The 248,583-nt window shown below is 41.9% G+C and overlaps 3 protein-coding genes across 7 annotated transcripts; 2 read left to right on the top strand and 1 right to left on the bottom strand.

Annotated features, from left to right (window-relative positions):
- Positions 1-14,167: 14,167 nt before the first annotated feature.
- TLR10 (toll like receptor 10) lies at positions 14,168-16,787 on the top strand. The gene has a single exon (XM_055587455.1). It carries the CDS (start codon positions 14,182-14,184, stop codon positions 16,618-16,620), a length of 2,439 nt encoding a protein of 812 aa, XP_055443430.1. The 5' UTR covers positions 14,168-14,181; the 3' UTR covers positions 16,621-16,787.
- Positions 16,788-72,562: 55,775 nt separating this feature from the next.
- Positions 72,563-108,063, bottom strand: KLF3 (KLF transcription factor 3). 3 transcript variants are annotated; one of them, XM_055588264.1, is made up of 7 exons: positions 107,926-108,059; positions 98,588-98,646; positions 93,245-93,340; positions 86,035-86,521; positions 85,006-85,156; positions 79,330-79,490; positions 72,563-76,545 (listed from the first exon to the last, which is right to left on the bottom strand). In XM_055588264.1, exons 3-7 carry the CDS (start codon positions 93,299-93,301, stop codon positions 76,364-76,366), a joined length of 1,038 nt encoding a protein of 345 aa, XP_055444239.1. In that variant the 5' UTR covers positions 93,302-93,340; positions 98,588-98,646; positions 107,926-108,059; the 3' UTR covers positions 72,563-76,363. The 3 variants fall into 3 exon arrangements, with proteins under 3 accessions (XP_055444239.1, XP_055444240.1, XP_055444238.1); XM_055588265.1 differs by lacking the exon at positions 107,926-108,059 and adding an exon at positions 99,800-100,026; XM_055588263.1 differs by lacking the exon at positions 98,588-98,646 and having other exon boundaries at positions 107,926-108,063.
- LOC129657770 (putative uncharacterized protein FLJ13197) lies at positions 107,999-219,387 on the top strand. 3 transcript variants are annotated; one of them, XM_055588266.1, is made up of 3 exons: positions 107,999-108,230; positions 156,267-156,343; positions 217,801-219,387. In XM_055588266.1, the coding sequence occupies exons 1-3, from the start codon at positions 107,999-108,001 to the stop codon at positions 217,840-217,842; spliced, it is 351 nt and encodes a 116-aa protein (XP_055444241.1). In that variant the 3' UTR covers positions 217,843-219,387. The 3 variants fall into 3 exon arrangements, 1 of the variants encoding a protein (XP_055444241.1); XR_008717102.1 differs by lacking the exon at positions 156,267-156,343 and having other exon boundaries at positions 108,095-108,230; XR_008717101.1 differs by lacking the exons at positions 107,999-108,230; positions 156,267-156,343 and adding an exon at positions 212,677-212,989.
- Positions 219,388-248,583: the final 29,196 nt, after the last annotated feature.

Raw genomic sequence — 248,583 nt, 5'->3', positions numbered from 1 at the left:
ACTTCTCTAAGGAACCTGTTTTTAGAAGGTTTAAAGCATCTCGTGCCTCTCACAGTTGGGAGGCTGTGAGCAATCACATGTAGCCGGACAAGCCTGTCAGGCAGGCTAGAGAACCTTCAGAGGAGTTTGTAGGTTAAAACACTCCTATCACGCCCAGGAATTATTATTAACTGGAGCTCTAAGTTAACTCCTTCTCCGAAAGAGGTGGTGGGGGACAGCCCCCCGTAAAGTCAGAGGTGTAGGTGAGAGCACAAAGTAGTAAAGTAGGCAGGCTCTGGTTATGGGGGTAGATGCTTGAGGATTTCCAGGGGGACTCCTGAGGCTCGATCCCGCCTTTGCGTATGTCAAGCCTCCTTCCTCATGACCTTTGCCATGGGCGGAGTGCCTCACGCCGGCCCCCAACATCTCCCCCTTTTTTATTTCTTAAAACAGCCAGATGCAGCTCAGTCACGAGCTTCCGAATGCTCTGCCGAAGAATCCTGACAATACAAGGAAGAATGTTTATGAGAAGTAGGATTAGATCTAAAGATATTAGACAGAATATTTTTTCCAGAAATAAAGTTAGAGAAGGTATGAAAATAGTCATTAGCTGCTCCAGCGGCGGTAAACACTCCAGTCGAGAGTGTTCCAAGGTCTGTATTTGATTATGAAGTTTCCCTAAGTCCAGGCCAATATCAGAACTATTTCAAACACCTGAGATATGATTTTTAATCTTTTCCCATTCATAATCTGTCTCGTTTACCTTCAAAGATGTCACACATATCCACCTGTAATCAGCGTGGCATGTCAAAGCCATCTTCACCTTTAAAGCCTGTAACTCAGTGCCAATATGCATTATTGCCTCTTCTAAGGCATCTACTCTCATCTCTAAATTTCTATCTATAACTTCCTGTGTTGCTAGAGTTAAAGAGACATTTTTAGACATAGTATCAACATATTGGGCAGTATGCACTTGTTGAGTCAATGATATTGCTGCCACAGTAACAGAAGCAATTGCTGCTATTAAAGCTGATATTCCTAAAATAAGTAGGCCCACAAACCCTCATGATCACATTAAGTCTTGTAGTTGTAACACAGAGAGACCGTAATTAACATATCAATAAGTGGTTACATCATAAGATAAGGTGGACGTTGTAACACTCCAAAGGAGCAAACATTATATTGAGGGTTTAAACAAGATGAAAGCATACATTGTTCACAAGTTACCACTTTAGGTTCACCTGAATAATTCATGAGTACATTAAGTTTGTTGGAGTCATTAGTAAAAAGAAAAACATAAGGCAAGGGTAGACAAGCTAAAACAGAATAAATAGAATTATTTTTTGGTTGGAGTTCACGCTGCAGCAGCCCTGTCAGTCTCGCTGGGATCTCGATGTTTATCTTGTCTCCCCTGCTGGCGGGCGCCGCGCTGGTCTGGACGGCACTTTGCGGGTGCACTCTCCTCTCTGGCCCTCACTTGCTGCACAAACTTCTTTGCTCTAGGTCGCAGGGTGCAGCAAGGAGGGTGCGGGGCGAGAGCTGCCTGGTGGGCGGGGCGAGCGAGTGCGCGCCGCAAACCTGGCCTGTCTGGAACCCAAATTGGTGAATCTGCGTCCTGTGGAAAAATACAAGCACATCCTCGACCGCTAGTTAATAATGGGTCAGGACCCTTCCATTGTCCCGAGAGGAGGTCCTTCCATTTGACTAATGGTTTTGCATTTAATTGCTCCAGGCACCAATGACAAAGCATTGCAGTAGTTCCAGCCAGATTAGTATTTAGAATATTTATTACGAAAAGAGCATGTTTGATGGGGAGATTTGATGGGGAGAGCTATACTTAAACTCCCCTTCTTTTAGTTTTTGAATTTGGATTTTTACTGTTTGATGCGCTCTTTCAATAATGGCCTGTCCCTGGGGATTATAAGGGATGACAGTATTATGTTTAATTTGAAACTTTATACAAAATTCCTGAAAAGACTTAGAAGTGTAAGCAGGAGTGTTGTCAGTTTTTTAGAGCTTTTGGCAGGCCCAAATATGAAAAACAAGTAAAGAGATGTTGTATCACATCTTTAACTGCTTCCCCTGTACGAGCAGTTGCAATAATAACGTGAGAAAAGGTATCTACAGTTACATGAACAAAGGACAGTTTTCCAAATGAAGAGACGTGAGTTACATCCATTTGCCAGAGTACGTTAGGTTTGAGACCGTGAGGATTAACTCTCATAGGTAAACTATTATAAACAGTGGGGCAGTGTAGGCAAGAACGCACAATCTCTCGAGCAGTCTCTCTAGGAATTTGGAATTGATATCTTAAGGCAGTAGCGTATTGATGATGAAGTGAGTGAGAGGCTCTGGCCTCCTCAATCACAGTAGCCACTGTATTTCTGGTTAACAAGTCAGCCAAGTCATTAAAGGCATTTAAAGGGCCGGGCAATCCGGAATGAGCCCAAATGTGTCCAATGAAAAATATTTTATTTCTTTTCCAAATTTGTTGCTGTAAATTACTTAACAAATGAAATGTGGTAGTTTTATTTTCAGGCAAAACCGCAGTCTCAATGTGTGGAAACAGCCTGACCACATACTGAGAATCAGAGTAAAGATTAAATTCCTCATCTGCAAACATAGCAAAAGCCTCTATGACTGCTGTTATTTCAGCTCTTTTAGCTGAAGTTTTTTGTGTTTTTAAAACTTTTTGGTGATTTTTAGTAACTATGAAGGCTTTACCATTTGCTGACCCATCAGTAAAAACTATTTGAACATTTGGAACAGGAGATTGTTTATATCTGACAGGAAAATTAACTGGATGTCTGGATATAAAATTCAACAAAACATGTGAAGGTAAATGATGCAAAAATTTGACCAAAATAGTTTCCTATAGCAATCTGCCAATTTTCAAACATTAGAAGAGCATCAAGTTGTTTCTTATTATATGGAATTACAATTTCTGATGTCTCTTTACCAAATAATTTAATGTTCCGCTTTTTTCTTTTAATATCAAAGTAGCTATCAATCCTGGATAAGAAGCCGCTACTTTTTTAGTTTGAGCGGGAAGATGGACCCACTCTAGGGGGCCGTTTTGCCATAAAACCAATTTTTTGTCTGGCTACCCCAATTACACCTATGGGGGTTTCATGGTAAAGGAATTGTCAAGCAGTTGTCAATTTAATTTTTTAAAATTTACATTTTAACAACATAAATTTAGAGATATGTTAATTTAGGTCTAATGTTTAGTTTAGGTCTCTGTATAAATTTAAATAATAAATGTATAAACTCCTTATCTCATTTTGGTATACAGATATACCTAAATGCAAAATGTATTTATATATGTATTTATATATGGCAACAAGTATAAACTTATTGACATATATATAAATCAATATACTTGAATTAATCTTTATAATTAATATATTAATATATATACTACAGCAATACAACACGTACACAGCTAATACCAACCAACACAAACCAATGCACTGCAATAATACATGTCACACATATATAATAATACAGTATATAGAACATATATCACAGTACATCAATCCATACCAATTAATATCAGCCACTCACACATTATATTACTGCAATATATATTTAATTATACAGTATATATATAATATGCATATATAGTATACATATTAATTTATATACAAATTAATCAAGTATAGATCTATAAATAGAATTAAGTATACCTTTATTATATTTTATTTGTACCCATATCTAATTAGGCAAACTGCAATTAGGCAAATATATTTATATTATGTATTTATAATAATATATATAGTATTGTTAATTGTACCACCTGTTGATAACTATGAAATTGAGAAAACCCTTCTCTGAGTATCTCCTATTTGAGACAGCACGTCCCTCCCCCATAGGGTAAAGAGGAGCGTAGGAACTACATAGGGTTGGAAAGTTTCACAGGTATCTTTAAACTGCCAATATAACATTTTTGAACTTTTAACTACTATGGGGGCTTGAGGGCAAATGAAACAAAATTTGACCCCTGAAATCTATCAGGGCAACTTGCCAATCATCACTATTTTGTAAAAGACTTGCAGTTGATCCTTATTGAATGGAATTACTATATTTGCTACTTTTCTAAAAAGTTCCACACTTCTTTTTTCCTCCTTTTATAATTAATTGTGCCACCAAGCTGGGATAAGATAAAACTATTTTTCTTGGTGTCACTGGTAGATGAAACCAACGGGCCTTTTTGTCACAAGCATCCTGTAGGTGTATGTTTTGGGGCAAGAATAATTTAATCTCATCTTTTGGTAATATTAATCCTAATTAACTGATCATTTAAAGTCTCATCTACTTTAACAAGAGCCGTCTGTCGTCTTAGTCAACTTTCGCTTAGAACTGGAATTAGGATCGCTTTTTAAGCAATTAAACAAAGGCTTTAAATCTGCAGTATTCAGTTTTAAATGTAGGCGTATCCAATTAATGTCCCCTAATAATTTTTGGAAATCATTTAAAGTTAGTAAACAATCTCTCTGCTTCAAAGGGGCAGTTTTTAAAACTTTTGGCACCTAAATATGAGAAGCAAGTAAAGAGGTGTTGTACAACATCTTTATAAGCTTCTCCAGTTATCATTTTGTAAACTAAATCTGGTCTATAGCTTTTTAGATGACAAGTAACCATCTAATCTTTGCTTGAATACTTCCAGAAACGGGGAACTCACTACTCTTCAAGGTTTTAAACTCTCCCTCATCTTTTTTTCTACAGCATTCCCACCTGCATACCACTTTCTCTAATCTCACCAACTCATTTTCAGTAGTATGCGTGGGCCAGGAACTGGGCCAGTTTTTTCCAGCAATGTTAAGAGATGTCTGTTCTTGTGTCTAATAGCCCTGACATTTTATTTTCTTGAATTAAAAGATCTTTTAAAGGCCTTGGAGCTGTAATTTCCTGCACCCAAAAAGCTAGATCACTAAATCCAAATACTCTGTGGCTCCTAGCCTGAGAAGTCAAGTTTTTTTTCCTGTCTGATACTAAGGTAAAAGCAAAAACTGTGTTACTCTTTGACCTTTATTAATTTGCACAGTTTTAGTAGGCGGTGAGGTCAAAACTTCAATTTCTCCAATATAATTAGAATCTACTACACCATGCACCACCGAAATTTTTTGAAAAGAAAGCGAGCTACGTCCTAGCACAAGTCCTACAATGCCCTCAGGTAGAGGGCCAGCCACTCCCATTGGAATTGGAGTAACCGGCTCGTCAGGGGTTAATATTGTTGCTAAATCCCCTTACCGTTTTTCTCTTAGCCTGGGTGAGACCCCCCTGAGGGGGTTTTCTCCAAGGAGCACGCTCTGCATATTGTGCATGCAGTCTGTTTTAAAAGCTCCACTGTTTAAAAAACATTTTATCTTTTTCAGGCTTAGGCAACACTTTGAGAGGCTTTGGGGGCAAAGTGGGGAACTTTTGGGCCCTGGAAGGCGCAAACGGAGGCGCGGCTATCGCCCCAAATCAGAAAGTGGTGGATAAGTTTTTGTAAAGGTTTGCGCAGAGGGGGAGGTAGCTCGCCAGGGCGTCTGGCCACAGTGTCCTGTAAGTCCTCTCCTCTCTCCTCTGCTGATTTTTTTTTCCTTCTTCTCTAAATCTTTCTCAAGTTTTCTTTCCCTCACTCTATCTTCTTTCCTTTCTCTTTTTTTTCTCTTTTACTTTCTGTCATTTCCTTCCTGTTTCCCTCTTTCATTCCCCCTTTTTCCTTCTTACTTTCTTTCTCTCTCCCTCTCTTTTTCTCTGTATCTTTTTCTAACTTCCTTTTTTCCTTTTCCTATCTTGCTGTGTTCCCTGATTCCTTCTTCCTCCGTTCCTCTCTCCTTTTCACTCTTTAGTTCTTTTTTTTATCTTTAGATCTTTTTCTATTTTCTTTCCTTTTTTCTTTTTCACTTTTTTCTTTTTATTTTTCTCTTTTTTTTTTTTTGCTTGGGTGAGGCCCCCCTGAGGGGGTTTTTTGTAAGGAGCAGGCTCTGTATATTGTGTATTCTTTAAAAGCTACTTTGTTTAAAAGAAGACTTTTTATCTTTTTCAACCTTAGGCAATGCTCTGGGAGGCTTTGGATGTAAACTGGGGAATTCTTAGGCCCTGGGAGGTGCAAGTGGAGGTGGAGTAGTTGCCTTAAAACAGAAATTGTTGGATAAATTTTTAAAGGTTTGTGTAGAGGGAGAGGGGGCTCGCCAGGCCGCCCGGCCGCAGCGTCCTGTAAGCCCTCTCACTCCTCGGGAGGTAGAGCACAGTCTTCCTCCTTTTCCTCATCAATGGCAGAAAATATGATCTGTGCAGAAGGTGGAGACCCACTACCATCCACCGCTATAGCCTCTCCCATAGGTTATCCCATAGCCTCATGACGAGGGTCCAGAACATTTTTAATCATATTTATAGGATAAGTTTTTAGTTGTTTTTTTTACCTTCACCCAAGTATCTAAATTAACAGTAGCCTCTTTAACAGTTTCAAGATTACTTGTATAAAGAGTTGCCATTCTTAGTTTCAGTGTTACCCATGTCAGAAAATTAAGTATAATAGATTTTGCTTTTAGCTATCAAAAGATCAGGCCTTTCTTGTCAGCCTTTTTAGAAACCGTTTTTTCTCTCTAACTCTTCAACACTTTCAACACTTCCCACTCCTCTTGCCCTGTCTATCCTACAGGGGGGTCCGCGGCACCCTTGAGTGGGGTCCTAGCCGTCCCGAACACTGGAAGAACAATAGGGCTGATGACCCAGATTGTTCCGGGGGAGAAACAGTAGGCTGATGACCCAAACTGTTCCGAGGGAGGAGCAGTAGGGCTGATGACCCAAACTGCTCCGTGGGGGAACAAGAGGGCTGATGACCCAGTTGTTCCGAGAAGGGGGGGCAATAGGGCTGATGACCCTAATTGCAGGGAGCTTACCTTCGAGTATCCTGTCTCGGGCGCCACCTGCCAGGGTCCAGCCCCAGTTGATCCAGGGTATTCGAAGGAGAGACGGCGTAGGCGAGGGTCAGGGAACAACTGCTTAATTAAATGTTAATTAAGGATATAAAGAGTAATAGAATGAGGATAGCTCAGTAGGAAAATTCAGTGGAGAAAAGAGGCTGAGTAGCTTGGTTTACGCGGGGGACCAATAAAACTTCAAGACAAGAAGCTTGCACCACTTACGTAGGCCACAGGCGTCCTTCCGTTCTCCCGAAGGAGAGGAGACACTGAGGCCTCCCCGTTCGGATCTTAGAAGCCCAGGCATAATTAGTAAGCATGGTGGGTTCCGCGCTCCAGATGGAGACTCAACCAGAGTGAGAGAGAGAGAGACATGGGGAGACCAGTCTTTCGAGGGACTGATCCCCATTCTTTATTTTCCATGGTCTACTTTTATACACTGAGATGTTATGCAAAAGTCACGCGGGGTCAGCAGTCCTGACTTTTATCAAAGTCAGGTGCTTCATACAAATGTATACAGAGGTCTTAGGGGTGTTACATCATCTTCTGGCCAGGGGGCCTGCTGACAATTTACGACCCTCTCCTCGTGACAGCGGTCAGTCAACCAGGACACTTATTTCTCCAGGGGTGATTATTCTTAAAACAGACGCCACCCAAATAAAGTTACATTCCTATAGGGTGAGGGTGTAGTGGGTTTTAATTAAGGAAAGAATTTACTTAGCCTAAGGTCTAACGTGATTGATATCAAAGGTTAATACTTATTTCTTTTATATATTCATTAATGTGTGTAAGGGCAGGGGATATGGAGACTTAGCAACAAACATTGGCTCAACAAATGAAAAAACCCTTCACCAATACAATTTCTAATCAGCCCATTATACTTATACTAATAATTTTCTAACTTCTCTAAGGAACCTGTTTTTAGAAGGTTTAAAGCATCTCGTGCCTCTCACAGTTGGGAGGCTGTGAGCAATCACATGTAGCCGGACAAGCCTGTCAGGCAGGCTAGAGAACCTTCAGAGGAGTTTGTAGGTTAAAACACTCCTATCACGCCCAGGAATTATTATTAACTGGAGCTCTAAGTTAACTCCTTCTCCGAAAGAGGTGGTGGGGGACAGCCCCCCGTAAAGTCAGAGGTGTAGGTGAGAGCACAAAGTAGTAAAGTAGGCAGGCTCTGGTTATGGGGGTAGATGCTTGAGGATTTCCAGGGGGACTCCTGAGGCTCGATCCCGCCTTTGCGTATGTCAAGCCTCCTTCCTCATGACCTTTGCCATGGGCGGAGTGCCTCACGCCGGCCCCAACACACTCCAGTATTCTGGCCTGGAGAATTCCATGGGCTGTGTAGTCCACAGGGTCGCAAAGAGTAGACACGACTGAGTGACTTTCACTGTCAGACAGACTGAGTGACTTTTCACTTTCACTTCCCCTGGTGGCTCAGTGGTAAAGAACACCCCAGCTTTTGCAAAATTTTAAAAATTTCTCCCCTCCTTATACTCATCAAGTGTAGTAAATGAATGATGAACAATCTGAATTCCCTAACTATGTGAGGATTTTTTTTTTCAGAAATTCAGGAAAAACTTGTGACTATTTTCTCTTACTGATATTTATAATTAAACTAGAGGAGCTCTACCAAAACAACATATTTTCCACACCAGCCTATGTGCTATACTGCAAGAGCTTTAGGGAGAAAGCAGCTCCTTCAGGTGGGCTGACTTGGGTCATGTGATTTTCCTACTGGTCTGCACTGGGGACTTAGGCCCTACTAAAGGCAAGACAGAAAATAGGCCTGTAGACTCTTAGGTGGTCCGGGGGTCCTCTGACCAATAGAGATGTTCCATTTTGGATGATGAGACAAAGAGCCAAGTCAGATTTCTTATCTTGGGTAAGTAGCCACACAATGAGGCCCAGCTCTGCCCTTAAGACACTGAGAAAGGCAGAAAGTAGGAAGAAATAGAAGCAAAGGCAGCAGTAAAGAGAAGCTAGGAGTCCAAAGTGAAGCAGAAAGAGTCAAAGAGAAGCTGAGTCATAACTAGAGTAGAGAACAGCCCTTGCCCACTTAGGCGGGTACAGCAAGACAAGGTGGGCATCAGGGCTGCCTCAGGGAGTCCTGGGGAGTCAGTGTTCCAGGTCTTTGTGAAGCCTGGCTGTGAGCTGCTGAGCCTCCTCACTTCCTGGGGGCTCTTCCTCTCTTTTTTCTGTAGTGTCTTTAAAATAAACCTCCACCACTTGAGGTAATCCAAAGCTCTCTGTTGGTTGCAAGTTATATACGAAGGCAGAAATACGACACGAAGAAGTTTGAGATCAGGGGAAGGCGTGAGGGTAGAGTGACTGACTGAGTGTGTGTGTGAGAGAGACAGACAGACAGACAGACAGAGGTAGAAGAATATCGGGTCAGATATCTCTGAAGCCCAAAGTAAGAGGAGAGGGAGAAAAAAGGAAGGAAAAAAAAGGGAAATATTTTTGAAGGGAATAAAAAATAATCACTAGCCAAAGATATCAGCACATATGGTTCTGAGCCTACTATTCTTACTGCTAATTGCAAATAAAGATTTAAAGATTCTAGAAATTCCAGGTGAGGGCAGAAGGAATAGTATACAAACCCTTGGCCACCTGAAGTAGTGAAAATTTGGGGCTTTGGAGTCAGATAGACTCAGTTTTAAATCTTGACTCCATCTCTTACTGGAGAATGGCCCTGGGGAAGTTTCTTATTCTGTCTGGACCAGATTCACCGTTTTCTAACTTGGCTTGACTTGTTTCTGAAAATTAACTTTAAACATAAGTAAAGAAAAATTCCCCATTTACTGGGAGCGTAAAATGTTTAAAAATGCTGGGCTCTGGGAAAGGGAAGAATATGTCTTTGGACACAAAAAATGAAAGTGTTTATTTTACTTTATTTTATGAGAGGGCTCTATAGAATATGTGTACTGGAGATGGATGGTACTAATGATTGAACAGCTATGTGAAGGTATCATACTTAATGCCACTGAACTGTATACTTAAAATGGCTGAACTGGCAAATTTTACTTAATGTGTGTGTTAGTCGATCAGTCATGTCCAAGTTGACCCCATGGACAGTAGCCCACCTGGCTCCTTTGTCCATGGAATTCTCCAGGCAAGAATACTGGAGTGGGTAGCAGTCAGATTCTTTACCATCTGAGCTACCAGTATTGCACTGCAATTCTTTAAAAAATAACCTAAGATTGTATGAACTCATGCAACATGTAATGCCACCGGCATGCAGTAGAGGGCAAAGGAGGGTACGCGTCACAGAAAAAGCTTGATTCAGCCACTTCTGCAGCCAGTTCTGGTCCTCTGCATGAATCTTCTATACCTGAAGCTCTGTGGAGCCGCTGCAAGCCTGAGGGTAAGAATTCTAGCTTTGACTGCTGTAACACTGATGAAAAAGAGAGAAGGGCTGTGTGGGTCTTTTCTAAAGAAAATGGGAGGAAAGGATTTATTCAGATTTTCAGATTTTTCATGCTTATTCCATAGATGGGAAGAAACTAGCCTTGTTCAGATTTTTAGTATTTATTATTTTGCCTATACTAATCTGAAGTGACCTTAATGACTAGTGAGTGACCTTGGGCTTAGTAGTGACCACTGCTGATCTGAGGAATTGTCCTGCAGTTGCTTGAGAGTTTGGGTTTCCTTTTTCTGGTTTCTTGAAATTCATGACCCCTAGCAGAGCATAGATAGCTTCGAGAGAGGCACGTATGTAGGAAGTGAGGAAGAGACCACAGCAGCTCTAACCCTGCCAACGGAATTAGTCTCGGTAATCACACTCTATGCTATTTCATTTCAGAGTCTGAAATGCCTTCGGTTTGCATTCTGAAGGGACGAGATAGGTCTGGGTTCAAATTCATGCTCTAGCAATTATTCACTGGCTCACCTTGGGCAAGTGACTTAACCTCTGGTTTTAGCTCCTCCATTTGCAAAATGGGGATAAAAATATCCATCATTTTGTTGGGTTGTTGAGAAGATAGAACAAAATAATGTATGGAAAGCATTTATCTCAGTTCCAAGTGATAAGTTTGCTAAGTGAAGTCGCTCAGTCATGTCTGACTCTTTGTGACCCCATGGACTGTAGCCTACCAGGCTCCTCCCTCAATGGGATTCTCCAAGCAAGAGTACTGGAGTGGGTTGCCATTTCCTTCTCCAGGGGATCTTCCCGACCCAGGGATCAAAGCTGGGTTTCCCGCATTCCAGGCAGATGCTTTAATCTCTGAGCCACCAGGGAACCAGAGAAACAGGAAACACGCATAAAATGTCAGTCATTCTTACTCTTATTTTGTAAAGATCCTCCAACATTTGATGGGTTTTAAACCCCTTCTCCATTTTTTTGCATCATTTGGAAAAGAGAGATTAGATTAAGTATTTGGCAAGCCACCGATTTTCATTTTATTTTATGGTGTCTCTTGACTTGGACTTTTAAATCATAAGCTATTAAAAAAAGATCATTCTGTTTTTCACCTGCTTTCAGCACCCAGTAAGAGTAGCATGACCATAATAAAAATGTATTTATTGACTGCATCTTTCATCAAAAGTTTACATCCTACTTTTTAAAATGTTTAAATGAAATGGCATAATTTATATTCATTGCCTGAGAGAGAGGACCTTTCTATTATATTGAGTTCAGAGTCAGTTCCGCTTACTTCTTTAGAGTAAGTTTCAGATGAGATTGTGTTATTGGGTGAAAAAGAGAAGAGACAAGTAAAAATGAAAGCTATAACATCTCAACTTACAGGATTCCAGATAAAGCAAGTGGGTTAGATTTTGCTGCACTTTTCAAGGGTTCTAGCTCCTAGACATAGGAGCAACTTAAGATGAATTGTTATGAACTGAAGTACTCTTTGAGGTAATAATGTTAAAAACACCTCATCATCTTAATGTCTATAAACTGCCAGTGTCCTACAAGCCATACTGGAGCCTGAGAAGAATAAAAGTCAAGGAAAAAAGTAGTACTAATCCTGTCTTTATGAAAAAACTTTTTGATATTTTGTTCATTGTGGGTTTTACATTAATTTTACTTTAAAATTTTTATTAAAATATTATTTATCTTGATTAACAAGTTTCTTTGTGCCTCTCAAAATCTTTGCTGAAATCACCCTAGTCTTGGTCCTGATAACTGCTACCATTTGTGACATGCTAGGCGTGATACCGTCTGAGCCACCAGGGAAGCCCAAGTGGTTTATATATAATATCTCTTCAACGCCTTTGCACAAAACCCATTTTACAAATGAAAAAAGAGAACCTTTCAGCAGTTAAATGAATAATCTAAGTTATCATGGCCAGTGAGACGTTAAGATTGGACTTAAACCCAGACATATTAATTTCTATCACTAAACTCATTCTCTAATCATCATGTACTATATTATAACAGGAATTCATAACTCCAATTAATTCATTTGATATATATTTTTGAGAGCATATTATATACAACACTGTGCTAAGAAATACAATATTGAGATCATTAATCTACTTATATATATAATGTATATTTACTGAGCACATGTCATGTACTAGGCACTATCTCTCTGCTTGGAAGGCAGAGGTGAGTGAGATTGTCAGACCCCTTCTCTCATGGGTGTGAGAGGTGGGAGTGGTAGTCAACAAATAAATAAATGAACAAAAGTTTCAGATAGTGGTCAGTGCTCTATTTTGTAGAGAAAGGAAATAGGATGAAGAGAACGAACAGCAAGTTAGTCTAAATGGCCTCTTTAGATTAAGTGGTCAAATCAGGTTTCTTAGAGGAGATATACTTTAAGCCAAGACCTAAATGATAAGAAAGATCTGGCCAAGGAAGGATGACAGAAGAGCATCCCAAGCTGAGGTCAGGGCAAGATGATGTAGCCAAGGAACAAAGAGAGGGGCAGTGTGACTGGAGTGCAGAGGGCCAAGAGAAGAGCGATATGAAATGAGATCCCAGAAGGAAGCAATAGCAGCACATGGAGGATGCTATGGTTCAGCATTTGGAGTCTGGATTTCATTCTAAGTGCAATAGTATCAATACATTAGATGGAACATAGGTAGGGAGCTACAAGTGACTCCTAAATACAGTTGCTCAACAAGACAGTGCTTAACTAAATGGCTTAATCCAAGTCAGTCCTTGTAAGTAACTAATCTAAAACCTAAGTTGGGTGGCACTTGCAGATTTATTTACTGGATTTCTTGAACTGTGTTTTAGGAAACATTGAAGAATCAATATGACCTAGAGAGAGATACAATTTTATCATGATTCATGTATTACAGCATATTTTGAAAGCAAATTTATCTTGACTCATCCTAGGAAGACAAGATAACAGAGTGGTTAAGAGCCCAGGTTCTGCCCTCACCATGAATTAAGTTTGTGACCGTGGTGCGGTTTCAGAACCTCTTTAAGAACCACATTCTATGCCTGTAAAGGCTGAATAGTGATAGCACCTACCTTACAAGGCGGTGGTTTCAAGGCTCAGTCTATGGAATATCAGTGAATGGTAGCTGCTGTCCAAAAAGACATCAAATGGCTACTGCCTCATTTGCAGGTGAGTCAGTATGGTGTGGAGATGCTACCAGACAGGATGGATATATGTCATCATACATTTGTCCAAAACCTTAGACTGTACAACACCAAGAATTAAGCATAGCATAAACTATGGACTTTGGGTGACTATGATGAGTCAGTGTAGGTCCACCAATTGTAACAAATGCATCACTCTGATTGGGGGGAGGGGGGTTTGATAATGGGGCAGGCTGTGCATGTGTTGGGGCAAGAGGGATATGGAAAAGTCTATGTACCTTCCCTTTAATCTTGCAGTGAATCTTAAACTGCTCTTTTAAAAATGTCTTAATTTTTAAAAATTTCTTTTAATCTTCCTAAAGCTTTCAGGCTATCGAAAGGGGATGTAGTGGTGGTGGTGGGGGTTGTTGAACGTGACCTGGCAATGCCGTTCCTTGTTTGAACTGGGTGAGAGGCACTTCTGCCAATTATGATGTATCTATCTCCCTTTGGGGAATCTTGACTTTTCTCAGTGATGGGGGTGTAACACAGCGACTGGCTTGGAAATCTATGAGCCAAGCTCTAAGATGAAGTAAAAGATTCAGTAAATGGGTTGGGACCCTATTCCAAATTCTTGGTGAATATAATCAGATGTTGGCATTAAAGAAAAGTCCTACAGGGTTTAACAAATCACATAACCACCTAATGGTATGTTGTCTTCCCAGGATTTGAATTCATCTTCCTCATCCATGTGAGGTAATGTGTGATAAAATTCATCTGAGGTGAACCAGTGATAAAATCCTTGGAATTACAATGAGACGTATCAGAAGCATTTACATATTTTGTAGTATTGTTACGTCTGTGCATAGCGGGGCTTCAGAGCTGCCAGAAGAAAGGGAATTGACTACCAACTTCTCCGGCATGTCTTTAAGAAAGGTTCCTGAAGGCTTGACCCCAATTACAACCACATTGGATTTGTCTTATAATCTCCTTTTTCAACTCCAGCATTCAGATTTTCGTTCTCTCTCTAAACTGAAAGTTTTGATTCTATGCCACAACAGAATCCAAGAGCTGGATATCAAGACCTTTGAATTCAACAAGGGGTTAAGATACTTAGATGTGTCTAACAACAGACTGAAGAGTGTAACCTGGTTCTCACTGGCAGGTCTCAGACATTTAGATCTGTCCTTCAATGACTTTGACACTCTGCCTATCAGCATAGAGACTGGCAACATGTCACACCTGGAAACCCTAGGTTTGAGTGGGGCAAAAATACAAAAATCAGATTTTCAGAAAATTGCTTGTTTGCAGCTAAATACCGTCTTCTTAGGATTGAGAACTCTATCTCATTATGAAGAAGGTAGTCTGCCCATCTTAAACACAACAAGACTTCACATTGTGTTACCAGGGAACACAAATTTCTGGGTTCTTTTGCATGATGGAATCAAAACTTCAAAAATATTAGAAGTCACTAATATAGATTTGCAAAAGAGCCAGTTTACGAGTTATGAATCTCAACAAAATCCTATTTTGGAGAATGCCAAGACATCCATTCTGTTACTTAATAAAGTTGACTTATCCTGGGACGATCTTTTCCTCATCTTCCAATTGGTTTGGCATACATCAATAGAGTACTTCCAGATTCAACATGTGACCTTTGGAGGTAAGGTTTATCTTGACCACAATTCATTTGACTACTCAAATACTGTAATGAGAACTATAAAACTGGAACATGTACATTTTAGAATTTTTAATATCCCCCAGGAGAGCGTCTACTTGCTTTTTACCAAAATGGATATAGAAAACCTGACAATATCAGATGCACAAATGCCTCACATGCTGTTCCCTATGTACCCTACAAGATTCCAATATTTAAATTTCGCTAATAATATCCTAACAGATGATGTGTTTAAAAAATCTATCCAATTGCCTCATTTGAAAACTCTCATCTTGAGGGACAATAAATTGGAGACACTTTCCTTAGTGAGTTACTTTGCCAGCAACACATCCCTGAGGCACTTAGATCTGAGTGAAAATCTGTTACAACATGAAAATGATGAAAATTGCTTGTGGCCAGAAACCTTGGTCACCATGAACTTGTCGTTCAACAAATTTGCTGATTCTGTTTTCAGGTGCTTGCCTAGAAACATTCAAATACTGGACCTGAATAGTAACAAAATTCAAACTGTCCCTAAAGCGATTACTCACCTGACATCTTTGCGAGAGTTAAATCTTGCATTTAATTTTCTAACTGATCTTCCTGGGTGCAGTCATTTCAGAAGACTCTTAGTTCTGAACGTTGAAATGAACTTAATTCTCAGCTCATCTCTGGATTTTTTCCAGAGCTGCCAGGAAGTTAAAACTCTAAATGCAGGAAGAAATCCATTCCGGTGTACTTGTGAATTAAGAGATTTCATTCAGCTTGGAAAGTACTCAGAGGGCATGATGGTTGGATGGTCAGATTCATACATCTGTGAATACCCTTTGAATTTAAAGGGGACTCAGTTAAAGGATGTTCGTCTTCCAGAAATATCTTGCAACACAGGTTTGCTGATTGTCACCATTGTGGTTATCATGCTCGTTCTGGGGATGGCTGTGGCCTTCTGCTGCGTCCACTTTGATTTGCCCTGGTATCTCAGGATGCTACATCAATGGACTCAGACATGGCTCAGGGTTAGGAAGACAACTCAGGAACAACTCAAAAGAAGTGTCCGATTCCATGTGTTTATTTCATACAGTGAACACGATTCTGCCTGGGTGAAGTATGAATTGATTCCCAGCCTAGAGAAAGAAGATGGTTCTGTTCTGATTTGCCTTCATGAGGGAAACTCTGACCCTGGCAAGAGCATGACTGAAGATACCATAAACTGCATTGAGAAAAGTTACAAGTCCATCTTTGTTTTGTCTCCCAGCTTTGTCCAGACTGAATGGTGCCATTATGAACCCTACTTTGCCCACCACAATCTCTTCCATGAAACTCTTGATTACATAATTCTTATCTTACTGGAACCCATTCCACTCTACTGCATCCCTACCAGATATCCTGAGCTGAAAGCTCTCATGGAAAAGAAAGCATACTTGGAATGGCCCAAGGATAGGCGTAAATGTGGCCTTTTTTGGGCAAACCTTCGAGCTGCTCTTCATGTTAATTTATTAGACACCAGCGGGACATGTGAACTACAGACATTCACAGAACTGAATGAAGGGTTTCAAGGTTCTGCAATCTCTCTGATCAAAACAGACTGCCTGTAGAGCCCCACCCACTCCTAGGGAGATTGGGACCCACATATACTGTTAGGATACAAATTGATACAACCTTTATGATGGCAATTTGGCAATATCTATTAAAATGAAAAACTATCATTTCTTCATGTCAGTTCCTTGAAAGAGTTCTAAGAATGTATCCTATAGAAACACATTTTGCAAAGATTTATGTAAAAATGGTGTTCATCCTGGCATCGTTTATAATCCTAAAAAATTGAAAACAGCTCAAATGCCCACAAAGTAAGGATTGACCTACTAAATCACAGTACATTAACACAACAGAATATTAACATAGCCATTAAAACTGAGGTTGCTGTGTATCTATTAACTGGTATGGAGGAAATTGTATTTTGGTTTATACATTGAAATAAGAGTCTAAAGGAACCTAGACCAGCACATTGGTATAGTAACAGGGTGTTTGGCTCTGGGAGTTTGGATTACAGCAGTTGGTTTCTATGTTGTATATTTCTATAATGTTGGAGTTGCTTAGAATGAATCTATTTCTTTTGCAAGCTGAGAAAACAATAAAGATATTATTTTATATATAAAGTATTTTTATTATTTATTTATTTATTCATTTATTGTTGGCCACACTGAGACTTTGGGGCTTCCCCAGTATCTCAATCACAAAGAATCCGCCTGCAGTGCAGGAGCCACTGGAGACACGGGTTCGATCCCTGGGTCGGGAAGATCCTCTGGAGGAAGGCATGGAAACCCACTCCAGTATTCTTGCCTGGACAATACCCCGGGACAGACGAGCCTGGTGGGCTACAGTCTGCTGCTGCTGCTGCTAAGTCGATTCAGTTGTGTCCGACTCTGTGCGACACCAGAGACGGCAGCCCACCAGTCTATAGGGTCACAAAGAGTTGGACTTGACTGAGCACCTTGGCATGCGTGCATGTGCTAGGCCTTTGTTGCTTCTCACAGGCTTTCTCCAGTTGTGGCCAGTGGGGGCTACTCTTCACTGTGGTGTGCAGGCTCCTCACTGTGGCGGCTTCTCTTGTTGAGAAGCACAGGCTCTAGACACATGGGCTTCCATAGTTGTGGCACATGATCTTGGTTACCCCACAACATGTGGACTCTTCCCAGACCAGCGATCAAACTCGTGTCCCCTGCGTTGGCAGGTAGATTCTTTACCTCTGGACCACCAGGGAAGTCCTAAAGATAATTTTTAAAGCCTACATGTCCTACTTATTTTCTCTGATCTTCCCTTCTAGCCTCACAAATCATTGAAAGAGAACAAGCTCTCTTGAAGTTTGCAAAATTATATTTCAAAAATGAGCATCAAGAACAAACCTGTTCTTTCCCCGATTAGGAAAATGTCTTTGGCTCACCCGCATGATAAAGGAAGGAAATGCCTATAAGATCTGACACCATCACCACTTATGTCCTTGCTTCCTATCACTGAGCCCTTTTGAACTGTTGGCCCTTTCCCAGAATGCGCATCTCTTTTTATGTGCCCAGACTCTAGGACTTGCATCATGCCTTCCTGTGATACTTGCCTGCCCTAGCTTGTTCAGGAAATCTTATACATCCTTCAGGCAAAATCCAAATATTGACTCTTCTTTGAAACCGTCCTCATTTCTTCCCCAAGCATGATGCTCCTCTATTCTCTATAACACTTTGGACATATTTATATCACCAAATTGATTACATATGTTTTTAAAACCCATTCTCCCTCTTCTATGAGCTCCACAAAGGTAAGGACAGACTTCCCTCTGCCCTTGTATCAGCAGCAGTTTGTTCAGTCCGTGGTTCAGAAAAGATGCTCAATGAACTTTCATGGAATGGACACTGGGTTAACTAGAGAAACTTAGCAGGGACTCAGCTGGCTTCAGGATGTGCACGCATGCTTGGTTGCAGAGTCATGTTTAACTCTGTGCGACCCTATGGCCTGTAGCTTGCCAGGCTCCTCTGTCCATGGGATTCTCCAGGCAAGAATACTGGAGTGGCTTGCCATTCCCTCCTCCAGGGGATCTTTCTGACCTGGGAAACTTGTATCTGCTTGCGTCTCCTACATTGCAAGTGGATTCTTTATTAACTGAGCCACTTGGGAAGCCCGGATTCAAGACAGAGAGTGGAATTTGAAGGTGAATTCTGAGAAGCCAAAGAGTAAGATCAGGCATAGGTTAAAGTTTGGAAGAGAAGACAGAGAATCCATAATTGAAGGATTCCTGAATATAGCTTGAATCAGTGAATTTGCCAATATTTGGTTGTTCTTAACTTACGAAAGGCTTCCCAGATGGTGCAGTGGTAAAAAAAAAAAAATCTGCCTGCTAATGCAGGAGATGCAAGAGACTTGAGTTTGACTCCTGGGTCTGGAAGATCCCCTGGAGGAGGGCATGGTAACTCAGTCCAGTATTATTACCTGGAGAATCCCATGGACAGAGGAGCCTGATGGGCTACAGTCCATGAGGTCTCAAAGAGCTGGACACACCGAGCAACTGAACACATACATACTTGACTTAGGAAAACATCTATCTCAGCTCATTCAATCTAATGAAACCAATTTCCTAAGCAGGCTAAAACTGGGTTCCGCATCTAACTTTATTTCCTTATGATTTGTGGTTTTATGAATTTCTCACACTAGTGATCATTTAAAAAAGAGTTCTCAGGAAGGTCCCTGAGAGTGTAGGGAGAAGTCTGATGTGGATCTAGAAGCCAGGATATGTTTCCCTTTGGCCGATGGCTGTCTACTCTGAGGTGCTGGAGTTCAGCAGCCCTGAGACTGAATGTCCCTCTTCCTCCTTCCTGGTCTGTCTGGTAAAAGGGGAAACCCTAGGAAACCACAGTGGAGCCACAGCAGAGGACAGAGAGAATGCCTTTCTTCCCAGGCACCCAGCAGCTGGGCTGCTGATATCAGTGTGCTTCAGGGCTTCTGGAGTCAGACATACTGTATGAAGATTCTGTAAATCTTGCATAAATTACTCACTGTAAAGACTTTTACTTTTAAAGATTAGTTAATTTGGAACAGCCCTAAAGTTTTCAGCATTGGATTATTCATGGCAGTTATTCCAGTTCTCAATTTAGTAGACACAGTCTTTTTTTAATAGACATTTTATTACAATTAAAAAAAAATAACACATTAGGCTTAGCTCTCAGCAACTTCTAATTTCAGCAGGTGGACAACCCCTAAGTCTTCCTCACAATTATTTGAGATTTGGATTCTTGTCTGCAGTCTCTCCCTACTCACCAAGGCATCCTGCATTGGCAACCCAATACGCCTAAAACAATGTGCTTGTTTTATCAGTAACTCATGACCTGGGGCTGCTTCTCAGATTAACCACCATTTATCCACAAGCCAGAACATGTTCTCTATATAAAGGATGAAGAATAATTGGGATCCTGGTTTCCCCAGGAGGTTGCAAGGACAACTTTATCACTGATGCTCTGCTGGGGAAGCTTCCAACAGTCCCCTAGCTCCATTTTCCACCCCTCTGCCTCTGGTACTGATCTCAGCCCTCTGTTATCATTTTTCTACTTATTTTGCTTATTCTGTCTTCCCCCACTAGAATGCAAACTCCTTTAGAGCAGATATTTTTTCTGTTTTGCTCACAGATGTTGTCTCCACCTTTGCACATAGCTTCTCTCCAAGGATTTTCTGAAGGAAAAACAGTTTGTCTGTAGACACTTCATTGATTGACCTCTTCTGCTCTTCTGAAGTCCAGCAGGGCAGCCAAGTTCACCCACCTCAGTGCTGGGCCTTGTTGTAAATCAGGCACATAGATTTACTAGTCAGGGAGCATTCCTCACATTCAGCAAGTATATTTTTGCTTACATTTTCTGGGACTGGGCTTCCCTGGTAGCTGAGCTGGTAAAGAATCTAACTGCGATGCAGGAGATCCCATTCGATTCCTGGGTTGGGAAGATCCTCTGGAGAAGGCATAGGCTACCCACTCCAGTATTCTTGGGCTTCCCTTGTGGCTCAGCTGGTAAAGAATCCGCCTGCAATGTGGGAGACCTGGATTCAGTCCCTGGGTTGGGAAGATTCCCTGCAGAAGGAAAAGGCTATCCCCACATCAGTATTCTGGCCTGGAGAATTCCCATGACTGTATGGTTCATGGGGTCGCAAAGAGGTGGAGCCAACTGAGTGGCTTCTATTTTCTTTCATTTTCCTGGCCCAGCTGCCACCAGGCTGTCCCCCCGCCCCCACCTTTGGCTTTTCCCTTTACTTCCTCCTGTTGGATTCTGCTTCATCTGAGGGTCTTGCTGTGGATTGCCCTTGAATGATTTCAGAGTCTGCGATTACATGGATCACCACAAATGGGTTTTATGGGTCAATCCCCCATTGCTGCCTCTGTTCTTATTGCTGTATCAGCTCTTCAAGATGAGAAATGGAAGTTCTGGGTTGACAAGGTCTCTGCTGTGGCCCACACCTCAGACCCTGTCCACTCTCCCCCACACCCGGATCTCTGGAGAGACTTCCTTGAATTTTCTTTTTCTCGCTGTAGCTCCCTGATAGCATGTCTGTAATGATGGATTTATTCTTAGGGTCTGTTACTGCCAGGCCTGACAATGTCCTTCAAGCTGGATGTCCCTAGCCCAGATCCAGAACTGCATAGACCCTGGTCTTCACTTGATCCTTCAAGGTGCTCCCTGACCCTCTGCCTCGCACAGGAGGCCAACCAGGTATCCTACAGAGCTCTGGGTTTCATGCCTATGGGTGTTCTCAGGGACTGGTGTTGGGTCCCCATCTGAGGTGGACAGTCTGGCAAGCAGCTCACTTCTGCCAGTTGAAACTGTGGAATCACTCAAGATCGGGCCAGAATGGTACACACATGCTGGTTTGGGGTAACTCTCTTGACCACAGAATGACTTTGGGGGTCTGGGATGCCAACAGTTCACCACTAACCCTTGGGCTTGAGCCACCATGTAAGCCCGTGTCCCTCTGTGATTTGAGTGTGGTGCCACCTCCTGTCTTCAGTGCCTGAGGCAGGTGTGACAGTGGATGCTACCCCGCCATGGCCCCTGAGCCTCCGGCATCCAGGGTGATATCCACCATGCTGCAGGCTATGTGCCAGGTACGAAGTAGTCCTTGGGGCGTGGCTTTCAAGACTGAACACCAGTGAGTCTTCTGGTCACTGTCTTCTCTTGCCTCCCATTGACATGGTGAAATCATGCTCTCCAGCCCTAAGTCATGTGGACGAGGGAAGTTCCTATTTTGTAGCAGTGGAGCTGAGCCTCTCTCTTCACGCATGGACCCCTCACTACCCTCCCCATTGGCAGTGGTGTGTGTTCAGTCAACACCGAAAGGGCTCCCATTCTAGAGATGCAGTGATTCCCGCCTCAAGAGTCCAGGCTGGGATCTGCCTTATTCTCTGTTTCCACCATAAAATTCTGAATGGTAAACTTAATAAGACCAGAAAACAAATATTAGTTTACATTTCCCTGCCTACTTTTTGGAAGACTTGTATCAATAAGGCACAGTACCACCAACCTTTGAGAGAGAGTAACTGGAAGGCAGTGTGGACAGATGATGCAGGGTCATGAGTAATAATAAAACCATTATTAGAGACATGCTAGCAGAGAACTGAAGACACAAAAAGATCTACGCTGTTTAATGGAAACAGGTCCTGAAGAGCCCTGGTCCTGTGGTTAATTACAGCATTGCTACTATTTATTTCTGGTGGAAACTCTCCAGGAACATTACATTGGACAATAAAGTACCTGAAGAGATGGTTCTTGGATTTGAACAGGAAGAGACAGTGCTTGGACTCTGTAAAGAATTTTTTGATTTACCAAATAGACAGTAAACAACGTACAGGTAACTCTTCTCTACCAATCATCAGGAATAAGTCACTATACTTCACATCGGTCTGTACTTTTAGAAACATTTTAAAATCAGATTATTTATATAGACAGGAGCTCCGCAAAATTTTTTTCCTACAACCCTGCACACCCTAGAGGCAGCTTTGAGAAGGAGAATATCCTGGCGTATGCAGCCAGAACATACATTGCTTCTTATTTCTTGGAGGCACGATGTCTTTTTTTCAGTTTTAAAGTAAGTTATTGGTAGCAGAACAGTCTTTTGCCTTGAGTGCTAATGGGGATGTGGTGAAAGTTCGTGCTGAGACTGATGAGTCTGACATATTGAAAAAGGCAAATTCCACCATATTAAGGTTATAGGAAGTTCCTCATAGGGTTTTTATAAAACCTGAAAGAAGAATCTCATTTTACCTCATGATGGGTGAGAGTACCACATTATTAACTTCTGTTCTCCCCAAAGAGGAAGTTAGAGCCTTAGCTGTGCCCACAAACTCTCTAATCCTAAGGCACTGAAGTGTTTGTCATCCTGGAAGCACAATACCTGTGACCCTGGGGGGAAAAAATGGGCCAGAGAAAAATGCTGGAGGAACCTCTACCAGTTACTGGCTCTCATTGTCTTCTTTATTTTTTGTTTTTAGTTGGAGGATAATTGCTTTACAATGTTGCATTGCTTTCTATACAGTATACAATTGCATTTCCAGACAATTACATGAATCAGCCATATGTGTACATACGTCCCCTCATTCTTGAACCACCCTCCCATCCCTCCAGGTTGTCACAGAGCGCCAGATGGAGCTTCCTGTGTTATACAGCAACTTTCCACTAGCTATCTATATTATGGGGCTTCCCTTGTGGCTCAGTGGTAAAGAATCTGCCTTCAATGCTGGAGACCAGGGTTCGATCCCTGGGTTGGGAAGATCCCCTGGAGAAGGAAATGGCAAGCAACTACAGTATTCTTGCCTGGAAAATCCCATGGATGGAAGAACCTAGTGGGCTATAGTCCATGGGGTCACAAAGAGTTGGACACGACTATTTTACATGTGGTAATGTATATGTTTCAGCGCTACTCTCTCAATTTGTCCCCCCTTCTCCTTCCTCTGCTGTGCTCACAAGTCTGTTCTCTATGTCTGCGTCTCTATTCCTCCCCTGCAAAGAGGTTCATCTTTCTAGACTTCATATGTATGCATTAATATAGGATATTTGTTTTTTTCTTTCTGACTTACTTCACTCTGTATAACAGGCTCTAGGACCATCTACCTCATTAGGGCTCAAATTCATTCTTTTTTTTATGGCTGAGTATATTCCATTGTATATATGGACCACAACTTCTTGACCCATTCATCTCCTGATGGACATCTAGGTCACTTCCATATCCTGGCTGTTATAAATAGTGTTGCAATCTCATTGTCTTCTAACTCCTAGACTCACTAGCCCCATGGGGATCCAGAGACCAATCAGCCCTCCTCCTAGTTCTTTTGTTTCTAGAAAAGAGCTGAATCAGTCTCCATGATGCTGTTTTAAGTATCCTGGCACATTGTGTAGTAATACAAACTGCTGACCTTTCTTGGGGTTTATACACGTCTGTCACTGTTCTAAGGCTGTCATGAGTTTTACTTGTTAATTCTCATAGACCTGTGAATTAAATTTTATTATTATTCTCATATAATAATGTACCCCCAAGGTACCAAAAGGTTAAGGTTTCATGGTTAGTCTGATTACAGTGAGAAACCCAGGCAGTCTGATTATAGAGCTGGCTTTCATATCTTTTCTGCTATTCAGCCTCCCATGAGCTTGGAAACTAACTACTGTCCTGCTGGACCTTGTTCTTGGATGGAAGGATATTGTTGCACAAGAGCAATTGGCATGATTTGGTGTATAACCCGAATGCTGTCAGTCCTCACTGCCTGTGGCTACAGAGAAGGCTCGTCAGCATCAAGGAGCCTCATTCTTGGTCCCCATGAATACTTCTGTGAGACCCCAAGGGGCCTTGCACATGCTCACACTCCACAGTCAGTCACACTCATGGTCCGGTGCTACCGCAGTCTACCCACTTCAGCTATCTCAGGGGGCTAGCCTGGGGCCTGTCAAGGTCCAGGAAGGAGGCTTGCACCACTGATACTGCCGAATGAAGTGCCTTCCAGACTGCGTTAATCTTCATGTTAAGAGTGCTCCTCCTAATAATCCCAAATCCATTTACCTTGTGGTGAGGAGCCACACTGAGCCCCACGTAATGGTGGATTCAGTCTCTTTCTCCTCAGAACTGGGTGTCAACATCTCAGCATCTCAGAGCTGCAATGCTAGGATCCAGAGTTGCACCTAGTCAACAGGATCAGTTCACACCTGTTAGAATGGCCATCATCCAAAAGACAAGAGATAATAATTGCTGGTGAAGATGTGGAGAAAAAGGAACCTTAGCACACTGTTGATAGAAATGTACATTGGTATGGCCATTATGAAAAACAATAGGGAGAGGGTTCAGGATGGGGAACACATGTATACCTGTGGCAGATTCATTTTGATATTTGGCAAAACTAATACAATTATGTAAAGTTTAAAAATAAAATAAAATTTAAAAAAACAAAAACAAAAACAAAAAAAAAAGAAAAACAATAGGGAGTTTTTTCAAAAAATTAAAAAGAGAACTACCATATGATCCAGCAATTCCACACCTGGGTATCTGAAAAAAAAAAAAAAAAGACAAACCTACTAATTTGAAAAGAATATACACCCTCATGTTCATTTTAGCACTATTTACAATAGCCAAAATATGGAACTAATCTACATGTCCATGGATAGTCAATGAATAAAGAAAATGTGGTATATAAATAATGGACTATTATTTAGTCATTAAAAAATCTTGCCATTTGTGACAACATGAATAGACCTTGAAGACATTATACTAAGTGAAGTAAGGTAGGCTGAGACAGACAAATACTATATGATCTCACTACATGGACTCTAAAACAAAGCTAAAAACAACAACAACAAAAAACCCTAGCTCATAGATACAGAAAACAGACTTATGGTTGATAGAAGCAGGGGTAGGGGTGTGAGTGAAATGAGTGAAGGGGATGAAAAGGTACAAATTTCTAGTTATTTGTAAGTAAGCCAAGGGGATACAACGTACAGTGTGGTGACTATAGTTAATATACCGTATGGCATATTTGAAAGTTGCTAAAAGTGTCGTTCTTGAAAGTTCTCATCACAAGAAAGAAAAATTCATAACTCTGTATGGTGATATGTTAATTAGACGTTGTAGGGATCATTTTACAATATATACAAATAGTGAACCATTATATTGTACAACTGAAACTACTGTAATATTATATGTGAATTATGTCTCAATAAAAAAATTTGGAAACATAAGACAATCCTATCAGTGCTTAGAGTTTTATCTGAAAATGACAAATAATTTAAAATCTGATGTCATATTAAATGACTCTGTTAGAGAAATAGATAAATAAACCTTCAGAAACAAAACTTATTGATTTGAGTGCACATAAATATACACTATAAAACTACCAATTCTCTAAAGTACCCAGTCAACTTTTTAAAATAAAAAGTAATTGTGGCTACATACACAATCTCAGAAATTTTCCTAATTAAATACACTAAGAAAGAGGCCTTTTATAGGTATAATAAAGGATAAAAATGTAGAGACCAAAATGCTGAAGAGATCAAAAAGAGATGGAAAGAATACACGGAAGAACTATATAAAAAAGATCTTAAAGAACCAGATTACTACGATAGTGTGGTTAGTCACCTAGAGCCAGACATTCTGGAGTGGGAAGTCAAGTGGATCTTAGGAAGCACTGCTATTAATAAAGCTAGTGGATGCAATGAAATTCCAGCAGAACTATTCAAATCCCTGAAGGAGGATGCCATCAAGGTTTTGCATTCCTATGTCAACACATCTGGAAGACCCAGCAGTGGCCACAGGATTGAAAAAGGTCAATCCTCATCCCAGTTCCCAAGAAGGGTAGTGCCAAAGAATGTGCTAATCATTGGACAATTGCTCTCATCTCCCATGCTAGTAAGGTCCTGCTTAAAATCTTGTGTGCTAGGCTTCAGCATTATGTGAACGAAAAACTTCCAGACGTCCAAACTGGGTTTAGAAAAGGAAGAAGAACTAGAGACAAATTGCCAACATTCGCTGGATGATAGAGAAAGCAAGGGAATTTCAGAAAAACATCTATCTCTGTTTCATTGACTACATTAAAGTCTTTGACGGTGTGGATCATGGCAAGCTGTGGAAAGCTCTTACCTGTCTCCTGAGAAACCTGCATGCGGGTCAAGAAGAGACAGTTAGATCCTTGTATGGAACAATGGATTGGTTCAAGATCTAGAAAGGAGTATGACAGGGCTGTCTACTGTCACCTTATTTGTCTAATCTATATGCTGAGCACATCATGAGAGATGCCAGGCTGGATGAGTTACAAACTGGAATTAAGATGGGCAGGAGAAACATCAACTACTTCAGATATGCAGATGATACCACTCTAATGGCAGAAAGCAAAGAGGAACTAAAGAGCTTATTGATGAGGGTGAAGGAGGAGAGTGAAAGAGCTGGCTTAAGACTAAATATTAAAAAAACTAAGATCATGGCATCTGGCCCCATTACTGCATGGCAAATAGAAGGGGACAAAGTGGAAATAATGACAGATTTCCTCCTCTTGGGCTCCAAAATCACTGCGGACCGTGACTGCAGCCGTGAAATCAGAAGACAACTGCTTCTTGGCAGGAAAGGGATGACAAAACAAGACAGTATATTGAAAAGCAGAGACATTACTCTGCCGACAAAGGTCCATATAGTCAAGACTATGGTCGTCTCAGTGGTCACGTAGGGTTGTAAGAGCTGGACCGTAAAGAAGGCAAGAACACCAAAGAATTGATGCCTTCAAAGTGTAGTGCTGGAGAAGACTCTTGAAAGTCCCTTGGACAGCAAGGAGATCAAACTAGTCAATCTTAAGGGAGATCAACCCTGAATATTCACTGAAAGGACTGAAACTGAAGCTCCAGTGTTTTAGTCATCTGATGCACACAGAAGACTCACTGGAAAAGTCCCTGATGCTGGGAAAGATCAAGGGCAGAAGGAGAAGAGGGCGTCAGAGGATGAGATGGCTGGACAGCATCACTGATGCAATGAACAGGAACTTGGCCAAACTCTGCGAGATGGCGAGGGACAGGGAGGCCTGGTGTGCTGCAGTCCATGGAGTCGCAGAGTCAGACATGACGGGGCAACTGAGCAACAACAACAAGGAAAGGAAAACACCACATATTCATTCCAATAAAAATAGTACCATAAGTATGTGTAATCAAAATAATAACAAAAAATTTAAATTTCTGCCCACTTAAAAATATTGTCAAATATTCTGTTGGCTTCTTTTCTATAATATTTTTCTGAAAAGTGAAAGTGAAGAAAAAAATATCTTCTGATGTTTAATAATAAATTATGTAGGTGAAATTGTGACTCATTAGCCTATTGGGCAAAAACAAACTTTGGTCCTTTGCTGTTTCCTTTCCCAGTTTTTGTACATGATTGTTTCAGGATTCTTAACTGTGCAAATACCATAAAATTGTGTCTCTTTTCTTAGCCTTTACAATGTATATAGCGAGTTCGAATTAGAATTTTAAAACCTTTTATTCTTTAGAAAAAGTTCCAGAAATCAGCTTCCCCGCAAGTATGTGGTTTATATAATCAAAACAAATAGTTGAACTACATCTGCTAGATGAGATTAAAAACAACAACGAAACCTCTCTCCTCAAAACTGGGTGTTAACATCTTAGCATTTCAAAGCTGCTATGTTGGGATCCAGAGTTTCACTCAGTCTCTAAGGGAATCCATTTGTTTAGCACTCACTCCTATCCTTCCTGGGAGCTCTAAACCAGTCCAGGGGGGCAAGGAGTATGAAACGGCACCCTGTCCCTTCCACTATCCGTACTCCTTCCCCCTCCTTGGTGACTCCCCAAAACACAACCCCCTACTTATGCATATAAATTTATGCCTACAAATAGAGAAGAGTGAACATTACCCAAACAGCCAAACTTCTCTTCCCAGTTTGGGTTTGGCTAGGACACCCTGCCGCATGTGCTGTGCTTAGTTGCTCAGTCGTGCCTGACTCTTTGCAACCCCATGGACTGCCAGGCTTTTCTGTCCATGGGGATTTTCCAGGCAAGAATACTGGAGTGGGTTGCCATGCCCTCCTCCAGGGAAACTTTCCGACCCAGAAATCGAGCCCAGGTCTCCTGCATTGCGAGAGAATGCTCCAGCTAAACCATCCGGGAAACCCAAGAATGCTGGAGTAGGTAGCCTATCCCTTCTCCAGGGGATCTTTTCCACCAGGAATTGAACCGGGGTCTCCTGCATTGCAGGCGGATTCTAAACCATCTGAGTTACCGGGGAAGCCCACGCTGCAGCATATTTTATGCCCATTAGATGGGCAGGTTTGCCCCTAAGGAGGCTCAGGAGAGGATGGAGGGGGTAAATTAACTCCAGAATCTTAGAAAAGAACTTAGAGCCAACATCTTCTTGAGACTTTACAAGCAAAAAGCTGGCTAAGCTTTACACTGAACTGATATATCAAAACTGAATAGATAGCCCTTTGTTTTTCATTTTGAAATCTCTGTCTTAAAACCAAAGGACTTTGGGGGCTTCAGGCCCCAAAAGAACACAAATGATAAGCGAAGATCACTAAAAAAGAAAAACCAAGCCAAATTAAAAAAAAAATAGGGTCAAGAAAAGCAGCAACTCAGAGGCACTGTAACGTCTCATTTTGCAGCGTGCATCTAACCGTGAAGCCAGGGCCCCAGAGAAGGGTTAGAAGCAGTTTCACTTCGTCGATTGCTCCCCGCGGGGCCTTTCCGGAGGCAGAAAGCAGAAGTTCATGTTATTAAAATAGATCCCATTGTGCATGCTAGAGCAACACCACCGGCTGGGCGTCTCTTCCGGCTAGGCCACCGCTTCATTTCGCAGATTGGCTTCCCCCAACCCATTTATATGAACTCTATTGGAAACTCGGCTTTTGCGGGGAGCTATGGAGTGTGTACTGAAGCATTGGCCACTTGGTGTATAAAACACCAAGTGAAACACTAAGTTCTGCGGTAAGTTATTTAATGAGCCCTCGTGTCAGAGAAAGAACGCTCTGGGAAAACCCTTTCTGACCTTCCTTACCGCTCACCTTGACTGGGGCGCCTGCCACGTCAGTCACTCTTCTGAGCAAGAACGGCAGGAGGCTCGTGAGACTGGCACGTTAAAAGAAAGCTGCCCTCTTTTTCTTTTGTTGTTTCTCATTTTGATTTCTTCTTCCTCTCCACTACCTCTGAAAGGCAAGGAGTAGAATGGGGCCCGCTTTTCGGGTCTACTTAATTCTTACTCCCAGGCCACATCAAAACAACAATGCAGAAATGCTGAAAGCTCCAGCTTCCGCACCACCTGAGAGCTTGTTAGAAATGCAGGATTTCAGGCTCCACCCCAGGCCTATTGAATTAGAACATGCATTTTAACAAGACCTCAGCTGATTCGGTTTGCTCGGTAGGGTTTGGGAAGCACTGAGAAAGAAAGCTTTGAAAATGAACGGAGGTCTTGCCCTCCACCCCCGGGGGTGGAGGGGTGGAGGGGTTGGGGCTGCGTGGGTAGCCCTGGTGTGAAATTTTGGGTCACAGCGACATCTTGTGGTTACCATAGTAGTAGCGGTTGAGTTTTCCGGTGGGCAAGCTGCTATTGACTGAATGTGCAAGCGCGCTCAATCGTTCAGTCGTGTCTGACTCTTTCCGACCCCTTGGGCTGCGGACAAGGCACCCCACTCCAGTACTCTTGCGTGGAAAATCCATGGACGGAGGAGCCTGGTAGGCGGCAGTCCATGGGGTCGCTAAGAGTCGGACACGACTTCACTTTCACTTTTTATTTTCATGCATTGGAGAAGGAAATAGCAACCCACTCCAGTGTTCTTGCCTGGAGAATCCCAGGGAAGGGGAAGACTGGTGGGCTGCCGTCTATAGGGTCGCACAGAGTCGGACACGACTGAAGCGGCTTAGCAGCAGCAGCAGCCGGGCTGTAGCCCGCCAGGCTCCTCTGTCCATGGAATTTTCCAGGCCAGCGGTTAATTGCTCGTCCCTGGAGGAAACATGAATGCTGCACTAGAGTCCCGAGGTCTCTGGGTCCGGCCTCTCTCCGCCAGGCTGTCAATCAAAGAGATACGGGCTCCTTTCCAAGGATGCCTTCTACCAGGGTTGAGAACGGTTTATAGGCACAGGGATTTTCTGCATTAGAAGCAGCAGGATCAACAGATTTCGAAGTATTTCTTTCCTCTTCACAAGATTTATGATACAATTCATAAAGCTGTTAAAACTCCGTGGCACAAGAATGGTTCTAGAGATCATAAAAAATGAGTAGTTCCCCCCTTTTAAGATGAAGCTTGCTTTAAATAATTGTTTGTATTTGCTGAACTTTTAGTCTGTTTCAAAAACTAAGAGCCTGCATGTGCTAATCAAGTAAACCTCACATCAATTCAGTGAGACTGTTCAGTTTAGTCGCTCAGCCACGTCTGACTCTTTGCAACCCCATGGACTGCAGCACACTAGGCTTCCCTGTCCGTCACCAGCTCCCGAAGTTTGCTCAAACTCATGTCCATCTGGTCAGTGATGCCATCCAACCATCTCATCCTCTGTTGTCCCCTTCTCCTCCTGCCTTCAATCTCTCCCAGGATCGGGGTCTTTTCCAGTGAGTCAGTTCTTGGCATCAAGTGGCCAAAGTATTGGAGCTTCAGCTTTAGCCTCAGTCCTTCCAATGAACACCTAGGACTGATCTCCTTTAGGATTGACTGATTTGATCTCCTTGCAGTCCAAGGGACTCTCAAGAGTCTTCTCCAACAACCCAGCTCAAAAGCATCAATTCTTCAGTGTTCAGCTTTCTTTATAGTACAACTCTCACATCCATACATGATTACTGGAAAAACCATAGCTTTGACTAGATGGACCATTGTTGGCAAAGTAATGTCTCTGCTTTTTAATATGCTGCCTAGGTTGGTCACCCTGGAGAAGGAAATGGCAACCCACTCCAGTATTCTTGCTTGGGAGATTTCATGGACAGAGGAACCTAGCGAGCTACAGTATGGGGTCACAAAGAGTTGGCCATGACTGAGCACATCAGCAGGTTGGTCATAGCTTTTCTTCCAAGGAGCAAGTGTCTGTCAGTTTCATGGCTACAGTCACTATCTGTGAGACAGGAGCTATATTTAGTTTGAAGACTTACCTGGCAGTGATACTTATTGGTTGAGAAAAGTCTATACTAACAAGAAACTTATGACTCTAGTAACTCTTGAAAGTGAATTTTCATTGAATTAAATCCAAGCACTTCTTCATACGTTTAGGGAAGAGTAGTGCAGACATAAGGGGACGACAGAGGATGAGATGGCTGGATGGCATCACCGACTCGATGGACGTGAGTTTGAGTGAACTCCGGGAGTTGGTGATGGACAGGGAGGCCTGGCGTGCTGCAATTCATGGGGTTGCAAAGAGTCGGACACGACTGAGCGACTGAACCGAACTGAATTGAACTGAGTGCAGACATATACAATATGTTATCTACCCAGCCTCAGACTGTGGTTGGGATGTTTATATACTTGGAGCCTCTTGCAGCAGCTCCAAGGCTCTCTAGAGGCTTCATGGCTCACAGTCTGAGAGCTCCTGATGTAGAAACACCATCAGTCCTTCACTGATGCCATCCCAGGCAGTCATGAACACAACTGATTTCATCTAGTCTCTGATGATTAGCAGAATAGGGCTTGACTTGGCCTCGGATAGGAGACTTCTGGGGAGTTGGAAACTGATTTCCAAGAAGTTCCCCATGATTACACTTCTAGCTTGAAAAGCTACATTATAGAGACAAACAGACTCCATGCCCAGTTGTTCCCTTCTCTTCTCCCACCCACACAGCCTAAAAGAATAATTCTTCTAAAACAAAGTTCTGTTTGAGTTCTTCCCCAACACAAAATTACTCCAATTATGCCCAGCTGGTTATGTGAGCTAAAGCCTGTTCTGATATCTAGGTTTTCAAAGTAAAATCTAATACCAACCAACCTGCTTCCTGCTCTTCCCTTTACTCTGTCTAGTCTATTCCTCTAGTCTCTTCTGTTGGAAAATGGTGGCCTCAGTGGAGACATCGAGGAGGCCACCGAGTGGCTAAGTGACCCTCCCCAGGAAGCATTACCTTAATTAAGTCACTTGGAATGCAGAGGTCCTACACAGACACAGGAACACAGTTCTAGCAAGGAATGGACAGCATTTTCTCAAGACCAAGCATGAATTAACTGTGAAAAATATCATTATTGACAAGTAAGTATTGTTGTTGTCATTCAGTTGCTAAGTCATGTCTGACTCTTTGCGACCCCATGGACTACAGCATGGTTTCCCTGTCCTTCACTATCTCCCCGAGTTTGCTCAACACTGACTCATGTCCATTGAGTCAGTGATGCTATCCAACCATCTCATCTTCTGTTGCCCCCTTCTCCTCCTGCTTTCAATCTTTCCCAGCATCAGAGTCTTTTCCAATGAGTTGGCTCTTGGCATCAGGTGACCAAAGTATTGGAGCTTCAGCTTCAACGTCTGTCCTTCCAATGAATATTCAGGTTTGATTTCCTTTAGGGTTGACTGGTTTGGTCTCCTTGCTGTCCAAGGGACAAGGTAAGTATAAACAGCGCTGAGTATTCTCTGCTGCAGGCCCTGCCTCAGTGGAAGAAATAGCATAACCAGAAGGTTGCTTGGTCAGTATGAGTCATGGCCATTTCTTGTTTCTGGCTGTCCAGTTTCAAACCCCTTTTTTCAAAAGTACATCATTTACAGACTTACCTAGTGGTCCTGTGGTCGTGACTCTGTGCTTCCAATGCAGGGGGAATGGGTTCCATCCTTGGTCAAGGAACTAAGATCCCACAAGTCATTCGTTTCGGCAAAAAAAAAAAAAAATTAAAAGCACATGATTTCCTTTTGGGCATTCTTTCTTCCCGCTGGATGTGTCTGGGAGACAGTGACCAAGATTCCAGCACTCCTTCATTAATGGGTAGAGAGATGGCGCAGGCTAGGACAGTTACATGCTCTCTACTTGGTATTTGAATCTTGACAGGAGGATCAAAGAAACAGAAAAGAGTTCTATTTCACCCCAGCCTTCTAGAACCTGCTTTTAGACTTCCTGCTGGCGTTTGAATCCTGTCCTCCAGAAATATCCTAATTCCTGCCTATTTCCAAGCCTCCATTCTGCTATTGATTCTGTGAACCCCCAATATCCTTCCAAAATATTTTTTTAATTAAGTTAATGTGCTACTCAGCTATTGCTAAAATAATGCTGTATAAAAATATCACCCTCAAAATCTCAGTGGTTTGTAGCAACAGAATTTTATCTTCCTAACCCACAGTTATGTCCGTTGGCCAGGGTGGCTCTGTTTTAGACTTCAGGTCTGGTTAGGTTTGTTCCATGTAGCTCTCACTTGAAGACACCAGAAGCTATTCATGGCATATTCTTCTTATGATAAATGAGAGTGGGCAAGGTAAATCGCACCAGTGCATTTAACATCTCTGGTTGAGCAGCATGTATGTTATTCTGTTGGCCAGAGCAAATCACGTGGTCAAGCTCAAGCCCAGTTGTGTGGATGTGCATTCTACCTACTTGAAGGCAGGCAATGAAAAGCCGCCATAAAAAGGGCACCAATGTGTTTGTATTATTCTATTACTAGGAAAGAGTGGAAAGTCAGGACCATTAACCTACCTTGGTTAACCAGAAAATAATAAAATATTAACAGAAGTTAATTTTAACCCAGATATAGTCACCAATCTTTTCCTTTATGATTTGTGCTTTCCAAGTCTTGTTTAAGAAATTCTTCCTTGCTGTGTGTCAATTATATTTCAATAAAACTGAAAGAGAAAACAGAAATTTTTCTTTAACCCAAGAACATGATAGTCTTCTTTATTTTGCTTTTCACACTTAAGTCTTTAGTCCAGACTATGGGTAAGGCAGGAATTCAACTGAGTTTTTGTTAATGGCTGACCAATTGCCCTAGCATTGCTTTTTGAATAATTCATCCTATTCCAACTGATCTGTAAAACCGCTTTTTCCGTGTATCAGGTTTCCATAAATGCAGGAGTGTCTTTCTGGATTCTTTTCTGTTTCTGCATTCTATTGTCAGCCTCTGCTAATACTCTACTTCTCAATTATTTGGTCTTTAATCTTCATTTATTAATAGAACTAGCTTGTACAATTCCATATATATTACACTCTTAAAGTACCCCATCAATATTTTGTTTGGACTTTCTTTGAATTAAAGATTAATATGGGGAAGAAATAAAGGTCTTTAGATAAGAAATCTTCCTCTTCACTTATTTGGATCATCTTTAATTACACTCTATAAGATTTTATAATTTTCTTCTTAAAGCATGCCATTGTTAGTTAGATTTATAACTATATATGGTGTCCCAGGTGGTGCCAGTAGTAAAGAACACGCCTGCTAATGCAGGACACATAAGAGACTTGGGTTTGATCCTCGGATTGGGAAAATACCCTGAAGTAGGAAAGGGCAACCCACTCCAGTATTCTTGCCTGGAGAATCCAATGGACAGAGGAGCCTGGCAGGGTATTGTCCATGGAGTCACAAAGCATTGGACACAACTGAAGTGACTTAGCACTCACATAACTATACACCTTATTTTATGCTTGTTAAAATGATATAAATGCAATCTTTTAAAAATAATATATTTTAATATCATTAAAATTTGCTGCAATGTGTTGCATATAAACAATTTTTGTATACTGCTCTCAGAGCCAGTGACTTTTATCATAATAAGTAACGTCACACAGTCCTTGCTATGTGCCAGACACTGTTCAAGGCATTTTGTATGTACGGAATGCACTCAGTCTCCCGATGACTCTGTGAAGGAAGTTTTATTATTATAACCTTTTATAGATGAGGGAACTGAAGTGCAGAGAGGTTAAGTAAATTGTCTAAGATCCTAAGTGGTGAAGCCAGAGTTCAAACGCGTCCAATATCTAAAGCTATAACCAAACCTATATTTGTTGTGGTTATAACTATATTTACAGCTATATATATAACTATATTTGTCGCTTATCGTTGTTAATCTCTTTCATCAGCTCTAATAATTTTCTGGTTAACTCATGGGAAACTCTTAGGTTTCCCGTGCAAACAAGAACAACAAATACTTCAGACATCAGCTAGCAAACACATGGTTAATGCCCTATTAAAGCAGGACAAGGTGTGGGGTGTGTGTGGCTGTGTGTATATCTCTGTGTGTGTGTGTTTCTGTGTGTGTATGTGTGTGTTTGGAAGCGCTAGGAGGAGGAACTCTATGAAGAGCAGCATTCTCAAAGCTAGTGGAATTCACCGAGCCCTTGGGGTGGCTGGTGTACTTTCCAAGGGCCCAGGAATTTCTGGCATGGCAGCAACTAGCCGAGTAGGGGCATCCTCAGAGAGGCTTGCAGGCTCCAGGGAGGCCTGAGTAGGGAAAGGCCCAGGGCCAAGCCCAACAGAGAGTGTCAAATGACAGGCCTGCTCCCTCCCCACCCTCCACCCCCAGATCTGGGCTGAATCAAAGGGCCATTCAGGCCCCTCCCTTTCACAGGCTGAGGCCACTGGGGCTGTCCCCTGAGGCTGAAACACAGCAATCCCACGGGCTTCTGCTCCAAACAGGCTTGTGTTTGAAACCACAATATACTTGGCTCCGATTTTATACACATTACTTGCCTGGTGCTGAAAAAAAAAAATTAGAAGAATGAAAGTGAGAGGCCTTGAGGGATGGGAATTCTTTTTTCCAGTCTAGTGAATGAGGTTAATAAGTAGAAAAATAAAACTACTCTCCGTGAAGGGTCTTTGGAAGGGTTACCAGGCCATGATAATTAAAAGCAAATTAAAAGGCTATATCACTTATTCAGCCTCAGTCGCCTCTCTCAGCCCTGAGGGAACTGAGTGTGCTTCAGGGCAGCGAGAGGGGGAAGTGGGGGAGCTGGAGGGGGCTGAAGGGGGAAGGACTGGCTTCCTCGGCCATGTGTGGTGGAAGCATTTAAGAAGTAGGGACAGCCACCTGTGTATCCATCTGCAGTATCCCACCCAAGTGAGTGAGTGAAAGTTGCTCAGTCGTGTCTGACTCTGCGACCCCATGGACTATACAGTCCATGGAATTCTCCAGGCCAGAACACTGGAGTGGGTAGCCTTTCCGTTCTCCAAATGTGAGGTCAATTAGGGAACTGACTGACTGATAAACCCCACCAGACCCCACTGCACACTGGACATTTGCTCACACATTTCAAAGGAATATTTTCTAGTGCTTTGCATACTGGAAAAACACAAAACAAACCCAAACTAACCTTGGGTGTGAGTCATCTACCACGAGTCCCTTGTACCTCTCTGGTTCTCAGTTTCCTTTCTGTAAAATGAAGATTGGCAAACTTGATCTGTTTTCAAACAGGGGTCTCCTGAATCCTCTTGGAAGCCTGGACTGGAGGAGGAGGGGGAAGGGAGCTATGAATCAAGCCATTAGCCCATGTCTGATTCTGCCATCTTTGACCTCAGACCATTTTCAGCATAAGCTGGTGGAGCAATTAATTCTGACAGGACCATTTCTATGACCTACTGACCCTGTCAACTGTTCCAGGTAACCCCAGAGATCAGAGCAGCTGCCTGTGCACTGGTTTGGTCCATGTTGCCACCTTGAAGAAGGTGTGGGAGTTTTCTGCCAGCATCGTATCTTTCTCCGGGAGACCAGGAAAGACTTGTGATGACCCAGGTGGGTGGTGTGTGACCACAGGTTCTGTACTAGTGGCTTTAGGAAGTAGCCCTGAGGCCTGGGTTGAAGTCAGATCCCACAAAACTACATCTGTATTTTCACAAACTCAGGTGAGATTTTGCATAAGCTTCTGTAACAGTTTTCCTGAGAAACCTTTCGTGAGCTCCCAGTGTGTGTTGTGATGCTTTTCTGAAGCACCTCGGTTTAAGTTCTACCCTAGAACTTAAAATGTTAGTGGTATTGCCAGTTCACCTGGTCACTGGTATCATTTCTCATGTCCTGCAGTCAGAAACCGTGGTTTTTCACTATAAATTCCTAGGATCTGGCAAAGTGCCTGCCACTCAGAGGCGATTCATGTTTTCACCAGTGATGCCGCCAGCTGACAGCCACCTACAACTGCTAGACAGACGAGCCTTCAGATGATTCCAGCCTCCAGCCTTCAAGTCCTCTAGCTGAGGCCTGCAACACTGAAGGGCAGAGACAAGGTATCCTTGGTGTACTATATCCAAATTCTTGACCCACGGATTCTTTGAGCATAATAAATGTTTTTACCGCATCACTAAATGTTGGGTATATTTGTTCAACAGCCATAGTAATTGGAACAGTGGTCCATGATAGACACTAAGAACATTAATAAGTGGTTGGCCATGAGTTCTTTTAGATCTCTGGACCTGCCTAGATGGTAGAAAAGAGAAGGGCTATCCCAGGAAAAGAGCAGAACTGTTTAGTGTTCCTCTAAAGTTTTAAGGCATAAATATCTGTAAGTATCTACTATAGTATAGTAGAAAAGGTTATTTTAAAAATCAGGATCCTATCAAGCCATGGAGGAGACTTAATTACATATTGCAAAGTCAAACAAGCCCATCTTAGAAGTCTATAGGTTGTAATATTCCAACTAATATGACATTCTGAAAAAGGTGAAACTATGGAGATGGTACAAAACATCAGTGTTTGCCAGGGGTTAGGGAGGAGGGCATGAACAGACAGAAGGTGGGGGTTTGTAAGGCACTGAAGCGATTCTATATGATACTCTAATGATGGATACATGTTGTTTTACATTTGTCCAAACCCACAGAATGTATCACACTACAAGTGAACGCTAATGTAAACTGCAGGCTTTGGGTGATAATGATGTATCAATGTTGGTTCATCGATCCTAACAAATGTACCACCCTGGTGCTGATGTGGGGGAGCCTGTGCTTATGTGGGGACAGTGGGTATATGGGAAATCTCTCTACTTTCCATTCAGTTTCTTTTTCTTCTCACTCAATTTTGCTGTGAACCTAAAACTGCTTTGAAAAACAAAGGCTGTGTTTTTAAAAGGGGCCATTTAAATGTGGTTGTATTTGTTTAAGAGCCTAGGGATTCCTCCTTCCCTGTCCCCAGCCTCCTCAAGAATCGACAGACCGTGCAGTCATTGGTGGAATTTTTCGGGCATCAGTGCACTGGAGCTTGGGGATAAAACCTGATGCTGTAAATCAGGGGTTAATTTACCTCGGGACTTATTCTTTCCTTCCTTTCTGTCTCTGGTGGAGTGTGTGTTATCAGGGAGCTGATCTGTTTCTAACATAATTTAAGGAGGCTTCTGTTTTTGCCTTGAGTGACAGTGAAAAAACTTCAGCCTTAAAAGGCACAGCCCAAAATGAATGGTTTAGGACCAGATTAAATCCAGGACTCCAGGGCAGTTTGAATAATGAATTCACTATTCATTATTCTTTTCTCTCTCTCTCTCTGGCATTTATTAATTAGCAACTGTTTTCCATAAAAATAATCAGTGGGATCATCCTTACAACTGATCAAAACAAATGTAATGTTTAATTTTGTGTTTTAATTAAAACTCGACGTTATAATTGGGTTCTATCCTTATATATATTTGTTTAATAGATTTCTCCTCAGAAAATACAGCAGGTGACCATGTAGTTCCCAGAGTGATGATTTAGATGGAAGGTGATTGTATAGGGCCTTCATAGTTTTAAAAACATCTATAATGATGATTACTAGTGATTTTGGTTTAGTGATTTAAGCTGATAAATCTTTAATATGATTTATATGTGGGTATATGGCATGCTTGCTAAATACCTTAGAAGAAAAGTGGTTGTCACTCTATGCCACAGAACTTCCCAATATCCATGAAGGGGGAATTGATGGCAGTTTCTTTGGGCTGGGGACCTACAAGACAGGGAAACTGATCACCAGAAACCCAGGCTGACAGGACTGAAGTCTGAGAGCTGCTTTCTGTGGGTTTTTCACAACATTTGTGTCAAGGTGACTATTATAGATGCTCTGTGGTCAAGCAGAGTTTTGGATGACTTGGTAGTTTTCTCTGTAAGCCGCTAATCAAACCAGAAGTAAAGAAATTCTGTTCAAAATCTAGTCAAGACTCAGTTCGTTGGGGCTGAGGGGGAGAACCAGGCAAGCCAGGAAGTACCAGAGACTGAACCCAGACCTGGACAATGAGGAAGATGAGGGCAGGGATCAAGGCCAGGGCAGCTGGTAAATAAGACTCAGTAGGGAACAAATTCCCCTCCCTTCCCATAAATGCAAAGGTTTCCTGAAGAGAGTAGTGTTCTGATTTTCAAAATATATCAGTACTTCCCAAGAAGTACCCAGTGTTTAATAGGAAGCGTCTAATCCAACTTCCTTTTGATAACATCTCAGCTGGGGTTAGCCCAGTTCCGTTTGTTCCAAAGTCAAAGTTGATGGCGATCTCTGATATACTGACCCAAAGAGGCAAGTGGAGAGCATGAGAGCCGACTGGTCTTTTTTCCCCTCAATCATTCCAGTCCTTCCTGAGAGAGATCAACATCTTCGTGTATGGCCCTGTTGGAAGTCAGCTGTACATGTTTATTTCTCAGAATCTGGGGTTATTCTCTTTTGTTTTACCTACTCATTGTTTCAAAGGTTGATGCCATGGAGTTTTTGCTTAACTCTAGCCTAGTGGTTGAGAGCTGGAGAAGGCAATGGCACCACTCCAGTACTCTTGCCTGGAAAGTCCCATGGATGGAGGAGCCTGGTAGGGTGCAGTCCATGGGGTTGCTGAGGGTCAGACATGACTGAACAGCTTCACCTTCACTTTGCACTTTCATGCATTGGAGAGGGAAATGGCAACCCACTCCAGTGTTCTTGCCTGGAGAATCCCAGGGACGGGGGAGCCTGGTGGGCTGCTGTCTATAGGGTCACACAGAGTCGGACACGACTGAAGCGACTTGGCAGCAGCAGCAGCGGCAGCAGCCGTTGAGAGCACTGCTCCTGAAGTCAGTGCTGGGTTCAGTGGTGGTGGTGGTGGTGGTCTAGTTGCTCAGTCGTGTCCGACTCTTGCGATCCCATGGACTATAGCCCACCAGGCTCCTCTTCCCACAGGATTTTCCAGGCAAGAATACTGGAGTGGACTGCCATTTCCTCCTCCAAGGGGCCTTTCTGACCCAGGGATCAAACCCGCCTCTCCTGCACTGCAGAAGTTCAATACCAATGATGAAACTAACGTGAGTCTATTTGGTTCCTTCTATAGTGACAGCAGGTTTGAAGTGAAGGTAAATAACTCTCTTCCTCACAATGTCGCTTACTAGGTTATAATTCTGCCCCATAGGCAGACTACTTATTAAGCGAACGTTTATTAACCAGTACAGAACTGTTTCTGTAAATTGTTCTGTAGCTGGAAGGAAGCCCCAGCTTTCTGTCCTATCATATGGGCTTTACCCATCACCTCACATGATACATTGAATGACACATAAGTCATTCAGAGAAGACTCACCGAATATCCAGACTCAGGGGGCTCTTCCCTTGAGAGCTGGCTGTGACTGGAGAGTGAGCCAGGTTCCTCTGAATTCAGTGCCGTACAATGGAACCAGTTAGAGTGAAGCCTTAAGGGTGAAAGCTACAGATATCAAGGGTCCATAGATTTCATTTGTGCAATTGTGGGGAATTTCTCTAAAATATTTTAGCTGAGTCACATGTTTTAAATACCTTTAATTGCTCCAATCAGATCCCGTGTCTAAAATCCATCATGCTAGTGAACAAGCCACTATGAAAACCCATTTCTGACTCTTGCTCTGCTGACTGGCAACACATCAGATACTGATTAAGATACAAATACCTGAAGTGGGTATGGTAACCAGGAGCACAGACTTCCCAATGAGGGAGGCTACTACCTCAGTTCAGGCTACTACCCCCTGAACTGCTGATTAGTCATCAGACTAGACACTGGGGTTGTTGCTTAACCAGATATCACACATATCACAGTGTATACATGGAAGTATTTAAGACTAAAATGCAAACATCGAAACAACCATGTCTACCACATCCTAATAACCTGGACCCATTATTCAACATGTCTATACCTTAGTTTTCTCCCTTGTCTATACACATGGATTGTTTGGTCAATAAAATGAGATAGCATATGTGAAGTATCTAGGGTTGTACCTGACTCACAAAAAGCAATAATAAATGAAAGCTGGTATTATAAGCTACGTGCCACATGCCATGGTAGAGATTCACTTGCCTCACAGAAGGCCCTGGCTTTCTGTCCAAGTTGGGGTAGAAATAGATGAGACTGGGGTTCAGGTAGGTGAGCTGGGTGCCATTGCATGCCAGGGACTTGGTTGTTGCATTAACTAGCAACAACCTCTTACAAACCAGGAAATTGATTTTCCTCAGTATTGCCAGAGGTGACTCATAATAATCAAAGTCACTGGAGACTGATGTATAAGTCAACTTTCAAAGTGTAAATCATAATGAGAAATATAGCTACCAAGTACCCTCCTGGGAGAAGGTGATGATATCTTCACTGGGGGTTCATTTTATACAATGGATGCATTCCTGAAGACTTTGTGCTATTCAAAACCCATAGGATTCAAAGCAAATTTTTCCACTAAGTAAAGTATGGAAGAGTATGTTCCCAGAGCACATAAATCAACACCCATTGGCCTGTAACTTCCTTTTAATGGCGCTTTTCATTTCTTTAGATGATCTCTGATATTCTGCAGAAATGAATCTGCTAAATTGCAAGCATAGCATATCATAGTGGCTGTCAGCCCTTCCTTAGAGCCTTTTTATGACATCTATACATGTGTTGCTGCAGCCAGCACCTTTTATGACGTCTTATGAAGGGAATAAATGTGTTGCTCTTGGTGCCTTTCCGCATCACCACATGATGAATACTCTGATGACATGGTGATGGATTATTTAAAAATGAATAATAACTACACAACAGTCACCAAAATCAGTTGATGAAGTTTTGAGCCTTGTGACTAACAGCGTAGTTCGCAAGATGCTGACAAAATGAAGACAGAATTTCTGTTTTAGAACCAAGGTGGCAGCTTGTAATTCACTTGTCTGAACAGGCTTTGAAATTGAGCGATTCTTGATTTTTAATTCTGGGGATTTGTATGATTTCTCATTTTGAGCACAAAATGGGACCTTGTGAATGTCTTGTATCACAGTTTCAGATACATGTAATTCAAATTCACTTACAGTGTAACTGTGCCGGATTGACAAATTATTGCTTTGTGGATAATTTTCTTTTCAAGGCGGGTATGGTAGAAAGATGTTGGCTTTGAAGCCACCAGACAGATCTTGGTCTAATTTAGTTTTTCTCACTTATTCATCCATGGGACTTAGTTTCTTCATCTATAAAATTGGAATTATAAATGCCTGTCATATAGGGTGATTCTGAAGATGAATAGTAATATTTACCACTTATTAAGGGCATAATCAATTTATATATATATATATATATATATATATATATATATATATATATAAAATTGCATAATCTTACAGAAATTCCACAAAGTAGAAATTATTATTCCACTGAGAAAAAAGGTTCATGGAGGTTAAATTACATGACCAAGGCCTAATACCTGATAAGCAGCAGAACTGGGATTCAAAGTCAGGTCTGAACTGACCTCACATCAAGAGATATTTCACTTTCTTCTGGAAGTAAATGAGATAATACAGTTCTTGGAACTGTATCCGACATAAAGTAGACAATAAATGGCAATTGCTGTTATCATTATGATAACCTCCTCCTCTAGGTCCAACACACACACACATGTGCATGCACACGTGTATGAAATATTAATAACAAAGAATCTGTATCTTACATTGCTTTAACTTTCCTTATTCTCTTTCCCTCTCTCCCATATAAATATATAATACAGAAGGAGAAATGGAAGTCCTTAAGGGCTTTTCAGAGAGATTACAGAGACGGAGAATAACACTTAATGCTTTTCTTCCTGGAAGAGATAACTCTGGCAGAGTCACCAAGTTACCTGCCAAAAAAACTATGTTCATTAGTTCCCTATAAATGACATAGCGGAGAGCAATGCACTGGCTGACTTCAAAAACAGATGCTCCTTGTTTCACAGTTCTGGAGGTCTAGATGTCTGATCAGGTGTCTGCAGGGCCCCTTCTGTGGGCTGGGGGAGACTCTGTTCCATGCCTCTCGGTTTCTGGTGGTTTGCCATCAATCTTGGGCATTCCTCGGCTTGCAGAAGCATCACCCAGTTTCTGCCTTCTTCATCACGTGGTGTGTTCCCTGTGTCTCTGTCTCTTCACATTATCTTGTGCTGTGTATGTTCAAGTTTCCCCTTTTTATACGGACGCCAGTCATATTATATTAGGGCTTAATCTAATGATGTTATTTTAACTTGATCTCCTCTGTTCAGTTCAGTTCAGTTCAGTCGCGCAGTCGTGTCCGACTCTTTGCGACCCCATGAATCGCAGCATGCCAGGCCTCTCTGTCCATCCTCAACTCCTGGAGTTCACTCAGACTCATGTCCATCGAGTCAGTGATGCCATCCAGCCATCTCATCCTCTGTTGTCCCCTTCTCCTCTTGCCCCCAATCCCTCCCAGCATCAGAGTCTTTTCCAATGAGTCAACTCTTCGCATGAGGTGGCCAAAGTACTGGAGTTTCAGCTTTAGCATCATTCCTTCCAAAGAAATCCCAGGGATGATCTCCTTCAGAATGGACTGGTTGGATCTCCTTGTAGTCCAAGGGACTCTCAAGAGTCTTCTCCAACACTACAGTTTAAAAGCATCAATTCTTCGGCGCTCAGCCTTCTTCACAGTCCAACTCTCACATCCATACATGACCACTGGAAAAGCCATAGCCTTGACTAGACGGACCTTTGTTGGCAAAGTAATGTCTCTGCTTTTGAATATGCTGTCTAGGTTGGTCATAACTTTCCTTCCAAGGAGTAAGCGTCTTTTAATTTCATGGCTGCAGTCACCATCTGCAGTGATTTTGGAGCCCCCAAAAATAAAGTCTGACACTGTCTCCTCTGTTAAAGGCCCTGAAAAGTGAAAGTGAAAGTGACTCAATTGTGTCTGACTCTGCAACCCCACAGACTATAGAGTCTATGGAATTCTCCAGGCCAGAATGGAGTGTGTAGCCTTTCCCTTCTCCAGGGGATCTTCCCAACCCAGGGATCGAACCCAGGTCTCTTGCACTGCAGGCAAATTCTTTACCAGGTGAGCCACAAGGGAAGACCATTAAAGGCCCTATTTACAAATAAATTCACATTCTGAAGTGCTGGGGGTTAGGTCTTCAGCATATTTTTTATGGGGGACACAAGCCCATAGTGTGTGTGTATGTGTGTGTGCAAGAGAACATGAATATGGCTAGCACTAGACACAAAAAGACATGTTGTTGATCCTATCTACCTTCTAGAATGTCTTCTGGCACATTGGATGTATGAAGTTGTCACTCTTTGAGTTGCAGCTGACAGATGACTTGAATTAAGTGAAGCAAAGAGAGAAAGTATTGGGTTATACAATCAAACTATAGAAATGGCAGGGAAGGACTAGCCTTAAGGATCCAAAAACTGAAGCTGTCCAGTTTCATTCTCTGCGTGCTCCCTCATGGTTCTAGCTGTCTCCACAAGGCTGCAGGCATGACACCAGACCGCCCCACACTTCCCTTCTTATAGTCTTTTAACCAGGGACAGGAGAGCCTTCTTAACTGGTTAGGAAAGGAGGCCAATAGGCTCTCCTTGGATCACATGACCTTCCCTAAACTGACCCCTGATTCTTAGGGAATGAGGAAATATGCTTGGGTCTATTCAGGACATGTACCCACCTCTAGCCATGGGCCTAGGGGTGCTCAGACTGGCGAGGTTGAAGGTAGAGGAGAGTATTCTCTCACACAAGAGGATAAAACAATCAAGGCTTATTACAGAAGGGTTTTGGGCATGCTTGCAGCTTGAAGTGCAGCTGAAGGTTTGATTTCCTACAAACTCGTCTAGGGACTCAAGTCCCCAGCAGAGGTCACATGTGGGCTTTTGCTCTGTCCGGGAATCTCATGTTCCTTGTAGGATATGGGTGGTGGCAGGGACTGCCCAACTTGACCAATTTCATTTCTCTTTCTTCCAGGGCACAGAGTTGTTCTACATTTTCCAGCCTCCCTTGCAGTTTCTTGGTAGCTAAGTATTGGCAGTGACGTAACTGAATTCTAGCTGAAGAAATGTGCTTGGGTGTGATGTGTTCCACTTCCAAGTCTGGCCCAAGACCTCCATGCTCTCTCCCCCACTGCCGACCTGATGCAGATGTATGTGGCGGCTTGAAGTCATATATTGAGGCTGGTGGAACCACAGGATGGAAGGAGTGTAGGTTCCTGAATCCCTGCTTGGAGGAAAGCCAGCTGCTCAGCAGACTTTCGTGCAACTTTTGTACTCGATTGTACACGAGGAAGAAATAAACTTTGATTGCTGGAGCAATTACAAATTTCAGAGTCTTTTATAGCAGTGAGTGTTTCCCTAACCAACAGGTAGATTTCCTTCCCTTTCATCACCAGTGGTTCATTGCCCCTGTTGTCCCAAATAGCTGCAGGGGATCCTGGAATCAACAGAACTGAATCCTGACTCTGCTACTTTTCAGCTGTGTGACTTTAGGGAGGTCACCCACCCTCTTTGAGGTACAGGTTTCTGATCTGTAATCATACCCACTCATTGAGCTGCATCCTGCAAGCCTTATAATTGCCTAGCAGGAAGACCAAGGAGCCCGGTGACATCAATGATTTATTGGATGGGGACTCCTATGTGTCCAAAGCAAAAGTCCTGGAGTGACACTCGACTCTGTACAGCAGACGGCAGGCAGGACTTGGCAACATGCTTCATTACTGGGAGGAATGGGAGTTTATCATTATAGGGGGAATTGATGTCAGGTTGGCTCATCAGTTACCAGGGAAACCAGCAGCTGGGGCAGGGGACAAGCACATAGGCAGTCACTGACGGAGCCCTGTGATGAGGAGGATTGGATAGCCATGTGAGTAGGGTGTGAGTGGAGGTGAAGCAGGGCTGGTCCAGCGGGGGACACACAGAGAGCAGGAGCACGGCCATCTTGAGTGGCTGCCCATACACTGCTTCACAAGGTGTTAGAAGTCTGAACTATAGAGAGAATGTGAAAGTACTGATTGTGGATTCTAGGTGTTGATAGTATTGTGTTTTATTTAAACTGCTGCAGGGTGACTTTGTCCAAAAGCGACTTCCCATCCGCCTCTGGCTTCATTGGAGATTATCTTGTCAGCTAGGAGATTCCCCAGTCTCAGAAGAAAGACTTGCTGACTCAGAACACTAAATTATGTCCTTGGGTTATACTAAAGTGCTGCTGCTCCTTCTTTCTGCTGGGAGACAAACCACAGCAGATGTTTAATCCCAGGTTCTGACTCTGCCTCTTTGAACCTCTCACGTAGGAATCATCCTCAGTTCCAGACGCACAGGTCTCTCTGCTTCTCTTATTCATTTTCTCATTCATTTGCTTGTGCCTTCATGCATGTTCCATTGAGTGTTTATCCATTCATCCACGAAACAAATATTCATTGCATGCCAACTCTGAGCAGGAGATACAGAGGGGAGAAAAAAGGCATGGCCTCCCTCCCATGAGAGTGATAAGTATTGGGTGCTGCAGGGGCTCAGAGAAGGTCCTCAGTCCAGGTGCTGAGGTCAGGCAGGGTGTTTCACAAGTATGATGCCAAGTGCAGGTTTTTCCAGGCAAAGGGGTGGCTAAGCTCTTTCTACCGTAACTACCAGCTACCCCTAAAATCAAGCTCCTGGAAGCGGCAAGCGGAAGTCCCATCCTTTAGTTACACCCTCATCACTACCACCACCACTTTCTAAGCCCTCCCCAACTTTTAAATTCCTTAAGAATGCAGTGCTTTGTGTAGACCTAGAACTATCAAAAATTCTTTCCTTCACTCCTCTCTCCCTCCCCATGACCACTGATATTGCATTCAAAGGGGCATAACCATATATTTTTTTTTAATACACCATTTGTATTTATTTTAATTGTATTTATTTTTTGACTGTGCCAGGGCTTTGTTGCTGTGCAGGCTTTTTCTAGTTGCGGCAAGCGGGGGCTACTCTCTAGTTTCGGCTCTCGGGCTATAGAACTTAGGTTCTGTAGTTGTAGCGCAGAGATTCCTTACAGCATGTGGCATCTTCTGGGACCATGGATCAAACCCATGTCCCCTGCACTGCAAGGCAGACTCTTAATCACTGGACCACCAGGGAAGTCCCTGGGGCATCAACATTTTTAAGACATTCTGCATGAAACATATGTAGTGCATACACTCTTAAAAATCTTCACAGTAAATGTGTATATATGCAAATGCCTTAAAATGTAATATATAGGTACACCTGTTCACATACATACACAATACATGTATGTATGTGAATATACATACGTATAATCTCCAAATTTCTAAGAAAACTAATTGTTTCGTTGTGGTTACCTGTTGCTACCTCAGACACTAAAACTTTATCAAATTTCCCCAAAAGCAGAAATAAAAGGGAGGCTACAGCTTTTTTGCCATCATAGAGAAAGCCAGCAGACCCAGCAAATGTTGAATGTGTCTGGCTGACAAAAAGTTATCCCACCTTTTCCTCTGAGAAAGCTTTCTTGTTGGTAGAGTGTTAATGACATCTTCCCTTCTTTTGGTGTCTAGAATGATGTGTCCCGTGACACATGCCAAGGTTTGAATGACTAGAAGCCGACAGTAGTTGAATGTTTACTGAAGGGTGGGATGGGAGATGTGGTTTATCATTATCATATCATTATCTCTGCCATACTCTCTGTCTGTGCTATCCCCCTGTTAACAACTCCTAAATTGTTAGAACTTGGGAATTCTCTGGTAGTCCAGTTATTAAGGATCTGTGCTTTCACTGCAGGGAGCAAGAGTTTGATCCCTGGTTGGGGAACTAAGATCCCTCATGTTGAGTGGCATAGCAGCACCACCCCAAAATTGTTAGAATTATTGATGACCATGAGAATGACCCTGAGGACTGAGAGAGAGGGGGGTGGAAGCTTTCGTTTAGACTTTATTAATAATAATGGTGAAAATAGTGGTGATAGCATTTATGAGCAATAATCAACATATCTTGTTGTTGTCATTCCCTAAGTCTTGTCTGACTCTTTGCAATCCCATGGACTGCAGCACATCAGAATCCCCTGTCCTGTCTCCCAGAGTTTGCTAAACTCATGTCCATTGAGTAGGTGATGCTATCCAACCATCTCATCCTCTTCTGCCCCCTTTTCCTCTTGCCTTCAATCTTTCTCAGCATCAGAGCCTTTTCTAATCAGTTGACTCTTCCAGGCTCCTTTGTCCATGGAATTCTCCAGGCAAGAATACAGGAGTAGGTAGCTGTTCTCTTCTCCAAGGAATCTTCCTGACCCAGGGATGGAACCCTAGTCTCCTACATTGCAGGCATACTCTTTGCTGTTTGAACCACCAGGGAAGCCCCCATATATTGTGTAATTAACTATTATAATACTCATTTTCAGATGACACCACCCTTATGGCAGAAAAGCGAAGAGGAACTAAAGAACCTCTCAATGAAGGTAAAAGAGGAGAGTGAAAAAGTTGGCTTAAAACTCAACATTCAAAAAACTAAAATCTTGGCATCTGGTCCCATCATTTCATGGCAAATAGATAGGGAAACAATGGAAACAGTGACAGACTTTATTTTCTTGGGCTCCAAAATCACTGCAGATGGTGACTGAAGCCACAAATTAAAAGACTCTTGCTCTTTGGAAGAAAAACTATGACAAACCTGGACAACATATTAAAAAGCAGAGACATTACATTGTTTGCCAACAAAGATCCATCTAGTCAAAGCTATGGTTTTTGCAGTAGTCATGTATAAATGTGAGAGTTGGACCATAAAGAAGGCTGAGTACCGAAGAACTGATACTTTTGAGCTGTGGTGTTGGAGAAGGCTTTTGAGAGTCCCTTGGACTGCAAGGAGATCAAACCAGTCAATCCTAAAGGAAATCAATCCTGAATATTCATTGGAAAGACTGATGCTGAAGCTGAAGCTCCAATACTTTGGCCACCTGATGCAAAGAGCCGACTCATTAGAGAAGACACTACTGCTGGGAAAGATTGAAGGCAGAAGGAGAAGGGGACGTCAGAGGATGAGATGATTGGATGGCATCACTCACTCATTCAATATGAGTTTGAGAAAGTTCTGGGAGATGGTAAAGGACAGGGAAACCTGGCGTGCTGCAGTCCATGGGGTTGCAAGAGTCAGACATGACTGAACGACTGAACAACAACAAAAAATACTCATTTACATATTTTACTTCATTTATTATCTCGTGTTTGAGATATTACTTCATTTATGTCTTGTAACTGCTCTGTGAGGTAAGTTCTAGTATTATCACCCTGATTTTACAGATGAGAAAGGTAAGGCACACAGAGGTTTAATGATCTACCCAGTCACACAGCAACGGCAGAACAGGGTTTGAACCTAGACCGTCTAAACTCTAGAATCCACACTCTTTGCCTTTCATTACTCTCATGCAGTTGAATCTTGGTAAAACAAGAAAAAGAGCCATCTAGCCAAGGGGAGAAGAGGTGCTCCAAAAGCCCCCCCGGAGACCCCAGGCTCTGAACTCAAAGTCCCAGATTTCTAGCTTTCCCTTTCCAGCAGGGGGCGCGCATAGTCCACATATTCTGGGTTCCCTCTTAAAGCCTGATGCCTCCCCATTGAGAACCACAACTCATGACCCTTCAGCAGAAGCCCTGATTTCAATGTTGTGTATCATTCTCGAAGTATTTATAGTGCATTAATCAAGGCAATGACCCAATACGTGGAAGTAATCAAGGGAATGATCCAGTGTATTTCTTGGAGGACCTGCAATGGGCATTACTGTTGTTATTTAGTCCTTGAGTCGAGTCTGACTCTTTGCGACCCCAGGGACCGTAGCCACCAGGCTCCGCTGTCAATGGGGATTTCCCAGGCAAGAACACTGGAGGCTTCTCAGTCTAGGGACAGCAACAGGGCTGATGGCCCTGGGGATGGAAGTTTCTCCAACATCCTGCATATTCTCCAGTGCCCGGAGGAGCCCTTACCGGTTTCAGGGGGACCCTCCTCAGCTCTGCCAAGTCATCCTTTTTCTGTGTATACTTTGATATTAGAAATCTGATTCCAAATTGAATGAGAGAGAAAACACTAGAGAAATCCCCCAGGCCAGCCTCCAGGAAGGTGACTGTCTAACACCTCTGCCTGAGTGACCCTGGACCTTCCCCACCCAGGGATCAAACCCATGTCTTCTGCATTGGCAGGCAGATTCTTTTTTAAAATTATTTTAACTGGAGGGTAATTTCTTTACAATATTGTGGTCGTTTTTGCCACATATCGACATGAATCACCCATGGTGTATATGTGTCCCCCATCCTGAACCCCCCCTCACCTCTCTCCCCACCCCATCTATCTGGGTTGTCCCAGAGCACCGGCTTTGAGTGCCCCGCTTCATACATCGAATTTGCACTGATCACCTATTTTACATATGGTAATATACATGTTTCAGTGCTATTCTCTCAAATCATCCCACCCTCCCCTCCTCCCACATAGTCCAAAAGTCTGTTCTTTACATCTGTGTCTCTATTGCTGTCTTGCATATAGGGTTGTCGTTACTGTCTTTCTAAATTCCATATATATGCTTTAATATACTATATTGGTGTTTCTCTCTCTGACTTACTTCAATCTGCATAATAGGCTCCAGTTTCATCCACTTCATTAGAACTGACTCAAATGCATTCTTTTTCATAGCTGAGTGATATTCCATTGTGTATATGTATCACAACTTCCTTATCCATTCATCTGGCAGGCGGAGTCTTTACCACTGAGCCACCAACGGCCATGTGTGCGTGTTTAGTCACTCAGTCGTGTCCGACTCTTTGGGACCCTGTGGACTATAGCCCACTAGGCTCCTCTGTCCATGGGATTCTCCAGGTAAGAATACTGGAGTGGGTTGCCATTTTCTCCTCCAGGGGCATGGATAACCACAAACCCAGTAAACCTGCAGAAACCCCAAGCAGATAATCCACAAAGACACTTGAGGCAGGGGTTTTTCTTATCACACTCAAAAAACTAGCCCCAGCTCTCAGGGTGGCCTTGACCATGTGAGTCCTACCCCCACTACTTTAGACTGTTATGGTGAGGGGCCATGCTGTGCAGGCTGCCTCGCCCTTGTGAAACTTGTGCCCAGGTGTTTTCTCTCTAGTGACCTTTGTCACATCCTTTGCAAGAAATTAGCTCCAAGGAGCAACTACAGAAAACCAAACTTCAACCTGCACCATAAACAGAAATGCCAGGAGACCAGATTTGGCAGAATTTGTATGTTTCACAGTGTTGGGGAAATAACTCTGAGAGGTCTATCCCCAAGCCAGATGCTCCCTCCACCCTCAAAATAATCTGCAGTAAAGATCAGGTGAGGGGCCTCACCTTAACTGGCGGCTTCTCATCTAGGGACAGCGACAGAGTTAGTGGCCCTGAGATGCATGTTTCTCCAACATCCAACACATTCCCCAGCTGGCCCTGAGGAGCCCTCGCAGGTTTCAGGGGGACCTTCAACAGCCCCTCCAAGTCATCCTTTTCCGTGTATATCTTTGTATTAGAATTCTGATTCAAAATTGAATGAGGAGGGAAAACACAGAGAGAAATCCCCGAGGCCAGCCTCCAGGGAGGTGATGGTCTAACCCAGGAGATTGCCTGGGTTCAGATTCTAGCATCTGCCTCATAGAGGCTGAGCAACCCTGGGGCAGTTTATTTACCCTTTATCTGCACCATGGTTTTCTTATTTGTGAAATGAAGATAATAAAATCCACCTCCTAGGGTCGTTGAGCACCTCCAGTGAGTTAAGGCAGGTAAAGATTAAACACAGTGCTTGGCGCCCAGGAAGCCCTCCATCAATCAGTCTGAGCTGCTGTAATGAAACCTAGTCATGCAGGCAGCTCCGGGCAAGAAAGGGTCTTGTACTCTTTCACAACTGCAAATTTCACTGGGACCAGGGCGGTTTTTTCTGCTCTGAGTGACACTGGGACGCTGCCTGCCTTTCCCCCAGAACTTAACACCCCCTCACCTCCACCAGGCTGCAACCCCCTTCCTTCAAGGTAGTTAACTAGAGGCCACGTGGAAGTTTTCTCTCCTGGAATCGGTTCCTGAGCATTTGTTCTCATGACTAACTGGCTGGGAGCGGAGGTCAGTTGAAGTTCAAGAGGGCCTCTGTTCTGACTTTTACTGCTTATTGATTTGTGGCATTTATAAGCCTGAGCTCTGGGCCTCCAGGGCCAAGACCGCAGGCACAACAATGCCACCCTTCTCCAGTGGCCCTGTTTACCTTCCGGGAGCAGACAGGGTGTGGCCAGAACTTCTGGGGTGGTGAGAGCGCAGCACAGGGTGTGGTGAGGATGCAGGGTGTGGCTGCCCAGGACAGGCCTTGGGGAAGGCAACCGGGGAAACCAGCCAGGGCAGCCCAGGTCTGAGTGCGGAGGCCCTGGGGTTACTGCTCTGTTGTGGAGCAGTTGTGAGGACTCAGGTTCTCTGCTCCTCAAACATGATGACTGCTATAATAATACCTGTGTAGGTTGCTCAGTCGTGTCCTACTCTTTGTGACCCCATGGACTGTAGGTGCCAGGCTTCTTGGTCTGTGGAATCTCCAGGCAAGAATACTGGAGTGGGTAGCCATTCCCTTCACCAGGGGATCTTCCTGACCCACAGATCCAACCCGGGTCTCCTGCATTAAAGGTAGATTCTTTACTGTGTGAGCCACCGGGGAAGCAATAATAATGGCATCCCTTTTATGAGTACTTCTAGCCACATGTGGCAGCCTGAAGCTTTCTCTTAATTAAGATTATGGGCTGTGTATGCCTCACAGAATCACTACCACTAGCTGAATGACCCTGGAGACTTGACTTACCTTTTTCTTCCACAGCATCCTCACCTGTATGGTAGGGGGTGGGGGTGGTTAAAGGCACTTTCCTTGAGGGTAGAGCAGAAGGCGCCCAGCTAACATCACAGCCAAGGTGCTGGAGCCTGGTGGTCCCTGGAAGAGGCAGGTGGAATTATATCACACGATATTGGAGGAAAGGGATTTATCTTGGTGACTTTAGGACGCTGGTTCCAAAGGATTTAAAATAAGATTTGATATGAAAGTGCCAACCTTGATCTTGAAATAAATCAATTGGCAATGGCAGACTGAGTCCCGAGCATAGAAAATCAATATCTGACTCACTGAAATCAGTGTGAACAAAGTTGAGATCAACTACATAAAACATTTTATGGACCATAGAAGACTTTCAACCAAGTAAATAAAGTATGTGGGGGAAAAAAGGCACCTTCCTTTTCAGATCGTATGAGGATCAAGTGGAAAGCCCTAGAACAGCCTCTGGCCCCAGAGGCTGTTGAGCAAGCATCAGCAATCACTAATGTAGATTTCACATGTGTGATTTCATGCCATCTCATGGCAATCCTGTGAGGTAGTGCCTTTACTGAGGAGTGGCCCAGGGCATGCAAAAAGAAGCAAGCAAAACTGGGATTTGATTCTGGGATTATCTGACTCTGAATCCCAAACTCTGGGGCCAAATAGTTATGCCTCAGTGCTTTTTGTTTACCAACTCCACGTGAAGAAACACTGGTTGAATGCCTTACTATGAGCCAAGCTGTTGTGACGGTTTTTAATCCACTGAAAGTTCCAATAACTCAATTCATAACCACACACAGAGCTCAGCCAGCTGGGGACTGCGCTGGGTCCTGGATCTACCTCTGTGAGCAGAACCTTGGTCTTGCCCACAAGGAGCTCACAGGCCAATCTGCAAACGAAGAGCCCCTACGTTGGCACATTTACACGTCTAATGACTCTTTCTGCTTGCAACTCCATCTGGACAATTTCTTTTTTATTTTTAGATCTTTTTTTTGACTGTGCTGCATCTTCCTTCCTCTGCATGGGCTTTTCTCTAGTTGTGGCTATTGGGGGCTACTGGACTTCCCTGGTGGCTCAGATGGTAAAGCGTCTGCCTACAATGCGGGAGCCCTGGGTTCAATCCCTGGGTTGGGAAGATTTCTGGAGAAGGTAATGGCAACCCACTCCAGTACTCTTGCCTGGAAAATCCCATGGACGGAGGAACCTGGTAGGCTACAGTCCATGGGGTTGCAAAGAGTCGGACACGACTGAGCGACTTCACTTCACTTCTCCAGTTGCGGTGCAAGGGCTTTTCACTGTGGTGGCTTCTCTTGTTGTGAAGCACAAGCCCTGGGGCTTGCAGGCTTCAGTAGTCACGGCACGTGGGCTCAGTAGTGGCAGCTCCCAGATTCTAGAGCACAGGCTCAATAATTGTGGCGCATGGGCCACAGGTATGCAGGTAGCATGTGGATCTCCACGTGTGAGATCTTCCCAGAACAGGGATGGAGCCCGTGTCTCCTGCACTGGCACATGAATTCTTTACACTGAGCCACCAAGGAAGCCCTGGACAATTTCTTGAGCTCCCTTATCTCTTTTGAGGGCCGTAACTAAACCATCAACCCCTACTTTGCATGAAATTCCCATTTCTAGGTTGAGGTTTTAAATGGACTGTTAAATAGGACAAGGAAAGAAATTAGAAGAGATATTGGTCACCTATTCCTGTCTTCAGTTTATCCTTGAAAGACTAGGAAGATTTGATAAGGGCTTGAGGAAAGGAAAGACCACTGTAGGGTACACACACCTCTGGACATGGGTCTTCTCTAAGTTGTGGGCTTTAGGAAATTGCTTCTAGGTCCTAGAAACGAGGTCAGGAAAATATCACTCACTGAAAAATTAGGAAGAAAGTCATTGATGAGATGGACTATCTGCAAGTGTTCCCCACTCCACAAGATGTGCTGCAGGGGGAGACTTGAAACACCAAGATCAAACGCTTGCCTTTATGAAACAGATATTTACAGAGTACTCTATAGGCACTATGTGAAACAGTGGGGATTTAAGGATGAAGCAAACCCCCAACCCTGCACCCCAGGTGCCTCAGAGTGCTACCTGGAACTGGATGTAAACAAGAAAGGCATAACGTAGTCAACTGAATTAATCTGAGTGGGTAAACCCTTGATGTGACAATAAAAATACACAGCCAGCATGGTGTCCTAGAAAGGAAGCATTCAAGCCCATTCTCTTAGTCTTTATCCAGCCCCCAGGAGGGCCCAAGATCCCATCAGGAGAGGTGTGAGCTGTTTGGGTCAGAGAAAGCTTTTTAGGATTCTCCACACTTGGGTAAATCTGTCGTATTAGTACTTACAGAGGCTTTCTCTGTGCCCTGGGCTGTTCTTAGCACTTGACATCTGATGGTCCATTTAATCCTTGCAATAGATCTATGGAATAGGTATACCATCCCTCCAACAATTTCAAAATTTGATGCCTTGAGAGGTTTAAGTAACTTACTGAAGGCGACCATACAGCTGGTCAGGTAGCAGAGAAGGGCCACGTGGCATCGGGGCCCCTGCTCTTACCCACAGCACTAGTAGTCCTTCTGTAGGGACAAAAATAGTCCTCTCATGAGTGGTTTGGATTCCTCGGTCACTGGATCTTGGGTGGGTAGCACACAGTGCCTGCAGGCCTCTCATTGTGATTTAATTATGTGGCATTGGGTTTATAGCCTGCTGCTGCTGCTGCTGCTAAGTCGCTTCAGTCGTGTCCGCCTCTGTGCGACCCCATAGACGGCAGCCCACCAGGCTCCCCCTTCCCTGGGATTTTCCAGGCAAGAACACTGGAGTGGGTTGCCATTGCCTTCTCCAATGCATAAAAGTGAAAAGTGAAAGTGAAGTCGCTCAGTCATGTCCGACTCGTCTCATGTAAATATCGGCCCCACATTTCCTGGAGCCTGAAAGCCTCAAGGTGCTCCAAGAAAATAAAATTCTCTCCAAAGGACCAAACCCCAAAGTGAATGGGTCAGGGTGCCCTCAAAGAACTGATGATACTGAAACAGATCAGGACCCTATGGTCCTTCCCCCCATGTCCTCTGCCTGCCTTTTGTCTGTGGAAGACTTTAGTCAATGAATAAGTTTAATCAGAGAAACGAGAACACATGGAAACAAAGGGAAACAGTCAAAGGAGACCAAAAAATAATAACGTAGTCATTAAGCTTAGTCAAGGACCTTTGGTTCTTTCTCAAGGGCTATAGATAATATTCTGAGCCATAGCCTGTGAGCGTCCTATAGAGACTAATACCAGGTGGAAGCAGTTAGCTACACGATAACCACACTGTACCCACAACACAAGCAGCTACAGTTCTGAGAACTGGACTCAGAGATATGGGAACAAACGGACCCTGGAACTGAAGATTAACTGTACCTAAAGCAATCAAGATGATGCTGGTCAGACCACCGATGACCAATTTGAAGATGACTGTCAGAGCTGACTGTGCTGTTCCTGCATATGGCCCCCTCCTTCTGTCTATAACACCTTTTGCCCCACTGGTTGCCAGCTGGGAGGAGTTGGCTTTTGAAAAGATGCCTGCCCTTCTCCCTGAGTTGTTGGCATCTGAAATAAAGCAAACTTTCCTTTCCACCAACCTGGCTGTTTATTGGCTTTTGAGCAGTGAGCAGCCAGATCCACACACCCTTTCAATAACAATACAAGGACACGCAGCAGCAGAACCAGGGGTAGAACTCAGTTGCCTTGGCTTCATCACAGTTCTTTATACTTGGAAAGGAAAAAAAAGGACACAAAATGCATAGGAATCAAGTTCTGAGGATGTCTAAACCAACTTAGAAACATACTTTTAAAGTATCCCACAATTGGGGACTTAAGTATGTGTCACAGAGTGTGTTTCCTATCAGCATCCTTGCTCCCTCAGGGTGGGGACTTTGAGGCCCCTGCAGAGTGAGGGGAAGCCCAGAGCCCAATGAGAATGGAGCCTGGTTTGGAATCTCCAGGTAAGTGCTGAGCCCAGAAGGCGGACTCGAGGAACATACAACCTTTTGTAGAGATTTGGAAGTGGGTTGAGTTAAACAGAAAACGCCTGCTAGGCCACCAGAGTTCTTAGACTTCTCTGTTAGAGTCTTAGGACTGTGTGTGGTCAGGGAGAGAAGGCCTGGGGCCCTAGCAGTGTTGTCCTGGACCTGGCCTGGGATTTTACTAATAGAAAATTGATGGCAAGGCTCCCAACCCCGCCCATTTCCAAGCCCTCGAGATAGTACAGCAGGACCCAGAGGATGCAGTTCTAGTCAGAAAGGATCTTACATTTGACCCTATTGATGAAGTCGTACAAGAATAGGGCCTCCAGGTTTTGGGAAAAAGTCCCTCTGGAATCAAGAAGATCTGAAAGAGCCAGAAAGTATTCACTGTTTTGATTCAACTCAGTTCAACTCAGCTCAACTCAACTGAATTCAACATATTCCACTCAACATTTACTGTGTACCAGGCACTGTGTTGGGGCTGCCTCCATAGCTCAGTTGGTAAAGAATCTGCCTGCAATGCAGGAGACTGGGGTTCATTTCCTGGTCAGGAAGATCCTCTGGAGAAGGAAATGGCAACCCACTCCAAGAGTCTCACGTGGAGAATCCCATGGACAGAGGAGCCTGGTGGGCTACAGTCCATGGGGTCACAAGAGTCAGACATGACTTAGCAACTAAACCACCAACAACCAGGAGCTGTGCTGGGAGCTAAGAATACCACAGGGAACAAGATAGGTGAAACTGCCTGCAAGAAATCATAGTCTAAAGTGGAAAAGAGCTGCCTTTAAGACAGAGTCCTCCTCCTCCGAGGAAGTGACTCTTTCTCTGCAGCTCGTGGGATGAGGGGCCCCTGGGGAGAGTGGCTGCCAATTTAGCCTGCAGTTCTCCTGTCTTCAGAATCAGCACTGCCCAAGACTTATTACTTCATTCAGCCCTCTGACGCTGTTGAATGATTTTTTTTTTAATCATATCTAGATTTTCCAGTTTTTCCTGGCAGAAGCTTTGGTCTCCTGTAGGCTGCTGCTGCTGCTGCTGCTGCTAAGTCGTTTCAGTCGTGTCCACCTCTGTGAGACCCTATAGACGGCAGCCCACTAGGCTCCCCCGCCCCTGGGATTCTCCAGGCAAGAACACTGGAGTGGGTCTCCTGTAGGCTACTCTGTTCTAAATGGAAGTGGAAGTCACATGACTTTAACTTTCATGTCCTTTCTCAGTTGTTTTTTGATGATTTAAATGGGAATCCAAGGTCATAGTTACGAATATCAAATCTCTTACCCTCCCACAGTGTAGAAATAAAGGCTTCTTTTTTTTTTTTAAGAAGGAAAACCGTCCTTAGGTTTTAAGGAGCTTCCTTCCTATACGCTGTAGGTGGCTGGCATTGATGTGCTCTCTCACCTCAACTGTCTGGGAGATGTGTGGAGGTTTTATAACAGGAAGGAGACCAAAGGTTTCCAGTTTCTAAGTGGCCAGTCCAAGATTCCAAGCGATAGATTCAGTTCGTGACTTAATGTTTGCCTGGGTAGTAGGAACTTAGAGGAAAATGCAAAGTATGTGTGTGTGTGAGTGTGTGTGTGTGTGTGTGTGTGTGTGTATGTGTGTGTTGTGGCTTATTTAAAAAGGGTCTAAATATGTTTAGAACAGATTTGTGGTTGCCAGCGTGAGAGAGGGATGGATTGGGAGTTTGGGGTTAGCAGATGCAAACTGTTATGTATAGGATGGATAAACAGCAAGGTTCTACTGTACAGCAAAGGGAACTGTATCCAATACCCTGTGAGAAATCACAGTGGAAAAGAATATGAAAAAGTACATATACGTATAACTCAATTACTTTGCTGTACAACAGAAATGAACACATTGTAAATCAACTATACTTCAATAAAATAAGTTTTTGAAAATGAATAAATGAAAAGGGTCAAAAAGAGAGTAAAAGGAGAAGCAGGTTTGTGGCAGAAAGTCAGTGATAGCAATTTGAAGAAGCTGGTCCTGTCACCATTTTTTGAAAAACGAGGAGACTTTAAAAGATGATAAGTGGCTCATTGGTTGCTGGGACCAGCCCCAGGGTGATTTTTTTTTTTTTCATTTAAGATGAGATAATGAGGGCTCAGGGGGTGCTCTCTGTCCTCTCCCCGCTCCCTTCTCCTCGCTGACTTCACCCCACCCCACTTGGCTTACAAAGACACCACTTCCTTTTCCACTCTTGAGAGGCCTTCGAGTCTGTATTCTCTAACCAGGTCTGCAGCTGAACAGGATTGTCAGCCAGGTTTGCAGCCCTACAGAGTCCCAGGTGGATTTGCTGAGAAGCCAAGGAAGTTTCCAGGGCTTCACTAGCATGGGCTCTTCCAAGTTCTCGGGGAATTGTGATGGGGGGAAAGTGGCACCAGTGTCCTGGTCCCTCAACATCTGCTCTTGTGATATTTGCAGAAGTATAATGCTTCAACTAAGGTTGGTCAAGATGGCTGTCTTCTTCCTTTGTGACTTCGACTTAGGTTATAGGATAAGAGCAGCTTTGGATACTTTGGGGATTTGCTGAAAGGACTACTAACTGAGGAATTTCATTTTTGGGGGCTTAAAAGAATGTAATTTCTGGTTTCTTTCTTTCTTTCTTTTTTTTTTTTTTTGTTACTTTTGTGCTGTGTTGTTGTCAATGTGGGAATAACATCCAGGAATATTTTTATCACCCACAGGGCTGGCTCAACCTGGTGGCTACATGCAGCTGCAGGGCCAGAGGTTGTAGAGCAATAAGAGAAGATCCTTCAGCATCTGGCCCAGATGTGCCAGTGGAAGAGAAGTGAGGTGTGAAATGTACAGGGTCAGAAGCTAACCCAGGGGAAATGCTCCCAGGCATCAGGCGTGCAGAATCCCAGAGATAGGACTCAGTTCTCCTCAATACATGATCCAAAAAAAAGTTCTTTCCTGTCAAGAATCTACTCAATAATGCAACGAGTATCATTCTAAGTGAGGCATAACATGCCTTTTCTTTTTGATGGCATCACATGAAATAGATGTTTTTCAGAATTTTTGTATTTATAGGGCACAAACCTGTAATATTCTTACAAAAGCATGTATATTTGTGTGTGAAGTCATACATACATCCAATGATTAATAATAAAAATCTAATTTTAATCAACCATACCAGAGGAAAGACTGACTTGTCTTTCTGTTCTCACTCTATAAAAAGTTATGAAATTATTATCATAGAAAAAGCTATGCAGCCAAAAACAATGTAGAAAAGCAAGCATTGCTGAAATGGTCAAGATGGTTTGTGAAGAGACGGTATGATATTGTTAGAGATTTTGTAATGTTTAACCTATCTATGAGCCTCTGAAGTTTACTGAGATTTCTTTTATCATTTGATATAAATGTTCACAATCATAACTGATTTCATATTTTAAAATTTTTGTATTTGTGTTCATAGTTTTATGTTTTTTTAAGCCTCTCCCCTCTCAAATATATGTATCTCTACAAAACTGTATCTACTTGAGCCAATTACACTGCATTTCTGAGACTCATTTTCCATATGGCTGCCAGCCCATCCCTCTCTCCCCACCCCTTCCAATAAGGTTGTATTTCTCCCTGACTTTTTTGTCATTCTCACTTGCCAAGATAATCTCTTATTTAATCCCAGCCAACGTGTCTTCCCATGTCTTAAATTCTTGTAAAATCAGCAGCAAAGATCTTTGCAATGCCTGGCAGGCAAAATACTTGTAGGCATATTAAATTTGGTCTAATTAAAAGCTCAAATGCAACCAATTGTTTCACTCCATGTTTTATTAGGGAAGGGAAGCCTTTAAAAGAAATGAGCCAGACGATTCTTCTCATTTCGAACACTCAGTTCAACTATTTCCTTAACTGTTATTTGTAGTAAAAAGAAAGCTCTGGTTAGGAAGGTTCAATGTTTCTGCTGATTGAAAAAAATATGTACAGTAAACCTAGTCTTGGTGGCACAATCGTACATGAGTCTTGGAGGTGGTGCTGGGGAGGGAGCTAATGACTGGTCCATGGGTTGCTAGACTAAACATTTGACAAATGTTTTTTTAGTCTAATTTTTTCTTGCATAGAATTGAGTACTCATGTTTAGACTAGTGCTCTGAGCTGAAGTGTAAGTTGTCTTTCTTTCTTTTCCCCCCTTTTCTCCCTTACTTTCTACTGTCATTCTTCTCCATCCAATATACACACTTTAAGTCATGACTTTAAATACGTCTATATTCATATAAAACATGTCATTTTGTTTTGTGTGCATACGTGCATCTATTTATATGGATGGCATGCGTGAGTGCTGATTTACTTCAGTCGTGTCTGACTCTGTGCAATCCTATGGATTGTAACCTGCCAGGCTCCTCTGTCCATGGGATTCTCCAGACAAGACCACTGGAGTAGGCTGCCATGCGCCCCTCCAGGGGATCTTCCTGACCCCAGTGATTGACCCTGCATCTTTTATGTCTCCTGCGTTAGCAGGCAAGTTCTTTACCACTATTGCCACCTGGGAAGCCCCATATGGATGGCATGCAATATTAATATTGCTTCCTACTTTTCTCACTCAACACTGATTTTGAAGTCTACAATAATGGTTTATATGTTTTTTTGTACAGTTTTTATATAGATACTAGAAGTATCTGTTTTGTTAACTATTGCTAACTTTGTTGAAAGAAATGAATTTTGGTACTGTGAAATCCACTAAAATTTTGCCATATGGTTTATATATTTCCAGTCTCGTTCATAAAATCTCTCCCTACCTGGAGCTCACAATGATGGTCTCCTACACGTTCCTGTTAGCATTTAGCTTTTTTTCTTTTACATCAGACATTTGTTTTTGTATATAAGCAGAAAATCTAGCTTATTTTTCTCTGACTAGTGTTCCTGTTTTTTCTAATCATTTTTTAAATAGCTTTTCACCTCTTGAGAGGTCCATGGTGGCCTAGTGGTTATTCCAGGTTTTCACAGCTGTGGCCTAGGTACAACCCCTGGTCAGGGAATTGAGATCCCACAAGACATGTGAAATGGCCAAAACAAACAGAAACAAAAAAAACCCAAACCTTTTAATGGGTGTTATTATCTTTCTTATGTGTGATATTATCTTTCTTATGTATCAGGTGCATGGGTCCAATGGTGAATTCTAATGGGAACCAAAAGCAGCCTTCATATATATATATATATATATATACATATACATATATATTCCTAATTTTATAAGTAAGTCTCCTACATATAAACCTTCAAGTTGCCAGCTTTCAAAGATGAGCATGGGTGTTTGCATGTCCAATCACGTGAGTCAGCTCCTGTGACTGCGTGCATCATCACGTGTGTGCATCCTCTACAAGGGTTGTGCTTTGTGCCCTTTGCGTGGCTTACTAATGAAGACCTTCTGGGATTGGAGGTCCAGACAAAGGATGAAAAGCAGCAAGAGGAAGAAGAGTAACTGGGGAACCAAAGAGATTCATGATGCAGGAAATGGCAAGGGGATTTTCTTGACTTGAGGAGGCATTATTAGTTTTTGTGGAGAAGGAAATGGCAACCCACTCCAGTATTCTTGCCTGGAAAATCCCATGGACAGAGGAGCCTGGCAGGCTATAGTCCATGGGGTTGCAAAGAGTCGGACACGACTGAGCAACTTCACTTTCACTTAATAGTTTTTGAGGCACAAGACCCAAATCTAGAACTGTACATGAGGGTTGCAGCAGCCATTTAGAATGCAATCCAGGGCTACTGTGTTATCTATGATGAGAAAGAAAGAGATACTAGGCAGACATCACTGGATCGTTTTTTCAAGAGGGTAGATAGAATTGAATCCAGCAAGGAACCAGGAACCATCAATGTCAGGAGTGAGTGAAACTGCAATTTGCCCCCTCCATCTCCTATTACTGACGATCCTTCAGCTCTACCATCGGCCACCTCCTCTCCCTCCTCCAGTGAGTAACTCTTCTTGCCTGTTCACTCAGAGCAAGCCCCTGTATGCCAGCTGTTGTATTGTACGACTGTATTTTTTAAGGTACTGTATTGTATGATTAAGCATGTTTTCTTTATTTTCGTATTTGTTTTTAACCTATTATTTGTGTGAAAAGCATTATAAATTGATTACAGTATAATACTATATGTGTGCTAAGTCACTATACAGTCAGTAGTGTTTGTTGGGTAACTATGCTAACTTTGTTGGATTTATGAACAAATTGGACTTACAAATGTGCTCTTGGAATGGAACTTGTTTGTGTGTAGAAGACTCACTGTATATTAATAGCACATATAGTATGTATGTATGTGTGTATATATATATATATATATATATATATATCATGGCTCCAGGAATCCTTCAGTAACATTAGCCTTGTCTTGCTCTTTACAGGAGATTTTCCACTATGAAAAATACAAACCAATATCAAGAATCTTAAACACAGGGACTTCTCTGGTGGTCTAATGGTTAAGACTTGCCTTCCAATGCACGGGGTGGGGATTCAATCCCTGGTGGGGGAGCTAAACCCATATACCTTGCCGCCAAAAAACCAAAACATAAAATAGAAGCAATATTGTAATAAATTCAATAAACCGCCCCCGCCACACACACACATAAAAGAGTTGTGAGCACAGATCTCTTGACTTTTTGTGTGTTTACACCTACTAGTACCCAAGGGCATGTCCATGTCTTCTACATATTTAAAAGGAAGGTAACAATCTTCATCCCGAGCGCCTCCACTCACCGGTCAGATGGGCCTGATGGTGCGTGCATTACATTATGTGGCTTACCCTGTCTTTGTGCCAAAATTTAGGGAACCCATTTAAAGCAAACAGAAAGAAATTCGTAACTTTAACAATACATTGAAAAAATAAACAAACAAGGGAAGCTGAAAACAAATGTTAGGCAGTTTTCTCAGAAGTTAAAAAATAGCAACAGAGCAAACCCAACAAGAAGGAAGGAAGTAACAAAGAAACTAATGGAATCAGATACTAACCAAACTAACACAAGAGTCCCAGAAGATTAATTAACTAAACATATTTGGCTGTTTGAAAAATTGGAATGATAGATTTCTGGCAAGGTTGATCAAGGAAAGAAAAAAAAGACAGAAATACATAAAAAGTAGGGTTATGGAGATGAAAATGACTGTGAAATACTACCATGATGAACTGTTTCAAGTAAATATGATAACTTAGATGAAGCAGATATGTTTTTGGGAAAGTAAGAAAGGCAAAAATTGGTGGAAGAACAGATAATTTAAATAGTGTAATGATTATTTGGTTATTTAATGACTATTGAAAACAAAGACCTCCACTGTCCAGGATTTGGCCTGGGTAGTTTCTCAGGGGAATTTTCCCAAACTTTCAAGAATCTCTATCTTCTATAAGTTGTTCCAGAAAATTGTAAAAGAAGGAAAGCTGCCAAAGTCAGTGAAGGGTCTAAATATACAAACAGATGATGACCAGATCATATATAAAAATAGAACTCTGACCCGAAATAGGCAATAATTGGCCCAGGAAACTAGTCCATAATCTACAGTAACCAGCCTAGGAAGCTAACTGACTATCTCCAAGTCAGACTTGTAGAAAGTTAGACCACTGTCTCCAGCAAACAGTCCAGGAAACCAACAATAACTTTTGCAATCATCAGCTCTGAATAGCCAGGACTTGATTAATAACTAACAGCTTCTCTAATTTTTGTCCCTATTTCTAATTTAGGACCAACAGGAGAAAGCCAAATGTGTACCCCTAACCCATCACACAGAAGGGCCCACTAGTTAGCCCTCCTACAGCCTCCCCGTGTCAACAATCTCCAGGCAGGGCAAACCTTCAGCCTTTCATCTTTTTCACTAAGGCTTTCCCCCTCTTCTGCCTGCCTTTGAGTCTTTCCCAAATGCAAGTGATGGTGGCTGACTCTCTTGCTTCAGCAAGCTCTGGATAATAACCCTGTCTATTCTCATCTGGTTGGTCTTTGTTTATTTCTACACAGTTTAGGAAGTAAATGAAACCTTAAGCAATTATAGGATCATTTCACTTATTGTCACAGATACAAAATCTTAAACACATTTTACATTTTATTAAAATATGCATATTTGTATATCTTGTGCATAAGCAGGATTTATATGAGAAATGTAAGAATGGTTTCACATCAAAGAAATTTATCACTGTAAATTACCATGTTAATCATCTAAAGGAGAAAATCCATAAGGGTATCTAAGTAGATGAAGGAAGAACATTTGTTGAAGTTTAACACCTATTTACATAAAAAATGCTCAGAAAACCAGAAGAGGAAAGGAGCCTCTGTGCCTAGATAAAGGCAAGTATACTAAAAATCCTACAACAGAAATCATGCTTATTGAACAAATTTTTATATATTTCCTTGAAGATAACAATAAATAGGATGCCACAGGGTGCCACTATTACCTACCACGATATTGCAAAATTTGGCCAACATTGTAAGAGGAGAAAAGCATATGAGCTATGAGGATTGAAGGAGAAAACTAATAGTTAGTACTGAAGTTATTATAATTATCTTTACTAAAAAAACAATTCAGTAGTACTTCAGAAAAGGAATAGAACTAGTAAGAAAATTCACCTTGTTTTCCAGATACAAGATCATTTTTATAAAACCAATGATGTTCCTTTAGGACAGAAACTAAAAAATATGACAGAAACTAAAAAATATAACAGAAATAAAGAGGGATTGAGTAGGCCTACTCCAAATATTTGTGGCATCTGGGACAAGAATACAAAATGAAGACACATCAAATATTTAAATATCTAAAATTAAAAATCAAAGCTAGAACATCCCTGGTGGTCCAGTGGTTAAGAATCCTCCCTGCAATTCAGGGGATGCAGATTCAATTCCTGGTGAGGGAGCAAAGATCCCACATGCTGAGGAGCAACTAAGCCTGCACACCACAGCTACTGAAGCCCACGCACGCCAGAGTGCACACGTCACAACTATTGAGCTTGGGTGCCACAACGACTGAGCCTACGCTCCACAGTTAGAGTCTCCACACCACAACAAAAGATTCCACCTGAAGATCTTCTACGGTGAAGATCTGGTGTGCCATAACTAAGACCCGATGCAGACAAATGAATAAATATTAAAAAAGCAAAGCTATTTAAATTAAGTTACATAAAAGACAGGAGTACATTTAACGATATCTACCAGCAAGCTCACCATTCGCTTGTCTCACTACATCACGGTCTGAAAGTGGAGACAGAGGACCAATGTTTCTTTCTGCCATCAGGCCAATGGCACATAGCTGGGTTAGGCTCCTGGGAAATACACTCCAAGACAGAGATTTGCATGTAGGTGGTTTAATGGGGGAACAGAACCTCTAATAGAGAATGGGCCCTGCATGAGAGTGTGGGAAACAGGACTGGGCAGATGGGCAGGTGGAGAAGTTTCATTTAATTTTTAGAAATTACACGAACTATTATTAAATGTTTTCATCAGGAAAACCATTTACAATTCTAGTCTTTATTATTTATCTGGTTGCCAATGTAAAAATTCTGTATTATGTCTCATCCATGTTACGTCTAACCCTGGGTTTTTTGTTTTGTTGGGTTTTCCCCTTTCATTTCAGCAGTTTGATTATGCTGTGTCTGGGTGGGGATTTCTTTGGGTTTATTGTTTTTCAAATTTAATCAGCTACTGGAATCGGGAGTTTGCTTTTTTTTTTTCTCCTTTCTGTCTTGCAACAAAATGGGGAGCTTTTACACTAAAAAGAAACCTGGGTTTGATCCCTGGGTTGGGAAGATCCTTGAAGAAGGGAATGGCAACCCATTCTGTATTCTTGCCTGGAGAATTCCATGGACAGAGGAACCTGGTGGGCTACAGTCCACGGGGTTGCAAAGACACGACTGAGTGGCTGACATGCACATGTTAAATTTTCTCTATCCTCTGTGATCTCTGTAATTGAGCTTATCCAGTGAATATTTTTATTTTGGGTATTGTATTTCTCAGTTCTAAATTTCCATTTGATTTTTTTTTTTTTTATATCTTCTATTTCTTTGCTGAGATGTTCTAGTGTTCTGTTTGTTTCCAGAATGTTCATAATTGCTTTTTTGAGAATTTTGATGAAACTTCCTTAAAAATCTTCATCAGACAATTCCAACACTTCCATCTTTGGGCATTAGTATCTGTTGATTTCTTTTCTCACACAAGATGAGAGTGTCCTGGCTTTTACTATACCAAGTAATTTTGGACTGTATTTTAGAAATTCTGTGTATTATGTTATGAGACTCTTGTTCCTCTTTAAATCTTCTATTTTAGCAAGCAGTCAACCCATTTAGATTTAGAACACACATCCTGGCCCACTTTTGTGGGCTGTGGTTTGAATGTTAATTTAACTTTTAAACTTTTGCAGTACTATTCTGGTCTGCCCCACTGTGTACTAGTGAGAGGCCAGTCTGAAACCTGGGTGGTATTCCACACTGTGGTTCAGTTTGCAAAGCTTTTGATGTGTTGATTCAGGTCAGTTTAATGCTTGAGCCACTCAGAGATGAGCCTGGGACTTAGATTAAAAGGTCTTTCTTTTACTCCCTCCTTTCCATAATCCTTTCCTGACTCTAGCTGGGAGGGGAAGGGGATGTTGTCTCTTTGCTGCTTAGTGCTGGGTGAATACTGTTAACAGGGCAATACCCCACCTCTCAGCACCTTGGTTGGTGGGAGGAGAAGTGCTGCTTCTGTGTGTTTATTTAATGCAGAGCAGGGAGCATTGACAGAACTCCTCCCCACTGTCTCTCAGGAAGGGAAGGGGAGCCACTTCTTTGCTTGACCTTCATTTTGTGCAGAGTGGGAATGGTGACGGTGGGCAGTGGGGTGGTGTGGGGGCTTGTTTCACCACTTTTGGTATTTGCCTGGATTAGGTCTGTTAGCGTAAAAAATGTTCCATCCTGTAGTCATCCTCTTGGTCTTTGTTAAGAAAGAGTTGTTTTCTATTTTGTTTTTTTTGGTTTGTACCTGATGGTGGTTCCAGGTAATGGGTTGCTCTAGGTCCCAGGATATATGACAGGATATTAAACAAATAAAAAAACTACTCAAGAAACTTACTGCTGGATTGTCCCTTAAGTCCTAAGTTCTCCAGCTGGTTTACCATCTTCCCACTACCTTTTAGAGTCTACTTATAGTTGCTTTTATGTTTTACTCTAGAGTTCTTGGTTGTAATTAGCAGGAGGAATAGAGTGGAATGCATTTATTCATATCTGACCTGAACCAGAGGCTCCTTTCTCAGGGCTTTGATTAATCCCATTATGTCTGTAAATATACTTATTTTATATTCTTTCTGACAATTCCACCATATGACTTGCTTCTGTTGTATTGTTTGTAGTGACTGCTGACTCTTGCTTGTAGTGGTTGTTCGTTTGACTTATGGACTTAAATAAGTAGGGCTTTCTCTGTGTCATGGGTTAAGGGTATGTTCTTCTAAAAGTGTTTTGCATTTTGCACTTACTCATGTCCATGGATTTATGTAGAAGATCTTGGTTTCAGCTGCTGTAATCAAAATTGTGTGATATTGGTGAAAGGATGGGCATATAGATTAATGAAATACAAAATCCAGAGATTGACTCATGCATATTATAGTTAATTGATTTTTTGACAAATATGCAAAGGCAATTTAATGAAGAAAAAATGGTCTTTGAAAAAATAATGCTGGAACAATTGGATATGTATATTAAAATTTTGATCTTGACTCATACATTATATACATAAATTAATCCCAAATGGATCATAGACCTAAATGTAAAACCTGAAACTATAAAACCTCTAGAAGAAAAAATAAGAAAAAAAACTTTGTAATCTTGGGTTAGGCAAAGATTTTTTGCTGCTAAGTCACTTCAGTCATGTCCGACTCTGTGTGACCCCATAGATGGCAGCCCACCAGGCTTCCCCGTTCCTGGGCTTCTCCAGGCAAGAACACTGGAGTGGGTTGCCATCTCCTTCTCCAATGCATGAAAGTGAAAAGTGAAAGTGAAGTCGCTCAGTCGTGTCTGACTCCTAGCGACCCCATGGACTGCAGCCTACCAGGCTCCTCTGTCCATGGGATTTGCCAGGCAAGGGTACTGGCGTGGGTTACCATTGCCTTCTCTGAAAGATTTTTTAGGACATAAACAAAATATATAGATAATCCATAAAATAAAAAAATTGATCAACTAAGCTTCATCAGTACTGAACACATCACTATTCAAAAGATACTGTTAAGAGAGTGGAAAGACAAGCCACAAGCTGGGAGAAAATATTAGCAAACGGTCTTCAAAGGTCCTCAACGGCCTCCTCTACCACAGAGTTCTTTAGAAGCCAAGTCCTTGGGCTGATGAAGTTCCTGAGTGTGACAGTCAACTTTATGTCACCTTGACTGGGCTGTAGTTGTTGTCGTTGTTCAGTCGCTCAGCCCTGTCTGACTCTTTGCAACCCCATGGACTGCAGCATGCCAGGCTTCCCTGTCCTTCACTATCTCTCGGAGTTTGCTCAAACTCATGTGCACTGAGTCGATGATACTATCCAACCATCTCATCCTCTGTTGCCCCCTTTTCCTCCTGCCCTCAATCTTTCCCAGCATCAGGGCCTTTACCTGACTGGGCTGTAGAGTGCTTGGATTAAACAGTGTTTCTGGGTGTGTCTGTGAGAGTGTTTTTTTGTGAGATTAGCATTTGAATCTGTGCACTCAGTAAAGCAGATTTTTTCCCTAATTTGGGTGGGCATCATCCAATCGGGGGCTTGCAGCAAACTAAGAGGTATAAGGAGAAGTTTGCTTCTTTTGCTTCCTGTCTTCACAAGCTGTGACATTGGTCTTCTCCTGCCCCCAGACTGGGATTTTCACCTTTGACTACACTGGTTATGAGGCTTTTGGACTAGAATTAATCATTGGTTTCCCTGAGTCTCTAGCTTGTAAATGGCAGATCATGGGACTTCTCAGCCTCCAATTCAACACTGACAATCTCTTTATATCTACACTTAACATTTCTATATGTCCTATTGTTTCTGTTTCTCCAGAGAGACATGACTAATACACTGAGTCTTGAGAAGAAAGAAACACTGGATATGTTCAGTGTGAAAGAGAGATAGTCTAGGAACCTGCAGATCCAGTTTCTGTCTTCTAGATCACTCAGGATACCTACAGGGAATGCAAAACCAGAACAAAACAAACAGAACTCAAAGCAATAAGTATGTCTAGATTTGGTGAGAACTTATTCCCCACAAGAAAGGAATAAGCTTAAAAAGAATTCTAATTACTGCATGCATCATTTTAACTTGGGGATCACACTCTGCATATGCAGTCTCATTCAGCCACCAGGTCTGTTATTGGCTCAGATAATAGGAAGTGGTAACAGGTTAAGTTTATATATCTTAAAATAAATGTCAAACCTAAAGGAAATCAACCCTGAATATTCATTAGAAGGACTGATGCTGAAGTTGAAGCTCCAATACCTTTGGCCACTTGATGCAAACAGCCAACTCACTGGAAAAGATGCTGATTCTGGGAAAGACTGAGGGCAGAAGAGGGTGATAGAGGATTAGATGGTTGGATGGCATCACTGAGTCAATGGACATGAGTTTGAGCAAACTCCGGGAGAGAGTGAAGGACAGGGAAGCCTCGTGTGCAGCAGCAGTCCATTGGTCAGAGTCGGACATGACTGAGCCAATGAACAAGAAAATAAATGTACCCTTGAAAGGCAATTTGTTTTGTGTGTACACACAGGTCACTTTGGTCTGTTCGTTCAACTCAGACACCTATGCATGTATGCCTGCTCAGCAGCTTTAGTCGTGTCCGACTCTTTGAGATCCTTTGACGGTAGCCCGCCAAGCTCCTCTGTGGGATAATACTGTACAAGGCAAGAATACTGGAATGGGTTGTCATTTACTTATCCAGGGGATCTTCCCAACCCAGGGATCAAACCTGCATCTCCTGCATCTCTTGCATTGCAGGCAGATTCTTTACCCATTGAGCCACCTAGTCGGTGTTTTCACTACTGTCTGAACCCAACCTTTCCTTAACAGAACCACTTCTTTCCTTGAAGGCATACTAGACTTGATAACTTGCCCCCAGCAAGGCTCCTAATCTCTTCCTCAACCTTACAGCATATAAAATATTGGGCAATGGTTGTATATTTGGTGTGTGTGTTAAACATCTTAATTTGTTCAACCATTCCTCAAAGAATTTAGTTTCTCATAAAATCTGTATTTGTCATCATTCTGATCACTCACTCAGGCAGATTTCCTTAGACGACTAGGTCGCATTTTCAACCCAGCAGGTAGTATCATCTATCCCATATGTAGTGGAGGACTGCAACCAATCATTTGGACTAATTCAAGGTGACATCCCATTAGAATGCAATAGTCACATAAAATACTTTTAGAGCTTGCAGTCAACTATCACAATATAAAAGCAGAGAAGTTCCCTGGAGAACGCTGATGGAGAGTACTCGAAGGCTGAATTCAGCCTCTCCCCATCTTCCTTCCCCCATCCAATCCGTGAAGTTGTGACTTGTGACCAGCACCAGTCAGACATTATTTTGTGTTCTGCTAAGATGAAGTCTGCTGGAGGAAGCTGTTGAGAGAGCTAAAAAGCCAGCTTCAATTACATTTAGGGGTTCTGAGAGGTTTTGTCTTAGAAACTCTAAATGCGAAGGACACAGCAGTGTCCACAGACATGGCTTATTGAAGGCTTAAAGAAATCATGTTTATCCAGATATAATTCCTGACTCCCCACTGTCCAAGTTATGAATTTTGATCTTTTATTAAAAAATTTAAAGTTCTTACACACATGAAACTGAAAATTCTTTTTGGAGGTAGGTAGGGTCATAATAGGGAGAAGGAAATGGCAACCCACTCCAGTATTCTTGCCTGGAGAATCCCAGGGACAGAGGAGCCTGGTGGGCTGCCATCTATGGGGTCGCACAGAGTCAGACAAGACTAAAGCGACTTTGCAGCAGCAGCAGGATCATAATAAAATATTCCACGAATGCACTAGGTGAGGTTCATACTGGCTTGTCTCCAAGTTTATGGTTTGTACTTAGAAAATTTCTTATCAGAAGACCAGGGACACAGCTTTAAGGTTGAGTTAATGCATATAGTGTATCCCCCAGTTAGAGCTGCTTTTCTTTCCCTCCATTAATGACTGCCTATTAAAAGATGATTTACTTTGAAATTTGTAAGGGTCTCTTTCATGTTACTTGGCTAATAAGTTTTGTTCCTAGTGATCACTGTATATATAGTAACCACATGATCACATTTAATATTCTGATGGTTTTATTAACAAGTATATAATACATATATTGCATACTGTATATAGTATATGAGGACTGTACAGTACAAATTTATGTTCACAGTTTGACATGACAAAATGTCATTACTGAATTCCCATTGGACTACAGAGTAGAAACAGAGAAGGAACATTAAACATTCACATCTTTAGTAAGAAAGATTACCAAAATGTTTCAGTATTTGCAAGTATACTAATGCATGCTAAAAACCTTTACCCATTCAGTCTTATTAGCTTATAAAATATATTACACTTTATTAAAAATTTCTGCATAGTTTATACAAGTATTAAAGTACTGTAAATGTAATAATCCTGCTATATTTGCAGGTATGGTTTAAGAGATGCTAAGCAGAAAGATTATTTTGACCCTCTAACACTAAGTACATAACAGCAAAAAAAAAAGTGCTAGTATTTGTAAAACATAATATTGTTGTAGCCCTCGTTTAATGCATGTAAAATGGCTTTGTAAATGTATTATTTAAGTGAATTGGCAATCATTTAGAAATTGTTAACCTTGACCAAGAAGAGAAGAAAGACCACTCTGAGCAACTTCATGCATGACAGTGATTCCTTCAAGATGACTGTGTATTTTCAAACCAACCAAATTATTTTAAAACCTTAGACCTTTGAGATTGTCTTTTAAACAATCTAATCAGGAATGATGTGCAGATATACAGTATCAGCAATACAGGTTTCCAAATTCCACATTAGTGCAACACTGATAGTGCAGATGGGTGTTTAATAAAATGTACACATACATACAGAGTTCCCCTGTAAATGTTCCAAGGCTCTTGAAACTTCTGCTATTTAGCCATTTCCTTAGTTGAACATAGCTATGCTGCTAACACATTCTCCAAACCAGGTGATTTAGAATGTTAATGCCCATTTATGATGTAGGTTCACATTTTAGAACTCTAAAATTATGATGGTTGCAGATATAATTTTTCTGACTTCTGCCCCAGGATGACACTTGGATAATCACCAAAGAAATTCTATAACCAAGAGAATTTATACAACACCAACTTCATGTTTACAAATCATTCTCATCAATTTAAAATATTAAAAATGAAAATCACCATTGATAGTAACATGGCGGATCATTAAAACCACACGTTCAAGGGTACCTTATCTTGTATTGGAGGTCTTCCACAATAACAGCTAAAAATTACTAAGATACTAAATTTCTCAACTATCATATTAAAATACAAATATATATAAAAAAGGAAAATTTGGTCAACAGCCAATTGGTAACTGAAGTATATAGGCAAGCATGGGAACAGAAAAAGCTTCCTGGGTTGCTTTATTTTCAGAGTTGAAGTGTTTCCTTGTTATGAAGTGTATCTTTGTTACCGTATCTAATCAGGTTGAATACTAATGTAATAAGTCTTTGCAGGGTCCTGCTTGCTTTTTTGAAAAAAATTTAAATATGCTATAGCAAACATAAATTAAATTTCATGAGAACCCATGAAGCTTTCTATCAGCTGGACTTTGACTCAAAGCTAATTATGCAAAAATCAACTTTCTACCCTTTTTTGACTCTTTTCCCATCCTCAAGATGGGTTAGAACATGCACAAACTGGTTAGCTTATTAAAAAAAAAAATGTTCTCTGCACTCCAACTTTATTCTTCGGTGTGTTGTGGAAGAACCATTTCAAGCTATCAACACTTTGGCATGAATGTGACTAAGCATCTACAATATAGACAATACCTACTTTTCCAAGAGCCATTTTTTAAAAAAAATCCCTCAATTCATGTCATAGTTACAGGAAAAAAAAAAAAAGCCTCATAAGGATGGTTTAATATTCTAAACAAATTTTGCAGTGCTTAAGAAAAAAATAAAGAAAATAAAAACCAAGTGCCACATAACAAATTACTCTGCATTTCTCAACTACATCTCCTTTCAGTTGGATCCGAGGGCTGGTAAGCGGGATCTCTTAGGTGCGCAGTCCCTACAACTCACTTTTATTAACACGGCGCCATCAAAGTAAGCTCCCCACACGATTGCAGGCCTCCAGAATCACTCATGCACTGATGTTTTAAAAACAACTGAACAGTATATTCCTCCCAGTTACGGTTGCGTTGGATCCTGAGTTGTGGCTGGGATGAATCTTCAGGATTCCGACCTTCTCTCTGCTCCTCCTTCCTTTATCGAGGGATGAACGCGCATTTACTTACATGCACCCACATTAGACCACCGTCGCCCACTTTCTTCAAATTTAGGACCAATGGCATTTCTATGCGTAGATTATTTTTATTGGCATTTACACTATAGTGCTCAAAAGCCTGCTTTTGAAAAACTTCCCCTAAAATAATGGTGCTATTAATCTTCAACATAAACACGAGTCATTTTCAGTTTGTTCTTTCCTGATAGGATATTTGATAATGACAGGAGATTGCCAGCTCCGACAGTAAACATTTGGGAATTTGAGCTACATTTATGAATCCCTGAACTGTGGTTTTCCAGATTTTTCAGAAATCAAGAAAGGTATGTGTGCTTCACAACTATTTATATTTACAAATAGTGTCACTCAGGTCTTAGATCGAAGGAATCTATTAAAGCATTAGCAGATGCTTGTTTATGATATGTGTTTTGAACACAGATGACAGCCAATTAGGCACTTTGCAGCTCAAACAGAAAAGTTTCCATATGAAGGTTCCATGATTAATTGGATAGGGGAATACAATTACCACTCAAAGTTTTCCTGTTTGCAAAAAAGCTATTAAATAGGTGGGGTAAAAGAAGGCCATTCATATCCTTACCCAAAAGATTTTTTTTTTTACCATTTCTGGGCAGATATTTTTGTGGCATTCCTATGATCAATGCTTGGTGATCCACATTAAGGACATTGTAGAAACGGAGATAGGTGCATGGAGAAGTCCACTGTATCTGGCTTTGCAATAGGATTCTGCACAGCTGAACATGCATAGAGACTGAAATTCTGGGAATGCTCTGCCCAGCTACAAAATGATGAAGTCTCACCAGAAAGCCCTTGCCCAGCAGGAATAGACGGCTTCCTCCTCTGCCCACCCTGCTCTGCTTCTGTTCCATGCCTCTTTGCTCCAACTCCATGCTAGGCAAATAGAGCATCCATCCCCTCAACTGACAGACATCACCCACCTAAATCAGCAGCTCTGGCTCCCTTCCCAGTGGTGGCAAAGACCTCCCAAGTAGCTGCAGGCACAAAGGAGGTTAAAGGATGTACATTTAGATGAAGTGACAAATCCAAGTTGACAAGCCAGATAGGTGAAGGACAATGGAAGAGCTGACTGTACTAGCCAGACAGCTGGCTGCAAGTCTAGCTAATATGTGAAAGCTGATGCCCTTCTTTTTGCTGTGGAGCACCAAACATGATCACAGGGCACATAGGTCTGGATGTCTCTGGCAAGGACTAGCAGGCTGGATACTGTACTTCTAATACATTTACTTTGATGTTCTCTTGAGGAATACATGGAGAAACCGACAATTGGTTATGTTAGTTTACATGTTCCCTTGTTTTCATTACATTAAACGTATCTCTAAGAAGGGTTTGCTTAGCATCCCCGGAAAAAAAAAGTGTTCACATTCTTTAGGTCTGACCCGTGGTAAGGAGAGGGAGGATTAGAGGATATTTACTACTGACCATATGGAAGTTTGAATGATATAAATTCAGATTCAGACCAGCTGAATCGAAATTAAAATGTACATGTAAAAAATGAGTTAGCTGATGGGAAGGAGGATAGAGAGAGAGCTGGAGGGTGGGGGGCCACGCTGAGGCGGGCGGCGGAGGTGTTCACACGAGCATGTGGCGCTTCCTGTGCAGAGCAAGGTGGTCGGAGCGGGAGAAGCTGCGGTCACAGTCTGGACACTGGAAAGGTTTGATTCCAGTGTGTTTTCGGAAATGTCTTGTGAGTTCATCAGACCGAGCAAATTTCCATGTGCATCCTTCCCACGTACATTTGTAGGGTTTTTCTCCTGCAGAGAGGTGGGGGAAAGGAGCTTATTTTTTTTTTTAGTAACAAAAGGATATTAACAATTAAAGACAGCAAATAGTTTTGAGGTAAAGCTCTTGACAATGGGGAGGGAGTTTGGGGGAGGAATGCATATGTGTGTATGTAAGGCTCAGCACCTTTGCTGTCCATCTGAAACTATTACAACACTCTCAGTAGGCTATGAGCTTAGTCACTCAGTTGTGTCTGACTCTTTGTGACCCCATGGACCACAGCCCACCAAGCTCCTCTGTTCTTGGGATTCTCCAGGTAAGAATACTGGAGTGGGTAATCATTCCCTTCTCCTGGGGATCTTCTCAACCCAGGGATTGAACTCGGGTCTTCTGCATTGCAGACAGATTCTTTACCATCTGAGCGACCAGGGAAGCCCATGTTAACAGGCCGTACTCCAATATAAAATAAAAAGTTAAGAAAAATAGCTCTTGACAAACATTATTTCCAAGATATGATCATACAAGATATCCTCAATAATAGTGCTGTATGAATGAACCACTAGGGGACAGACAAGAAAAAGAAACTGTCTTAATATGTAATTGGCTTTCTGGTCCCCAAAAGGGGGGAGGGGTGGATTTTAAGAGTTCTTAAAGCATATTGCCTGGAGAATCCCAGGGACAGTGGAGCCTGGTGGGCTGCCATCTATGGGGTCGCAGAGTCGGACACGACTGAAGCAACTTAGCAGCAGCAAAGCATATTTATGGCACTGAAATCCACTCTAAGGGGCTACCAAATAATTTTGGGTTTGCCCTCAATATTAGCGACGAACTTGTTCTTAATACACAGTGATCTGTATTTGCCAACCTTCAAGTTGTAAACCTATTTAGAAACTTAGCTACATGAGGCATTATCCATTCAATGAGAAGCCCAAATTCAAAGTCTATGGGATTTTCTTATTCAATAGTTTTCTAAAAATGTAAAGTGCCTTAGTCCCTATGAACTGAAATATTTGTCAGGGATTTCAACATTCTGCTTTTTGATTAGACACCACCACCAATGCCTAAGTATAATGCTTTAATGAAAACAGAGTAATTTCTCCCCACCCTGTCAGGGGATGACAGGTTTCTGCAACTCTCTCCTGGGCGAGGATAATTCACAGGTGAGAAAAAGAAGACCCTTGTTGGGGAGTCAAAGGCTTAGTTGGTAAAGAATCTGCCTGCAATATGGGAGACCTGGGTTTGATCCCTGGGTCGAGAAGATCCCCTGGAGAAGGGAACGGCTACCTACTCCAGTATTCTGGCCTGGAGAATTCCATGGACTATATATAGTCCATGGGGTTGCAACGAGTTGGACGACTAACCGAGCGCCTTTCACTTACTTACTTACTTGTGGGGAAGTCACAAGGACAGTCAATATAAAGGTCTTTACTAATAAAAAGGCAGCTAATGGCACTTTTACCTGTTTAAACTAGTAATAATAGGTAATGGGCATCACAGATTCATTTCCATTTACGGTCTCCTCAGTTTTCCAGAAACCTTAAAGGACTGCCATTCCTTAGAATTTCGATGATACTCAGAATTTGTCCTACCTACTTTATTGCACAGAATATACATGTAAGAGATAATTTTTCCTACACCTAAATTGTTATCCAAATACCCAATGTCTTTTTAATCTTATGCTGGCATGTGATAACATCCACCTCTCAGGTCCCATTCATGCCCCTGGGGAGGCATTCCCGAATCTGTTTGGCACTGCCCTTTGGGTGATCCCCTAACCGCAGGGTTGTTGCCCTCAGCTCTCTCCACAGTAACACTGTGAAGAAACCGAAGGACAGTTGTGTGCAGGATGGATTCCTCTGCCTCCTCTGCAGGATGTACTAAAAAACTTCACTTCCACTCTGCCAGACACTTTAGTTCCTTTCTCTTCCGAATCCCAGATTGTTCTTTTTGTAAATATTTCTAACCAGAATGACTCATAAGGCTCCAAAACCCCTACATTCTGTGTAAAGGAAATGTACAGAGAGGCAGATGACTATTATGCTAGATTTTCACATCGAAGACTTTAGGTCATGTCAGATGAGGCCTCCCATAAACATTAATCACCACTGCTAACTGCAATTAATCAGGTTTGTTTAAAATAGTTTTGTACGAATTCCTTAAGATGTTTTGTTCATGAGCCCAGGGGGCAATTTTGTTTTCTTCACCTATTTAACAGTTTTTATAAGATCTGCCTTGCCTGCTCTACATTCAACACCTGGCAAGCTGGAAAATACCCTAGAACAAATATGGCAGACAATGGCATACAAGCTCCCTCACTTTTAGAAGATGATAATTACCAATATTTCTTTACTTTTCTTCCCTTCAATGACTTCCATTTCCATTTGAATTCCATTTCTGTTAACTGTTGCATTTACTTGTTCTGCATGAAGAACTATTCTTTAATGTACAACACTTATTAAATGACAGCCTACATGGAGGCCACGTCTTGGGTAACATAGGCCCATGGTTAAGGGCACTTTCCCCTCTGCTCCCAGTGGAGTTGTCATGCCCTTCTCTCCCTCTTACTACACAGACCACAGAACTGCACGTGGTGAGAGGCCTTGTTGTGTAGATAACCCTGACTATGTTCTATTATAAAAACACATCATCATCATCAGAAACTTCATTCTTCACAACTGACGAGAGACAGCTGTAGCTGACTATGGTAACTTTCAAGATGCCTGAAAAAATCTCTGTAGTCATCTCTCAAAGACAGAACATTTAACACTCCATTCCAGTACTTCTTAAGAAGGTAAATGAAGCGAGTCTCTTAATACCTGTATGTGTTCTTCTGTGTGCTTTCAAGTGAGAGCTTTTAGTGTACACTTTGTTGCATCCGTCATAATCACATCTGTGTATTCTCCGCTTCCTTTGCGTGTCTGGAGATTCCACAGGTAAAGGTCTCTTCCCGGGCTGCACGATGACTGAAGGGTGATTCCTAGGAAAGCCAATGTCAAATGCAAAATGGTGAGCTGCAAGATCCTTGTCTTCAGGCTACCAAAAGCATTAACAACACTGGGCAGAAACAAACAAACAAAAAACCCAACAAAATAAACAGAAAGAAATTAGCTGATCAACCCAAGAAGCACTTTGCTATATTCATTCAACAAACATGGAGTGAGCACCTACCATGAGCCAGGCACTGTGCTTGGCACCGGGACACAAAGATGAATAAAAACAGGGTTCCTGCCCTGGAGGAGCTCACACTCTAGGGGGAGACAGACATGTAGATAAGTAATGACAGTCAGAAGGGTTAGGTGCTATGCTAGAGGGAGGTGCGGAGTGCTGGGAGGGTCTTTCCCTCAAAAGAAATTTGCTTTGCAGAATTTGGTGGTTGGAGGCTAAACACTGTACTGTGTCTTCTCACAGGCAGCTCTGGTTTCTGTTTACTGTTCTCTCAGGGAAAACATGAGGTCAAACTCCTAAGTCTCAGGCAACCACACTGTAGGATGTATCTATATTTTATCCTCTATGTAACTGGCATTTAGTTTGAGTCTCTTAAAGAGGCTTACATTTGATTTTGATCTTCAAAAAAAAAAAAAAAAAGTTGGCATGCTGTCTTAACAAACTCAGACCTTTACTGTCACTGGTATTCCTCCTTGGGAGAGAACTTGAGGCAGGGCTAGTGGTCAGGCGAGGGAGCACCTCACCCAGAACCCAGGTGCAGCTCCAGGGCCCTCAGCAGATGCCCGCCATCCTCCCCACCTTCCTGGCTCCTCTCCCACACCCGCCTTTTCCTGTGCCTTCATACCTTTCCGGGGTGGGGGAGGGGTTTGAAATAAAATCCTGCTAAACATCATTACTATGAACTTCCTCTTTTTCAGAAAGGAAGTTGGTGGAGAGAAATGGCAGATGAAGAAGAGCCAGGAAAAATCTGTAGTTTTCTCAGGCTTCTCCTGTTGATTGATGTAAGTAATTAACAAGTTCTAATCCATCCATTCGCTTCCCTAATGACTAATTACTTGATACATTACAAGCTTATGTAGTTGGTCTCTAACTAGGACAAAAGACTTCTTTTTCTTTTAAGTGTGAATCTAAATTTCTTAAAATGTTATACAAGAACATAGGGGGCGGGTGGGGGGAAAGACTGGTGGAAAGGAAAATAAATACTTAGTTCCTGAAATAAAACTTTTTTATCTTGGTAAAAATATATTAATAAATACATCTCTTATCAACAACTTTTTCAGGCACCCAAAGAAGTGACTAGGAAGAGAATAAAAAGGTTCATTTTATCTCGAGTGACCTTACTTATTTCTCAATTATTAGCAAAGAAAACTGTGTTTTTTTCTATTTTTTTTTAAACTGTCAGTTTTGAGTATCACTTAGTACTCTTGCCTGGAAAATCCCATGGACGGAGGAGCCTGGAAGGCTGCAGTCCGTGGGGTCGCTGAGGGTTGGACACGACTGAGCGACTTCACTTCACTTTCACTTTACCTTCCTACCCTGATGCTTAGAGGGATGATACGGAAGAATGATGTTTAGCCAGTTTAGATACATGGAAAAGTGAACATGAACTAGTGGGGGGTGGGGGTGGGGTAGGGAACAAGGACTTCAGTTATATAAATGTATAAGTCACAGAAAATAGATAAGTGAAGAGATTTATGGACAGTTTTTTTAAAATATAAAAGCCCATTATTAGGATCCTTCAATAAAAAAAAGTTTATCAGTTTACTTTAAAATTTCAACTTTAATGTCATGACTCAAAATTTTCATCTTAAGAGAACTTTAGGAAATAAAGTGCTGAAGGAAAAAAATGAACAGTTCAATGTATCTTATGTGCTTCTGGGACACTGGGAGAGAATCCCAGGTGAGTTCAGAAGTCTCTCCCAGTTATTAGATTTTAAAGGTTGGGAATCTAATAGTTTCTGGGTAGTAATTATGATCACTGCTTCAGTTACTCACTTTGTAAAAATGTCAGGCTCAAAAAAGGTACCCTAAAAGGCTGTGAGCTTCAGCTCTAAATCCCAGCTCTACCACTGATGGTAGACCCCAGGCAAGGTAGTTACACTCTCCGTGCCTCAGTTTCCTCTCTGTAAAATGGGTATATTAATTGGATCTCAGAAGGCTGCTGTGAGTGATGCACACAAAGCACTTAACCTTTGGTCCAGATGAAAAATCTGCTCAACGGTAGCTGTTGATATTTCAAGGTTCAGAAATCCACTTGCAAACTTCGTCCTTACAGTTGTCTAGTCTTGAGGAATTTTTGGGGGGATGTCCTAACACCAGACCATGAATCTCTACTCTAGGGTCCAGAGATGCTGGCAGCATCGGAAGGCAGTAATACTCTTGAGAGGGGTCAGCAGTCCATCTTGAAAGGGCCAGACATTGGTGTAGGTTGAGGCTCAGGGTCTTGGGATTTCATTCATCCTTGCTCTCTTCACGGCTTATTTTTAAGGAGGTTGTTTTGAGATCTTTATAAGTAGGAAGTTAGAATACCTAGTAAATACCAGAGACCTGGTCATTGTTCTGAATTAAGCTGATCCCTCTTTTTAATTTTTCCGCTGTTTATTTATGGCTGCACTGGGTCTTCACAGGCTTTCTCCAGTCATAGGAGAATGAGGGCTGCTCTCTAGTTGGGGTGCAAGAGCTTCTCTTTGAGGTGGCTTTTCTCACTTTGGAGCACGGGCTCTAGGGTTCGTGGGCTCAGTAGTTACGGCCCACAGTTGCCATGAAGCATGTGGAATCTTCCTCGACCAGGGATCGAACCTGTGTCCCCTGCATTGGTAGGCAGATTCTTAACCACTGGACCATCAGGGAAGTCCAAGCTCATTCGTGTGAAGTTTGCTACAATTTCATGCACACAACTCAATGGGGAAATCTGATCTTCAAGATTTAGTTCTAAATACACTTTCATACATGTAAATAAGTAACAAAAGGAATCCGAGTGACTTTATAAATATTTCTAAAGCTACAACTTTATGATTAAGCAAAATGGATTTCAAAGCTGTAGTCCTCCCCTGAAAAGGAATGGCTTCCTAAGGCAAATATTGGGGCTGCCTCATTGAAATGGTACCAGGCATTTGGTTTCTAGTGATTCTTTCCTGGCTAGCTGGTTTCCTATGTGGGCTGCTACTGGGCATACTCCAAGACATTACTTAATCACATCTGTGAGAGAATTACTTGAAGAGTACATGTTCCAGTTGTGGCTACTCTGTTCAATTTTCTGAGAGGCAAAATGCATTCTTAGATCAGCATTAGAAGAAGCACATTACTCATTAATCATTAAAAGCCATTTAACTTGAGATCATCAAAAGAACATTACTTAAAAAAAGAGATGCTTTCTTTTCAGCAGCATTCAGAGCACAGAATATTGCCTTCGAATATTCTTCTTCGGAAATGTGTTACATTGTAATTCATAATAACCTAGACTTTGGAATAACCCCTTATAGTCAATGGACCCCTCCCTTTGTGAGCAGCTGGCTTTAGAGCATCTTTTTTATCATCTGTTCACGAACAATTACAAGTGCTAAGCCATGTTACCAGTTACCTTGCAGAGACATACCTCATTCTAAAAAACAGGCAATTCAGCCTCTTTTGGTTTGTTGTTGTTGTTTAGTCACTAAATTTCAGCCTCTTTTGGTTTGTTGTTGTTGTTTAGTCACTAAATTGTGTCTGACTCTTTGCGACCCCATAAATTGTAGCCCACTAGGCTCCTCTGTCCATGGGATTTTCAGGCAAGAGAAGTGGGTTGCTATTTCCTCCTCCAAGGGATCTTCCTGACCCAGGGATCCAACCCATGTCTCCTACATTGCAGGTGGATTCTTTACCACTGAGCCACCAGGGAAGCCCCCCCCATTTTGGTTGGTCTGTTTTTCCTTCCACTCAAGTACAGAAGCAGATGCAACTGGCTAGATATGATCTAAAACTGGCAGGAAGAGCACACATCTGGAACCAGGAGATCAGCCCAGGTCCCTTCTGCTGTTGTTAATGGTGTGATTACAGGAGACTCACTATGTCTTGGCTCATCAGTTCTCTATTTGCTCTAACTCCCACATGCTTGTTTTGGGAAAATGAAATAACTCCTTTGAAAACACTTGGAAAAGTTCCTTTTTTTTTTTTTAAATTTTGTGGGAAAGGAGTGCTATACAATTGTGAAGGGTAACAATGAAAAGACCATCAGATAGTCTCCCTACTGGTGCAGCTGGGGCAGGAGATTCATTTTCTTCTTCTCATGTATCAGAGAGTGGATGAACTCCCCCACACCCCGCAAAAAAAAAAACAAACTGATTTGGTTCAAATGATAATTAACTCATGAGCTATTACGAATGCACCTACTTGGGTTGAATGTAGATACAACCAGAATTTATTTGAAGTTCCAGAAAACAGCTGTTCTAAAACCAGAGAATTCATATTCTGTTACAGAATTTGTTATATAAGGGAGAGAGGAATGCAGAAGATAAAGTAGAAAGGGGGGCAGAAAAGCTGGAGAAAAAGTGATATGGGGAGGAAAGTGACAGAAGGGAGTCTGAGGAGACAATAACCGTTGTACTTCCTCTGTACTAGGCAGCTGGTCCTTAAACCCAATGTTGAAAGGACCATAACATAAGAAAAAATAATTATAACCAATAACATAAATAAAAAGAGAGCAGGGGCAAAAGACTAAGTGGCTAGGCCAAGGTCACACATATGGCGGAGAGCAGAGCTGGGATCAAAGATGTTGGGCCTGAAGATGATGTCTGTACCTACTGCAAGCTCAGCCCCCAGTGTAAACCCTGGGAGAAGTCAAGGATAGTGCAAACCACAATAATGATGTTATATAGCCTGTGTGTGACGCCCTCATATGACAGCAAGTTAAACCACTGTTCAGGTGCCCGGATACTGATGGATATACAGTGTAAACTTTCTACTGGATGGCATTCTAAAGCAGACTGAACATTCTAGGGCACACACAATGAAAAAGACTGGAGAAGGAGTTCTTTCAAAGCCAAGCTTCTCTGAGCAACATCGTCAACTTTCTGTTGCCATAGGACTGGTTTTGGAGAGTCTTTCCTGGGCTTTGCGGTTGGCCTGAAATTTTTGATCAAAGCCATACCCCATCACAGAAACACTGTGCTTTATGAGAACTGACAATAGGAAGGACAGTGATCCCATAAAGAGTTTTCAGGATCCAACCTTAAGTGGGATATCTAGAACACCAAATTCAATCCACATTGGGATAAAGATGATGGGAGGACTATATACACATAGTCTGGAAGGACAGAAAAGAACAGGATAAAAACGATTTAAGGGGTAAAGTGGCAAAATGAAGGGTGACCGATTCACTGAAAAGTGACACAAGGAGTATAACAGAGCACATTGATTCTGGAGAGATTCCATCTGGCCCAGGGGCTGCCCCAAACGACCAGGCGGTCCTAGCAATCCACACCACATCCCTCGTCGGAAGCTCGGGCTTCCATTCCAGTTCTGAGATGCACGCTGCTATGCAACTGCCGGGTAGACCTCAGTATACTTACTCTTGCAACAATGCTTGCGGGGGGGACACTGAGTTCATTAAAGGGGGTGACATTTCTTCGGGATAATAATCTGTCCTCTGTGGTTCGATCCCAGGTTCTATTTTAATTTTTTTCTGCAATATAGGCTTCTCATATGATTCAATTACAGGTACTAAAAAATAAAAATAGAAAAGTTACTCTATGTACACTTTACCAATGTCAGCCTTTAAAAGTTTATCCCATAGCTTCTAGCTACCACACTCTCGTGTGAGTATCTACCTTTGGCAAAATGACAGCAGAAATGAACCTGGGGGTGGAATTCTTACTTTGTTAGCAAACACTATGTAGGAAGTTGGACTTTTAAGACATAGTCCCCAGGGGATTTCTTCCTTACGACTTTTGGTTATCTCCTTTTACAACAACCTGCTGCCTCTGACCAATCAGTAAACAAGCTGGCTTTTAATAGCAATTAGTTATCACATGGTCTAAAGCAGCCATCTCCAATCTTCGTGGCACCAGGGACTGGTTTTGTGGAAGACAGTTTTTCCATGGACTGGGGTGGGGAGTGTGGCGTGTGGGTGAATCAAGCCCGTTACATTTATCATGCACTTTATTTCTATTATTATGTCAGCTCCACCTCAGACCATCAGGCATTAGAGCCTGGAGGCTGGGGAGCCCTGGACTAAAAATAATTCTTAGCAGCCTTTTGCACCTAGAACCATGCTGGCATTCAATAAAGCAAAATGTAAAGTCAAGATTCTTGTTATCCCAAAGTTGACAAGTACATAGTGAAACTAATCGTTTCATGGCATTAAACAACAGACAGCCTGATTCTTGGGAGCTCTTCCAGGATCAACACTTAGAAAAAGGAAATGCCTTAGGCAGTCTCTCAGTCGAATATTTCCTTTTCAGAGTACAGCAGTTCTCCGCCCCTTGCTTCCTCTGCTCCCTCAGACTCCCTGGTAGTAAAGACCTACAAGTCCGGATTAATGCGGGGTGGAGAGCGCGGGGGCGGTAGCAGTGTGGATGAGTTGCAGAACAGAAAGGTACCTTGCATGCTACTACTGGAATTTTCCATCTCCTCCGACAAGGAGACCATGAGCGGCTGCTGGAGGTGGCTGGTGTACATGAAGGGGACAGGCTGCACGACCACGGGCTGGATGACGGGCAGGATGCCCGGGCTCCGGATGCCGTGGCGGGACAGGGCCGCGGCCATCACCGGCGGCATGGACAGCGGCACGCTGAAGGGCTGCACGCCTGGTGGCGGCGGCGAGTACTTCTTCCCCGGCGGGCTGGACGAGGGCAGGCTCAGCCCGGGCGAGGCGCGCCTGTGCGAGGACTGGAACTTCAGGGAGGACGGCGAGTTCCCGGCCGAGGGCGGCGAGCTCCGCTTGTTGACTGTGAGGTCCACCGGCTCCATCTGCATCCCGTGAGACAGGCCTTCCGGCGTCTGGAAGAACTTATCCGACAATGGCGTGGAGTAGATGACGCCGTACTTGTTGGGCTTCATCGACTCCATGTAATTAGACGGGTATGACTATTAGAAAAGACAGAAACGTGTCAACGGACAGGTGTGTTTGCGTGAAACATGAAATAAGATGAAAATACACAACAAGGCACATTCAGTTACATGGACCTTCATAAATGGTTTGGATTTAGATATATGCTTGACACTAAAAAAAAATACCATTAAAGAGTTGGTCTAATAAACGTAGGCACTAAAGTTAAGGTGGTAACTATGTCACACACAAAAAATCTCAAGTTTAATTCTATACACTGCTACCACCCCTGCGCTCTCCACAGTGATGGCCACATCCAATGTTAAGATTGATGATGACGCCTGGAAAAATTCTAAAACAGGTTATAAAAGGCTTATGGGCCTTCTCATTAGGAGTTGGGATTCACCAAGAACCAGCCAAGCCAAGGAACCTTATTGCTTTTCTGATGGGGTTTCTTAACTGGCAGGAAATACCCTCCCTGGCTTTAGTGTGCTCCACCTGAGCATAAAGACATAGAACATTTCCCATATGTTCGTGGATAACATGGACAAACAGAGCCACGTGGTGGTGCCTTGGGATGCTCTCCAGCCACTGACCAATCCATGCTAAGGTGACCACGAATCCTGCTTTAGTGCTAAATGTCTGACATCTGAGGAAATGCCTCAGTATCATGCAACTCAGGATGGCTAGTCACCCCACACACTTATATACAGAAGGCCACCCACACGAAGGTGATCATGTCCTTGGCCCCGACTTGTTCAACAGATTTATTCACAATTTGAGACACTGTAGAAGATAACTTAACCTCCAAATCTGAGGATGACACAAAACTACAAGAAAGAGCAAATATAATAGGACTCAAATAAGGACACATGATATTGGAAGGGACTTGCATACAAGCCGAGGCTTTGTCCTCTCTCCTTTCCACCTTGCTACTCCTTCATCAAGAGACTGGGGGACAACCTAACAAGATACTGGAGGTGAGATAAACAGTCCTCTTCCAAATCTAAGATCTTTTCATAACTGACTTAATTTATCTTCAAATATATTCCTTTCTTATAATATCAAGATAATGTAACTCTCATTTACCAGGTTGAAATATTAATCAATTGTAATTGCACACTATGGGTACTGTCCTTGGACATGGAATTCATTAAAATTACTTCTATTTCTTAAGTAAAATTTAAAGTCTGTGGTAGAATGTTTAAAAAAAATTAAACTCAACATAAACCCTTTACTTGCATGCATTTTAGGGGAACATATTTTCAGTGGTAACATGTCAAGTCTGCCTGCAGAGGATTACTTCTATTTGAATGTTTTATAGTAAGGGTGAAAAATAACATACTGTGCCTCTCTCCCGGCTCTAAAGTTCGATGCATTTGTGATTCTGAAGCAACACTAGCTCACAATGCAACTGAGAAAACCCACTAATAGGAACTTATAATTAAACAGCTTAAATGCACTATTAATTTCTGAACCTCCCTGGCCCCTTCGGTGGCCACTAATATGAGTTATTAATAACTGTGGGACAGCAGTGGTTTTGACTGGGATTACTGAGATCACATCCTTTCTTCTCTGGGCCTCATCGGGTGAATCTCCACCTGGCTATGCATCCAACTCATCAGTGCGGCTTTAAAATCCCATTCCTGCACTTTCAAAATAACTATTATATTCAAAAGCAGTTCTATAAAAAAAGGCAAGAAAAATTACTAAATAAATATTAGACATGCAAGTGTCATGAGGATATGTCAAAACTGGATATTCATCTTCTAGGAGGCTGTGATGTTAAGATTAGAATTGGACCCAATGAGATGCCTGTGAGATGAACTTAACACACACAGTGGTCCCAGAGTCTTTTCTTCCTGCTGTATACGACAGGTGTTTACTTCAGTGGGCTTTGATGTTATCAGGTATTCTTCAGACTTTACTAAGCACACAGATTCACCTGGGAATCTTGTTAAAATGCAGATTCTGAGTTACTGGGGAATGACTCAAGATGCCCTAGATTGGCCTTGGACTAGCATGGCTCTAAGTGATGAGATATAGAATAAAAACACCAATTTTTATTTCTAACATTTGGTAAATTATTTAAATGCAATTTAAAGGTGGGGAGGGAGAATTTTCACTAATAATACTGCTTAAAAACAAGGACATGAGGATATAAAATCAGGAAACACAAAACAAATTGTTGTTTTTAAAAATAGTTTTGAATTATGTATCGAAGATCAAATGAAGACTATTTCTACCTTTCTTTAGAATAAGACACACATAGGTGCAACACAAGATGAGAGGCTCAAAATATACAGTAATATGAATATGCAATAGATTGAAACTGAAATATTAAAGGAGGCAAAAGCAAGAGGCACAAGGTTTGTGAACAGAAATTACACATTATGTACAATGAGGGCTTAAGGAAGTAATTAACTACAGGAGGAAAAAAGATTTCTCCTAGTTCTAAAGTTTAGCCAGCTTGATATAATTTTCTAAAGGGCAAAAGTTCTGGTACAAGAAACAAAAACTCCAGGAAATGGGAGGCAGTGTTCATTGTTTCTACTCACAGAAATGTAGCTTCTCCCTTATTTTCAGCCCTAGTCTTCAAAGACATCCCTATGACCTAGATTTTAATACCAAGTTATTGGCAACCACATCGGAAGCGAGACGAGGACAAAGTTTTCTTGCTGTCATTGCTGGATTTTTCTATCTGTGGGGTGAGTTTAAGGAGAGCAGGAATTTAGAACCTGGGGGATTTGCAAATTTAATAACAGTCTCAGGTTTCTCAAGCCATAAAGAAACAGCCACACAGAGCTGAATTTTATAAACATTATGCACAGTTTTGCTGAGAGTCTTCCCTCCCATGAATGCCCCCTGTCCCCTACACTGGACACGTGGTCTTTGGAAGGCTCCGGGGCTAAAAGCAGGGGGGCTGTTTTGTGTGCAGGGGCACACCACTGAGTCCAGTGTTAACTATTTCTGGTCTGCCTGCTTCGCCTGAGGGTGAAGAAATGTGGTTCTTCAAACTGTCTCACTAGCAAACTTCATAGCAACGTTTACCAGAACCTTCTATGAGGCATGTTTACTTTAATCATTTGGGTGGAGCACATAAGCCACTGCAATCAGCTTGCAACAATCTGGTTCTCCACAGCACAAGGACTGACACAGGGCTTGCCTGGGGTGTGTGCTTTGGGTGGATACACACTGGTAATAGTTGCTTCCTCTCTGTTCCAGAGCATTCCTGTGTTCTAATGAAGCAATGCAAATAGGTATGCCTGCACCAGCAAAATCCACATCAGCTGCATGTAGTGATGAAGCAGAAAGGTCCTCTGGCCACTGCTGGGCATCCATGGCCCTACTGACTCCAGCAAAGGTCTCCTCCATTCCTGACCCCCACTAAGGGCAGCAAGGGGGTTACTTTCCCAAAAGGTCTGTTATTAAGAAGGGTTCTTTCCCTCTGTGGTAACATGCATTCAAGTGTTCACAGCTCCATGCCGTGGGTCATTTAAGTGTCAGTGGAGTGGAAGACGATGGTCCAGCCCAAGTGCTCAGAGAACACTGGATGAATGGATGACGTGAATCAACATGCTCTCTGAGCAAGCTTTTACCACTGACTAGGCTCAGCATAACAATTTTTTGATTCTCAAAAAAAAATTTTTTTTTAAGTACGATGAGGAAAAAGGCACAGGGTTTGGATAATTTTCCAATGCTATCACTTCCTATGAAAGTGAGAACTAATAGTTTCTCATTTTATTGGCAATAGGTTTGGTGAAGTTTTCCATTACAAGATGGTTTAAGTGGACGGAGTGACTGCATGAAACGTGGGTGAGTCTCTGTTTCACTATTCATTAATATGAAAAAAAAAAATGCGACCGTCCGTGACAGGGCGATGGCAAGTCAAAGGAATCTTCATACCAAGGGTGGAGTTCCAAGTGCAGGAAGGCGCGGTACATTTATAAACAAACTCTTTGGAAACAGCAAATGTCATGCCCCTCTGTGCAAACAAAAGTAGAAAGCTCTCTTTCTACCAGGCTCAGAAAAGTCATGAAAAGTTTCTGTGAGAACACTGCAGAGGGACTACTGATTTTAAGTACTTCTTAATCTGTAAGGAGTCTGTTAGATGATAATTTTCATTAAAGAAAAAAATACACCTTCTTCAGAAGTATTCTTCCTTTAGGAACAGAAGAATATGAAGGAATACTTTAAAAATTTTTATTTTTTCATTTCCTGAATTAAATTCTAGTTTTCAACCTCTTTGGCAGTATTGGTAAAAACAACTCCTTTACACGTGCATTTTATATACACCTGCCATTTCATGTTTTACATATACGTATCTCCAATTTTATAAATAAGAAAAAAATAGGAGACTCAGGGAGCTGCTGATGGCTTTGCCAGCAATCATTGACAATAAGTAGCAGAGATCTACAGCACAGAATGGGCGGGGGCGTACTCTGCTCCCCGTTCTTGCAAATCTTAATAGGATCGACAATCCAAAGTCTAGTCTGCCTCAAGGCACAGGTTTAGTGAGCAGTATGAAGGTTTATACTTCAGTAAGAGAAAAATGACATTTCCTCACTTTCTCTAAATTATAGCAAAACACCAACCAGGCAGATTATTTTTACTCTTCTTAACTTTTAGGGAAAAGGGGTGAGAGAGGGGAGTAAATCAGAGTAAAATATTTTTATTCATATGTGGAATTGAAGCAAAAACCAATCTTACATGTTACTGCTTCATGTTTAGAACACTGACCTGAATAAACAAAGACCTCAACCTTTAGGTCAAAGGCAGAATGAAAAAAAGAAAAGGAATAAAGGAACAATAAATCAGATTTCATATACTTCACCTATGAAGGTAGGAAAAATAAAATTTGAAGATTTAAGAGTGGAAACAAAGAAACTTCATTGTAAGGACTGGAACTCTGTTTTGGTGAAACAATATAATTAAATTCTATAAGCATCAGCAGAACCTGAAAACTAGAGCATGAAGGAGAAAAAGACTATTAATTGCAAAAATACTTCCACATATTTTAACTCCATGCATTAATATGTTACAGCATTACAAGTGCAACTATTACAACAAATTCATTTTATTTCCTTTTTTTTTCAGCTAAGTGCATTTCCTTGTATGGTGAAGTTCATTTTAGCTTTAAATTAGGCTCTTGTGACACATTCTCATGCTTGATTAAAAGCTCTGGAAGTATACTGAATAGTAAAATGCATCACTGATGGGCCTACATCATTTACCAAATTAATCATAGTCTCTGGTACTAAAACCCTATTCATATTTCAAGGATACAATTAATGGGAACATTTTATACCTTAATATTCCTCCAGTATGATCATGCAATAGTTGGGGGAAGGGGTTAATGACAAAATGAGTACCATTAGAAGCCAATTTAGCTTTTTGATTAATAAAATTCTTATTGCTCTCTTATTATCATATGGTTATACAGTTGTTAGGCAAGAATGTAAATGCTGTTTCCTTAAAGTCACTCTGACTTAACTTTTCAGCGTACACAGTGGTAAACACTGGCGCAGACATCTCCATGGCAACTCAGTTCCAAGGGCCTTGGAGTGACCCCCATGTCTCGTATAAACAGTTTTGGCAGGAACCTCCATAGCCAGCGCATAAGGATGATCTAATTTTTGCAAGCGTGTCATTACCAACCTTCAGAGACACAGCTCAGGCCAAGTTTTTCCCCTTGTGAGTATTTTCCAAGCCCGAGGAAGAAAAGAGCAAGACAGAGTTGAGAGCGTGGCCGTGTTATTTCATATTCACTAAACCAGATCCCCTCAAGTCTCAACCACTCCCGGCTTTGCAGTTGGACACCTTTCTGTTGTCAGCCCTGTCCAACCTCCACAGTGCTGGTGTTGAACCTCTATAAACAATTGGACTCATTACTCCTTCCCTGGTGGTCGACAAGCATGAAGACCCGGCTAGCTTAGCACTAAAGTTGTTGAAAGAGACGGTGAATGTAATTGTCTCCCAGCCACCACAGACTCTTCTGAGTGAAACAAAATTCTATTCTCAGGGTCAAGTTCTTTCGCTAGTTTCTCCCAAGTCACAGCTCCATGAGGCTGCCTGCTTGGAGTTTAAGCAAATCATTTTATTCTTAGTATATTTTTACATGCAAAATGATCAAAGATTTTTTTTCTCCCAATTTTCATCTTTTTAATGAGTTTTGTGAAGGATATCCTAAGCACTACGTGAGGCAAAATGGAGTCTTTTTTTTTTGGCTTCCAATCCAAAGAAAAAGATTAACATTCACTAACATGTTTAAGAAACTCCTCTATATAGTCTGGGTGGTCATCTTGAGTGAAAAATACCTCTAAGTAAACTCATTCTTGATGAAGATTTCTTGTAGGTACATTTGAAAACTGCTTCCTAATCATGATAAACATTGTGTACAGGTTTTTTTTTTTTTAACGTTCCAAATGCACATTAATTTTTAAAAACTAGTCTGGCCATTTTTTTTTCTTTTTGCCAAAATCAATAATCTTGAGAGCTCAGACTAAAAAACTGCTAACTAAGGGGTTTCTGTAAAACTATTTCTATTGTGAGCAGATGTACCCGTGGCTCAAGTTCTGTGATGACATCCTGGGGGTGGGTGGGGGACTGGGGCATAGCGTTTAAGAAAACATGGATCCTGTTTAAAAGTTTGCCTATCAAATGCCTGTCAGGTAATGAGTACTTTTAAGGGATAACACAACACACAGTAAAGTTATTACCACTTGGAATAAACAAGAGGTGTTTAGTTTTGGAAAACTTACCACCGAGACAGGGTCCATGGCCTCTTGCTTGACAGGGACTGGGTCAAACATGAGCATTCTTTTAGTTATGCTTTCTAGGGTGCTCTGGTGTTTAGCCTGGAAAACAAAACAAGGTGTCTGTCTAAATCCTGAGGTTACTTTCAATATAAACTATTGAAAAAAATTTTTTCCTCACCCTGCTTCTCTGGTCCTTCCTCTCCCCTGCCCCCAGAATGGCTGGAATTTGTTTTCCTTACCTATGAAAATGCCGTTTTATATAATTAAGACCAGACTCCATGGTCATAACCAGGGGAGAGCCAACTGGCATTTCTAACTCAAATACATAAACCCTGACGTTTCTGGAACAATAGGTACAGCCCTCCTGAGCAGCCAAGCTTGTTTAATAAGATTACTGAGCAGCTCAATAGAAGTTCACATTATATACAAATGTTAAAAAAACCTTCCTTTCCATCTTATGTCATAAAAGAAAAATCAGGCAAAAAGACAACACAGAAACAATTACCACGACTATCTTTGTTTTTATCCCTCCAAACTCTTTTTAAATGGATTGTAATATGCATACTATATAGCACCCAGAATTTCACTTAACAATTACTGGGAAAATGTTTCTTTTCTAGTAAGTATGGTTTCGCACCATCAAGTTCAGTGTGTCACTGTGTGAACCAATCAGATTTTTTTTTGACCGTGCTTAGCAGCTGGTAGGATCTCAGTTCCCCAGCCAAGGATGGACCCCGGGCCCCATGCAGTGGAGTGCAGAGTCCTAACAACTGGAGAACCAGGGAAATCCCCAGATTTTTAAAAAATTCCTCTTACTGGGCAGATTGCTTCTAAATTTTCACTATTACAGACAGCAATGAACATTTTAATATTTACATCTTTGTGCATGTCCTTAATTAATTTTCAAGATAAACTTTATGAAGGGGAGTTCTTGAGTGAAAAGCATGTACATTTTCCAAAGCATCTGCTGTATCATCTAGCAAAGATACTCTGTAACTGCCATCAACAAAACAGAACCTGTTTCCCAACATCTTTACTGGCCATGTGCGTGATCATTTAAGAAAAATTAAAACCCCGCGCCTCTTATTGTTTTCTGAGTACTTTTTTAATATGAAGAATATTAGCTTGTATTCACCCTCAATTTCTCCTTATTAGGAAATAAGCCGATTTTTAGCCTAATGTAAAGACAATGTCCATCCTGACCCTGTTTGATCTTTCTCTTTTTCTTTTCTTATTCATGTGTTATCCCCTTTCTTCTATGTTCTGTACTAGCCTGCTATTAGTACTATATCATTCCAACTGCTTCCTCACAAGACAAAATATTCAGTCTGATGAACATTTATTAATAATTGCATTTCACAGGTTATGGAATAACTGCCCATGTACTACCCAGACCTTCAACAACTTGCTTCAGGCCCCTCTTATCCAAATTTGGTTTAAGTGTTCAGCACTTTGGTTAAAAGTGAGGTCTTTATATATCACCTTTGTTTGGGTGGGAAGGTGAACGAGCTCTAGATTGAGTTCCACCTGAAAAAGGTATAGAAACCCCATGTATTTCAGTATTTAAACTCCCCACCCCCACCTCCCTGATAGCAATCCTGTCGATAGTGATGTCCATGCTCTATGGGTTAAACTAAGATATCGTCACACACAATTATAAAAGTAATACTGTGTAGTTCTTGTGCTTCACTGCTTTGCTGAAGAAGGACTGTCCTCGGTCTCATGACAACACGTGAATATCATCATTAACTTAACATAAGGCCCTGACTTCAAAATTATATTTTCCTACATCACAGGACGTATTATAATCTGCAAACACAATCTGAAACCAGGCTGCTCAAATCAATGGTGCTACCACCCTCTTCTGTGTCCCAGTAAGAACAAACCCCATAGCAAGTGAAAAATGGATGGTTTCATAATGAAGGATGAAAACCCCTTTTGTGTCTTGGGATCTATTATTAACCAGTTCCCAGCCTAGCAGCTGTACAGATGGATATGGTGCTAAGAATTGCTGTCCAGGGCCCCGGAGCAGACCATACACAAAAGATGTGAGATCGCTTGCTTATATCAATGAGGTCAGATGATTCAGCAGCCTCGACCCATGGCCGGTCATCCTCCCCCCAAGCTTTTTAAATTTAATTTACTCTTACAGATTCATCCACTCCACTAGATGCTGCAAATCCTTCTAAATAAAAGCACTCATATTCTCAGGAGTGCAGTGGAAGAGTTCTGATCTTGAAACTCAAGCAGGAGATCTGTACTTGACCCTCTCCATGGGGGAGTGGATGCGGGGAGGCCCTTTTTTACACGCAAAATGCAGAGGGCACCTCTTTTGTCTCCTTCCTAAAAGATTTATCTTCAAAGTTTTGGGGAAATTAAATGAGATTAAAAATAATAAAACCAAAAAAAAGAAAAACTTTGTTTATCTGAATATGCACACAATTTTTGAATCTATAATACTATACACACAGTACTAAATTTGTTGATTCTGATCTCTGGAACAATGTCAAGTACCTGCCTCTTTCCTAGAATATTGAGCCTTAGTGGTCAACATCACCCCCTCCCCAACACACACACCCTTAAAAAACTCAGACTAAATTCAGTTTAAAAAGTAATGGCTGCTTTCATCCTGTCTGAGATCTCGTGCAGGACCTGTCCCTTGATAATCGCACCATCCCAATAGTTTCCTATTATCTGTACACCTTGCCTTACCTGGAATCCTTTACTACCAGTAGGAGCAGCACAGTGGAATTAAAGATGATGGGGTCTGGAGCTCATTTTGGTTTAAATCCTAACCCCATCATTTAGCTCATAAAGCCCTTTTCAAATGACTTTTTCAAATGTCTACAGCAGTAAGTACTGAACCCATTCAGAAATGAATGATACGTTAACTTGCTATAGTTTGTGTCATTTTAAGACATTAGTGAAATTACTTTGTTAGTTTTTATGTTTTATCTAAATTTAAGGAAATTAGTGCTTTGAAACACTTGTAATCTTAAGAGAAAAATTCATCTAGCATAAAGCATCCCTCCTAACAAAACTGGATTCATTTTTATTAAAAAATAATTGTAAGGGTTGTTTATTCAGAACTGTACCTCCAAGAGTAACTCCCACTGATGAAGGGATACTTCTCATACACAAGGATTTCAGCTAATAAACAAGTAATGATAGAATTTAGAAGACCTCATTCCTAACTAAATAAAGCATCACTTGACAATAAAAGGTCTGTGCAAAATTCAAATGTCACTGTGGGCAGAACCACACTCACTGTCCACTCACGTGTTTAACAGCACTTTGCTCTCAATCTTGTAGCTTCTAAAATGACTGATTATACTTTCAGTGAAAGTCAAAGGCTATGGAGGACATACACACCCTAATCTTTAACAAGGAATTCTTGGGAGAGGTGGGGGCAGATTTACACATATCTGTGTGCCTATTTTTAAATTTATTAATTCTATAGTTAAAACTTTTAATAAAAATAACAGAGAAGCTAGAAGAAATCAAATTTAGGAAGAGACTCAAAAACATTAATGCAAATCAGACTTTTGTTTACTTATCTGCACAAGTCTAGACTCTGTACCTACTGTTTCCATCTCCGAATGGACCACTTTTGCCAATAGCATTGACCTTATCTTTGGGTTCTGATCTAGAATAAGAAGAGTGACTGCAATGTCACTGAGAGGCCTTCCATATAACTCAGCACTGGAAGAAGTGGGGTCTCAAAACTTAGTGGCTTTTGTTATGCATGGGCAACTCTGAGCTCTGGGGCTATTGAAAGTAAACTTAAAATGCTGTAGAAAATCGATTACTACATAACCCTGACAGCAGTTCCAAGTACGACCATTAGGTGGCGCGCTAAAACAAGTATTTAAAGACTAGGACACAGGCAGTAAATCGAGTTTGCCAAAGTCAGGGTCTTTAAATCTAGTGGGTTTTAACTAGGCTCAGGAATTCTTATCACAGAGATTAAAAGGCCCCCAAAAGTGGTTCTGTTTTTCTTACAACTAGTTCCCAAACATTAACAGGTTTTAATCTTAGTTGTGTTAAACTAGCTTAGGAGACATACATTCTAAACTAGTAATCCCAGGATAACAACACTGCATTTACAAGAGGGAAAAAACAGGCAAAACAGGTTTAAAAAAAAAAAAAAGTCTAAGTTATCAAAGTGCCTAAAAGCAAAAATATAGGAAATAATACAGGAAATAATCGCCAAAATAATTTTCCATCACGGAACAAACGTCTTCTTCCCCAACTGTTATTTTGCTGGGAAGGGCCAATACAGAATTTTCCTTCAAAAGGAAGAAATAGATTTTCCTTCACACTCTACTTATACTTCTGACTTCTCAGCTGTCATAAGAAGACTCAGATTTTTGTCAAGATGCAGAACTGCATGTTTATGTCTTAAGAAGCTTTGGTGAATCACTTACATGAAGTTTCACAAGCAATATAGTTCCCTCTCACATGGTCCTTTTCAGCCCTCCATGAGGCCTACTTGACAATTGCTTCATGAGGGTACAAATGAGCTGCAGAGCTTAGAAATACACACAGGCCTTAATGTAAGAGGTTACATTAAATGTAATGGCTTGTCTTGAAGCTATGGCATTTTATTACAGAAACCACCTTATAAATAACTGCCCCTTCCTTAGAAGAATGCGGGTGGAGGGGAGAAAGAGAAAGAGGGAGGTGTGTGGCAGGGGATGGAGGGAGTTCTGGAGAGAGAATGTATCTGAAATAAATTTCTTGGCGATCTATCAGGATTTGCTCTGACATTCTCCCTTCTCCTCTCCTGTCTAATGCACTCAAAGGGACCCTGGATTCTTCTCCCCCAGCCCAGCCTGACCCTAAGCTTCCAGACTACCTGCCTCCTTCAAAGCTGATCTTTTGTTTTCTAGTCGACCTCAGCCAGGTGTAAGGAGAAACAGAGGATGGCCAATCAGCACACCATCTGTAAGTGCCCCTTTCAAACCATCCAAGCCTCTGGGCTTTAAAGGAGGACGCATGCTGCCTCCTCTCACCTCTCACTCCCAAAAGGAACTTCAGGGAAAAAATTAAAGATAAATTAAAAAAAAAAAAAGGTGCGTGGGTGAGTGTGCGTGTGTGTGGGTGTATGTGAGAGAGATTCTCGGTCAGGAGGAGGACCAGGGCGGGCAGGTAACATCCCTAAACTTCCTCTCCAAAGAAACTTTTCTTTCTTTACTTTTGTACCCGAACCTTTCAAGAGCTCCAAGGAGTTGCGTATTTAATGGCAGCTGCTGTGGTCAGAAATCCGAGGGGCCGGGCAACAGATGGAAGTGGACATTTCTAAGTTGGAGCCTCCTTTCAGAACAGCTGAATGCTGGCACCTACCTGGAAAGGCGTCTCGTTTTCATGTCACTCGGTGCTTTTTCTCCTACCTCAGTCTTCTACTGTTGGTGTGAAAGGAAAAAAATTCCGTGGAACACTTCTAAATCTTTGCCCCTCATAAATTAGTTATTTTGCATCAAAATGTTTTGTAAATGGGAAAGAAGTTAATTATTTAGTTTCAGATTAAATATAATGATCCATGAGCAAACAATCCGCCCTCTCTCCTCTCTGGGCTAACAAGCCACCCAATTTTACTTTCCTGCCTCCACCCATCTGCTCCACCCTATGGAGAGTTGCCAAGGCAGTCCAACTTGTCCAAACAGGACATGGCTTCAGATAAGATTCTGCCCACACCCTGTACTTCGGAAAGACCAAGTGAAGCAATTGATTTTGCATGTAAATAAGGACAGGTGCAAAGGTAACAACCAAGCGAAGTCCCTCCACTTTTCCAGACTAGGGCCCAGCACAACAGGGGTGGGGGCGGGGAGACACAAACCCATACCCTTTAGATGAACTCTCAAGTTCAATGCCACTTAGTTAGTGGCCTACCACATCTTTCTTAGAGCAATTTTAGCGAACACTAGTCATTTTCCCTATTAAGGTTATGTATGCAGTTTTCCTCCCCATGCCGACAATTTTTGTTTTTTAGTTTTAAGGGCCAGCGACCCCAACCCGGTTGAAAAGCACCCCTTGTGCGTAGTCCTGCTGTGTATATGGCTTACACAGCCTGCCTTGGCCCTCAGTTTTCTCCTATGATGTGTTATATAATCAAATCCAGAAGGGCTGTGTGAGGCCACTGCCTCTCCACCCGGTGCCCTATCGCTGGAGACCCACCCCACTCCACCCTGAGGGGCCTCCACCCATGGGGCCCCACCCTCGGACTGCGAGGCTGGGAGGGACCAATTGGCTCCAGCCAGCTGCCAGTTCCTGGAAATTCCGGCCTGAGCAGCGGCGGCTGGAACCTTGCAAATAACCAGGAAGAAATGGCACTGCTTCTCCCAGCTCCTGAGGATGCTTCACTAAAAGCTTCACAGAGCCGCAGAACCTCTGCATGCGCACACGTGAGCTGTTGCTGACCTCTCCCTTCAGAAGCTAACAAACAGAAAAGCACTCTGAACCACTGCTGTGTAAGAGAATTCAACATGTCCCCAACCCAAATCCTCCTTGTCCCCAAAAGGCTGTGCCCCACAACTGCTTTATCTTCTGGCCACTCACCTCAGAATCCTAGAGGTCATCTTTCAAGCTTTCCTCACCAAGTTTTCTATTTCTATTACTGCCATGGCCAGGCTCTCATACCTCAAGACTGTGTTACTGGGTCTCCCCTCCATGGGTCCTATGCTTGCCCCTTGAACCCTCCAAGCCATTCTGACCATTCCTCCCCCCGACCTGCCACTTGCCACGTATATATCACAAAGCCCTCTTCTCAGCGAGTCTTTTCCAAACTCCCAAACTTTCCTCCAAGGGACATCCCTAGGGCTTGTAGAGCAGGTTCAAGCACCATGCTCAGCGCCCCCTTTCCTACCAGCTGCCCCCTGCTCCACCAGGAGCCCTCCACGCTGACTGCCGTTTCCCCCTCCACCCGCCCCCTCTCCCCAAAGCCTTTGTTCATTTTTGGCCCTGATGCTGGGCAACCAGAGTGGAATGCCCATCCCCTTCCGGCTTATCTAAATCCTCCTAATTCTTCAAAGACCAGCTCAAGGCCCTCCCCACTCAGTGCAGCCAGCTGATTGCTCCTGGGCCCATGTGAGGCCGCCTCCTCTTACCTAGATAGGTGGGCCTTTCTACCTTCCAAATAGGCTGTCCAAGACCACCACCGGGACGGGAAGCACCTGAGCACAGGCTTACTTCCTAGTTCCTTAGAGGGGTTCCCTTCCTGCTCCCCAAAGGAGATCAGGCACACCCACTAAGTCAAGGTTTTGCCAGGCATAAGGAATGGATATAAAAGCCCTGAGCTATAGGAGTCTCAGTCACTTCCCTTTCTCTTCAAATGCACTTGAAAATCTCCCTTAAAAAAGTAACAGGAGTGAGGGGACTAGGGGGCCTATCCTAAAGGAAACCTATTAAACGAAACTTCCTCAAAAACCTATTTCTCCTAACCTTAACCCTTTGTTATTTATTACTCACCCAGAGAGCTCTTCTAAACAAGTCTAGTGTCAAGGTCTCGATTTTAAAACCTAAATTAAGGGCGGGGGTGGGGTGGGGTGGAGGACAGTGAGAGAGAAAAGAATGTGGTAACTTGAAGTGTGTGTGCGTGCATGTGTGCATATGTGTGTTAACAAACATTAGGTTCGTTTTGTTTCAATGCTACTTCTATGGACCAAGGAAAACCAGGAGCTCAGTGATGTCACAGGTTTCCTACTGATTATCACCACCTTCACAACTGGCACTCTCCAGGTCCCATTCTTTACAAGGACTGTGTCATTTCATGCCTACGATACGGGAGATACTACCTTCTCATTTTACTGCTGAAACAGAGAGGCAAAGTAATCTGCCCAAGATCACACAGCTGTTAGAGGGGTAGAGCTGGGATGCAAACTCAAAGCAGTCTGATTTCAGGGCTGGTGGTGACTTGGCTCTCACTTCCACTGCCTCCTGCAACAGGGCATGACCCACAGCTAGAGTGGAATGGAGAGTTCTGCAGGTAGGTCCGTCCATTGTGGATCCGGAGCCAGGGGCAGTGGATGTATGGGAGTGGCGACATCAACTCCTGCCAGCTGGCCCCTGCTGCCTCCCCCTCTCTGAGTGCAGGCTTGGATGCAACATCAAAAGACACAGTCTGAAGGCCCCAATTTAGGCAAACTATTCTTCCTGGGCAATGCACCTGCAATTGGTTCATAAAACTGCTCAGAAAAAATTGGCAGCTTCACCCAAGTAAATACGGAAATCCTCATAATAACTGTACAAAGGTGGAAGGGTCAGGTCCTCATCCCCATTTTAGAAATGAGGAAATGAAGGAACAGAGGTGAAATGACTCGCCCAAATTCGCAGAGCTGGTGGGAGCTGCAGCCAAGAACAGAAGTGTGTCTGCTGCAGACCTAGGCCTCTTTCTGTTCTTCTGCTCCACTCTGTGCTGTGGGACCCACTTTGAAGTCAAACCATCTTATACTTGGGCATCCTCCCAGGGCTGGTGGGGCGTGGGATGTGTGTGCTGCCACACTGGTCCATGGGAGGCAGTGCCATGGGGAAGTTCTGGCTGGCAATTATGATTTCAAAATGGCTTTTCAGGTTAGATCACTTGGGACCTACTCCATCCTTGTGGCATAACTGAGAATAATGACCGCACGCAATCTGAGATTAGCTCTAATGAGTAGGTGCTCAATAAATACTTGTGGGATGAATACATGAATCGATGTCAAACTACCTTTCTCACATGCTAGGATAAAATGAAGGGCAAGCGCCTAAGAGTGACTGTACATCAGGTGTCACACAAGGAAAATCTGCCCAGGGGCCAGTGGAACTAGTCTGAAAATCATCTTCTGAAACACAAAGTAAATGTGAAAACCGTCGCTTGGGAGACAAAACACCTTTGCTTGGAGAACTGGAATAGGAACTTGAACTTACTGATGAAAGCGGTTCTGGGGCTCAAAGCTTTGTAAGGGACCAGGGCGTATAGTGCAAGAACAGATAAAGGAGGGGATTTCAGTGATCAGACTCAGAGAACAGTAGTTAAGAGAACTAGAGCATATGGGCCAAAGGAGAAAAACTCCACACTGGACCACTGGTCGCTCTCCTGGGTAGAAGGCACTGACCTCAGTGTCCGCTAGATCTCTTCTGTCTAGATTTGGCCAAACTCCACTGATCTGGCCTGAGACTAGCTCCAGGCCATCCCTGGAAAGCCCCAGGCCTTCCAGAGATTGGCCACCATCTTGGACATGTCCCAGATTAAGCTGGTCCTCCTGAAAGGGGGCTGCATCTCAAAGGAGCACCCCCTTCCCAGGAGAGGGTAACAGCGAAATCCAGGGTTACATAGAAGCTGAAGGACCATGTAAGTGACTGCATTTGGTGTCCGGCTCCCCTTAATAATGAGATGGGGAAATGGTAATGTATTCGACCTGCCAACACAATGGAATGAGTTTCCAATCGCTCTAGGAACCTACTTTGCTAGAGAAAGGACCTTACTATTTATTAAATACTCTGACCAACAGACACAAAATATACTAATAGTTTTTTCTAATGTGCCATTAAACTATGGGGACAATCCAGAGAAAGCAGAGCCAGTTTTTGCTTTGGGAGAAAACAGTCTTAGTTCTGGTTGAGAAACCGCGTTTGTAGTATTGTATCTCTTTTATTGCTACTAAATTTCAAGGAAGGAGAGTTGAGGGGGAAGCAGGGCTCCCTCCCTTAGACAATGCCCTCCCTTATCAGGGCAGACTGCAGTCTGGTTTCCTGTCTCCAGCGGCGGCATTACTGTTTCAGATGAGAAACCGGGTCTAATAAGGGGACAGATCAGGCTTGAAAACGAGAATGCTAGAAGTCACCACAATCCTTTCCTTCCAACTTACTCCAACATGAATTCTGGCTGGAATACTACCAGATATCAATTGTTTTATGACTCTAGGGATTTTCTTTTTTAAAGTTAGCACCATAGATACTGAAGCACTTCAGAAAGAAACCCAATTTTCAGAATAATGTAATTCCTGGTATTTAAAGGGCAAGGTTGCTTTTATTTATTTTTCTTAAACACAATCGGGTGTGAAAACAGAGTAAGAAATGCCACTTTAAGATAGCTGTTCATTTTATAGCAAAAATGTTGATTTGCACACACAAAGAAGGCAAATATCTAAAAAAGGGGATGGAGGTAGATGATTCACTTGGCTTAGAGACTACCTTCTCTATGTAGACCTTCCACCCCCGCCCCACCACTTTTTTTTGGTGATTATAACAACTATCAGATTGGTACAATTTTCCCTAATTGTTTGGCTTACATTTAAAAGCTTGCAGAATACTTCCTGATAGAATAATATTAGATTCTAATCATCTTTATTAACCACCTCCCTCTCCCCATAAATACGGAGGAAAGAATGATTTGAAAGTAAGCCAAATAAAGACTCTATCTACCAAATCTAGTTGGATTGTTAACAACTTTGGAGCTAAAATAAAAAATCTTACTTCAATTTGGGTTACTTATGAATTCAGTTTAAAGATCTGTTGTCCCACAAGCAACTTAATATCACAAGTCTGATTCCTCCAAAGAAGAAAGGAAAAATCTTACTGAAATTTTCCAAACTGCCATCTTTTTTTCATGGAAGGTTATCAATATCCTACTATTTGACTCTAGCAGCTTTCTTAATATCATACTGTATATTTTCCTTTTTATCCATCAAGGAAAAATGTGATGGGTTGAGATGCTAAAACCAAAACATTATTATTATGATGATTATCACCAATTTGGGGAAAGAATAAGGCCTGATGTGCTGCCTCAGAAACTTTTTCCATTAATTCCATTAGAGAACACTGTAGATAATTCCTCCAGATTTTAGAGAAAATCCCCACATAAGAAGTTTAAGGGAGAAATTTGCCAAAAAACTTTTCTTTTCCAACCATTTTATGCAAACTTTGTTTCTGGAGAACCAAGAGAAAAGAGTTTGTTAAAGTAGGTTTTAAATAGTTAACCCAGAAATCTGCTTACTCACAACTGACAGAATATACCAAAGAAAAAAGGGGGTGGGGTGGGGCGGAGATTATGAGAAAGTTGCTATTGTAAAACAAAAACAAAGAGCATTCTCCTTCTGTTTTCAAAATATTAGGTTAAACATTTCCAAACTATCATTAAGATGAACTTATTCCAGTTCTCCTTTTCTTTGAGCTTTTTATTCTTAAAACAATTTGGAAATCAGATGTAGGATACAGTAAAATCTTTGTCCTTAAAAAGAAATAATCCTGAAGTGCTCTCAATACATCTTATAATTTGTTTCAATACAGTTTCTCCCTTAAAACATAAGCAAGACTTCTTTTAAGTGAGTACAAGCAGTCCAAGACTGCTTGAGTTCTCCGTTCAGTGAAGCCTCCTATGCCTAGTGTCCAGTGGTAGATGCAATATGAGCCACATCCTTCAGATCCTGCTAGATCTTCTGAACTGTAAGGTGTAACCCCATCCAAAACTGACAGCTCCAGGGCAGAATGCCTATCACCAAACCAATACTCAAAACAAGAAGGAAAAACAAACAAAACAACCTTCTTTAGATTTCCAGCCAACACACACACACACACACACACACACACACATTTCTTGAAATCGAACTGATGAACTAAAAAAAAAATGTAAAATTACTTATTCACCCATATAAACACACTGGAGCAAAGGGTGTACGTAAAAAGGTTAACTGACTTTTGTCATTATGACATAACACAGGCATCTTAGGCAATCCTAAGTGTGTGGAGACATGATAACTCCCTGGGTGGGGACAGGGAGTTTAAGGGCAGGGACCATGGCCTGGTCTGGGCTACTGATCTACCAGAAAACAGCCTGAAACAGGAAAGAGCACACATATGCCACTTGGAATGTATGACGCAAACCCCAGCCTTGAAACAAAGAACAGGAAACAGCTCTGCTGGCTGTGCTGGAGAGAAAGCACAGAGAAACATTTAGCCGGCCCTCCCTGACCCTATATTCATGAGCAGCTGGAGTTTTTTAAGACAACAACAGGGGGGTGGAGGTGTTTGTTCTATGGGTGTGAATAATAACACCAGCTTTATACAGGAGACCTGCCCTATTTACAAATAGGAGCTTCCACATACAGTAAACATCATAAGTGAACATGTGATTTTATCATATTCAAGCAGCAGCAACCTTCCTAATTAACACCAGCCTCCCTGCCAATTTCTTTTGTCTCTTTCTCCCCCATCCCAATGGCTGGTCTCTAGCTACAGTCAAATTCTGAGTTGGGGTAATGCATACTGCACAGTCTCGGAGCATCAGGAGGAAACGGAGAGAGCGCTGCAGCTGAGAATTCAGATGACACTGGGTCATCCCACATAACCGAAATGGGACCAATTTTAAGTGTTCCTGAGCCACAGAACTAAATCCCAAGACAAAGAGTGTGGAGACGTCTAGAGTCATCCCAAATTTTCAGTCTTTTTCAACTGCAGAGTTACAAAGATATTTGCACACCGCTGCACATCTGTTCTACATGTACACACATCTACAGAAATCCACCTTTTGAGAATACAATTCTGTTCCTGATATTTCATTTAATCCAACTGAAAAATTGTTATACAATCTGTAGAATAGAGTATCGATTTTTATAAGATGTTCTAAAATGTCTATTTTCCTTTAGGTATTTGTAAGATAGCAAAATCCATTCACTAGTCCTCTCCCCATTATTTCTCTTTATTTTGTTAGCCAGTACTGTTTAACTAGGTTCCCATTAGCAGAGATTTAAGAATCTGTGTGTAGATATAACTACAGGTAAAAAGAAAAAAAGAAAAAAAGAAAAAAAAAAGGCATCACTGTGTCCATAGCAACCAGAAGGTTGGGTTTTAATTTAGAAACTTTGCAGTGAAAAAAACAATAGCTTTCTCCAAAGCTATGTTGCCATGTTTTACATCTGACAAGGTTCTGTGGTCTAAGCAGTTAGTTTTGTTATCCTCACGTTAGGATTTTCATATTTGCATTTTCCTTCAGGCAGGCAGAATGCTCCTTATAGTCTATTTTCATTGACCTCACCCATGGTACATTAGGCTGCTTTTTTCTAACAGTTCTGCAGCAAACCCCACTGACTGTAGAAATTGAGATATCAGCTTCTTTAGGGAACTGAATGAAATTAATCAAACATCCCATTTAAGGTTTCTGTGAACAGAATAAAGTCAACTTCCATACCCCATGTTTCAAGCCACAGAAAAAACACATCCACTCTTTAAAAAATACTAACTCACAAAATTTTCAAGATATTAGTGTCATAAAATTGTTTTTCAACTAAAAGCAAGTCTTCTCTTGGGTTATGCAGATTATCATCCAGATGAATTTCTCTTTTAAAAATGCTCCTCAAATTCATACATATAAAGCACTCAGAAAAAGACAGCACAAAACTGTTCTGTGAAATAACCTATAATGAACAACTGCCTTATACCTTACTTGATTTTGTTTAATAATTAGACACTAAATCTAAATGAAGTCATAATACCACTTCATACTTTTCTCTATACACCAGACTCTTCTGAGAATATAATCAATGTTTAAAATGTCTTGGATGACCTATCGAAAAATACATTTTGAGTCAGTGAAAAACAGATTCAGTGTACGTTTATTTTAGTGAAATACAAGAAGGTGAGCAATTACCAATTTCCCTTTAACCTGGCTTAGGAAAAAAAAGTCCCCTTCACACGGTCTTCATCTAGTTTTATATACTGCAGTAAAATTTAAAGTAGAATACTGTTCTCGCTTTTATCTGCCAAAGAAATAGCTATGACAATTCCAGGTATTGTCTGCTATCTCCAAAGGTAGGTCCCAAGCGTCCAGGTCCAGAGTTCCCTCCCTCGGCCCCCACCCGGCTCGGGTCCCTAACACTGCAGGCAGTCGCCTAAGGCGTTCTCCGCCTCCAGCCACGCTGCAATCCTTCCTCCAGACACTGCGGCAGGTTCTCTCCTTGCACCCGAGGACGACTCTCTAAACCCGGCCAGCTCTTTCCCCTGCCCGCAGGGATCCAGACGTCCTGGCCAGCTCCAGGACTCCAGGACCGAGAATGGGATGCTCCCTCCACTCCCGATCGCCCCAAGTTTCTTCCCAGAGGGCCCGCCAGGCTGCTCCAAGTTTGCTCCGGCGACGGGTGAGCGGCAGCGCGCCCGGTCCGAGAAGGGGGGCGGCAGGGGGCGCAGGCGGGGGGCGGGGAGGAGGAGGGCGCGGGGGGTGGGGGACGAGGAGGGGGAGGAGCAGGAGCGCGCGGCCTCGGCGCTACCTTTCTCCAAACAACGTTGCCACACGCGGAGAGCACTGAGATTTCTGGGGCTTTGGAGGGAATCGCGAGCGGGCAGGCGGGAGGCGGTCGGGGGACCACACAGGTGAGCCCCCGCCCGCGCCCTATCCCGGGCCCCGGCGGGCGCCGCTGGCCTCGCTCGTCGCTCCCGCAGATCTGCACGGCGGTTCTCCTCAATCCCACACTTTCCACCGCTGAACCCGGGGCCCCCCTCCCCCTCGCCTCCTCTTCCACCCCCGCCCCCGGCTGCGAGGAGCTGTTGCACTTTCCCAAGCCCGGGGGCGCCCCCACCTCCGCGTTGCACCCCCAGCCCATTCACCGCACGTCCCCCCCCCACCCGGGGGAAAAAAAAAAAGGAAACTGGACTAGCCGAAAAGGGGGGCAGCGGGAGTCAGGGCGAGAAGGAAAGGTGAGAGAGAGGGGACTTACTTTTCGAGGCGCGGTGCTGAGCGCTGCAGGCGAGAAATAAAGGCCCGGATCCGGGCAGCCTGGAACCCCGCGGATGCAGTGGTGTCAGCGCTCCAGTACGGGCGGCGGCCGCAGGGGACAGGGACGGGGACAGGCGCGCGTGCGGCGGGCGCGGCTCGGCTCGGCGGGCGCTCGCGCTGCGCTCCGGCTCGGGCCCCGGCTCCGCGCGGCTCCGCTCCTGGCTCCCCTCTGGCTCCTGGCACCAACTCCGGGCAGTCACATGACGCCGGCGCCGCTCGCTCTGCGAGCCTCCCAGGGCTGGCGGGGTAAGTAGAGGCTGGGACCTGGGGTGGGAGGGTCAGGGAGGGGAGAGGGAGCCGCCGCGGCCGCCCGGGCTGGGCGGGTCCCCACCCACTTGGGTGGAGGCAGCCGCCGGAGGGGTCGGCCGAGTCACTCGCGCAAACACGCACCCCGCCCTGCGCCCTTCCCCCGCCACCCCCACCTCCCGCGCCGCCTCCGCCCCGCCCCGCCCAGTCACCCGGGGACGGCCTGACAGACACTCATTATTCCCCGGAGCCGGGCGCCGCCCCGCCGGCCCAACCTGTCCCGCGAGGCGCGGCGCGGCCGTGGGGCTGGGCGTGCGCGGCCCCCGCCCTCCGCCTCCCCCTCCCCCCCGGAGTCCCCGCCCGCGCCCCCTCCCGGCGCCCTCCGCCCTCGGCCCTGGAGCCCGCGGCCCCGCCCGGCCCGGCCCCGCCGCCGCGCCGCCGCCCGAGCCCGGGGGGAAGGAAGGGCGGCGCTGGCCGCTCCGGGCGTCACAGGGCAGCAGCCCGCTGCGCCGCTTCCAAGACACACAGCCGGGCTCGCGGGCGAGCCGAGGCGGGGGACCTGGGGCGGTCGGGGCCATCAATCAGACGGCTCCGGCGGGAAGGGCGGCCCCGGGCGCGGTGGGAAGGGCTGGGCCCAGTGGCCAGAGCGGACAACTGTCTTAAAGAAAAACCAGAATAAGACACCGATGGTGTTGCAGCGGGGGGACCCGGACAGATTCGGGAGAGACAGAGCGGCGAGGAAAGGGAGGGCAGTTGGGGTGACTGCAGCCCTAAAACGGTGCCGCGTCTCCAAGGTCATTCACCATCCTCCAGCGCGCTTTCTTTGTGCCCGGGGCGCCGGGTCCCCCTTGTAGTCCGCCCCGGGGGGTAGGTGCGGCCCGGCCGGTGGCGCCCCCGGCTCCCGGGGACTGCTCCCGGGGACTTTTCTCTGAAGGCCCGGATACCCCCGAGCAAACTTCCCACGGCCGGGCCTGCAGCTGGAGCGAAACGGCGACCGGGCGCAGCGGCGTTTGCTCAGCCGGGCTTGTCGAAAAACTTGGCAAACTTCGGTCCAGATCCTCCCGCTTGGAGGGAGACCTTGGGGCGAGCCGAGGGCTAAGAGTGGCGACATTTCCTTACAAGTCGCCTCCCCAGGACCGAGGGCGAGCGTCCTCAGGGGCCTTCCCAGGAGCCAGGCCCCCGGGAGGACTTTGCAGAGCTTAGTACCCGAGTTGAATGCTTTTTGAATTTCTTTTTAAACAGTATTAATGTAATAAAGAATGCAATAAAAAGAACAAAAGACAAATTGGTTCAATTGTTTTAGTCCTGTGCACTGTTTAAAAACGCCCCTGCTGCAGTCTATGGCTTGTTATTGCTTCAAGATGTTTTAAAGGCCCTTTAAGTTCACCATTTTCACTTTGATGCTTCATCCAGGCATGGTACTACTTAAAACAGAGATACCGTATATTCGGAACTCCAGCGTGTAACTACACAATATTATAAAATTAGTACCGGGAAACCTCAAGTAGTGAAATTGCTTATTGTAAAAAAAAATGCATATACATAAAAGACCACGTGGAAAACACCCAGAACTGACACCAGTTTATGTGCCATCCTACTGTCCCATAAAATTAATCTTTAAAATGTAAGAGGACGAGGGTTTTTGTTTTGTTTTTCTTAGTGAATAAAGACAAGTGCAAGGAAAAAAGTTGGATTTGTGTCAATTACTAATCGCAACTTATTGATCATTGACATCATTAAATGTCTGATCGGATGCCTTAGATTTGTATTAGCTGAAAAAACATTAGTGACGACTGATGAAATTGTTTTGCATTTCCATGCCTGGCTCATAGTAGAGACTCAAAAACACAGGCTTCACTCAAGGGACACAGAATGATGAAAACCTGAAGAGTGAAATAAGTCTAGCTGAAAAAAGCGTTATTCAAGATAAGTAGGGAGTGTCTTTGATGTGAAAGATGCAGGAGGGAAGAGAAAAGTCGTAAAAAAGGTTAGTTAATGAACACACCATGTTCAGTGCCCTGTGGGAGACTGCTCAAACATAACTTGCCCAAAAATGAATCCATCCAGTGAAGGACACCACCATCTCTCCAGGTGCCCAAACCAGAACTGCCTGAAGTCATCCTTAACTCCTCTCCTGCCTTGCTGGTCACAGCCCTGCGGTTCACTCAGTCCCAGACCTCCTCAGTCCCCACCCACTCCTTGGCTACCACCCGGTCCAACCCACTCCCACAGTGTCTTTTTGGTCATCCTGTTTGCAGCGCGGCTGAACTTTAAGTTAGGGATTGGAGCAAAGGATTAAGACTGCGTTTTTCTAAAAGGCAAACCTAAACATGTCAAACCCTTCAGTGGCTTCTCTGCTGATAAAATCTGAATTTAGCCTCCATGTTGACCTGGCCTCCACTTATTATTGTAAACTCATTTCTCCCTGTTCTCCCCTTCCACTCTTATCTCCAACACTTTCCTTTCTTCCAGCTCTCTCTCTCCACCTCTGGCCCTTTGCACCATGCTCATTTTTTCCTAGATGGACTAGCCTCAGCTTCTCCCGGACTCCTTACCTCCACTCTCATTTCCCTAAATTTCTATTCATCCTCTAAATAAATATTAAATTTATTTAGTTATTTAGTTAAATTTATTATTTAATAAATAAATAAATATTAAATGACATTTTCAATAGCATGTCTTTTCTTACTGCCGTCCCTTTGGACAAGTGGAGGCGGCTCCTTAGTGCTCTGAGAGCACCCAGGCTTCACCTCTTGTTAACACTTTTTATTCTTTCTTGTAATTGACTATTTAACTCTTTATAGCACTGAACTAGAAACTCGGTGAGAGCATGGACCGTCTTTTTAGCAAAATTGTATCCCAATGACTCAGATGCTCGATGAATATTTGTAAAATGAATAAATATGAGGCATGAATTGAGAAGAAGTCATTCAGGCTGAAAAGATGAGAGGCGGCTTCAGGGTGGCAAGTGGCCGTGTATCTCTGAAATAGTAAGGGAGAGGGTAAGGGAAGTAGAGTGAGATGTACAAGTGGTGTCTAAGTCTTCTTTTTATTCCTAACACTAGCACAATGCCTTACGCAAGCTGAGGTGCTGGATGAACCCATAAATCCTAGGTAAATGAAATATCTTGTGCGTGGTCCTTGCAGTAACTATTTCACTGTTGCTCTTTGAGGACAGCAGGCCAGTTTGGTTTAGATTTGGGACAGCATGTGCTCAGGGAAGGATACCCCTTCCTAGCCACAGCATCCTTGCTCCCAGCCAATCATTGATGTCTTTTGGGGGAGTGACTGTTCGGAAAGTAGATATGTGATCTTGTTCTAGCCACCAATGGGACCTGAAGGGAAGTATGCTGGGGCTTATGGGAAGTATGTTTCTTCCTGATGAAAGGAAACTCTTGTAAGGATAAACCATCAGACCTACTTTGGAAATTATGTGAGGATGTGATGCTTGAAGCTATGGCACCCATCTTGTATTAATAAGGAAAAGGCATGGTTTCAGATTTCCATACACATAGCTCTTTCTTCAATATTAGTTTTCAGCTCAAATATAACCTCTTTAGGAATGACCACACAATCTAAAATATCCCTCCTTTCCTCATTCAATGTCTAGCTGTCCTTGATTCAAACAAACAAACAAAAAAACAACCCAACTTTTTCCCCATTAGAACCTGGGATCCATGAGAGCAAGGACATTGTCTTCCTCACTTCTGTTTCCCAAACTTCTGGAACAGTTTCTGGCAAATATAAGTTTTCCAAAAGTATTTGTTGATTAATGGATGACAACTAAACAATAACACTATGCTGAGATTGATTCAGAGCCTAATGGATACAAGTCACTATAAACCTCACTTTCTCTTTCAGGGCTTATATCACAGTTCTGTTTCAGGCAATCTCTTTCTGACACACAAACACATATTCTTGAGATTCTTTCTTCCTCCTCTGCTCTCTTTCAGAGCTTTTCCATGTTCCTCCCAGGAAAGTTTCTTCTCCTTGTGTGATGATGGACCAAATTATGAAGGCAGAAAAGTGTCATGTGCTTGTGAAATTATGAGCAACACAGACACATCTACCCTAAAGGAAAACATGTTTTCTTTCTTGTTTCTTTTTATTCCAGCTTTATTGAGATGTTGTTGGTTTATAACACATGTAAGTTTAAGATGTACAGTATGGTGATTAGATAGACATGTATATTGCAAAATGGTACAACAATTACAATAAGTTAGTTAACACCTCCATCCTTTCACACCCTTTTTTGGGAGGTGGTGGTGATGGTGATAACATTTAAAATTTACTCTTAACAACTTTTAAGTATAGAATACAATTTGTTTATTGTCTACACCATGCTGTACCTTTGATCCCCAGACCTTCTTCGTCTTAGAGCTGGAAGTTTGTATCCTTTGACCAGCATCTCTCCATTTCCCCCATCTCCCAGCTCCAGGCAACCATCACTCTACTGTTTTTATGAGTTTGGCTTTTTCAGGTTTCATTTGTAAGTGAGATCATACAGTATTTGTCTTTCTCTGTCTGACATTTTGCTTAGCATAATGCTCTCGGAATCCATCCATGTTGTTGCAAAAGGCAGAATTTCCTTTTTTTTTTTTTTTTTTTGCCTGCATGGGATCCTAGTTGCAACACACAGGATCTTCTCTGTGTTATGTAGGATCCCCCACTGAGTCGAATAGACTCTCCAGTTGCGGTACATGGGCTTACTTGCTCTGAGGGATGTGGGATCCCAGTTTCCTGACCAGGGATTGAACCTGTGTCTCCTGCATTGCAAGGCAGACTTCCAATCACTGGACCAGTAGTGAAGTCCCCAGGATTTCCTTCTTTTAAAGGGCTGAGTGATATTCGTGTGTGTGTGTGACATTTTCTTTACCCATTCATCTACTGATGGATACTTAAGTTGTTTCTATATCTTGCCTATTATAAATAAAGATGCAATGAACATGGGAGTACAAATATCTCTTTGAGAAAGTGATTTCATTTCCCTTGGATGTATACCCAAAAGTGAGATTACTGAATAATATGGTAGTTCTATCTTTAGCTTTCTGAGAAATTTCCACACTGTTCTTCATAGTGGTTGTGTCAATTTACATCCTCATGAATAGTATACAAGGGTTCTCTTCTCTCCAGTCCTCACCAACACTTGTTATTCTTGTGTTTATTTATAATAACCATTCTGACAGGTGTGGGGTGATACTCACTGTGGTTTTGATTTGTATTTCCCTGATGATTAGCGATGTTGAGCACCTTTTCATGCCCTTGTTGGCTATTTGTGTATCCTTTTTGGAAAAATGTTTACTCAAGTGCTTTGCCCACTTTAAAATTTATTTTTTGTTTGTTTTTTGCTATTGAGTTATGTGAATTCCTTATATAATTTGGATATTAACCCATTATCAAATAGATAGTTTGCAAATGTTTTCTTCCCTTCCATAGGTTGCTGTTTCATTTTGTTGATTGTTTCCTTTGCTGTGAGAATCTTTTTAGTTTGATGCAATCCTTCTTGGGAATTTTTTCTTTTGTTGCTTGTGCTTTTGAGGTCATAGCCAAAAAATCGTTGCCAAGACCAGTGTCAAGGAGTTTTTCCCTTATGTTTTATTCTAGTAGTTTTATGTTTTCATGTCTTATATTTAAGTCTTTAATCCATGTAGAGTTAACTTTTGTGAGGGATATAAAATAGGAGGCCAGGCTATTCTTTTGCATGTATGTATCCAGTTTTTCTAATACTTTTATTTAAGAGACTGTACTTTCTCCACTGAGTGTACTTGACTCCTTTGTCAAATATTACTTGACTGTGTATATGTGAATTTATTTCTGGCTTTTCAATTCTGTTCCATGGTTCTATATATCTGTTTTTATGCCAGTACCATATTGTTTTGATTACTATAGCTCTATAATATACTTTGAAACCAGGAGTTGTGATGCCTCCTACTTTTTTCTTTCTCAAAATCGCAAATCCACATGTTTTGAAGTAAAATTAGAAATGCTAAACTAAGGGCCACTCATCTTGAAAGCATTGCAAAGGTTGCAGAGTTTCTCTTTAGCATCTCTACAAGTTTTCACCTATATTATCCATCCAAACATCCAATTTAGGAATGCCAGGAAATACTGAGGTTGAGTTAGGTGACCATGACTTTTAATAAAGATCAAACTGGACATATGTCCTGGACTCCCACTCCAGGAACTCTCAGCATTTCTTGTGTAGGTGGACAACTGAAATTGTCCTGGATTATGTTTGTCAAAACAATATAATTGAAGGACAGTAGTACCAATGGCAACCCACTCGAGTACTCTTGGCTGGAAAATCCCATGGGCGGAGGAGCCTGGTGGGCTGCAGTCCATGAGGTCGCTAAGAGTCGGAGACGACCGAACGACTTCCCTTTCACTTTTCACTTTAATGCATTGGAGAAGGAAATGGCAACCCACTCCAGTGTTCTTGCCTGGAGAATCCCAGGGACGGCGGAGCCTGGTGGGCTGCCGTCTATGGGGTCGCACAGAGTCGGACACGACTGAAGTGATGCAGCAGCAGCAGTAGCAGTACAAAAATAGTTGAAATGTTGGATCTTGGAATCTAAGTTGGAGAGATAAAACAGGAGGAGACTCTGGAGATCTGGTCAAAGGATCAGTGAACTGAACATTTCAAATAAGTTGAAGAGTGATGTGTTGGGAATAATGAAGTGAATGGTCTGGAAGGTTAGGTGCTAAGTAGGCAGAGAGTGGGGATATGTGAGTTTAACATTTAAAATTGTTGCAGTCCCTGGGGATAGCATGGGTCAGGGTGTGCTGTGGGAATGGAAGGTGAGAAGGGGGTGGAGGATATACCTGGAAATGAGGAGACGAGGGAAAGAATGAACGGGATATTAAACATGGTTCCATGTGGATCTTGAAATTACTCAGAATTGAGGCCAGACTTGGGAATCAAGATCAAGACCCAGGTCCTTGGGCCACATCTTCATTTCCCAAGAGACTGGTGAATGTGAGCAACCAGGAGACAATGATTTGATAGATCATCCATTTCATATAGTTAAATCTACTTTCCTTGAATCATGATTATTCAAGTTAAAAATAATCACTTATATTTGGTTGTTTTTATTAGTTATTGTACTAGTGAAATATGTACGTAATTTTTCTACCCTTTCTTGCAACATACTATTTCTGCTTCATTGAGAGTTGAACTTGGCTTTGGGAGACTTATCGGGGGTCTTAAACACTATTTATAATATGATTTCCTTCTTTTTAAATATTTATTTATTTGACTGCACCAAGTCTTAGTTGTGACATATGGGATCTTTAATTGTAGCACGTGAATTCTCAGTTGCGGCATGTGGCATATACTTCTGCAACCAGGGATTGAATTTGGGCCCTGTGCATTGGGAGCATGGAATCTTAGCCACTGGACCACCAGGAAAGTCCCCATGATACTATTTCAAAAGGCAATCAATTGTAATTTCCAAATCAGTGACCTACACATACAAAGGTGTAGAATGTAACTTATTTTTATTTTGGGGAATATCTAGATTTCTCTGTTCTAGGAGGCAGAGATTAGAGAATGCGAGACCCACAAAGTAAGATAAACTACTTCCCATTTTTCAGCTTGTTTTGGAATGAGGCTATGTTTCCAGTCCTCTCCTTTGCATTATGGAAATTTTACTGGCCTTTAAATCCTGGATGGAAGTTAGCTTGCTAAGTATTGGTTGAACATTCATGATCTGAGGTGGATGTAGAAGAGTTAGAAATATATATATGATCTCTGTATTCAAGGGATTTGAGATAATATGTATATTTGTTTAATTATTACACAGTGTAGAATATAATGAGTAAAATTTAGAAAAGAATCATGATATGGGCCCTAAAAGGATAAAAAGGTAAATTGCTTCATTCAAAAGCTATGAGTATTCTTGCATGGTTTGGGCCCTGTCTTCAAGGAGGTTTGCAAAAGAAATCACATTGGTCAGGAAATTCCCAAAAATCTGCATGGAGGAGGTGATAACAGTGCTATAACTTCATTACTGGAGTTAGAGGGGGGCTCCACACTGCATTTTAGAGTCTGCAGAGGGGCCGAGGGGCCCAGGGGCCCTGGGGTGGGGTGTGTGGAACACTCAGGTGTGGTGTAAGGCAAGCTAACTAAGGTCAGCTGAGGCTGCACGGGGGTGGGGAAATGCAATGCCAAGTAGATGCAACTTTTTCCAGCAGACTTTGGGAATCCATGGAAGGTTTCTGAACAAGGGAGTTGCATGATAGCATATAAAATGAGATTAAATACAATTGTAATGGAAAGTTCCAACAGTGCAGTGCAGAAGGCAGTAACTATGGGACAAGTACCGTGGGGAGAAATATATACATCAGATCAGATCAGATCAGATCAGTCGCTCAGTCGTGTCCGACTCTTTGCGACCCCATGAATTGCAGCACGCCAGGCCTCCCTGTCCATCACCAACTCCAGGAGTTCACTCAGACTCACGTCCATCGAGTCAGCGATGCCATCCAGCCATCTCATCCTCTGTCGTCCCCTTCTCCTGCCCCCAATCCCTCCCAGCATCAGAGTCTTTTCCAATGAGTCAACTCTTCACATGAGGTGGCCAAAGTACTGGAGTTTCAGCTTTAGCATCATTCCTTCCAAAGAAATCCCAGGGCTGATCTCCTTCAGAATGGACTGGTTGGATCTCCTTGCAGTCCAAAGGACTCTCAAGAGTCTTCTCCAACACCACATATATATGTACACCATCTCTGTGTCTCTTACTCTACACACACACACACACATGTTTTCTCCCTTCAGTAACCAAGCCAGCAGAGGGATGGTGTGTGAATTATACTCTTGGGAAGAGGCCTTGCCACCTTCCTTTTTCTGCTGATGCAATTGTGTGTTGCATACTTACAGCCAAACCCTGAACTGTGACATGTGAAGCATTTATCTCCATGTGAAAGCCCAGTTGCACCAGTTTCCCTGGTACTTATTGGGGAAGAAGGTTTCAACTTTGATTCCTTAGTTTCCCAACCTGGCAAGCCTGTCCACACTCACAAATGCTTTAGAAGTTTGCTGATATGTCTAGAAAAATAATAAGCATATGGTGGAACCACATGAAGAGTAGAAAATTCTTCATTGCCCTTGTAATACAAAAAGACTTGCAAACAGCAGATGATATTAAAATCATGATATCATATCAAAGTGATAAGAGTGAGGGTAGTTTTTTTTTTTTTTTGCCTTTCAGTGCTCTTCTGTGTTTTTTTCTTTAGTGAGCATGTATTTGTGTGTGTGTGTGTGTGCTCAATTGCCTCTGACTCTGAGTATGTATTACTTTTGTAATAAGTGTGCTTTTTCAAATAGCTAAGAAAGTAATGTGCACGCTATGTGTAATTAATTAAATGTAGGGCCTGAAGCACAGTTTTACAAAGTGGCCCCTTGAAGGCACCCAGACCCAGAGGTGTGGTTCGGCGCCTTGGAGTTTTAGTGGGGTGGTGGTGGGAGAGGAGGGGCTTTTGGAGGAGAGGCTGTGAGAGAGGGTGACCATCTCCCTTTATGACTCTTTGTCTTTTTAACTACTGCTTGAATAGCTGGACCTGTGCAAGTTCTTGGAACCGAAGTTCTTCCTCAAAATCACATGTATTTACTTTAAAAGCCGCTCCAAAGAGCAAAAGTTAAAAAACAAAACCAAACCCCAAAACCAGAAAACCCAGCACACTGGACTGAATAGAGCCGAAGTTCCTATTTCTCAAGAGATAGAAATATACTTCCTGGAGCACAAAGTCCACTCATCCGCTCCCTGTGGTCTTTCACCAGGATCTGTTGATTCAGCGGGAAACAGAAGTGTCAGCAGTTGCGCTGGGTGTGAATATGTGGGAGATTATCTTCACCTCCCCAAGCTCCATTGATACAGGGGGCTGTGCGGTCCCAGCCAGCCGAAGGTAGCTTCTCTTGGGCTTCTTTAAGCTCCGTTTGTTTGTCTGTTATTGTTCTTAAAGTTTTCTGGGTAACTATAAGCAACAGACCTTGTTAGTTCCTCTTGAGATTGCCCACTACTCCCCACCCTTATTTCTCACCTCCTGGCATCCTGTTTGTCTCCCTGACTCTGTCCCCCGCCCCATCCCCACCCCTACTCAGTTACCAACCCTTTTAGCCATGTTTTTCTTCCCTCAGTTAGTTACTTTTGAATTTCTGTTTTTATGTGTTCTCATACCAAAGGAGGCATGCCATACGTTTAATTTTTAATTCATTGCTTTGTACTTTCTTCTATCACGAATACCTCTAAATTATGTCTCAGCGTGTATTCCAAGGTTCATCTCCCCTCACCCCTTTTCTTGAAGACACTGTATTTCCAGGAGGGGATATTCTTGCCTGGAGAATTGCATGGACAGAGGAGCCTGGCAGGCTACAGTTCATAGGGTCGCAAAGAGTGGAGCGCGACTGTAGCAACTTAGCATGCATGCACACGTAGAAGGAAATATGGAGAACTTTGAACTGTGGACAGGACTTTTGGGGTGATCTTTGTCTATTTAAAGTTACTTACTTATGATAGAGGCAAGAAAGATATAAAAATGTATATTGTGTTCATGCTTGTATCAGTATAGTATTTAGTTTGTTACAGTTTAAAGAATATTTCAGCCACTCAGTTTTATATGAACTGCTTAGATTTACATTTCAATTTTGTTCTTTATTGTTGCAAATGGATCTGTTGCTTATTGAACATTATGGATTTGCAGTTGTGTCCGACTCTTTCTGACCCCATGGACTGTAGCCTGCCAGGCTCCTCCGTCCATGGGATTTTCCAGGCAAGAATACTGGAGTGGATTGCCATTTACTTCTCGAGGGGATCTTCCTGACCCAGGGATCGAACTCAGGTCTCCCATACTGCAGGCAGACTCTTTACCGTCTGAGCTACCAGGGAAGCCCAGTATGGAGTCTAGTACTTCTTAAGTTTAGCAGGTTTATCAGAAATATTGAAAAAATTTGAGGGACTTCCTTGGTGGTCCAGTGGTTAAGAACCTGCCTCCCAATGCAGGGGATGCAGTTAGATCCCTGCTCTGGGAAGATTCACTATGCCTCGGGGCAACTAAGCCTATGTGCCACAACTACTGAGCCCATGCTTTAGAGCCCAGGAACCACATCTATTGAGCCCGTGTGCTGCAACTAATGAAGCCCGTGTGCCCTAGAGCCTGTGCTCTGCAACAAGAGAAGTAGAAGTGTTAGTCACTCCGTCGTGTCGAACTCTGTGTGAACCCATGCCAGGCTATTCTGTCCATGGAATTCTCCAGGCAAGAACACTGGAGTGGGTTGTCATTCCCTTCTCCAGGGGATCTTTCTGACCCAGGGATTGAACCTGGGTCTCCTGCAGTGCAGGCAGATTCTTTACTGCCTGAGCTACTGGGGAAACCCCTGACTAACGTGTGCAGCAACTGAGAAAGCCCATACGCCCTACAGCCCATGCTCTGCAACAAGAGAAGCCACGACAATGAGAAGCCTGCACACCGCAGCTAGAGAGTAGCCCTTGTTCTCTGCAACTAGAGAAAGCCCTCGTGAAGCAATGAAGACCCAGTGCAGTCAAAAATAAATAAATAAAAATTTAAAAGATTTTATTTGCAATACCATCATAAAGCAAGCCATCAGTACCAGTGAATATATAAGTCTGCCTAGTGGTCACAATATCTTCTAGGAGAGGAAACTCACTTTCTAAAAAAAAGAGGGAAACATTTCAAAACTCATGGAATACAATTTTTGCTACACAGTAATTTATCTAATCAGTTTTCTTTTCTGTGCTGGAGATAAGAAAGATGAAGATTTAAAAGAAACTGAAATTAATAATGGTTGAATCCTAAACTCATTTCCCTTAATATGTTGTGGATTTATGAAAAATTTCTTCCAGAGTCACACAAATTCTTCTCCTTTCCCATATGTTCGTTTATTTGGCAAAATTTTCAAATACAGTTCACTATATTTCACTTAGTCCTGAGAAGATGAGGGCATGTTAAAGAAGTTCCTAGATTCAAGAGGAGACAGAAAAGGTCCTGATGAGGATTTATTTACCATGTTTTAAGGAATCAAGATTGCCGGGAGAAATATCAATAACCTCAGATATGCAGATGACACCACCCTTATGGCAGAAAGTGAAGAGGAACTAAAAAGCCTCTTGATGAAAGTGAAAGAGGAGAGTGAAAAAGTTGGCTTAAAGCTCAACATTCAGAAAAGGAAGATCATGGCATCTTGTCCCATCACTTCATGGGAAATAGATGGGGAAACAGTGGAAACAGTGTCAGACTTTATTTTTTTGTGCTTCAAAAATCACTGCAGATGGTGATTGCCGCCATGAAATTAAAAGATGCTTACTCCTTGGAAGGAAAGTTATGACCAACCTAGATAGCATATTCAAAAGCAGAGACATTACTTTGCCAACAAAGGTCCGTCTAGTCAAGGCTATGGTTTTTCTAGTAGTCATGTATGGATGTGAGAGTTGGACTGTGAAGAAAGCTGAGTGCCGAAGAATTGATACTTTTGAACTGTGGTGTTGGAGAAGACTCTTGAGAGTCCCTTGGACTGCAAGGAGATCCAACCAGTCCATTCTAAAGGAGATCAGTCCTGGGTGTTCTTTGGAAGGAATGATGCTAAAGCTGAAACTCCAGTACTTTGGCCACCTCATGTGAAGAGTTGGCTCGTTGGAAAAGACTCGATGCTGGGAGGGATTGGGGGCAGGAAGAGAAGGGGATGACAGAAGATGAGATGGCTGGATGGCATCACCGACTCGATGGATGTGAGTTTGAGTGAACTCCAGGAGTTGGTGATGGACAGGGAGGCCTGGTGTGCTGCGATTCATGGGGTCGCAAAGAGTTGGACACGTCTGAGCGACTGAACTGAACTGAAGAGAGATACTTAAAGAGATACTTGTGCTCGGGGCAGGAGCATGGCTGAGAGGAGCTACCCCGGGCCAGAAGTCGGGGGCAGTGGCTGAGACAAGCCACCCCACGTCAGAGGTAAGGAGTGGCGGCTGCCCTTTGCTGGAGCAGCCGTGAAGAGAGACCCCGCCTCCAAGGTAAGTGAAACCCAAGTAAGACAGTAGGCACTGAGAGAGGGGATCAGAGGGCAGACAGACTGAAACTACAATCACAGACAACTAGCCAATCTGATCACATGGACCACAGCCTTGTCTAACTCAATGAAACTAAGCCATGCTGTATGGTGCCACCCAAGACAGCCGGGTCATGGTGCAGAGGTCTGACAGAATGTGGTCCACTGGAGAAGGGAATGGCAAACCATTTCAGTATTCTTGCCTTGAGAACCCCATGAACAGTATGAAAAGGCAAGAAGATAGGGCACTGAAAGATGTACTCCCCAGGTCAGTAGGTGCCCAATATGCTACTGGAGATCAGTGGAGAAGTAACTCCAGAAAGAATGAAGGGATGAAGTCAAAGCAAAAACAACACCCAGTTGTGAATGGGACTGGTGATAGAAGCAAGGTTCGATGCTGTGAAGAGCAATATTACGTAGGAACCTGGAATGTTAGGTCCATGAATCAAGGCAAATTGGAAGTGGTCTAACAGGAGATGACAAGAGTGAACATTGACATTCTAGGAATCAGTGAACTAAGATGGACTGGAATGGGTGAATTTAACTCAGATGACCATTATATCTACTCCTGTGGGCAGGAATCCCTTAGAAGAAATGGAGTAGCCATCATAGTCAACAAAAGAGTCCAAAATGCAGTACTTGGATGCAATCTCAAAAACGACAGAATGATCTCTGTTCATTTCCAAGGCAAACCATTCAGTACCACGATAATCCAAGTCTGTGCCCCAACCAGTAACGCTGAAGAAGCTGAACAGTTCTATGAAGACCTACAAGACCTTCTAGAACTAACACCCAAAAAAGATGTCCTTTTCATTATAGGGGACTGGAATGCAAAAGGAGGAAGTCAAGAAACACCTGGAGTAACAAATTTGGCCTTGGAGTACAGAATGAAGCAGAGCAAAGGCTAATAGACTTCTGCCAAGGGAACACACTGGTCATAGCAAACACCTTCTTCCAACAACACAAGAGAAGACTCTACACATGGACATCACCAGATGGTCGACACCGAAATCAGATTGATTGTATTCTTTGCAGCCAAAGATGGAAAAGCTCTATATAGTCAGCAAAAAGAAGACCGGGAGCTGACTGTGGTTCGGATCATGAACTCCTTATTGCCAAATTCAGACTGACATTGAAGAAAGTGGAGAAAACCACTAGACCATTCAGGTATGACCCAAATCAAATCCCTTATGACTATACAGTGGAAGTGAGAAATAGATTTACGGGACTAGATCTGATAGAGTGCCTAATGAACTATGGATGGAGGTTTGTGTCATTGTACAGGAGACAGGAATCAAGACCATCCCCAAGAAAAAGAAATACAAAAAAGCAAAACGGCTGTGTGAGGAGGCCTTACAAATAGCTGTGAAAAGAAGGGAAGCAAAAAGCAAAGGAGAAAAGGAAAGATATACCCATTTGAATGCAGAGTTCCAAAGAATAGCAAAGAGAGATAAGAAAGCTTTCCTCAGTGATCAATGCAAAGAAATAGAGGAAAACAATAAAATGGGAAAGACTAGAGATCTCGTCAAGAAAATTAGAGATACCAACGGAACTTTTCATGCAAAGATGGGCTCGATAAAGGACAGAAATGGTGTGGACCTAACAGAAGCAGAAGATATTAAGAAGAGGTGGCAAGAATACACAGAAGAACTGTACAAAAAAGATCTTCAAAACCCAGATAATGACGATGGTGTGATCACTCACCTAGAGCCAGACATGGAATGTGAAGTCAAGTGGGCCTTAGGAAGCATCACTAAAGCTAGTGGAGGTGATGGAATTCCAGTTGAGCTATTTCAAATCCTGAAAGATGATGCTGTGAAAGTGCTGCACTCAGAATGCCAGCAAATTTGGAAAACTCAGCAGTGACCACAGGACTGGAAAAAGTCAGTTTTCATTCCAATCCCAAAGAAAGGCAATGCCAAAGAATGCTCAAACTACTGCACAATTGCACTCATCTCACACGCTAGTAAAGTAATGCTTAAAATTGTCCAAGCCAGGCTTCAGCAATACATGAACTGTGAACTTCGAGATGTTCAAGCTGGTTTTAGAAAAGGCAGAGGAAGCAGAGATCAAATTGCCAACATCCGCTGGATCGTCGAAAAAGCAAGAAAGTTCTAGAAAAGCATCCATTTCTGCTTTATTGACTATGCCAAAACCTTTGACTGTGTGGATCACAATAAAACTGTGGAAAATTCTGAAAGAAATAGGCATATCGGACCACCTGACCTGCCTCTTGAGAAACCTGTATGCAGGTCAGGAAGCAACAGTTAGAACTGGGCATGGAACAACAGATGGGTTCCAAATAGGAAAAGGAGTACATCAAGGCTGTATATTGTCACCCTGCTTATTTAACTTATATGCAGAGTACATCATGAGAAACGCTGGGCTGGAGGAAGTACAAGCTGGAATCAAGATTGCCAGGAGAAATATCAATAAGCTCAGATATGCAGATGACACCACCCTTATGGCAGAAAGTGAAGAAGAACTAAAGAGCCTCTTGATGAAAGTGTAAGAGGAGAGTGAAAAAGTTGGCTTAAAGCTCAACATTTAGAAAACTAAGATCATGGCATCTGGTCCCATCACTTCATGGGAAATCGATGAGGAAACAGTGGAAACAGTGGCTGACTTTATTTTTTGGGGCTCCAAAATCACTGCAGATGGTGACTGCAGCCATGAAATTAAAAAACACCTGCTCCTTGGAAGAAAAGTTATGAACAATCTGCTGCTGCTGCTGCTGCTAAGTCGCTTCAGTCGTGTCCGACTCTGTGCGACCCCATAGACGGCAGCCCACCAGGCTACCCCGTCCCTTGGATTCTCCAGGCAAGAACACTGGAGTGGGTTTCCGTTTCCTTCTCCAATGCATGAAAGTGAAAAGTGAAAGTGAAGTTGCTCAGTCGTCTCCGACTCTTAGCGACCCCATGGACTGCAGCCTACCAGGCTCCTCTGTCCATGGGATTTTCCAGGCAAGAGTACTGGAGTGGGGTGCCATTGAACAACCTAGACAGCATATTAAAAAGCAGAGACATCACTTTGCCAACAAACGTCTGTCTAGTCAAGGCTATGGCTTTTCCAGTGGTCATGTATGGATGTGAGAGTTGGACTATAAAGAAAGCTTAGCACTGAAGAATTGATGCTTTTGAACTGTGGTGTTGGAGAAGACTCTTGAGAGTCCCTTGGACTGCAAGGAGATCCAACCAGTCCCTCCTAAAGGAGATCAGTCCTGGGTGTTCATTTGATGGACTGATGTCGAAGCTGAAACTCCAGTATTTTGGCCACCTGATGAGAAGAGCCGACTCATTTGAAAAGACCCTGATGCTGGGAAAGATTGAGTGCAGGGGGAGAAGGGGATGACAGAGGATGAGATGGTTGGATGGCATCACTGACTTGATGGACGTTGGTTTGGGTGGACTCCAGGAGTTGACGATGGACAGGAAGGCCTGGCGTGCTGCGGTTCATGGGGTCGCACAGAGTCGGTCACGACTGAGCGACTGTACTGAATTGAACTGAACTGAACTGAACTGAAGAGAGATACTGTTGGTAGACTCTGTTTGATTTCCCTCACCAGATATCTCTAGGCATTCCCCATTCTGCTACATTTGAAAGAATTTTTCCAAAGCCCAGCCCTTGGCCCCCTAGTGGTTTTGATTGGGTGGTAGTGCTATTAAATGAGTTGTGCCATTAGCATGACAAAATTTGTTATATATCTTGATGTGTTTCCCTTGTCTTTGTTCTGTAGTTGAAGGAAAAGTACATTTAGATTTTTAAAAGGAAAAAAATTCCAGTTAATTTAATCTAGACCATTTGGTACAGATTACCCAGCAAAATGCATTGTCTGATTCAGACACAGTGATTGCTATGCCCGATGCCCTCCCTAATAATGCTGTTGATTATGTTATTTCAGTTCTAGGTAGCCATCTTTCTATTTCATAGTCTTTAGAAACTAAAGCAGGAAGGCAAAGTTTGTACAGCTTGTTTTAAAGTATACCTTTCCTGTATCATTTTTTTAATGTGTATAATTCAAATTTTCTTTTTGAATCTAAAAAAAAATTTCAATAAATTTTAAAAATTGCTTTTAAAAATGCAATAGAATTTTAAAATTTAAATTAAAAATTAATTAAAGTTAATTAAAATTAAAATTAAAAATTAAAATTCTATAGAATTTCCTCCTTTCTTAGCTCCCTGTGCAGTTTATATTTATTTCTAGTTAGCTGGAACTCCAGGAGTTATATGTAGTATTAAGGTAAGGGCTATATCTTTTTATAGTTCCTATTTCAACTCTTTATATTTCATGTTGTCGCTATTCATTCAATAAGTCATGTCTGACTCTTTTTGACCCCATGGACTGCAGCATGCCAGGCTCCTCTGTCCTCCACTGCCTCCCAGAGTTTGCTCAAATTCACGTCCATTGAATCAATATCGTCCTCGCTGCCCCCTTCTACTTTTGCCTTCAATCTTTCCCAGCATCAGGTCTTTTCCAATGAGAGGACTCTTCGAATTAGGTGGCCAAAGTACTAGAATTTCAGTCTCAGCATCCGCCCTTCCAATGAATATTCAGGGTTGATTTCTTTTAGGATTGACAGGCTTGATCTCTGCTGTCCAAGGGACTCTTAAGTCTTCTCCAGAACCACAGTTTGAAAGCGTTATACTTAATGCATGCTAAGTTGCTTCAGTCGTGTCTAACTCTTTTCAGTCCTATGGACTGAAGCCCACCAGACTCCTCTGTCTATGGGAATTCTTCAGGCTTGAATACTGGAGGGGGTTGCCATGCCCCCCTCCAGGGGATCTTCCCAACCCAGGGACTGATTTCGAGTCTCTTAACATCTCCTGCATTGGCAGCTCAGTTCAGTTCAGTTGCTCAGTTGTGTCCGACTCTTTGTGACCCCATGGACTGCAGCATGCCAGGCTTCGTTGTTTATCACCAAATTCAGGAGCTTGCTCAAACTCATGTCCATTGAGTTGGTGATGCCATCCAACCATTTCATCCTCTGTCATCCCCTTCTCCTCCTGCCTTCAATCTTTCTCAGCATCAGGGTCTTTTCCAGTGAGTCAGTTCTTTGCATCAGGTGGCCAAAGTATTGGAGCTTCAGTTTCAGCATCAGTCCTTCCAATGAATATTCAGGACTGATCTCCTTTAGGATGGACTGGTTGGATCTCCTTGCAGTTTAAGGGCCTCTCAAGAGTCTTCTCCAACACCACAGTTCAAAAACATCAATTCTTTGGCACTTAGCTTTCTTTATGGTCCAACTCTCATATCCATACATGACTACTGGTAAAACCATAGTTTTGACTAGACAAACCTTTGTTGGCGAAGTACTATCTCTGCTTTTTAGTATGGCATTGAACAGGTGGGTTCTTTACCATTAGCACCACCCAGGAGTCTCATTATATTTGCTTAGGTGCTCAGTCGTGTCTGATTCTTTGCAATCCCATAGACTGCAATGTCAGAGGAGCCCGCCAGGCTCCTCTGTCCATGGCAATTTCCAAGGCAAGAATACTGGAGTGGGTTGCCATGACCTCCTCCAGCAGATCTTCCCAATCCAGGGATCGAACCCAGGTCTCTCGCACTGCGGGTGCATTCTTTACTGTCTGAGCCACCAGGAAGCCCATTATACTTATCAGAAAATTCTATATTATTCCAACAACTAATTTCCTTGACCATGTAAATGATCTTTTTATGTTTGAATTTATTATCTATAATAGGATGTCAATACTCTGATTTATATGGTATTGATTTTTATTTTGATATTTTATACATTATTGCATATCACTTGCTTTAGTATCTCTGAGTTATACTCCTGAAAATACAAGCTTTACTCAAAATAGTGTTATTAGAGTCTAATTTCCCAAAGAAAATATTGTAATTAAACATTATATTTAAACTATTATCAATAAAAATTCCATTCAGAATGTCCTCTTATATCACATAAAAATGGAGAGAAAGTTAGACTGGGAATTAAGTGAGCAAAACATTAAAATAGTGGAAGATAGTGGCATCCATACTTACCTGTGAGGTTAGGACCCTCCTTTCTCCTATTATCTTTATCATTATTGTCTGGTTCTATTTAAATGAAAGAAGTATAACAGCAGGATTCTGTAAAGGTCATATGAAGACAAGATCAAGTGGTCTGAAAAGAAATTAAGGAATATCACACTCATTTTTCCTAGAGGTTTTGTGTTAAATCAAGAGAAAAGACCTTTCCTTACATTGGGTCATGTTTCATATTAATATCATATCATATCATATTTTCATACCAGAAAAATGACTGATAGTATTTAATTCTATGCAGTGTTTCTTTTGCCTATGATTGCCATAAACACACTCTAGTTGCTTCCCAAGCCCACAGAGGCAGAGATCAACCGTATTTCCACATCATGCTGCTGATTTGGTTATCTAAGGTGTCTAGTTGATCCAAAAAAGACAGTCAGATGAAAGAATAGTAATAATCCTTGGAAAGGAAACTACCAGCATTAATCAAATAGACATTATTAAAAAATAGGGCCTGATCCACGTTTATTAGAGTGGTGTTAATGCTGACATTAATGACACCACCGTTCTCCATTAATAACTGCTGCTGCTGCTGCTGCTAAATTGCTTCAGTCGTGTCCGACTCTGTGCGACCCCATAGAGGGCAGGCCACCAGGCTCCCCCATCCCTGGGATTCTCCAGGCAAGAACACTGGAGTGGGTTGCCATTTCCTTCTCCACCATTAATAACTACAATTCTCCATTTCTCACTTTTAGTAGGACTTGTGCCCAAGTTGTTAAAGAGACTCGGATTTGCCACTGCCTTCTCTGGCTCTTTGTACTCAAGCTTGGGCTTCTGTGTAAGTGCTGACAATGCTGTTTTCCAGTGATTTAACTTAAAAATCTACAATATTTGCTGGACCTCTTCTTAGATAGGGGCAGAATTAAGTAATTTACAACATTCTTGTTTTCAGAGACTTTCAGTCTAAAATGGAAACCAGAAAGGACTCTTCATGCAAAGATAACTGATGGTATGAGGAACTAGATGATGTGTTTTTTTAAAACAGGTAGTCCAAATAAAGAGTGGTATCACTTTGGCTTCATAGGGTCAGAAGAGGTTTCGTGTGTGAGGAGGGGTTTGAACTGAGCGGGGTGTATCTAGAAGGGACGCAGAGAACACAGTTCAGTTCAATTCAGTCACTCAGTCTGACTCTTTGCAACCCCATGGTCTGCATGCAGCACACCAGACCTCCCTGTCCATCACCAACTCCCAGAGTTTACCCACTCATGTCCATTGAGTCGGTGATGCCATCCAACCATCTCATCCTCTGTCGTCTCCTTCTTCTCCTGTCCTCAATCTTTCACAGCATCAGGGTCTTTTCAAATGAGTCAGCTCTTTGCATCAGGTGGCCAAAATATTGGAGTTTCAGCTTCATCAGTCTTTCCAATGAACACAGTTCAGTTCAGTTCAGTTGCTCAGTCGTGTCCGACTCTTTGCGACCCCATGAATCACAGCACACCAGGCCTCCCTGTCCATCACCAACTCCCGGAGTTCACTGAGACTCACGTCCATCAAGTCAGTGATGCCATCCAGCCATCTCATCCTCTGTTGTCCCCTTCTCCTCTTGCCCCCAATCCCTCCCAGGATCAGAGCCTTTTCCAATGAGTCAACTCTTCACATGAGGTGGCCAGAGTACCGGAGTTTCAGCTTCAGCATCATTCCTTCCAAAGAAATCCCAGGGCTGATCTCCTTTAGAATGGACTGGTTGGATCTCCTTGCAGTCCAAGGGACTCTCAAGAGTCTTCTCCAACACCACAGTTCAAAAGCATCAATTTTTCGGTGCTCAGCCTTCTTCACAGTCCAACTCTCACATCCATACATGACTTATAGAAAAACCATAGCCTTGACTAGACGGACCTTTGTTGGCAAAGTAATGTCTCTGCTTTTGAATATGCTATCCAGGTTGGACATAACTTTCCTTCCAAGGAGTAAGCGTCTTTTAATTTCATGGCTGCAGTCACCATCTGCAGTAATTTTGTTGTAACACAGTAGTTACAACAAAATGTGGAAGAAAGAGGTTGGAAAAACAAGTGAGAGCTTTAAGTACAGTACTTCAATTTAGGTCAAGGAGTAGGGGCATCAAACAGTTGGCAACTTATTGAAGCAAAACTAGATTTTCCTAGACCAGCTTGAATTTCATGACATTTGCCCTTTTCAATTGAGGTGATTGTTAAGTGTGATTTCATATTAAACGTTTTACACTGCTTATACAAATATACTTACATAACTTTTTTTTTTTCAGCCGATGTCCTGGTTTGATCTTTGGGAAATAGAATCATTTATTCAGTCTTCAAATATTTGCTCAATATTTTGTGCCAGGTTCAGGAATGAACATTTGTGTAAAAGTTCAAAAATTACTTATTAGGTGCTTGCTATGTGTCAGGCTCTGTTCTAGGTGCTGAGGGTACATCACTGAACAAATGGAAATGAGAAATCTCTGCTCCCATAGAGCTTTTATTTCAGTGATATGTTAGTTTTCTAGAAGCGCCACAGACTAAGTGTCTGGCATGTGCGTGTGTGTGAGCTCAATCATGTCCGACTCCTTGTGACCCCATGGACTGTAGCCTTCCAGGCTCCTCTGTCCATGGGATTGCCCAGGCAGGAATACTGGAGTGGGTTGCCATTCCCTTCTCTAGAGGATCTTCCCAACTCAGGGATTGAACCCATGTCTCCTGCATTGGCAGGTGGATTCTTTACCACTGTGCCACCTGGGAAGCCTAAGTGTCTTAAACAACAGAAATTTACTTTCTGACATATCTGGAGGCTGGAAGTATGAGATCAAGTGGTCAGTAGAATCCGTTCCTTGTTAGGGCCATGATCTATTCCAGACCTGGATCCTTGTCTTGTAGGATGGTCTCTCCTTATGTCTTAACACTGTCTTCCCTCTTTCCTTGTCTGTGTTTAGATTTCGCCTTCCTATAATGACAATATAAGGATATAATATATAAGGAATATCCTTATATTGGATAAGGGTCCACCCTAATCCTCGTTTTAACTTAATTACTTCATTAAAGATCCCATCTCCTAATATGGTCATATTCTGAAGTAGGACTTCAGCATATGGATTTGGCCAGGGGGATGGCCATGGGACGCAATCTGGGCCATCACAGGTGAGCACGGATGCAGAGCAGTGAATGATGCCTAGAACGCAGGAGTTCCTTATTGCTGTGTGGCAGGCACTGTACCTGGCACAGTCACACACATCATTGCATTAGGTGCTGTAGCAGCCCGTGAAGTGAGTATTGCTAGCCCCACTTTATAGCGAGGAAACTGAGGGCACACCGCATTTAGTTTGCATGGAGGTTTGCTTCAGTGATACTGTGTTTAATGTTTTCACTAGGTTGAAACCTTGGAAATGGAAAGTGAGCCATGGCTAAAAGTATAGAGCATGTATTTATGGCTTTTACAGATGCAGAACTGACAATTTCTGGGTGTGAGTATAGAGAGTGGAAATTGTTTTTTTGTTTTGTCTTTTTATATTGGGTTCTAAGAATGAAACCAAAAATAAGAGCAATCTTTGATAATTATCTTTTTATCTCTGTAGATCGTTCAATAAGTTGTATTATGTAATAACATATTATTACAAATAAATGTAATTATTTATAATATATATAAACACTAGATAATTTTATATATATATATATGTATATATATATCTCCATCCATCCATCCATCATCTATCCACCCAACCTTCACTGAACATCACCCATGTCCTTGGCACTGTTATGCCCTGAATTGCTTACTTTTCTATCTTCTCTCTCCTCTCCTTCTCTCTCCTTTGACTGCCTTAACTTCTGCCCCTTTATTTGATTCTTGGATCTCCAATTTTTGACCCACATCTTCAATATTATGCCCTTCTCAAGTCCTTTCTGTTATTCCCTTCTCTCTGGTTAAACTATCACTTATCTTATTTTCAACAAACAGATTGTTTCCTCCACATTCTTTTGAAAATTTTCTAATCAGGTACAAGAAAATGAGTTTTTTGGGGTATGTGTGTGTGTTGTAGTAAACTGATTATAATTTCATGCCTTAATAAAGAAATGCTGCTAATATAAAACAAAATCTAAATATTTATCTGCATCTATCACCTATCTATATTTTGGATCATTTCTTTCTTTTAATTATAATCTCCTGGAGAAAGTCAGTTTGATCTGTTTAATTTAATATAGCATCTGGCACTTGTGGTAATCACTTCCTAAACTTTTAAAAGAGGCAGTCCTTTTTGGGTCTTCTAATATGTTTGTTGCACCTCTGATATAAATGCAGAAATGAATTCAGAAATGCACAGCTCGAGATTAATGTGATTTCAGATAATGCCTATAAAGTTATCTCTGTCTTTTCTGTCATAAGCTGGATATGAGAAATCCAAGTCAGCAATAATACAGTAAATCATTGACTACTTAGGCAGAGCCATCAGGAAAGGGCTTGTATTTACCCCGCTGTTTCCACACAAGTCACTTCAGTTCAGTTCAGTTCACTCGCTCAGTTGTGTCCGACTCTTTGCAACCCCATAAACTGCAGCATGCCAGGCCTCCCTGTCCATCACCAACTCCCAGAATTTACTCAAACTCATTTCCATTGAGTCGGTGATGCCATCCAACCATCTCATCCTCTGTCATCCCCTGCTCCTGCCCTCAGTCTTTCCCAGCAGCAGGGTCTTTTCAAATGAGTCAGCTCTTCGCATCAGGTGGCCAAAGTATTGGAGTTTCAGCTTCAATATCAGTCCGTCCAATGGACACCCAGGACTGATCTCCTTTAGGATGAACTGGTTGGATCTCCTTGCAGTCCAAGGGACTCTCAAGAGTCTTCTCCAACACCACAGTTCAAAAGCATTAATTCTTCAGTGCTCAGCCTTCTTAATAGTACAACTCTCACATCTGTACATGACTACTGGAAAAACCATAGCTTTGACTAGATGGACCTTTGTTGACAAAGTAATGTCTCTGCTTTTTAAAATGCTGTCGAGGTTGGTCATAACTTTCCTTCCAAGGAGCAGGTGTCTTTTAATTTCATGGCTGCAATCACCATCTGCAGTGATTTTGGAGTCCCCAAAAATAAAGTCAGCCACTGTTTCCACTGTTTCATCTATTTGGCATGAAGTGACGGGACTGGATGTCATCTTAGTTTTCTGAATGTTGAGGTTTAAGCCAACTTTTTCACTCTCCTCTTACACTTTCATCAAGAGGCTCTTTAGTTCTTCTTCACTTTCTGCCATAAGGGTGGTGTCATCTGCATATCTGAGCTTATTGATATTTCTCCTGGAAATCTTGATTCCAGCTGTACTTCCTCCAGCCCAGCGTTTCTCATGATGTACTCTGCATATAAGTTAAATAGGCAGGGTGACAATATACAGCCTTGACATACTCCTTTTCCTATTTGGAACCAGTCTGTTGTTCCATGTCCAGTTCTGACTGTTGCTTCCTGACCTGCATACAGGTTTCTCAAGAGGCAGGTCAGGTCAGGTGGTCTGGTATTCCCATCTCTTTCAGAATTTTCCACAGTTTGTGGAATTTCCACACAGTCAAATGCTTTGGCATAGTCAATAAAGCAGAAATGGATGCTTTTCTAGAACTCTCTTGCTTTTTCGATGATCCAACAGTTGTTGGCAATTTGATCTCTGGTTCCTCTGCCTTTTCTAAAACCAGTTTGAACATCAGGAAGTTCACGGTTCACATATTGCTGAAGACTGGCGTGGAGAAATTTGAGCATTACTTTACTAGCGTGTGAGATGAGTACAATTGTGCAGTGGTTTGAGCATTCTTTGGCATTGCCTTTTTTGGGGATTGGAATGAAAACTGACCTTTCCAGTCCTGTGGCCACTGCTGAGTTTTCCAAATTTGTTGGCATTCTGAGTGCAGCACTTTCACAGCATCATCTTTCAGGATTTGAAATAGCTCAACTGGAATTCCATAACCTCCACTAGCTTTGTTCATAGTGATGCTTCCTAAGGCCCACTTGACTTCACATTCCAGGATGTTTGGCTCTAGGTGAGTGATCACACCATCGTCATTATCTGGGTTTTGAAGATCTTTTTTGTACAGTTCTTCTGTGTATTCTTGCCACCTCTTCTTAATATCTTCTGCTTCTGTTAGGTCCATACCATTTCTGTCCTTTATCGAGCCCATATTTGCATGAAATATTCTCTTGGTATCTCTAATTTTCTTAACGAGATCTCTAGTCTTTCCCATTCTATTGTTTTCCTTTATTTCTTTGCATTGATCGCTGAGGAAGGCTTTCTTATCTCTCTTTGCTATTCTTTGGAACTCTGCATTCAAATGGGTATATCTTTCCTTTTCTCCTTTGCTTTTTGCTTCCCTTCTTTTCACAGCTATTTGTAAGGCCTCCTCAGACAGCCATTTTGGTTTTTTGCATTTCTTTTCCATGGGGATGGTCTTGATCCCTGTCTTCTGTACAATGTCACAAACCTCCGTCCATAGTTCATCAGGCACTCTGTCTACGAGATCTAGCCCCTTAAATCTATTTCTCACTTCCACTGTACAATCATAAGGGATTTGATTTAGGTCATACCTGAATGGTCTAGTGGTTTTTCCCCACTTTCTTCAATTTAAGTCTGAATTTGGTAATAAGGAGTTCATGATCTGAGCCACAGTCAGCTCCCTATCTTGTTTTTGCTAACTGTATAGAGCTTCTCCATCCTTGGCTGCAAAGAATATAATCAGTCTGGTTTTGTTGTTGGCCGTCTGGTGATGTCCATGTGTAGAGTCTTCTCTTGTGTTATTGGAAAAGGGTGTTTGCTATGACCAGTGTGTTCTCTTGGCAGAAGTCTATTAGCCTTTGCCCTGCTTCATTCTGTACTCCAAGGCCAAATTTGCCTGTTCCTCCAGGTGTTTCTTGACTTCCTCCTTTTGCATTCCAGTCCCCTATAATGAAAAGGACATCTTTTTTGGGTGTTAGTTCTAAAAGGTCTTGTAGGTCAGTTACATTCAACAAATGTTCTTTGGAAAGTCTGAAGAGCTAGAGTACACTATCTAGAAGATTCCACTTATCAAAAGATAAGTAGAGGGTTTTCCCTTTCAAGGCATGTTGGAGCAACAAGGACCAGACCTAACTGCTCATCATAAATAATTATGGTTGGATAAAATTTGAAAAGATGGTTTTCAGACATTAGACAACAGTCTGCATAAGACTGTGATCCTTGAGAGAAAAGAAACAAAGTGAACTTTATAATTACCCTGGCTTTCTGCCTGGAAGCAATTTCTAGAGTGTAGATTCAGACAGATCCTGGCAGCCTTGCTGAGTTGATGAGCTGGAGGTCAGAGTTTGGGGAGGCTAAGGTGATTAGAGGTAGTGTGGGATGGAATTCTGGGAAGGAGGGAGCTATGAGAAAAATGTAGTGTCAATATGTAGCGAAGGGCGTCTTTTGCTGAACACCATGAGAGAAATGTATAGAATGGTACTCCACAGGGCTGGACAGAAAAGACTGGTGAACTGCCAGTTGAATAAATCCCAGGGCACACATGAAATGAGAAAATGTTTGTGGCTTCAAGAGCCAAATGGGTAAGTCCTTGTTCATCCTTGGAATATTCAATGGAGACCCTAAAGTAATTATACATTAGTAATGAGTCTGAACTATCCTTGGAGTGAAAGATCCTCTAGACCAGGGAAATATTTTCTTAAATTTACGGATAGCAAATATTTTTGGCTTGTGGGTCATATGGTCTCCATCACAACTACTCAGTTCTGCCATTGTGATGTGAAGGCAGCCACAGGCAGTACATTAGTGAATGGGTGTGACTATGTTCCAGTAAAACTTTATTAACAAAAGTAGATGGCCAACCCGTGGGTTGTAGTTTGACCTCTGCTCTAGACCAGCATTGACCTATAGAAATATAATTAATGCAAGCCACATATGTAAATTAAAATGTCTAGTAACTGTAGTAAAAAATTAATGATAAATAGGTTAAATTAATTTTAATAATATATTCTATTTAACCCAATATATCCAAAATATCAATTGAACATATAATCAATATAAAAATTATTAATGAGAAAGTTTGCATTCTTTTTCTCACATTAAGTTTTCAAAATTTGTGTATTATAGATGAAGCAAAACCTTTATATTTTATACCTATAACACATTTTATTTCAGATTAGTCATAGTTCAATAACCATACAGTAATTGCCATCCTGGATAGCACAATGCCAATCTCTTAAAAACAAGTTTTGATAGAATGAAACTGATGAGTAATTAACTTCACCACCTATCAAAACCAAACCCAAGGCTCTTTAAAAGAAGACAGCACAATGCAGACATTTGTCAATATCAAGACATGCTAAAAAGTGGACCCAAAAAACCCCCAAAACACCAAAAAACAAAAAACAACCCAATAACAAAGAGAAGAACTAGCTAAGATAAAAAGATCTAGAAATGAGAAGATAATATAATTAGCAGACGAGAATATTAAAATAGGCTTTATTATTATGTATAAGTATTTAATGGAAAACATTAAAAGAATCAGAAGAAAAATGAAAAATATAGAAAAGAACTAAATGAGATGAAAAAATACTAGATATAAAAATACTAGAGATAAAAAAAATACTATCTAAGATGAGGATTTCACTGAATGGGATTAATAGCAGATTAGGCATTATAGAAGAAAAGATTAGTAAACCTGCAAACATAGCAATTAATTTGATACAAGGTGAACCACAGAGAGGAAAAAAAACACTGAACAAAATAAAGGAAAAGAGGTTCACTGATCTGTGGGATAATATAAAATGATCTACCATAAATGGGGAAATGAAAAGGGGGTAGAAAAAATATTTGAAGATATAATGCCTTAAACACTTTAAGGTTTGATGAAAACTATATTTCATAAATCCAAAAGCTTAAGAGCTCATTTAAAAAAAAGAAGTTAAGACACATAATAGTCAAATTACTAAAAACTAGCATTGAAGAGAAACTTAAAAGCAGTTTGAGAAAAGTCCACCTTACACACAGAAGAACCGACATGTACATGACAATAAATTTCAGTTCAGAAACTTTGCCAGCCAGAAGACAATGAAATAACATCCTAAAAGTGCTAAAAAAAAAAAAAAAGTCAACTTATAATTCTGTATTGAATGAAAATATCTTGCAGAAACAGAAGTGAAATAAAAACTTTAGCATACAAACAAAATTTCAGGAAATTTGTTGCCATGTAATATATACTATAAGAAGTATTAAAGAAAATCATTCAGGCTAAAACAAAATGATACCAGATGGAAATTTGGAATATAGTGTGCCAAAGGTGCTAAATATGTGGATAAATAGACAATATTTTCTTTAAAAATTTCTTTAAAAAGTTAACCTCACTGTTTAAGGAACAAATAATTACAATGCATTTTTGAGATGTATCAAACAATTAGAAGTAAAATATATGACAGTTGCTTGAAGAACAGGGTGGGGAAAATGGCAATCCATACTCGTAAGGGTTTTACATTATACATGAAGTGGTATAATATTATTTGAACATATATTATGAATTAAAAATACATATTGTAAAGTGTAGAGCAATCACTAAAAATTTAGTACGTTAAGAAAAAAAATAACACCAAGAGTGCTATGTATAAAGAGAATACTAAGAATATCAATTAACTCAAAAGAACCAAGAAAAAAGGAAAGAGTAACAAGTTGAGACAAATAGAACGCAAATAGTAAATGGCATATTTGAACTTAACCATACTGATAATTATATTAAATGTAAATATTCTAAATAGTTCAATTAAAAATCAGAGATTGTCGGACTAGATTTAAAACAGTAAGTCTATTACATGCTTTGTGTGAGAAAACCACTTTAAATATATAGACAAGATAAGTTTAAATGAACAGGATGGAAAAAGATGTGCTATACAAACACTAATTACAAGAAAGCTGGAGTGGCTATATTAAAATCTTGTTGACGAGCAACATGTTATTATATCCTTTGTTCAGTTCAGTTCAGTCGCTCAGTCGTGTCTGACTCTTGGTGACCTCATGGACTGCAGCACACCAGGCCTCCCTGTCCATCACCAACTCCCAGAATTTACTCAAACTCATGTCCATTGAGTCAGTGATGCCATCCAACCATCTCATCCTCTGTCATCCCCTTCTCCTCCTGCCTTTAATCTTTCCCAGCATCAGGGTCTTTTCTAATGAGTCAATTCTTTGCATCAGATGGCCAAGTATTGGAGTTTCAGCTTCAGCATCAGTCATTCCAATGAACATTCAGGACTGATTTCCTTTAGGATGGACTGGTTGGATCTTCTTGCAGTCCAAGGTACTCTCAAGAGTCTTCTCCAGCACCACAGTTCAAAAGCATCAATTCTTTGGTGCTCAGCTTTCTTTATAGTCCAACTCTCATATCCATACATGACTACTGGAAAAACCATGGCTTTGACTAGATGGATCTTTGTTGGCAAAGTAATGTCTCTGCTTTTTAATATGCTGTCTAGGTTGGTCATAACTTTTCTTCCAAGGAGTAAGTGTCTTTTAACTTCATGACTACAGTCACCATCTGCAGTGATTTTGGAGCCCAAAAAATAAAGTCTGTTACTGTTTCCACTGTTTCCCAATCTATTTTCCATGAAGTGATGGGACCGGATGCCATGATCTTCATTTTCTGAATGTTGAGCTTTAAGCCAACTTTTTCACTCTCCTCTTTCACTTTCACTAAGAGGCTTTTTAGTTCCTCTTCACTTTCTGCCATAAGGGTGGTTTCATCTGCATGTCTGAGGTTGTTGATATTTCTCTCAGTAATCTTGATTCCAGCTTGTGCTTCATCCAGCCAAGCATTTTTCATGATGTACTCTGCATATAAGTTAAATAAGCAGGGTGATAATATACAGCCTTGTCGTACTTCTTTTCCTATTTGGAACCAGTCTGTTGTTCCACATTCAGTTCTAACTGTTGCTTCCTGACCTGCATATAGGTTTATCAAGAGGCAGGTCAGGTGTTCTGGTATTCCCATCTCTTTAAGAATATTCCACAGTTTGTGGTGATCCACACAGTCAAAGACTTTGGCATAGTCAATAAAGCAGAAATAGATGTTTTTCTGGAACTCTCTTGCCTTTTTAACCCAAACGTTATTGACTGCAGTGTTTCAATATCACTTACATAACAAATCACTGACCACAGGCATTAGTTTCTGCAAATCCCCTGGTCAATAATGTTAATATTAGACAAAGCAGACAACGTAAAAAAGAATATTGCAACAAATGAGAAGGGATCTTTCATAATGATAAAGAGATCAGTTCATCAGGAAATGTGATAATCAGTACTTCAAAATACATGAAGCAAAACCTGATAGAATGAGTCAGAGGTCTGGAAATCATTTAAATTCATTGATATTAATCAGTTGTGTGGCACTGGGGAAATTATTTGATCTAGGAGTGAAAGCTTGCTCCCTTATAAAAACGATAGCATGTATATCATGAGAATTTTATGAAAATTAGATAAAAGTACACGTGAAATTTTTTAAAAATCCAACTTGATGAACTAAAGGGAAATTTTAAAATCCACAATTTCAATTGGATTAGTCAACAGTCTTCAGTTAGTAATCAAGAAAGAAGACAGAACATCCACAGGGATATTGAAGACTTGAATGACACCATCCGTGAACTGGATCTAATTGGCATTCATAGAATACTTTGCCCAACAACAGTAAACTGCACCTTCTTTTCAAGGTCACGTGGAACATTAACCAAAATAGACCATATGTTAGTCATAAACAAGTGCTAACGAATTTAAAAGTATTGAAATCATAGAATTTGTCCTCTGACCATAGTGCAATTAAATTTGAAATTAATAAGAACTATTTGGGAAATCTCCCAATATTTAGGAATTAAACAGCACACTTCTAAACCACACACAGTTCAAAGAAGAAATCACAAGGAAATGTAGAAGTATTTTGAATGAAAATGAAAACATATCAAAATTTATGTGATGTTAAAGCAGAATCTAGTCAAGGCTATGGTTTTTCCAGTGGTCATGTATGGATGTGAGAGTTGGACTGTGAAGAAAGCTGAGTGCCAAAGAATTGATGCTTTTGAACTGTGGTGTTGGAGAAGATTCTTGAGAGTCCCTTGGACTTCAAGGAGATCCAATCAGTCCATTCTAAAAGAGATCAGCCCTGGGTGTTCTTTGGAAGGAATGATGCTAAAGCTGAAACTCCAGTACTTTGGCCACCTCATGCGAAGAGCTGACTCATTAGAAAAGACCCTGATGCTGGGAGGGATTGGGGGCAGGAGGAGTAGGGGATGACAGAGGATGAGATGGTTGGATGGCATCACTGACTCGATGGACGTGAGTCTGAGTGAACTCCGGGAGATGGTGATGGACAGGGAGGCCTGGCGTGCTGTGATTCATGGGGTCGCAAAGAGTTGGACACGACTGAGTGACTGAACTGAACTGAAAGCAGAATCTTGAGGGAGCTATATAGTTAAATGTTTATATTGGAAAAAAAGAAAGGCCTAAAATCAATAATCTAAGATTATAACTTTAAAAGAAAGGAAGAACAAATTAAACACAAATAAAGTAGAAGGGAGAAAATAAAGATACAGGCAGAAATTAATAACATATAAGACAAAAATAATAGAGAAACTCAAAGAAATGAAAAGCTGGTTGGTAAATTTCAATAAATGGTATAAACCTCTAGCTAGACTTATTAAGAAAAAAAAACGTAGATGACACAAACTGTCAATTCAGGAATGAAAATGGGATGTGCTGCAGATGCTGCAGACATCATAAGGGTGATAAATAAATATATGAATAATTTTATGTAGATAAATTCAACAATTAGAAGAGTGGGAAAATTCCTTAGAAGATACAATTAACCAATATGACTGAAGAAGTAGGAAACCTGAATATCCCAAATCTAGTAAAGAAATGTGTAAATTAAAAAATTTCCCACAAAGAAAATTTTAGGCCCATATGGCTTCACTTGTGAATTCTAGAAAATATTGTAAAAAGAAACATACCAATGTTTCATGAACTCAGAAAATAAGAGGATGGAGTACTTCTGAACTCATTTTAAGAGACCAGTATCACCTTGACAGTAACATCACAAGACAGAGAGAGAGAAAGAAAAACAAGTAGAGACCAATATGCATCATAAACATAACTACAAAAATTCTTAGCAAAATAATAGCAAGTTGAATTCAGCAATCTCTTGAAAAAAATAATGCCTTGTGACCAAAGGGGTAGGGGTTACTTCAGGAACGTAAGAAAGTCTAGAGGAAAACCATTGAAGGTAAGGATGTATGCCAATGGGAAATAAAGATAAAAAGGGAATATCACAAGCTCCAATAGTCTTGATTTCCATTCTTATTTATAGCAGCTGACATTTCCGAACATTTATCACATTCCAGAAAGCATTTTCAGAGTTGTATGTGAATTAATCTTGTTTAATCTTTGCAAGAACCCCATGAGGTAGGCACCGTTTTATAAATAAGTAAACTAAAGCACAGAATGTTAAAACTAACTTCAAAAAACTAAGATCATGGCATCTGGTCCCATCACTTCATGGCAAATACTTGAGGAAACAATGGAAACTGTGACAAACTTTATTTTCTTGGGCTTCAAAATCACTGTGGATGGTGACTGCAGTCATGAAATTAAAAGACGCTTACTCCTTGGAAGAAAAGCAATGACAAACCTAGACAGTGTATTAAAAAGTGGAGACATAACTTTGCCTACAAAGGTCCATATAGTCAAAGCTGTGGTTTTTCCAATAGTCATGTACTAATGTGAGAACTGGACAATAAAAAGGCTGAGTGCTAAAGAATCGATGCCCTCAAACTGTGGTGCTGGAGAAGACGCTTTAGATTCCCTTGGATTGCAAGGAGTTCAAACCAGTCAATCCTAAAGAAATCAACCTTGAATATTCATTAGAAGGACTGATGCTGAAACTAAAGTTCCAATCCTTTGGCCACCTGATGGGAAGAGTACTCTGGAAAAGACCCCGAAGCTGGGAAAAATTGAAGGCAGGGGGAGAAGGGGAGGACAGAACATGAGATGGTTGGATGGCATCACTGACTCAATGTACATGAGTTTGAGCAAACTCTGGGAGATCGTGAAGGACAGGGAAGCCTGGTGTCCTGCAGTCCATGGGGTCGCAAAGAGTCAGACACAACTGAGTGACTGAACAACAACAAAAAGCACAGAGAAACTTAAAAACTTGTCCATGGTCCCATAACACTTGGACTTATACTGTCTGTCTCCAGATCCCTGTGGCTCAGATGGTAAAGAATCTGTCTGCAATTCGAACCCGGAAGACCTGGGTTCGAATCCCTGGGTCAGGAAGATCCCCTGGAGAAGGGAATGGCTACCCACTCCAGTATTCTTGCCTGGAGAATTCCACGGACAGTCCATGGGGTTGCAAGGAGTCGGACACGACTGAGAGACTAACACACTTTGCTAATGTACTCTTTATACAGAACTGCTCATTTTCTGTGCTTTTGCCTAGCAAGACTGTTTTCATCATTCCCGAAGTGGCTCATCAGTAAAGAATCTGCCTGCCAATGCAAGAGACATATGATATGTGGGTTGGATCCCTCAGTCCAGAAAATCCCCTGGTGGAGGAAATGGCAACCCACTCCAATGTTCTTGCCTAGAGAATTCTATGGACAGAGGAGCCTGGTGGGCTACAGTCCATGGGGTCGCCAAGAGTCAGACATGACTGAATATTCATACAACACAACAAAAACATTTATGACTTTTTCAGCCCATAGTTAAGAACTACTTTCTGAGTCAAAGTATTAAGCAGTTACAAATGCAAAATATATTTTAAAATAAAAGTATGTTTATTAAATTATAAAACTCATGATACTAGAGTGGGAGATATGCTACTTTCAGATCAGATCAGATCAGTCGCTCAATCGTGTCCGACTCTTTGTGACCCCATGAATCGCAGCACGCCAGGCCTCCCTGTCCATCACCATCTCCCAGAGTTCACTCAGACTCACGTCCATCGAGTCAGTGATGCCATCCAGCCATCTCATCCTCTGTCGTCCCCATTTCCTCCTGCCCCCAATCCCTCCCAGCATCAGAGTCTTTTCCAATGAGTCAACTCTTCGCATGAGGTGGCCATAGTACTGGAGTTTCAGCTTTAGCATCATTCCTTCCAAAGAAATCCCACGGCTGATCTCCTTCAGAATGGACTGGTTGGATCTCCTTGCAGTCCAAGGGACTCTCAAGAGTCTTCTCCAACACCACAGTTCAAAAGCATCAATTCTTTGGTGCTCAGCCTTCTTCACAGTCCAACTCTCACATCCATACATGACCACAGGAAAAACCATAGCCTTGACTAGACGGACCTTTGTTGGCAAAGTAATGTCTCTGCTTTTCAATATGCTATCTAGGTTGGTCATAACTTTCCTTCCAAGGAGTAAGCGTCTTTTAATTTCATGGCTGCAGTCACCATCTGCAGTGATTTTGGAGCCCAGAAAAATAAAGTCTGCCACTGTTTCCACTGTTTCCCCATCTATTTCCCATGAAGTGATGGGACCGGATGCCATGATCTTCGTTTTCTGAATGTTGAGCTTTAAGCCAACTTTTTCACTCTCCTCTTTCACTTTCATCAAGAGGCTTTTTAGTTCCTCTTCACTTTCTGCCCTAAGGGTGGTGTCATCTGCATATCTGAGGTTATTGATACCTCCTAAATTTTTATGTGACTACAAATGTTGCCATCTCCAAGAAGTGGAAAAGATACTTTCCCCTTTCTAGGTGTAGAACAAAATGCTTGTGCTTTTCCCCCTGTGTAGACTAGATTTCAGTGCTGGCACTGTGACTTGGGCAAGGTCTTTAAGCCCTGTGGGCTTTAGCTCTCAAATTTGCAAAATGGAATAGGATAGTGTGAGGATGAGGAAGATATCCAGGTATTCTTTTATTCTCTCTGATTCTCCCTAGCTTTTCTCTTCCACAGTGCTTGAATTTCAGAAGTTTGACCTTCTCCAGAAAAGCCTTTTTCAAACTTTTTGGACCATTGTCCACAATAAGAAATAACTTTACTTCACAAACCAGTAGACACATGATGCACATATATATGTAAAATGGAAGTGATCACCTAGTTTTTTGTACACACTAGGAAAATTATTACCTTTGAAAGTAACTGTGCTGCACCTATGGATTGAAGTCAATGGCTTTTCCATGGTTCAAATAAATAGATTATGGCTTGTATGTGTAAGATTGTGACTGCAGCCACAAAATTAAGACACCTGCTACTTGGAAGAAAAGCTATGACAAACACAGTTTATTAAAAAGCAGAGACATCATTTTGCTGACAAAGGTTCGTATAGTCAAATCTATGGTTTTTCCAGTAGTCATGTATGGATATGAGAGCCAGACCATAAAGAAGACTGAGTGCCCAAGAAGTGATGCTTTCAAATTGTGGTGCTGAAGAAGAGTCTTGAGAGCTCTTTGGACATCAAGGAGATCAAACCAGTCAGTCCTAAATATTCATTGGAAGGACTGATGCTAAAGCTGAAGCTCCAATACTTTGGCCACCTGATGCAAAGAGCTGATTCATTGGAAAAGACCCTGATGCTGGGAATGATTGAAGATAGGAAGAGAAATGGGAAACAGAGGATGAGATGGTTGGATGGCATCACCAACTCAATGGACATGAGTTTGAGCAAACTCTGGGAGATCATGAAGGACAGGGAAGCCTTGGCGTGCTGCAGTTCATGGGGTCACAAAGAGTCGGACATGACTTAGCAACTGAACAGCAACAATGAACCAAAATGTAGATAAAGAAGCATCTCTAGTGAACATTCTCTATGATATGTATACAAATATTAGTAAGAAGTAAACCCCATTTACTGTGATCTAGTAGCCCCTATGCAGCCGGGGTGGAGACTTCCGGGGAGGGAAATGAGGGAGTGTTATTGGGAAGGTTGATATTGATGAGGATAAGATAATAAAAGTTGTGTGTGTGTGCACACTTGGGTGTGTGTACATGCACCTAACCAGTCACAGAACCCTGCCATCACTCCTTTCACCTCCTTCCTTCTAGCCCTGCTTTTGTCCTTCCACATGTTCCTCTTAGCCTACAGAGTTTAAGATCAGCGGTTCTTAATATTTCTTGGACCTTATCCTGAGAACAAGGATAAGGATGTATGTAACAAATCCATCACACACAGAAAATTTCATATGTATCAGGGGTTCTGGAACCTTAGATTTAGGAATATCTGACCTGTAGAGTTTGTAAAAAGTTAATTCATAGATAAAACTATATTTAGCCAATAAATATATGAAAGATGGTCAAGCTCACTAGCAATGAGTTAAAGAACTCTATTAGAGAACTCATAAAAAGATCTGTGTTACATATAAATGCTTTTGTATATATTTAGAATGTATATGCATTTGCCTATTAAGACATCCTCAGCTGCCTAACACTCATCCTGTCCGTCAAGACTCCGTTTTAGCATCACCTTTCCCAGAACCTCTGGTCCACTAGCCACCTCCAGCCCAGTGGGTAGGGGTGCTGCTGAGGGCTCCGTGTTCCAAGATGTATTTCCCATATTACACCATTTTTTGTGCCCTCCTGCCAGTTTGTTTTAGCATCTGTTTCCTTTAGGTAAGAACACTCTGAAGATAGAAGCAGGGCTTTGTGTCACTGCGTCTCCATTGCATAACTCAGTGCCTGGCCACAGGAGGCTCCCACTAAGCGGCTATCTGACGGTAAAATGCCCACACTCGCTTTCTGGCATCCTTAAAGAACTATGAGACACTGAATTTTAAAAATTTCTTGCCAATTACCTTTTTGCATAGAACCTAGATTGAAATTTAGAATCACAAAACTACTGTACTTTTTAAGTGGAAATGACTTAGGAGGAGTTGTTTTCAATTAAGTGTCAATAGATTAGTGCAAATTCTCACACTCAAAGGAAAAATGATAAAAATATGAGCAATGGAGCAGATTTTTAAAAAATATGTTAAATGATGCTTTCTTATTCTGATATTATGTTTCCCTTTCATTTTAAGGTTATTTTTAAATTCTATGCTAGTATTTTTTGAAAAGTTCTATTAAATAAAAAATTCTGGAAATTTCCAGCTCTAGTGTCTTTCTGCTCAGAACTAAAATCCAGAGAGATTGTGATTTTGCCCATGGCCAAACCAAGAAATAAACATTTCAGTCCAGTATCTTTCTGCTATTATGTTTAATGCAATTGTGTACATTTAAAATTTTTACAGATATGTTTGGTGCAATTGGTTTTCTGTTCAGCCTTTTATATTTAGAAATGAAACAGTCAGTTAATATGTTTGTTGTATTATAGTCAGAAACAGGTTTGCTCTCTGAGAAATATCTATAACCATATGATATTGCTGACTGTCAGTGTTTGGTGAGGTTTTAAGAAATGTCAGAATCTTCAAGTTATATATATATCTAATATTACTATTGGGGCTTCCCTTGTGGCTCAGATGGTAAAGAATCTGCCTGCAGTGCAGGAGACCTGGGTTTCAGGTCTTGGGTCAGGAAGATCCCCTGGAGAAGGGAGTGGCAACCCACTCCAGTATTCTTGCCTGGGAAATCCCATGGACAGAGGCGCCTGGTGGGCCACAGTCCTTGGGGTTACAAAGAGTCGTACACAACTCAGTGACTAACACTTTAATATTGACTTTGATATGGAATTAAAGACTGTTTCTTTCCATTTTTGGATGTGTCTTAATTTTGAAGGTGTTGTAAGCACTTAAAAAAAGAAGAGATTTTGAATTTGGCTATTGCTTTAATTCTGATTTTAAACATCTGAATACTGTCCATCTAAGAAATTCCACTTCTAGGAGCTCATAGAAAATAATGAGATGTGCAGAAATGCATGCATAAATGTGTTCATTAAAACATTTATGTTAATAAAGATTAGAAAAAAGCATAAATACCCAATAATAAAGAATTGGTTAAATACTTTGATATAGTCATTTTATGGAAAGTGCTTTGGTTATTAAATATGGCTGTATTTTATCTTCTTCTATATACCTGTATTTCCTAATTTTTATCAATCACAAATATTTTGTACTTATGTAACTTATTTGAAAAGTTTTAAAATTTGCCCAACTCAATATTTTGTCTGAAATTATGTTCCTTACTTGTTTTTCTTATGCTTTTTTCCAATTTGACATTTTAATTGAATAGCCAAAGTTCAGTGTATGTGGACTCTTAAGTTTTAATTTTTCAATTTTACTTTTACATCTTCTGTGTTTGTGTAGTTTAGCTTAACTTCAGCATCTGACACTGAGCTGCTTATAGAACAGCACAGAATCCAATGAAAAGCTGTCATTTTTGTCTGAACACTATGCTGTCCTGCAAACTCATATCTGAGGCCTGAACATTCTAATTCTTGATAATTTAGTATCAAGAAGGACAAGCACAACCATAAACTCAAAGATCTAGAAAATATTTGAAGATGTAATCAGTTCAAATATTCTTTTTCTCCTTTGTAGTTGGCTGCATCTTAGCTCAGAGTAGAAATTCTGGCTATAGCTTTTTGCCAGGATTGCAGCCTGCTGGCCTAAAAGCCAGTTTGTATAGTATCTTTAGCATTTACAGCTCAAAAGTTGCCTCTTTGAAAGAGGAAGACAAGTGGTTCCTGATTACATCATAGCTAAGTATGCCTGTGTGTGTCTGTGTGCATGTGCGTGTCTGAGAGAGGAGGAGGGGGGCAGGGAGGGGATGGAGGAGAGGGAAGAGAGTGGGATGGTATAAAGGCTTTCTGTTACCTTTGGCACTAGGTTCATTGCCCATGTAAAGTTCTTGTAGACTCCAGTAGTTCTTCTTAGTAGTTGTAATACTTTAATTAATTGTTTAATGTCTGGCTCTCTTTCTAGAAGTCAAGAGATATCAGAGCAGGAACCATGTCTCCACCCACTGCACTCTCTTTTTGCTTAGTTTCCAACACAGTGCTTTTTGCATATGTAGTGAGGATTTATGAATATTAGTTAAGTAAATGCATGCATGGGTCTTAGAAAACTTGATTTGTTTATTTTCTACCGTGTGTAACAGTTTCTATGGTTGCTTTAGCTCCCCCTCCTCCTCTTTCTTCCAGTTGCATCTTAAAGCCATGTTTAGAATGGGGTGGAGCGGGGGCAACCATTGCCTCAGACTGAAGGAGGTGCCTGCTGACACTCCATCCATTTGTGAGCTTCCTAAGGTGAGACCTGGGCTTCAACCCTGTTAGGATCAGTGTTTGTGCTTCCCTTCCTGACTCCAGATAGTGTGATAAAAGCCAAGCATCTGTTTTACCATCTGCAGTAATACAGAGGTGTAGCCTGCATTGGAGAAGGAAATGGCAACCCACTCCAGTGTTCTTGCCTGGAGAATCCCAGGGATGGGGGAGCCTGGTGGGCTGCCGTCTATGGGGTCGCACAGAGTCAGACACGACTGACGCAACTTACAAGCAGCAGCAGCAGCCTTTTTAGGACAACAGATTTGGATGCCAGTGTGACTATGGGAACTCCAGCCCTCTCATAGACAAAGTATACAATCATCTTTAATTTGTGCAACATGCTATGCTTTGCCTCAAGAAGGCTTGGTGAAGGCGGCATTTCTATCTGTGTTGTTCATTGCCCCATCTTCATCCCTAAGGACAGGGCTTGAATGCCCACTCTGTGGGCACTCAGTAAATATTTGTTGAATGAATGATGAATGATGAAATATCCTCATAGCTGATGAATGTCATCTTGTGTTTGATGTGCCATTTTGGCAATAGTTCCAGTTAAGCTGGCTGGTTAGCTCAGTTGGTTAGAGTGTGGTACGAATAATGGCAAGGTCGTGGGTTTGATCCCTGTATGGGCCATTAAGTCTACTTTAGGGCTTCCCAGGTGGCGCTAGTACTAAAGAACCTGCCTGCCAATGCAGGAGATGTAAGAGACACGGATCTGATCCCTGGGTCGGGAGGAGGGCACGGCAATCCACTCCAGTATTCTTGCCTGGAGAATCCCATGAACAGAGGAGCATGGCAGTCTCCAGTCCATAGGGTCGCACAGAGTAGGACATGATTGAAGTGACTTAGCACACCAGTTAAGAACTTGAAATGTGTGCTCTTTATGAAAAGGCAACCTTTTGCTCACCCTTCCCCCACCCCCGCCCCCACCCATTACTGTTTCCGTGCTCCCATACTCTGCTGCATGAGCCTTCCAAACAAGATGTCAATTCTCGCATTTTCCTTTATAGAACAGGCCAAACCATTCATGTTGGCAATCATGTGCTAGTGAGTATGTTGTTACAAAATTTCCAAATCTTCTGATCAACCCACAGACTTTACTAATATAATAAATTCATTTTTTTTTTGTAAAATGCATTTTCAAATCAATGTTTTCCATAAGAATACTGATTTTTGTTGTGTGGATTCAGAGAACAAATGGTGATAACATATGCTAAAATTAAAATTGGTCTGCCTCCTTTTATAAACCAGAATCTTATCACTTCCCAGTTTACCTTGTCTCTCAGGAAGCTCAGAGGTAGGAGTTATGCCCACTCGTGCTTACCCTCAACTTTCTGAAACAGGGATTTCATCTCTGTTTTCCTTCATTACTTTGTTTCTTGAACATGAAAAATATATATGGTATTATGCTTTGTTGAAAGTAGCCTCAAATTCTTTTTGGTAGATGGGAAATTATAATTAATGAAAAGAAAAATATTTGACTGTTCACAGGTGCTTTTCAAAGCCTGCCTTCCATGATGCTATCAATGCCTCCATCTAACTCACTGGGTATGGACCCTCTTCCTGAGCCCGATTTTTCCAGTGTAGAGGCACTGGGAAATAGAGGTGTTTTATATTAAAACATTAGCATTCAGCAGAAAGAGCCCTGGTTTGAAGTCAGCAGAGCTGGGTTCTTATTACAACTCCATGAACTGCTGGAGTGACCTTGGACAAGTCATTTAACCTGTTTCTCTTCTATACATCGAGTATAAAGTCACACGCTGTACCAACTACCTTGGGTTCTCCTGATGTTGAGGTAAGACATGTTCACATGTTTTGTTAACAGTTAAAGTTGTCTACACGTCTGTGTCCCCACAAGTCTATAACATTCTTTAAGATCAGGGACTGCATCTTGTTCATCTTTGTGTCATCAGGGCTTGGCTTGTTGACCTGAAGATGCAGAGGGCATTGAATGTGGGTGACACTAACTTACTCATTGTTTTCTTTCAGCAAAGTTCCTCTGGTGTCTGTTCGTCAATAAACCTTCATTGGTCAGCTGATCTTAACTGAATACTTCTGCATGCTTTCTACTACCCCTCAGATATTTAACTGTGGAAGAAGCACAGAGGATAAACACAGAAAAATGAAAATGCACACACATGCACACATACACACACACCCCACCCCCATTATAGATTCCTAAATGTCAGAGGTCACAAAATAGTGGCTTAAGGGCTAAATCTGCCTTTAAATGTGCTTTCTTTGGCTCAAACATGAATTTTTAAAATGTAAACCAATAACTTAAAATCCAGACGTGGATTTTGCTTCTTCGTGAAGTTGTGAACAGCTGGTCACACCAGGCCAGCTGCAGTGTTTGCAGGGACAACTGGCAAGGCAGTGCTGGCCATTACAGGCATTTCCTTGATGGGCCAGCTCAGATACAGCCCTGTCAGTCCCCATTGTCTCTTGAACACCAAGGTACATAGGAGCTACCATTTTTGATCACATTTATTATGCTTGCACTTGGGTGGCAGCATTTACTGTGTACCAGGCACTATTCTACGCTCTTTGCTTACCTATTCATCTCGACTGTTGTTGTTTAGTTGCACAGTTGTGTCCGACTCTTTGAGACCGCATGGACTGTTGGCCTGCCAGGCTCCTCTGTCCATGGAATTCTCCAGGCAAGAATACTGGACTGCGTTGCCATTTCCTTCTCCAGAGGATCTTCCCGACCCAGGGATCGAACCCACGTCTCCTGCATTGCAGACAGTCTCCTGTGTTACAGGTGGATTCTTTCTGACTGAGCCACTTTATATACCCAAGAATGACAGGTAGGGAAACTGAGGTGCAGTTAGTCTGTGGTGGATAAGGATTCAACCCCAGGCATTGGGCTCCCAGGTTCCGGCTCTTCATTGCTCAGCTAGCTATATAATATCTTGGTGGGGAGGGAAGGATATAAAAAAAAATCATACCTAAGAAGTGATTTTGTAGAGTTTTAAAGGTATAAAGAGTCATGAGTCCAGGCAGGTTAAATGTACCGTGCAGAGCCCTGGCTGGAGATCTGAGCACAGTCTTGGTTAACGCCCAGTGCAAGAGGGTGCAGACAGGAGACAGGCAGGAGGTGATGTGTGGCGGCAGGGGACTGGGAGCTTGGGTCTGACTCCCCAAGGAAGGGGATGGCCCTAGGCCTCTTAGGGTGGCCTGAGCTAAGGTCAAAGTCCTGTGACCCACGTGGTGTGGGATGAGTCGGCATTCTTATAGGAGTTCTGCTGTACTTCATTCATTGCTTTCACAATAGAAGAAAGTCGATTTTGAAACCCAGGTGTCCCTATAATACTGGCCTGACTGTTTACTTCTGCTTCGGTCCCTGAGTATATGAGCAAATACTTCAGGCACTACAACGAGCAGAAACTTGAGACAGAGCTTATCTTGTAATGCTGGGTTTTGCATCATATCCAGGGTGTGGTGTTACTTTAGAAGGCAGGTTCAATAATTACGTGTTTACGGATTGAGCAAACTCTGCATGTGCCTGGGAGGGCTCAGGATTTATACTTTTAGAGCCTAGGGAACTTATTTAGCTGGTCGGCAGGCTTAGTACCTGGATATAACAAATGGTCACAATATATTCAACACATTTATGTGTGTGTATATGTATTTACATTGAATATTTATGTAACACCTGGTATTGAATCATACTTATTTACAAAAGAGCCTAGGGAAGCTTGGAGATAAGTGAATCAATTAAAGCTAATCAGGCAAGCCCTGATCATTGACCCACCTCATGTGTCCTCTCTTGTTACATATGATCTATTAAATAGCACATTTTGTGTTTTTGATGTAGCCTAATGATATAATAAAGGGACAAAAAATGAATGTTAAAAGCATTAGGGTCACCGAAACTGCCTTCTTTAGAAAATAAGGATGGCTATTAAACAGTTACACTCTTTGTTCTCTTGCCCTATTATTATGTCTCTCTTTAGGAGAGAGATTGAAAGCGTGTTTATTGCTCTGTTCTTAACCAGGCTTGTCAACTACTGCCATACAGTACGTGTTTAAAGCATCTGTAATAATGAATTGCAGCCCACACCCCTGCCTCATCTCTGTTTCCCTGCTTTATTGCCCTTTGATAATTTCTTCCATTTCTATTTTTGCATTTTCAAGGACAACACAAGGCAGAATAGTTATATGATTCAGGACTTTTAAACACACTTGAAATATGGCAATCACTTGTTATTCTTGATAACAAACCTAAAGGCAAGCTTTCAAGCACTGACTTGTCTTCTCCCTCCTCTTTCCAGCTACTCAGACTTAAAGAGAAGGACTTTGAAATTATCTGCTTAATTGGGTTGCATGTCACTGCTGTTGGTAAAAGTGGCTTTGGGATACCGGTGTTGGTTTTGGGGGGAGGGCTTTGCTGTGGTTTTACATGTCTTGTCTTCATTGCTTTGCTATCTTTGAGGACCAGGCAACATCCTTGGCTTGTTCTATTCCCTTCGAGGTTGATGCCATTTGAGTCTGGCCTTTCGTTGCTCTGGCTGTACAGGTGTTCTGGACTTGATATTCTGCTCCTTTTGGAATGGACATCAGAGGTCCACATACAGGCTTTTGGTGCACTTAGAGTTATGCTAGGAGGAGCATGAAATGACTTCCCAAAGGATGTGGTTCCCGCCCCCTTAAGAACTAAAAAAGGGAAGGTCATAGTTGGACCAGTAACCCATCCTACTTGACTGTCAGTTTCCTTATCTGTAAAGTGTGAGAGTCAGACAAGATCATCTCTAACATCCTTTTCTGCTCAAATATTCTGAGCCAAAGCAGGCTGAGAACACATCTACACTGAGAATTCTGTAATTTTAATACTTTTCTGGAAAAGCACGATGGTGGTACCAGCTAACAAGACTGAGACAGAGTTTGCAGTCAAATGGAATTAAGAATAAACCCAGTTCTGCCAGTTTTTTTTTTTTTTTGCTCTGTAACCTTTAGCATATCACTTTTCTTTGAGGCTTATGTTTCTCATCTTTAAATGAAAATACTACTACCTACCTAGCAGAGTTGTTGTACAGATTTAATACATATATTAGCATGCATAGCCGACACATAGGAGTCATTCTGTACATGGTGGAAGTTACTCTAATGACAGTAATCTTATGAGTATGTGGTTTGGGGAATACTTGAGGGTTTGGAATAGGTTCAGTCTAAGGAAGATGGCATATGGAGAAGTCTTTGAAGTTGAATGAGTACTAAGGATGATTTTGAGGGTAGGGTAGCTGCTGAAGGAGATAATGCCAAGGATGTGATAAGAAACAAGTGAAGGGCACTGATGGGCAAGGTCATTCATTCACTTAATTCCAGTACTTGCTACAGGTGTAGGTACTTTCAGTGAGATCATCTCCTCGTGATCAGTGTTGTTTTGTGCCTTGTCCAGTATATTATCTTCCAGACACAGAGTCAACCTTTGTGATTGAAGATGGTGGCACATTGATGACATGTTGTCATCAATGGACATGGACATGTCTGAAAAGACCAACTCAAGATAAAACCCAAATATATTCCAAAACCCAAAGATGGAGACTGTTTTTTATTTTGTAGCTACTGTCAATGCATGTAGAGCCTGTCACTTACTATTTCTGCCGACATCTGGATTCTTGAAAATTTCACTGTACTTTAGATCTTCTTAACCTGGGCTCCTCTAGTCCAGCGGATTTTTGAAGTCCTTGAGATTCTTTGCAGAGCTGCATGTATATGAGCATGTGTGCATTCTGGGAGGGGTCAGACTTGAAAAAGCCAACAAAGCTGCTGAAGGTGACTAAGAAAGAATTAAAATGATTTTACAAGATGAAAAAATGATCTAACACAAACACAGAGAGGTCCCCAAATACTTGCTTGTTTCCACAGCTTTGATAGGTCCACACCTTCTTCTTTCCTCTAACAAACAATGCAATGGGTGAGTCTCTTTGGCAAAGTTTTCACATTTTCCAAGCAGCTCTTTATGACATGATCCGGAGTTGAATGGTTTGGAAGATTTCTGGTGAGTGGATGTGGAGACTTTGTGCTTTCTTCATTGTTCCTAGAAAGAGCAGTAACAATTAAAAAAAAAATTTTTTTTGTTTTTTATATTTCTTTAGGAAGACTAAAGACTCAGAGAATAAAGTTTCCAGGAAAAGAAATGAAAATGATTTTGACACCAGCAACCTAAAAGAGTAAAGTAAAAGTGGCAGGGTAATAAGATTTTTAAAGAAAAAGAAGGAATAGTGCTTGTTATCCAGATTTCATTTACAAAGAGAGTTAGTCTTTTGTGCCTGGCTTTGCCTCCAGGCCTGCAGGGGCCACAGGGCCACTCCTCAAAGAGGGTTTGGGAACCTTCTCTCTTCCTCCTCCCCTCCTCTCCCCCTCCCTCTCCTCTCTCCCTGTCTTTTCTCTCTCTTTCTGTATTTCTGTCTCCTTCTCTCTCCCCCTCTTTCACACACACACACACACACACACACTCATCTTTAAAAGCCGCAGCCTTCATTGTATCACCAGTATTAGGATTTGGAACATCTTAAGGAGATGTTGACCCCCACAAATCTAAATTAGGAAAGGAAGTGAATTTTAGTCGAACCTGCTTTGAAAATACAGAACTTCTCTTTTAAGAAACAAGAGGAAATAAATAACTAGATAGAATTTGTTGAGCCTCTGTGAGTCCAAAGCTCCTGTTGAAGCTTTCTGATAGAGTCAAAAGCCCCAAATTCATCATTCACCAAATCGTTACACAGATACAATGATTCTCTTAGATACTGGCTGTGGAAGTTACTCTTTAGATGTTTACTTTCTAGTCTGGGAGACAAATCTCACAAACATGGAACAATTAAGGAGAATAAAGTAAAGTCAGACTTCTGAGAAGGGAAAGCTTAAGTGGGCTGGAAGAATGCATCAGGTCAGCAAAACACAAAAATTGATGTACTTCAGCAGGGGAATGGGTAAATAAAACTGATGGTTTCAAAAGATGGAATACTATTCAGTAGCCAGAAGTATTGAAATAAATCTATATGAGGCCACATGGATAAGTTTCAAAATATTGCTAAATGAATTTAAAGTAAAAAATAAAGCAATTTGTTTAGGATGTGTATAGCATTATGGGTTTCCCAGCTGGTGCAGCAGTGAAGAATGTACCTGCCAGTGCAGGAGACATGGGAGTCTCTGGTTTGATCCCTGGGTGAGGAAGATCCCCTAGAGAAAGAAATGGCAACCCACTCCAGTCTTCTTGCCTGGGAAGTCCCATGAACAGAGGACCTGGTGGACTACAGTCCATGGGGTCGCAAAAAGGTGGACATGACTGTTCATGCAAACACCAGCATAGCATACCATGTATGAAGAAAAACACATAAAATAACATCATTTATTCTTTGTGTGTGCGTGTGTGTATTACTTTCTAAAGATCTGGAAGGAAACACCTTAACTCAGAATCATGGTTACTTCTTGAGGATGGAGAAGGATGACAGTCAAAGCTCCCTTTAGTTTCATCTGTTTCATGCTGCTTTTGCATTTGGTGATTTCCTCTGTTGACTGGGAGTCTAGAGGCCCAGCTTTCTTCTGTAGGAAGCAGTTGAGGGTTTTGTAAAGGTCTTGCCTTCTCCTAATACACCACATGATTTCCTGGTAGTCAGGGCCTCTCTAGGTCTTTTCCATTTTTTTTTTTTTGGAGGTTTCCAGCAAAGTAATAAATGAAGAAATGCCAGAAGAATGTTACAAGCACACTGTACATTTAAACTGTCTATGTTTAGCCGTTAAAGATGTGCGATGATGTTTCTTCAACCCTGTCTGGGTATCTCTTGTAATACCATCAGAAGTCTATATTTTAAGTCTCAATTGTCCCCTTGCTGTGCTCCTCCAAGTGGCCCCAGGGAGCCAGAGAAAGGCCCTGTATGGAGCAGACTGATGGACTGACAGTGGGAGGCCTCTGAAGGCAAACTCCAGGGCCTTCGGTCCTTCCCCAGGCTTAAATTCTCCCTTGCACCTGGCATTTGCATCTAGAGGGAGGTCTTGCCTGCAAAATGGGTTGAGTTTCAGCTCTATGTGTGTGTCCTAGAACATCAGATGGAGAAAATTTCACCTTTCCTATTACTACTGAATCCTGCTCCCACAACACTTCCTCCATTCAAGGCATTTAAGGTCAAACAGGCTTTTGGTACAGATTCTGGGCAACTCAGCCTAACTCTGCATCCCCCCATGTCCAAGGAGAATTGGGGCCAAATGGGGCTTATTACAGTTTCATAGGCTGTAAAATGTCCAATCACTTTATTTTTTAAGTAGGAAATGTTTATCCTAAGAAAAAGTTGCAAAGGGGCATAAAATATTAAAACTTGCATCTATTTCACTTTATAAGATGGATTTCATCTTCAAGTCTTTTCACTTGGTGAAATTCTCATAAAGACTTGGAGAATGTGATAGCCTTAGCCAATTGTGAGCACACTTCTGAGCCCTTTTGTAGAGGTTTGTTCCTCTGGTCTCCCTCTTTTTAATATTCTATGGAGAGTGGATGTCTAATCTAAAGCATTCTCATTATGACAGCGCTACTAATCATTTGAAAGAATACATTCATCTAAACAAATACTACACTCCAAGGAGAACCAAATGCTAATGCACATTTTATTAGACGAAAAGACAAACAATATAATTATACTTGAATTTCAGGGAATCAAAGAGTAAAGCAAAACTGACATCAGAGCCCAGAGCCGGGTTTAGGTTAGCCATACGTGCGTTCACTTTTCCACGTTTGGAAAGTTTGTTCATTCAAGCTAAGGGCTACTTCACCAGACTAACAAAAAGGAAAATGTCTATCAGTTTTTTCTTTTGTTCTTTTCAGATCCTGTTCAAGTGCACACAGAACCAGCAGGTTCACCAGAAAAGCTATTGAGCGTTTGCTGGAACACATTATGCAGGGTAAATTTCTCCTGGAATGTTGCCAAGGGTTTTTTATGCTTCTGTGGTAGGCATTTCTGGAACATTGTCATTTAGCCAAGCAAAGAACATTTGCTTAAAGGATAGAAAATGTTAAAAAATTCTTGTTTGTTTAAAGGCAGGTTAAATAGCAATATGAGCTTAGGGTAGGGCAGCAAAAAGCACTTATTCCTCTAAGTGATCTGATTAGGTTATTTAATTTGGGGGGGGGTTGGGGTGGTTAAACAGATTTGTAGCTTCTCCTAAAATAATTACATATTAATATTTTTTTTCTAGAAAGTGTCTTCCAGTGCTTATTTTTCTTTGATGTGATATAGCTTTTTTTTTTCTTTATTTCAAAACTGAAATTTTACTTTAGTGATTTCTCATGTTTGTGTATATAGGAGCTACTAGTAATAGCTAAAAAAAATTCAAAGTGCAGAGCACATGCTAAATTAGAATTTCTTTTTTTACTTATAATTTCAGAACTAGATCATAAAAAATTAAAAAGGAAAACATGAAAATACCTTTAAATTAGAGCAGATAATATTTTTAAAGGATTACAAATTGGAGTAGAAATCCAAAGTTCAAATTTTTTTAATTTAAATTTATTTATTATAATTAGAGGCTAATTACTTTACAATATTGTATTGGTTTTGCCATACATCAACATGAATCCGCCACAGGTGTACACGTGTTCCCAATCCTGAACCTCCCCTCCCACCTCCCTCCCCCAAAGTTCAAATTTTGACACATAAAAAAATATGACATAAACTCTCCCCAGAAATTATTTTCTAATGAGTATTAAAATCTAATCCCAAACCACCTCACTTTAACAAAGTTTCATTAATACCAAAGTTAGCATCAGATTCTCTGCAATACTTACTGATATGTAAGGGCTCTTATTAAATGTGGCAAGGAAATATCCTAAATATAAAAGTTTGAATTTTGTCTCTGCCATTTGCTGGCTGTGTGATCTTGGGTAAGTTACTTAGTGTCTCTGAGATTCAGTGCCCTCTGTGTAAGACAGGAATAATGATACCTATTTCAAGGATCAGAGAGGTGTGAGGATCAGAGGTATTTGTAAGGAGTCTCAACAGTGCCTAGCATCTTGTAAAGGCTTAAAAAAGTATACATTCCTTCCTCATCTTCCCCAATCCATTCCACCAGAATAAATCAATTTGGAGATTAAAATAGTCAAAACTGTGATCTAAGTTAGAATTGTGTTGTTTTAGTGTTAGGATATTTCTGGCTGCTTCTTTTCTACTTGGACCTTAAATATACAAGTGTCAATAAGCATTCTTTAACAAAGTTAATCTGTTTTTATTTTGATAGGGCTGATTCCGATACAATGCTTGGAGAACTAAATGACATGCAGGAGAATTTTGTCTTTATAGGGCTGACTCTGTTAATGAAAATGTACTCGGTGAGAAGTAAATATGGTGCTACTTTCACCTACTTAATGTTGAAATTAATTCATAAGGAAAAATATGGCAATTCTCCTTTTATAACTAAATCCTATGGGAATCTGCTGACTCCTGTATTCAAGTTCGGGTTATGATCTTAAACTTGGCTCCCTTCAGTTGAGTTTTGTTACATACGTGGCATGTTCCCACAGCTGAACCTCCCATCGGTAACTTGTACCTGCAGTTCACGAGATTCAGCCCAGAGACATCTGTACTTCCGGGCCACTCAGGTATCTACAAGCTCTGGCTGTGGGCTTTCATGCCAGTTTCTCGGCCAGTTGAGACACTGCAAACATTTGGGCGTTCCAGTTTCTGCAACTTTGCTTTGGTTCTTTAAAAACAGCTCTTCCCCCAGCCCTGGCACATCACCATTTCTCTCCAAGGCACTCTTTGTGAAATGGGAAGGCTGGTGTCTGTCATTTGCATTCCAGATTGAAAAGAACAAAATCTAGACTTTCTGGCTCTCTCTCTCTTTGGAGTCATGACAAACTAAAGAGGATATGAGATGTATTTCTTTTTGTGTAAAATGCAGATGTTCATGTTCAATTTTCCTCATTTGCTTTGAGCTGTTTGTATAAACCATAGCCCCAGTTTTAATCGATAATGGAAGGTATGAATTTGCTGGAGATACTGGGAGGAGAAGATGGTGATGTGGCAAAACTATTTCTTTCTCATTGCCATAAGACATTTAATTCCTGGAAAGAAAATTTTGTTGTTGTTTAGTTGCTAAGTCATCTCTGACTCTTTTGCAACCCCATTGACTGTAGCCTGCCAGGCTCCTCTGTCCGTGGGATTTCCCAGGTGAGAACACTGGAGTGGGTTACCATTCCCTTCTCCAGGGGATCTTCCTGACCCAGGGATCAAACCCAAATTTCCTGCATTGCATTAGGAGCCATCAGGGAAACCTAGAAAGAACATATATAATGACAAATAGAATGTCTTGGTCTTTGGGCCAGAATCTGTGTTATGGATGTGCAGGTGCTGCACACTTACAGCTGTCATAGCCTTGGTTTCTGTTGTTCTTCCCCCAGCACAGCACATTCTTTCAAGGTAAAGCAGCTTGATGATGGACCAGGATCTTTGGATAAAGAAGAATAGACACAATAGGCAAATTCATAACAATTTCTTTAATTAAAAAACCCTTAAAAAAGAGAATATTAGGAAAGAGTGCGGCCAAAATGGCACTCTTCCTCAAATGGATTCTGGACTGAGGGATGGAGTTGGAGGCAGATGTGATATGATGTAAACGCAGGTTCTTAAATATTTAAAAAAATTTTGGGGGAGGATAGTACTGAGAATCTATGGGTTAATGTAATGCCTTTTTTTTTCTTTCTTTTTAATTTTTATTTGAGTACAGTTGCTTTACAATTTTGTTTTGGTTTCTGCTGTATAGCAAAGTGAATCAGTTATCTGTGTACATATATTCCATCTTTTTTAGATTTCCTTCCCACTTAGGTCACCACAGAGCATTGAGTAGAGTTCCCTGAGCTATACAGTGGGTTATCATTAGTTAGTTATTAGTTATCCATTTTATACATCAGTATCAATAGTGTATATATGTCAGTCCCAATCTCCCAATTTATCCCACCTTCCTGTTGTCCTCCTTGGTGTCCATACATTTTTTTCTCTATGTCTGTGTCTCTATTTCTGCTTTGCAAATAGGTTTATCTGTACCATTTTTCTAGATTCCACATATATGTGTTAATATATGGTATTTGTTTTTCTCTAACTTACTTCACTCTGCTTTTTAACATTGTAAGTTTTGGTTAAGGTAAACCATTGAAATGTGAAGAGTTTACATTTCCAACATCAGTGGTACTTCCCACCTTCCCTCCCCACACCCCCATCTTCTTCCATTCTTCTCTTCTTGCTTGTAATGGGCAGGAAACTTGCCTTCTTCAAGATGCTCATGATACAGTTAAGAAAGCCTCCAGGAAAAAAAATGCAGATAGGCTAGAGCAGAAAGGGCTCTAGAGAAAAAATATATACCTGCCACACAGGGAATTCAGAAGCATCAATCCAAAAGGTTTTCATGGATGAGGTATCTTGCAGATGACTAGACACACAGGAAGTGTGGAGGGAGTTGTGGCGATGGGATCCTGTGAAACTAGCTCAGGCAAGGGAAAAGAACAAGTGAACATAATAATAATGAGTGCCTAGTACTTGAAAGTTTATTCTGTGCAGCCCCCTGCCAACTATTTTTCTTGGATTATCTCTTTGAATTCTCACATATAAGTTTTAGGGTAGATTTTATCCCTGTTTTAATCAAGAGAAAATTGAGGCAGACCAAGGTTATGCTACTTCCCCACAGATACATGCTAGTGAGTGGGAGAGTCGGGAGCTGAACCCCAGAACCCTCGCTCTTATCGTCTTCAGAAAGTTGCTGCTGTTTGGGGAATATTGAGTGACTTGATGGAGGTAGAGTCCAGTCTGTTTCTTGTAGGTGTGGTGGGAGATGATTTCATTGTTATCTGGAGAGTAATATGTTTCCTAATGACTTCCCTGGTGGCTCAGATGGTAAAACATCTGCCTACAATGCAGGAGACCCGGGTTCAATCCCTGGGTCAGGAAGATCTCCTGGAGAAGGAAATAGCAACCCACTCCAATATTCTTGCCTGGAGAATCCCATGGATGGAGGAGCCTGGCAGGCTATAGTCCATGGGGTCACAAAGAGTCGGACACGACTGAGCGACTTCACTCACTCACTCACTCACTCAATGACACATCTGGTCAGAATTTGCAAATGTTTTTTCTTTGGGGGGTGGGGTAGGAGGTGAGGAGTGGGAGGGTGTAGTGAAATTTCAGTTTTTAAAATTAATTCATTTTTATTCTTTTGCTTATATTAGTATGGAAGCAAAAATTTCCTTAAAATGTCCTCCATTTTTCTTCTAGGTATGTGTGTTTGTGAAAGGTAACCTGGAGGTAGCCTGGATGGGGGTGGGATGGTAGGGTGGAGGGGTGGAGGGGGTGGGGGAGGTTAGCATACTTGGAGGCAAGGGAAATGATTAGGAGACCCTTGCCATCTCAGATAAGAGACAGGGGTGATGAAGATGAAGATGACAGTTACTGTTTAACTGAGTACTTACCATGTGCCATTACATCCTCAGTTAATCCTCACAGTGGTCTCATGAGATCATCGTACCCTCAATGTACAAAAGAAGGGATTGAGGCTCCCAGAGGTTAAATAACTTGACTAATGTCAGATATGCAGATGACACCACCCTTATGGCAGAAAGTGAAGAGGAACTAAAAAGCCTCTTGATGAAAGTGAAAGAGGAGAGTGAAAAAGTTGGCTTAAAGCTCAACATTCAGAAAACAAAGATCATGGCATCTGATCCCATCACTTCATGGCAAATAGATGGGAAACAGTGGAAACAGTGAGAGACTTCATTTTTTTGGGCTCAAGAATCACTACAGATGGTGACTACAGCCATGAAATTAAAAGATGCTTACTCCTTGGAAGGAAAGTTATGACCAATCTAGATAGCATATTCAAAAGCAGAGACATTACTTTGCCAACAAAGGTCCTTCTAGTCAAGGCTCTGGTTTTTCCAGTGGTCATGTATGGATGTGAGAGTTGGACTGTGAAGAAAGCTGAGCGTCAAAGAATTGATGCTTTTGAACTGTGGTGTTGGAGAAGACTCTTGAGAGTCCCTTGGACTGCAAGGAGATCCAACTAGTCCATTCTAAAGGATATCAGCCCTGGGTGTTCTTTGGAAGGACTGATGCTGAAGCTGAAACTCCAATACTTTGGCCACCTCATGCGAAGAGTTGACTCATTGGAAAAGACTCTGATGCTGGGAGGGATTGGGGGCAGGAGGAGAAGGGGACGACAGATAATGAGATGGCTGGATGGCATCACCGACTTGATGGACATGAGTTTGGGTGAACCCCGGGAGTTGGTGATAGACAGGGAGGCCTGGCGTGCTGCGATTCATGGGGTCACAAAGAGTTGGACATGACTGAGCGACTGAACTGAACTGAATTGAATGTCACACTGCAGGTTAAAGGCAGAGCTGGGATGTGGATAAGGGTCTGTCTGATTTCTGACTTATAGGGAATGAATGTGTGCAGAGGAAAAATTTGGGTGAGGATGGTGTCCTGGGAACCATTCCACAGAGGGAGATGAGCTTGAGCATGAATGACCCTTAGAAGCAGAGGTGGGGAATGAAGATCCTCCCCCTGGGCTCTGTCACTCCTCCACTGGGTGGTTGTGGACAAAGCCTTTACCCAGCATCTCAGCCTCAGCATATGTGAAAATGTAGGAAACAACCCACTTTCCTAGACGACCTGACAAGAGGTTATGTGATTATCAGTGAGGTGTGGTACATAAACATGTTTTAGGAACTCCAAAGTCCTTTACGATAGAATATGCATGATGGCAAGAAGGGAGCAGTGGAGGGTCTGAACCCAACAAGTGGGCTGAGGATGCTGAGAGGACAGAGCTGTGAGCTTGTACATAGAACAAGCAGAAGTTACTGAGATGTGCATGGGTTTGCATGGAAACCCTGGAAGAAATAACTCTTTAAGGAAGATTTAAAAGTGGGATGAGAGAGAGGACCAGGTAGAAACTCTAAAGAATGGTAGTGATCAGATTGGTGCCAGAAGAGGAGCCTGGTCTTTGTCTCCAGGGTGGGAATTCCTGCACCACCTTGACCCTAACAGGCTTTTGCCCTTTAGCACATTAGTCTCCATTTTGGGGGCTTATGTAAAAATGATGCATGTGGTTAGCATAGATGGACCAAACAGCCCAAACTGGGAATGACAAGTACTGCTTTATCTTACTTCTGGTCTAGGGATCTATGAATGTTGTGTTGAGAATGGGGGTGAAGCCAAGAGATCAGGAGTCAGGGTGGATGAGTGAAATCTGCTGATGGTGTGTGATGGGGGCAGTGCTTCATCCAGGCCTCTGACCCAGACCAGATGAAACAGGAGACTCACCATCCAGGACACTGAGGAGAGCCCGAGGAAAGGCCTCTCTGGAATTCTGGGGACAAGGTAATTACTTGTGAGATGTCAGCCTTGTGGCTTTGTTCCTCTGGGGCAGACCTGGTCCTTTGGGACAAGTCTGTGCTTTGTGAGGAGACTGAGAGAGGGGCGCTGGGAGTGGCCATATTCTTCTGGAAGGTGACTCCTGGGGCTGGGCCAAGAAAGGGTTTTGAACAGGAAAGGGGATTCACAACAGGGCATACTTGAGAGGAATTGTTTAAAGCTTTAAACCCGCTCCAAGACAAGTAACATGAGCCAGACCTATGAGTTACTTTGGATCGCTCCATCCATCTATCTATCTATCTTTCTATCTATCGTGTGTAACTTGAAAATGCCTCCCCTGGCAGTATTTGTGTTTCTGAACTCCCAGAGAGTTCCTCTTGTGGAGTGGGGGAAGGGATTCCTCTGGACACAGACAAAAGTGGGGATGCACTGCTTTGAAGACTGCATTTCCTCCCTTTTTATGCCAGGGTGTAACCAGAGACCAGTGTCAACAAGGAATCTGGCTCAGGAACGCTTTTGTTTGCAGCTCTCCTTGGGGCGTGACTTGTTTTTTTCAGAGGTCAATGAATTGTAAATTGTGTAATTTCAGATTCTTCTGAACCAGAGTAGGGAGCATTTTTGAGGGGGGTGGGGGATGTCACTCAGGCATCTAGGAAACTCTTGCTGTCTGTCTGTAAGTCCAGACCTGGCCATGTGGAATCTTCCCGTTCACAGGAGAAAGAAAATATATGTGGATTAGACTGTTTATGTCTGAATTTGCTATAGCAAATGGATCTTGTGTCAAAACTCCAAAATAAGGTAATATCCGAAGTTCAGAGCAGCGAAAGCAATAAAACCAGTTATTTGGTATGCTTGATAACACTTTTCTGGTTAAAACTATTTGTTGTGGCCTATGAAGGTATATGGGCTTTCTTGGTGGCTCAGTGGTAAAGAATCCACCTGCCAATGCAGGAGACACAGGAGACGTGGATTCGATCCCTGGGTGGGGAAGATCCCCTAGAGAAAGAAATGGCAACCTACTTCAGTGTTCTTGGCTGGGAAATCCCATGTACAGAGGGTGGGCTACAGTCCATGGGGTGGCAAAAGAGCTGGACACGACTTAACAACCAAACAACAACATGAAGGTATATACCCTGTGCTCTGGGGAAGGGTACCAAGCTGGGAGCTTCTAAAGGTCTTAATCATTTTTTCAAAAGCAATTTTATAACTTCCATTTTTTCTTTTTAATTTTTAAATTAATGTATAATTGACATATAAGGGCTTCCCTTGTGGCTCAGCTGGTAAGGAATCCGCCTGCAATGTGGGAGACCTGGGTTCAATCTCTGAGTTTGGAAGATCCCCTGGAGAAGGGAAAGGCTACCCACTCCAGTGTTCTGGCCTGGAGAACTCCATGGACTGTATAGTCCATGGGGTCGCAAAGAGTCGGACATGACTGAGCAACTTTCACTGACTTATAATATTAGTTTCAGGTGTGCAATGTAGTGATTTGACATTTATATACATTATAAATTGACACCATGATGAGTCAGGTAACCATCTGGACTCAACCACTACACAAAGTTTTTATGATATTATTGACTATATTCCCTGTGCTTATATATTACATCCCTATGACTTATTTATTTTATGATGAAGTTTGTACTTCTAGATTTTTCTCACCTATTTTGATATAAATTCCCCTCTAGCAACTACCTGAATATTCATTGGAAGGACTGATGTTGAAGCTGAAACTCCAATACTTTGGCCACCTGATGCAAAGAACTGACTCATCGGAAAAGACCCTGATGCTGGAAAAGATTAAAGGAGGGAGGAGAAGGGGATGACAGAGGATGAGATGATTGGATGGCATCACTGACTCAATGGGTATGAGTTTGAGTAAACTCCGGGAGTTGGTGATGGACAGGGAGGCCTTGCGTGCTGCAGTCCATGGGGTCACAAAGAGTTGGACATGACTGAACTGAACTAGTAACTACCAGTTTCTCTGTATCTATAAGTCTGTATCTATTTTTCTTTGCTTGTCTTTTTTTTTTTTTTTTTTTTTTTAGATTCCATATATAGTGAAATCATATAGTATTTGTCTTGCTCTGTCTGATTTATTTCACTTAGCACAATACCCTCTAGGTCCATCTGGGTTGTTGCAAAGGGGAAGATTTCATTGTCTGTGATGAGTGAGTAATGTCCTATTGTGTATATAGATCTTAAGCATTTTTAATCTATATTTCTCCTCCTATACAGTAGGATTAAAATTACTCATGCACTCAACAAAAGTCTATTCAATATTTAACTTATTCCAACCACTGTCCTAGGGGCTGAGGACATAGAAATTAAACAAACTATTGCTTTCCCCAAACTTACAATCTACTGGGTTGGGCCAGACAATAAAATTAATGTTGTATAATCTACCAAGTAGTGAGAACTGCTAGGAAGAGAAATAGAGAGGGCTCCAGGAGATGGAAAGGAGTAGTGTGTCTGAGGAAGTGGAGTTGGAGCAGAAGTGAGGCAGTGAGCCCTGAGGCTGACTGAAGGAAGCATGTCAAAGAAAAAGGGGTGTCCAGAGAGGGTTCAGGGAAAGTGTTGGAGGTGAAGTCAAAGGGGATCCAGAATCATGGGTTGTGCAAATGTTGTAGGGCTTTGTGGGTCACTATAAGGACTTGGGATTTTATCCTGAAGGAGATGGGAAGCTTGTGGAAGGTTTTCATAGAAGTGGGGCAAGATCATTGTGGCTACTGATTTTAAAATAAATTGAATAGGGCAAAGATGGAAGCATGAAAACAGGATACGAGAATCTAAACAAGGAGGATGGTGGCTTAGACTAAGGATTTAACAGATTCTAAATATTTTGAAGGAATAACTGGCAAGATTTTCTGACGAATGGAATGTGAGCCTGGAAAGAAAGGAGCAAAAAAATGAGTCAAGGTTTTGGGTCTGAGGAGCTGGATGAGTGGAGCTAAGATGGGGAAGCCTGGAGGAGGGACATATTTGGAAATGGGGGAGCCAGAATTCGTCTTTGGAATTAAGTCTATCTATCAGATGTCTAGTAGAGAGGTCTAATAGACTGTTGGATGCATGAGGGAAGGAGGTAGGGTTAGAGGTATAAATTTGGGAATGTGAAGCATGTAAAAGAATTGAAGCTGTGGATGAGATGATGTCACCTAGGAAGAGAGAATATAGATGGAATGAAAAGTAACCTGAGGCTGAGCCTTGGGGATGCCAGCATTAGTAGCTGAGAACATGAGAAGAACCAGCCAAGGTGATAAGGAGGAACCAGTGAGATAGGAAGAAAGAGGAAAGTCCCAGGGACAAGGGGAGAAGCTATTTCAAGAGAAGTGAAAGTGTTAGTCACTCAGTCGTGTTAGACTCTTTGTGACCCCATGAACTGTAAGCCTGCCAGGATCCTCTGTCCATGGAGTTTGCTAGGCAAGAATACTGGCGTGAGTTGCCATTCTCTTCTCCAGGGGATCTTCCTGACCCAGGGATCAAGCCTGTGTCTCCTGCTTTGCAGGCAGATTCTTTATCTTCTGAGCTACCAGGGAAGCCCCAAGAGAGGGCATGTCCTAATGGCTCAGAGGCTGCCGAGAGATCAAGTTCAAAGAGGACTTAAAGTTAGTCATTGTATTTGGAACATGGAAGTTGTTGGTAAAGTTCACAAAAACCGGTTTTAGTGAGATTGTGGGGGTGAAAACCTGATTTGGAGTAGTTTTGAAACAAAGTCAGAAAAGAATAAGTGGAAATTGTGAATATATAGATAATTTTTCAAGAAATTAAGTATAAAGAGAAGCAACCCCCGCACTGCCCCCCCCCCCCCCGCCAGATTGAGGCAGTTGCAGAGGGAGCAATGTATCTCTAATATGGCCCTATCACATGCCAGAAGCTGCTTTTCAAGTAGGAAGTCGTTTTCCCTTCCAGAAGAGCTATAAGAGTCTATCCTGTGGCTCTCCTATTGGGGCTTGCCAGAGACTCTACCCTGGATCCCTATCTGTCACAGATACCTCTAGTATCATGGGATCTGCCAGATCACAGGAGCCAAGGGCACCTCACATGGCAGCCTGGATCTACTGCAGAGCCCTCTCTTGCTCCAGACCTCAAATGACTTCAGTCACCCAGTACATAGCAATATTCCCTATTATAGGTTATATTTCTCCAAAACCTTAAGGGGCTTAGCTAGCATTGTATTTCTTTCTTAGTAGTAGTAAGCCCAACATGTAATAATGTGTTCTTTATCTGTCAGGGGATGTCCTGACATGCCTTAGATCACTGAACTCCTAAAGACTTCACTAGTGTGGGAGACATTGCCGGACCCTTTCTCAAGGGGACCCAGGTTAGGGGTCTGAGTACTGACTCAGATCTGGAAATTATGAGCACATCAACGTTCTTCTTGATAGTGCTTGACGTTTTTTTTTCCCTTCTTGTTATACAAGTCACGCAATACCTTTATTGGCTGATCATCTGTCCCAGTCCCAGGAACACCACGGTCTATTAGCCTTCATCAAAACCTTGTGGGTGGAGGCACCAGACAACAGCTCTGGTTGTCCCTCTGGCCTTGTTGCCTTTGTGTTTTATGTCCACCTTGACTCTGGTGGTGAAGCACTGACTTCTTGGCCTTTGTTATTCTGGAATCCCATCATTCCCCCTGAGTCTAGGGAGCCCAGTTATATGGCAGAGTCACCTCTTCTCACCCTGGCCCACGATGGACAGTTATCTCCAAGCTTCTCAGGGATGTAGTTTCTCCTGACTGACATACTCCTTATTGCCCTAAAGCAGGGACTGTCCCCTGAACCCTCCCAGGAAGCATATGTCTCACATAAATTTATTCTAACATTTCTGTCTCCCTGAACATTCTGATCCTGTCCTCAATTTTCTGCCACGGTAGTGCAGCCTCTCCCTGTAATTTACTGTAAAGCATCATGCCCAAGCTTCAAGGAGCCATTCAGAAATGCAATCATTCTAACTTTAAGGGGGCTCCCAAGTCAGCAACCCCTTCCTCACCTTTGTATTCTGCTCTCCTCCTTCCTTTCCTGTGTATCATCCTTGAACTTGCTCCCACATGTGTCCCCCTAGATCAGGCTGATACATTTTCATCAAATCCTGCAGCTCTTTCTGAGGACAGGATGTTTTCTTCTGGACCAAGCATTGCATTTCTTCACTTGGGCTACCTTGAAACCTAACCCCAGTTATTTGACCAGAAGTAAAGAATGGAGGTGGGGTAGATCATGAGGAAGGCAATATCTTTTCGGCATAGTCACTCTCAAGAATAGTCTCACCCAGATCTGCAGAAGAAAATAGCAACATTCAGGTAAACATCAGGTAACTAATAGAATATTTTGGGTGAAATAGAAGAAGCCAGGGAATGTACCCTCAGGCTCCAGGCTTCTTTCTACAGGATTGGGAAGAAGCTGGTAGTGACAAATTGTGGATGAGGCAGGAGGAGACTTGGGAAGGAGGTTCAGATCTCTGGTTCTTGCAAATGAAACAACATCATTGATTCTTTCATTTGTCTATTAATTCATTCAGTATTTATTGGAAGCCTCTTATGTCAATCACTCTGCTAGGTGTTTGGATTCAAAGACAAATACAACCCTGTCTTTATTTTTCATAAATTCAGAGTGTAATGTGACTGAGTGTAAGCGGACAGAAAAGCAACTTACTATTTTTTGCCTTACACATGATGGGAAAGAGGGATGTACAGGGTGCTATGGGAGTCCAGATGAAATAAAAAAACAAAACACTCTTGCCTGGTGTGTGTGCATATGAAGGAAGAGTTATATAAAGCCTTGTCTAGTTTCTTGTCCCCCCACACTTCCATTCCTCATTTCTAGAGCCACTTGGCCATTGCTGGTCAGGGGTAATTTAAAGAATCCTGGTTTGGTAGCTCAGATGACTATGAAACCAATCTTTTTTCTATTTTCAGCATCTGTATGTAATTTCTTAATCTGTTTTTATGACCCATGTTCTCTTGTCTCCCAGTTCCGTTGTCTTAGATATCTTTTGGCTCTGTTGAGAAATTAGTTGTCAGTTTAATCATTGGTCCTTTGATGGAAATCTGTCTTCTTCCTCTGGCTGCTTTTATCTTCTTTGTTCATGGTCTTTAGCAGTTTTGCTTTAAAGTACCTAAGTTTTACTTTATTTTCAGTTTTGGATTTCTTGAATCTAACAGTTGATATATTCAATTAGTTTTGGAAAAGTTTCAGCTATTATCTCTTCAAGTCTTATTTCTGTTCCATTATCTCTGTCTTCACCCTACAGGACTTCAATTAAACATACATAAAACTTTTCATGGGTCTTTTATATCAGTCCTATGGTCTGAGAAAAGTTAAGAACAAAAATTGAGAGTAAGAATTTTGAAGGTTTTATAGCAACTGACAGAGTAATTTTATGTCTTACAAAACTAATAAAAATTTGGCCTATATTTGAATATGTCTATTACTTATTTCATTGTTCTACTATGATTAAGTGAAGCCAATGCTTAAGAACAAAGAAAGGTATAGAGTAGCTATCAAAAGCAAGCACAAAAATCTCACAAAGAATAACCATTTTGGGACAATAAGTATAGGAACAAGTAGCTTTACCTGTTTTCCTAGACCCTCAGAACATGTCAGAGTCCACACAATGAGGATCATGAATTATTCATAAAAGGTCATATATTGTTTTTATTTCCTTTATTCCCTTTGTTTTTAAAAGATAGGAACCACACTGAAACATATAATGCCCATTTTCTTGTCTTCTTTATCAATGTGTTGTACTTACGGAAGTTTCAGTAGTCTAGAAAGTTATTTTCTCTGGAGCAGTAGTTCTCAAACTACCATGTATCAGAACTACCTGGAGGGCTTACTAAATGCAGATTTCTGGACCCCACCTTCAGAGTTTTTGATTCAGCAGGTTTGCATTTTTAATAAATTCCCAGAGAGATGCCAATGTTATTGGCCTGGGCACTACATTTTGAGGACCTTTTTTTGGGAGCATCCATGTCTCTGATGAATAAAGCATTGCAGTGCTAAAGAACCAGGAGTAGGAATATTTAGACAGAATATGGAGTAAAATAAAATTCAAATGCTTTGCTGTGATATTCAAGGCCCTGCATGATAGAGCCCTTGTCTATCTCACCCATGTTATCTCACACCATGTTTGTTAATTTTTGCATTGGCCTCCATTCTGTTCTTTAAGACAGCAGGCTCATTTCTGTCTCAAGGGTGTGCTTGCTGTCCCCTCTGCCTGGGGCTCTTCTCTCTCAGGTTATGGCTCTCTCTGTGTCATCACTGAAGGCTCTGAATGCCTCCTTTTCAGAGAGGTGTTCTCTCCTTAAAGAAGCCATTCTCTATCACACTTCTCCTAGTTTATTCTCTTCATGTCACTTATGATCTAAAATTCCCTTTTTATTTCCTTGTTGGAGAATTCCAACATAGCAGACGTCTTGTCTCCTAGTTTCTTTTGCTAGCTCCATTCTGGAGGAGGGCCTGATATGTTTTAGGTTAAATATCTCATTAAATATCTGTTGGTCGGAAACACCGATGTTTAGCATGGGTCTCTTATTTTTTACTCTGTTTCTGAGGGGAAATGAAGGTTACTGGAAAGGGAGCTGAGTAACCCGAGGAATTTAAAATGTGGTCCCTCCTCCATCTGTCTATATGTTATAGCTGCCAGGATTCTGCCTAGCTTATAATGTGAAGGAAAGGGGTCTGTATTTTTCCCTGCCCTTACACTATCTACCCCTGGTTGCCTCATAAAAAGACAATATGGTGATTTGGGTAGCGCTCTTCATTTTCAGGGATTCTAGAGAGTTGCTAAATGGGTCATTTTCTCATTCATCCAGCACACTCCTAACATGTATAAGTGATTCTTTGCAGGATGGCTAGCCTCTGCCAAGTTGTCCTCTGCTACAGGGAGGGAAGAAGAGCTGCTTCTCTACCTCTGTTAAGTGCCAGGTAGGTTCTGTCTGTGCCTGCTCCCCTCAGGTACCTCCAGCTATTTCAGATTCCAGGTTAGGAATGGACCTGATTGATCCTATTGGAGAAGGCCTGGGCCTCTAAGATGAATGAAAAAGTCAATGTGCTGACTCAGATATTTTAAAACTGTGTTTGTTTTCCTCCCAGTGGTTTCCTCATTAAAAACTGAGTGTCTGTGCCCTTGCTGGCTGTACACAGGGCCTGGACATTCTTCTACAGGCAACTGCTGGTGGTCTGAGCTGACTCATCCCTTCTCTTCCCCAAGGCAATGCCCCTGGAGTCTGCTCTTGGAAGGTTGGTATTCTGGTAGTAGTCTCAGGCTGCTGCCCTGAGCCATAGGCAAAACAGGGCTTTCCTTAGGGAACTCAGGAGTGAGCCTCATGGGCTAGACGCTGGCTTTTGTTGCTGTTTGTGTGAGGTTGGGGTGAGGGTTTATCCCAAACAGGGAGAACTGAGAGACCTTTTGGTTGGGGATGCTCTGGATCCGCATAGCACGAGGGTTGAAAATATTTTTACACAGGTACGTTTTTATTTTATCTATCACTTAGATAAGCCTATAGAACATTCCGACTACACTAACATCTTTTACTTCTGCCCTTTATCTGTGTTAAAGCTGGTTAGAGACACTGGTACTTGATTGATGACTTTGGCATTGCTTGTACTTTTTGTTGTGCTGGGAATGAACTGAAGATGGATTTGATGAGAAGCAGAGGTCGTGGGTGGGAGGTTTTGACAGCTGCCAGAGGAGCTGCCTTGAGTGTTTTGTTAGGCCAGTTCACCTACTTCTAGAGCTTTCCATGTTTGGTGGGAGTTCACACATCAACTTGTTAAGCACCTACTCTAAACCAGGCACTCCTCCCAGTTAGGTGTTGGGGGTACCAACACTAATACAGAATTATCTCTTTGCCTTCAAGGACCTCAGCATCTTAAGGGCACAGGGACCTGTGGTGGTGACTTCAAGATGGCTATACATTCTTTTTACTCCTTCTTTTGGATTTGAGCTTGTTCTATCCTTGCTTTGACTAGTAGAATGTGGTGAAAGCAATGTTGTGTAATTTTCAAGCTTGGGCCTTAAGGGAGCTACAGCTTTGGCTTTTGCCACTTAAAATTGTTCTTCTTAGGAAGCCAGCCACCATGTTAGAAGCTGATCTACCCTAAGCCCACAGTCCGGTGAAGAAGCCGAAGCTAGCCACACAGAGCAGCAACGTGAGAGGACCGCTGAGGACACGTGAGTGCACACGTCATGAGCCTTCTGTTCTGTCCAGGGGCTGAATGAATTCAGCTGAGTGAATGACCTCAGCTGATGCCATGTGGAGCAGAACCACCCAGCTAAGCTTTGTCTAAAAACTTGACCCTTAGCATTTTGAACAAATAAAATGGCTATTCTTGGACCCCATTAAGTTTTGGAATACATTGTTCTGCAGCTCTAGATAATTAACATATACACATATTTCCTTTCCTTTTTTTTCCCTCTTTTTGGTGGGAGTTTAGTTCCCTGACCAGAGATTGAACTTGGGTCCTTGGCAGTGAAAGTGCAGAGTCCTGATCACTGGGCTGCCAGGGAATTCCCTACACATATTTTCTTGAAGGAAGTATGCATGGGATGTTATAGGAGCACAAAAGAAGATACCTGAGCAAGCGTGTGTGATGAGAGGATGGACATGGAATGCCTCCCAGAGGAGGCTGGCTTGAGTAGAATCTTCTCTAAGGACCCAGATGTGAGCCAGGCTTAGGGGAGGGTAAAGTCTGTCCAGATACAGGGAAATTAACAGCATGGTAAAATATGTGGCAAGAATACACAGAAGAATTTTACAAAAAGATCCTAAAGATCCTGATAACCTCAACTATATGCTCATTCATCTGGAGCCAGACATCCTGGAGTGTGAAGTCAAGTAGGCCTTAGGAAACATCTCTATGAACAAAGCTAATGTAGGTGATGAAATTGCAGCTGAGCTATTTAAAATCCTAAAAGATGATGCTTTTAAAGTGTTGTACTCAATATGTCAGCAAATTTGGAAAACTTGCAGTGGTCACAGGACTAGAAAAGGTCAATTTTCATTCCAATCCCAACAAAGGAGGAGAGTGCCAAAGAATGTTCAGACTACCATACAGCTGCACTCATTTCACATGCTAGTAAAGTTATACTTAAAATCCTTCAAGCTAGGCTTCAGCAGTATATGAACCAAGAATTTCCAGATGTACAAGCTGGGATTAGAAAAGGCAGAGGAAACAGAGATCAAATCACAACATTTACTGGATCATAAAGAAAGCAAGAGAATTCCAGAAAACATCTACTTCTGCTTCACTGACTACACTAAAGCCTTTGACTGTGTGGGTCACAACAAAATGGAGAATTCTTTAAGAGATGGGAATACCCAGACTACCTATCTGTCTCCTGAGAAACCTGTATGCAGGTCAAGAAGCAACAGCTAGAACTTTATATGGAACAATTGACTGGTTCAAAATTGGGAAAGGAGTATGCCAAGGCTGTATATTGTCACGCTGCTTATTTAACTTATATGTATAGTACAACATGTGAAATGCCAGGCTAGATGAATCACAAGCTGGAATCAAGATTTCTGGGAGAAATATCAACAACCTCAGATATGCAGATGATACCACTCTAATGGTAAGAAAAAGTGAAGAGGAACTAAAAATCCCCTTGATGAGAGTGAAAGAGGAAAATGAAAAAGTTGACTTAAAACTCAATATTAACAAAACTAAGATCATGGTATCTGGTCCCATCACTTCATGGCAAATAGAAGGGGAAGAAGTGTAAGCAGTGACAGATTTTATTTTCTTGGTCTCCAAAATCACTGTAGATGGTGACTACAGCACAGAATTAAAAGACACTTGCTCCTTGGAACCTATGAGAAACCTAGACGGCATATTAAAAAGTAGAGACATCATTTTGCAAAGTTTGCATAGTCAAAACTATGGTTTTTCCAGTAATCATGTATGGATGTGAGAGTTGGACCATAAAGAAGGCTGAGTGCCAAAGAATTGATGCTTTTGAACTGTAGTGCTGGAGAAGAGTCTTGAGAGTCCCTTGGACAGCAAAGGAGATCAAACCAATTGATCCTAGAAGAAATCAACTCTGAATATTCATTGGAAAGACTGATGCTGAAGCTGAAACTATAATACTTTGACCCCCTGATGGGCAGAGCTGGCTTATTGGAAAAGATCTTGAAGCAGGGAAAGATTGAAGGGAACAGGAGAAGGGAGAGGCAGAGGATGAGATGGTTAGATAGCATCACCAACTCAATGAACGTGAATTTGAGCAAACTACAGGAGATAGTGGAGGACAGAGGGGCCTGGTATGCTGCAGTCCATGGGATTGCAAAGAGTTGAACGTGACTTAGCTACTGATCAACAACAACAACATATGTGAGGGTACTTCAAGGTCTGTAGACGGGGAGTAATGGACAAGGTTTCAGAGATGTTCTTCATCATTATCATTGTCATCATCATCATTATCGTAATTGATTACATTTCTTGAACATTACTATGTGCCAGATACTGACCTATGGTTGTATATATATTAACTCATTTAATTCTCACAACTCTATATCATGATTCCTTTATTACATCAGAAGAAAATCAGACACAAAGAAATAACTTGTTCAAGTCCACATGGCTTGCAAGTGCAGCGTAGAGATTTAAGCCCAGACAAGACCTTGGAGAATTTTGTGTGCCTCCTGAAAGAGCTTGGGATTTGTTCTGTAGGTGATGGGATGTGACCCAAAGGAAAGGTTTTAAGTAAGGGAGTGACATGGCTGTGTTGAAAGGTTCTGTAGTATTTGTAATTTCCCCGACTTTGGTTTTTTTCCTTTGCCTGCTATCTATTTCTCTACAGTGACTAGCAGTGAACTCTATAATAAGCAGAGCCTGTGAGCTTATCTATGAAGGCTACAAGGAAAGAGGGAGGTATGTGGGACATGCACTACTCCACAGCTGGTCATGGGGGTGGAGGGGAGGACAGAACGCCCAGGGAGAGAATGGGTGTGGTGGCCACCAAGAGAGAAAGTGGGCTGTATCCTTGACCCCATGGCGGGAGAACAGCAGCATATGGGAGCCAGCCTGTTCGGAAAAGATGTGTTTAGGCGGAGGCACAGATAGGCTTATGGCTGTGCAGACAATCTGCCTTTCTCTCTTTCCTCCTCCCCATGGCCTTTCAGGTGATTAGCATCAAAATATTAAAAACAGCTGTTGAGTTCCCAGTGGCGGTTAGCAAAGAAGAGTGTGTTTCACATCGGTTCAGAAGTGCTCATCTGGCCGCGGCCATTCCTTTATGAAGAAGCCCTCCTGGGTGAGCCACTGAATAGTTCCTCCTTTGCACACACCACACCCAGTTTCTCCCTGCGCCCTGCTCTGTCAACCATGGATGGTAGAACTGACTCAGTAGAGTCGTAATCTGTAGGCAGCCTCCTCATGTTCTCACTTCAACAGATTTTGTGCAAGGAAAGACGAGACAGAGTGAAGAAGAAAGAAGTCTGGTTTAGGTTCTAGCAGAATCTAGGAGATCCAACCCTCAGACTTGGGTCAGCTCACACTTGCTTTGTGTGATAGGGACAAATGTCTGAAAGTCTCTAGGTCTCAAGATCCTCGTCTGTAGTAGGAGAGTGTTGGGTGAAGACTCATCTCACCACAAATAATGAAAATAACCATAGCCAGTGTTTACTGAGCAGATACCAAAAGTCTGACTCTGTGTTAAGCATTTCATGCATCTTATTTATTTAATCTGCACAATAACCCAAGCTCAATGAAGCTCACTGAAGCCTTTCCTGATCATCCTATCTAAAACTCTCTGTATTAATTATTTATTGCCATGTACCAAATGGCTTCAAATCTTAGTAGCTTAAAAACCACAGTAAAAATGATAGTCTTATAGTTTTTGTGGGTCAGAATTCCAGCACAAATTTGCTGACTTGTTATGGCTTGGAGTCTTTTATGAATTTGCTAGGGTTGCAAGCATCACTTTCAATATGGCAGGTAGGCATCGGCTATTGGCAAGGTCAGTACTAGCTGTTGGCAAGGTCAGCACTAGTCTTTCATCGCCACCTTGCCATAGGATTGTCTATGAAACCATTTGAATGTTCTCACAACATGGCAGCTGGCTTCCCCCAGAGTAAGTGACCCAAGAAAGAGTGAGATAGAAGCTGCAATGTCTTTTGTGACCTGTCCTTGGAAACCACACACCATAATTTCCATAACATCCTATTGGTTACCTCAGCCAGCTCCATTCAGTGTAGTGAGAGGTATACAAGGACAGGAATACCAGGAGGCGACCATCATGAATGCCCTCTTTGAGGCTGGCTAGCACCTCCTCCCTAAGTTTACCTTATATTACTGTGTATTACCTTTAATAGCAATTCTCTGAAATTATCAAATTGTTTCTTTGATGCTCATTTCCTTCCCACTGGAATATAACCTTGCTAAGAATAAGAATTTCATCTTTTTTTTTTTTTTTTAAAATTCTTGTATCCTCTGTACCTAGAACAAGGTCAGGTGCATGGTTGATGCTCAATATTGAGCATAGGATAGATACCATCATCATGCCAATTTCAGATGCAAAGGCTCAGAGAAGTTAAATAATTTTTTCCTGAAGCCACAGAGATAGTAAGTGTTAGAGCTGGGATACCAATTTATTCATAGGGACTGATAACAGTCTACATGGATAGCAGTCAATGAATAATTGAATAATTACAATTGAACTGGATAATTCCAATGCTGCAATTATGCAAGTGGAATTATCTGTAGAAGTGAAGAGCAGGACAGCATGCAGGAGGACTGGGAGAATTCCTGGGTAATTGGGAGATACTAGGAGGAAATATGGAAGTGTGTATTTAAATGGATGTGTGCATATGGTTGAGATGGTCGTGAGAAATAAATAGAGATAGGTAGGTAGGTAGATGGGAGAAGGCAATGGCACCCCACTCCAGTACTTTTGCCTAGAAAATCCCATGGATGGAGGAGCCTGGTAGGCTGCAGTCCATGGGGTCGCTAGAGTCGGACACAACTGAGTGACTTTACTTTCACGCGTTGGAGAAGGAAATGGCAACCCACTCCAGTGTTCTTGCCTGGAGAATCCCAGGGATGGGGGAGCCTGGTGGGCTGCTGTCTATGGGGTCACACAGAGTCGGACACGACTGAAGTGACTTAGCAGCAGCAGCAGCAGGTAGGTAGATAGGTAGATAGATAGAGAGGATATGTGGGCATGGTAGCTGGATCATTAAAGGGGAGATAATGTACTCAGAACAGTTGTTATGACATAGACCTAGAGATAATTCTTTGACAGTCTTATTTGCTGCAAAATTTTTGAAAAATTTGTTTCCCAGGAACATTTTTATTAAAATGACTAAGTAAATTTTCCTTTAAAAAATCCCCAAAGCAATTTAAGTCGTTATTTAACTAGAAAGCATATTGCCAAATTATACATGGATTGCTAACTTGATTATGTTTGTGGGAATTATCCATTTTCTGGATTACATGCCAGAAAATAAAAGCACCGACTGTTGGCCACCCACTCTCTTTTCTTCTTCCCAGCCTCTCGAGGGAGGGGTCCTGGTATTTGTCAAACATACAATGGGTCCTCTTAGAACAATGCCTCATCCACCCCCTCTCTTGGCCTGGAAGATGGAAATTTGGGGAGGAATGGAGGGAAATGGTTATAAAAGTCCCTCACTTACTTTTCCTCCTCCGAAGCATTCTGCATCATGAGTTTGGAGGCAAGGGGTCTTTGCTCTTAGGGCAAGATGAGAGTGAGACTCAGGGGAAATGCTATAGAAGGTTGATTCTGATCTAGCCTGGAAGCCAAGGTGGTGTTGGTCCCTGAGTTTCTTCAAGGTCCAGCTCAGTTCACCACAGCAAGAAAGCAGACAGTGATTCTACACCAGAGGCCCACTCAGGAAAACAAAAAGAGTTTGAGTTTAGCTTGAAAGAATCCTCTGGAACCTGTGGGCAGCTGTGATTAGTTGGAGCAAACCAGACCTGGCTGAAAGATTGAAGTAAGTTTCCCCTCAAATGACTGAGTTTCTGTTTATGAGCAGTATCTAGACAGAGACCCCATAGCCTTGTGTGAAGGGGAATAGCATTCCCTGAGCCTTCCACTGAGACTTGCCACTTGCTTTAGTCAAAGCAGATTTTGGAGGGCCCACCTTTCCCTTTACCATGATTCCTTTAGGAGCGGGTATTTGTTGTTCAGTTGCTAAGTCTTGTCTGACTCTTTGCAACCCCATGGACTGCAGCACACCAGGCCCCTTTGTCCTCCACTATCTCCTGGAGTTTGTTCAACTCTTGTCCATTGAATTGGTGATGTCATTTAACCATCTCATCCTCTGTTGTCCCCTTCTCCTTCTGCCTTCAATCTTTCCCAGCATCAGGGTCTTTTCTAATGAGTCGATTCTTGGCATCAGATGGCCAAAGTATTGGAGCTTCAGCTTCAGCATCAGTCTTTCCAATGAATATTCAGGGTTGATTTCCTTTATGACTGACTGCTTTGATCTCCTTGCTGTCCAAGAGACTCTCAAGACTCTTCTCCAACACCATAGTTCAAAAGCACCAATTCTTTGGCTCTCAACTTTTTTATGGTCCAACTCTCACATCCACACATGACTACTAGAAAAACCATAGCTTTGACTGTATGGATTTTGTTGGCAAAATGATGCCTCTGTTTTTTTAACATGCTGTCTACATTTGTCACAGCTTTCCTCCTGAGGAGGAAGCGTCTTTGAATTCCATGGTTGCAGTCACCATCTTCAGTGATTTTGGAGCCCAAGAAAGTAAAATCTGGCACTGTTTCCACTGTTCCCCTTCTATTTGCAATGAATTGATGGGGCTGGATGCCATGATCTTAGTTTTGTTAATGTTGAGTTTTAAGTCAGCTTTTTCACTCTCCTCTTTCACTTTCATCAACAGGCTCTTTAGTTCCTCTTTACTTTCTGCCATAAGGATGGTGTCATCTGCATATCTGAGGTTATTGATTTTTTCCCCTGCAGTCATGATTCTGGCTGTGCTTCATCCAGTCCAGCATTTTGCATGATGTACTCTGCATGTAAGTTAAATAAGTAGGGTGACAATATACAGCCTTGACATAGTCCATTCCAATTTGGAACCAGTTCGTTGTTCCATGTCCGGTTCTAACTGTTGCTTCTGGACCTGCGTACAGATTGCTCAGGAGGCAGCTAAGGTGGTCTAGTATTCCCATCTCTTTAAGAATTTTCCACTGTTTGTTGTGATCCACAGAATCAAAGGCTTTAGCATAGTCAATAAAGCAGAGGTAGATGTTTTTCTGGAATTCTTCTTCACTTTCTGCCATCAGAGTGTATTATCTGGTATCTGAGGTTGTTGGTATTTCCCCTGGCAGTCTTGATTCCAGCTTGTGATTCATCTAGCCTGGCATTTTGCATGATGTACTCTGAATGTAAGTTAAATAAGCAGAGTAACAACATACAGCCTTGATATACTCCTTTCCCAATTTTGAACCAGTCAGTTATTCCATGTCTGGTTCTGTTACTTCTTGACTCGCATACAGGTTTCTCAGGAGACAGATAAAGTAGTCTGGTATTCCCATCTCTTTAAGAATTTTCCACAGTTCTTTGTGGACCACACACAGCCAAAGGCTTTAGTATAGTCAATGAAGCAGAAGTAGATGTTTTTCTGAAATTCCCTCATTTTCTCCAACAAATGTTGGCAGTCTAATCTCTGGTTCCTCTGCATCTTTGAAACCCAGGTTGTATATCTGGAAGTTCTTGGTTCATGTTCTGCTGAAGCCTAATTTGAAGGATTTTGAACATAACCTTGCTAGCTCGTGAAATGAGAGAAACTATACAATAGTTTGAACATTCTTTGGCATTGCCCTTCTTTGGGATTGGAATGCGAACTGATCTTTTCCAGTCATGTGGCCACTTCTGAGTTTTCCAAATTTGCTGATATATTGAGTGCAACACTTTAGCAGCATCATCTTTTAGGATTTTAAGTAGCTCAGCTGCAATTTTGTCACCTATACTAGCTTTGTTCATAGTAATGCTTCCTAAGGCCCACTTGACTTCACACTCCAGGATGTCTGGCTGTAGGTGAGGGACCACACCATCATGGTTATCTGTGTCATTAAGACCTTTTTTGTATAGTTCTTCTGTGTATTCTTGCCACCTCTTCTTAATCTCTTTGGCTTCTGTTTCTTACTATCTCTCTCCTTTATCGTACCCATTCTTGCATGAAATGTTCTCTTGATATCTCCAATTTTCTTGAAGGGATCTCTAGTCCTTCCCATTCTATTGTCTTCCTCTATTACTTTGCATTGTTCTCTTACAAAGGCCTTATCTCTCCTTGCTATTCTCTAAAACTCTGTATTCAATTGGGTGTATCTTTCCCTGTCTCCCTTGCCTTTCAGTTCTCTTCTTTACTCAGCTTTTTGTAAAGCCTCCTCAGACAACCGTTTTGCCTTGTTGCATTTCTTTTTCTTGGGGATAGTTTTGGTCATCGCTTCCTGTACAATGTTACAAACCTCTGTGCATAGTTCTTCAGGCACTCTGTCTACCAGATCTAATCCCTTGAATCTATTTGTTACCTCCACTGTACTATCATAAGGGATTTGATTTAGGTCATACCTTAATGGCCTAGTGGTTTTCCCTACTTTCTTCAATTTAAACCTCAATTTTGCCATAAGGAGCTCCTGATTTGAGCCACAGTCAGCTCCAGGTCTTGGTTTTGCTGACTGTATAGAGCTTCTCCATCTTCAGCTGCAAAGAATATAATCAATCTGATTTTGGTATTGACTATCTAGTAATATCCATGTATAGAGTCATCTCTTGTGTTGTTGGAGAAGGGTGTTTGCTCTGACTAACATGTTCTCTTGACAAAACTGTTAGTCTTTGCCCTGCTTCATTTTGTACTCCAAGGCCAAAATTTCTTGTTATTCCAGGTATCTCTTGACTTTGTAATTTTGCATTCCAATCTCCTATGATGAGAAGGACATCTGTTTTGGGGGAGGAGAAGGGTCTTGTAGGTCTTCATAGAGCCTGTCAACTTCAACTTCTTGAGGTTTAGTGGTTGGGGCATAGACTTGGATTACTGTGATTTTGAATGGTTTGCCTTGGAAATGAACCAAAGTCATTCTATTGTTTTGAGATTGCAGCCAAGTACTGCATTTTGGATAGTTTTTTGATTATGAGGGCAACTCCATTTCTTCTGATTCTCTGCCCATAGTAGTAGATATTATGGTCATCTGAATTAAATCACCCATTCCTGTCCATTTTAGTTCACTGATACTTAAGATGCTGATATTCATTCTTGCCATCTCCTGCTTAATCATGTTCAGTTTACCTTGATTCATGGGCCTGACAGTCCAAGTTCCTATGCAATATTGTTCTTTACATCATTGAACTTTACTTTCACCACCAGACACACCCACAACTGAGCATCATTTCTGTTTTGGCCCATTTGCTTCACTCTTTCTGGAGCTATTGCCCTCTGTTCTTCCCCAGCAGCATACCGCTCACCTTCTGATCTGGGGAGCTCATCTTCCAGTGTCATATCTTTTTGCCTTTTCGTACTGTTCGTGGGGTTCTCGCATCAAGAATACCATGTGGGTTGTCGTTCCTTCCTCCAGTGGATCATTTTTTTTGTCAGAACTCTTTACTATGACCTGTCCATCTTGGATGGTCCTGTATGGCATAGCTCATAGCTTCACTGAGTTACACAAGCCCCTTTGCCACAAGAAGGCTGTGATCCATGAAGGGGATGAAGGGGCATAGCACGGTGGTTAGAGCAAAGGCCTTAGAGTTTGCTTTAGTTTGTGCCCTGGACTCTGGCATTTACTATGTGGCCTTAAGCAAGTTACTTAACCTCTCTGTGCCTCCATTTTCTCAGATGTAAAATGGGAATGATGATTGATTTTACTTCATAGAGTAGTTGTGAAGATGAAATTGGGATGATATATATAAAGCTCTTATAACAGTATGTTGCATTAAGTATTCATTTAACAAGCATATATGGAGCAATATACACCGCTGTGTGCCAGGTGCAGGAGAATAGTGACAAAGACCTGGTTCTGGCTCCCAGTAAAATTGCTATTTCAGTATGTGGGAGGGTGGTAGGGAGAATAATGACCCCTGCCTCCAAGATGTCTGTGTTTGAATCCCCAGAACTGGTGAATATATTAGGTTACATGGGCAAAAGGGAATTAAGACTACAGATGGAATTGAGCTTGCTATAAACTGGCTTTAAAATAGAAGATTACTTTAGATTATCTATATGGGCCCAATGTAATAACGAAGATGGAAAGAGGCAGAGAGTATCAGAGTGATGCCATGTGAGCAAGACTTGACCTGCTGTTGCTGACTTAGAAGATGGAAGGAGGACAAATGCCAGGGAATGCAGATGGACATTGTGAGATGACAAAGGCAAGGAAATGAATTCTTCAAAAGGAACACAGCCCTGCTGATATCTTGATTTTAGCCCAATGAGGCTCATTTCAGACATTCAACCTCCTGAACTCTAAGATAATAAGTTTGCATTGTTCAAGCCACCAAGTTTGTGGTAATTTATTACAACAGCAATAGGAAACGAATAGTAATGCAGACAAAAATAAATCAGCGAGTGAATATATATGTAATTTCAGGTAATGATAAGTACTAGGAAGAAAATGAAGCAGATTGTGATTTGGGAGAATGGCATTGAAACATGCATAATATCATATATGAAACGAGTCGCCAGTCCAGGTTTGATGCACGATACTGGATGCTTGGGGCTGGTGCACTGGGACGACCCAGAGGGATGGTACGGGGAGGGAGGAGGGAGGAGGGTTCAGGATGGGGAACACGTGTATACCTGTGGTAGATTCATGTTGATATATGGCAAAACCAATACAATATTGTAAAGTTAAAAAAAAAAAAAAAGAAAATGAAGCAGATTAAAGGGATAGAAGGTGATGGGGGTGGGAGCTCTTTTAGATGGTCAGGGAAGGCATCTTTGGGAAGATGACATTTGAGAAGAGGCTTGAATGAAATGAGAAGGCAAGCCATGGGTCTATACTCTAGGCAAAAGGAATGGAGCCTACAAAGGCATCAAGGAGGAAAGGACTTTGAATCACTGAAGAAGAGTCAGTGTGGCTAAGGTATAAGGGGCAAGTGGGAAAGCAGTAGGAGATGAGATCAGATGAGGCAGAAGTCAGATCTTACAAGCCCCCAGAGTTTTGATTTTATGGTAAGAAATTTAGATTTTATTCCCAGTGCAATAGGAAACCATTAGAGAGGGAACATTGGAAGGGTGATATGAAGTGATTTAAGTTTTACAAAGCTCATGCAGGCTGCTGTGCAGGAAATAAACTGGAAGGAGTTAAAGAGTGGAAGTAACAGGCTAAATCAGGAGGATGCCATGAAAAACAATGGACTAGTCTCAGCTGGTGTGAGAAGGAGGTGGAATCTAGGCATATCTTGGTGATTAGAACTGACTGGACTTTATGTTGGTTTGGATGTGGGGTTAGGGGAAGGAAACAAATTAAGGACACCTAGCTCTGGGCCGGAGAAGCTGGATGAATAGACATGCCATTTACTTACATAAAGAAAACAGGAGAGGGACAGGTTTGGAAAGTAAAAGTCCTGAATGTTCACCTGATAAATGCTTAAGGATTATTTTTGGTATCTGATGCTCCCGACTCACTGATCTCTTATTATTTCTTATCTGTATCTATGCTCAGGCTTCCCTGGTGGCTCAATGGTAAAGAATCCACCTGCCAATGCAGGAGATACAGGAGACACAGGTTCAATCCCTGGGTTGGGGAGATCCCCTGGTGGAGGAAATGGCAACCCACTCCAATATTCTTGCCTGGAAAATCCCATGGATAGAAGAGCCTGGTGGGCTACATTCCATGGGGATCACAAAAGAGTGGGACACGACTTAACAACTAAACAACAACGACAGCATCTATACTTATTATATTTCCTTCATCTGGAGCTTCCTCCTTCCACTCTGTTGTCTCAATTCATTCCCATCCTTCAAGGCCCATGTCCAATGTCATCTGTTGCCTACTTCTGCTATACAGGAGACCACTCTTGACTTCACAGAGGCTAGTGTTTGGGTCTCTGTTATCAGTTTGCTTTTGGACCTCCTCTGTAATGCCTTATCTTCCCTGCTGGGTAGTAATCTCCTTGAAAGCAGGGATGTACATTTCTCTTCTTGGATTCTCTACTGCTTAATGACTAGCACATAGGAGGGGCCCAGTAAATTATTGCTGGACAGAATGGATGTTATGGAGAAGGCTGTGTTGTGTAAGGGAGTTGAACTAGGTGTTCTCTAAGGCTAGTTTCTGCTGTAAGAGTTCATGATTCATCTGAAACCATGGTTCAGAGGTTTCCAAGTTGCCTAGTTTTGCACTTGATTAAGGATTGTATGGAGAATGAAATCTTCCTTCAATGCCAGCCCAAGGAACACTTTCATTAAGGAAATTTTGGGTTTGTATTAATAGATACATTAAATGATGGTTTTCTGAGAGCAAATACAAATGGTTTCAGATTGTGTACAGTTTTATGCTATACAATAGCCACCCTTTCTTTCTGTTTCTTCCCCTCTCCAATTAATGGGGACAATCTTATAATAGGTCAAAATTGGGAAATAAAAGTAGGATTCCAGTACTGCCTTCAATTATTCCATTTCCACAACTGTGCAAGAGTCTCACACGTACATGTATTTAATGATTTAATTTTGGCAGCACACGTATGTATCCATTTCTAATGCCAAGATTGCTTAATGAAAGTATATATTCAAAGATTGCTTAATGAAATGTGGTTAAGGGAAGTTATTCTTAGCAACAATTTATATGGGAAGTTGTTCTTAGCAACAGATTACATTTATGCATGTATCAGTTAGCTTTTGCTAGATGACAAATAATCCCAAAACATCATAGCTTAAAATAATAGTCACTAATTTAATTCTTAATTCTGTAGTGTGCAGTTTGGGCTGGGATAGCCAAAAGTCTGGTCTGGGTTGGCTTGGCCAAGTCCACTGTGTATCTGTGATCAACTCATGGGTTGGTCAGGCCTGGATGGTTTGATGGCTCAGTAGAGGTGGTTGGGAAAACTGAGTTACCCTCCAGTTTTTCTCCTCCTGCATAGGCTAGCCTGGGCTTCTTTATATGGTGGCAGCAGGATTCCATAAGTGAGAAACCAACTGTGTAAAGCCTCTTCAGGATCAAGCTCTGAACTTTTCAACATTGTCCAAAGCAATCACAAGCCCATGTTCAAGGGGTAGAGAAATTATCTCCTGCTAGAAGGAGAAGCAAAGTTGCATTTTGCACAGGCCATAGACACAGCGAGAGGTGAAGAACGATGGCCATGTTTACAGTCTGTCACTATCCATTAGGGGGCTTCTGGCCTAAGTAACAGAAAATTCAATTCCAGTTGCATAAACAATAAGGACACATTATCTCACAAAATAAGAAGTTTGGAGGAAAAGTGATTACAGGAGTATTTCAGCTCCTTAGCAATGCTATCATGAATCTAGGCTTTTCTTTCAATCAACTTTCAACTCAGTCATTCCCAACATGTTCATTTTTGTCCACATTTTAACAGTATGTCCATGACAGTTTCAGGCTTTATTTATAGATGACAAAATCCAGAGAAGAATGGAATGTGTCTCCTTATAGAAATGAGAAAATCTACCCAGAAAAGGAATCTTGCATCTCCTTTTAGAAATGAGAATCTACCCAGAAGCCCTTGTGGTCTTCTTGTTGGATCCCATTACATCATATCCCTGTGCCTGAGGATTGAATAGCCCTGCTTATCAATCTTATACTAGGAGCTTTTGGGCAGGAAAGATGGGGATTAGAGGTGGTGAGCTGGGGATACATTTCCCTCAATAATTACAGAAACTTAGGAATGTTGAATGGAGGACAAGTAGTTCTACCCAGAAAGTGGTTTTGGATTTATCATTCTGCTATTCTTACCATTTTCAGTGATTCCTTTCATAATAATAATGACAACAATGACAACAGCAAAAATAGATGGTAAACATATGTGCAAGCATAAAACTAATTCAATTGGTAGGACATCTTTGACTCAAGGCAATTTCAAGTAAATTAAAACAAACAAACAAAAACTCTTGTTAAGTGAGCCTTATTTTGACTACTTATGTGTGCTTCTTGAGCCATGTAACACAAAGTATAATTCTTTAAATCTTAGAGGTCAGTGATAAAATCTGATTTTCACAGTCTTAAACAGTCAAAGAGTGAAGGAATGAAAAAAAAAACAGCCACCATCTAGGAAACTTTAAAGCTTTTGTTTACAAAGTACATTTGTCCTTAATTTAATTAAGTCAAACAACATCTATTAGTTCTCCTGTCTTTAAAATTTGACCTGGAGTGACATAAATGGCAGATGCAAGTATCGTTTTTCTAGAAAGTCGTGAGTAAAATATACCTCTCCTTTAACTATGCTCCATAAATAAAATGTCTTGTAAAAAGGCTATCACCTTAGCAACTGTCAACTGAATCAGCTTTATGAAGACAAAGTAAAACTACAAGTAAACCTGCAGATAAGGCCTGAGTAATTTTTTTTTACCATTAAAGAAAGTGAATTTTTTTAAAAAAGTGATGTTTGACCATGCTTTGAGAAAGATTAAACTAAGTAATTTTAAAGTAAACACAGTTTTCAAAAAGAAGAAGTCACCCTGAAAGGCAAGCTTGAAAATCGCTTTGTTCTACAGTTTCCTCCCATTTATGATTTGTTTGACTATCTATTTTCTCTCCATGTTAAACTGCTTACACTTCAAAAGCTTTTCCTCTTTCTATAAGTATTACCATTAAAGTGAAATCAGCCAGAGCATTTAGTGAATCCCACACTTTGGATTTCTTTTATAGTGTTGTGATCCTTTGGTAGGATTTTGTCATGAGCATGCTTGTGCATATGGGGAATTGGGTTGTCAACCCTCCTGCCCAAACAACTTAAATATCTATGACAGGACTTTCAAAGGTAAACCACAATGATTTTAGAAAAGTATGAGCAACTTGGGTAATTGGTAATTGGTCAATGATCTAATGTATGATCGACTTTTTTTTTTTCCACAATCACATATTGCAAGGGTGATGTACTTCAGACACCAGGGTGTGATGCTGTTTAGGGGAAATTTTTGGGTAAATTTCACCTTAGAATATTCTTTCCTAAGAACAAAAAACTGCACTGAGAAATATAAAATCATCTTTTGCACGCTCACCCCCAGTGTATAAGCACGGAAGAAAGCCCGAAAGCACTGCCTCCAAACTGTGTTAACTGTGATTGATCTCTGAGGTGATTCCTCTTTGGGAATCCCCACTGTGTTGAGTTTTGGTAGAGTACCGTGCCCTAGTTGTCTGTGGAAGTGGAAAGTGGAACCTCTTCAACATGCTCACAGCCTAGCAACTAGAATGTGGTTGTATGAATTGGGCTTGTACACTGGAGCTTCCATCTGGAACTTCAAAACTTGAGTGTGTGTCACAGGACCTGGGGTAAGATGAGGCAAATGAGGCATCGAGGGTGTTAGAGTGTAAAATTTAAGGAAGCACACATTTTCAAAATCTTTGAAGTGCTGATATGCATTTGTATGACCCTTAGGGTATGTGCCTCCTTAAATGTGGTTTCCTAGGCACTTGACTTGCATCCTCAAGTCCCAGGCATGGTTTGACATCTGGACAGTCAGAAAGCAGGTCATCACAGTAGGGGTGGAGGTGATGGTAGTGAAACAGTGATGGGGTTGTGCTTGTGACAGAAGAAATGATGATGGTGGCAGCGGCTATGGTACTGCTGACTCCATTGGTGGCATCTTGTACCTTGGGATGAGCTTGGCACTGGATCCCATGGGAAGGACTGCTGGTTCTTCTGCCTTTGGATTTGTCATTTCCTTAATAATCCTTCCAATACATTACGTGCATGCTAAGTCACTTCAGTTGTGTCCGATTCTGTTCAATCCCATGGATTATAGCCTGCTAGGCTCTTCTCTCTATGGGATTTTCCAGGCAAGAATACTGGAGCGGGTTGCCATTTCCTTCTTCAGGGGACCTTCCCGACCCAGGGATCCAACCAGCAGCTCTTACATCTCCTGCATTGGCAAGCAGGTTCTTTACCACTGGTGCCACCTGAATGGAGTGTTAGTCACTCAGTCATGTCTGACTTTTTGCAAACCCACGGACTGTAGCCCGCCAGGCTCCTCTGTCCATGGGGTTCCCCAGGCAAGAATACTGGAGTTGGTTGCCATTCCCTTCTCCAGAGGATCTTCCTGACCTAAGGATAGAACCCAGGTCTCCTGCATTGCAGCCAGATTCTTTACCATCTGAGCCACAGGGAGATCCCTGGGCTATAGGGAAGCACCACTTGGAAGGCCCTCAATAGATTACATTTCTACTTAAATGAACCAGTGTTGGTTTCTATTGCTAGCAACCAAGAACTCTAATACAGTGAGATAGCGAGCAATTTATATTTTGTTCTCCTTTATCCTTTTCTGTGTTTTCATGTTTCACATACTTATAACCAGATTACTCTTTCATGGAAGGCCAGATATTTTTATCAACTTGTTCTGTCATCAAGTTGACCAAAGTGTGTAGGATGGGCTCCAGAGTGAGTTAATCCAGCATTTCAATGATGTTAACATGAAGAACCTACATTCTTTTCATCTCTCCACTGTTCCATAGTTGATGTTGGCTTTATCTTCAGGTTAGTGGCAGCCTGACAGTAGCAATTCCAAGAATTCCATGCAGAAATGACAATGTCTAGAGGAAGAAGAGAAAGGATCTCTTTTTATGGTTCTCCCCCAGGAATGAGGCATGGTCTTCCAGAAGCCCTACCAATTTCACTCTCATTTTTTCGGTCCAAACTGAGTCACATGCCTAAGGATGGCCTAACTCCTGACAAGGGCAATGTTCTCCTGAGACCAATCACACCCATTCCTGGAGCTGAGGTTAGTTTCCCCTGAGGCACGTGACACTGTAGAGGAGAGAAGAGTAACTGAATAAAATGAAAATTCTCTTAGGGAAGAAGAAAGATTGAATGAAGGTTGGATAGTCGACCTGCAGTATCCATAATTTATTTTGATTGCTTGTTGAATACTTTTGCTCACTTTGGGGTGTGTGGCTACAGTCTGAGCATTACTGTATATGTGTTCTTTTAAGCAAGAGTTAATCACATTTTCTGAAACCAGCTTGAAAATGCTGACCAAATCATAGTAAAATAGTGCAGTCACTGTGGAAAACAGTATGGCAGTTCCTCAAAATATTAAACAGAATTATCATATGATCAAGTAACTCTACTTCTAGGTATTCAAAAGAATTGAATACAGGGTCTCAAACAGAAATTTGCATACTCATATTCATAGCAGCATTATTCACAATAACTAAAAGATAAGAGCAACCCACGTGCTCATGAATGGAGAAACAAAGTGGAGTATATGCATGTAGTGGGATATTGTTGTTGTTGTTCAGTCACTCATTTGTGTGTGACTCTTTGTGAGCCCATGGACTGCAGCACACCAGGTTTTCCTGTCTTTCACCATCTCCCAGAGTTTGCTCAAACTCATGTCCATTGAATCAGTGATGCCATCCAACCATCTCATCCTCTGTTGCCCTCTTCTCCTCCTGCCCTCCATCTTACTCAGCATCAGGGTCTTTTCCAGTGAGTTGGCTTTTCATATCAGGTGGCCAAAGTATGAGAGCTTCAGTTTCAGCATCAATTTTTCCAGTAAATATTCAGGGTTGATTTCCTTTAGGATTGATTGGTTTGATCTCCTTGCAGTTCAAGGGACTCTCCAACACCACAGTTTGAAAGTATCAATTCTTTGGCATTCAGCCTTCTTTATCTCTCACATCCATACACGGCTACTGGAAAAAGCTGAGTGGGATATTACCCAGCTTTAAAAAGGAAGGGAATTTTGACACACACCAAAACATGGGTGAACCTTGAGGATACCTTGAAGTAAAATAAGCCAGTCACAAAAGGACAAAGCTTGTTTGAGGTACTTTTTTTGTGTGTGTGTGTATGTGTGTGTGTTACTCTCTCAGTCATGTCCGACTCTTTGCGACCCCATAGACTGTAGCCTGCCAGGCTCCTCTGTCCATGGGATTCTCCAGGCAAGAATCTGGAGTGGGTTGCCATTCCTTTCTCCAGGGGATCTTCCTGACCCAGAGATTGAACCCTGGTCTCCTACATTGCAGGCAGATTCTTTACCATCTGAGTCAGGAAAGCCTACATGTATGAGGTACTTAGATAGTCAAATTCAGAGACAGAACATGGAACAGCTTTTGCCAGGGGCTGGAGGAGGGGGAAATGGGGAGTCACTACTTAATAGACATGGGGTTTCAGTTTGGCCAGATGAAAAAAATTCTGCACAACAGTGTGAATGTACTCAATGTCACTGAACTATACACTTAAAATTTATTAAAATGGTAAATTTTATGTTGTATGCATTTCACCAGAATTTTAAAAACCACAAGTTAAAAAAAGAAAAAAAAGCCCTTTGTGAGGGTTAATTTTACTTGTCAACTGGCTAGGCTATTGCACATCAGTTGTTTGGTCAAATACCAGTCTAGATGTTGCAGTGAAGATGTTTTTTAGGTCAGATTAACATTTAAATTAGTGCCTTTGGTTCTGTTTCTCTGGAGACTAATACCTTAGGTTTTTCATAAGCATTATATGGTATTAACAGAAATTTTATGATTAAACAAATGCCCTCATATTTGTGACTCTAGGATGTGGGACCCATGATTGTGAATCCCAGCAGGGCTGGACCTAATGCCCATGGAATGGGTAGAAGTCACATAGGAACAGAGGAGGAAGTGTGTGTGTTGGGAAAACCCTGCAGAGCTTTACCCTTGGCCTGGAAATCCCTTGCCTTACACAGTCCTCTACTCTGTTCTTTATGAAACTACTCAAAGCAATAGCTGGTATGACGAGCACTCAAACTATGTTCAGTTCAGTTCAGTTCGGTTCGGTCACTCAGTCGTGTCCGACTCTTTGCGACTCCATGAATCGCAGCACACCAGGCCTCCCTGTCCATCACCAACTCCCGGAGTTCACTTAGACTCACATCCATCGAGTCAGTGATGCCATCCAGCCATCTCATCCTCTGTCATCCCCTTCTCCTCCTGCCCCCAATCCCTCCCAGCATCAGAGTCTTTTCCAATGAGTCAGCTCTTTTCATCAGGTGGCCAAAGTATTGGAGTTTCAGCTTCAGCATCAGTCCTTCCAAAGAACACCCAGGGCTGATATCCTTTAGAATGGACTGGTTGGATCTCCTTGCAGTCCAAGGGACTCTCAAGAGTCTTCTCCAGCACCACAGTTCAAAAGCATCAATTCTTCGGCGCTCAGCTTTCTTCACAGTCCAACTCTCGCATCCATACATGACCACTGGAAAAACTGTTAGTAACTTTTATTATTATTTTAGGGGAAGATGTCTCTTCCCCATTCATAATATTTCCTTTTATGTGGAGAAAGCTCTACAAGGGAAATAATCTGGCCTCTCCTTCCTCTCTTCTCACAGATGGTTAATTTAGAAGAAGAAATGGAGTTATTAGTCTCTGAGAATTGTTGTAACAAATTAGCACGGGTTGAGTGACTTAAAACAAGAGGAGCTTATTCTTTTGCACTTCTGGAGGCCAGGGGTCTAAAGCAAAGTTGTGGACAGTGTTGGTTCCTTTCAGAGGCTCCAAGGAACAGCTTGTCCAGGGCCCTCTCCTCACTTCTGATGGTCATCCACAATCCTGGGCTTGTAGGTATATCACTTTATTCTCTGACTTTCTCCTCTCTATCTTCCGTCCTTTTCTCCTTTTTGGGAAAAATATTTATTTATTTACTTGTTTGGCTGTGCTGGGTCTTAGTTGTGGCACATGGGATCTTTAGTTGCAACATGCAAAGTCTTAGTTACAGCACTGGGATTTAGTTCCCTGACCAGGGATTGAACCCAGGGCTCCTTCATTAGGAGCATGGAGTCTTAGCCACTGGACCACCAGTGAAGTCTCTGCCCTATTCTTTTAAGGATGCTTGCCATTTGATTTAGGGCCCACCCTACCACAGGACTGATCTCATTTCAAAATTCTTAATTACATCTGTGAAGAAGGTTTTTTCCAATAAGGTCACAGTCATAGATTCTGGGTGGACATATCTTTTGTGGGCCAGGGGCAGGAAGGTCACCATTCAACCTGCTACACCGAGCATGTATATTTCAGCCTCCTTCTCCCCGTTTTTTTTTGTTTCCTGAAGCGGGGTAGGGAATAAGCCTGCCTGCTGAGAATATGTGTTCTGCTCTGATTCTCCTATTGTAGGTTTTATCAGAGTTTTGCTGTCCCTCAGAAAGCCTGTGTGGCAATGCAGTCCTTGTGACTGTATGGATAAATCTAATTCAGGGTTTAGACTTGAAAACCCACTTACCCACAGTCATAAAGCCTTATTCTTCAGCATCAACTTCATCAAGTAAAGGTGATAGTTTGGTCTCCTATCTACCCTATTCTTCTATTTCAACTAGTTTAGTATTTAGGAATAGAGGTAAGGTGCCCTTTATTCAGCTCCCTTGAAAAGTCAATTAATATTTCTTAAGGCTCCCATCAGATGTCCACAACTTTCTAAATTGTTCCCTTACTCTCACAGGCAGAATTAGTCATCTTTTCTGGGCCTTCACCCTCCTTTGCATTATCTTTCATTAGTATTTTTTTCTTGAGATTACAGTTGTTCACAGACCAGCTATTCCCCATTTTGCATCGCCTGAAACCCAATTCCGTTGAGGTCTATGGATAAAGGATTGGGGCAAGCAGGGACTATATGTTGAGAACCCAGACATCTTCTTAAGAATACTATAGCATCGCACACGTGGTTAGCCACCACCCCATTATTCTGTTATGCTTTTGATTTTATTGTCATCTTTGTTTTCTTAGCTATTACAGGTCATGAATAAGAAAAGAAATCTCTATTTTTTACTGGAAGCAGGATCCAAAGTATTTTATATATATGTATATATATACATATATATAAATTTAACTAAGGTATTTACTTTTGGCTGTGCTGGGTCTTCGTTACTTTTGTGTGGGTTTTCTCTAGTTTCGGAGAGCAGGGTCTACTCTTCGATGCAGTGCACAGGCTTCTCATTGCAGTGCTTCTCTCACTGTGGAGCACGGCTCTAGGGTGCACAGGCTTCAGTAGTTGCCACACATGGGCTCAGTAGTTGTGGCTCGCGGGCTCTAGAACTCAGGTTCAGTGGTCGTGGCACACAGGCTTAGTTGCTCTGAGGCATGTGAAATCTTCCCAGACTAGGGATTGAACCCGTGTCCCCTGCATTGGCAGGCAGATACTTATCCACTGTGCCTCCAGGGAAATCCCTCCTGTATTTTTTGTCAAACCAATTTGTGTGTTTTACCTACTAAGAAAGGGTAGTCTTTTATGCTATTTTATATATCTTACAATTGAGGTGTGTTTTTTTTTTTTGCCTTTGAAACAATGAGAAGTAAAAAAGTGCATACGAAAGAACATAAAACTCACACATCACCCCATCATCCAGAAACCTTGTTAATTCATCTTTCTCAGTTCCAGAGGTGAATGTATAATTAATTCACTAATAATACTATATAAGTTATATGTACTGATTTTTATTTAACATTATATCAGTGAGCATTTTTCTTTGTTATGATATAGTCTCCAAATCATGATCCTTTGGAAGGCTGTATAGTATTTCTTATAAATACAATTTATTCAGCTATTTTCTTGTTGTAGAGGTATTCAAATTGCTTTTAATTTTTACGTATGTAAAGTAACTTTCAAAAGGTGCCAACAATTTAATAATTGTTATAACATTTTGTCTGACATTATTTGTAGCAAAGTTGAACAGCTGACATAGTCAAACTCAAGATGGCAAACAACACACTAGAACATTGTTCTGGAGAAGAGTCAGCTGTGATTGCCAGGCTGAGCCACACCCTCTTCCCGTGCAAGCTGCTGCAGACAGTGCTCTATACGTGGGTTGACTTGATGTAAGTCAGAGCCCTGCTTCCTTGGTTATAGCACATTGAACCGAGAACTGAACTTGACCCAGAGGCAGTGGTACTCGGGATGTCCAATAGCCAATGAGACTGGCTGATGCAAGAACTCCGCCCAGCGTGGTCACTGTATCCCGGATGATGACTGGCCAATCAAACAAAGCCTCTTTCACACAATTTGAATTTGAGGCCTATTGGGAGTACTAAGCCGAAAGGTTGGGCAGAAATGGCCAGATACCCAGAGAGGAGTCTGGAAGCCCTGACTGCAGGCAGTGGGAGCCGTGACACAGCAGGAGCAATGGAGTAGAGAAAGAACTACAGAGAGGCTGTGGCAGCACGAGCAGAGGAAGCAGAGGCAGAGTGTAGCTGAGTCACCATATTGGCAGAGCAATAGAGAGGGAGCAACAGATGCCCACTGCTGAAGCAGTGTCAAGAAAAACAGGTGGCTGGAGATATACTATGTCCTGAGTGACATTCCCAGCTCCGCCAGGCAGCTGCTAAAACTGCTTCCTGCTCTTTCCCACTTCCTCGTGTATCCTTACAACACACCACGTTCACCCAAGTCACCAGAGCCCGTCTCTTCTCCTGGCAACCTGAAAGAGCCTCATCAACACCATGTAATATTCATATCTCTCTTATGGCACATATCAGGTGGCATTATAATGATTTGTTTTTATGATTTGTCCTGACTAAACTTCTGAGGTCAAGGACTATGTGCTCTATGCCTTTTTAAAACATCCTCTGCGACTAGGATATACATTATCACATAGTAGGTGCATATTAATTGTTTCATGAATGAATGACTGGTGAGGAGTATGAATGTGCAGGTGGGCAAAACAGCCTTCAAAGCACAGGGAACTCAATTAGAGAACATTTCTCTAAGGGAAGTACATTTCTGGTTTTTTATTTTGTCTGCTGTTAATAGGGGTATCAAACATTTTAATCTCATAAATTTTATTTGAAACAATGGCTAGGCAAATATTATCCTTTAATTTTGGTGTAAATAAAAAACATGTTTAAAAAAATATGTTTATTCACTGAACATTTATTGAGTTTTCCTCATATCAGACATGGCCCTAAGCTCATAATATACATTGTACTAAGCTCTGTGGGAAGAAAGTACGTAAGGCAAAGCACTGATGCTTTGAGGTTTTCAGTCTAGGAAAGGAAGAGTGCCATCCACACCAAGATAAATAAAACAATGTAGAATGCCTACAGTATTGCTGCAAAGTGCTGAGGAACTATATTCCTGAAATGTGATTTTCGGAAAGGCACTGGAAGGTTAGCTCTTAAGGTGATGGCATTTTTTAAAACAGTGGTTAATAGTACTCTCTACATTGTCAGTTTAATAGGGCATGATCCTTAAATTTCAGATTTTTCAAAGCTATTTGGAATGTAATAGATGGTGAGCACCAGAATATTTTTCCTGTTTTAGGGAAACTTTGATCCACTGTCTAAGTGCGGCAAGGAGATGTTTTTCTGTTTCAAATGAGACAAGAAATCACTAATTATTTTTTTCCAAAGGAAATTTGGCAATATAGTACTTTGATGCAACAGAGTCACATCAGCTTGCTGCTGTTTTTACATGAGCTGAATGAGCTCAGTTTGGCCGTGTGGGGTTGCAGTATCACCGTCACACTCACTGTTGTTGATAACCTGTCAGCAGTTAAGGTGAAACTTAAAATTGTGACTCAAATTGCAAAGCATTTATTTTGTTGTGTTCAGACTTTGAACCACAGTTACTGAGATATCTGAGTTTAAAAAATGATATTGAATGGCTATCAGAACACAAATGTTGGTGAGGATATGGAGAAAAGAGAACCCTTTGTACATTATTGATGGGAATGTAAATTGGTGAGCTACTATGAAAAACAGTATGGGGATTTCTCAAAAAACTAAAAATAGAACTATCATGCTGCTGCTATTGCTGCTGCTGTGTCGCTTCAGTCGTGTCTGACTCTGTGCGACCCCATAGACGGCAGCCCACCAGGCTTCCCCATCCCTGGGGACGTCTTGCCCCGTCCAGGCAAGAACACTGGAGTGGGTTGCCATTTCCTTCTCCAATGCGTGAAAGTGAAAGTGAAGTCGTGTCTGACTCTAGCGACCCCATGGACTGCAGCCTACCAGGCTCCTCTGTCCATGGGATTTTCTAGGCAAAAGTTCTGGAGTGGGGTGCCATTGCCTTCTCCGAGAACTATCATATGACTTAGCAATTCCACTCCTTAGCACATATCTGAAAAAAATGAAAACACTGAGTTGAAAAGATACATACATCCCAATGTTCATAGCAGCATTATTTACAATTGCCAAGATATGGAAGCAATCTAAATGTCCATTAACAGATGAATGGATAAAAAAGATGTGGCATATATATATATATATATATATATATATATATATATATATAAAATGGAATACTACCCAACCATAAAAAAGAACCTAATTTTGCCATTTGCAGCAACATGGATGGACTTGGAGGGCATATGTCAAGCCTATGCTCTTTCCAGTTGTCATGTACAGTTGTGAGAGTTGGACCATAAAGAAGGCAGAGCACCAAAGAACCGATAGTTTCGAACTGTGGTACTGGAGAGGACTCTTGAGAGTCCCTTGGACAGCAAGGAGATCAAACCAGTCAATCTTAAAGGAAATCAACCTTGAATACTCATTGGAAAGACTGATACTGAAGCTGAAGCCTGAATACTTTGGCCACTTGATATGAAGAGTTGACTTATTGGAAAAGACCTTGATGCTGGAAATGATTGAAAGCAGAAGAAGAGGGTGACAGGATGAGATGGTTGGATGGCATCACTGATGCAATGGACATGATTTTGGGCAAACTCTGGGAGATGGTAGGGCACAAGGAGGCCTGGTGTGCTTCGCAACATGGGGTTACAAAGAGTCAGACACAACTGAGCAACTGAAAAACAGCAATGCTAAGTAAAATTAGTCAGACAGAGAAAGACAAATACTGTATGATGTCATTTATATGCAGAATCTAAAAAATATAACAAACTAGTGAATATAACAAAAAATAAGCAGACTCACAGAGAATAAGCTAGTGGTTACCTGGGCTGGAGTGGGAGGGAAGGGGAAAGGGGCAATATAGGGGTAGAGAATAAGGTACAAACTATTGGGTATAAAATAAACTACAAGGATATGATGCATAATACAGGGACTATAGCCAATATTTTATAATAACTATAAATGGAATATAACCTTTAAAATTGTGAATCACTGTGTTGTACACCTATAACATAAAATATTATATACATCCACTATACTTCAATAAAAATAAATGAATAAAATAAATGAAAATATTGTTGAATTTCTCATCATATACTGCAGATAGATTTGAAAAACCTCTTCCCAGTGAACACTTAAATTAGCAGAGGAGACTCTTCACAGTAGAGGGTAATCAAACTTTGAATTGCCTATCACTCAAACTTTTGGCCTGCTTTCAAAATCTGCACAAATTTATTAAATAATTTAAAAGTATCCTAAATGTTCCAGTATGCTGTTTGAAAAACTTACTATTTGTAACTACTCACCTATGTGAATCAAGATTTTCTCAATACCGTGCAAATAAATGCAGAAGCAAACTGCAAGTTAAGGCTGATACAAGCCTGCACTTGTCATTCCTTAACCCAAATTTAGAACATTTGCATATTATTTGCAAATTAGAGTAGACTGTTTTCATTTTAACCTGTCCAGCATCTTTCCTTCTTCTCCTGGCAATAGCACCTTGGTTTTCCTCTGAGATGCCATCTGTCCCCACTCTCAGTTCGTGGAGACTCTGGGAGGATGAAGGACCCACCATGACCATTCAGTGTGTATCATGGTCCAGAGCAAAGTGAACAGGTCTGGGGATGGGTGTGTGAGTCAATCAGGCCATGGAGACTTAGTTCTGAGATTGTGTTGGGTTCTGTTAAGAAGGAGATTGCAACTCGTAAAGATTGTTATAAGCCTAGATCTGCTGGGGACTGCCACAGGGAGGACACCCATCTTGAGAATGGAGCCACCAACATGGAGGGACATGGAGCTGAGAAATGGACAGAAAGCTTTGATGATATTCTTTCAGCCCCCTCCATCAACTGATTGCAGAATCCCAGAACCACTTCTAGATTTACATGAGTTTATGTATCTTTCTCTTCCCTCACTTTTTGTTTTTCTTCCCTGAGTTAGTTCGGCTGGGGCTTTCTGTCATTTGTACTTGATTGATGTGCAAACGATTACACTTTTTTCTCATTAGTTAATTTAAGAATAAGCAAATGCAGTAAAGTTGAGATTATAAAAGTAAGTTTGCATTCATAAAACATCACTTCTCTTTGTTATATGGGTTCAAGTTCCTCATAATAATTGCTTGACAATGTAAATATTTGAAGTATAAAAATTTAAAAATAAATATGGAACAAATATATGAAATGTTTACAATTTGCAGACCACAAAATAAGCTCAAATACATGTGTTGCGAGTCATCACAGGCCATTTGCAGTCTCTCCTGACTTTTCCAGTCTCAGGCCTTGAATTCCCTTCACGTCAGAATTCTAACATTCTCTCTCTAGCCGCCTCTGCCTCTCAATCTTCTGAGTCTTGCTTGGCTCTTATCCTCTGCTCAGAATACCACCCTTTTCTAGATCTTGAATTTTTTTTACTCATTCTTTATGGATCAGCTAAATAGTACTTCCTCTGTAAAGCCTTCTAGAATATTTCCATGTGCACTTAGTTACTCTTTCTTCTGTTTAGTTCTCATCACAGTTGGACCTGTACTGTGACTGGGAACGCATAACTGACTTCCTTCTCATCTGGAGTTTCATGGGCTGGGCCTGCTTCTTACTCATCTGTGGATACTTCCTGCTTAAGCTCTGTCTGGCACCTGGTAGATGCTTGATGCATATTATCAAATAAAATTTCAGTGCCAGGGCTGGGGGTAGGTGTTGCTTTTATTTTCTCTCTGAGGGGGGCTTCCCAGGTGGCACAGTGGTAAAGAATCCACCTGACAAGGCAGGAGGTGCCAGAAATGCAGGTTCGATCCCTGGGTGGGAAAGCTTCCCTGGAGGAGGAAATGGCAACCCACTCCAGTATTCTTGCCTGGAAAATTCCATGTACAGAGGAGCCTGGCGGGCTATAGATTATGGGGTCGCAGACATGACTGAGCATGCACAACCTCAGCCTCTCTCTGGGGTACTGCAGGCCCTTCTCGTTTAGGGTGTAGAGGGAGCTGTGTGTATTGTGCTTAGGAGTACTACTGTCAGCATTCACAATCACCAAACACCGTAAATGACCCGTGTTCCATTCATGCAGAGTCCTGGTCTAAGGGTGAGTCTTATTGGCTCTATTTATTGGCTCCTTGATTTTAATGGGGCCTTGAGCCAAACTTAGAAATGCACAAATCAAAAAGCTCCAAGGCCATTCAGTATTGTGGATGGTACCATTCTTCATCAGTTTTTATTTTGGCTTAGTAGTTTAGTATATTTTTCCCTTGGAAATTTCCATATTTCACAAAAATGGAAGATGCTTACCCAAGTAGTTTGCAAGTATTTCAAAACACATTTAGCTATCAGGAGGCTTGCTTTATACCCAGCCACACTGGGCGCGTCAACTTCTTTGGGCATCATTCATGACTCCTGTCACCTTCTTGGGCTGTTTAATTGACCTGTATGCTTTGGGCCATCGTAGTGACTTCCCATGTTGCTTTCCTGAGTAACTAATGATAGATACTATACCTACAAGTAGTAACCACTCCCAATTTCAGCTGGACTTGTTGAACAACATTAAATGCTCTTAAACTGGCCTTCTTTTGCTGATGGACTTTCTTGGGGATTGAGCACCTCACCCACTACCTCCTTGTTGAGGAAGAATATTGCTATGGACCCTTTACCTTGTATCACAGGATGCCTTCTATCTTCCCATCTGGAAGAGAATGCAGAGCCCATTCTATTGACCAGTGGGTAGTTAACTGTGATGACCTAGTTCCTACTGAGTGATAAGGAACATTTTCTTTGTGGAAACAGCCATGCAGAGGGGAGTGCCAATCCAGATGCTAGGGTTGTTGGGCTGGCCCTGGGCCAGTCCACAGATATCAAGACTAAGTTCATCTCTTTGGGATTGAATTCTGCTGGATTTTCATGGGGAATAAGGAGGAAGATGGACAACAGAGGTGAAAGGTTCTGTTCCCTTGGGCCTTCCTACTTTGTCGGACAATGAAGGCAAATTATAGACTGGAGAACACTGTTTGGGACGCATGATGACTTGTTAAAAAGAGTCAGCTACTCTGATAATCCTGAGTAGGAAATGACAACCCACTCCAGTATTCATGCCTGGAAGATTCCATGGACAGAGGAGCTTGGAGGGCTATAGTTCATGGAGTCACAAAGAGTTGGACATGACTGAGTGACTGAACATGCATGCACCCTGCTTTTCCAGTAGTCAATCCCATCATAAACCATTTTATTTTCAAAATGACCTTTTCTGTTGATTTGGTTGTCTGTTGATTGAGTTTACCCAGTTGCCCCTTCCTAGCATTTGGGGCTAGGTGAGCTTTACAGGAATCATAAAATCAAAGAAAGAGAGTGTGTTTGGAGTAGATATGTTGCTTTTCATGATTAAAGTCTGAAAAATAAAGAAAAAAGACTTTGCTCCCATTCTCTAGAACATTTTTGTGTTGTTTTCCTGAAAATGTAGAATTACACATATTTTAGAAGGTAGGATAAACTGATTAAGAAAATATGATCATAAATGTCTACTCTGGATCTCTGGAATGCAGTAAGGGACAATCTGCTTTTATGGAAAGTGTAGGAGCCTTGGGGTCTGCTGGGCATGAGTTCAAATCCTATCATTGGCTCCTATTGCTGTGAATAGAAGGATTACTATCAGGTTCAGAGAGAGAATATGTAGCAAAGAATAAGATTTCTAATAGTGTAGTTTATTGTATAATAAGAACATTTTAAAAAGTAAAATTAAGTATTCTTGAAACTTTTGTCAGTATATATACCATGCAAAAGTAAGCTGCTTCCTATTCCCAGGGATTCTGTTAGTTTTGTAAGAAAAAGTGGGGGTGGGCAGCCTTTTCTTTGTTTGCAGCCTTTCTCTGGTGCATTTTGATCTTGAGATTGGTGATGTCTTCCTGTATCCTCCAAGGACTTTCGGTTTGGTGGACATTGAGAGCAGTACCCACTTGTTCCTACAGAGATGGAAACAAGGGGCTTATTGGCCATCTCACTCAAAAGGCTCTAGACAGAGAAGGAGAAAGAGGAAGTGAAGAGGTTTAGGATTTGGAAGGAGATGAGTGCTCTCTGTATCTGCCTGGCAGAGTGAAAACTCCTAAGTGCAGAAAACATAATGACTGCCTTTGTTGGCTGGAAGGTTGCTGGTGCCTTTGGTTGTCAAGTTTTTGCCTGCTTCATAGAGGCAGGCAGAAAGCAAGAGATGCTAGATTCCCTTGAGTTAAGCACTTTGTAGTGCCAGGATATTAAAAAAATTTTTTAATTTGTTGGAATGCAAATTCAAGAGAAAAATGTGAAATTGTTGCATAAATGCATGCCATTTTGAAGTCTAATAAGTCCAAAGCATTATAACTTTGTGAGAAAACCATAAAACATAAATGCTATTAACCTAGCAAAGTCATCTTAATTATGTGCACTAATAATATTGCAAACATTTGTCTTCCCTCCAACTACATTTCTCTTAAAAGTGGGAGAAGGTACAGAAATGTTTTTTTCCCCCACCTTTATTCATTAAAACATTTTAGTAGCTCCCTTTGTATAATTGATTATTGTATGAAGGTAAATGCATGGATGTTGCCTCAGTTTGAGTGCCAGCTCCACCTTTTATAAGGAAATCCTTTAACCTCTCAGTGATGTGATTTCTTTTAAAATGGGATTATTGTAAGTATTAAATGAGTGAATACGTGAAGTGTTTGGCAAGTAAGTATTATGTAAGTGTAATACTTTCTTTCTCTTCTTATAGGCCAGTTTATCTGTGAGGAAGACAAAGTAGGAGTTACTAATGTCCTGTGTGGAATATAAAGCTCAGAATGACAGAATACCTTCTGTGGGATCAAATATTTAGTAAGCTAAAAAAGTGGGATTCAAATTTAAGCATTCTAGCTTTCTACTCTATCTTCCTTAACTTCTAGAAATTTTACACTCTTGGTCTTCTCCTTAATGCTCTGGGAGTGAATTGAGCACAAGTATTGATTGAATATGTCTTCTTCAAATATATATTTATTAATTGAATAGAATGACTAAGAAGGAGATATTGCCTACAGGAATACTAGTAAACTTTCTCTGATATAATAACACAAACATTCAAGCATCTTATAGACTTTTCCCCCCTTAGAGTAACCAAGTGTTTTGTTATTATTATTTTCAGATAAGGTTGAATAAAGACAACTGATGCTCAAGTTATCACTATGCCAAGTTCAACAACCAAGAGTGAACAAGTCCTCAGTTTGTGTCATTTCATCAGCATAAATTCATCATGCTGATGAAATGACACAAAAGCCATGTTACAAATGATGCAGTCATTGAAAATGAAGCATTTGCACAATTTGAAAGTACGGTTAATCTTACAGGAAATCTATTTCCATATCTTTTGTCCACATGTGGCTATCATTGCTTTTAATCAAAACACTGAAGCATGAATCACCCTGAACAACAGCATATAAGACTGAGAACAAGATTTCAGAAGAAATCCCTTCATTTTATCAATGTGTCTACTTGGAAGCTGTAGGAGTTGGAGAGGAGGAGTTGATGGCTATATTGTTTTGTACATTGTTATGCTGAACAGTTATAGAGGGGGCAGGGAGAGGAGATTGATGATAACCTGGAAGAGCAAAGATGAAGGAAAAGAGCTGCTTAGGGCACAGTGCTTGTTCACTTCAGTTCAGTTGCTCAGTCCTGTCCAACTCTGCAACCCCATGGACTGCAGCACGCCAGGCCTCCCTGTCCATCACCAACTCCCAGAGTTTACTCAAACTCATGTTTATTGAGTCGGTGATGCCATCCAACCATCTCATCCTCTGTCGTCCCCTTCTTCTCTCACCCCCAATCTTTCCCAGCATCAGGGTCTTTTCCAACGAGTCAGTTCTTCACATCAGGTGGGCAAAGTATTGGAGTTTCAGCTTCAACATCAGTCCTTCCAATGAATATTCAGGACTGATTTCCTTTAGGATTGACTGGTTTGATCTTGCAGTCCAAGGGACTCTCAAGAGTCTTCTCCAGCACCACAGTTCAAAAGCATCAATTCTTTGGTGCTCAGCTTTCTTTATAGTCCAACTCTCACATCCATACATGATTACTGGAAAAACCATAGCCTTGACTAGACAGACCTTTGCTGGCAAAGTAATGTCTCTGCTTTTTAATATGCTGTCTAGGTAGATCATAATTTTTCTTCCAAGGAGTAAGCGTCTTTTAATTTCATGACTGCAGTCACCATCTGCAGTGATTTTGGAGCCTCCCAAAATAAACTCAGACACTGTTTCCACTGTTTCTCCATGTATTTGCCATGAAGTGATGGGACCAGAAGACATGATCTTAGTTTTCTGAATGTTGAGTTTTTAGCCAACTTTTCACTCTCCTCTTTAGTTCTTCTTCACTTTCTGCCATAAAGGTGGTGTCATCTGCATATCAGAGCTTATTGATATTTCTCCCAGCAATCTTGATTCCAGCTTGTGCTTCATCCAGCCCAGTGTTTCTCATGATGTACTCTGCATATAAATTAAATAAGCTGGGTGACAATATACAGCCTTGACATACTCCTTTTCCTATTTGGAACCAGTCTGTTGTTCCATGTCCAGTTCTAACTGTTGCTTCCTGACCTGCATTCAGATTTCTCAAGAGGCAGGTCAGGTGGTGTGGTATTCCCATCTCTTTCAGAATTTTCCACAGTTTGTGGTAATCCACACAGTCAAAGGCTTTGGCATAGTCAATAAAGCAGAAATAGATGTTTTTCTGGAACTCTCTTGCTTTTTCAATGATCCAATGAATGTTGGCAATTTGATCTCTGGTTCCTCTGCCTTTTCTAAAACCAGCTTGAACATCAGGAAGTTCATGGTTCACGTATTGCTGAAGCCTGGCTTGGAGAATTTTGAGCATTACTTTACTGGAGAAGGAAATGGCAACCCACTCCAGTACTCTTGCCTGGAAAATCCCATGGGCGGAAGAGCCTGGTAGGCTACAGTCCATGGGTTCCCAAAGAGTCAGACATGACAGAGTGACTTCATTTTCACCTTTTCACTTTCACTTACTAGTGTGTGAGATGAGTACAGTTGTGAGGTAGTTTGAGCATTCTTTGGCATTACCTTTCTTTGGGATTGGAATGAAAACTGACCCTTTCTAGTCCTGTGGCCACTGCTGAGTTTTCCAAATTTGCTGACATATTGAGTGCAGCACTTTCACAGCATCATCTTTTAAGATTTGAAATAGCTCAACTGGAATTCTATCACCTCCACTAGCTTTGTTCATAGTGATGCTTTCTAAGGCCCACTTGACTTCACATTCCAGGACGTCTGGCTCTAAGTGAGTGATCACACCGTTGTGATTATCTGGGTTTTGAAGATCTTTTTTGTATAGTTCTTCTGTGTATTCTTGCCACCTCTTCTTAATATCTTCTGCTTCTGTTAGGTCCATACCATTTCTATTCTTCATTGAGCCCATCTTTGCATGAAATGTTCCCTTGGTATCTCTAATTTTCTTGAAGAGATCTCAAGTCTTTCCCATTCTATTGTTTTCCTCAATTTTTTTGCACTGATCACTAAGGAAGGCTTTCTTATCTCTCCTTGCTCTTCTTTGGAACTCTGCATTCAAATCTTTCCTTTTCTCCTTTGCTTTTCCCTTTTCCAGTGCTTGTTAGGAGTAGATAAATTTGCCATAAGGAAGTTTGTTTTAGTTCTTTTAAGGTTTTAGAAAAGATTTTTAAGTTAATTTCATAGAATTTTATTACTGAGAAGAATTTTAGAACTTATTTGCCAGAACCTTTTCACTTTTTTTGGTCAGGTAGACAATTGAGCTGTCTCTCTCTCTCTCACTGATGCAATGGACATGAATTTGGGCAGAATCTGAGAGATGATGAGGGACAGGGAGGCCTGGCATGCTGCAGTCCATGGGGGCACAAAGAGTCGGACATGACTTGGCAACTGAACAACAATACGCAATTGAGGTATAGAGGGATCAGTAATTCCTCCAATGTCACAAGTTGAGTGTAAACCAAGTCGTGATCAGGTCTTTTGATTCCCCTTTTAGCTCACTATTGAATCCTGTACCTGATATGTTGCTGGTATTCTGCAAATATTTGATGAAGGAAAGAAAGAAAAAAAATGAATGAATGACTCTATCTCTCATCCCTTTGTTTTTGGACCATTTTGTACCCCAAATTAAGAACAAGTCAAAAGAGATTGTCTTCTGCTTTGTAGTTGGGCATGAAGATGGGGAAAGCAAAATTTCTAGTTCTGACACAAACACATCAGAAAAATGACCCCATTTCTTTTTTATTTTCCTCTTTCTCAAGGGAGGAATCATTCAGCAGAAATGTGTCTGCTGGGAGGGCCAGGTTCTGAAGTCAGCCACAGGATGAAAATTACAGATAAGCAAAACTTACCTTGAGGCTATCTTAGGGAGGTACCATGCTGGAGCCTGGTGGACTATTTCTCAGCCAGTTTTCCCTCTGTCTTTGGAGCAGACAGCTGTTCTCTAGATTGAGTATCAGTGAAGCAGTTAGCTTAAATTTTGGGGTCATATATATGAAAAATGTGTCTTTTAAGCAAAAGACTGCACAGGGAAGGGTCTGTAGGCATGGAAACAAACCTAGGGCAAGACATATATGCTGGTGGTCTGTCTCATGTTCACTCTGGGGCATATGCTTTTTAAGATTGATATTCTCTCTCTCTTTCTCTCGCATATAATCCAATATATATAAATTTAACGTATGTAAGATTTCACTCCACCATTATATCTGGTACACTGGAAAAGCTGAATTAAACACTGCCCCAGTGTCTAGAATTAAGATCCACATTAAAGGTATTTCTTTTATCTTGTAGAACATCTTAGATAAAGATGAGATGGCTAAACTCTAGAATTAGATAATTTTGCTGACTGTGCTATAAATTATTATTACTTTTTTTTTTTGCTGTGGAGGCTTAAAAAGGAATTTTTGGTATGGATATGCTTGGGAAAAGGAAAATATATTATATGATGACTGAATTCAGAGAAATTTAAATGCAAAAGGCAATCAGCTTCTGCCACTCTTGTCCTCTTCCCCCATCTCTGAAAAAAGCAAAACAAGATCCCTGGTTTGCTCAGACTCCCTCTTTAAGACTTGGTTCAGACATCCAAGCTTTCTATCTTCAATAGGCTGTTTGTTGCTTTTTATGCATCTCTCTCTCACTTCCTACTCATCTCTACTCCTAAATCTCCATTCCCATTCTTTTTTATGCTGCAGCTTCACCATGGACACAGACCATAGTATCAAGGAGGCTTTTGTGAGAATTTCTTAAACTTACTAAAAAGTAATCAACTCTTGCAGACATTACAAAGGAGGCCTTTGGACAGAGACACCTAGCTGCTTTCCTGGAACAATACCTGGGGAATTATTTTTTGGCTCCAAGAGGATAATATTTTAAGTTGTTATATATTTGCTGATCTTGGGGGGATGCTTGGAACCATCCAGGATGCACAGGCAGCTTGGGCTCTTGGCCCATTTGGCTCAGTCTAAATATTTGGAGGATGAATATTTGAAAATGCATTTAAACATTTAGAGCATTCTATTTGTTTTTCTAATGAGTTGCATTGTTAGTGCAATACGCTTCTGAAGCAGGATTCTGTCTGTGGGATGAACCTCCTGGACAAGCCCAGGCTCGAGTTTCATCTTAGGCCTTGGTGTGAAGCCAGAGATGTGCATGTCCATTGGTTAATGTCCACACCCATGAAGTGGGTTATTATTATAATCAGTCACCTTCAACGCCTGTGTTCTAAAGTCATGCTAAGGGTCTGACCCAACTCTGTACTGAAGCCAGGAATGGAACTTCTCACATACACACGCACAGACACATACAGACACACACATAGACACAGGCACATACACACACATGCACACACACACACTTCATTTCTCAAACCATTTGCTGCAGTGTTTCCCTCCTTTTGTTAGTGCAGTAGCTTTGTAATTATTGCCAACTTTCTACTCTACACTGTGAGCATCTGTGGTCAGCTTTCCTCTCCCACCTACTAGAAGATATCTTTGGACTGGTATGTGCTTAGAGAATTTAAACTAATACAACTGCATTAGATTATGTAAAACATAATTAGGAAAGCAAATTTGCTGTAAAAGCAGCCTATGTGTTTATAGAACTTGGAACCAATTATAAGCAACTAGGGGGTTTTCCATGTTCTTTAGACCCACAGATATATCCAAGGACCTCAATTATATCAACTATTTGCCTATCTCAATCAAGTGATCTAGATAATTGCCAAATATCTACTTTGCTATGCCGTCGCGTCCTAGACTCTCATTGTCTCGGTAGAATGGGAGTGAGTGTCAGCTTCACTTCTGAAATTTGAAGTAGAAAGGACTGGGGAGGCCTGGTGGGGTGGGGTAGCATGGGTGTGTACCGGGCCTGTAATTACCGTGGTAAGGTGTCTTAGACAACCAGATAATAACCCTCTCAATAGAATTGGGGACGCAGTAGCAACAGTAAAAATTATATTAAACTGGGCCCGATGCCCAGACTATCAGCCTCAGATAAACAAAGGGTAAGAGAAACATTTCAAGAGGGACTAGCTTGTGAATCAAGGAAGCTAAAACAGACCAGAGAGGTGCTCACTTGAGGAGCTTTTACCTCCTTGCAAAAGCTCTGCCCAAACTAATTAAAATGCCCAATCTAATTAGAAATCTAACCATAATCCCCCTGGTGGCCCCTCACTCCACCCCCTTCCATTGTCAAGATGCTAATAGGGTCGCCTGGTTGAAAAAATTATTGAACCGGTGACTATGTGAACACATACACATAATCCCCCGCCTACTGAGTTGGACCAAAGATGCTAGTGATTTGTACAGTGATGGTGTTGTCTCCCTCAGCAATGATGTATGACATGGATTAATGCAGAGCGGCCATCTGCTATTGAGGAGGGTGATAGAATCTGTTCCTCGGTGGCAGACGGCTCCACAGCGCCAGCCAGCTGGCTCAGGGTGGACAAAATTGGACCCGGTAAGTGATTTCCCAGCAACCCTCTGGGGAAGTAACTCCAGGGCCTTCCCCTTAGGTGCCTATATTTGTCCCCATTGGCTTCATGTGTTCATACACATCATAGAGCTGATACAACACAATCCACTTTGGAATGTGGAGAAGAGGAAAGAAGCACATGCCCTCCATGAAGGTTAAAAGTTGCTGGTCTAGAGCATGAGACGTGCCCTTGAGTTTCATGGTTGTTGTTCAGTTGCTCAGTCCCGTCTGACTCTTTGCGACCCCATGGACCACAGCACTCCAGGCTTCCCTGTCCTTCACTATCTTCCGGAGCTTGGTCAAACTCATTTCCATTGAGGCGGTGATGCCATCCAACCATCTAGTCCTCTGTTATCCCTTTCTCCTCCTGCCTTCAATCTTTCCCAGCATCAGGGTCTTTTCTAATGAGTTGGCTCTTGGCATCAGGTGGCCAAAGTATTGGAGCTTCAGCTTCAGTCCTTCCAATGAATGTTCAGGACTGATTTCCTTTAGGATTGACTGGTTTGATCTCATTGCAGTTCCATGGGACTCTCAAGAGTCTTCTCCAGCACCACAGTTCAAAGCATCAATTCTTTGGCACTCAGCCTTCTTTATGGTCCAACTTCTTTATGGACAAAAAGAGGAAAACTGATAAAGCATATGGCTCATGTTATCTGGGAAAAGAAAAATCAGTTTCTTAGAAGAAATAAACTTTTTCTTACTTTTTCACATTTGACTTCATAAAGAGGAGAAACTGAATTTCTCAGGGTGTTTATTACAAAAACGTCAAATTGATAAAGTGCTTGGCCTATTGACGGAGAAAGGGCCTGAACATGGGCCTCCAGTGACCAATGAAAAATAGGTAGCCCTCTCCAAGTCCCTAATAGGATCATGATTTTTACCTTTTGCTCTTTGTACATCTGTGTATTTTCTAAAATATCCACTGTGAACATGCATAATATTTTCTTTTTTTAAAAGCTTTTATTTATTTATTATTTACTTTTGACCGTGCTGGGTCTTCGTTGCCACGCGGGCTTTTCTCTACTTGGGGCAAGCTGGGGCAACTCTCTAGTTGCAGTGCATGGGTTTCTCTTCATGATGGCTTCTCTTGTTGCAGAGCATGAGCTCTAGGGCAAGCACACTCCAATAGTTGCAGCTCCCAGACTCTAGAGCACAGGCTCAATAGTTGTGGTGTACAGGTTTAATTGCTCCACAGCATGTGGGATCTTTCTGGATTAGGGATTGAAATGGTGTCTCCTGCATTGGCAGGTGGATTCTTTACCACTGAGCCACCAGAGAAGCCCCTACAAGACATTTTCATGCAGATGGCCTGGTTCTGGGTCTGCTTGACCTGAGATCCATTCCTCACCCTTCCTTCCGGAGGTGTATTCAGGAGGCCTAACCCTTCAGACCGATGTTCTCAGGCCCCATGTCAGCTGGCTCCCAACTAAGTTTGGTCCATGAAGGCTCTGGTGGGAGTTTGGAGAACAGAAGGGAGGGAGAAGTCGAGGTATTTCTCTCTGTCTCTCTCTCTCTCTGTACTGGGTGATATCTCTGGCAGCTGCTACCTCTCTTCCTTGGCTCCAGCTCTCACAGGAAACCTGCCATAGTTCCCGCTTCCTCTGGGTAATTCCAGGCCCAGGGCTTGGGTAGCATCACCTCCTCCCTTTGTCCCTCCAGCCTGGGAGTGGCAGCGGCTTCCTGCCATGGTTAGTCTTTGGACTGTCTCACCGTCCCTTGTTTGGCTTTTAAGTTTCTTTCATCTCAGTGCATTAAACTTCCTCTGTTTTAAATATTCAGAGTGGTTTCTGTCTTCCTGGTTGGGTACTGACACAAAGAAACAAAAAGGTGTTTGAAACAAAAATGAATGGGGCAAAAGAATTTAGAGGACCATGAGTTGGGAAAATAACCAAGGAAGCAAAAGACAACAGATCATGGCAGCAGACACAGAGCCAAGTCCAGTCTTTGTATGCACTAGCTGGAAGGGACTTCCGGTCACGTAAGGGCCTTTTAAGGCACATTCACACACACAAATTAAAACTTCACTTTAGAGTTATCAACTCCTGAAGTGAAGGATAACAATATGTCTGTTTAGAGAAAAAACAACCCCACCCCAAACCCCCATAGGATTTAGAGTCCTAAGTCTTTCAGGTCCCATAGAATTCAAGTCCTGGCTTGTGGTGGACTCTGCAGCCTCCATTCCACCCTTCCTGAGTGGCATAGCAGCCATGGAATTTGGAGAGGACCGATCCAACCTCCAACTTCTGGGTTGTGGCCTTGATTAACATGGACACGGGTTCCTGTACTCCAGGCTTGAGCCAATCAGTACATGGCATTCCCCTGGCCACTGGTGCAGTAGAAACGAAGCCTGGGTCCCATGTTTGATGACTGGAGAGAGAAAAGTCCTTTCTCCTTCTGGGTAGTGTTGTGGGCCCTGAAACTGTTCCAGCATTTGGCTACTAAACTGACAAAGAACCCGAGAATAGAGCTGATGCAAAAAGAAGGATAAATTCAAGATAACCAAAGTAAAACAGCTGGATTTCTGATCAAACTGTTCCCAAAGCCCACTGTACCACTAAACTTTTTTTTTTTTTAAACTTTACATAATTAGTTTTGCCAAATATCAAAATGAATCCGCCACAGGTATACATGTGTTCCCCATCCTGAACCCTCCTCCCTCCTCCCTCCCCATCCACTAAACTTTTCTATTACAGAGTTTCTATATTCTATTTACTGTTTGCTGCTGCTGCTAAGTTGCTTCAGTCGTGTCCGACTCTGTGCGACCCCATAGATGGCAGCCCACCAGGCTCCCCCGTCCCTGGGATTCTCCAAGCAAGAACACTGGAGTGGGTTGCCATTTCCTTTTCCAATGCATGAAAGTGAAAAGTGAAAGTGAAGTCGCTCAGTCGTGTCCGACTCTTCACGACCCCATGGACTGCAGCCTACCAGGCTCCTCCACCCATGGGATTTTCCAGACACGAGTACTGGAGTGGGGTGCCATTGCCTTCATTTTTATTTGTATTTTCTGTTACTTGCAACCAAAAACATGTGGTTCAGTGGTTAGGACTCTGCACTTTCACTGTTGAGGGCCTGGGTTAAATTCCTGGTTGCGGAATTAAGATCCCACAAGTCTCACAGTGCTCCTCCCTCCAAACAAAACAAAATAAAAACATGCTGGTTGAGACACAGAAATGTTGTTGGCTGTGTGGCCTTGGGCTAATCACCGAATCTTTCTGACATCACTTCCCTCATCTATAAAATGGAACTATCAAGACAATTTATCTTAAGGAATTTTTGTGAGGATCTAATGAGGTAATAAATGAGTAGGTGCTTTGTAAATTGCAAGCAGTTATTTGAATCTTATCACATATATAATTTATTTCAATTGTTAATGCAGTTCTATATCTCTCCTATATATAAAAAATCAATTTTATCAAGCATAAAGTTCTATAATACCCACCTCATTGCTGTATTGTGAATTTTCACCAAGATTAATCAGTAATAGCCATTATTTCACTCTGGTGGTGGTTTAGTCGCTAAGTTATGTATGACTATTGCAACCCCAGGGACTGTAGCCCACAGGCTGGCTCCTCCATCCGTGGGATATCCCAGGTAAGAATACTGGAGTGGGTTGCCATTTCCTTTTCCAGGGGTCTTCCTGACCCAGGGATCAAACCCAGGTCTCCTGCATTGCAAGCAGATTCTTTGACTGAGCCACCAAGGATTTTACTCTGTGTAGTCCTACATAGCTTACTTATTTGAAGTCCTGGATGACCTATGTAAACTTGAAAGGATTTACCTCAAAACCCTCATGAGTGGACATGAGCTGAGTAAGCCCTCTGCGTGACCACGCATCACTCACTCGGAAAATGTGTGGTTTCATTGCTCCCCTGGAGCAGCTGTGAAAGTGGGTATGTGACATTCCTCTCACGGAGTGAAAGTTCAGGCACATCCAAAATGGACCAGCTGGTCAGTTCTGCCCTTGCATTTTCTTGGAGTTGGTGCCCTGAGGTTGTTTGGTAACCTGAGAGAATGGTTTAGGCTTGAACCTTTAAAAGAGCTGCAAAATTGAAAGCTTCCAGGGAAACAACACTTAGTGTTTAGATTTTTGTAATTACAAAAGATTAAGAGTAATTAATTTATTAAGCCTAATTAGATAAGCTGTCTAACATTTAGGGCAATGAAAATAAAAGTGCAAAAGAAGTATATTTGTTTGTTTTCCAATAATGGTATATCTTGGGACAGAACTTGGGATGGTCTTGCAGGCTATGATGGATCAGGACAGACCCATAATGACTGGAAGTAAGAACTTGACCCACCTACCCTCAGGGCTGGGACAAGCCCAGAGAACAGGAATTGCAAGTTTAGACTTGATTTTTCTCACCAAGTACTGTGAATTCTACCTCCCAATTTGACTTCACGTCTCTCCCTTCTCTGTCTGCCTCGTAACTGAGCTGGGTCAAGAGCTCATTACGTGTCACCTGGGTTAATCTCCCTGCCCCCAGATTCAAACCCCTCAAGTTGCCCTCAACTCACCTCTATTCATCCTCCACCCTGCTATAGGAGTCATCTTTTAAAATTATACTATGTTGCCCCACCCCCTTCTTCCCTTAAAGCTTTTCACTGGCTCCCTATGGGCTGATCCTATAAAGCCCAGAGCCCTTAGCATGTCAAGGAATTGTGTGGGATCTGACTTCTCTTAACAATCAATCTAGCTGCTTTCCTTCCTACCTCCCTTTCCACTCCCCCCGCCCCCCTCCCCCACCACCAAGTTCCTTCCTAACTGAATCAGAGACCTGGGACACAGCTCTTCAAGGCTGTGGTTATCAGGATTTGGCGGTCGTAAAAATTACTTGATCCTGTTTAAAATACAAATTCCTGGGCCATATCCTCACATGATTATGATCCAAGGGGCCTCCTCTAGGAATGTGAACTTTCATACAAACTTTGGTAAAGTCAGGTGCAGCTGGGAAGACTTGAAAGTCCAGGCTCAGCTGGGAATGTTGATTGAACACCTACCTGTGGCCCCTGGTGCGGCTGGATTCTGAGAGGGACCATCTGGAGATGGAGCTCTGGAGAGTAAGTGCTGTCAGAGGACCAGGCAGAAGCAAGGAGACCTCCCTATCTATAACCTGCCTTTAGAGGCAGGCAGCATCTGCCAACTACCCTTCCAGTGAGTGGCTAAGGCCAGCACCAAGCCTAGAGAAGTGAATGTACACTTCACCTCTTATAGGCAAGCTCACCTAAATGCATTTCTGGAAAATGCAATTTGCCACAACTGACTATTAGATGGTATTAATAAATGATTGTCATTTTTTTTTCTTGTCCTGTTTTCATGGATTTTTTTTGAAGTGCTTATTGAATTTGTTACAATATTGTTTCTGTTTTTTATGTTTTGGTCTTTTGGCCACAAGGCATGTGGCTTCTCAGCTCCCCAACAAGGGATTGAACCTGTACCTCCTGCATTGGAAGGTGAACTCTTAACCGCTGACTTCCAGGGAAGTCCCTTGGATTTATTTTTTAAAAAGTCCTTGATATATTAGAGAGTCATGCTAAGTATTTATGAGTGAGATGATATACTTGATATTTGCTTTAAAATCCTACAAAAAACTACCTGCAATCATAATTACTCGTGTTTACACAGTTGTTGTTGTTTAGCCACTAAGTCATGTCTGACAGTTCTTGCAACTCCATGGACTATAGACTGCCAGGCTGCTCTGCCCATGGGATTTTTCCAGGTAAGAACAACTGGAGTGGGTTGCCATTTCCTTCTCCAGGGGATCTTCCTGACCCAGGGATTGAACACACATCTCCTGTATCAGCAGGCAGATTCTTTACCACTGAGCTACTAGGGCAAGTCTTGTTTACATAGTATCATAACTTAAATGTGTGGTAACTTATAATTTCTGAACATTTACATTTAGAGCATTTTCAACTTTTTGATATTAAGCTTATTGACTGGGATAAATATCTTTGTTTCAATATTTAGTCTCAATTTTATTTCCTTAAGGCTTCCCTGGTGGCTCAGAAGTTAAAGCTTCTGCCTGCAATGCGGGAGACCTGGGTTCAATCCCTGGGTCGGGAAGATCCCCTGGAGAAGGAAATGGCAACCCACGCCAGTGTTCTTGCCTGGAGAATCCCATGGACGGAGGGGCCTGGTGGGCTACAGTCCATAGGGTCGCAAAGAATCGGACGCGACTGAGCGACTTAACTTTCAACTTTAACTTTATTTCCTTAGTGTAGACTCTAAAGCTACACATGGTATTATAGTGAAAGAACATGACCTATAAAATGACTCTTGATATATTGCCAGATTTATTTTCAAAGAGTTTCTGTTCACTTATGGTTTTCCTCCTCATCCCCAGAATGTAGGAGTATCAAGTCTTAGGTGATATCTCAATCTCTCATGCTCGCCTATTATCGTTCCAAATGAACTTCAGAATAATCTAACTAAGTGAAAAGAAAGAGGAAGAGGGAGGGAGAAGAAGGAAAGAAAAAGAAAGCTGGAGAATTCCTATTAGGATTTTCATTGGGTTAAAAAAATCCTGTGGTGCTTAAAAATCTCATACATAATGCATGAATACATACCTCCTTAAGAAATCAAATCATAATATGGAGAGGTAAACATTCATTTCTATTTACCTCCCCTCTCTCTATTGCTTTTCCCTCCAGAGATACAATTTTTAATGCCTATCATACCAGGCTTAAAAAATCCTTATGATTTTATATTTATATATGCAGACACATATACTTATTGTTAGATCAATTTTTTTGTTTCTTGCTTCTATTTTATTCATACTATCTCTATTCCTCTAATAATTATTCTTAAAAACCTAGTACATTTATTTATACATTTTATTCATTCAATGTCTAAAGTTAAACCATAGTTTTGTCCTTGCCAAATAATAAGACAAATGTCATAGGAAGTTCTTACTTCTCCCTTCTCTCCATTTCCTACCATAAGGAAATCATCTGGGGTTTTAATTCCAGATTTCATTAATTTATTTACATTGTATATCAGAACTATTTATACTTAAGTACCCATCTTTCTACATAAGGTTTTTTAAAAATATATATACGTATATATATATTTATTGGCTGCTCTGGGTCTTAGTTGTGGGATCTTAAATTGTGGCATGTGGGATGTAGTTCCCCGATCAGGAGTTGAACCTGGGTTCCCTGAATCAGGAACTCCAAGTCTTAGCCACTGGACCGACCACCAGGGAAGTTCCTACACAAGGGTTTTTTGTGCCCCATTTTTTTTTTTTTCCTTACAAGTTTTCATTTGTCTGAAATATATTCTCAAGTAATTCTTTCAGAAAGGAGCTGAACATGTTATACTTTCATGTTCAAGAAAATCTGTTTTTTCCCCTCCATTTGAATGCTGGCTGATGGGGTATATAATTTTAGATTAAAATTCTTTTGTCTGAGAATTTTGAGGATTTTCTCTATTTTTTTCCATCATCCAGTGTTGTTGACAAGAAGGCTATTACCAATCAATTTTTTTATGGTTGTTGCTTAAAACAAGTGATTGCCCCTCTCTGTCATCTTTCCAGCTTTATTTTCATGGTGTAAAGCATGGATCTCAAAGTGAGTGCCTCCTTACATCTCTGCCCTTGGCCCACCACCGAAGCCAGGCACCGCACATATGTTCTCTAGAAATAATAGAAAACAAGGTAGACTCGGTCTCTGTCTGCATGGAGAATATATTTGAGGGTTGGGGTTATGGAAAACAAGACTGTAAACAAATGCATAAACAAAGTAATTGATGTGAAAAGAAGGAAAGGAATATGTTGTTATAAATGAGAACAATGGATTGGGTGTATAGCTTCTTAAGATGAAGGAACATTTAGGAACACATAGAATTAAAAAACAACAACAACTGTATTTGATGGGTCTCTTTAATTCGAAGACTCGTGATTCACTTCAGCTCTGGGAATTCTCATTTTTGTTCAAAAAACTTCCAGTTTTGCTACCATAGGGATTTATTTGATTTAGAACTTTTGCGGGGGCGGGGGAGGCAACTTTAAAAGAATATTTATTTGGCCGTGCAGAGTCTTAGTTACAGCATGTGAGATCTTTTAATTGTGGCATGAGGGATCCTGTTCTCTGACCAGGGATTGAGCCCAGGCCCCCTGCATTGGATGTGTGGAGTCTTAGCCACTGGACCACTGGGAAAATGAAAGTGTAAGCCACTCAGTTGTGTCTGACTTTTTGCGACCCCATGGACTATGCAGTTCATGGAATTCTCCAGGCCAGAATACTGGAGTGGGTAGCTGTTCCCTTCTCTAAGGGCTCTTCCCATCGCAGGGATAGAACCTAGGTCTCCCACACTGCAGGCGGATTCTTTACCAGCTGAGCCACTAGGGAAGCCTGGCCACTGGGAAGTCCCTGTTCAGTGCAGTTGGCTGTCCTTCCTTTGGTCTACAATGGCATATCTATTAGGATTTTTCATTATACCCTCTGTCTCATGTTCTCTTTTCGTCTTCAACCTTTTGTTTTGCCATGCTACACTTTGGCCATTTTATTCTTATGTATCTTTTAGTCCACTAATTCTTTACTGCTTTGTTTAATCTGCTGTTAAACTTGTTTTAAGAACGAAAGTCCTTAATTTTGGCCATTGTATTTTCAGTTCTAGAGTTTCTATTTGATCACTTTTCAAAGCTGTAGTGTCACTTTTATAATTTACGCATCTTTGCCAACATTTTAAAGCTTATCCTTTATCTCCTTGAACATAGTAAGCATTGGTGTTTCAGAATCTACGCCATATCTACTAGAACGTGGAGCATCTCTGGGTCTGTTTCTGTTGTCTGTTATTTCCGTTGGTTCTCACTCGTCGTGTTTTGTCTTTTTTGTGTGTCTAGTTATTCTTAATTGTGTCCCAAACATCTTATTCTAAAAACTTGTAGAAATAATTTGAGAACTGAGATATTTTCTTTTTACCAGAAGACAAGTTTTATTTTTGTATCACGTGAATGTATTAGCAGTCTGGGATCACCTTAATCCAAGTATGCATTGACTGATATTTTTTAGCCTCTGGATGTTGTAAATCTGAGCTGCAGTCAGGGTGGTGGCTGATTTGCTTCCAGTTTACCTTTACACTCAGTGTGCAGGTCTTCAGGGTCCCACTTCAAAGTACTGGGAGAGCATACATTTTATCAGAGAACTGAGCTGACTTTGTTTTCTGACTTGTTATTTCTTGTCCCTGAGAGGCTGTCAGCAGTGGCTGTGTCTTTCCAGCCTTTTCTTCCAGACTGGCGCATGTCCCCTCCATAAAAGCGATTTGAGTGGCAGAATCACTTTCCTGGCTTCATTTCTTTTCCCAGATCTTGTTTCTTAAAGTAGAAGTCTTTCTCTGGTAAACTGAAAGACAGTTTTCCTGGATGAAAGGAGAATAAATTCTCCCTATGTAACCTCTCTATGAAATGAGAACTCCTCTTGCATTGTAAGCAAAGGCTTCCAAACCAGGTAATTAAGAGAATCACTAGAGGAACTTTTAAAATGGCCCAACTCTGGGATGTGTATATGTCACTGAGTGAAGACTTTCTCAGGATTTGTGACCACAAATGATTTTAAGGTAATTTACAGATCCCTAATATCCATAGATACCTTTCCCTTAGAAGCCACCTGTGCTTAGATACTCTCTTTTCCAGAGCCCTTTTCCTATTAACAGCTACCTGGGTGGACATTGAAACCAATCAGAGTTCTCAGTCCTCCTGGTATTCATAGTTTTTATCTGCCCATGAAACGGAATCAAGGTAAATCAGAATCCTACCTGGGATTTCTTTTTAAGGGCCATCAGAAAAGATTTGTACCTTCTGGACTGGGATTACTGAGGTGGGGTGGATGTGAGTCTGGCATTGCTAGTGGTTATTTTTCTTTCTCTACAGAAAGTCTGTTTAAGAAAAGAAGAAAGGAAGAGAGAGAAATAGACTGCTGACTACATGATGAAGCTTCTACATCTTGTGCTGGATACCAGTTGCATCCCTGGACTCTGTAGTTAACAGACAATACATCCCATTTCTTCTGCTTCAGCTAGTGTGAGTTGGGCTTGTATCACTGGCAAACAATGAATGCTCTGTCTCTCCATTCCAAGGAGACTGGTGTGAATAGGCAGGTTGCCAAGACAAGAATTTGGATCCAGGGAAAGAAGGCAGGTACTTAGCTATGATACCTGGAACATCTGGGATAGGACCCGAAGCACAAGATTGAACTGGGAGGATATAAAATAAAGTCAGTGCATAGATCCATCATCTCTGTCCTGTACTCATAAAAGACATCACTAACTGATCACAGCATTCTTTATACCAAGTCAGGACGTCATTGCAATCCTACTTTTAATACTGAGCATCAGGCAATGACTATTACTGATTTGAATTTAATGCCTGGAGACTGAGATTTATTTGTCCAAGAACTAGGCTTGAGCTTGGAGATTAACCTAATTTTAGTTGGGGTTTCTTTCTTGTGGATACTTTCAGAGTATGCCTGGTCAAGTATTATTATTATTAAAAATACTATGAATATGTATGATTATAAATTATTGAGCTTTCTTTTTATATATTTTAAATATTCTACATGAAACTATAAATCTGGGCTTTCCTGATAGCTCAGATGATAAAGAATCTGCCTGCAATGCAGGAAACCAGGGTTCAGTCTCTGGGTTGAGAAGACCCCCTGGAGAAGGGAATGGCAATCCACTCCAATATTCTTGCCTGGAGAATACCGTGTTCAGAACAGTGGGTGGGCTACAGTCTGTGGGGTCATAAAGAGTCGGACACAACTGAGTGACTAACACACACAGAACTATAAGTCTGGTTCCTGGATCCATGTCTTCCCACTGGTATCTTTGTTTCTTTTAGTTGTTCTAGAGAAATGATATTTTCAGTTGGTTTTGAAAGTTGTCAAGCACTGCTGGTTTTGGAATTGTCTCTGTTCTTTACAGAGAAAGCCCAGGAGATCTTGAAGCCGACACAATGGTACATCACTTGGCAGTTACAGATTTTCTTCCTGCTGTGACATAATGCTTCCTTTTGCTAACCATCTTAATTTCCTGCCCTTATCAACTTGAAAATCAATGATACGTTTCTATTATGTGGGTTTTCATTGAATCTTTTATGTTTAAATTCAACCATTTCTCCATAACCAAGCAAACACGATGTCCTACTCAACGGATTCAATTGCAATTGCTAACTGTGGTGATGGAGAAGACTCTTGAGAGTTCCTTGGACAGCAAGGAGATCAAATCAGTCAATCGTAAAGGAAATCAACCCAGAATATTCACTGGAAGAACTGATGATGGAGCTGAAGTTCCAGTACTTTGGCCACCTGATGGGAACAGCCAACTCATGGGAAAAGACCCTGATGCTGGAAAAGATGGAGAGCAAAAGGAGAAGGGCAACAGAGGATGAGATGCTTGAATAGCATTACTGATTCAATGGAGTTTGAGCAAACTCCAGGAAATAGTGAAGGACAGGGAAACCTGGTGTGCTTCAGCTCATAAGGTCACAAAGAGTTGGACTTGACAGCCACTGAACAGCAACAAGAGCATTTGTAACAGAGTTCCATGGGCTTTAGCAAAAAGTCAATACAGCCAAATATCACTCAAGTCTCTACTATTTCTAACCCTTCTTAAAATTTATTTAATATTGCAGAAGAAATGTCAACTGTGTTATTGTAGGAATAGTAGTTTTTTTGTCTCTGGATTACAACTTACTGATAGATGAAATTTAAGATGACTTAGGACAAAATATAAAAAATCATCCAATACTTAAAAAAAAGTGAGTACATCAAAAAGATCCACATAAAATGTTCAATGACCATGTTGAAAGTGCATTCACTTTGGCTAATTATAGTAGTTACTATGACTCATTATCATCAACCTCAGCTTTAATAGCTAACATTTATTTAGCATTTACTTTTGCTAGACACTCTACCAAGTGCTTTACTTGAATTATTATATTTAATTCTCACATAAGAAGGATATACTTTTATTCTGTGCTTGAGATATGGAGAGATTTGGGAACTTACCCAGTGTTACAAATGTTAATTAATATACGTGAACGTGAAGTCTCTCAGTCATGTCTGACTCTTTGTGACCCCATGGACTGTAGCCTACCAGGCTCCTCTGTCCATGAGATTTTCCAGGCAATAGTACTGGAGTGGATTGCCATTTCCTTCTCCAAGGGATCTTCCCAACTCAGGGATTGAACCCAGGTCTCCTGCATCGTAGACAGATGTTTTACTGTCTGAGCCACCAGGGAAGTCCAAATTAATATACAACTGCATTCAAACCTAGATTTGTATGAGTGTGGAGCCTATGAATAAAATGTGACTATGAAGACTTGCATATATATTCTTTAGGATCAGACACAAGGAATAGAAAAACTCAAAATGACAGCAGGTTAGTTTATCCATTTCCCTTGTGTTTAAGGAGTCTGGAGAAAGTCCAGACCTGGTAAGGCATTCCATGGTGTATGGGACTTAAGCTTATCTTGTTGCTCTGCCAATGTGTGTCTTCTATTCCTGAAATCACCTTATGGATCAAAATGGCTGCTGGAGCACCCGTCATCATATCTGCATTCTAGAAAGTAGGAATTCACACATGAATTGTATTTCATGTTTTTGCTTTGAAGTTAGTCATAGGGTCACACCTAGCTTCAAAGAAGTCTAGGAAATATAGTCTCCATCCTGGGCAGCCATGTGTCCAGCTAGAAGTCAGGAAGAAGAAAGAATAAATATGGAGAGTAGCTTAAATAACAGTTTTTATAACATCATATTTTCAGCTGCTTTCTCATAATTCATGTGAATACAGTAATTTTATATTTTTGCATTCAATACTATTCAGATTATTTTTAAAAATCAAGAACTTTGTTAAACTTTTGCTTATTATCATACATTCAGACATGTCACAAAACAAATTAAAATTCTGAATTTAACATGACATGAAGCAAAAGCTTGACATTATCATTTGTCTACTGCACAGGAGTCAGTGTTGCCTTGAATACTAACATGAGAAGGGGCTCTGTTATTGAGAAATATATATATAAATATATTTAATTTTATATTGAAGTATAGTTGATTTACAATGTGTTAGTTTCTGGTGTACAGCAAAGTAATCCAGTTGTATATACATGTATATATGAATACATATGTATATATATTCATATTCTTTTCCATAATGTTTTATTACAGGATATTAAATATAGTTCCCTGTGCTATATAGTAGAACCTTACTGTTTATCTATTTTATATACAGTAGTTTGTATCTGCTAATCCCAAACTCCTTATTTATTCCTCCCCCACCCTCTTTCCTCTTTGGTAACCATAAGTTCGTTTTCTATGTTTGTGAGTATGTTTCTATTTCACAAATAAGTTCATTTGCGTTATATTTTAGATTCCACATATAAGTGCTATCATATGGCATTTGTCTTTCTCTTTCTTATTTCATTTAAAGTGATAATCTCTAGGTCCATCCATGTTGCTGGAATGGCATTATTTCATTCTTTTATTTGGCTGAGTAGTACTCCATTGTGTATATATACTACATCTTCTTTATCCATTCATCTGTCAATGGACATTTAGGTTGCTTCCATGTCTTGGCTATTGTAAATAAAGCTGCTAAGAACATTGAAGTGCATGTATCTTTTTGAATTAGAGTTTTGTCTGAATATATGCACAGGAGTGGGATTGCTGGATCATATTGCAACTCTAATTTTAGTTTTTAAGGAACCTCCATACTATTCTCCATAGAGAACATGCATTCCTACCGTAGTGCCAACAGTGTAGGAGGGTTCCCTTTTCTACAATGGAATATTTTAACCAGCATTCTTTCATGCTCTGTCTGTAATTTTTTTTTTTTCCTGCTTAACCATCACTAAAAGCCATGAGAGAGAAAAATTTCCTAGTTGTTCACTCTTTCCTTTATACTGTGCCAAAATCTGAGCTGGAAAGTGTATTACTTTAAACATTCATTCATTCAATAAAAAATTCCAGGGACTTTGCTGGGTGTCTCACTAGTAGCAGTGATACTAATATAATTCTGTGCTCTTGTTTACTTGTCAAAGGTTTTACACTCCTGCCATCTGCTTTGATCCATGTATATGGGAATATAAATGTCATAATCAGAGAAGTCCTGGAGCAATGATCGAACATTTTTTTCACTTACTTATTAAGCTCTCACTAGTCTTAGAACTGCTTAGACACAGAGAGAAGAGATCCGATCGATGATGACTCTTCCCACTGCTGAGTTCAGAACTAATTCAGAGACAAAATAAAGGAGTAGGGCAGACAAGGATGAAATGCATCTTTATGACTGATAAAGTTTATGTTAGGATGGGCCTAGGTTTGTGACACAGGACCCTCAAGCTCAGTGGGCTTCATACATAGTCTCAGGCAATGCTAGTGATCAGTATGGGGCTTGACCTTGTAAAACCTGTGGGATGAAGGAACCAGCCAATAGACTGGACTGAGATTTTCTCTGTGTCCTAGAAGAAGGCTGAGGTTATACCAGTGGAGTGGAGACATCAAGAGTGAGCAATGTTTCCCTCATCTGTCTCTACCCCCACAGAGATCAACCTAGAACCATCTGGAAGCACCCCATCATCTACAGAGGAACTGTTTCCTGTCTCTCCAGCTTTTCCCTTCACCGTCCTCCAGCTCCTCTGATGGAGGCAGAGGTTTCCTAGAGGTTGAGGTCCTCTTTTCGCCTCCAGGTACATCAACTGTGTATCTCTCAGTTGGTTCACTGTCTCTATTGGCTGGCTGACCAGTCTCCTTCTACCATCTTTCTCCCTGATCCTCTTTCATTGAGAGGCGGTCATGTGACATTTTCAGTTTGGGATACTGAGGTGCAAGTGTAAGTTCTTGGGGGAGGCTGCCATTCCCAACCTACAGGGCAGAACCTTTCTAAAGGAGAAACTTTTGTGAGGGTGGGCCCTTCATTGTTCTTTTATTTTCATGCCTGGAATGTGAAGATGAGGTCCAGGAACAATGAGAAAGCACTTCATAAAAGAATGAGAAAAGGCCCCGTGTTAAGAACGTGGAGCAGAGCTGGAAAGTGCTTGGATCCCTGATGACACTGTGAAGTGCCTTTATGAGATCTGGACCAGTTACCTCAGAGATCCCCAAATGAGACACACTGCGTACTATGGTCTGAATGTCCGTGTCCCCACCAAAGTCATATGTGGAATCCTAACCCCTCAAAGTGAAAGCAAAAGTGTTAGTCACTCAGTCCTGTCTGACTCTTTGCAACCCCGTGGACTGCAGCCTGCCAGGCTCCTCTGTCCCTGGGATTTTCCAGGCAAGACTACTGGAGTAGGTTGCTATTTCCTTCTCCAGGAGATCTTCCTGAACCAGGGATCGAATTCGAGTCTCCTGCATTGCAGGCAGACTCTTTGCCGTGTGAGCCATCAGGGAAGCCCAGTTCTCCGGGGTGATGGTACTAAGAGATTGGGAGGTGATTGGGTCATGAGGGCAGAACCCTCATGAATAGGATTAGTGCCCTTATAAAAGAGGCCCAGAGAGTTCTCTTGCCCCTTCCACCATGTGGACATAGCAAAAGGGACAGTCATCTATCAACTAGGAAGCTTGTTGTCATCAGACACTCTGAATCTTGGACTTTCTAGCCTTCAGAACTATGAGAACTAAATTTCTATTGTTTCGAAGCCACTAAGTCCATGGTATTTTGCTATAGCATCCCACATGAACTAAGACATTGTATATCAGAGCCATAAAAATCCTGAATTTTGCTTATCAGAAGCTATACTTAATTTATAAAATATTCTTTTGGAGATAGGTATTTGACTGGATGTGTTCTGATGTTGAAGGCAAATATATGCTTTTGAAGTTAAATATTCATTAACTTTATTCTTTGAAGCATGTGTTTATACAAGCTGGTATAGCAGATGGGGATGGGGATGCATAGGTTGGAGACCGAGAACAATGAAGAACGGACCTCTACATCCAGCATCTAAATACCCTTAATGTCCAAGCCAGATGGGAACCTGGGGAGCTTCTAGTCTAGAGATCTCAGACTGTTTCACCAGGTCCTTGGACTTCCTGGAGGTGCTTCCAGGGCCGTCTTGAGGGGATGATAGGAAGTAGAGTAGACAGGCTCTAGCCTTCACCCTGGTTTAACCAGACATCTCTACATTTATCTGTGCTCTACACTGGGATTCCTTGTAAAATTCATTCAGGAGGAAAAGGTGGAGAAGGTTTAGGTTGTTAAATTCAGCTTAAAGTTACTTGTTTAGTCAAAATTAAGTTTAAAAACAAACATGTTTCCTAACATCCTTATTTTATAAATAAGGAAGCTGACACCCAGCGAAGTTCAAATGATTTGATCAAGTGGCAGACTACAACTGAGTTCCTCAATATCCTCCCTTCCTGTTAACAGTATATTGCTATTCTGAATTAATGCTCAATTTCTACAGATTGTGCAAAAGAGAATTTCCTCCAAAGGTTCATCTCTGCAGGAGTGGATTTCCTTGGGACAGCTCCACGTACAGGAACCTCACATTAGGAAAGTCTTAGCATTGTAAACCCCAGTCATCAAAAGGAAGGATGCAGCCTGAAAATTCCAGATGTAGATGGGCTTCAGATTTGGTTTGATCAGAGCTCTCATCCTGTAATCTTCCATGGGCTAACTCAGTCTGATTCCCCACATGACAGATGTCTGAAGGGACAAGCATAAGCAAATCCCAACCTTTGCTCTGGACCATCTATGAACCAATAACTGCAGCAAGCTGTCTTGGTTGCTCAGGACAATTACCTTGCATTGTTGGTGTCTGCCTAATGCTTGTGCAGGCATTGATCTTGCCTGTGCTTATTACAGTTTACAAGTATCTCTTTAACTCAACGATCTTACATGATCTAGTGATCAATTTCCTTATTTCGCTCCATTCTTCCTTTTCTGCTAAAGCATCACCTGCGGTGTTTTCTTCTTAGTACCTCATGATTCAGAGCCCCACATTGTGTCCCTTTAGTGCCAGCTTCGTTTTTAACATTGTCCAACCTGAAAATCGAGGTGGGATTGCTCAGCTTTTGCAACTTTCACCATTCAAGTGATCTGGAGAGTGGTCTATTCATCTTCCCTAATTGATGCTGGTGAGTTTGTATTCCCTGTGCACCATTTCACGAGTATCCTCTCCATGGAGATGACTGTGGCGTGTGAGAAACACAGCAAGCATCGTGGTGAGCTGAGGTTGCTCAGGGACACTCATATCACCAGATCTCTCTGACTTCAAACACTGTGTTTTCAAACCCCCTTCCCCACTTCCCCAGCCATGAGTAGGGACTTGGGATTGGGGCTGTGGGATATGTCCCAGACTCTGAACTGTCAGGACATCCCTGCACTTTCTATCTTGTCTGGATTAGCAGCTAATCCATTAAATCAAAATGACCTGAGTCTTTGTTCCTAAGGATAATGAAAAAGGATGAACCTGGCTTGAGGAAGAGGAACCTTAAAGCATGAGTGAGGGGTGATGAGGGAGGTTGGCTAGGAGAAAGGGATGAGAGTAAGGCTCCACCAGAGGATTTGGGAATGGAAGACCTGGGTTCTTGACAGAGTTCTTGGTTCTGAGGGTATGTAATGGGAGGATAAAAGAGACAGTTGGGGGCTTTGGGGAAACTTTGAGGAATATTTTAGTCAAAACACCACCCAGTTATAATTTCATTTGCAAGAGGTTTAACTTCCCAGGTGACGCTAGTGGTCAAGAACATGCCTGCCAATGTAGGGGACATAAGAGGTAAGGGTTCGATCCCTGGGTTGGGAAGATCCCCTGGAGTAGGAAATGGAATCCACCCCAGCATTCTTGCCTGGAGAATCCCATGGACAGAAGAGACTGGCAGGCTACAGTCCATGGTGTCACAGAGGAGGACACGACTGAAGCAACTTAGCATGCGTGCAAGAACTAAACAAATACACCGAAAGAAAAAGATCCCATAAAAGCAACCATTTTTTTTTAGCAGTGTCTATGTAACTGTACACTGTATTTTCTGACTGCTACTGCTACTGCTAAGTCGCTTCAGTCGTGTCCGACTCTGTGCGACCCCATAGACGCAGCCCATGAGGCTCCCCCGTCCCTGGGATTCTCCAGGCAAGAACACTGGAGTGGGTTGCCATTTCCTTCTCCAATGCATGAAAGTGAAAAGTGAAAGTGAAGACGCTCAGTCGTGTCCGACTCTTAGTGACCCCATGGACTGCAGCCTACCAGGCTCCTCCATCCATGGGATTTCCCAGGCAAGAGTACTGGAGTGGGGTGCCATTTCCTTCTCCGGTATTTGCTGAAATAACCAAAAAAGAAAGAAAGAAAGAAAGAAAAGCATTTTTTGAATACCTAAGGACAGAGAAATAATAAAGTAAGATACCAATACTATGAAATATTACATATCCATTGTAAGAAACACATATAATGAGTCTTTAGAACTGTGGTGGCCTATAGTGGAGTCATTTACCCAGAAGTGGCTATCTACATTTGCATTTAAATAAATTAAAATCAAATAAGATAAGAATTCAGTCCCTCAGTTACATTAGCTCCACTTCAGATGCTTAAGAGCCACATGTGGCTAGTAGCTACCATTCAGGAGCAGGTATTAGGCATTTTCATTATCACGGAAAGTTCTATCGGGTTGCTCACTTTTTTCAGTGATACTCTAGAAAGCTATAAGTGTTTAATGTGACCGTTCACATGGAACAAAAGAAGCATAAGAAGCACATGCACTGATTATGCCAACATAAAAATTATATATATGCCTGGATACATATTAATCAAGACAAGGAAGCACTGAAATTATTTCCACAAGGGAAATAAATACACAAGATGGATTTAAAAGTTGCTTTTTAGAATGGTTTAGAGTTGAACTACTAATATATGAAATTATTAAGTACTAGATTAATTTGGGAAGCCAACTGTTCCTGCTCCTCCTGGGCTAGACACTGAGAAGTTGTAGAGGTGATCTCAGAACATGGGAGTAAGATCCTTTTGCTAAAAGAGCTCTGCGATGTCATAGAAGTCACTGCAAGTCTCCTGGTTTCTTTGGTTAGTTAGTCTCTAAGACCTCTTCCAGCTTAAGGGAATGGTTGTATTTGTTTTCCACAAAGGGCACATGTTCAAGGGACCTGTTATACTAGTCCTTGAGAAGCTGTACGAATGGAGAGATGGGGGAAAGTTATCAAGAAGCAGGGGAGTTCAGCAGAGTCTGGGGATAGATCTGTAGATCTATCTGTAGATCTAGTCTGTAGATCTCAGGGACAAAGGAAGAGATATAGAAAGGATTACTCAGGATTGAGAAGCTGGTCATTGACAGGATGGGGATTTATAGTCCCGACACTAAAGACCTATAAGAAAAATTGCATCTGTTCTTATTAATTGTTAGAGATGACTTTTATCAGAAGCTAAGTGAAACTGCAAACTCAGCTGAGAAAATCCCATTTCTGTCTGGTTCCTCAGAAACTCCACCCCCTCTTTTTCCGGCTGGGTCTCTAGTTACAAGTGGTTCACCAAATACCTTCCCATTGCCTCATTAATAACACTCCAAGGCAGGGCGATTCTTCCATTTTTTCAACAATTTCTCTGATGTCAGATCATAAAATAATACTTCTTGAAAATCGCTTATTCTTGAATATTTCCTCTCTGAATTGACTGTACAGTTATATCACTTTATTTAAATCATTTTATATGTCTTTTTAAAGTAGAAAAGTATGCAGTGTCTCATCTCATTTCCCTCCTTATATATTTTTCTATTAAACATCACATGGAGAAATGCTTCTACAAAATAAGTGATGTTATCATCTACCTTTATGAGTTTTGATGCATAATAACTACACATTCACATGTCTTTGAGTTGCCTCATATGGTGTGATTTCCTGTTTGTACTTTTATTGTATATATATGTGTGTGTGTGTATGTGTGATCTACACATTCACTGAATAATGAGCCACCTACTATATGCCATGCCCTGTGGGAGATAGAAGTTGAAAACACATAGTCCTGTCTGCCAAGGAGCTTATAATCAAATAGACTAATACTTTGATCATTTCAGAACAGTCTCCAAATTTAAAAAAAAGATTGGGTACCCCCCAATTTTTTTTTTTTTTTTGGCTAGGTAGCCTGGCAGTTCCCAGACCAGGGATCAACCCTATGCACCCTTGAGTGGAAATGCGGCATCTTAATCACTGGACTGTCAGGGAAGGCCCCTCCAAATGAATTTTAAAGCCAATATTTTGGAATCCATAAGAATTTTTCTTTATAAAAATTTTACACATTTAATAGTTTTCAAGTTCAGTCTCCCTCAAATGACTGAATACATACTGTACTCTGCCTGAGTACAGTACAAGCTGTATTTAGTATAATTTAATTACCTATTACTTACTGATGTACCTTGTGAGGAACTAGAATACAAAAATGTGTAAGACATATTTCTTGCTTTTAGGTAACCGATAGTTCGGTAGGAAAGGCAAATCAGTAAACAGGTAAGTTCTAATAGGCACAAAGGGTGCCAAGTTGGTCTGGGAAACTTCCTAGTGAGCACTGATTACCAACCTACCAAGTTCCAAGTTTCATGGACACCGTTGTTTAGGGACGACATAGGAGGCTTGGAACACATTTTCTACTGGCAGAGCTCTGATGGTGGAAGAGGAAAAATCCATTTTTCTTACTCTTCAGACCTGCTGGTGAGGCTGTGGAGATGCACAAGCTCCAAGGTAGTAGGATCATAGCCCAGCGCAAAGGCTGAATGATCTGTCAAACCAGGACTTCCAGTGCCATCGTGCAGACTAACTTCCTGTTTTCCCCTTACCAGGAGTGACCCCTGGTTTTCTTCCACTGACAGCACCATTGAGTCCTTTCCTGGCTCACTGTGCAGCTAAGAGTAGCCTAAGAAACCCATAAGAACTTCTCACTGTCTTTAGGATAAAATCCAACCTTCCTTCAGGGCTGGTCCTCGTCTACATCTCCATCTTCCCCAAACCACACCCCATTGTGTTCTCTTTTCTACAGTCATGCTCCCTTCTCTGCAGTGCCTTCAGCTCTGCGCTCTCCAGTCTTTTCTCCAATCTCTTAGTTATACTCTTCCTTTGACCTCATGACTTTCGCTCCTGCTCTAGGACAGAAGCCTAGTCATTCACCCATCCTCAGCTTACAGGTCCTCTTCTTAAAGAGCTCTTCATTGATCACTATGAGGGAGCTTCCAGGTGACCGGGCACCTCCCTGACCTTAGTCCTCATCACGCTTCAGATGATTATTCCTTTCACTCCTTTCTTCTGTGCACTCTAGAGGAAGGACAGAGACCACATGTCTAATTCCCCACTGCATTCCATCACCTGGTCCATCATTTGATGGATGCAGGATAGACTTCATGGGCGTGCAGCCTGGGTAGTTGCACCAGGTTTCATACTCACAAAGGTGAGTTTAATGCTTGATTTAATGGTTGCCATTGCCATCTTGGAAATTCTTAGTAACGCAGAACAAGTGGTCCCCATTTGAATTTTGCAGCAGAGCCACTCAAATTGTGAGGCTGATCCTATGTGGATAAATAAGTGAATTAATGAATATGTATATCAATCTTCAGAATTTGTTGAACTAAGGCAATTAAGATTTCTGAAGTCCTGACTTCAAACAAGAAAAAATATTTTAGGAAGAAGTTTCAGTGTGTAGTTTAGGTATCTTTATGATCTGTTTTGTTACATTTTACATATTGTTTGTTAGAGAGGCAGTGCCTGAGAGATGTACTTCCTTGTTTTGTGAGAAGTATTTTCATTTAAAATTACTTTTTATTCAACCATAACATTTATGAATTTCCAGAATGATTTACTTTGTCTTGTGTCTGTTTCATTCTAGTAATTGGAAAGATGAGTCTAACTTCTTAGAAAAGAAAGACAAGGGAGCTGGAAAATTCTACAGAGAGTGAGTGCTACCTAGATGGTACCTCTTTAGGATGCATGAGCATCAGCAGGACTATCATAATTTGAGTAGTAAAAGCAGTATTAGAAAATAATGAATCTAAAAGGAAAAAGATGCAAAGTGGGAACATTCCATTCATAAACTCAAGGATACCATTCAAGAGAAACAATGTCTGGCACTGAGCTTTCAAGGTCTGTAAAGGACCTTGTGGTAAACTTTGTGAGGACGGCTGGGGAGTCTTCTAGTTCTTTTATTAAGGGCCTTTCCTAACCTTCACCACCTTCTCTAGCAACCTGTGACTGCCTTTACTATCTTTGACAGACTATGGAGAAAGCAGCTCTTCGGAGGAAGGAGGATAGAAATATGGATTCCAGCAGAGAGGGACCTGGAGCTCTTCCCCATTTTGAGAAGCTAATTTCTTCTTACTCTTGTAGGTCCAGAGACCCAGCTTCAGGTCTGGCTATGCTGATCACTCGCTGTACGACTTTAATGATTTCTTGCCTCTGTAGTTCTGCTTTCTTGTGTGTAAAGCCAGAAGTGGATTAAGATTTCACATCACCTCCCACCTATCTTTCCAGTACCCCCAGTCTCCACTGAAGGACGTTCCCTTCCCTGGCCCCAGGAGCTTGGAACTCACCTCCTGATCTTGGGCTCTGGGTTCTTGCTCATCAGATCTCCTTTTGCCACTTCCTGACCCTCTGTCCTTTCTTGGATGTGCTGTGGTCTCTGTCTCTGTATCTTACTGAATAATCTTCCCTGATCTCCACACTTCTTGATGTACCTGCCTAATACCTACACATCCTTCAAGAAGTTAAATTCCATCCTGCTCAGAGCTCTTTTCAGCTTCAGCTGCTAGTCCACATTCTACCTTGTCCTGCACTGATTCCCATATGTTCTCACAGCCGACACTTTCCACTTTCAGCTCTCATCACACTTTATTGTTGTCTGTTTCCTTCTGGAGTCCCAGAGTTCTTTGAGAGCCCAGGTTATGCCTCTTCAACATGCAGCACAGTCAGTCAGACACAGTAGGTGTTCAATCCATGTTTGTAGAATGAATGAACCTATGAAGGAAGGAATGAGACTTCATTATCATTCATTTGGCTTTTAGAAAGCAGTATGCATTTAACTGGGCCTCCTGAAAACACAGTGTCTTAATGAAGGAGGGCCAAGTTGTAGAGGTTTGGGCTGAGGCAGGGAAAAGGGGTCTCTCTGCCCCTCAACTGGCCCTTCTGCTTGGCCTCAGCCCACCTGGCCCAGCTCATAGCACAGTTGTAGGGAGTAGCAACAAGAGGCATCAGGAAGCTCCTTGGGTTTTATTGACCTTGCCCACATTTACTGGATGTTTTCACCCTGTCTAAATGGTACTGGCAGTAGGAAGAAGGGAAGGGGAGCAATTATCCCCAATCACCGTAGCTCCTGTCAGATTGGCACAATTCCTTTCTCAGACGTACCCAGGGCTGTATGTTAGAGACATGATCTTCAGGCTTGGTGAGGAGAGTGATGGAGCTGATGGAAGTTATGTTTGCAGCAAACACACATACAGCAGGCTCTGTGCTGGTGCTGGCATAGGTATGCAAGGACCAGACACAACTCCTGGCTTTGAGAAGCTAGAGTCTATTTGGGGAGCCAGGCAGAAACACTATAGTGGAATGACTATTATGTAAACTTTTCTTTCCTCAGTATGTAAATAGCTAAGAGAAAGAGAAAGATATACCCAACTGAATGCAGAGTTCCAAAGAATATCAAGGAGAGATAAGAAAGCCTTCTTAAATGAAAAATGCAAAGAAACAGAGGAAAAAGTAGAATGGGAAAGACTAGAGATCTCTTCAAGAAAATTGGAGATATCAAGGGAACATTTCATACAAGGATGGGCATGATAAAGGACAGAAGCGGTAAGGACCTAACAGAAGCAGAGAGATTAAAAAGAGGTGGCAAGAATACACAGAAGAACTATACAAAAAAGGTCTTAATGACCCAGATAACCATGATGGTGCGGTCACTCACCTAGAGCCAGACATCCTGGAACATGAATTCAAGTGGGCCTTAGGAAGCATTTTTATGAAAAAAAGCCAGTGAAGGTGATGGAATTCCAGATGAGCTATTTCAAATTCTAAAAGATGGTGCTGTTAAAGTGTTCCACTCAATACATCAGCAAATTTGGAAAACTCAGCAGTGGCCATAGGACTGGAAAAGGTCAGTTTTCATTCCAATCTCAAAGAAATGCAATGCCAAAGAATGTTCAAACTACTGTACAATCGTGGTCATTTCACATTCTAGCAAGGTTATGCTCAAAATCCTTCAAGATAGGCTTCAACAGTACACGAACCAAGAACTTCCTGATGTTCAAGCTGGATTTAGCAGAGGCAGAGGACCAGAGACCAAATTGCCAACATCTGTTGCATCATAGAAAAAGCAAGAGAGTTCCAGAAAACATCTATTTCTGCTTTACTAACTACGCCAAAGCCTTTGACTGTGTGGATCACAACAGACAGTGGAAAATTCTTAAAGAGATGGGAATACCAGGTAATATATTTTACCTGCCTCCTGAGAAATCTGTATGCAGGTCAAGAAGCAACAGTTAAAACTGGAAATGGAACAACGGACCGGTTCCAAATTGGGAAAGGAGTACATCAAGGCTGAATATTGTCACCCTGCTCATTTAACTTAGATGCAGAGTACATCATGCGCAATGCTGAGCTGGATGAAGCACAAGCGGGAATCAAGATTGCTGGGAGAAATATTAATAACCTGAGATATGCAGACGACACCACCCTTATGACAGATTTTATTTTCTTGGGCTCCAAAATCACTGTAGACAGTGACTGCAGCCATGAAATTAAAAGATGCTTGCTCGTTGGAAAAAAAATCTGTGACCAACCTAGACAGTATATTAAAAAGCAGAGACATCACTTTGCTGACAAAGGTCCATATAGTCAAAGCTATGGTTTTTCCAGTAGTCATATATGGATGTGAGAGTTGGCCATAACGAGGGATGAGGGCTGAAGAATCAAAGGTTTCAAACTGTGGTGCTGGAGAAAACTCTTGAGAGTCCCTTGGACTACAAGAAGATCAAACCAGTCAATCCTAAAGAAAACCAACTCTGAATATTCATTGGAAGGACTGATGCTGAAACTGAAGCTCCAGTACTTTGGCTACCTGATGTGAGGAACTGACTCATTGGAAAAGACCCTGATGCTGGGGAAGATTGAAGGCAAAAGGAGTAGGGGGCGACAGAAGATGAGATGCTTGGATGGCATCACCCACTCAGTGGACATGAATTTGAGCAAACTCTAGGAGATAGTGGTGGACAGAGGGCCTGGCCTGCTGTGGTCCATGGGGTCACAAAGAGTCGGACACAACTTACTGACTGAACAGCAATATAATAGGAACAACTGGACATAAGAGTTGCAAGTTCTAGCCTGGGGTGGGGTGGCTGGTTAGGAGGAAGTTGAGACAAGATGTGGAACTCCTCTGGGGATAGGGAGAGACCTGGGTCCTACTCTGACTGCAGAGGCCTGGATGGGAAAGGAGGCCAGACGGTTTAGACATAGTGGGTTCAAAGGGCAGTGTGTACTCCAGCCAAGGATAGACCAGTGTTGGCACCCATTGGCATCAGGTAGTGTAATCCAGCAACTGTACTTTGGCCAGGATATTAGACTGTGGACCAGAGCATAGAAGCCAGCATGGGGCTATGGCCAAGACCAAGTCTGAACGCAGACCCTCCTGATCCTCTTCCCCCAGCTTCCCCAGCAGAGCGTGGGCAGCAGTGCTCCAAGGGGCTCCAGGACACCCAGACTGCAACTCTACTTGACTCTATGTCTGAGTTCTTAGGTCCTTGGTATAAATTGGAGGCCACTGACTTCTTGCCCCAATCAGAAACAGAGGCGTGTCTGGGCTTGTAAGTAAATGCAGCCAATAGGAGAGCTAGCCAAGGGTAGGCAAAGGCCAGGGAAAGAAGGAGGGGCCTGGGAGTACATGGGATAACTTGCAATTAAGTGGCAGAGTAAATTACTCAGAAGACAACATTCCTCAGCCATTCCAAAATGAGTTTACTGTAATTCCAGATAAAAACAAAACTTTCAGAACTGATACTTAGACACTTAAGTCAAGGTTGGTTTGTTTTTTTTCTTCTACAGTTTCAATATAATTCAGCACTTTCACTTTGCGAAGATAGACCTGACCTTTATGTGGTCTGCAGATGCTGATTCAACATCAGGGTAACCAGTGGTGCAATCATGACATGAAACAAGACTGGTGGTTGTCAGGGTTTTTAAATCTCCTGGCTTGGGTTATCCCACGATCTCTTAACACTCTGACTTTATCAGAAACTAGAATCCTCACTAAAGCCGAGGGCTGGGTATGCGCACGTTCATTTGGAACCATTTTTTAAAGGAATCTGTTGTATTTTATAAGAGGTAGAGTGCTGATGTGATGCAGGTCTTTCTTCCTTTTCTGTAGTAGCTGGCAGCTGAAGGGCTGATGAAAGAAGAAAAGGGGAAGGAAGAGGAGAGAGAAGACGAAGAGGGGATGAGGAAGAGGAAGGGCCAACAAGGAAGGCTCACTTTCCTTCCCTGGAAACCTTGTGTTCATTTCCAAAACTCTAACTTGAGGTTCTCCTGGAAAAGAAAAAGGCTTGGGTTCTTCTGCATGCTTGATTGTGTGATTTTTTTTTTAATCTGGATTGATTTTATGGTTTCTCTGGAATCAAACTGGGAATTGAATTATTCCCCAGGCGAAAAACATAGACAAAACTTCTACAGTGTTCTCCAAAACACAATGCAGTACCCACCCCTCACCCCTCCACCATACACCCACACTTCAAAGCATCAAATTGACGTGTTTGACATACTTACCGTAAATCAAATCTGCTGTGCACACCAGTACATAGTGCCAGTAAGCCCAGTGTAACCAATTCACATTTTTCAGCCTTGACCTCAAATGGTGAGAACAAGTGAATGCTGACAGAGAGAAAAAGGCCGAGGCAAGGATGCCATGCACATGCCTTTTCAGAAGGCAGGAGCACCGCTGGAGTCGGGGAGGAAGGGAGCCTGAAATCAAGGCTGACCTAGTACTCCTCGGGATAGGCTGGCAGAAGCCAGACTGGGTCACGTGGCCTCAGGGTGCTCCTAGTAGGTTCTCTGCATTTTCTCTGCAAGAGCAGAGTGAACGCTGATGCAGATCAAAGGGAAGATGCGAGAAGTGACCTGTCTTCTGGCTGGTGGGACCCAAGCCTTAAGCAGCAGCCCCTGATCCATGTCTTCTCACTTGTCCTAACTCTCACACCCCAGCTCTGGTCCTTCTTCTAGAAACTTGATTCTTGCCTGAGTCCTTAGTTCACCTCTTGTGTTGAGTTGTGTCCTGGGTGCATACAAATTGAGACATTCTTCCCTGATGCTCACCACAGCTGCTGCTTTGATCCTTCTGGTTCTGCTTCCTCCCTGTTCTCCACTGCTGTGCCATCTTCCTTTCCTGCCCCTGGTGCTCCCCATATCCAGCATTGGACTTCCCTCCAGCTGAGTCTCTTTAGGAACAAATATATAGGTCTATCGTTGCCAGGCCCCTTTACTCAGTACCCCTCCACAAAAGGTTTATCTCATTTCATCTTCTCCATAAGGAAACTCTTCCATCTCCTGACACAGCATGCAATCTGTGAAAATAGAACTCTCAAGTCAAATCTTGCGATCTGAATCACTTTCAGATTCCTCTTAACGTATTACAGACATATTGTTAGTAAAGAAAGAAGTTTTGCTCTGTAAATTCAGCTGTGGAGTTGTTTCTGCCATTGTGCCTGGCATGGTACCTGGTGTTCCACAGCACCTGCTTTGGGAAACATCACTCTTCCTGCTGCCGGGCAGCGCGGTAAGAGGCTGAGTGACTTGCTAGGGGACCGTGCTGCTTCTTATAGAATCACCTCGGGTGAGCTAATCCCATCTTCATCTGGAGATCAGGCTGATCATAACATATTGCTTTGTAAGGACACAATGAGATCACTGAAGCAAGGTGCTTAGAATATGACTAGAATATTGTACCCACCCAATAAGTGACATTAGTTATTTTTCTCATTTTCTTTTGGGCCACCTCCAGTTCTGTAGTCTACAATATTTTCAAGGTGCTCTTTTTTGGCAATAAGTACCACTCTGGGGTGCTATCCCATGCAAACATTTTAGATAATTTCGCTATAATTTATGACCTTACATGTGTATACAATAAAGTCTCTTAGCCATATTTTTGCTCACTTCTGCAATCTCAGGAGGTTTTTCTGCACTTTACTTAGTCACTTGAATAATGCTTCAGTTTAAACAAAATCTCCATGATAGTTGAAGGAAAAAAATCAGCTTGTGTCTCTCCCACAAAACAGATGGCAAGTGATTCAGAACAAGACAGTCTCTAGAGTTACAAATAGTGCCCTTTCTTTTGGAAGAAAGAATGACTTATTTTTTTGTGCCTATGCCAAAGTCTGGGACAAAATTAAGTTACTCCTTGTTTATTTCCTTTTTCCTATGTTATCTCCAACTGTCTGGCGACTCTGCCCACTCTGAGTGAAACGTCCTTTCTCCACTCAGAGGTTGTAGCTCAAAGGAATAAAACACCTCTTTTAGAAACAGACAAACACAGATAGATAAACAATTGTCCATGTGCCTGAAGCCTCCCAAATAATAAATTAGAAAACCTACTTTATTCTTAACTACAAGTGACACATCAATGTATTCTCTTACAGATAAATCTGAAGTCCTCATTGACTGTCAACTCAATCTCAGGACTTAGTTTGCATGTACACACACACATACACACCACACATCATTGTCTTGTGTTTGCTTTTAAGTAAACTACATCCAGTTTTATTTTTCAGCCTATCAGTTCAGTTTAGTCACTCAGCTGTGTCCAACTCTTTGCAATCCCATGGACTGCAGCACACCAGGCCTCCCTGTCCATCACCAACTCCCAGGGTTTACTCAAACTCACATCCGTTGAGCTGGTGATGCCATTCAACCATCTCATCCTCTGTCGTCCCCTTCCTCTTCCCGCCTTCAATCTTTCCCAGCGTCAGGGTCTTTTCAAATGAGTCAGTTCTACACATCAGGTGGCCAAAGTATTGAAGTTTCAGCTTCAGCATCAGTCCTTCCAATGAATATTCAGGACTGATTTCCTTTAGGATTGACTGGTTGGATCTCCTTGCTGTCCAAGGGACTCTCAAGACTCTTCTTCAAGACCACAGTTCAAAAAGGTATTTCAGTCTATAGCCTTTGGTTAAAAAAAACGCCTCTCAAATTTATTTAAGTGATTCATGTGTTAGCCCCTATCATTCAGAGCTGTAACTTCATCCAGTGAAATTGCATTCCAAGTACTAATAATACCATTGTTATTGACATTATTATCTGCAACAACCTTTTATTAGATTGCATAGATCAGTTTTTCTCAAACTTTGTTACATATTAAACTCATCGGGAAACTTAAAAAAAAAATCTTAATACCCAGGCTTCACCCAGGGCCAGTGAAATCATTTCTAGGTATGGGCGGAGGCATCAGTGGTTTAAAAGATGACCAGGTAATTCCAATGTGCAGCCAAGTTTGAGGGCCAGTGGTTTAGGAGATGTCTGAATTCTGCCTCCTTAAACCTGATTCCTATCACCTTCAAATCCATGTTTAGAGAGGCTCTGAACTGGTCCAGGCTCCCAGGGATGAAACTTGGTTGGCCCAGGCAGACCAGGGGAACCTGTTCTTCTCTCCTGGCCACCATCAAAAATAAAAGCTGAGCACTAGCATTTTGCTGTCATTTCTTTTCTGATAATTTGGAAATATTGTAGCAGGTTTCTTCTGAGCCACCAATGAAACCTTCAGGAATATTCTGGAATATCTATGGAAGTTTTTCACCTTTAAAATTTACATACCCAAAGAAATTTGTTTTCCAGAACTCTGGGATCAGTCCACAGAACTATTCGTTTAAACTCTGCTTTGGTTACAATACCATAGATCACAAACAGCACCAGAGAATGGAATTACAGATACCCCGCTCATATAGGCAATGAAGGGGTAATGATGTAAAACGTTATGGAAAGCAGAATAGTGAAGAGCAAATGCAAGGACTTAAATTTAGACAGACTCACATTCCAGTATTGGCACAGTCACTTGATCTGTGCATGTGTGCATGCTAAGCCTCTTCAGTCATGTCCGATTCTTTGCAACCCTGTGGACCATAGCCTGTCAAGCTCCTCTCTCCAGGTAACCCTGGTCAAATTACATCATCTTTTTGAGGTTGTATTCTCAATTGTAAAATGAGCATACTTTTGTCTACCCCATATATTTGTATAGATATGATTGTCACAAAGTTTGTTAGAGTACCAAATATTTATTGGCACACAGGGGCAGTCAACAAAAGCTCTCTGATATTTCCATATCAAAGTCTGAAAATAACCCAATAACCAGTTTTGTGATCTAAATGGAATCTGAATATTGGTTCCCCCTTGCCCATATTTGCATTCCCTAATTTAAAGAGTGGTGAGATGGTCCACAGGAATAGGAAATAGATTCTTTTTAAAGCAGAGGGGGTTGAGCCAGAGATGAAATACTTAAGTATCACTGGTTCTCGCTTTGCCTGGTTCTAATATGGACATTCTGAAGGAGATCAGCCCTGGGATTTCTTTGGAAGGAATGATGCTAAAGCTGAAACTCCAGTACTTTGGCCACCTCATGCGAAGAGTTGACTCATTGGAAAAGACTCTGATGCTGGGAGGGATTGGGGGCAGAAGGACAAGGGGACGACAGAGGATGAGATGGCTGGATGGCATCACTGACTCGATGGACGTGAGTCTCAGTGAACTCCGGGAATTGGTGACGGACAGGGAGGCCTGGCATGCTGTGATTCATGGGGTCGCAAAGAGTCGAACACGACTGAGTGACTGATCTGATCTGATCTGAATAAGGACAAAATTCAGTTTATCACAGTTTAGTTCAATAGCACCAGATCTCAATGACACAGTTTAAATTTCAGTTACATGATATATTGAAGAGTGTTCATCGCTCAGCTGTGAGCGCAAAGAGTCAGCTCTTTGCGACCCTGTGGACTGTAGCCCGCCAGGCTCCTCTGTCTGTGGAATTCTCCAGGCAAGAATACTGGAGTGGGTAGCCATTCCCTTCTCCAGGGGATCTTTCTGACCCAGGGATTGCACCTGTGTCCTCTGCTTTGCAGGCAGAGTCTTTATCATCTGAGTTGACAGGGAAGCCCTGTATGAAATTACAAGCTTTGCTGCTAGTTCTTTAGTCCACAAATTCCTACATAGATAACATGTGCAGTATGACCATGAACAATCACATCACTTCTTTCAGAGTCTGTTGTGAATGGTCACTGGGTATCTGTTGTTAAGTTCATATACTGACAGCAAAGTCTTCAGTTGCGTTGCTTCCTTGTCTCCAAGTGATAAACCCATATGACATGTTACAAACATGGATAATCAGAAGAAGGAATTGGCCAACAAAAATGAAAGGGAAGCAAGAAAACAACAACAACAAAATAATGCTGGAAGTGAATTCGAATTGCATATAAATAGAAGAAATAGCTGAATGTGAGAAGTTCTAGACATGCAGCCAGAGAAACTTATTGAAGGGGAACTTATTAACATTAAACGAGGAATGTGGCTGTGATTAAAAAGATGAACGAAGATATCTGAGAAGTGATGGTAGCGAAAACTACAGGAATTCTCAGATGTGTTTTGTAACATTGAGAATGCAAAGGAAGAAATGTTGGAAGCTAATCTAAACTTAGAAGTACAACAACGTGCGAAGGCATAGGAAAACAGGCTTGTACATCTCTATTATAAAGTTACATGATGAGAAGACAAGCACATTCACATGGCTTTTGAGAATTTTTTGACAAAGAAATAGAACACTTAAATTCCCAGTGTCTCTAATATTTTAAATTACCATCTACTAAAACAAGCATGTGAACTCCGGGAGTTTGTGATGGACAGGGAGGCCTGGCGTGCTGCGATTCATGGGGTCGCAAAGAGTCGGACACGACTGAGCGACTGAACTGAACTGAACTGAAAACAAGCATTAGCTTTAGTATGTTTACCTATATACTTAAAACGAGTGTTTTCTTGTTTCCCTATATGCTTATGGTTGACAGTATTTTTAATGTTTTGACAAAACATTTAAATATCACAAAATTGACATCATTTCCCACTGATTATTAAGATTGCTCAGCACTGTTTCATCTTGCATGGTCTTTTTTATGGTCCCATGCTGCCATGCAAAGCCTGTGCTTCCAAACTGTTTGAAAGAGAACTTGTAGTTGAGTGAGTGAGATTAAATGTGATCAACAGGAAACCTGGCTCCTCCCTCAGCTACTTCCGGGAAGGTAAATATGAACACCTGTGCCCCTCCAAAAGTCACATGTGAGAGGAGCCCATGGAAAACTAGCTAGATTTTTTTTAATCCTTTCCTTTGAATTTCTTTATGGTCTGTACTATGAACTATTACATCTGCTTCTGCAGAACCATCAGCTTCCAGAGTTGCAGGCAGGATTTGGCCAGAGTACAAGCATAAAGCACTTGCATTGTGCCTGATACGTAGTATGTGTTCAATAAATTATTATCAAGAATCTTGCTGTTTGACTCTATGCTGACTGATTGTCCCAGTTTGTCCAGCAACCTGGAGGTTTCCGGGGATGCAGGATTTTCAGTGCTGAAACTGGGACAGACCCAGGCAAACCAAGATGGTTGGTTACTCTATTTGAGTCTCTAGATCTGGGCCAGATAAAATACTGAAACTACTGTAAGAAATTTTCTTGGGATGTAGGAAGTAATTGGAAGAGAGAAAATTCCTCATGCATAATTTCTGGATTAGAACTTTAGGGGTAGAAAAGATTTTGCAGCCTGTGCTTCAATATCACACAGCAGGGCCAATTCCTCCCATGCAGACTCTGTTTTTGAAAGCCTACAAGGGAAGAAAGTAAATGACATATTCCATTGATAAATATCATTGAGCAATCACTCTGCCAAGTCCCGAGGGAAACTAAGTGAATGAGACTCATTTCCAGCTCTATTGAAGCTTACATCCTAAATAGACAAAACACCAGTTATATGCACCATGAATTATCAAGAAACCACCCTTGACAAAGAACTGACACCATGCAAGGTGCTAACAAATGCAAGATCTCATTTGTTAATTAGTCACTCAGTCATGTCTGATTCTTTGTGACCATGAACTATAGCCTATCAGGCTCCTCTGTCCATGGAATTCTCCAGGCAAGAATACTGCAATGGGTGGCCATTCCCTGCTCCAGGGGATCTTCCCAACCCAGGGATTGAACCCAGGTCTCCTGCATTGCAGACAGATTCTTTGTGATCTCATTTAGTCCTCACAATAATCCCAACAAGGTATCAATATTATTCCATTTTACAGATGAGGAAAGTAAGGTTCAGAGAGATTGAGTTGTGCAAATTCATAAAGCTAGTAATGAATTGGTCTCAGGACCCAGAGCATGGGCTCTGGATTCTGCTAATACGTGTTTGAATCCTGATTTCCACTGTCTTGCTATGTGACAAGTGCCTGTGAGCTGCTATTTCCTCCTCTGCAAAACTGGACAAATAATAATATTCACTTGTGTGAGTTGTGAAGATTAAGTGAGAAATGCACTTAGTATGTGCTTAACATATGGTGTGTGTATTGTGTCTGACTCTTTACCAACCCATGGACTGTAGCCTGCCAGTCTCCTCTGTCCATGGAATTTTCCAGGCAAGAATTCTGGAATGAATTGCCATTTCCTTCTCTAGGGGATCTTCCTCACCCAGGGACTGAACCCATATCTCTTTCATCTGCTGCATTGGCAGGTGGATTCTTTACTATTGGGCCGCCCAGAAAGCCCCTAACATATGGTAAATGTTCAAAAATATTTATCATTGTCACCATCAAACCAAAGTCAGAGTTTTCCCCCGTAGCAGGTGGCCTCTTCCATTTCTAGGCAAATCCTTAGGGGAAAGAGAAATCAATGGAATACTTCAAGAGTTCAGGGGTGAAGATGACTGTTTCAATTTGTGGTGATAGATGAAGACCTCCTATACAGTGGAATTTGATCTTCATAAATGAATAGACCTCAGTATGTTGAGGTTGGGGCAGAGAGAATATTCCAGGCAGAGGGAGGGATCTTAGTTGAGGCAAAGAATCAGGAAAGCACAATGAGTTTGGGGAACAGTAACTACTGATGGTTGGAGTGTAGGCATCTTTTAGGAGACTGGTGGAGAAAAGGCAAAAAGAGTGAAAGCCTCATAACTTGGGTGATGTTCTAGGAACCATTACATGGAACTTTTCCTTCAGAAGCTGCTTTCACTGTCTTCTTAATTCTGGGCTCTCAAATGGACTGAGATCAAGACTTGGCTCACCTGGGCTTGCCTGGGACAACTCCCCTTGACCCTGCTATCTCACTATCTTGTCTTCATGCCTCTTGTGGTGTGCGGAACAATGGTGTTAGGTTCCACCTTCTCCAGGGTGTTCACAGATAAGTTCACAACCCCTGCTGACAGACTGGGGTCGGGGGTGGGGCAGAGACTGAAAGAGGGTTTCAATGGTCAAGTCCGTAGGAGAAAGACAAGAAAAACAACACTTGTTTCCAAAATGGACAAGTTTCAGGTTTCTTGGCTTTTTCTAGAGGGTTAGGTTGAATCAAAACACAACACAACACAGCCGCCTGTGGTGTGTATTGGCGGCATGTATATTTCTCAGAAGGTCTGTTTCTGGAAAGATGGTCCTGAGTGCTCATGGGAAATTTAGAAGGATGAGCTTCTATGTCTAGAAAGTGAGGATTACATTGGGGAGAAATGTTTGGAAACAGAAGGAAAGGAACAAAGGCAGTGTTGTGATCTGGAGTTATAAGTGACTTTTCTAATAATGTAGGGCTTCCCTGGTAGCTTAGTTGTTAAAGAATTCACCTGCAATGCAGGAGACCATGGTTTGATTCCTGGGTCTGGAAGATCCGCTGGAGAAGGGATAGGCTACCCACTCCAGTGTTCTTGGGCTTCCCATGTAGCTCAGCTGGTAAAGAATCCACCTGCGGTGCAGGAGACCTGGGTTCGATCCCTGGGTTGGGAAGATCCCTTGGAGAAGGGAAAGGCTACCCACTCCAGTATTCTGGCCTGGAGAATTCCATGGACTGTATAGTCCATGGGGTCACAAAGAGTCAGACACGAATGAGCGACTTTCGAATTTCGCTTTCACTTTCTAACAATGTAGGCAGAAGTTGTTCTGCATGGAAGGTATTTTGTGCTGGATTATGTTCCCCCCAAATCTGTATGCTGGAAATGTTACTGTGTTTGGAGATGCAGTCTTTAAAGAGGGAATTAAAGTTAGTGAGGTCACTTGGGGGGGGCCCTAATTCACTATGACTGTTGTCCTTATTAGCATATGCAAAGGGGAAGGCAGAGATGGTCATCTACAGGCCAAAGAGAGGGGCCTCAGAAAAAACCAACTCAGATGACATTTTGATCTCAGACTTCCATTCTCCAGAATTTTAAGAAAATAAATGTTTGTCATTTAAACCACCCAGCCCATGATCTGTTATAGCAGCCCCAGCAAACTAATACAGAGGGTAAGGGAATATTGTCAGTTCTGCTCCAATAGCATCTATTTAATTTGTCAATTCTTTTTCATTTCTCTGTAATATGCTCCAAAAGGACTTTAAGGAATTCATATGTTTATTTTTCAGAATTCTTTCAAAGATAAAAATGAAGAAAATTAATTCCCTCCACCCAGCGGATGGATCCTGATGACCTGCATAGCCAGGTGCAGCCCCTACAGGAGCGGCCCTGAAGCAGGTGCTGAATAGCAGACCTTGGCGATTTCACTGAGGACCATAAGGTCTGAGAGGGTGGAGTGTGGGTCTATTAAAAGGTTTCTGACCCTTTAGGCCTCTTCTCCCCAGGTCTTTGTCTCCACCCCTTCTTCAAGCAGCACCTGGACCTCACCCTGCTGTACTCAGGGTGATTTAGCCTGCCTACCCACAGCCCCTGAAGGCTCTGCCTCTCCGCTCACTCACTGATAGTGTTAGTTGCTCAGTTGTGTCTGACTGTTTGTGACCCCATGGACTGTAGCTGCCAGTCTCCTCTGTCCATGGAATTCTCCAGGCGAGAATACTGGAGTGGGTTGCCATTTCCTTCTCCAGGGGATCTTTCCGACCCCGGGATTGAATCCAGGTCTCCTGCATTGCAGGCAGATTGATTCTTCACCATCTGAGCCACCAGGCACCCTCTGCTTACCACCAAAGTGTTGACTCAGCACAAGTGGGTCTTTCCTGGGAACTTATTCTGCTACTGAGGAAACCATGATCCTTTTCTGTATGCGTATCTCCTGCTGGGCTAATATTTGCGGCCTTGGACTCATCTATCAGACTTTCCTCTGTAAGAAGTGTGAGAAGAGAAAACAAGACCCAAGAGTCAGCTCTGCCTGGACTGTGGAAGGGTGCCTGGTGGGCCAGGCTGACATGGGAGGCACTCAAACAGGAGGGATGGTGACCCACCTGGAAGCTGAACAAATGGGCTGAATAGGAAGGCGGGATATGAAGAGGAGTTCAGCCAGGAGAGGGAGAGGGAAGGTTGGCCATGGATCTGAGGAGGGAAGAGTGGGTTCAGAGACCCTGTGGTGGGAATAAGCTGGCGTGCTAAGGGCAGGGGTCACGCAAGGACGGTCCATGGACAGGTTCACTTCAAGCATCAGAACCTCAGAGGCCTGAGGCGTACTCCTTACCTCCCATCCCTAAACCCGCACAGAAGCCTCAGAACCATGTTGCTCAGTTGCATCCCCTGAAACAACACTTTCCACCTTCGGGTACTTCCTCCTTCCAAGTGAACTTTGCCATCAGGGGAGAATCTGGGAGCTCCCTGCTCCCTGGTGAAGTGGTTTTTTTTTGTTTTTTGTTTTTTTTTTCTATTTTGCTATAAACACTCCCTTAGGCCTGATTTTCAAAATTGTGTTTACATAGCTAGGAGTAGCTGCGAAGTCTTTCGAGTCTGTCACAGAAGGGTCTTTGGCCTTTCTGTTGCTGTGTGGTCAGAAACCTGCTGTATAGAAGCCAGCCTCTCACCACACCACCGTATGCTCGTTTGAGGGCCAGCAGGCGTTCTACCACAGAGAGGCCTCTGTGGCTTTGAGGTCTCATATAATCCCTAATACCAGAACCTTGCAAACGTTCCACTAATTTGTTGCTTCTCCACCTTGGGGTTGTGGGCCAGGTCTGCAGCATGCCTGCTGTGTAGTCAACCTACAGCTCAAGGCCTCCTCTGCAGTCCTGGCCTGCTGTTCTCCCCGAGTGTCTGTAGCCTTGGTCAGCACTTGCTGGACAGTCAGCCCACGAAAGGATTCCAGCCCTAGGTACATGCAACGGTGCATGGCGGTGGGGCGGGCAGGGGGGCGGTGCTTGGGAGAGGGCTAAGGAGCAGAATTTAGTCTCTTCAGTGGGTCTCCTGTCACCTTCTGGGACAGAATCCAATTTCTCAAGGACTTAGGTGCTTCCATCACCAGTCTACACACTGTCCATTGGCCTGGGATTTTCTGAGAGAGTTTCTGGGAGAAAGTGTGCAGATATTGCATACACTGACACATCCGGATGACCTTTGGAGGCAGTCATCCCAAAGCAAGCATCATTTTAGAGCTCCCATCCACAGGTGTGATAGATCTGACAATCCTCAGGATGGCGCCAGCTTGTCCTCTGGTCTCTCCGGCCGTCAGGTTGAAGGTGCCCACCTTGCTGTCCTCAGAGGATAGTTTAATCTGAACTAGAACTGACTCCTCTGCCCTAAAGATCCGGGGTGGGACTGAGAACCATAGCCCAAGTATGGTCGACTTCTCACAGGAAGCCCTGGTTTCACTCCAAGCCAACCACAAATTTTGTCAATACATTTTCATATCTCCAAAATGAAATACAGAGTAACGTGTACAGAACATACAGTAATGTAGATTACACTCAAAAGTTAGTGAGGAAGAGGAGAAAAGGGCTTATGTGGCACACTGTAGCAAACAAAACTCTCTATCAACCACTTGGTTTTTCACACCTCCAGCCCATTAATTCCCTCCTCAGCCAATAGCTCCTTGCTCTGCCCACCCCCACTCCCTCGTGCTCTCTCTGAACCATGTTTCACGTTTATATTCTGCAGTTGTTTGATGGATTGTCCCATCGAATTTGCCAGTGAGGCCAAATTGGTGGGCAATGCTGTTCAAATCTTCTGTCACCTTCCTAGGGTCATTTTCCAGCGGTCTTTTGCTCTTTCTCCCCACACTATTATTAGATCTGTTTCTTCTGAGTTCCTTGTCCATGTGTTTATTTGGGGTTTGGTCTCTGTCTCTCACGGTTATTTTCCTCAAGTGTCTGCTGATCCTAGGTTGTCCGTTTATATTTGAGTTGAGGATGAAGCACTAGCAAGGTGGTGGAGGCTCTGTGTCTGCACAGGACTTGCTGATCTATGGGCTATCAGGTGATTGAATGGACTCAGATGGGGAGATTCACAAATGCCTGTATTTCTGGGTCTTTTTAATTTAAAGTTCTATTTCTCTGGAGGATAACTCTCTGGGGTCAAGAAGGGGAAGGCAGAGGAGTCTCTCCATTCAATGTGCACTTAACCCCCTTGACATCAACACGGAGCTCCCCACTCAGCCCACTCTGTCCACAGAAAATTCCAGTTGGTTTCTCTGGAGAATAAACCCAGTAGGAGAAAGGCAACCTTCACACTCTTCTGGGTGAAGGTGGGAATCTAGGTATCTTGCTACCCTGTATTGAGGTTTTGAACCAGTCTTGGTATTTGCAGCCCTCAGTTTAGTTCAGTCCAGTTCAGTCGCTCAGTCGTGTCCCACTCTTTGAGACCCCATGAATCGCAGCACGCCAGGCCTCCCTGTCCATCACCAACTCCCAGAGTTCACCCAAACTCATGTCCATCGAGTCGGTGATGCCATCCAGCCATCTCATCCTCTGTCGTCCCCTTCTCCTCCTGCCCCCAATCCCTCCCAGCATCAGAGTCTTTTCCAATGAGTCAACTCTTCACATGAGGTGGCCAAAGTATTGGAGTTTCAGCCTTAGCATCACTCCTTCCAATGAACACCCAGGACTGATCTCCTTTAGAATGGACTGGTTGGATCTCCTTGCAGTCCAAGGGACTCTCAAGAGTCTTCTCCAACACCACAGTTCAAAAGCATCAATTCTTCAGCGCTCAGCTTTCTTCACAGTCCAACTCTCACATCCATACATGACCACTGGAAAAACCATAGCCTTGACTAGACAGACCTTTGTTGGCAAAGTAATGTCTCTGCTTTTCAATATACTATCTAGGTTGGTTTCTCAAGAGGCAGGTCAAGTGGTCTGGTATTCCCATCTCTTTCAGAATTTTCCACCATTTATTGTGATCCACACAGTCAAAGGCTTTGGCATAGTCAATAAAGCAGAAATAGATTACCCTATATATATTTATATTATATATATTTATTAATAAATAAATTTATTTATTTATTTTATTAATAACTACAAAATGGTCACTGAAGTGACCAGTCACTGCAAATTGGTCTTGCAGTTACTGAGTCTTTCCAGGGTGCTGTGATTTGAATGGGTTTGCTTTTTATGTTAATGAATAAGTTTTATTTTATATTGTTAGCATATGACACATCATGATGATCTGGGCAATTCCTTTTGTTTTCTCCTAATTATGTATAATTTATGACATAGACTGCCAAAAACCAAAACAACAAAGTACAAATAATAACGATTTTTAAAAAACAAAACTGAAGAGTAGATCTCAAAATTTTGGTTTCAGGACCTCTTGCAACTCTCTCTCTCTCTCTTTTTTTTGAATGGGTTTGCTTTTATTGGTGCCATCCCTTGACCCAAGAGAGTTAGGTTTCAGCTTTCTTCACTTTTTATTTTTCTTCATTTAAGAAAAATTGGATGTCTGGCCAATAATGCCATCAATAGATGATGGAGAGAGAAGAGAAAAGGGGGCTTTGAAAGGTTTGCAAATGAAATGGCATTTTGATTGGGTCTTGAAGAAGTAGTAGATTTTGACTATAGTTTTATTTTTGGGGGCTCCAAAATCACTGCAGATGGTGATTGCAGCCATGAAATTAAAAGATGCTTACTCCTTGGAAGACAAGTTATGACCAACCTAGATAGCATATTCAAAAGACGAGATATTATTTTGCCAACAAAGGTCCGTCTAGTCAAGGCTATGGTTTTTCCAGTGGTCATGTATGGATGTGAGAGTTGGACTGTGAAGGAGGCTGAGCACTGAAGAATTGATGCTTTTGAACTGTAGTGTTGGAGAAGACTCTTGAGAGTCCTTTGGACTGCAAGGAGATCTAACCAGTCCATCCTAAAGGAGATCAGTCCTGGGTGTTCTTTGAAAAGACATGCTAAAGCTGAAACTCCAGTATTTTGGCCACCTCATGCGAAGAGTTGACTCATTGGAAAAGACTCTGATGCTGGGAGGGATTGGGGGCAGGAGGAGAAGGGGATGATAGAGGATGAGATGGCTGGATGGGCATCACCAGCTCAATGGACATGAATTTGGGTGAACTCTGGGAGTTGGTGATGGACAGGGAGGCCAGGCGTGCTGCAATTCATGGGGTCACAAAGAGTTGGACACCACTGAGCGACTGAGCTGAACTGAACTGAACTGAAGACTGGCTGGAGTATTAGTATGTATGAAAGAAAATTCTAAGTCAAAGATTTTTTTTTAATGCTTTTATTTAATGCTTTTATTACTATAATATCAGGGTGTTTATGGGGAAGTAAACATTTTGAGTTAT

The sequence above is a fragment of the Bubalus kerabau genome, chromosome 7, assembly GCF_029407905.1.
Source record: "Bubalus kerabau isolate K-KA32 ecotype Philippines breed swamp buffalo chromosome 7, PCC_UOA_SB_1v2, whole genome shotgun sequence".
Lineage (NCBI taxonomy): Eukaryota > Metazoa > Chordata > Mammalia > Artiodactyla > Bovidae > Bubalus > Bubalus kerabau.
Note: the sequence above shows the minus strand (reverse complement) of the source record. Positions and strands in the feature narration are given on the sequence as shown.

Coding starts and splice junctions, on each gene's coding strand:
- TLR10 (XM_055587455.1), top strand. CDS start 14,182: ATGAGACGTATCAGAAGCATTTACATATTTTGTAGTATTGTTACGTCT.
- KLF3 (XM_055588263.1), bottom strand. CDS start 93,301: ATGCTCATGTTTGACCCAGTCCCTGTCAAGCAAGAGGCCATGGACCCT. Junction 85,157..86,034: donor TTCCAGTAGTAGCATGCAAG/GTACCTTTCTGT, acceptor TTTATTTTTTAG/TACCTGTAATTGAATCATAT. Junction 79,491..85,005: donor CCGCAAGCATTGTTGCAAGA/GTAAGTATACTG, acceptor TGGCTTTCCTAG/GAATCACCCTTCAGTCATCG.
- LOC129657770 (XM_055588266.1), top strand. CDS start 107,999: ATGCAGTGGTGTCAGCGCTCCAGTACGGGCGGCGGCCGCAGGGGACAG. Junction 108,231..156,266: donor AGCCTCCCAGGGCTGGCGGG/GTAAGTAGAGGC, acceptor TGTTCTTTTCAG/ATCCTGTTCAAGTGCACACA. Junction 156,344..217,800: donor GCTGGAACACATTATGCAGG/GTAAATTTCTCC, acceptor CTTTCTCTACAG/AAAGTCTGTTTAAGAAAAGA.